This window comes from Rhinatrema bivittatum, chromosome 16 (genome assembly GCF_901001135.1).
Source record: "Rhinatrema bivittatum chromosome 16, aRhiBiv1.1, whole genome shotgun sequence".
In the NCBI taxonomy this organism is placed as follows: Eukaryota; Metazoa; Chordata; class Amphibia; order Gymnophiona; family Rhinatrematidae; genus Rhinatrema; species Rhinatrema bivittatum.
Genome location: NC_042630.1, coordinates 32,278,587 through 32,545,031, shown reverse-complemented (window position 1 = coordinate 32,545,031; position 266,445 = coordinate 32,278,587). Strand labels below are relative to the sequence as shown.

General features: G+C 49.4%; 7 protein-coding genes across 14 annotated transcripts; 3 read left to right on the top strand and 4 right to left on the bottom strand.

Annotated features, from left to right (window-relative positions):
• Positions 1 to 507: 507 nt before the first annotated feature.
• On the bottom strand, positions 508 to 9,207 carry LOC115078673 (glycosylated lysosomal membrane protein A-like). The gene is given in 7 exon segments (XM_029581633.1): positions 508 to 1,880; positions 2,771 to 3,048; positions 3,516 to 3,734; positions 4,566 to 4,663; positions 4,666 to 4,765; positions 5,221 to 5,478; positions 8,920 to 9,207. Coding segments are annotated over 7 exon segments (1,200 nt in total). The 5' UTR covers positions 8,998 to 9,207; the 3' UTR covers positions 508 to 1,711.
• Positions 9,208 to 16,479: 7,272 nt separating this feature from the next.
• LOC115077183 (T-complex protein 1 subunit gamma) lies at positions 16,480 to 57,338 on the bottom strand. The gene is made up of 14 exons (XM_029579446.1): positions 57,199 to 57,338; positions 51,452 to 51,513; positions 50,930 to 50,980; positions 49,269 to 49,331; positions 43,661 to 43,757; positions 43,037 to 43,154; positions 42,582 to 42,768; positions 42,211 to 42,360; positions 29,893 to 30,025; positions 28,323 to 28,404; positions 27,902 to 28,082; positions 26,644 to 26,889; positions 26,025 to 26,156; positions 16,480 to 16,867 (listed from the first exon to the last, which is right to left on the bottom strand). The coding sequence occupies exons 1-14, from the start codon at positions 57,224 to 57,226 to the stop codon at positions 16,769 to 16,771; spliced, it is 1,629 nt and encodes a 542-aa protein (XP_029435306.1). The 5' UTR covers positions 57,227 to 57,338; the 3' UTR covers positions 16,480 to 16,768.
• Positions 57,339 to 63,958: 6,620 nt separating this feature from the next.
• LOC115077184 (protein disulfide-isomerase A3-like) lies at positions 63,959 to 83,858 on the bottom strand. 2 transcript variants are annotated; one of them, XM_029579448.1, is made up of 13 exons: positions 83,594 to 83,858; positions 83,117 to 83,195; positions 82,360 to 82,477; positions 81,439 to 81,546; positions 79,517 to 79,643; positions 75,794 to 75,907; positions 74,057 to 74,182; positions 72,569 to 72,751; positions 70,890 to 70,998; positions 67,568 to 67,696; positions 66,630 to 66,709; positions 66,354 to 66,411; positions 65,305 to 65,437 (listed from the first exon to the last, which is right to left on the bottom strand). In XM_029579448.1, the coding sequence occupies exons 1-13, from the start codon at positions 83,782 to 83,784 to the stop codon at positions 65,336 to 65,338; spliced, it is 1,524 nt and encodes a 507-aa protein (XP_029435308.1). In that variant the 5' UTR covers positions 83,785 to 83,858; the 3' UTR covers positions 65,305 to 65,335. The 2 variants fall into 2 exon arrangements, with proteins under 2 accessions (XP_029435307.1, XP_029435308.1); XM_029579447.1 differs by lacking the exon at positions 66,354 to 66,411 and having other exon boundaries at positions 63,959 to 65,437.
• A 3,930-nt stretch (positions 83,859 to 87,788) lies between these two features.
• SSR2 (signal sequence receptor subunit 2) lies at positions 87,789 to 93,934 on the top strand. Of its 2 annotated transcripts, none has more exons than XM_029581530.1 (6): positions 87,789 to 87,941; positions 90,109 to 90,263; positions 90,718 to 90,816; positions 91,284 to 91,392; positions 91,858 to 91,935; positions 93,155 to 93,934. In XM_029581530.1, exons 2-6 carry the CDS (start codon positions 90,109 to 90,111, stop codon positions 93,263 to 93,265), a joined length of 552 nt encoding a protein of 183 aa, XP_029437390.1. In that variant the 5' UTR covers positions 87,789 to 87,941; the 3' UTR covers positions 93,266 to 93,934. The 2 variants fall into 2 exon arrangements, with proteins under 2 accessions (XP_029437390.1, XP_029437391.1); XM_029581531.1 differs by lacking the exon at positions 87,789 to 87,941 and adding an exon at positions 88,130 to 88,320.
• An 8,367-nt stretch (positions 93,935 to 102,301) lies between these two features.
• Positions 102,302 to 221,533, top strand: ARHGEF2 (Rho/Rac guanine nucleotide exchange factor 2). 6 transcript variants are annotated; one of them, XM_029579431.1, is made up of 28 exons: positions 102,302 to 102,505; positions 124,592 to 124,706; positions 131,509 to 131,830; positions 133,536 to 133,662; positions 134,558 to 134,672; positions 136,868 to 136,907; positions 137,849 to 137,975; positions 179,101 to 179,263; positions 202,526 to 202,593; positions 203,195 to 203,258; positions 205,453 to 205,585; positions 206,204 to 206,313; positions 206,933 to 207,079; positions 207,309 to 207,559; positions 208,101 to 208,226; positions 208,345 to 208,462; positions 209,483 to 209,731; positions 210,294 to 210,370; positions 210,831 to 211,000; positions 211,450 to 211,517; positions 212,453 to 212,635; positions 213,221 to 213,337; positions 213,807 to 213,874; positions 214,156 to 214,197; positions 215,468 to 215,518; positions 215,914 to 216,357; positions 217,180 to 217,348; positions 217,769 to 221,533. In XM_029579431.1, exons 3-28 carry the CDS (start codon positions 131,544 to 131,546, stop codon positions 217,852 to 217,854), a joined length of 3,600 nt encoding a protein of 1,199 aa, XP_029435291.1. In that variant the 5' UTR covers positions 102,302 to 102,505; positions 124,592 to 124,706; positions 131,509 to 131,543; the 3' UTR covers positions 217,855 to 221,533. The 6 variants fall into 6 exon arrangements, with proteins under 6 accessions (XP_029435291.1, XP_029435290.1, XP_029435292.1 ...); XM_029579430.1 differs by having other exon boundaries at positions 134,555 to 134,672; XM_029579432.1 differs by lacking the exons at positions 102,302 to 102,505; positions 124,592 to 124,706; positions 131,509 to 131,830; ... (2 more) ...; positions 136,868 to 136,907; positions 137,849 to 137,975 and adding an exon at positions 156,692 to 157,226.
• Positions 221,534 to 224,899: 3,366 nt separating this feature from the next.
• Positions 224,900 to 234,706, top strand: LOC115078738 (tyrosine-protein kinase Fer-like). The gene is made up of 10 exons (XM_029581747.1): positions 224,900 to 225,153; positions 225,283 to 225,495; positions 227,458 to 227,586; positions 228,087 to 228,140; positions 228,720 to 228,838; positions 229,812 to 229,906; positions 231,047 to 231,170; positions 231,406 to 231,563; positions 233,679 to 233,801; positions 234,474 to 234,706. The coding sequence occupies exons 1-10, from the start codon at positions 225,088 to 225,090 to the stop codon at positions 234,614 to 234,616; spliced, it is 1,224 nt and encodes a 407-aa protein (XP_029437607.1). The 5' UTR covers positions 224,900 to 225,087; the 3' UTR covers positions 234,617 to 234,706.
• A 9,507-nt stretch (positions 234,707 to 244,213) lies between these two features.
• On the bottom strand, positions 244,214 to 245,722 carry RXFP4 (relaxin family peptide/INSL5 receptor 4). Its single transcript, XM_029581570.1, has one exon. It carries the CDS (start codon positions 245,622 to 245,624, stop codon positions 244,308 to 244,310), a length of 1,317 nt encoding a protein of 438 aa, XP_029437430.1. The 5' UTR covers positions 245,625 to 245,722; the 3' UTR covers positions 244,214 to 244,307.
• Between the last annotated feature and the right edge of the window lie 20,723 nt (positions 245,723 to 266,445).

The following is a 266,445-nucleotide window of genomic DNA, read 5'->3' as shown; positions in this document are numbered from 1 at the left end:
CAACTACTTCCACTTTTTCCACTTTTAAAACAGCAATAGTCAACACCGAAGAGCTTTCTGCAGGCAGAAGGCCCCAGCTTCACCTCAAGCAGGAGGAACCCCCCCTTCCACCAAACTTCCAGCCCAAGGCTCCCTCCAACTCCTTTTTCCTAGAGCTCTTTGCCCCGGCACGAGCAAGGGCCGACGTCTGACCCCCCCATACCAAGCCATGACTAGACATCAGAGCTGGGCTTCCTCCAGTTAAAGGGCAGCAGGCCTGATGCTATTTCCACCTTTTCTGGGGTGCTGGTGAGGGAACGATGCTGCTTCTCTGCAGGTTTATCAGGCTCAGCATTGAACTGAGCTTTTCACCAAGGCATATCCTTAAGAGGGAACAGCGTGACAAAACTTCCATGGCCTGCCAGCTCTGTGCTCCAAGGCATCCTGGCTTCAGCCCGCAGAGAGGGGCTCGCCCCGGCCCAATCTGCCACCAGCATCACATGCAGACCAATGGGGAGAGGGGCGAGATGCTCAGGGCCTCGGCGGAGGTCGACTACTAGAGGCAAACCAGTAGGCGGGGCCCTGGCCGGCCTCTAGAAGTCAGGCAAACCTAAAAAGGGATAATGTTAAAAAGTAAAATGGCTTGGTCTGCAGCCTGAACGTGTCGGTCCGGAATGTGTTCGGTGCAGGGGAAGAGGCAAGCAAGTCCAGCCACAGGCACGACGTCACAGAGGAGAGAGAAAGCATCTCATTACTGCACCCTGCAGTGATATTTTGGTTCCCCAGGAGGCGAGAGGGAGCACAGGCCTCTCCCCTAGCAACCCTTCCCCTCTCCCCTGCCACTTTACTTCCATGTTCCCCTGCTGCTTAAGCATTTACGCTCCTTGCCTGCCCAAGTGCTAGAAAGCAGCAGAAGCCAAGGAATGCAAACATCGCACAGCAGCAGCTGAAGTAGGAGAGGGGACAGGACCACAAGAAAAAAATGTAATCCTCACCCCCTTCACTGTGCAATACACCAGCAGCTGCAAACAGGATTAAGCTAAATTATTCCAAAGTATTATTCGATAAGAAACACTGTAAGATACATAAAGGGTTTATAAGGCCTGACACAGCTCTACCACAATGGGCTGTGGCAACTGTGACCTCACACCAGCAAGGGCCAATTAGATCACATCTGTGTGTCAGGTGACTCACCTCACTTCCAAAGATGGCCACTGCCAGTGATTGTTCAGGAAATGGCAAGAGCCAGCAGCAGGGTTTTGGTTTTTTTTCCCAGGATATCCCTCTGGCTCCAAGAAACAGGCTGCATTGCACACCTTGGTTATCCTCACCATCACATGGGGTAAAGGTAGGCAGGGACCAGCTCACTAACATGGTGGTGCTATGAGAACAGCAGAGCCGACCTTGCACTTCCTCCTTTGTGTGGGTGCAAGCTGCTGTCATGCGTTCACAAGGGGGGAGATCCTGTACAGAGTTGCCCAGCACAATGACCCAAGGGTGACAAATCTTGAATTGTTGAAGGAAGTAAGTCTGTTCCTAGGTGCTAGGCATACTGCAGAACAGGGACAGTTCCCATTTTTTGGGGGTTTAAGACATAAAATTCCTTCCACATACTTGTTTTCCCTAAAACTCTAATTCTCTCCTCAGGGTGGTGGGTGCAGGGTGCAGATTCCTTACCCCGCGCAGTTGCCGGCACCGCGGGGCATTCTCAGCACCGTTTCTCTTCCCAGTCTCAGTTTATTGGCTCATAGTCAGAGTAACGCTGCTTCCTCAAGACGCACATGATGACACCGCCCACAGTCAGCAGTGCCAACGGCATCCCCAGCGCCACAGCCATGATGGTGATCACCACGGCAGAGAAAGAATCCTGCGGGGGGGTCCCGAACCCTAGCAAAGCAGACCTGGTAGTAAATATAAAAAAAGGTAAATTGCCATTAGGTACAAAAAAATAGGCCTGAACATATATATAACTTGGATTGGCCACTGCTGGAGACAGGATACTGGACATGATGGACCCTTAGTCTGACCCAGTATGGCATTTCTTATGTTCATGCTGAACAAATGTTCATCGTGCTGCACACATGCGTTTATACACTGTCATGGGAATACACTATAAAAGTGTCCTAGCAGAATGCCAAAGGCACATCGTGCCCGCTTTATGACTGGCAACGTTGGATAAGCAAGATTTGCAAATGTTTATTGGTGCTTTTGTAGGGGGGGGGGCTGTGGAAATCTGCTGACAGCACCAATAACATTTGCAAATCTTGCTTATCCAATGTTGCCAGTCAAAGCGGGAATGATGTGCCTTTGGCATTCTGCTAGGCCACTTTTATAGTGTATTCCCATGACAGAGTGTATAAAGGCATGCGTGCAGCATGGTGAACATTTGTTCAGCATGAATATAAGAACATAAGGTTTGCCATACTGGGTCAGACCAAGGGCCCATCAAGCCCAGTATCCTGTCTCCAATAGTGGCCAATCCAGGCCATAAGAACCTGGCAAGTACCCAAACCTTACATAGATCCCATACTACTAATGCCTGCAACAAGCAGTTGCTATTCCCTATTGATTAATAGCAGTTTATTATCCAAAAGAGTAAATCATCATTTCACATTTACTCATTCAATTCCTTTCATGATTTTGTAGACCTCCATCATATCCCCCCCCCCCAGACATCTTATGTGAGCTCACAAGAATGCACGCTCACAATTGCACAAGCATGTGAACTCACAAATGCACAAGAACGGCAGAACACATGTGCAGGTGGGAGCTGCACAGTCCTTATACGTACCAGATGAGATAATGGTTCTTCTCATAAAAGTCTCCCTCTGCAATCCCAAAAGATATGTTGAGGGCCTCCACGTTGTAGTGCTCCCTGGCATCCTCGCCAAAGAAGGCGACGACCAGGCCTGGCAAGGGCCAAGTCCTGCTGGCGTTTCGCAGCCGGTGATATTGACATGGCACGGCCTCTTCTCGGATGCTGCTGGAGGAACCGTAGGCCACCGTCTTCCACTGCAGGAAACTCTGGGCACGACTGCCGTTTTGGGCGCTAGAAACCAGCTGCGCCGTCTGCCATAAGAGACACAGCAGGCAGGAAGTCAGCACAGGCCTTTCCAACAATCCCTGCCCCCCCCCCAAAACACTGCTGCCACTACCATATGCCAGCTCGGATCCGCAACGAGCGATATCCTCACCATATGACCAAAGCAAAAAGGTTAACAACATTTTCTGACATTAAAGACTATTTCTTCACAGCATGTTCAAGATGGGGCTTTGCGATGATCTATTTATTTTCCCACCGCCTTGAGTTAGGCAGTAACCTCTCAACGACAGAACTAGCCAAAAATAAAGGCATGATCCTCCTCCCCCCCGAGTTTTGTTTTATTCTGGAAGAGATATTCGTGTTTAAAAGCCTCCAAAAGCTACTCCTGCTTCATCCCTTCCCCATTTTTTATTATGAAGGTGAAGGAACCGGAGGGTGCTGCTGTGCTCATCTGACCTCTCTGCCACCCCACCCCCCTCCCCAACCCTCTCACCTCAAAAATCGTGGGGGTGTACTCGTCGTCGATGCTCCAGACGGAATCCAGCCTTCTCTGCCCGCCCTTCCTCTCCAGGGTCACCATCTCCAGTGCAAACCGAGAGCTCGCGCCGCGCGGGGTCACGCCGGCGATCACAAACTCCACCTTGGAGCAGTTGGCGGTGTGGAGGAGGCGAGGCGGGAGGGGGTCACGGCTCCCCTCCCTGTATGCAGAGACCTACGGAGAAGGCGGGGGCAGAGGTAATATCAAGCTATCAGCTGCCATTTACATTAGGCTTAACATTTTTTTGGGGGGGGGGGGAGGGGTGGCATGGCATGGCGATCCCAGCACAGGCCACCCCCCACACATCCGTTGTGTGACCTTCAGAAAGGCCCCGGACCTCCCCCCTGCTCAAAACTTGCAAGCTGTCGGAGCAGGGATACAGACACCCAAATTCTCTTATACATGGACTGCGTACGCTCATGGCATTAAACAAACAAAGCAGAAAGAGATACACCTGGATCTCTTATATATATATATAAAAAAAAAAAAAAAGTCAACTTGTTTTGCAGTAGGGGCTGAAAACATGCAGTGGGGACAGCTAAGGAACTGGGAGAACTAAAGACATCTCCGACCTTAATGGACTAAGCCAATGGTTTTCTTGGGCTGTACAATGCCAGAAGATGGCGGAATGATATTCCTTATTAAAAAAATGTTACTCTCTCAGTAGTTTGAGATAAGAATTCCACCCTCCCCTTCAAATAACCACAACCTTCCCCTTCTGAGCCAGTCCGGGAATTCTTACAGTGATCTTCACAGGAGGGTCCGAGATCACTGGAAAAAATATTACATTTTGGTCTGAAAGCGTATATGTGCAATATTTACAGGTCACCGTTAAAGAAACGCATCTGGAAAACCTTCAGAATCCTTCTACTGCTTCTCGCCCAGAACCCCCCCCCCCCCCACCTTGATTAATTAAATATCACAGAACGGCTTGAGTCAGCCAGGAGGAGGAGGAGGAGGGAGAACCCTTGGGACATTCTCCTGGCCTCTCACTCCCTCGCTCACCTGGAAGGAAACGCTGCCGTTCTGAAAGAGTCCGGCGGTGTCGGAGGCGTTGGTGCCCCGGAACGCCGCGCGCAGGGCCTTCGTTCAGAGTCCTGCTCATCGCCCCAGACGAAGTCCGCTAGGTCGTACGCAGGGTAGAAAGCACTCCGCGGGGCCCCGGAGAAGTTTGCCGTGTTGTTGCTGTCGTTGTATTCGAAGATCTGAAAAAAAAAGAAGCCGCGGTACTGATGAGAGCCAGGACATGGGATGCCACACAGAGCATCCGAACACCACCACCACGCAGCCATCCACGTTTCCACGTCACAGCAGTGCAGATAAGGAAAAAACAAAATCCCCGGGAGGAAGGCTCAAAAGAAAAGCATTAAAGACAAAAACCCCCCACAGAACTGCAGGTAGAGTACCCTGTGCCATCTGCTAGAGACAGAAAAAATACTGAGGAACTAAAGGTGGCACTAGGCTTTATGCAGCAGGGTCAGGCAAGTTTTTTCCTCTGTCGCCACCTGCTGGCAGGGATGTATGAGCCCAGGCATTTGGACTGATCCGGTACGTACAGGGAATTCACATTTAAGATCAGGGGCAGTGTCGACAGAAGATTTGCCCCAGGGAGAGCGAGCAAGAAAATGTTATTAGCTGCCCCAGCGTCCCCCCCTCTTACCTTTGTGAAGACGATGGCTGTGGCATACTGGATGCTCTCAGCCGGTTCAATGCGGAGAGCCCCTGAGGGGGAGGGCGAGAGGAGCTTCGTCCAGTTGACATTCAGGGTGCTCTCTGTGCTGTTGGTGTACACCAGCAGTACCACGGGGGCTCCCAGCGTGCCCCACACATAGTGGATGGTGTCGCCCTGCCCCACTGCCCTTAAATGCAGCAGATTGGCCCATGAGCTGTTAGATCCGGGGACAGTGTCTAGGTGTACCTGTGTATGCAGGACAGAGAAAGGAAAAAACAGAGGGTTTAGTATCCGAGCCCCATCACCACTTGGCAAGTTACTTTATACCGGACCCCCCCACCACAGGACCAGCCAGGGACGATATTGTCCATGAGATCTGGACACTATAGAGGCTCCTCCTCCTCCAAGGCCTGTGCTGTCTGGAACACACAGGGACAACATCATCCTTCCGACAGCCTTCGTGTTTATTCAGCGAGAAGCTTCATAACCTGCAGAGAATCTTATTGAACTGCAGAAAGGACAGAATGGGGTGTAGGGTGAGGAGAAACAAATAGATAGAAAAAAAGAAAAAATGAGAAAATACCACCCCACCTGTTAGCTGCATTCTTCCTCCCCCAACCCTTCCCCCTCCATCTGTGGATCAGGATGTCATAAGACACTGTTTGCAGACCAGCTCAGTCAGCCTTACAACTTCCTGAAGGAGGCCACAACCTCTCTACAGACAAAGAGGGAAAAATAAATTCAGTCTGAAAAAGGGGGAAGTGAGTCAGATAAAGAGGTCTTGCAAAAAACATGAGTGTTAAAGATTTACTGAGAACAAAAAAAAAAAAGAGACAAACAGCGGGACAGAGGACTAAGGAGGTTTCAGAGACATAAGCCACGAGGCACTCTCTCAGGCCATGTCTGGGGGATCTTGGCAGAGCCGAACGCCAGCATCAGAATGCGTTCGGATACGCTGAACGAATTTGCAAAAGCCAAGATTGCTGAAGACATATTAAAAAAAAAATAAAAATTCCCACAGGAGGTTCAGTGGGCAGATCTCCAAGATCTTCCCCCACCGCCAACTGATCCTATAAGTTGCAGCAGTTACTACCCTTAACAGAAACGTGGGGGCAACCTGCATGAAGCAGCGGTTACTACCTTGGGAAGCTTGCTAGGCATCGTCGGTACAGTGTGCTGCGGCAGTCAAAAAAGCAAACAGATTGTTGGGAATTATTAGAAAGGGAATGGTGAATAAAACAGAAAATGTCATAATGCCTCTATCGCTCCATGGTGAGACCGCACCTTGAATACTGTGTACAATTCTGGTCGCCGCATCTCAAAAAAGATATAATTGCGATGGAGAAGGTACAGAGAATGGCAACCAAAATGATAAGGGGAATGGAACAGCACCCCTATGAGGAAAGACTAAAGAGGTTAGGACTTTTCAGCTTGGAGAAGAGACGGCTGAGGGGGGATATGATAGAGATGTTTAAATCATGAGAGGTCTAGAACGGGTAGATGTGAATCGGTTATTTACGCTTTCGGATAGTAGAAAGACTAGGGGTCACGCCATGAAGTTAGCATGGGGCACATTTAAAACTAATCGGAGAAAGTTCTTTTTTACTCAACGCACAATTAAACTCTGGAATTTGTTGCCAGAGATGTGGTTAGTGCAGTTAGTATAGCTGTGTTTAAAAAAGGATTGAATAAGTTCTTGGAGGAGAAGTTCACTATTAAGTTCACTTAGAGAATAGCCACTGCCATTAGCAATGGTAACATGGAATAGACTTAGTTTTTGGGTACTTGCCAGGTTCTTGTGGCCTGGATTGGCCACTGTTGGAGGCGGGATGCTGGTCTGACCCAGTATGGCATTTTCAAAAAAAAAAAAATCCTCATTTAAGTGCCTAAGCTGTGCAGCCAGCATGGTGCACTTGTGGAGTGAATGAGAAAACCTTCCCCCTGTCTTCACCCCACCCTTCCTCCAGTATCACAATGGGCCCAACTGCTCTCTTTCCTGAATGCTGGCACAGAATTACTGTGGCCAGCACCCTCTCCCTCCCCTCCTCAGAGGAGCAGAAAGCTATGAACTCACTGACATTTAAAGGACTTTGAAAGTCTTGTAAAATCCAGAAGATCTACTCCTCTCTCTCAATTTTTTAAATTGTTATTTCTGGAAACCAGTTGGAGAAGGCCTCTCCCTCTCTAAGGGCTCCAGCATGAGGGGTATACCTCTGCAAACAAGAGGGTGGATGCATAGGCCCTCCAAAAAAAAACCTTTGGTGCTATTGCTAACAAGCTGGATATGAAGTCTTTATCAATAAATACATTTTATTTTCTTCTTAGGTTTATTGTTAGCTTGATTTCCAAAACCAAGCAGGTATAGCTTTCAAGCTTTCCTACATGGAGTTCATTAGACTGTAGCAGAGTCTCATGTTAGCCACCAGGCAGAGACAAGGATTCAGAGGTTAGATTGTATTTTTTTTCTTCCAGACAGACTCCCCTATCAGTGGCCTTTTCATGGAAAACACCTCCCCCTCCCAAACACCAGTCCCACAAAGTACCTGGGACAGGCTTCCTCCAAGCTCCCCAAACCGTCACTGCAGGGGGTGACACTGGCTAGGCCATCATCCTGATCCACAGTAAGCACCCCCTAGGTCACCTTTTCACTGTGTGATCTTGATTGAACACTTAAGGCTCCTGATTGTCAAGCTAAAATACAGGAGTCACATTTGGGCACAGGGATTGCACCCGAGGGAAGATCCTCATACTGAGTGTGATAAATGGTGCTATGCAAACAAACAAACAGCAGAGCCAGCTCTGGAAAGGACTCGGCCCAGGGAACTGGCAGGTGATCTTGGATGGCTTTGTAATATGGGAGGGCTCAGAAAAACAACCCAAGTGCTGCTTTATACGTGGTGCCTGCCCCTCCCACCTCTTACAGCTAGCTGTACCATTATCAAGGAGGTGTAGGGTGATGGAATGGGCATCCACATGTTTTCTCTTTGCACTGGGGGGAGAGGGGAGAGGGAAAAAGGCTCTCATTTTCTGCCATAATGCTGGTGGGAGATCACAGTTTGTTTGTACCCTCCTGGAGTGGTGGTGCTAGCCGGAAAGGGATAGAGGAGGGTGGAATGGATTCTACCCCACTGGTGTTCTTGCTGGAAGGGGAGGAGAAGGATTTCTTGCTTTCTCCCCACAGGAGTTGGGGAGGGGGAGGTTAGATCTCAGGCTCTGCCCCACTGTTAGAGGTGTTGGGGAGAGGGAGCTAGGTTTCTGTCCAGCTAGTGGGGGTGGGGTCGGGAGGGTGAATCTCTCATTTCTGCCCCATCAGTGCAGGTTTTGGGGAGGTAGATCTCTCGGTTTCTGCCCTGGCAGTGCAAGTGTTGGAGTGGATCTCTCAATTTCTGCCCCAGTGGTGCAGGTATTAGGATGTTGGGGGTGGCTCTCTCTGTTCCTTTCCCACCAGTTCACGTATTAGGATGTTGATATGGATCTCTGGGATCCTTCCCCACGGATGGGGGGGGGGGTGAATTTCTCAGTTCTGCCCCACCAGTGCAAGTGTTGGGGTTAGATCTCAGTTCCTGCCCAACAGGCCCAGGAGTTGGGGTAGATCTCTCGGTTTCCTCCCCAACAGTGTTGGGGATGGATCTCTCGGTTCCTGCCTCCCACGCCGGTGCTTCCCCAGACTCGCAGCCTCACACTCACCTCCCGGCGGTAGTGATCAGTGGCCCCCCGGCACAGACCAACGTGCAACAAAACAAGCAGCAGCCACACGAGCCGCATCTCGCGCACTCCGGGTCTCTTCCTTAGCCCCGCGCTCACGTGACCGGGCAGCTGACGCCGGCCGCTTTAAAGGAGCAGAGGCGCTGGCAACTTAAGAGGAGATCGGCTCGAAAAGAAGGTGGAGCTAAGTGGCAGCCAGTCCCTCCCTCGCTCCCCTGGAATCCAGGAGCCTCTCGTCCCGAGAAAGGCCGAGGTTCATTTTACACCTGCGTCCCCAGTCCCTTCATCACCTAGGGCAGCGATTCTCAAGCGGTGTGTCGCGTGCTCCCGGTCTCTCCCGCTGCTCTTTCTTCCCTGCTGCAGTTGCCGCCGGGCTATCAGAACGTTCAAGCCCGGCGGGAACGGCAGCGGTGCTAGAAGTAGCTCTGGCACCCGTGCCTGACCTTTTTTTCTTCCCGCGCTCCCCCCCCCCCCCGTGACCGGAACAGGAAGTGGTGCGCGGGAAGGAGAAAGCCGCCCGCGCCGCGTGGAAAAGTAGCAGCGGCAGCAGCGGCCCCCGAGCAATTGAAGCAGCCGGAAAGGAGACAGCAGCATGAGCCTCCCGCGGCCGATGGGATTCTTCCTTCTTGGCCTGCGGGGGCTGGAGGAGGAGGCTGCAGCTACCGTTTGTGCTCGGGGGGAAGTGAGTGAGAGAAAGAGAGAGAAGCAGCCAGCCAGTGTGTAAGTAAGAGAATGTATTGATTGAGAGCCTGTGTGTGATTGAGAGAAACTGGGCAGAGAGCTGATGTGTGTGTATATGGAAAGTGACTGCTCAAGGAGATGACTGATGTGTATGTGAGAGTGTGAGACGGTCAGGGGGTGTGTGTGTGTGAAGAGGAGAAAAAGCATGGAAGTGAGAAATCTGGGTATGTGAGAGAGAGCATAGGGGTGGGAAGCCTGTGTGTGTGTGCATGCATGAGAGAGAGACTGGTTGGTAAGGTGATGGTGTGTTGAGAGAGAGACTGGTGTGTATGTCAATATGAGAGAAAGAATGTGATTCAGGGAATGAGAAGCCTGTGCACATGGAGAGCGAGCATGGAAATGAAGAGAGGCTGTGTGTAACAGAGAGAAGTGATTATGGGAATGAGAAGCCTGTGCATGTGAAGAGTGAGCATGGGAGTGAGAACCTGGGTGTGTGTGAGACACAGCATGGGAGGGAGAAGCCTGTATTTCTGAAAGAAAACATGGGAGTGGGAAGCCTGTGTGTGTGTATGCATGAGAGAGATCAGGTGACTGGTGTGTCTGTGAGAGAAAGAAAGTGATTATGGGAATGAGAAGCCTGTGCATGTGGAGAGAACAAGCATGGGAGCGAGAGACTTGTGTGTGTTGTGTGTGAGACAGAGAAAGTGATTGAGAGTGATAAGCCTGTATATGTAAGTAGAACACAGGAGTGGGAAGCCTGTGTGTATGGCATGAGAGAAACTGTTCAGGAAGGTGACTGATGTGTGTCAAAGACTGTTTGGGAGATGATTGGTGTGTGAGAGACAGAAACTGGTCATGGGGGCATGACTGGTATGGTGTGTGTGTGTGTGAGAGACATGGGCATTAAGGAAGAGGACCATGAGTATAGAGCTTAGCCTCTACTGCTGCGTGCTATGGCCTGCATGGAAGAGGAGTAGGAGAGCTGCTGGAGGGGGTAAGTAAAGGTGGCTTTTTAAGTTTATTTTTCTTGATTGACTGCCATTTTAATTATTCAATATTATGTGATGTGTCTGCTTTTTTGAAATATTTTATTGGTGTTTGGAGAATTTTTAATAGTTTGAGTTTTTAATTGTTGGATGTTATTCTGTTCATAGCTGTTTTGAAACATTTATTCTGCTTATTAGTATAGTTTTACAATTATTTCTGTGTGGGGATCTATAGCTGCTTGCTAGTTCTGTTTTCCTAATAAGAGGTGTTTTGGTTTTTAGGGCCTGATTTAATAATTTGTAGTGTTGCCTTTTCATAGATAGGGTTGCTCCTGTTTGAGTGTATTCCATAATACAGGTGTAACTGTGTGCGGATTAGTTTATGTACATTACTACAGATCCTGGGAGTATGTTAGGTCGGTTCTGTGTGTGTTACCGAGATGAGATATTTTACTAGCATGTAAACGTTTGTATCAGTCTTATTTGTTGTGTTTTCTCAAGAGGACATGCATTGGGGGTAAACTGCTGTCTTTTCATAAGTAGGGCTATTGAGCCTGGAAGTAGAAGGAGTTTGAGTTGCTGTTACTGCGATGACACCAGAACCAGAATATCTTTTTTTAGGGTGAATTGTATGGGGAATGTCATAATTTTGCTTTACATCCATTATTGTGGGTCAGGGGGGTTCCCGTGGATGCAAACTGCACTTTTACATCTAGCCCCGTGACGATCATGGGTCAGTGTGTCACGCATGTGAGAACCATCTGGCAGGTGTGTCCAGACAGAAAAAAGGTTGAGAACCACTGACCTAGGGGATACTCCTAGTGTAGCAAACACACACCGGAAGTGATGCTCATGCGCACCTACTACAGAAATTTAGGGGTTTTTTTTTGTTTGTTTAATAGGATTTAATTACTCCTTTTGCCACACCCTAAAAACGAGTTACGATTCAGGCACAGTAGGTAGGGCCCTGTTCCAGCATACCTGGATTTTAAAGACACATGGCATTTAAGTTTTCTTCCCAATAAACAAAAGCGAGCGCGCATATATTGCGATATTGGAGCTAGGGAAAAGTGTTACCCCACCCCTCAACCAACCACCACAATACCAACACCCGTTTCTTACTCCCCTCCACATAAAGCATAATGTGGTGGAGCAAGCTGGAGCAGACCCTAGCGCTAAGCCACGCGAGGCCGTTTTCCAAAATAGGCTTTACCCAAGCGCTGCCTAGTCTTTTGGCAAAATACAAGGTGAAAACCACACGAGGACAGATTATTTTAGACATCATAAAGATTGTTTTTCTGATTTTACTAAAACTTTCGAAAACAAAGTAGACTATACGTATAAACCAACACTGTTACGGGAAGAAAAGCTAGCTGGGACTTGACAGGATGATATAGGGCTTTGGGGGGGGGAGAAGGCCGCCTACCCAAATAGATGCTGTCTCTGGCGGTTATCAACGTAGGTCATGAGTACCTGGCAGATCCTATAGAGTAGCCTTCTTTAGTCTATCTAAGAATGGGGCTGCTGTAATAACGTGCACCCAGCTTATCCAACGGGTGGATGTGCATTTTAGACACGTATCCATACGCCCTGATGCAATAAGGGGGATTAGCACAACCAAACCTCATGTAGCTAACAGTGCTCATCATTAGGGATGTGAATCTGGCTTCGGACAATTGAAAATATCGTCGATATTTTCAAAATCAGAAATCAGGGGCTCCCCAAAACAATAGGAAAACCCCACGATATTGTTCGTGGGGGTTCTCTTATCGTTTTAGGGGAGGGTGGGAAAAACAGCACCCAAAAATAACCCCTAAACCCACCCTGACCCTTTAAAACTAATCCCTTAGCTTCCCCCACCCTCCCAAAAAACGTTTTACAGGTACCTGGTGGTCCAGTGGGGGTCCCGGGAGCGATCTCCCACTCCCGGGCCGTCAGATGCCACTAATCAAAATGGCGCCGATGGCCCTTACCATGTGACAGGGTAATCCATGCCATTGGCCGGCCCCTGTCACATGGTAGGAGCACGGGATGGCCCGCACCATTTTTAAAGATGGCACCGGCCATCCAGTGCTCCCTCCATGTGACAGGGGCCAGCCAATGGCACAGATACCCTGTCACATGGTATGGGCAAAGGCCATCGGCGCCATTTTTATTAGTGGCAGCCGACGGCCCGAGAGCAGGTTTGGCCTCTGTTGGAAACAGGATGCTGGGTTTGATGGACTCTTGGTCTGACCCAGCATGGCAACTTCTTATATTCTTATAATCTCTGGTGCTCCGGCCTGATGGCTATGTGCAGATCTGCCTCTATCAAGGCAAGAGATGCCAAGAACTCTCCTTTACATACCACCGCTATAACAGACCTCAGAGTTGGAGCTCAGTTTCCATGTGGAAATGGGGAATCTTGAGAGCTGCTTTTACCTTCTTTAAATCCAGTATCTCTTGAATTGGATACAGTAGGGAAAAGAAACATGATGTTTAACTTAAAATTAAGCTCCGGCCACACTAAGCGTGTTCAGGGTCTGAGCCAACACACTCTGGCCACGCCGAGCACATTCAAGGTCTGAGCCAACAAACTCAGCAACACATCTCTATGAAAAAAAGAAAAAAATCTGAGCAGAGTCCAAAATGGCACTCAATCATATACAATTTCTCCCTCTTCTAGAAGTGAGAAGGCCAATTCCCCATCGAAATCCTCTGATGTCTCATGATCTACATCCTCTTGAACATTACCAGGGACAGCCTCCCTGCGGCATTTGCCCATCATGACTGACAAATGGGAGGCCCGAGCATGTGATCCCTACATAGTAGGTAGCTTAGCCTTTACTGGGCAGCCCTGTAGAAATGTCTGCAGGCCCTGGAAACATTCCATCTAGTAGGAGAATGGATCTATACTGGAGTCCATAGGCCCAACCTTGCCCTCTCCAACCTCTCTCAGGGAAGCTTCTGGCTTCAGGAACAAGGGAGGAGAACTTCCACTCAACTCCCCCTCCACAGACTCCATAGGCAAGGCGATGACCCAATATGGGCAAAAGCTGTAGTAATCAAATCGCTTTGAGCATCCAAACAGCGCTGACACAAATGGATAGAGAGTGAGGACAGAATTGTTATCAGACGGCAAGCCTCACAGATAGCAAGGCGCTTGGACCTGTTCGTCCCCAACGCCTAGCTCTCCTGAACTTCAGCTCTTGGCGGCCTCCTGCATGCACACCAATGCCACCTGGGCAAATACACACACCCTTCCTGGATGTGCACAAATATGCACTCAAGACTAGATTGTGCTCGTACGTGCACAAGTACGAGCTCGTATAGGCCATGGTCGTACACGCAGAAGTAGCTGCACAAAAACACATGCTCAATTTTAGATTGCAGTCTTATGCACACGAGTACCCATGCAAATACACTTTCCCAGTCTAGGTCATGACCTTATGCACACAAATACCTATGCAAAAATGCGCTCTAGTACCTGCGCAAACATGCGCTCAAATCTAGGTCGCATACATGCTCAAATCTAGGACATGGCTTTATACTCACAGGTCCTAGCACATGAAACCGCCACACGGTGAGAATGCGCAAACGCCTACACCCGTGAGAAAAGAACTGCTGCAGTGGCCTACCACACAGCTAAGTAAAGCCTGCCTGCACCTTTCATGGATTTAGGCCTGTATCCATTTAACATCCGGCACCGAAAGTCATAGGCCTGAAAAGCTTCGCAACAGCTCAGGCCTCTTGATTGGCAGAGAATCCATGGAGAATGGGGCCAAGAGCCATCATCTCGCTAAACACGCTTTACTCATAAACAAATTAAAACCAGAAGACCTCTACCAGAACCAGAGACTCCTCCTCAGTGCCTCTCTGCACCTCTGTGGAACAGGAAATCACTGGTGATAGTTGGAGGGGATTTCCCTGCCTCTCCTGCCAAAACTGCTAGGGAATTGTTATGGCAGCTGTTTCCACACTGATGGGGAAAACCTCAGCACTAGACCCCATCATGCATAAGGCTTGTTCTAGTGGTGCGGTCATGCTTGATGCAGACCCCTGAATACTTCTGCTGCACACACACTGTTCCTCCCTACACCTGTGGCATATCAGCACCTCAATGGCAAGCAGAACAGTCCCTCAGCACCACAGAGCCAACACCCAGTCTCCTCCGTGGGCAGAGAAGCTGCTGAAAAACCTCATCGCTGAGCTCTCAGAGCTGCTAAGCTAGCTTCCCCTCCTGGAACATCACTGCTGCACAGATTCTTCTATCTAGTTCCTTGTTTTCTAGAATGAAAAAAAAAAAAAAGGCTGCATGGCAGATTAGAAAAGAGCTAGACCACTGGCTATATCAGTCTCCTTTTGCCAAACTTTAGCAACCCAGCCCAGGACAAACCATATAAAAGGGATATTTCCTTGCTCCACTGGGCTTGCAGTGTAGAACTGCCAGCAGATTTCACCGCTCTTTCATGGGGTTTGAGGGATCTGGAATACCAGACGACCACCCTACAGACTGAGCTATTAGAAGGGACACTAACCCACTGCTCGTCCACCTCAAACCAGGGGGATGGCCCCACCACACAACCCCTGGGAGGATCCAGAAATTTTGTTTAGTAATCTTTTTTTTCTCTCTCTCCAGACTGCAAGTTTTACACCATCTACCATCTGCTGGAGATAGAGAAATCCTGAGGGACTGCAGGTAGCACACTGGGGTTATGTAGAGTGTCCATGAAACTTTCTCTGTCTCCATCTGCTGGCAGGGAGGCAAAACCCAGGAGTCTGGACTGATCTGGGTACATAGAGGGAATGTAGCTTCTGGATAGCACCTTGCCCCATACAAAAGGCCGGCAAGAGGCAATTCTTGAGAAGACCTGATATACAGCACCCGATGAAGTTGCAGGTCCTAGAGCTCCTGCAGGCTCTAGCACATTTTTTAGGCAATGGCGAGGTAGGGGGAGAAGCAAATCCCACTCAGTGCCCCATGGCAATAACATGTCTGCAGACTTTCCTGCTGCTTGGGATGCTCTTGAAACTCAGCTGTCCTTCCCGCGGCTCCCCCTGCCACAGTAAACGCGTTGGCCTGGAGCTCTCAAGGCAGTATCTTGATTCTCCCCCGGCCTACACCTTCCAAAGGCTGCAGGTCAAGCAAAGTGCAGCTTTCTTCCCACAGCTCCTGACACTGTCCCAAAAACCTGCAAAATTATGGCAATTCACTGGCACTGGCACTGATTTAGGTGTAGCCAATAAACTCCAGCCATGTGCCCTTCACTACTAAAGCAAGCTCTGGATGTTATGTAAGATTTTTTTTTTTTTTACTGGACTCTTTTCCTGAAAACAAAGAACAGCCCCAGCAATTAAAGGGGAAGGCACCCCAAGGAGAAGGGGAGACAGCGAATTTGGGAAGGGGAAGAGAGAATGGGAGTAATCCCGATCTTTCTGGAACCCCCCCCCCCCCCGGGTCCTGGTATGCTACAATAAGGGAGGAAGCCCAGGTCTCTCTCCTCAGGAGCCAATAGAATTTTTTTTAAACCAAGGTACCCCGCTCAAGGAGGGAGCAAGAGTTAATCTTTCATCTCAGGAGCCTCTCCAATATCTTCCTTTTCAACCTATCAGATTACATTGTACAGCAGAGGATGCTTGCCTACCATTTGCTGGAGACAGAGAATACTGGCAGGCTGGTGTCAGTACAGATGCTCATAAAGGTGTGGCATCAGCAAGCCTGTTGATATCTGTCTCCATCTGCTGGTCGGTGAGCATAACCCACTTGTCTAAAGAGGATGAGAATTTTTTGCCCAAATTCTAGGAAATCAGGGTGAATATGACAAGAGATCCTGTACAGATAAGCAAAAGAAAATAAATGACTCATGTCCATTACACAATGAATTGAATTCACGAGTTCAAAATTCACAGGTGTTTATTGTTGAAAGGACACAGGAACAGAGATGATCTCAGCTGTTTCCCATGCATATCTCCATCCAGAGCCAAGCAAGTGTATCACCAGGATCTCATTCCTGGTGATACAGCTCTCTCTCACCCTCTTTAGACAACAATAAATACTTGAGCACATCATCCCCGCCTCAACACAAGGCAGAAGAGGGGAAAGGTAAAGCAGCAGTCTGTGTAGGACTCTTCAGCACTGCATTCCTCTCTGATGCCACGGTGCACACATTCTTCTAGCCTTCAGGTCACTCCTGCTCTGGCGCTGGAGTTGGTCGGTTTTGTTCGTCGCCCTTCTTCTTGTGCCCTGACACAATGTCATCAATTCGGAGCAGGAGGATAGCAGTCTGAAAACCAGAGAGATCCATAAGCTCAGACAAAACATTTTCACCCTATTTGAGAGCACAGCCTGTCTCTCACCATTGCTGGCAAAGCCAGAGCACACAGTATGTACGCTGCCTCTTAACTTTTAGCAGAGAGATTAACATTAGCATTTCAATCATTGGCTAACCAGGGAATCCTGTCCTTGGGGTGGGGAGTTTGACTCTCAGTGTTTCATGCCACTCAACTGTTCCAAAGTTACATCATCTTTGCAACAGGATGTGCTAGACAGCTAGAGCAAGAATTCCAGAAATGGAGAAATTAAAAATATAAGAACATACCCGATAATTTTATTTTCCTTAGTGCAGACAGATGGACTCAGGACCAGTGGGTTTATGCTCCCCTGCCAGCAGATGGAGACTAAGTAAGTTGATGTCACAGTATATATAACCCTGCAGTGACCCCAGCCTGCCAGTATTCTCTTCAAAAGCAACTGAGGACAGACTAGTAAAAAATTTGATTAAACACATGATTAAAAACAGGTAACCAGAATTGTACTTAACCAACCATAAACACTGAACTCATGTAAGATTCTAGGTACCCTAAGCTAGGGACTGGGTGAATACTTACGTAATCCCTTGGGACCCAGAACCCCACAGGAGGACTACTGACCCACTCATGTGGCAGCCAAAGGCAGGAAGCCAAGTCCATCTGTCTACACTAAGGAAAACGAAATTATCAGGTAAGTAATTTCTCCATTTCCTGGCGTGTGGACAGATGAACTCAGGACCAGTGGGGTGTACCAAAGCTATTCCCCAACAGGGTGGGAGGCTGCCTGCAGTCCAGTCAACACTGCACGTGCAAAGGCTGCATCCTCCCAGGCCTGCCATCCAGACGATAAAACCTGGAAAAAGTGTATAAGGAGGACCACGTCACAGCTCAGCAGATATCGACGAGAGACAACAAACTAACCTTCGCCCTTGACACTGCCTGAGCCCTAGTAGAATGAGTCCTAACCTGAGCAGGCAATGGCTTTTTGGCATCCAATTACGCGGCTGTGACCTACTTCCTTAATCCAACGAGCTATGGTAGCCCGCAAAGCTGAAGTGTCCTGCTTACTCCCATCATGGAGAACAGGCAATCCATCTTTCGAAAAGGTTCAGAAACCAGCAGCTACCACACAAGTCGCTTAAAATCCAAGGAGCGCAAGAGTCGATACTCTTCTGCATCCCTGACCTTATCCAGGGATGGCAAGGAGACGGACTGATTCAAAAAAGTCTGAGACTACCTTGGGCAAAAAGGATGGAACAGTACACAGTTGTATCGCCCCTGGAGTCACCCGAAGGAACGGCTCCCAGCAAGACAAGGTCTGCAACTCAGAAATTCAATGCGCTGAACAGCCACCAGGAACAGAGTCTTCAAGGTCAACAACTGCAAGGAAAGGCTACTCAGCGGTTAGAACAAAGGGCCCACCAAAAAATCCAGCACCAAGTTAAGACTCCACAATGGAACCAGTAACCAAAGGAGGCCTAAGATGCTTCACTCCCTTCAAGAAACGTGCCACATCAGGATGAGACAAGGAAACACCATTCACTAGGCCTCTGAAACAGGCAAGAGCCACAACCTGCAAGGAATTAAGGGCCAATCATTTATTCAACCCATCTTGCACAAAATCCAGAATGAGTAGGATCTTAACTGAATGAGGAAGAACACCCCGCTCCTCACAACAAGCCTAAAAAACTCTCCAAACCCACCCATAAGCCAAGGAAATGGAGAACTTGGAAGTGCGGAGTAAGGTGACAATCACCGCAGAGGAAAAACCAAGCTTTAACAGGCGAACTCTCTCAAGGGCCAAACCATAAGACAGAACAGAGTTGGACCCTGGTGAAGAACCGGTCCCTGCTGTAACAGATCCATGTGTGGCAGAAGAGGAAGGGGGGTCCACCAGAAGTCTTTGCAAATCTGCATACCACAGACGCCTGGGCCAGTCCTGGTGCAACCAGGAGTACTAGCCCCCTGTGGCCTTCATTCTTGCGAATCATCCTACCCATCAAGGGACATGCAGGAAAGGCATAAATCAATCTGTCTTCTGGTCAGACCTGTATGAGAGCGTCTATTCCCAGTGACCATGGGTCTCTCCTGTGACTGTAGAATCAAAGAACCTTCACATTTAGAGAAGTCGCCAGGCAGTCTAGGAACGGAAGGCCCCAGTGATCCGCAATCAGCTGAAACACCTCGGCTAACACCACCTACTTTCCTGGGTCCAGACTCTCCATACTGAGAAAATCCGCTTTTACGTTGTCTTTTCTTGCAATGTGAGAGGCAAAGATCATCTGCAGAGGACCTTCACCCATTCCATCAGTTGGTCTACTTCCTGTGATATTTGCTGGCTCTTGGTTCCTCCCTGACGATTGTTATAAACCATCGACGTTGCGTTGTCAGACATCATGCGAACCGCTTGATCGTGCAGCCTGTGGCTGAACTGCAAGCATGCCAGTCGTACCGCCCAAGCTTCCAGGTGATTGATGTTCCAACGGGACTCTTCGGCATTCCAACCATGGAGACTCACATCTGTTGCGAGTACCAACCAGGTCAGAGAGGACAAGGGAACTCCCTCTCTCAGATGATGCTCCTGCAACTACCACTGGAGGCAGGAGCAGATTTCCATCGGCAAGTGTAGCCGAACCGTATAGTCCTGAGACTGCGAGTTCCAACGAGACAGCAGAGTACTGAAGAGGATGCATATACACCCTTGCTCACAGCACCACTTCCAGGGTTGCCACCAATAAGCTGAGCACCTGTAGGCAAGACCGCAGCGTCGGGCATATGGTGTTCAGCAACTGACGCACTTGAGACATCAATCTCTGGATCCAAACATCTGGTAGGAAAACTATGTCCTGTCCCGTGTCGAACTGGACCCCCAGATACTCCAATGACTGGGATGATTGAAGACTGCTGTTGGACAGGTTTCCCACCCAACCGAGCTCCTGAAATAAGGAGATCATCTTGTGTGCCACCAGGCGGCTCTCTTCCCAAGATTTGGCTCTAATCAGCCAGTCGTCCAATATCGGGTGCACCAGGATCCCTTCTTTTCACAAGGAAGCCGCTACCACCACAACCTTGGAAAATGCTCTAGGAGTGGTAGCTAGACCAAAGGGTAGTGCCCGAAACTGATATTGGCACCCCAACACCACAAAGCATAGAAAGCGGTGTTCCAATCGGATGGGAATATGAAGGTAAGCATCTGACAGATTCAAGGAGGTCAGAAATTCCCCCGACTGCACTGCCATTATCACAGAGCGTAAGGTTTCCATGAAAAATGAGTCCTCTTCAAATGATGGTTGACTCTCTTGAGATCCAGGTTGGGGACAAAGAAGCCCTCCTTCTTGGGCACAACAAAATAATTGAAATATCACTCCAAAGGCTCCTCAGCGCCTTTGAAGCATAAACTCCACTGCCTGCCTCTTCTGCGGGGCAAGGGAACACCATGAACATTTCCCGAAGAATACTGCAAAATTCCAGCACATACCCTTCTTGTATCATCTCCAGGACCCTCTGGTCCCACTAGGGGGCACTCTATGAAGTTAGCAAGTAGTGCATTTAAAACTAATCTGAGAAAATTCTCTCACTCCACGCACAATTAAGCTCTGGAATTTGTTGCCAGAGGACGTGGTTAGTGCAGTTAGTGTATCTGGGTTTAAAAAAGGTTTGGATAAGTTTTTGGAGAAGTCAATTAACTGCAATTAATCAAGTTAACTAAGGGAATGGCCTCTGCTGCTACTACTGGCATCAGTAGCATGGGATCTTCTTAGTGTTTGGATACTTGCCAGGTTCTTGTAGCCTGGTTTGGCTACTGTTGAAAATAGGATACTGGGCTTTATGGACCCTTGGTCTGATCCAATTTGGCAATTTTTTATGTTCTTACGTGATCTTGATTCACCTCAGTTAGAAGAGAGAGAGAGAGACGTCCCTCTATCTCTTGTTCTGGAAGGTGGTTTGGCAAACCTTCACTGGGAAGCTCGGGAAGGTCCGCTCCTCTCTTCGGCTGTCGGGGATGAAAGGACTGAGACTTACTGAAAGGCAGAGTCTGCTGAAAGGTTGACCTTCTGTAGGAACGAACCCATCTGGAACCCCGAAGACGACCCCCCTCATACCAAAGAGGCGCTCTGCTTCTTATCCTCCACCCCACTTACTGGCCAGTCTCTCCATCTTGCTCCCAAACAAGAGCGAGCCTTTAAAGGGCATCTTGGTAAGATTAGCTTTGGAGGCTGTGTCAGCTAACCAATTTCGCAACCAGAGATAGCCTGGCCACTATCAGCGAAGCCACTCCTCTGGCCGAGGTATGGACCAAATCACATCCTGCATCTGCTAAAAAGGCAGCAGCAGGATCCATAACCATTCTGGAATTCCCTCCAGACACAAAGGAAAACTGGTTCTTACCTGCTAATTTTCGTTCCTGTGGTACCACGGATCAGTCCAGACAGTGGGTTGAGCCTCCTGTCCAGCAGAGGGAAACAGAGAAAAACTGAAAAGGTATCCTATATCAGGACAGTGCTCACCCTGCATCCCTTCAGTATAATCGATATCAAAGCAGCCAAAATAGCATAGAGAACCAGGATAAGATCAAGTAAACAATTGTAACTATCAAAATGAAACAAGAAATTCAAACATGTATGAAAAATGCTCTTATACAGCTATCAATATATATATATATATATCAGATACCTCCGGTGCCTTACAATTCGGATGAAATTCCAGTGTCTTAAAGCTCAAATAGGAAGTAGAGAATCCCAAAAAGAACCTGTGAAAGAAAAAGTCCGAGCGGACGTAGCAATGTAGATGTAGTCAGGGCGGGAGTCTGGACTGATCCGTGGTACTACAGGAACGAAAATTAGCAGGTAAGAACCAATTTTCCTTTCCCTGTACGTACCCGGATCAGTCCAGACAGTGGGATGTACCAAAGCTTCCCTAAACAGGGTGGGACCGAGACAGTCCCACTTGAAGTACCTGTCTGCCGAAAAAGCCAAAGACTGGTGCCTGAACATAAAGGCGATAATGACGCGCGAAGGTATGTAGGGATTTTTAAGTAGCTGCTCTGCAGATTTCTGGTGGCGAGACTGACCGACTCTCCGCCCAAGAGGTAGCCTGAGAACGTAAAGAGTGAGCTTTTAAAACCTCTGGACCCGACCGGCCCCGACAAATATACGCAGACGCAATAGACTCTTTTAGCCAGCAAGCGATAGCTTTAGAAGCCTTATTCCCCATACTCAGCCCGCTCCAAAGAGATGATCAGAGACTTGAAAATCATTCGTCACCTGCAAATATTGCAGTAGGACCCTCTTCACATCAAGGCGCTGTAGATCCGCACCAGGCGTGTTCGCAATGTCCTCTGGAGAAAAAGCAGGGAGCTCCACTGACTGATTTACGTGAAAGGAGGACACAACCTTTGGCGAGAAGGATGGGAGTGTTTGGAGGGAAACACCTGAATCAGAAAAGCGAAGGAAAGGCTCCCTACAAGAAAGGGCTTGGAGCTCGGACACTCTCCTGGCTGAGGAAATAGAGACCAGAAAGACAGTCTTAAGGATCAGATCCTTAAGTGTGGCTTGCCGAAGGGTTTGAAGGGCACCTCGCAAAGAACGCAGAGAACCAAGTTAAGGCTCCACGACGGACAAGTAGCCCGGACAGGCGGGTTCAAGTGCTTAGCTCCCCTGAGGAACCGAATGACATCCGATGGGCAGCCAACGTGTAACCATCGATCCACCCAAGGAGGGAACAGAGCGCCGAAACCTGTACCCGCAAGGAATTGAAAGACAAACCTTTGGAGAGACCATTTTGCAGGAAGGAGAGAACCTGGGACCGCAAAGCCTTAAGCCCCGGAACTCCGGACTCAGCGCACAGTCCCAAACACTCCATACCCGAATATAAGCCAGAGAGGTAGAATTCTTACGGGCCCGCAACAGAGTGGAGATAACCACCTCCTTATAACCCTTCTTCCTTAGTCACCTCCACTCAAAATCAGGCCGCTAGACAAAAGCGATCTGCCTGATCGAAAAATACGCCCAAAACTGATAATGGCAGCCCACTACCGCAAAGTCTAAGAAACACTGGTGGTCTTGACGGATTGGGATATGAAGGTAGGCCTCTGAGAGGTCCAGAGAAGTTAAGAACACTCCCGGTTGTACGGCCATTATGACAGAGCAGAGTTTTCATGCAGAAGTGGATTATCTGCAGACGAAGATTGATGCTCTTGAGATCCACGATGGGTCGATTGAATCCCCCTTCTTGGGTATGATGAAATAGATGGAATAACGCCCCGTATTTTCCTAGAGTATAGGTACCAGGGTTATAGCGCTCAAACGAGGAGCCTTAACGTGGATTCCACTGCCAGTTTTTTGTGCTGAGATTGGCACGGTGACATCATGAATATGTCCCGAAGGATACTGCGAAAGTCCAGAGCATATCCTTCTCGTATGATGTCCAGTACCCATTTGTCCGACGTGATCTCAATCCACCACTGATAGAAGAGGGATAGTCAGCCCCCTATCTCCATGTCCCATGGATGGGTCGGCAAAACTTCATTGGGAAGTTTGGGTTGAATCAGAGCCCAAACCAGTTCCTGTTTTTGGTTGTCGACTCCAAAAGGACTGAGACCTTCCCGAGGGCAGATGTCTGAAATGACTAGTTTCTGTAGGGCCAGAAGCACTGGGAGCTCCTGGCCCGACCCTTCATGGGCGAGGGGTGCTGTGACCTCTTTTTTTCTTATCTTCCAATAGCTGATGCACTGGAGATTCACCCCGCTTACTGGCTAGCTTTTCCAATTCGCTTCCGAATAGAAGGGATCCCTTAAAGGGCATCTTTGTGAGGTTTGCCTTAGGAGGTCGCGTCCGCTGACCAATTTCACAGTCACAGCTGTCTTCTGGCCGCCACCAAGGCTACTCCTCTGGCCGAGGCACGCACTAGGTCAGAGCTTGCATCCACAAGGAAGAACCCGGCAGGCTCGATCGCCTCTCTGGAATGCACTCCTGAGCTATCTGCTTCTCTCAAGAGAAGCACTCATGAACAAATCACCAGGGCACAGCAGGAAGCAATTTGCAGTGACATTGCTGTCGCATCAAAGGCTTGCTTAAAGATGGACTCCAACCGCCTATTGTGTGCATCCTTCAAGGCCGCTCCTCCCTCTACTGGGATAGTTTGCTTCGAGACGGTGCAGACCAAGGCATCCACTTTTGGGAAACGCAGGAGTCCTTTGGCCGCCTGGTCCAGCAGGTACAGGACCTCCAATGCCCGACCTTTTAAACTGGCTTCGGTGTCCCATTCCAAGTCAATCAACTCCTGGATGGCTTCCAGCATTGGGAAATAGCAAGAGGCTTTCCGTAGAGACACCAGGATAGGATTATTTTTTGGATCCAACATAGGGACCGTGCTAGCAACTCAGAGTCTTCAGGGTCTGGGAGACCAGGGCCAGCAATTCATCTCTGTAGAAAAACCGTAGCATGGTCCGGTATAGTTCCAGGCCTGGAGGGATTTCCCTGTCCTCCAATGAGTCTGCATCCCCTTCGTCATCCATGGTGTCTGGGTCCCTTGTCAGGGATACCCTTGGTGAGGCAAGGCATGTCCTGAGGAATGCTGATAGGGCTGGGAGGACAAGGCCTTCCCAGCAAGGGCTCAGATCGGGCAGGGGCAGCAGCTGACTGTGCCTGAACAAAGGCTTGAAGGCCCTGAAAGAATTCCACCCAAGAAAAAGGTTGCTGGGTCCATGCCTAGCCCAGGAGGAACTAGGGTAGGGGCCTCTGAACTGCCCTCTCCCAGGGAGGATGCAGCCCCGGGATTGCTCAGATCTGGGGTGCTACCAGATAAGGTCATGGCTGACCCGTCCTCCGACTGGGAGGGGCCGGGCTTGGAGAAGTTCTGAGAGTCCAGCCCTCTCTGGGCTTCCTCACAGTGCTGACACAGAAAGGATTCTAGGTCAGACTGTGCAGCCCTAATATGGCAGGCAGCACAAAGGGATTGTCGCTTGTTCTTCTTTGTGGCTGGAGCCATAGTTCACTGTAGCTTGTGCATTCAGCCGGTTAGCACCTGAGCTCAAGCATGCACAAATTTGCCCCAATGCGCGTAAGTATAAGCGTCCAGTTGTGCATGTATTTATGCGCGCAGGTAGGCATGCGGTTGTGTGTGTGGTTACGTACGGTTATGCGTGCATTAGGCGCACAAAGGGCTGGCCTGCACCGTGCATACCAATGGTTAATGGGGGAAAATGGCGTTGCACCAAATCTCACGCAAAATGCACCGCCACGGCCTGCCATGTGGAGTGCCCTCAGAGCCTGAAGTGGGGCCTATAGCCCATTGGGGGGCCACTCAACCCGCTCGGAAACCCCCTTCCCTTACCTTACAGGATCAGGAACATCAGTAAGGCACGCTGAGCAAGGAGACCGGAGGAAAGACTTACCGAAACCCTTCCAGGTCTCTGAATCGGAGTTCTTCTCTACTTACCTGGACTCAGCATTTACTGGCTGAGTACAGAGACTGTCTCCAGCTGCAATGGGAGAGGGCTAGGTCCGTCACCGCTCGACTTCCTGCACCTGCTGCCTTTCAGCTGCTTCAGCAGCAAAGCCAACGCTGGGGACTGGCTACCAGACCAAGGCACACCTCTGAGGGATCTCGGAAATCGCCTCAGGAATTCTCAATTGGGGGAGGAACCTTTAGGTATCACCGCAGGAGAGTGAGGCTCGATCTTTCTCCAATTTAAAGGTAAATTTTCTTCTTCAAACTAGTACTGCAATCCTGCTAAACACTAATGCTGGTGTGGGGATAGCACATCCACATCTACTAGGAGACGGAGAGATACTGAATGGCTGCGGTCACTGCAGGGGTATATCTAAGGTGACATCAGCTTTGAAACCTGACTTCATCTCCATCTGCTAGCAGGGAGTACATAACCCATTGGTCCTGAGTCCATCTGGCTACACGCTAGGAAAACATGAAACATCTCTAAAGAATAAATCTGGTGCCCTCACTGAGGGGGGAGAGGTGGGAGTTAGCATCTCATAGCAAACATGCCACCGAAGACCTCCCTCCTGTCTCACAGCTTTTACTGTAATGCCAGCACCAAAAAATTTGTGGATCAAACTATGCTAATATTGTGCATTGTGAGATTAGTAGAGGGCCCGGCTTTGCTTCTCTTACCTCGACTGCTGTTTTGTAGATCTGTAATTTGACAGCCAGAGGTTCCCAAATACCCAGCTCCTTCATATCTGCCAGTACACCAGTCTCTCCATTTACTCCCCATGCCTGATTACCTTCCTGGGTATGTTTTGCCTTTTCAAAAAAGAGGAAACCAACAATACAAAACAATTAGGTACTGACAGCTCTAGCAAGCTTGTCATCATGTAATGTCTTTAATTTGCTTTATGTCAGACTTCTCTCTCTCTCTCTCTCTCTCTCTCTCTCTCTCTATATATATATATATCTATCTATATATCTATATATATATATCTATATATATATCTATATATGTCACAGAAGTTTGCTCATATCTTCCTATGGTACTTTATTCACTCATCAGCAAATGTGGCTCAGTTTGACTGCCCTTTCTTAAACTAATGGAGAACCTCAATATTTTCAGCACACTAGCTGCCTTCAGTCTCAACTCCCCATATTTCCCAGGAATAGGAACACTCAGGATGGTTTAAAAGGCAAACCAAGTACACCCCCCCCCCCCTTACAATGGCTGCTTGGTGACAGCATTTGTAGGGAAAGAGCAGAGCATGCTTTTTACCAAAGGAGCTCTCTAGAATTTCCTTACTCTTAGCGAGGTCAGCACACGGATGCTGCTGGCGCCACAATTCTGAATAAGCGTCCTTGGGATGACTTCAAGGGCCTGGGACACAGCACGGTACGGCCACTGTTCTATTCCAGTCATGACTTTGGATCTTTCTGTCAAAACATGAGCCACCATCATCTCCACAGCTCCTCCACCTGGCACCAGGTAGGGGTCAATCAGTACATTACGACACACCTGCATGGCATCCTGGAGATTACGCTCCACCTCCTACATGGCAGGAAAATCAGTAAAGGGTTACAAGGTTAATCAAATCCAAAATCACACCAATGTCACTGCAAGACTATCAAGAAAGCAATGTCTGGAGATTTATCCTAATGGACCATTAACTGCTAACAAATAGCAATAGGACATCCAATCGCTGGCTAACCATACTGTTAGAAATCCATTTTTGGGAGGCCAACCCATTGCTGCTGTGCACTGCCATGCAGAAGATCCCAGAGTCAAAGTATCCCAGCTCCCTGGGGTGTTCCTGGTCATTGCTTAATGGTGGCTGGATTTACAGGACCTGACTACAGAGTTCTAGGAGGAGCCCTGATGCATGGCCCCCACCCCAGGATCGGGACTGCAATGTCTGAACTAAAACCTAAGTTGGGAGGTGATATAAATAGGAGAGAAAAACCCGGGTGGTTTCTAACGAAAGCTTCTAGTGCCAGATCCTAGTCCAAGTTCCAACTGAGCTGGAGTATAAAGGGAAACTGCCAGGGTCCAAATGAAATCAATTTCCCCCCCTCCAAGAACATTTGGTTCCTTTTTAGATAAAACAATATGAAAATTCAGGGAGTAACTAGTTTCTAATTAGACCAAAACGATATCTATAGAGAAAATCTTTCTATATAAAAAGATTTTCTCTATAGATATTACGACATATTACAAACGATTAAAAATTAGATAGTAGTTTTAATCACATAAGAAAAAAATTTTTAAATTCCATATTACAACTTCAACCACTGGGATTCAGTTGTGTCTCAATTCTGGTTACATTAACTGGTTATCGTTTTGGTCCTTTTTAGATAAATCCTGTTCAATTTTTGCTGCCTCATTTTTATAGCCATAAGTGTTTTTAGGAGTTGTTCTTAATGTTCCATGTTTAAAATTCTTGATTTCTATTATTTTTATAATTTTTACCTGTTATGTAATATTTTTACTTGTTTTACTGTACATCGCTCTGATTTATTTGTATAAGAAAGGCGATTAATTAGGACTAATTAACTAAACTTACTGCAAGGATCTCCTTGCTGGCTCCACGAAGAACGATGGTGCAGGCTTTAGGGTCCTTGCACTCTGTGATAAAGGTGAAATAATCATCTCCTATTTTTTTAATTTCGAAAAGTGCTGCTCCCGTGCCAACATCCTCTTCACGCAACTCATCTGTGCGACTGGCGATGCGAGCACCACAGGCCCTGGGGGGGAGATGAAATGGGTCACTCTCGACTGAAGGAAGAGCCGCTAAGCATTACCCCCCCAACCTGAAGAAAAGCATGCAGGTACTGGATTCACTGACTATTCTGTGCAGTAGCAAAGTAACTCTACAGGGAGCAAGGTACGAGGCAAGGACAAAAGTGAGAACAGAATGGGGCTAGCTGAGGCTGTGTTCACATCGGGCTGCAGCGAGCCCACAGCGTGACTAGCGTTATCGTCACCTGGCAATGCGGTTGTTGTCCGTTTTCCTAACGCGGCGGATAGCTGTGATGTTAGCCTTCATTAGGTAATGCTGAGCCAAATCTGGAATAAAAATGTAACAAGTCATTTCACTGTAACAATGGAATCTAACACTGAAACTCTTCTACAACACACTGTTTAAACAAATAGGCCTCATGCAATGCAGAGAATTACAATGCAGCACTAGCTAAGATGCCAGCCTGTAGTTTGAATGTTGTTAGGTCCTATGTTTTATCTATGCATCAATGATGACAAATTAAAATTACAGCTAAACGGGTTTACTTTAGGTCCTTGTGGAACGAACCATAGCACGCGGTTAACCACGGAGCCCAGCAAGACCGTCCCCCGAAAAACACCACCCCGATAGTGAAAACGCCGCCCATAGAGCCCAGGAGAGACTTACCGCCCCGCTGCAGCTGCTTCCTGCTGACATCTTTTTTTTTTTAAACTTTACAAAAATAACAGGGCCTCTGCTCTCCTAAGGCCGAGGGGAGCTGTGCAGCTTCAGCTCAGCCTGAAAGCTAGGAGAGAAGAGCCCTAAACCAAAAAGCAGCTGCCCTGAGCTCAAAAGCCACCTAGGTGGCCTCATGAAGGGAGGGGATCTGGACCACCAGATTTGAACCTCACGGATGACAGCCGGAGCAAGCATACAAAAAAAGTCACCAACTCCAGCTCGTCCACCTCAACCAAACAGGGAAGGCTTCCCCCCAGGGAACCCAACTCCTGGGAGAAATGCTCTTGAGAAAAAGAAACAGGAAAAAAAGACCAAAAAATCACCAGAAACTGCAGGTGAATGCGCCAGCCACCATCCGCTGGAGACAAAGAAATACTGAGGAACTGAGGGTGGCACCAGTGCTTATCAGTGTCAGTTAAACTTTCTCTGTCTCCATCTGCTGGCATGTATGCATAAACCCAGGAGTCTAGAATGATCCGGAGATGTACAGGGAAAGAAGCAATTCCCTTAGAGAACGGTTGGAGGCTTAGTAAACCCGGACATCCGGTTTTCAGCCCTGTCCGGTACTCAAGGAGCAAGCTTAAAAAAGGTCCCCAACCCCCTGCTAGTCTGCCTCTTAAAACAGAGGGTATGGCCCCACCAGGACTTAACCACCCCCTGGGAAGCTGAAATCCATAGTCAAATCCTTTTTTTTTTTTTTTTTTTTTTTTTTTAACTCAGACTGCAAGACTACAGGCTTTGCACCTCCACCATCTGCTGGAGACAGAGAAATACTGAGGGACTGCAGGTAGCACCTCAGGTTAAGTGTCAGTGTCAGTAAAACTCTCTGTCTCCATCTGCTGGAGGACAGGCAAAACCCAGGAGTCTGGTCTGATCTGTGTACGTACAGGGAACTTTTTTTTTAAACTTCTATCAGACTTCAGATTTGCACCTCTACCTTGTGCTGGAGTCAGAGAAATACAGAGGGACTGCAGGTGGCACTCACGGTTATGTAGCAGTGCCTGGAAGGTTTTATTCCCTGCCTCCATCTGCTGGTAGGGATGCATAAACCCACTTGTCTTGACTGATCTGGGGTTTGAACAGGAATGTACTTTTACCTGAGATTCCTTTCTCTGTGAAGACGACATCTGGTTTTAGTCTAATGACATCCTCACATATTTGCTGAATGTACTCTTCCTCCAGCTGCAGGATGCGAGCAAAGTCTTCCTCACGAGTGATCTCAATGTCTGTCTGCATCAAAAGAATACACACACACTCTATCAACCTCTATTAAGTTAGTTTTGGTTGTTACATCTGTGTCTCCAGGGAGCACATTTCAGATTAACAAGCTTAAGAGCGACTAGGCTAGCTACTGTATAGCGTGCGCAGTTCAATAGAAACAAAATCACAAAACACTGCAATATGAGGAAGACTACGAGGAGTTACTGCAGATCTAATTGTGGTCTCAAACTGGACATCAATGGCACTACCATATAGCCATTAAAGAGTGACTCTAGATGGGACAGACACTTTGGAAAAATATAACCTTCCTTATAGGTTGACCCTGATCAGTTTACTGGTTAAAAAAAAAATTTTTTCAGGGTCAGTGTGCGCATTAGAGCAAAAGAATTCTTTCAGGAGCAAGTATCATCACATGAGATCTTCCTGTTGTCTAATGATATTGCAACCCCTAAAGGAATGGAAAAGGTCACTGATTCTGTTTCAAGCTCCTCTCTGGTCTAGAACCGGTGCTTCTCAAGCTAGTCTTGGAGTACCACCTAACCAGTCTGGTTTTCAGAATATCCACATGCATTCAAGATTGGCATGAAATGGGGAAATGCATCCAAATCTCTCTCAAGGAAAATTAGTTACTTACCTGATAGTTTTTGTTCCTGTAGTATCACAGATCAGTCCAGACTCCTGGGTTTTGCCCCCCCCTCTAGCAGATGGAGACAGCAGTTTTCAAAATAAACTCCGCCTATATATAGGATGGTGTCACCTACAGTTATTACTTAATGTCAAAGCAGAATGGATCCCCAAAACCATGATAACTATGTACAATAACACTTTAACAAGGAAAATAGAAACAACTGGTTCACTACACCCTCCTGGGAACTGAACCTGTAGAAGCACTTGAGGACAGTGCAGTCCAATTTTGTGCAGATCCGAAAAGAAAAGGAATTCATGTAGTACCGAGTGGACTCTCCCTTACTTCCATGTCTCTGACGGGCAGAACTCTGGACTGATCCGTGGTACTACAGGAACGAAAATTATCAGGTAAGAAAAAGAAAATTATTATTTACCTGCTAATTTTCATTCCTGTAGTACCATGGATCAGTCCAGACAGTGGGTTATGTCCCCAATCCAGCAGATGGAGTCAGCACAAGCTTTGAGGGGGCGTATCCATATATACTACTACCCCCTCTGCAGGAGTTCAGTATCGAGTATATCAAAGCCCGAGTAGAAACCCCCGAAGGATCAAGTTTGTGGAAACAGATAATGAAAACAATTGTAACCGCAACAAGTAACTGCAAACATCCTACCAACTTGTAGGGAGCTGTGAAAAACAGCGAAAAGAAACAACTGTGAAGACACAGAACACTGCGAGCAAGAAGCAGCGCAGAGCTGAGCAGGATCAAGAACCCAAACGCGGTGGGCGTCTGGACTGATCCATGGTACTACAGGAACGAAAATTAGCAGGTAAATAATAATTTTCTTTTCCCTGTACGTACCTGGATCAGTCCAGACAGTGGGATGTACCCAAGCTTCCCTAAATCGGGTGGGGTCCTGCGAGGCCTGCTCGGAGAACCTGCTCGCCAAAGTGTCCAGAGACCGAAGAGGCGAGGTGCAGACGATAGTGCCTCGAGAACGTGTGTAACGATTTCCAGGTGGCTGCCCTACAAATTTCCTGCGAGGATACCGAGCGAACCTCCGCCCAGAAAGCCGCCTGAGAACGTGTAGAATGCGCTACGATTCCGGGTGGGGGAGTCCGACCCGCCCCAATGTAAGAAGCAGCAATGCCGGCCTTCAGCCATCTGGCAATGGTAGTCTTCGAGGCCTGAGACCCCTTCTTAGGACCGGCCCAGAGTACAAAGAGATGGTCAGAGGTTCGAAACTCATTTGTAGCCTCCAGATAGAGGCGCAGAGTGCGCTTGACATTCAAGAGACGGAGAGACTTCGGCTCTGAGGAAGAGAAGGACAGCAACTCCACCGTCTGGTTCACATGGAATGCAGAAACCACCTTCGGAAGGAAGGAGGGAACGGTGCGAAGCGAAACTCCAGAGTCGGAGAAACGGAGATAGGGCTCTCTACACAACAGAGCCTGCATCTCCGAGATGCATCGAGCGGAACAGATGGTCACAAGAAATACAGTCTTGAGAGTGAGATCCTTTATCGTTGCGCTGCGCAGCGGCTCGAACGGTGGTCCCGACAGGGAGCAAAGCACAAGGTTAAGACTCCAGGAGGGACAAGGGTCCCGTAAAGGAGGACGCATATGCTTGACACCCTTGAGAAAACGAGCAATGTCAGGATGCTGTAGAAGAGAGCCCCCATCGCTCAACAGCGAACCAAGGGCGGCCACCTGAACCCGTAGTGAATTATAGGTGAGCCCTTTTTCCACCCCCGCCTGTAGAAACTGAAGGATCTGAGGTACAGAAGCCTTAGCGGGTCTCGTGGCCTGGGTGGTACACCACAGCTCGAACACCTTCCAGACTCGAACATAGGCCGATGTCTTTCGTGCCCGCAATAGCGTGGATACTACCGCCTCCAGGTAGCCCCGACGCCGGAGGCGGCGCCTCTCAAAAGCCAGGCTGCAAGACAGAAGAATTCTGCCTGCTCGAAAAATACCGGGCCCTGATGTAGGAGCTGGGGGAGGTGCCCCAGCCTGATTGGCCCGTCGATCACCAGCTGTAGCAGGTCCGCAAACCAGGGTCGCCTGGGCCATTCTGGGGTGACGAAAACCACGGTCCCCTGATGGCTTTCTATTCTGCGGAGCATCCTGCCCACCAGGGGCCATGGTGGAAAAGAAAGATATGGCGGCCACGGGAGGACCAGGGCATCCACTCCCTCCGCGCTCTCTCCGGCGACTGAAGAAGCGTGGAGCCTTGGCGTTGAGAGTGGACGCCATCAGATCCAAGTGGGGGGCCCCCCACCGATGGACGAGAAGTTGCATTGCTTTGTCGGAGAGAGACCACTCTCCGGGTCCAGCAGTTGACGACTGAGGAAGTCCGCCTGGACGTTGTCCACACCGGCGACGTGCAAGGCCGCTAGCCGGACGAGATGACGCTCCGCCCATTGCATCAGCAGCGCCGCCTCGAGCGCGACCTGCGGGCTGCGCGTGCCTCCTTGTCGGTTGATGTAGACCACGGTGGTAGCGTTGTCCGATAGGATTCTGACTTCTCGGTTCCGAAGAAGCGGGAGGAAATGTCGCAGAGCTAGCCGGACCGCTCTGGTTTCCAGACGGTTGATTGACCACTTCGCCTCCACCGTGGACCACGTCCCCTGCGTGGCGCTTCGATCGCAGACTGCACCCCAGCCTGCTAGACTGGCATAGGTGGTCACCACCACCCAATTTGGCAGATCGAGGGACATGCCACGGGCCAGGTTCAGCGGATCCAACCACCAGCCCAGACTGTCCCTGGCATTCTGTGGGAGCGGGAGAATCATCTGATAGTCCTGCAATACTGGTTTCCAACGGGAGAAGAGCGCCCACTGTAAGGTCCTGAGGTGCGCGAAAGCCCAAGGTACAAGGTCGATGGTGGACCCCATCACTCCCAGGAGTTGCAGGTAGTCCCAGGAGGTGGGCTCTGGTAACGCAGAGGACCGTCGTGTGTGATCCCGCAAGGATTGAGCTTTGTCCTGGCGCAGAAAAACTTTGCCCAGTAGGGTGTCGAAAGTTGCCCCCAAAAAAAACCCAAGCGTTGCGAGGGCATGAGGGAGCTTTTGGAGAAGTTCACTACCCATCCCAGGGAATGTAGAAACCGTACTACTCGGGTCACCGCTGAGCGTCCATGATCGAATGACTTCGCCCGGAGGAGCCAATCGTCCAGATAAGGATGAACCAGGATGCCCTCCTTCCGGAGAGCTGCCGCCACAACTACCATGATCTTGGTGAAGGTGTGCAGCGCCGGCGCCAATCCAAACGCGAGAGCCGTGAACTGAAAATGCTGGTCCAGAATTTTGAAACGAAGGAAACTGTGGTGGTCCGGGCGGATGGGAATGTGCAGGTAGTCCTCCGTTAAGTCCAGGGAGGCGAGGAACTCCCCCCGATGCACCGCCGCAATCACTGACCGGAGCGTTTCCATGCGGAACCGAACGACTCGAAGGGATTTGTTGACTTCCTTGAGGACTAGGATAGGCCGGAAGGAACCGTCCTTCTTTGGTACGACGAAATAGATGGAATAGTGGCCCGAGTAGCGCCTATCTCCCGGAGTCTGTCCAGAGTCAGCTGCACCGCTCCTCTCTTGAGGTCCGAGCCACAGGGGGAAAAGATGAACCTTCCCTGCGGGGGGCGGACAAATTCCAATGCGTAGCCGTGTTTTATGGTATCCAGGACCCACTGGTCCGAGGTGATCCGTGCCCACTCCGCTTAGAAATACGTTAGTCGGTCCCCAATCCTGGGGACAGGGGAGTGGGCGAGACTGGCATCATTGTGAAGACTTGGTATAGGGGTTCCCGGTTCCGGGAGTAGTGCGTGCGGGCCGATGCCCGCGGAAGGCGCACAACCAGGGCTGAGACCTGGGGGCGGATGGCCGGGAGCCCGTCTGTCTGTAGCCCCTGTAGCGCCGTTGCGCTCTGGCTCTGGTCCGAGAAGAAGAAAACGCTCTGGATGGTCGAAACCTATCCTCCGGCAGCCGATGAACAGCGTTCTCCCCCAGGGACTTGATGATCTGGTCCAAATCCTCCCCGAAGAGGAACTTGCCCCTGAAGGGAAGAGAGCCCAGACTGGACTTAGAGGACGTATCAGACGCCCAATTGCGTAGCCACAGTAGTCGTCGTGCTGCCACTACCGAAACCATGGATCTTGCGAGGACCCGAAAAAGGTCGTACGAGGCGTCCGCCCCATACGCCACTGCGGCTTCTAGCCGATCTGCCTGGGCAGCCTCATCGGACGGCAGGTTCTGAGACGTGAGGAGTTGTTGCACCCAAAGGAGACTAGCCCGCTGGGCAAGCGAACTGCACATCACCGCCCGCATACCCAGAGCGGAGACCTTGAAAACCCGCTTAAGGAAAACTTCCAACTTACGATCCTGTGTGTCCCGCAACGCCGCACCTCCCGTCACTGGGATAGTCGTCCTCTTCGTGACCGCCGACACTGCGGAGTCCACCTTTGGGACCTTGATGAGGTCCAGAAAATCTTCGGGGAGTGGGTACAGCTTTTCCATAGCCCGGCTGCTCTTCAGGGAGGCCTCCGGGGTGTCCCATTCCCTGGTGAGAAGTTGTAAAAACGAGTCATGAATGGGAAAAGCCCGAGCCCTCGGCCGGAGTGCCGCCAGGACAGGATCTCCCTTCCTTGAAGAAGTGATGACAGCGGGAGCTACTGGGGCAGGCGGGTCTGGTGGCGGATCCAAATCTAATTCTTGGATGATCTGCGGGATGAGGTCGTCCAGCTCTTCCCTCTGGAAGAGGCGTAGGGTACACGGATCATCCCCCTCCTGTGTGCCGTCCCCTTGTCCCCCGTCCGGGAGGTCAAGTCCATGTCCCGCTGGGTCTGACACCGCCCCCACTGCCGCGGGTGTGGATCGGACCCGGGTAGGAAGGCGGGAGGCCCCCACTCCCGGAGGGTTGGGGGGGGCCGGCGTCGAGGGCGACATCCGAGGCATCTTAGGAGGGGGGGGGGTCCCACAGGTGCTTCCAGCCCCTGCAGATAAGCGGTATGCATGAGCAGGATAAACTCCGGAGAGAACCCCGGCCTGCTCGGGTGTGCTTCGGGGGCGGCGTGGTTCCTGCTCCCTGGCTCTGGGTGCTTGGTTCCTGCACCAAAATCGGGGAACACCCCCGCTGGTAGAGTCCTCCAGGGATCCGTTCTCCCTCGTGGCCTCCAGGGATCCGTTCCCCCTCGTGGCCTGCGCCTCAGGGCGCTCAGAATGTAAAATGGCCGCCGTTCCCGCCAAAAATGGCGGAGTGGCCAGCCCGCACCGCCCGGGCAAAAAAGAGAAATCAGTCAGGGACTGTGAGGTACCTTCCCCCCCGGGAAGGCATCGTGCACAGATGCCCTCCCGGGAAATCCGGGTCCCCGGGTCTCCGCAGGCCGCACAGCGGGACGGCCGCGGCATCGGGATCGCTGCAGGAGAAAAGAAAAAGCCACGGGGGGGGGCCACGCGCACAAAGACGCCGCTGCGGGGGGGCCCGGTCGGCCCGCACTGCCCGCTGTCCGAAAATAGAGGAGGGTGCCGCGGGGGGGCCTTCCCGGCCACACGACCCGCCCCAGACATCTTTCCCTAAATGGCTCAGCAGCCCATGAGGAGCTGTAAAATGGCCGCGGGTGAGGGAGTAAAGAGCGAAGAGGCCGGCTCCACCGGCTTTCGCGGGCACCGGGGGCTGAGCTGTAAAGGAAAAAACTACAAAGGAAAAACAAACTTACCCCTGGCTGCAACGAGAAATAAACAGCAAGGCCGCAGAGAAGAGACAAGGAAGATAAGCCACTCCCCAGAAGTTGAAAGAACTCTGCCTTTTTTTTTTTTTTTTTTAAACTTAATACAAACTTGATACAAACTTGATCCACAGAAAAAGACAACAACAAGCCATAATCAAGCAAGAAAGTGAAGGAAAAGGAGGGGAAGCCTGATTCCCCTACTCGCATCTGCTGGAGTCAGAAGATACTGAACTCCTGCAGAGGGGGTAGTAGTATATATGGATACGCCCCCTCAAAGCTTGTGCTGACTCCATCTGCTGGATTGGGGACATAACCCACTGTCTGGACTGATCCAGGTACGTACAGGGAACTAATTTTCCTGTCCCTGTACGTACCCGGATCAGTCCAGACTCCTGGGATGTACCAGAGCTACCTTACCTGGGATGGGATCCGGAGAGACCCACTCGGAGCACTCCTTCTAGATCCATCTGAGGCAGCCCAGTACGGAGAGGGTGCTTAGGTTTGGATGGTTCCGAACCCCCCTTAGACCCAGACCGCTTCTTAGCAGGAGGTCTGGACCCCAGCGAGGCTAATTTTCCTCCAGCCTGTAGCTTTCCAGACTTCCTTGCCTTAAAAGCCTTAAGGAGTAACAATACAAACTCCGAAGGAGGAAGAGGAGGAGGAGTCAGTAGCCCCCTCAGGGCCATCCTCCGTCGCAGGCGAATTAGGCTGGAAAGGTTCCCTTTCTCCTGGAAACCTTGGCTGAGGAGAAAGAGGCGGCGGTAAAAACCCCTCTCCCATAGCTGCCTGAGTTGCAGATGTAAATGACTGCAAAATGGCCTTGGATCAGCCCCAGCCTGACCAGAAACAGCAGATCGTGAAGGAACTCGGGCAGACTTAGTTTTAGTGATTTTCTGCACTTTCAAGGCCCCGGAGGATCCCTTCCCCCCGTAGACATGCTGAGCAGAGGAAGAGAAGAGAATCTATACAGAAAAAAATAAGAATAGCAAATTTGGACACCTCCACACCAGGAAGGAGAGAGAGCGAGCCGCCACCGCAAGCTGACAGGAAAGTTAAACTTGCTCGGTAGTCCAAGGTGCTAATCCTGCAGGATGGAGTAAACCGGCTCCCCGGTGTCGCACCCAGAGCTGCCAAAAGAATATAATAGGGCCCTCGACCCTGCCTTGCAGCTGCCTCAAAACCAGCGGAGGATGGTGCTCTCAGAACCTGATGACCCCCTGGGAGGCAGAGACCACACTGTAAGTAACACTGACCAAGCCAGAAGAAAAACTTTAAACTAACTCGGACTAAAAACAAACTTCACCACACAGGTTTTGCACCTCCACCATCTGCTGGAGACAGAGTAATACTGCCGGACTGTAGGTGGTACCATCCTATATATAGGCAGAGTTTGTTTTGAAAACTGCTCTGTCTCCATCTGCTGGGGGGGGGGGGGCAAAACCCAGGAGTCTGGACTGATCCGGGTATGTACAGGGAATGCCTATTCACTTTAAGTATTCTGGAATCCAGACTGGCCAGGGGTACTCCAGGATCAGATTGAGGATCACTGTGAAGGACCACCTTAGTGTACAAGGCAGAGCAACTCACCTTCCTACTGCACAAAAAACACTTTTCTTTCCATTTTTCATCTTTAATGGGAGTTTTTTTTTTGTCAGAGTATAATATATGGAGTACAACAAAATGCACTGCTGTCTCCAAACAGCACCCTTACATAAGAAGTTGCCATACTGGATCAGACAGAGTCCATCAAGCTGAGCATCCTATTTCCAACAGTGGCCAACCCAGGTTACAAGTTCCTGACAAGTACCTAAATATTAAGGAGATCCCATGCTACTAATGCCAGTAATATCACTGGCAATTCCCTAAATCAACTTGATTATTAGCAGTTTATGGACTTCTCCAGGAACTTATATGAAAATTGGTTCTTACCTGCTAATTTTCGTTCCTGTAATACCACAGATCAGTCCAGAAAAGTGGGTTGTGTATCCCTACCAGCAGGTGGAGTCAGAGAACAATCAGAACTTTGGGCACTGCTACATAACGAGAGCGCCACCTGCAGTCACTCAGTATTGACCTCTACCCAAGCCCATGCTAACAGAACTAAATAACGAAGGGTAGCACCCAACCACATTTCTGGACTACCACTTCGTCGCTGGCAAAAAAGCAGACCGAACAACTGCTAAAAACTGCTGCATGAATGTCTGCAAAAAAGGAGCTTAAACAATAAAAAACTTAAGCAGTTCTGACCAAGACAGTCTTTCGGTATCTGAAGAAAGGGGTGGGCCTCTGGACTGATCTGTGGTATTACAGGAACGAAAATTAGCAGGTAAGAACAAATTTTCATTTCCTGAACATACCCAGATCAGACCAGAAAAGTGGGATGTACCCAAGCCAACTTACACTGGGTGGGAACCTGAAAGACCCGCACGAAGCACACTCTCCCCGAAGGACGGTTGATCAGAAGCCTTAATGTCCAATCGGTAATGTTTCATAAAAATGTGAATAGACCACACCGCCGCCCTACAGATCTCCTGAGGCGACAGTAACTGACACACTGCCCAGGAGGTAGCCTGAGCCCTAGTGGAATGAGCTCTGAGACCCAAAGGCACCTGACGCCCTCAGGCTATGTATGCCGCGCAAATGGCTTCCTTAATCCACCGTGATATGGTCGCCTTTGACACTTTTTGTCCCCCTTCTTTGGGCCACCAAAGAGAACGAACAAATAATCAGAATGTCTGAAGTCATTGGTAACCTCCAGATACCGCAATAAGGCGCCGCACATCCAAAAGATGAAGGTCTCTGTTCTGAGAAGTCTCCTGGGACCAGTTAGAGAACCCCGGAAGCTCCACAGTTTGATTGACTTGAAAGGCTGAAACCACCTTAGGGACAAAGGACGGAATCGTACGTAACGATACCCGATCGTCGTAAATCTGAAGAAAAGGATCCCAACAAGACAGCGCCTGCAACTCAGATCCGACGGGCCGAGCAAATGGCCACCAAAAACACTGTTTTCAAAGTCAGATCTTTCATGGAAACTCCACGAAGAGGCTCGAAAGGAGCACCACACAGAACTCGCAGGACTAAATTCAAACTCCAATCCGGACACACTGAATGTATGGAGGGCACAAATGTTTGACCCCCTTAAGAAACAGAGCAATATCCGGATGTGCTGCCAGCGAACAGCCGTCAAAGTTTCCCCGCAAGGCACCTAGAGCTGCAACTTGTACACGAAGGGAACTGAACGCCAAGCCCTTAGCATGGCCCTGTTGCAGAAAGTCAAGCACCCGAGGAACATGCACCGCTAAAGGGTCGCAGGAATGCTGACGACACCATGTCTCAAAAAGCTTCCAAACTCTCACATAGGCCATAGAGGTGGCTGGACGTCTCGCCTGTAGGAGGGTGCAAATGACTTGTTCTGAATAACCCCTCAAGCATAAAAGTTGCCTCTCAAAAAGCCAAGCTGCGAGAGAGAAGCGATCCTCCCGATCCGAAAATATGGGCCCCTGACGGAGCAGATGCATTAGATGAGCCAGCTGAAATGGACCCTCTAAAGCAAAAATGTACCAGATCCGCAAACCACAGACGACATGGCCACTCTGGCGCCACCAGAATCACTCTTCCCAGGTGCCGCTCTATGCGGAGAAGCCGACCTATGAGGGGCCAGGGCGGGAAGGCATACAGCAGAATCCCTGTGGGCCAATGACACACGAGAGCGTCTATGCCCACCGAGTCTTGTTCTCGGCGATGGCTGAAAAAAAACTGTTTTTGCGTTCATCTGGTGGGCAGTGACCAGAATCCAAAGTCTCCCACTCCCGGGTCACTAGTTTGCGAACCTTCTTAGGCAGAGGAAAAGATGTTCTGGGACCCCTAATGCCGTCGAGGACTGGATTGATGCCCTCGTTGTCAGACTCTTCTTGAGAAACCTTAAGTCCCAGAACTTCAAGGACCTGGGGAATAAGGGGTATTAACTCATCCCGCTTGAACAAACGCACCACGCAGGGGTCATCCCCCTCCGTAGGAGGGTCATCGGGCTCATCTGGATCATCAGTATCCACATCAGCGGGATCCGGCTGCGGATTCGGTCTGCCGCCTCTACTACCTCAGAAGCCAGCGTCGCCCCAGGATCGGATCTCGCGTACCCTGGGGAGAATCCCGTGGGGTGAGCCTGATTAGAGAAGTGCTGATGAGGGTCCGTACCCAGACCTCTTTTCTCAGGCGGGTCCAAACCTGCCCCCAGGAAACCGGGCTGCTTTACCGTCGAGCGTTTCCTTGCCAGGAAAGCCTGGTGCATAAGGAGGACAAATTCTGGGGAAAACCCCTCTGGGTCCCCCTCCCCCACTGGAGAGTTGGCTGGGGTGAAATCATCATTTCCCCCGGTGAGGTCTTCTCTCACCGGGGCTAGAACAGGCGGAGAATCCTCTTCCCGCAAAGCCGAAGGAGAGCCAGATATTCCCTCCCCAAGGGAGGAGGCAAGCAGCCCTGAAAAGCTCTCTAACCCTGGGGAACACACTGCGCATAAGGAGGCCGCATCTAACGCCTGGCCGCGTGAACCACACACGCGGCAGGCCTGCGATTCTGTTTTCAGTCCCATCCACAGCAGCGCGCCAATAGTCTGAAGTGAAATAGAAAAGGGTGCGAATAAAAAAAGAAACGCTCAGAGCCGCAAGGCAGAGAAATTTTCAGTCAGGCAGGACCAGAAAAACAAACTTTTCATGCTGCAGGCTAAGAGACTACCGGCTGAGGAGAAAAAATGCGCGCAGCCATGCCGCGGGAAAGGAGCCTGTCTATAGTGAAATCGCAAAGCCCCTAGCAGGGAAGCAGCGACTAAACGAGGCACATGGAGAAAAACTCAACAATGCCCTCAGAAAACGACCCGGAGCCCCAGGACCTGAGGGGAACACTGCTGACAGCTTCCCCGGCCGGCCTTAAAAGACCCGGTCCCTCCTGCACCTCTCCTTACCTCAGCACTGAAGACTGTCAGTCAGCCGCAGTGAAAACAGCTTTTTTTTTTTTTTTTTTTAAATTAAACTTTACCAAGACACAGAGAAAAGCTGTTGCAGGAGACAAGAGAGCAGCTGTAGCAGAGATGGTGGTGAGTAGCCAGGAGCCCCTGGTCGTCAGACACCGAACTGTGGCAGGCGAAACCCTGACAGGAATATCCAATTCCCCGGACGCCCGGCTTCTACTGAGGGATGGCCCACGAAGGCGCCTAACACCTCAGGAAGCGACCGTAAACCATAAAATTAAATTCAAACTAACTAAATAAAAAATATAACTAAAGATGCAGGATTGCATCTGTACCACCTGCTGGAGTCAGAGAAATACTGAGGGACTGCAGGTGGCGCTCTCATTATGTAGCAGTGCCCAAAGTTCTAATTGTTCTGACGCCACCTGCTGGTAGGGATACACAACCCACTTTTCTGGACTGATCTGGGGATGTTCAACAACCAAACCTTTTTTAAACCCAGCAACACTATTGTCCTAACCACATCCTCTGGAAACAAATTCCAGAGCTTAACTGTGCAGAGTGAAAAAATTTATCTCAGATTAGTTTTAAATTTGCTACTTGCTAACTTCATGGAATGCCCCCTAGTCCTATTATTCAAAAAAGTAAACAACAGATTCACCTTTACCCATTCTAGACCATGATTTTATAGACCTCTATCATATTGCCCTTCAGCTTTCTCTTCTCCAAGCTTAACAGCACAGTTCCCAAACAACCACAATACACATGTGAAAAGCTGATTTAGAAAACATCCCACCACCTCCAATGTCCTGAGATTATTGAAATTGTGGAGAAGAATTCACAAAAGAAGAATACTGTCCCCCCCCTCCATAGTACCTGGCTCTCCCCTTTCTTGTACTCCAGTGAGCAGTCCAGTAAAATGATGCGAGGATTCTTGATGCACCTACGCATCTTGGGATGAGTGACATCTTTGTTTATCATTACTCCACGTAGGACACATGAATCTTCAATTATACCTCCGGGAATCTAACAGGCACAAGAAGGTGAATCAAAATTAATATGAAGGCAAAAAAATGTCTTAAGGCTGGACTGCAATATACCAACCAGGACCCTTGAAGACAGGCTGATGTCAAGATATAGGTCAAGAATTCTCACATTCCTTTTTCCCCAACAAACTCAGTTTAAATTTTAACAGGCAGAGAGAAGTTTTATTGATAAACTTTCTCTAGAGTGAAATGTGGCATTACCTTTTCTACTTTGGCATATTTCTTGATGTCAATTTCCTTCCTGCCGTTCTCCTCAAACTCAACGGTTTTCACAGCATCAAGGGCGATGTTACAGGCCAAGTCAGACCAGCGACTGATCACCTTGGTGTTTATAGCACTGTTTATGATCTTCAGCATCATCTCACGATTATTCACATCAACTGACATGCTGGGGCAAGGGAAAGCAAATGGCTTAAAAAAAAAAAATCAAAACACCAACTCAACTGACCACTTCACTACATCCACAAGACTCTGCATCATCAGTTCATTTCACTATAAAGGTTTCTCATGTTATCCCGATGTGCCTCAGTTCTGTTCTGAAGTGAATGCCTCATGTGGTGGTTCTGACAAGTCAGTTTCTAGACTTATTTGTGGCAGTGATCACCAAACTGGTCAACCTCACAAAAGCATTGCCAAAAAAGAAAAACACTGTCTACCTGTTTTCTTTCAGGGTGGTGATAATATCATCCAGCGCCTTGCGATATGCACTAATAATCACAGTTGGGTGTATCTGCTGTGCCAGGAACTGTTCTGCAACAGCCAACAGTTCTCCAGCTACAAATCAGAGAGCAGCATTAGCACCAACAGAGCAAACAAAGCGTACTAAGAGGACTACAAGGATTGACAAGTAGTATAAGGCTAGCAAATTTGGACTTTTAAGCTAGTAAAAGCTGAAAATTAACTGGTCATGGTCAGTATTCCCTAAAGATTCAAAATAATGCCACTGTTTCAGACTGTTGTGTCTATGTAGCAAAAGATAACAGTTAATGAACAAGTCTAAAGGAGGAGCCAAGGATAGCAATTTAGTGAGAGTTAGAAAAAAGCTGCAGGAAACCAGAGGGGAGAGGGTCACAAGTAAGAGGCACTCATTGGCTGTCAGCAGGAGAGGAAAGGGTGCAGAAACACCACCATGAAACAAAGGCAATGTTTACATTTTCCAGAATCATATGCTGAAAAGGGCCGAGTTTTCCAAAACAAAATAAGAATCCTGCTTAACACACAGGGCTCATACTACTCTATATTGAAAGGCAACAAAACACAAGATGCACCAATTCTCCTACCAAGAATAATGACAGATGTTGTCCCATCTCCAACTTCCTCATCCTGTGTACGGCTGATCTCAATCATGGATTTTGCTGCCGGATGCTGGACCTGAATCTGTGCCAATCCAATTTTAAAAAAAAATGAGAAAGGCTTGTTTAAAAGGATATTAATAAATAAGAAAAATATTACATATTGCTATACAAAACGGTAGAAATTTCTAACCTCTTTGTCTTTACATAAGAAAATTGATCCTTACCTGCTAATTTTCGTTCCTGTAGTACCATGGTTCAGTCCAGACTGCTGGGTTATGCCTCCCTTCCAGCAGATAGAGACAGAGAAAATCTTCGAGCACGCCCTCTCTTAACCTGGTGTGCCACCTGCTACTCCTAAGTATTTGCTCAAACCCAAGCAGAATAATCTTATAGAATAACCATTTTTTTTTAATGCCTTAACCTAACTCTATCCCCCCGAACCAGCAGAGGATGAAGAATAGAATTTTGACAACAGGAAAAAGTCTTATAAAAACCTATACATTTCTTCAGAAAAAGCAAGAGTCAACAGTACAGTACAGAGCGAGCAGGCTCTCCACCCACAAACTGGAAACCCCTCAATGGGTGGGCGTCTGGACTGATCCGTGGTACTACAGGAACAAAAATTAGCAGGTAAGGACCAATTTTCCTTTCCCTGAATGTACCCGGATCAGTTCAGACTCCTGAAATGCACCTAAGCTCTCCTAATTAGGGAAGGACTGCGAGAGCCCCGCTCGGATGACACTGGCCCCGAAACTGCCGGGGTCTGGTAAAAGTGTGTAAAGACCTTCAGGTAGCCTCCCTGCAGATTTCCTGCAGGGAAACCAGCTGGCACTCTGCCCATGATGCTGCCTGCGCTCGGGTAGAATGAGCCCTCAAGCCCTCCAGGACTGGGTGACCAGACACGATATAAACAAACGCTATTGACTCCTTTAACCAATGAGCGATAGTCGCTTTAGACGCTAACTGTCCCTTCTTCGCACCTTGCCACAGAACGAAAAGGTGATCAGACAAACAGAATCCATTGGTAGCCTCTAGACAGAGCAACAAAGCATGTCTGACATCCAGCTGTCTAAGTTGTCTCGCATGAGGACCTGTCAGCTCCACAGCTGGAAAAGCCAGAAGCTCCACCGATTGAGTCACATGAAAGGCAGAGACCACTTTTGGCAAAAAAAAGATGGGACAGTTCGTAGTGACTCTCCGGAATCCGAGAAGCTCAGGCCGACAAGGCCTGAAGCTCCGAGACCCTCCTGGCTGAGCAAATGGCCACCAAAAACACACAGTGTGGAGATCCTTTAAGATGGCCTTCCTGAGCGGCTCAAAGGGAGCCCTCGCACAACCCCCGGAGAACCAGGTTCAGACTCCAGGAAGGGCATAGTCTGTGAGTCGGGGGGGCGCACATGCTTCACGCCCCGGAGAAAAAGCACTACATCCGGATGAGTCGCTAGCGGAGCACCCCGAGTATGGTTCCTCAAACATCCTAGGGCAGAGATCTGAACCTTCAGCGAATTATAAGACGATCCTTTGTCCAGGCCATTCTGCAGAAAAGAGAACTAGAGACACTGAAGCCCTACAAGGAGCCACCCTTGAGGCTTGCACCTTCCAGACGTGAACATACGCCAGGGACGTGGAGGCTTTCCAGGCCCGCAGCAGGGTGGAAATAACTGCCTCTGGATAACCTTTCTTCCTCAACTGTCGCCTTTCAAAAGCCAGGCCGCAAGACAAAAGCAATCCGCCTGATCGAAAAATATAGGTCCCTGTCAAAGGAGATTTGGAATATGACCGAGACGGAGAGGGCAGTCCAAGGCCAGATTCACGAGGTCCGCGAACCAAGGCCTCTGTGGCCACTCTGGTGCCACGAGAATCACTTGCCCCGGGTGAAATTCTATCCTCCGGATTATTTTTCCCACCAGCGGCCAAAGGAGGAATTCGTGCGGCCAAGGGACCACTAGGCCATCGACTCCCTCTGCGCCGTAATCTCTTCTGCGACTGAAAAAGTGCATTGCTTTAGCATTTGTGAGTCGCCACAGGTCCAAGTGAGGTTCGCCCCACCTGTGACAGATCCCACTCTCCTGGGTCCAGCTGTTGGCGGCTGAGGAAGTTCGCCTGCACATTGGTCGATCTTGCAATGTGGGACAGCGCCATTCCTAGATGCTGTTCCGCCCAGGACAACAGCTTCTCTGCTTCGATCACTACGGGACGACTCCTGGTTCCTCCCTGCCGGTTGATGTAGGCTACGGTCGTCGCATTGTCTGACAAGACTCAGCTGCCTGATTGTGCAGGAGGGGAAGGAAGCTCTGCAGAGCCAGCCAGATGGCCCTAGTCTCAAGACGACTGATCGACCAAGATGCTTCCACCAGAGACCACTGACCCTTAATAGAGTCTGGCATACCGCTTCCCAGCCAGAGAGGCTAGCATCGTTGTCACCACCATCCACTGGGGCACTTCCAGACTCACCCCAGTAATGGAGCCACAAGAGCCTCCTAGCAGAGACTGCAGACACTATCATCTGCGACGAGGTGCGAAGGTGGTCATACAAAGCATCCGCGCCATAAGCGACGGCAGCTTCCAGACGTTCCGCCTACTTCACCTCTTGGGGCTCCAAATCCTTGGCGCTCAGCAACTGCTGCACCCAGCAGAGGCCTGCCCTGAACATGTACCTACTGCAGACCACAGCACGAATACCCAGGGCAAAACTTTGAAAATCCTCGAGGTGACCTTCCAGATTGTGATCCTGGAGATCTTTCAATGCTGCTGCTCCAGCCACTGGGATGGTAGTCTGCTTCATGACCGCTGAAACGGATGCGTCCACTTTTGGAACCCATAATAGCTCCAAAATGTCTTGTCCATGGCTCTGCCAACCTTGGGCCCAATCTCTGGAGTATCCCACTCCTGAACCATCATTTGCTGCAACATGGCGAGGAGAGGAAAGGTTTGAGTGGGACTCAGCATCCCCTCTAAGACTGGATCTATCTTGTCTGGACTCTGGTCCACAGGAGCTGCCGCAATACCAAACTCCAGCAGGACATGCAGAATTAAGGGGGGCCAGCTCCTCACAACGGAATATACGGACCACCTTAGTGTCATCACCCTCAACTGAGGGAAGTATGCCAGACTCGCGTCCAAACTATCAGAGGGCGAAGGCAGATCCCCCTGACCCTCCTCCTAATCGGACTCATCCGTCATTAAATCCCAGGAAACTCCTCACCCCACGGGGGTATGAATAGTCCAGATTTGCGTTGCCGCCAGCAGATCCTCCTTCCTGGCCACCTTTCCAGAGGGGCCCTCAGGAACTTGACCTATTGGAGGTCCCCTCTTCTAAGCACCACTTTCCAAGGTGGCCTGGTGCATTAAAGAATGAACTCTGGGGGAAAAAGCAGACTAGAGACCCTCCCAGGGTACTGGGGCCCCCATCAGAAGTTTTAACGGACTCCATCCTTCACCCCTGAGGTGCCACCTAGAGTCTTTCAGTATTACACTGTACCCAAGCAGAATTACTTCCACTATAACCAAACTTTTCCATAACCCAACCTCCTACCCTAAGAGCAAAGGGAATGAAAAACTTGGAACAGAATGAACGAAACTATGCCCCTAACTCTTGACCTGTAAAGGGGGGCATATGGTATAAAACAACACAGCTGATAGATTATCAGAATATGAAAGAAAACTACCGGCCGAGCAGACTCTGGACTGATCTGTGGTACTACAGGAATAAAAATGAGCAGGTAAGAACCAATTTTCCTTTCCCTGTACGTACCCAGATCAGTCCAGACTCCTGGGATGTACCAAAGCTTCCCTAACCAGGGTGGGATTGAGAGAGTCCCGCTCGAGCACACTTGCCCTGAAGGAACCGGGCTCTGGGGCCCAGACATCCAGGCGATAATGCCTGGCAAAAGTATGAGCAGATCTCCAAGTAGCCATCTGACAAATTTTCTGCGGCAACACATGTTGTCATTCCGCACACGAAGCTGCTTGCGATCGGGATTGGACGGCCCTGAACAAGGTATGCAGAACCAATAGCTTCCTTCAGCCAGCGAGCAATAGTGGCCCTTGAAGTTTTATGACCCCTCCTGGGACCGCTCCACAGGACGAACAGATGGTCCGAGAGACGGAAAAGATTTTGTATACCGTCATTCGTGGTTACATCACAACGGTTCACAGGGTATTAACATCTAACACACGTCATTTTCGGTAATTACATGATAAAAACAAATTATATAAAAAACATTCTGGTAGGGATGCATAAACCCACCTGTCTGGACTGATCTGGGTATGAACAGGAATGTCTATCATACTCTTCCATCTCTGCTCCTCTAGAGTATATGTGTTTAGTCCTTCATTCTCAGTCTCATGGTGCTTTTGGCTTACACCCTGTACCATTTTGATATCCTTTCTCTGAACCACCTCTAGCTTGTGTATATCCTTTTGGAGCTATGACTTTTAGAACTGAATACAATATTCTAGCATTTGGTATCTTTTAATTGAATGACAGGTGGGCAAGGACTTTTAAGCTGCTGGGGTTACTCTGAAGAACAGGTTCTCTGTTATGGTAAGGAAAATTGTTTACCTGCTAATTTTCATTCCTGTAGCACCACAGATCAGTCCAGACTCCTGGGTTTTGTCTGCCTCTCTATCTACTCCACTCCCCTCTCCCTCCCCAAGCCCAGAAATGTCCAAAATGCAATTCCAAAAATATATCGCGAATTGCATTATGGCCATTTCGGGCATATCGCACAGCTTAACGCCAGGGAAAAAGGTGTAGTTATTTCTGGCATTAAGCCCGTGCAATAGCATGCGTTATGCTATCACACAGTGCAATACGTCCTCTAATTTGACTAATTCCCGCCCCTCCAAAAAATTTGCATTCGTGACATGCGCTACAGCATTTTTCGCTTGCATAACGCATTTTGAAGAATGATGCAGTTAGTTTCTTACACAGAAATGAGGAAGATGCTAGAGCTGGGTTTGACCAACTGTTTAAGCTAGTGATACCTAGAAACAGTTATGAACTGTTGGACTTTCCTTCATACATATGCAGGGGAGCAGGTGGTTTTGCAGGAAGACTTTATGCTGCTACTAAACAATCCCTCCCTGTCTTCAGATGGGGTCAGTGGGGTTCTGGAGGACAATATGGTGGGGCCTACAGGGTGGAATGTTCACAATGTCTTGGTTTATCAGCATTGCCAGTAAACCAGGCTAATGGATCACCCAGAAATCAGATTGCAAGTTGTCCTGAAAGTTCCTGGATGAAAAGTCCATAAACTATTAAGGTGGACTTGAGGAAATGCAAGCCCTTTTCAGAGAAGAGAATGCTAGAACAAGAGATCACGTATGAGGCTCCAAGGAGGTAGTCTCAGAAGCAACAGCAGAAAATATTTCTTCACAGAAAAAGTGGTGGATTCACAGAATGGCCTGGCCTCTCAGAGGAGCTGCTGGCGACAAAAATGATAACGGATTCCAGAAGATCCCTAGTCAAGGAAGTGAGGGCAAAGCTAGACATCAACTGAGGTCTCTAGCACTGAACCAGGAATGAAGATGGATGGATGAGCCTTATGATCCTTATCTTCCATCATGTTCAACGAATGAAGGCACATACCTCTCTAAGAATGGCATTTCCATCGTTGGTCATGACAATTCCACCCATCGGGTCCAAAAGCATCTGGAAAAGGGAGAATAGGGAACTATACTTTGGAAATGCTTTAAAGTGACATGGAATAGCTTAAAAATACATACTTTCAGCACAAAGCAGTGATATTTTAGAAACTTAAGGAAAACTTACATCCTGGTGGTAACAATGAAGATAGCATGACGTGCTTTTTATAGAAAAACAAGTTTGCTTACCATAAACAGTGTTTCCATAGATAGCAGGATGAATTAGCTATGCTGTCTGGGAAGTGTCGTGACCCCAAGTAGGCAGAGTTTCCTCAATGAGTCACAGAGCTTTGACTCTGTGCGGCTGCGTGGTGGTGTTCCCGCGCGATTCCCTCTCCTCCTCAGTTTCTTTGTAGCCAAGCGAGAGGTAATAAAACAGGATGTGTCCTTCGTGGGAATGTCTAGGGAGGAGGGAGGGGTCGCATAGCTAATTCATCTTGCTATCTACAAAAACACTGTTTACGGTAAGCAAACTTGCTTTCCCCCCCCCCCCCCCCCCCCGTCTATAACAGGGCTGAATTAGCCATGCTGTCTGGGAGTCACTGACTTCTAGCCGATGTGATAGCTACCAGGAAAACCATTTTCCATTTTAGGTATTTTATGTGGCTTATGTCTAATGGTTCAAAGGGAGGTAGCATTAGTTGTTCCAAGACAATGTTCAGGTTCCATGGCATGGGTGGATTCGTCACCGGTGGTCGGAGTCGGAGCATGCCCTTCATGAATCTGGAGATCAACGGATGATTAGAAATCGGTAGATCATTATGAGAATGATGAAAAGCTGCAATAGTGCTGATATGTACTCGAACAGATGTGGTGGCCAAACCCACTTCATAAAGTGTATGAAGATACTCTAGTAGCTGAGTGGCAGTAGTTGAGAAGAGATCTAGGTTCCGTAGCTTACACCACATTTGATAGTGTTACTTTTGCCCGCATAATTACGTCTGGTTGAAGGCTTCCGAGAAGCAATGAGGATGTCCTCTACTTGCGAGGATAGGCCTAGATGGTTTAATATTTGCCTTTCAATCTCCATGCCGTGAGATGTAGGGATTGATGCATTGGATGGAGGAGAGCGCCTCCTTCTTGTGTTAAAAGTTGCTGATGGTTCTCCAGTGGTATTAGTGGGCAAATGGAAAGTCGCATGAGATACACATACCATGGTTGTCTTTGTCATGCTGGAGTGAAGAGGATCATGTCCGCTATATCTTGAATGCATTTCTGAATTGTCCTGGATATCAGCAGAATGGGAGGGTGTATCGAAGTTTACTGGGGTAGATGGAGCAAAAGACCAGAGTCTGACGGTTGATTTCCGTGGCAAAGAGGTCGATTGCGGGGAAGCCCCACTGTTGGCAAATGGTGAGGGCTACATCTCTATTTAAAGTCCATTCGTGTGGGTGAAAAACCCTGCTTAGGCGGTCTGCCGTTGTGTGTCACTGAGGAAACTCCGCCTACTTGGTGTCACGACGCTTCCCAGACAGCATGGCTAATTCAGCCCTATCTACAGGAAAATATCACTTTTAAAGATGAAGAATGACAAATCCTTTGTAATAATGTATTACCACCCTGAAGAGCACTTCTTTCCTTGTTAAACAGCAACACGTACATTACCTTCATCATTGCTCTTGGTCCCAAACATGTACGAATCACATCTGCAATGGTCTACAAAATGAAGCAAAGTACAACAGTGGTCAAATGTAAACCGATTTAAGGTTGTGAATAAATTACACAAATTATTTGGTTTCTAAGCTCCCTTTTTGTGGAAGGTCTAAATAAGAGTTTTCTCCACTCCATTTACATACAACACTTTGGACATCATGATAACTATGCTGGTTTTCTTTAGAAGTCCATGCATGGTAGTAATAAAGGGTTCTGGAATAAGTTGCTTAATTAAAAAAAAAAAACAAAAAACCAAACCAACCCCAGTATCCCCTATTATGTCATATTCTAGCTAAACTAACATTTGTTATTGCATTGATTTTCATAATCTTCTTAAATCAGTAAACATTTTCATTTCATTCAAAATAAACTTCTGGTAAAATATGGCCACTGATGAAAAAATACTGCTTTTTATGAATAAAGCCCCCACACAGTATAATGAAAAAAAAATACATAAATGAAGAAATACTCTACCTTGGCAGCATTGATGTTTCCTGTCTGGACCTTCCTTCCAGACTCGCGTTTCATATTCTGGCCTACCAGAAACAGAAACACATGCCAACAGAATTAAGACTGGGTAGATTATTCAAAGATACATTTCTGCATACCCAGGGTCGGTGTTAGCTTTTTTGCTGCCCATGTGAACAAGTAGTGCGCTGCCCCCCCCCCACCCCGGTGATTCACTCTAGCAATCCAAACCCTAAAATCTGACATTCCTCCCTAGCCAGGTCCACCCCCTCTCCTCCAGAACCCATGGCCAATGCAAGAGCACTAGGTGCCATAGCACCCCCTACCCGGCCCTCTACAAACACACAATTAGAAATTATGCATCTATAATAGCAGATTGTGCATTTAAATAACATTCAGAGTAGTCTTCCGAGGCGAAAATATGCTCACAACAACCTGTACACTAAATCCACATGCACTGTGGTGCCAACAAGAAAACCCTGCAAACACACACCACCAGGCCCACTGCAACGCATGTTGAATGTGGGCCCGACCCCCAGAAAACCATGAACAACAACTACCCACGGCAAACCTCCCATGCCAAAACAGCACCAACTGCCAGCGCTCAAACAATCTCACCCATGAAAAAGTAACACTGCAAATACAGCACCAGCTCTTAAAATATAAATATACCTCCCACCAAGAAAATGGAACAAGCCAGGCTGCCACACAACCCCACATAAAAGCCACACACCAGCAGAACACTTCACCTCTGCCACACATGCAAAAAACAGACCCCCACCAAATACAAAACAAAGAGACCACAAAGTAGAAATAGAAATGTGCAGACAAAAATCAAACTGGACATCACAAGCTAGACCCTGTCCACAGAACAACAATGCAAAAACAGAAACATCACCATTCCCCACTAAACAAACAAAAAAAATATATTTATTTTATTTATTTATTTAACTTCTTTTACTATACCGACACTCAAGACCAGGTCTTATCGTACCGGTTTACATTAAAACATGGGGATAAAACATCAATCATAATAGTAAAACCATACCAATAACGAAAATAGATATTTCAAGACAGCTGAAGAACAAACATCCAATATTTAAAAACTCATTCAAATTGTCTATTAATATCCCAAACACCAGCAAAATACCTCAAAACAGCAGAGGCAAACACCCAAAACCAAAAAGGATAAAAAAAATCCCACTCCCCATACCTGGGAATTAATGGTGGAGGGAGGGCACACAAACCCTCTCCCTTCTGTCTCTCACATATGCACACACTCTCCCTCTCCCACACATACTCATGCTTCCTCTCTGACACGCACGTGCACATACACACTTCACCTTTTCTTTTCTTCCACTTGCTCCCCTGGGAGCTCTGGGCGCGTCTCTTCACTTTGGCCTCTATCAGGCTGGGATCACAAGGTGGCCTCCACTCAAGCCGCTGGTGGTATGCAGTCCGCCGACAGCCCAAAGCCTCTTTTCCACTTAAGCCATTGGCCTCACATCAGCTCCTTCCCCCACCACCCCAGCTCCTCCTCACCTCTCTCCAACCACCCCTCCCTCCTTCCCCACCAGACAGTTCCCCTTCCTCCCCTTCTCACACTACCTCAGCTCCTCCCCATCCCTCCAGAGTCCCCTGCCTTTCACCCCAATGATTCCCCTTTCTCATCTTATTTCCTCAGTATCCTCCCCCTTTTCCCCCCCTCCATTCCTTGCTCTTTCCTTCCCATGCTTTCATCACCTTCCTCCTCCCCCACCCAGTCACTCCCAGGCTATTCCTCCTCCCGCTCCAAGTGGAGTGACTGCTCAACACAGTCTACTAGTGTCGGGCTTCTCCCTCACCCTGCGTGAGCCAGCAGCAGGAGCAGGGGCAGCACCCGAGTGACACCACCCCTGCCCCTCACCACTGCAGAGCCAGTCTTGCAGTAGGAGCTGCTAAATCTCGCTGCTCCTCTCACGAGACTGACCCCGCAGCAGTAGGAAATGACACCACCCAAATACTGACACTGCTCCTGCTGCCAGCTGATGCAGAGGATGTGCCTTTTTTCCCCCCTAATCAGATCAGGCACAGGTTTGGCAAGCCTGCAATATGTCCTATGGCTTTTTTTCCCACTTCAACTGCCTGCGGGTGGAGTCCTCCAGGTAGCCCTGCAGCCTCCACTCCATCTCGGCCACCGGTTGACCAATTGCATACCAATGATCTTGATTACAAACAAACTTTCAATAACTATTTTGTAAAAATATCATTCCTGTCACCATGAACACAGAGAGAGACAACCTAAACAAACCACATTCTCGTGCACACTTTTCTATAACACAAGAACAAGCAATATCTCTAAACAGAACCCATTCAAAGCAACTGCTCACATCAGTCACTAATACCCCACCAAAAATGAACCACTTCAAACAAGACTCTCTTCATGCCAAAAACTCAGCAACAGAAGTAGAAATACAAAATTCTAGCCCAGCAAAATTAAATTACCATTCAAAATAACACAACTGAAATTTGTCACATCTAGGGTATCACCCAAAAGTGCATTTAAGAGATCAAAACAGTTCAGCTTTTGGCAGAAAGCTAATCCGTCAACTCATCCCCGTTAGCAACAAAAAAAAAAAAAATCTAAAATGAAGTTCCTACAATAACACAGGATCAGGATGAAAATAATTCCCATTCAAAACCAACCAGAAGTATTTTAATAGCTACAGTTTATTGTCACATAACACCAAAGGTCCTCTGATCTACTACTGAATGTATTTATATTCTGCTTTTCGGATTACATTTAGGTACTGTAGATATTTACCAGTCCCCCGTGGGCTCACAGTCTAAATTCATTCTTTCCCTGTATGTACCCAGATCAGTCCATCCTCCTGTGTTTTGCCTCCTTTCCAGCAATGGAGACAGAGAAAGTTTCACAGACACCGCCTCATAATCTGGTATGCCACCTACAACTCCTCAGTATTTCTCTATCTCTGGAGGTGGAGCAAAACCTGCAGTTCTGAACCAAAGTAAAAGAAGCAAATTTTTCAAGTAGATTCTGTCCTCCTAGGGGGTTGGACAGGTCCTGGTGGGACCATCCCCCCTGGTTATAGGTTAAAGGACGAGCAGGGGTTGGGAACCCCAAATTTGCTCCTTGGGGTGCCGAGGGTGACAGGTGGTCCAGCTCCCTCCCCTTCAGTGAGGGTTTTGAGTAGCTTCTATCATTTCTTCAGGGAAGTATCATTTATTTTTCTGGTTTGTTTCTTCCTTCCCTCTCCTAGGCCTTTGTTTTAATAAAGTTAAAAAAAAAAAAATGGAAACCGGCAGAGCAAGCTGAGGCAAGACTGCTTAGCAGGCTGCCTGCCCAGACGAGGGAATTGCGGAAGGCTGTGAATTATTTCCTCCTGCTTTTCCATCTCGGCGCTTTTCCCTTCTTCCCAAGGTTACTGGGGCCTGTCGCGCAGTCCGCATCTGCTGTGCCATGCCTCGTGCGAGCCAGTGCTCGCATTGCGGTGAGCGTCTCTCGAGCTTCATGCAGGCCGGCCGGTGCACCCGCTACCTCCCCGGGGGAGGTATCTTTTGGGGGACGCCATGACGACAGCAGTGAGGCAGCACGGCCCTGGATGGTTGTCGGCTGCTTCAGAGCATCAGGCAGACCCATTCTCTCTCAGGTGCCTAAAACACCAGGGTGGGATGGTCCCCTCAGGACCTGGCAACCCCCTGGGAGGCTGAAGGATCTTCAATTCCTCTCACTATTTCTTCTTCAGAATCCTTTTTGTTCTGTTTTTGTTTTTTTAAGAATCTTATTCCTATCTGTCTAACAGGCCAATACTGTACAGTGCGCTCTGGGGGAGCACAGTGTTAACCCGCATTTTCTACGCGCTATTTCCCCTTACTGAATAAGGGGTAAAACTAGCATGTCAAAAATGCGCGTCCAACCCCCCCCCCCCCTGAAACTAATAGCGCCCGCAACATGCACATGCATGTTGATGGCCCTATTAGTTATTCCCGCGTGATTCAGTAAGTAAAACATGCAGCCAAGCCGCACATTTACTTTCAGAAATTAGCGCCTACCCAAAGATAGGTGTTAATTTCTGCCGGCACCAGGAAAGTGCACAGAAAAGCAGTAAAAACTGCTTTTCTGTACATCCTCTGACTTAATATCATGGCGATATTAAGTCAGAGGTCCCAATAGTTAAAAATAATAATAAAAAAAAATAATTAAAATTGGCCCTCGGCTTGAAAACCGGACACTCAACTTTGCCGGCATCAGGTTTCCGAACCCATGGCTGTCAGCGGGTTTGAGCACAGACACCGGCAAAATTGAGTGTCGGCTGTCAAACTCGCTGACAGCCGCCACTCTTGTCAAAAAAGAGGCACTAGGGACGTGCTAGTGTCCCTAACGCCTCTTTTTACCGCGGGCCTTAATTTGAATTATTTTTTTTAGTGAATTGCACGCACAGGAGTGGCCTGTGCGCTCGCCTGCTCTCCTGCGAACTTTACTGTATCGGCCTGTATTGACTTTTCTTTCTAACGGGCCGATACAATAAAAGTCACGGGAATCCCGGCACATGCACAGGCCACATGATTCAAGAGGGTGGCCTATACAAATTAGGGCCGTGGTAAAAAGAGGCACTAGGGACACTAGCGCGTTCCTAGTGCCTCTTTTTGGACAGGAGTGGCAGCTGTCAGCGAGTTTGACAGCCGACGCTCAATTTTGCCAGCGTCGGTTCTCAAACCCACTGACAGCCACGGGTTCGGAAACCGGACGCCGTCAAAATTGAGCGTCCGGTTTTCAAGCCGAGGGCCGATTTTAAATTTTTATTTTTTACTTTTAACTTTTAGGACCTCTGACTTAATATCGCCATGATATTAAGTCGGAGGGTATACAGAAAAGCAGTTTTTACTGCTTTTCTGTACACTTTCCCGGTGCTGAGAGAAACTAACGCCTACCTTTGGGTAGGCGCTAATTTCTGAAAGTAAAATGTGTGGCTTGGCTGCACATTTTACTTACTGAATCGCACAGGAATAACTAATAGGGCCATTTGTATGTTGTGGGCACTATTAGTTTGAAGGGAGTTGGACGTGCTATTACCCCTACTGAATAAGGGGTAAAGCTTGCGTGTCCAAACAAGGGTTAACAGTGCGCTCCGCTGGATGCACTGTACTGTATTGGCCTGTTAGTAATCAGTACAGACTGTGAGTTTTGCACCTCCACCATCTGCTGGAGACAGAGAAATACTGACGGACTGTGGGTGGCACCTCAGGGTATAGGGCAGAGTCTGTCAAAACTTCCCTGTCTCCATCAGCAGGAGTCTGGACTGATCCGGGTACGTACAGGGAACTCAACCTCTTTAGTGCACACTTAGTCCCTGGCTCCCAGAACTGATCAGTTATGTTGCTCCTATTCTTACTGGAACTTTAGCGCAAAGAAAGAGAGGGAAATATAATGCCTCGGGGCATTTGGTAGAATCAGAGGTTGCGCAAACTCCTGCAATTTGGAAGCCGTCCGTCCGTCCGTCCGTCGTCGTCCCGCAAAAAAATTAATTACAGATAGAAACGGGCCGGAAGGCGGTCCTTTCACATTACTTTCATTAATATGCAAGGTCACGAACTCTTTTGTTTTTTTCTTTTACTAATTTGAATTTTCAGTGCAATCTGGCCAGAATGAATGGGCCGAAGCCGGGGCCTAAGGGATACAAATAAACGCGCAAGCCGCCGCCTCTGGCACGAAATCCACTTCCTCCACCCTCTTTCCCACCCCGGTTACTCACTCAGCACGAGCACCGGGCGGCTCATCATCTCGCCGGCTACCGGAGGAAAACAGAGAAAAGTAAAGAGAGACACGCTACAGCGAGGAAGGAACTTTCTGGAAAGAGGGCTAGAATCGCCGCTTCACAGGACACAGCCTAACTCCACCGAAGGAAGCAAAGGCGCCTGCGCCCCATGGACCACCCAGGCAAGGCTCCGGTTTGACAGATGGCTGAGGCAGCCAATCGAAATGCTGAGATTAAGGAAAGGGGGAGGGGGAAGCAGGAAAGACATGTTTGCCTACGCCGTACACAGAGGAATTAAAAAAAAAAGAGGCAGATCGTTGGTGGGTGCTCGCGTGCCTGCTATTGGAGCACTGCGCAGGCTCAGAGCGGCTCGTGGGTAATGGTCTCTCGGCGCAGGCGCGGGGAAAATATACTGCTCGGTGACAGTGGGCTTTGCACAAAATTCCGACCTTTCTTATTTTATTGACGTTGTTACGATTATCACCTATCCTCTTGAAATAGCCATGAATGGGTAAGTGTTGTTAGAGAGTGAAAGCGCCCCTGGTACCTCCTCCCCCCCCCCCCCCAGTAGGTTTTTGAGAGACCGGAAGGCAGATTAAGAGGCATGCTGGGAAATGTTCTAAAGCTGAAGTGTGGTAGGACGAGGATCAAAAATGTGTTCATTTTTAAGAGACTGAATGTGGTTTTCCAAATAAGTAGCTGAAAATGTAGAGGATAAGCGAGGTTCAGGAACAATGCCTTAAATAGTTAGGATAACCAGGAATTTTTACTGAACCATGATAGGAAGTGTAGTACAATCTCACAACCATGCGGCACTGAGGCATGGTGGGAAATGTAGTTTCGATCCTTCTTCGTACATTAATATGCGCTAGCTGCATTCTCCGTGGACAAGCATGCAGTACAGCCACACAAGTGCTTTGACGTCCCTCTCTAGTGTCAAACTGGGACATGTTCTCCTTAGATGGCTCAGAAAGTCCTTGAACTTTTAACTGAGCATTCTCCAACAATCCTCTCTCCTCATCATCAGTTTTACTTTGTCCGCTTTCGCAAACACAGGGTACTGTTCCAACTCTCTCACAGGATGTCCACGATGAAAGGTGAAAAGCCTTTTAAATTATAGGATTGCTATAGGAGAAAAATGTCTGGCTTGGATACCCCACCAACTATGCCTCCGCCATTGGGGACCGCACCACGATTCCACAAACTGTAAGTCCTGTGGCAGAATGACACCTAGGGGGCCAGGATTACAGAAAATTAAAAATGCAAAATGAGATTATGGCAATGATGCTCAGTAACGAATAAAGGCCTCTAAAAAAAAAATTGACAAAACACAACCTATTGAAGTACAAGTTGCCCGCTCACTCCTCATTTCACATGTCTACTTTAGAGGAGGATAATAGGGGCCATTCAGCGAAAACTCACACCATGTGAAAATGTCGACAAATGATGCCAACTTCGGTGCAGGTCTCACAAAGCAAATATTGGCATAAAGTTCAGCATAATCAACGCAAACTTAAAGATCGATACTAACACAGAACATGACACAACCTGAGCCAAAAACATCAGCGCAGAGAACATCAGCACCGAGCACATCAGTGCTGAAGACATCTGCGCTGAGTGCAGAAGACTAGGTCACCACCATGACTCAGAGGACCTGGCCATGTCTCACTTAAGCCAAATTAGTGACAATTCTAAGCATTCCCTCATGCTAGCTCAGGAGACTTTGAATTTCTTACCAAGGTGAAGAGAAAGTCTGGTCATATAATCACACTCACAAATTCTGAGCCTGATTACCTGGAGGAAGAAACACATTTCAAAACATCGAACAAATAAGTAGATATCGAGTATGACTCGGATGGGAACATAATTCTTTCCTTCCCAAAAATAGAAGACCATTCCTTCATAAGAAAGATGTGGTCACGTTTTGTTAAAGGATATATGAAAGACCCAATCCAGTTCCATAGAAAAAAAACATCAAAACAAACATCCAAAACACACCATCAACAAGATCTATACTATGACACAGATGATACTTGTCATACCTTTACATCAGATACATCCACTTCAACTGTAGACTCACTTCAATGCCCAATACCGCATGTTTGCCCAGATTTGCCATCGGCACCATCGCCAGATAGCACCAGAAGTGTTACGCCTACGGATGATAACACTTATCATTTATAAAGAAAATGGCAAAAACAATAATTTTGTAGTTGAAGAGGAAAAGGCAACACCAACAGAATCTGGTGTTCTCCAGTTTATACAACATAAAAAAAAAACCCCAAAAGACAGTTCCAATGTTGGAAGCATTCCTGGATGTCCAAGACAATAGATGTTCCCCAAATAATCACATATAGAACATGACAAGTGCAGAGAATATTTCCTAGGCCATATTACTTCCAATATATTTTTATTTCATCACTTCATCATTCATATTCAAGTGGCAATATCACTGTTATAATAATTCAAGTTAAGTCGGGTCCCCCGACACAGACCCATGTTTCGCCGAGGCTGCGTCGGGAGGGACATGAAATTCAGAGCAAATCTGTAAATAAACATATAAAAATATGGACTATGTAAAGTTAGGCAAACAGACAGACAAGAAACATAATAGAAACTTAAAAGCGCAGACATACCAGTGTGCTTCGAGGTTAGATTTTGACAGGGAGCGCATAGTAAAATGGTATACAGGGGTTTTAAACCATTGAAAACAGTGTGAAACAGTTGCACCAATCAAACCACAGGCATAGGAACCAATCAAAAGGCCGCCTTAAAGGCCATACAAAATCTAAATAAATAAATGCCATTCCAGTTCTTTATTGAGTCCTTTAGGTGAAATTGTGTCCAAAATATGTATCCACCTCTGTTCCTTACATATTAAAAATTCAGAATAATCCCCACCCCGATTTGAACAATCTACTACCTCCAAAACAAAAAAAGAATAAATCCGATATAGTGTGTGCAGATTGTGTCCAATGTTCCACAAGGGGGGCGTTCTCATGAGAGTGTTTAATATTAGAGCGATGCACAATGATTCTAGTCTTTATCATCCGAGATGTTTTTCCTATGTACAACCTAGAACATGGACATTGAATTGCATATACTACTCCTTGCATAGCGCAGTCAGACAAACCTCTCAATGGTAGATTTTATTTTCCATAGGATGTTGAAAGCTAGACACAGTATCAGTGTACGGACAGACTGTACAATGTCCACATGGGTTGTGAAGACCAGCCAAAGACTGGTCAGGACTTCTATGATTAAAGTCTGAGTGTATTAGCATATCCTTTAAATTCCTCCCCCTCCAATAAGTGAATCTTAAGGGGCCTTGAAAAATCCTGTTCAAAGAAAGTGCATTCCAGTGTCTACGAATTATATCTTTAAGGCAGCCTTTTGATTGGTTCCTATGCTTGTGGTTTGATTGGTGCAACTGTTTCGCCCTATTTTCAATGGTTTAAAACCCTAGTATACCATTTTACTATGTGCTCCCTGTCAAAATCTAACCTCGAAGCACACTGGTATGTCTGCGCTTTTAAGTTTCTATTATGTTTCTTGTCGGTCTGTTTGCCTAACTTTACATAGTCCATATTTTTATATGTTTATTTACAGATTTGCTCTGAACTTCATGTCCCTCCCGACGCAGTCTCGGCGAAACACAGGAGGACCCGACTTAACTTGAATTATTATAACAGTGGAATTGCCGCTTGAATATGAATGATGAAGTGATGAAATAAAAATATATTGGAAGTAATAAGGACTAGGAAATATTCTCTGCACTTGTCGTGTTCTATATGTAATTTATGCTAAGTGCAGCACTTGCTCGTATTATCTCTGGAATTGCCCGAAATAATCACACCGGCTCCAAACAATTTATCAGTAAAATGTGCCATTAAACCATTCATGGGGTACCAAAAAGCCCAACTACCACCTGAATCCTTGATCGTAGAATCCGTCTTAAAAAGGTCCAAAAAATCTAAGCTTCATTCTGCTACACCACCTGAGAAGGACCCACACATCCTGGATAACGCAGGAAAAAAAGTCTTCACTGATGCTATGCTACAGGCAACGATTCAAGCATATCAAGTACAAATAGTACAATATTTCTACTATTCTATTAACACTATACGAGATTTTCTGATGTACATTCCAGAGGATAAAAAGGAAGAATATGCTTTTTTTTCTAAAAGAATCAGATGAATCCATCAAGCATCTCACCAGATCTATATATGCTCTTGATGTCGCAAGTAGAACATCTACCATAGCCACAGCAGGCAGGCGGCTAGCCTGGCTCTTGGCATCTAGTGTACGATATGATATTTACGAAAAATTGACGGACATGCCTTGTAAAGGCGATAATCTTTTTGGGGGAAAAATTGAAGCTGTGGAGCTTCTGAAGAAGCAGAACACAGCATTGCAGCATTAAAAGAGTCCAACCAAGGACGAAGAGGGAACGGCTATTCCTATAAACAACCGATCTATTTGAATAGTTATAGAGCAAGATATCAGCATTATAATTACCCAGAAACAGTCACATCAATATACTAACTACACATAGCAAGGAGTTCAGATACAGAGGAATTAAAGACCCTATCAAGCCAACCAGAATAATAATAAACAGTCTGGATCATCACAGCAACGCTCCCAGTCAAGTTTTTGACATATCCCCCAAAAAGACTCGCAGCATTCCAACGGGAGGATGATTACAAAACTTTTTGCCGTATTGGAGTGCCATAACATCAGACAGCTGGGTGTTGCGGAAAATCCAAAGTGGTTCTCACCTAAATTTCAAGAAAATGCCAAACAACCATTACTGCAAAATAGTCTCATTATCCCAATTAAAATTGAAAAGATTGCAAACTGAAATCTCAGCTCTGCTAAAATCAAAAGCAGTAGGATACATGCCTATTTCCCCAAAGGAGAAAAGGATATTACTCCAAATACTTCGCCATATCATATTTAGGTTTTCACGAAACCTATTTCACAAGACCCTCTTGGTACAGCGGTTTATGGGAGGACTAGCAAATATAAAACTACTATTGCGGCCTCAAATGCTGACCTGGGACCTCTCATTTCTCTTAACAAGACTAACAGTACCCTTTGAGCCTCTTCTTGATGCAACTTTTCTCCTGAAAATTGACTCTTCTTCTTGCATCACCACTGCCAGGCGGATTAGAGAACTTCAGGCATTAGAAGTTAACAGGCCCTACATAATTTTTCATGACGATAAGGTCACTCTAGGAACACATCCCAAATTTCTGCTGAAGGTATCGTCAAAACCTCACGTCAATCAACCCATAGAGCTTCCCATTTTTTACCCAAAGCCTAACTACACAAAAGAATCAACAGAGATACCACAACCTATACTGTCGGAGAGCCCTTCTCTTCTATCTAAAAAGAACATAACCCTACAGTAAATCTTTACAATTGTTCATATCATATTCCGATCATAAGAAAGGAGAGAAAATCTCGAAACAATTTCCAAAGAGACCTTCCAGAGAGGTTTAAACTACTTCAAACAAGGGAAGTCTCTAAGTCAACTGCTTTCTGTAATCAAAGACCCCTTTCAGAAATTCTGAATGCTGCAATGTGGTCTAGTACGCACACGTTCATCAAACACTACATCCTAGCCCGCTTCCTTCTCCAGACACTGCTTTTGGAACATCTGTTTTGGAAAGCGTTGTTTAAATCTACGAAGTGGATAGGAAGTGGATACGAAGTGAAGCAAGATTAGAAAAAGCAACACTTCAACATCCACAGCTTGGGAGTCCCACTCATGTGGCTGTATTGCGTGCTTGTCCACGGAGAAAATAAAGTTTCTTACCTTAACAGGTATTCTCCATGGCCAGCAATGCAAACAGCCACACAATTCTTCCCACTTCTCCGGAAAGTAAAAAAAAAAAAAGAAAAAAAGTAGAAATACAATTTGGACACATACATAAATACCTTTGGTCGCAAGCTTTTGGATTAAACTGACAATGTGAGAGAGAGCACCATTGGTGGGAACACCGGCACATGCTCAGGTAAAAGTTCAAGAATTTTCTGAGCCATATATGGAGAGCTTGCTCGAATTCGTCGCTGGAGGCTGATGTCAACCACTTGTGTGGCTGTTTGCGTTGCTGTCCACGGAGAACACCTGCTACGATAAGAAACTTTATTTTTTTTTATCTAAATAGGTTGAAGTGTGCCCGGTTTGTGCTCTAAAAAAGAGCATTTAGAGAGAGAGAGCACACATCTGACTTATCAGCTGCAAGTTAATGACACATTGAGCCTGAAGAGGATTGGGGTATTGCAATTTTAGCTGTCATTGTTTTAATTTCTATACTGCGACTTGAGTATCGGGCCCCCACCCCACTCCAATTTAAAGCAGAGGTTTTTTTGTAAATTATATTTTATTAGTAAAGTATCTGTAACCGTCACATCAATAAACAAGAAACATAACATCATTTATCATATTACAAATCATAATAAAATAGGTTTCCGTCAGCTCTGGTGTAGCATATGTTCACTTCCATAATTAAGCATAACTTCGGTTGGATAATTCTTCTAGTCCCACATAAAGGTCGAAATCTCAAACTTGTAAGAACAAACAGGATCTGTAGCATCCGGAAAGCATTGTGTCCAGGTGGGCTAGCTACTCTGGTGTTACTGACGGATCCAACCGCCAACTCTGGTAGGGAGACCAAACGGCATTGAATCTGGGCACATGATGTTTCCGGGAAGGTGTTTGCACAATTTTTTTATCACTGCCATACAGTCAAAATACTCCTCCACCTCGGGTATCCCCCGGAAGCGTACGTTTTTTTTTTTCTACGACTCCGATTCTCTTAAGTCTTCTAGTTTGGCTTGTAAGTCAGTGTACTCAGAGGAAATTTGTGTATATTGCGCTTGCAGAGTGTCCATGCGGACCGATTTGAGCATATAATCGCATGTTGCAATCTCCGCACCTTCCAATCTCCGCCATTTCTTACCTCATATCTGACATCAGCGACATTAGTTCTTTTTTATTGGTTTTCATATCTTTCCTGATTTCTCCAAACCAGTGTCTGAATTCCTCTCTCGAAGGCATTTCTGTGCTGACTGCTTCTTCATCGCTGGAGTAGGAAACGTTCTCCTCTTCAGGCGGGCTTGTGCACACGGTTTCTCCACCCTCACTAGTCCCCCCTCGGACACCGTCACATTTTTAGTGTACGAAAACTGCCTAAAATCCATTCCTTTTTTTTCTTCTGGGCCATCGGTAATGATATATCTGTTGGATGCCAAAGCTTTTTAGGAAGCACGGTTTGTTCTCACAGGCAAATTCTAGATAAGCGGCTCAGGGGAGTCAGGGGCTCGAACTCGTGCGACCATCTTGTCCTGTGGTGCTAGCGCCCCCCCCCAAAGCAGAGTTTTAATCGCAGAAGCACCCCATGCCATCACATAAACTGTGTAACTTCTATTTGTTAGTAATCATTTATTGTGCTGGTGCAGTTGACTGTTCTTTGGGTACCCCGGTGTGCTGTCACACATGTATTGATGATAAGCGAAAACCTGGCTGAATGTAGTTTGCTTTGTTTTAAAAAGATGACTTAGAAAATTGTTTTATTTCCTTTTCCTATACTTGAGTTACACCAAGCCTTTGTAGTGTTTTTCCTGCATAGAAAATTGCGTTTTACTTCTGTATTATAAAGAGTTGCCGCTGGCTGAGATACTCAGTATCCCCTTTCTTTTGAATGGCGATTGCAGGTGGTACTCCCGTCCCTGTCAGTGTGTCACCCTCACTCTCAGGAAGTAAGTCCGGACGCCTGGCGTTGGCTCGCCCGCAGGCAAGATGCTGACAAACGACATGCCACTGCAAAAAATGAAAAAAGAGCTCCCATAGCTATTCCCTACTTGGAATTTGTCCAGCGGCAAGGCGAGTCCACTGAAAACCAATCACCTGGCTCCAGTGTTTGAAATATGTGAAGAAAAGGCGTTATGGATGGGTTTGTCACAGGCTGCCCGAGCCTAATCCATACCGAGGACAATTCAGTTATGGACAGGACTGGAACACCGGTGGTGTCTTGGCAGTGAACATCGCTTTTCATGCTGGTGAAAATGCCACACAGTTTCTCCTTCCCCCCCCCCTCCCCCGTTTGCTCCAGCCAGGTATTCCTCCTTAAAGTTCATATTTTTTCTTTTTGCTTCTTCCCACTGCAACCAGTGGGTAAGTTGACTTCTTTTCCAGGTATCTGAGCAGATCCTTGACTCGCCAGTCACCCTGGAATCAAAAGCATTTGATTTTATTTTTTTATAAACAACTTGACCTAAGGAGAGCAATATGGACAGTTTTCTGTGAAGCTGTAGTTGACTGCAAGTGAATTTAAGGCAACATGTTAAGAAAGATGATATCTTTGAGTTTGTTTGTTCAGAAGGAAAAGGTAAAGTTAGAAAGTTGTTTTTTTGGTTTCAGGGGCTTTGTCTGAGAGGTACTTCCTCATTCACCCTTTGACTTCTTTGCTTAGCTCTATCAATAGTTACTGCAGCTATGCAGACTTCTTAAAGTGGCCCAGCAGGGAACTTAGAGAAGACCTAAGATGGTGCCTATATTTCTAGTACACAACATCCCTAGCATGCAGAAGTAAAAAATGCACTAGATCTAGGTCTCCAGTAACATTTCTGAAAACCTGTACAGTTCCGAAAACCACTGGTTACAGCAAGGCGCGTGGAGGAGTAGCCCATTGGTTAGAGCAGCAGGATTCAAATCCCACTGCTGCTCCTTGTGACCTTGGGCAAGTGGCTTCACTCTCCCTTGCTTCAGATGCAAACTTGGGGCCTCATTTACTAAGCATTTGTTCCATAGACATGGGTCTTACTAAATCAGGCCCTCAGATTGTAAGCCCATTGGGACAGGGAAATACCTACAGTACCAGAATGTAATCTGCCTTGAAGTGACTGAAAAGCAGAACGTAAATAAATAAAAACGAATATTTAAAAAAAACAATAAAACAAATCTGCAGCTTGTGCCATTTCCTTCCTTTGAAGCTCTTGAACACTCATGTTTGCATGGAGCGGCAGTTACAATCCTAAACAGAAGGCGTGGGGTAACCTGCCCAGCCTGGGTAAAGCCCGCTTGTACCTTCAGATCTGAAACTGATTAATCAAGTTTGGGATTATGCAAAAGAAAAGGATTTTACCTCATAAGGCTTTGGAGAATGCTTGGCGTCCATGGGTGCAAAGTAAATAGTTGGGAATCTGTTTGAAAAGAAAAAAAGCAAAGCCACCCTGATTGGCACTGCTAGAAGGAGGTCAAATGTCCCATCTGAGCATCCTTACCCCGGGCCTAGATTTAACCGTAGGCAGCGCGCAGGAATCTCCGGGCAGCCACTGCTGTGCGAGCCACTTGTTTTACATCATCAGCTGTGGCACTGTGCCATCTTGGGGGGGGGGGGGAGAAATCCACCACTGCTTACCCCGTGACATCGTAGGGAGGAGGAACGTCATTGGCCGTGGCGTCCATTTTTGCAATCACAACATTGGGATCGTGCACAAGCTGGAAAACAAATGGTTGTGTGAAAGGAAAAATAAAGCCATGCTATTTACTAATCAACTCAAGCGAGTCGCATGACTTTTACAGAAAGAAACTAAAGGGTGCAGTCAGATTAGTTCCCTCATGTTTTGTTTTAGTAGAGAAAGGGAGTTATCTATGTACTTGCCATAATAGCTGCAATTCTAAAATGAGCTTAGTTTCTCTTCTTTGTGAGCCATTGTTCATCAAGCACACTTCTTTGATCAAACAACAGCCACAGGAGCAGGAGAGGAAGCAGCCTAGCTCTTATTGGGTTTGTGGGGGGCCTATCCTTCAGGACTATTGCATTTTCTTTTTGGCAACTGCATTTTGCAACAGAAGCCCAACTGAAGTTTGGGTTCCCCCATGGCCACCTGCTGATCTAAATTTAGGGCCAGATGACTTTTATATTTGCCACTGAATCAGCCAGGAAAATAGGTTGGTGGATTCTCCCTACGTAGAAGTGCTTATTTATTAATTTCACAAATTTATAAACCATCTTCCCAGCTTTCAAAAACTCGCTGGAGGTGGTGTACAGGGTAAAATCCGGCTACATTAAAACATTGCAACCAAACAAGTTTTTGCTAAAATAATTCTACGGTTGGCACTATCCAGATAACTGATGTCTTGGAAAGCGCGATATGAGAATCGTGTGATAAAATCCTCCTTGACATAAGCATCTGTAGCTATTGTAGAGGAGTGAGCAACAGGCAAACAGGCCCCCCTCAAAAGAATTTGGTTTTGTTGGCTAGGATTGTGCCTGCCCTCACAAGGTGTTCTGTGCTTCCCTTTCAGTCTCTTCCGTTTCGGGCCAGTATATGCGAGCACAGGAGAGATACTCACTATTTCAGCCAGCTCTTGATATTTTGGCTCCAGGCTTTTACATTGGCCACACCAGGGAGCAAAGAAGTTAATTAGAACATCCTTGGCTTTGTTATTCACAATTTCATCAAAGTTGTCTGCTACAACCACCTGAGGATATTGCAGGAAGAAGAGACATGTCAGCCTCAGACACGCATAAAACATTAATAACTTGAGAACCCATCAAGGAAAGCAATTCAAAAGTAAGCAGGCCTCTTAAACTAAACGCATAAATAGAAGAATCTTGCTTTTCCTTGTTCTGCTCTTCCCTGCTATATTAGCATATTGACCAAGAGTTGCTGAGAACAGTTAGCCGAGGGTGACTCAAAACAGTTAAAGTTCCCATAAAAGAATAAACAATCCTTGGGCATCTAAAAAGAAGAAATCAAGGTATAATTGAAGGATTAAAAGTGTATGCAATTTGTGCTGAGGCCAGATTTACTAAGTCGTTTTTATCCATGGACAGGGATTGGGGGAAAAGGCCTTAGTCAATCAGGCCCAACCATTTAAATACATGCAGTGAGATTTAGAAATAACGAATAGACTTCAACACTCCTCCAGTCTTGCTTAAGAGATACAAAACAATGGGTTTATTTATTGATCTCGTTCAGTTCAAGAGTCTCTGAACATATTTTTTTTCTGTCTGTATCATCCCAACACTAAATCTAAGGAAAAAACACAGACCCACAGTGTAAAGCTTCTAAAGTCTGTGCAGAAAGCAGTATTTCTCTTGAATCCACTTTTAAAAAGTGCTTTTAAGTTTCTAGAGTTGGATTTCTAAGCATTTCCCTATTTAAATATTCGTAACCTGCACGCTCCAAAAGTTCAGGGCAGGGTATGACATCATCTCAGAGCAGCTCGGATTGAAACGACAAGACAAGCTGTGCCAAAACGCAACAGGATCTGCCTGATTTGTGCTGGGTACAAGATGTTATTCATGACACTGCAGCTGCCTGAGACGAATTCAATCCATTTCCTAGCGTGGCCAGATGGACTCGAGACCAATGGGTTATGTTCCCCTGTCAGCAGATGGAGACAGTCAGCTTTCAGAGCTGACATTACCCTATATCCATCCCCACAGTGACCTCAGCTCTTCAGTATTTCTCCATCTGCAGCAGATAGAGGACGAGCTTTCCCTATGGGGATCGCTATTCTTTTTGGAAGGAAAAAATTCAACTTTTAAATTGGAGAAAAGATTGAGTCCCACTCTCCTGCAGTGATATCTAAAGGTCCCTCCCCCAGATGAGAATTCTTGAAGTGATTTCCGAGATCCTCGGAGGTGTGCCTTGGTCCGGTAGCCAGTGCCCGGCGTGGATTTTGCTGCTTAAATTCTCGTTCGGACCTGGCCGGAAGAGGAGTTGCTATATGCCCTCCTTCCATGGCCCCTTCTGGGCAGGGTCATTCGCAGAATTGAGCACCACAGGGGATTAGTCCTTCTAGTAGCTCCAGATCGGGGCTCCAGATCGGCCCAGGCATCCGTGGTATGCAGAGATTCCTAGTGGAGACCCCCCTGTGCCTCCCACCGCACAGGGACCTGCTACAGCAGGGACCAGTCCTTCATGAGAATCCAACTCTATTCTGTCTTAAGGTCTGGTCCTTGAGAGGGCTCGCCTGATGAAGTGACGATATTCTGCAGCAGTAACTGCCACCTTACTCCGCACACAGAAGTCTCTACGTCCCTAGCGTATGTGCGGGTCTGGAGAGTATTTGAGGCCTGGTACGAGGAATGCGGTGTCTCTCCTCAGGAGGTCAAAATCCCACTAATTCTGGAATTTTTGCAGGATGGCTTGAATAAAGGTTTGACCTTTAACTCATTGAAGGTCCAGGTAGTGGCTCTCTCCTGTTTCAGGGGCGGGGTGCCCAGAATCCGCCTGTCAGCTCATCTGGATGTGGTCCATTTTCTGAAAGGATTGAAGCACCTCCAGCCACCTGTACAATGGCCGGTTCCCTTGTGGAATCTTAATCTAGAATTGGAATTTTTGGCAGGGCCTTCCTTTCAGCTGCTGTGCAGTCTTTCCTTGCATTTATTAACCTTGAAAACGGTGTTCCTAGTGGCTATGCTCGGCCCGTCACATCTGTGAACTACAGGCTTTGTTGTGTCGGGAACCATTCCTCTGGATGACTCCAGGAGCGTTACAGCTTCGTACCGTTCCATCCTTCTTGCCCAAGGTAGACTCGGACATTCATTTGAATCGGTCTAATTCATTACCATCCCTAGATAGGGACAAGGACGTGGAAGAATACCACCTCCTCCGTCATTTGAATGTCAGTAGGCTTATGGTGCGGTATCTGGAAGTTTCAGAACCATCCAAAAGATGGACCACCTGTTTGTCCTTCACGGTGGAAGGAAGCAGGGCGAACCAGCTTCACGAGCTACCATAGCTTGCTGGATTAAGGAGGTGGTCACAGGAGCCTGTGTGGAGGTAGGAAAGCCATTACCTTCTCAGATTAAAGCTCATTCCACTAGGGCTCAGGCGGTCTCATGGGCGGAAGCTAGACTGCTGTCCCCCATCGATATCTGTCGAGCGGTGACGTGGTCCTCCTTGCAAACCTCCAGGTTCTGTCGCCTGGACGTTCAGGCCCGAGAGGATTCAGCCTTTGCAAAAGCAGTGTTAACCGGCCTGCGGGCAGCCTCCCGCCCCAATCAGGAGTAACTTTTGTACATCCCATTGGTCCTGATTCCATCTGGCTACTCGCTAGGAAATGGAGAACTTACTTGCCTGATAATTTTGTTTTCCTTAGTGTAGACAAAGACAGATGGACTCAACATCCTGCCCATGGCTGTCCAAGAGCAGTGCCAAGGATTCACCCATGGAGTGAATATTGATTCCAAGAGATTACAGGTAAGCCATCATCCAGTCCCTAGATCAGGGCATCTATAATCTTGCTGGGATTCAGTGTTATGGTTATCCATTTTTAATCAAGTTTTTTCACTAGTATGTCCACAGTGGCTTTTGAAGAGAATACTGAAGGGCTGAGGTCACTGCAGGGTTGTATCTAGGGTGAAGTCAGCTTTAAAACCTGACTCTGTCTCCATCTGCTGGCAGGGGAGCACATAACCCATTGGTCCTGAGTCCATCTGTCTACACTAAGGAAAACAAAATTTATCTCCATTGTGTGGCAAGGTCACATGTAACAGCGAGTCACCCCCCACCCAAGTGCATTAGGTGGCCTGTATGGCTGAAGAGTTGTGGCTGGGATGGGCCCAAAGAACTAAAAACAAATGCTATCAATTTCTCTAAAAAATAGAAGAAGATAACCCAAGGCAAACTAAAGCCTACAATGATTTGTGGAAAGGGCGCACCTGCACAGGCTCGTCCTTCTTCTCTGGGATGGGTTGCGATTTGAAGAAGCGCTTCAGTGTCCCATTGAAGTACCACTGGAGGAAACGCTCTAGGGCTTCCCCGTCCCTCCTGAAGCAGCAAAGAATAGAAAAGAAGACATAAACAAATAAGAAGAAGAAAGCGAGGCGCTAGACACGGACAAGGATTGTCATCTCCTTCAAGGCAGATATGGATCAGTCCCGCAAACGTAAGCTGGACGCCTAGCATGCTTTGTTCTGTGATGGAATTGGGATATCTTTATGAGGACTTGCAAAGAAAAATCCTCGGCCCAGCCCTGTCCCCCTCTGTCTTCGAGAGGAAAATGTTTGCAGGTCTTGAATCCTTTATTGCACCAACAAAAATATAATATGGTGTCCTATTGACACTACAGAAAGTAAGGTTTTCAGGATCTCCCCATTGAATATGCATGAGGCATACAATATTTACATGTATTGGAGACCCAGTATATTAAAGTTTGCCTTATGCATATTCATTGTGAGTATCCTGAAACCCAGACTGGCTGTGGTTTGGGAACAGTTTGTGCCATATGAGCTTTGGAGAACACATGGGGTCCTATCTTCAGATGGAACTGAAGGACGGACGCAGCCTTGCAGCCACGTCGGAGGAAGGGAACCATGGGGGTCTCATGTACTTTACATACAAGACCTTTTTTGTTGATTCAATAAAAGGTTTCGCAACCTAGAACTATTCCTGGGGGGGGGGGGGGGTTCAAGCTTTTCACCGGCTACTAGAACTTTGTCTTCAAGACAGCAAGACCCTAGGGCAGAGAAAACCTCGGTTCTCCGTCTTGAAAAAAGTCATATTTCATAATTGATAAAAACCAGTTGGCCTGCCCACTTGGTTATTCCTGCTCATGCTGCCAAGGATCTATGCCAGCTGTAGAAACTACAGCACGTGTAGGATCTCGCTCCTTATCCACATCGCTTCTCTACCATCCATGAGTAGACGAGACTACGGGTTCCCACATGCAGCCAGCCCCTCCTCCATGCCTCATCACCAAGCTTTACAGTCCTCTAAATCGGATCTACTAAGGGTCACTTGAAGGCTCACCCAAGCTGCGCTAGGCCCCAAAATTCTCTATAAAAGATTTTAATATTGAGACTTATGCGATCCTAATCAGAAGTTAAGATGGTTAAGCAGAATCTTTTTTTTTTTTTTACCTCTTTCCAAACATTTGTGAGCTACTGTGCTGAGTATCAAGAGCAGGAAAGCATACAAAACACTGCACCCTGGTGTGGTATGGCAGTTCTGGAAAGAAGCAGCAGTGGGAGATACAGGAACTGTTTAGCCGGGACCCTACACAGATTTAACTCGAGGGCTGCCCGAGTTGCACTCAGGCTGAACTGGGAAGCACAAACCGAAACTTGCTTTAGAGAAATGTCGTTTAGAATGGATAGGGAATGCCAGGGCCTGGAATAGTTTTTTGCTTCCTGATTTGATGGGAGTGTTTTCAATAGATGTATTTGAGAATAAGATGAATGTTTTCTTGGCTGCTAGGAACCCTGGTATGTATATGTACATAGATAAGCAGCAAAATTCACTTAGTGCCCAGAATGACGGGCACATATTTTTCACTCATACTAATCCAGCCGCCACCTTAAGTTGACTCCGCATGACGGATTTCTCCCAAGCTACTCACGTAAAGGTCTCCTGCATCACGTATTTATGCCCTTCCGTGGTCTTGATCGTCACCACTGGAATCTCCCCATCGCCTTTGGAGAGTCCGAATTCCTGCAGCTCAAACTCAAACTCTTGCCGGTTGGCGATGGCGTAGGCCAGCTTTTCACCAGCGTCCAGAAATTTCTTGGCAACCATCATCACTCTACAATAAAAATGGGAGGAAATGAATACAGCAGCCGGCAGTGAGCTCCATCGAGGAAGCTAGCGGAGCTCTGGCTCTCAGAGCCACAAGCCGCGCAAAGGCCTTTTTGCCTGTATTTAAGTGCTGTTTACCCCCGTTAAGGAGCTGCTTTGAATGCTGCTTATTCATTTTTCATTTGCACACTTTTACCACATGCGAAGCCATAAAGAATTTGCGCTCATAAAAAGGGAAAATTTGTGCAAACCCAAGTTAATATTTTTACACACGAAGAAGACTTTATGAAATTTGGCGCACTTTAATGCAGGGGGCCTTAGGTATGCCAACTCCATTATCTTGCACGAAAAGCAGTGGCTTTAAATCTGGTTTATCAAATGCGCATCCAGAGAAGTTCAGCGTTGGTAGACTTGTGGGCAGGGAAAAAGAGCTGACAAGTGCCCAGATCGAGCTATTTGGTGACTTACAGGTCGATCCAGTAAAGTGTGCTCCGTCGGAGCGCACTGTCACCCTGCTCTGGACGCGTGTTTTCCCTTACCCCTTATTCAGTAAGGGGAGGAAAACACGCGGCCCACCCGCGGCACCTAATAGCGCCCTCAACATGCAAATGCATGTTGATGGCCCTATTAGGTATGCCCGAGCGATCCAGTAAGTAAAATGTGCAGCCAAGCCGCACATTTTACTCTAAGAAATTAGCGCCGACCCAAAAGTCGGCGCTAATTTCTTCCGGCGCCAGGGAAGTGCACAGAAAAGCAGTAAAAACTGCTTTTCTGTGCACCCTCCGACTTAATATCATAGCGATATTAAGTCGGAGGTCCCCAAAAGTAAAAAAAAATAAAAAAAAAATTTTGAATTCGGCCCGCAGCTGTCGGGCCGAAAACCGGACGCTCAATTTTGCCGGCGTCCGGTTTCTGAGCCCGTGGCTGTCAGCGGGCTCGAGAACCGACGCCGGCAAAATTGAGCGTCGGCTGTCAAACCCGCTGACAGCCGCCGCTCCAGGCCAAAAGGAGGCGCTAGGGACGCGCTAGTGTCCCTAGCGCCTCCTTTTCCTCGTTTGCACCGCGTCACCTCATTTAAATACTGGATCGCGCGCACCGGCGAAGGGCCGGTGCGCGCGCCGGGAGAGCAGGCGTTCGTCCGCTCTCCCACGGACTTTACTGGATCGACCTGTTAATTTGCTGCTGAGCACCTGGGGAGGATTGTTGCCTCTTTCCCTTACAGGGTCGCTTTGGGGCCACCCACTCTTCTCTTGTTGCCTCTGCACGATTACCCCCTCATGATTAAGAAAAGAAGTATTGTGGGTCAGAGGACCTGTTTCTCCAGTAGCTGGTCCCTCGGGAGTTCTTGTCGTAATCCACGTTGTAGAATGCCACCATCAGATCTCGGTCATTCAGCTGTTCTCTGTTCTCAATCGTCATGAGGGGGCAGAAGCCAAATCTGGAAGCAAAATAAAAGGTAAGGCCCACCCAAATGTGCAGTGGTTCTCCAGGGACTACCAAAAACTGTTAACAGACGCCTTCTTCCCTCCCCCGAGCACCTGTGGAGGGCTGACCCAGTCTTGCTTATAGAATCGCCATCTAAGAAGCTTGCAATCTTTCATTTCTTATTCAGACAAGATGGCAAATCCCGGACTGTCTTGAGCGGGATGTATAGGACAGAACAAACAATCACACATGGTCTTGTGCCTGTTGGCAGATGGAGGGGAAACAATGGATGAACAATCTGGCCCCCCCGAGTACCTCTTGCAGCTTCTGACACCCTACGTCCCTTCAAGAGAACTCCTCATAAAAAGCCCTTCTTACTGCCCCCTCTCTTGACCGCCATAAAACTGTCCTGCCCAAGGCAGAAAGCTTTTAGCTGCTGAGTTCCCACATTCGCCTTGAGTCGTGCTACCTCACCTTCCGTACTGAAAGCAAAACCCGGCAGCTCAACCCGACCCTCCTTCAGGCTGAGCTAACACCACTGAGCAGACTGCTTTGCAGGATTTCACCTGCTGGATATATGAATATTGGCTTCGGAATTAAGGTGACCACCAATCTAGGACGATGAGGACTGCACTAAGTGTTTATTTTTTCTTGTTCTTACTGTGTTTTTCCTTCAGATTTTTCGTTCAGTTTTTCTCTTCGTGTCTGGCGTCCTTTGAGATGTGCATCGCTTTGAGAGATTTCTTGCGATCGGTAAGGCGATTTTATAAATCTTCCTAAATAAATAAGTTAAAGGCCAGTGCCATGGCGGACAGGGCAAGTGTGCAAAGGGGATCATGGAGACCACCGCTGTCAAGTTCTTTGGGATTGTTTCTCTAATAAATATGCAAGCTCATCACGTTGCTGGCCATTGATTTACCTACTAGTTAGTTACCTGCTGGCTTGACATGCCAGGAGTGAACTGTTCACCTTTATTCCGCACCCTCCCTAGAACATCTTTCATCTAGCTTGGCTGATGACAGGAGGAGATGGACGTAGAGGTGTTGAGTACCACAGTGGACTTTATTTAATGGGGGGACAGAAATCTGTCCAAAAAAAAAAGGTTGCTAAAAACAGCATATTTTGTTCACTTCCTGTTAGCTGTAGGCTGAATTGCAAAATCAACCAATCAAAAAAAAAAAAAAAATCAGCTGCCTATCCAACAGCTCCTGTGTGGATCGGTAGCTTATCATTGCTCCTTGACGAGCAGGAAGAACAAGTAAACTCATTGTGTATGCTCTTAATATGAGTTTAACATTTGCTTTAAGAAAAAAAAGTATAGTGTACTTGTTAACTCAACACACAATTATTAAGAGAGCCTGAGATCATTTACAAAGACTAACCAGCGAGAGTGGCTTTCTGCTTTTGCATCAGGGACATCACAGTTGCTAACTGAAAGGGGATGTCCCTGGTTTGTAGGAATTTAGACCTGTTCAGTCGTTGTAGGAGAGGCGAGTGAAGGAAACGAGGCATGGTGAAGCCTGCTGGTGTGGAGGGCTCCACTGAAAGTGCCTTAGGCCTCACCGATCCCAAATACCTACTAGTATGTCTCTCCGAGCAAGTCAGTGCAACGTATTTTTCTTACATATTCTTCTGGATGTACTTCTTAATCCGGGTGACAGAGATCGTGCCCTTAAATCTCACGCTGCTGTCCTCGAATTTGCTTTTCAGGTGCAAGGGTCTGAAAAGAATTATCCCCCTAAAGACAGAGAGAAGTATGTGGAACATTCAGCATCTTCCATGATGATCAACCAGAATTAAATCAACAGATGTCGATGAGAAAAATGGTTTGAGAAGAAATGTCGATGAGACAAAGCTTGAGAAGAAAAAAAACTCTTGTACCATCCTTTTTTTTTTTTTTTTTTACACAAGTAGAAAAAAGGTTCCCAGCACATAGCTCATGCTGGGAACCTTGTTTTATGTAATTTGCATTCTAGGAACATAGAAACATGACAGCAGATAAAGACAACATGGCTCATCTGGTCTGCCCACCCATCCAATTTATCTAGGCTTACAATTCCCAGCACTCCCTCAGAGATCCCCTGAGCTTATCCCATCCTTTCTTGAATTCAGATACTGTCCTGGTCTCCACCACCTCCATGGACCCTTGTTCTAAAGCCTCCTTTCTGTTGAAAAAGGCTCCCCTCCTGTGCATGGAAACCTTTGGGACATTTGAATTTCTCTATCATATCTCCCCATCTCGCCTTTCCTCTAAGGCAGCGGTTCTCAACCAGTGTGTTGCCAGGCACACGCAGGTGTGTCACCACACTTCCCGGTCCCCCGCTGGCCCAGCTGCTCCCCCTGCCCCATCGAAATAGGAACTCATCTTCCGCCCAGGCTTAAAATGCTAATAACCTGGACAGAACATGGCAGGAGAGCTGGAATCAACAAAGCCAGCATGGTCTCTTCTGCCCGCACCCTCCCCCTCCCCGCTGCGACTGGAAGAGGAAGTGGAGTGCAGTAGCCGCGCGCGCAGGAAGAAGAGACCATGCTAGTGTTCAGTATTGGCTCGCAGAAAAGAGGCGCGGAGCAAAAAAGGAGCAACGTCAGCCCCCCCGCGGCCGATGGGACTCCTTTCTCGAGGCCGCAAGGGCTGGAAGTGGAGGAAGCTGCTGCTGTCACTAGTTCAGTGGGAAGAGAGAATGAGTGTGCAAGCATATGTGTTTGAGATCCTGTATGTGTGAGTTTGAGATCCTGTGTATGTGAGAGTGAGTGTGAGAGTCAGCATGTATGTGAGTGGTTGAGAACCTGTGTGTGTTTGAGATCCTGTGTGTATGAGAGTGAGTGTGAGAGTCAGCATGTATGTAAGTGAGTGGTTGAGAGCCTGTGTGTGATTGAGATAGCATGAATGTAAGTGTATGAGAACCTGTATGTGTGAGAGAAATCATTTGTATGTGATTGAGAGCCGGTGTAGGTGAGAGAATATGTGATTTAAAGCCTGTGTGTCTATATGTGAAAAGAGAGACAGCATGTGTGTAAATGTGTGATTAAGAGCCCGTATAAGTGAGAGAGAAAAAGCATGTGAATATGTGCGTGATTGAAAGCCTATGTAAGTGAGAGAGCACGTGTATATGTGTGTGACTGAGAGCCAGTGTGAGGGAGAGCACTTGTGTGTGACTAAGAGAGAGGCGAAAGTTGCAAGCAAACCATCCCTCCTCCTGCTAATTCAAAACAATCTCAGGGCACCTGGATATCAAACGTTCCCAGGTATGCAGAGCAAAGCTTTTTTTTATCCTTATTATTTTTCATTATTGGGTCTTTGTGCCCGCTATTTTGAACTATTTTATTGGTTTCTAGAAATTTTTTATGAGTTTTTAATTATTGGATATTCCATTCATCAACTGTTTCAAAATAATCTGTTCTTTTTATTATTACAGTTTTACTGCTGTTTATTTAATATTTCTTGATTTGTTTTATGACGACTGGTAAGGTTTCTCTTTTTCCTTTGTTGCACTGCATACAGAGACTCTGGCTTGTTGCGGTTTCCAATTCAGTTTTTTCTGCATGCTTCTAGTTATGCGTTTTGGTCTCTTTATTCTTTGTTAGGTGAGAGTCAGCACATGTGATTCAGGTGAGGTTTTCTGCTGGCGTGTAGTTTCTGTGTAGGGTTGTATAAGCAGCCTGACTTGGTCCGCTTTCCTAATAGGAGATGTATTGGTGTCTTAAGGCCTGGTGTAATATTTTCAGTTTTGCCTTGTTAAGGTGCTTACTGTTTGAGTGCTGGAAATTGGTGTTGTTTTGGTGTGGGATGTTTACTATTTTATGCAATTTATATTCAGACAGAGTACTTATCTTTATTGTGTCATTCTTAACAATAAAAATAATACTGGGCCTTTATTTTTTATTTCTGCTGAGAATTGTAATGAGCAGTGTGTCACACATGTGAGTGTGGTCTGCCAGCTGTGTCACGATGGGAAAAAGGTTCTAAGGTATATGTTTAGATCTTTAAGTCTGTCCCCAGATGCTTTAGAATGAAGATCACTGATCATTTTAGTAGCCACCCTTTGGACCGACTCCAACAGGTTTAAGAGTGGAGTAGTAGCCTAATGGTTAGAGTAGCAGGCTACAAACCAGGCTTCGAATCCCACTGCCAGTCCTTGTGACCTTGGGCAAGTCACTTGACCCTCCATTGCCTCAGGGACAAACTTAGGGGGTTATTTTCTAAATGTTTATCGTGTGCGTTAGGGCCTTATCGCATGCGATAAATCCCTATCACACGCGAAAAGGGGCTTTTCGCGTGTGATAGGATGTTAATTAGGGGGCGGGGAGGGGGAGGAGTCATCTGCGCTTCGCTGCCGGCAATAATATGAGGAACATTATCACCGGCAGTAGCACGGCGAATAGCAGCACCTTTCATGGTGCTGCTATTCGCATGAAAGGCTGCAGCCAGCAAAATCGCACAGCTGTGGTGTGAATGGCTGCGGCTGCCTTTTGCAGGCCCGCCTCTCTTTTTTCGCTGGATTCATCATTCTGCGCAGAATGATGAATCCAGCCCTTAGATTGTAAGCCCTCTGGGGATAGAGAAATATCCGCAGTACCTGAATGTAATCCACTTTGCAGTGCCAAAAAGCAGATTATTAAAAAATATAAATCCTTTTAAAGATACACCTCCCTTTTTCTGCTGACCCTTCTTCTCTCTATACAGCCGAGCATTTTTCTGGCTTTTGCCACCTCTTTGGCCACCTTAAGATCATCAGCTGCAATCACCCCCAGAGCCCGCTCTTCCTTTGTGCTTAGAGGAATTTCCCCTCCAATACTGCGCCTCTCCCTTGGGGTTTTACATCCTAAAAGCATGACTCCGCATTTTTTAGCTTTAAATCTTAGCTGCCAGTCTCTAGACCATTCCTCGAGCTTGTTAGATCCCTCCTCATGTTTTCCCCGCCTTCCTGGCTTCTACGCTATTGTAGATTTTGGTATCATCGGCAAAAAGACAAACCTGCAGATGTTTTGCTGTGATGTAGAGTGGAGCGCACTAAACTCTGAAAGGCAAAGCCTCCTGGTTTAACTCAACCATTGCCATTCACTGAGTCACCTTGAGCAAGTCATTTAAATGCCTTGTGCTCCAACTGACACTCTTCGGACTATGGATAAAGGTTCTGATTCATCTTGATTAAAGCTCTGTACACAGGCTGAAAATTTTTAATGTTAAATAAAGAATGGTACAAATGTCTAACTGGATTTAATGAGGCCAACAAGCCAGGCGATCGTAGACAGGCAGAGCAGGCCCTCCAGACCCATTCCAGAAAAAAAAAATTAAAATGGCAAAGCATTTTCCAGAGCTGCATCAAGCAGCGATGTCTGCACTCACTCCTTCTCGATGCTGTATTTCTGGAGGAGTTCGGAAGCAGTGGTGTAGGCAAACCTATAGATTTCCAGGCTGTTCTCCGCCTTCAGGAACTTGGTACGGCCAGGGCTCCTGCTGTCTGCAAAGAAACCTGGAAGCCAGTGACAGAGCTGCTAAAATTAAAGAAATGAAAGCAATGAGGCAAGAACCACCCCCCTCCATCAACTTTGGGCCGTACCATCCTGGCTTTTGCAGGGAACCATTCCCAGATTTATAAGGTTAGCAGGCCCAGCTTTTGGCAGAGGCAACATAGGCACGTATCTTAGTGCCAAATTTGGAAGGCTCCCACAAACAGACTCCTGCACCTCTTTGATTTTGGGGAGCAAAACCCTCCATGCCCAGTCCTCTGCCTATGGGGGCAAGATTCTCCTGTGCACGCGATTCAGTAATTTAATTTATTTAAATTAGGGCCGGCGGTAAAAAGATGCGCTAGGGACACTAGCGCATCCCTAGCGCCTCTTTTTGGACAGGAGCGGTGTCAGCGGGTTTGACAGCCGATAATCAATTTTGCCAGCGTCGGTTCTCGAGCCCGCTGACAGCCACGGTTCGGAAACCGGACGCCGGCAAAACAGAGCGTCCAGTTTTCGAGCCGTGGGCCTATTTCAATGTTTTTTTCTTTTTTTTTACTTTTTTTAACTTTTGGGACCTTTCATTTAATATCGCCATGATATTAAGTCGGAGAGTGCACAGAAAAGCAGTACCTTTGCGTAGGCGCTAATTTCTTAAAGTAAAATGTGTGGCTTGGCTGCACATTTTACTTACTGAATCGCGCGGGAATACCTAATAGGGCCATCAACATGCATTTTCATGTTGCGGGCGCTATTAGGTTTGGGGAGGTTGGACGCGCGTTTTTGACGCGCTAGCTTTACCCCTTATTCAGTAAGGGGTAATAGCGCGTTGAAAATGCACGTCCAATCGTGGGTTAACAGTGCGCTCCAATGGAGCGCACTGTTAACCCGCGCTCCATCGGAGCTCCATCGGAGCGCACTGTACTGTATCAGCCTGAAGGTGAGGTATCCAAAGTTAATGATGTACAGAAGCTTTAAAAGACCAGTCTACGACGTAGTGAAAGATATTGTTCTACAGCAAATCACAGCCTCTTATGACAAGGCACAGGTGAACGAGGTAGAGAGAAGAGCTTCTCTTGCCTTCCTGCAACATCTACCCCATTGATATTTGCCTTCTGCCAATCTACCATAGCTATTACTTTGCAACAAACAAGAGAATTCCCCTAGCCTACCCCCACCTCTACTCCATGTATACCGAATTGAAACATATTATACATACCTTGCTTTGTTTAACTATCAAGCAATCATACATGTTAAATTATAATATATAACAATTACACCTGGACCATTTGTTTAACTTTTTTATCTTTAAGCTGTAATAAATGTTCGATGTATTAGTCAAAAGGGAACGCCTGGCTCCCCGCACTACTCAGCTGTTCGTAAACCCTTGTGAGGTGACATTTAGTTTAACTTTTATCTTTTAGCTGCTATAAACGTTCTCTGTATTTGACATAAGGAAACGCCTGGTTTCCTGCTCCTCTCCAGTTGTCTGTAAACCGTTGTGATATGTAAAATCGAACATCAGTATATAAAAACAAATAAAATAAAAAAGCGGAGAATAAAATAAAATTTAAGACCCTCCCACATATATGTTAAACTATTTTTTTATTTTCTGCCGTTTTTTGCCTTTATTCCACAGAGGATACTGGACACATCACCTTGTGTTCGCGTTTACCCTCACTTGTCTGGAAACCTTCACCTTTTTCGCCTTCCATTTGCAGAGGGGAACACAAGGAGGCCTGAATTTCACAGTCTTCTCAGACAGTGACACCTAAGCCCGTGTCCCATTCTCCCCACCCACTGGCTGTAGCCACTTACCCACAATCCCAGCGTCAGAGTCGTTGATGAACTTGTCCAGCTCCGCCTGGGTCCTTAATTCCTGGGAGTTTGAATTCATCTGCCTTTTCATATACCTGACAATCGCAGCTGTGAAGGGCAATAGACAGTGCTATACGGTTATTAACAAGTATTTATTAATGATACCACTTTTCCTCCCGATTGGGGATTTTTTGTTTCTTTGCAGGAAAAAAAACCCCTGAAATTTTTTTTAGTATGGAAAGATCTGGTGTCATGAAAAAAATACATCTTTACATGTAAAAACCAGAGATGACAGCCCAGGGATGGTTAATGTTCTGGTTCTGATCTTCTGTTGATGAGGTCCATGTTAAACAAAACAGAAAGCAGCATGAATGATTTACAATGTTCTTTGTAAACACAGTATCTGAGAACAGCAGCGCAACTACCTCTGGGCTGGATAAAAATTCATGTTGCTTTACTTTCCATCATAGTAACACGGTAATGATGGCAGAAAAGGACCGGATGGCCCATCCAGCCTGCCCAGCAAGCTTTTTAGGGTAGTATCTGCCACTCTGTGCAGTACACACCCCTATGTTTCTCTCAGGAGTAGTAATTGCAGCTCCATGCAGTTACCCCCAAGCCTTATAAGTAATATACTATACTGGCTGAATAGCGATTAATATAGAAGGACAAAGGTATATCATATGGCCCCAGAATGGTTAGTATTCTCACTAATCTGCAACTATTTCATATTGAACAATAGCAACCCGCTTTGTAATCTTAGCATCCTCAAATGCATTTTTGGGTAGCCTGACTTAGCTTTTACTTAAAATGGGACCTGGTACATAGATGGCTAGGCTGAAAGAATAATCGAGTCCGGCTTCTTTCTAGCTGCCTAACTGTACCTGTCTGAAACGTGTAGCATGGAGCCCCTGATCTCACCTGCTGTGGGAGATCCTTCGTAGCTTCCATGCTCCACCCCGTGGTTGAAAAGCTTTAGGGTGGGGTAGCTGGTGATGTCGTAATTGTCGCAGGTCTCGGTGTTAACACTACAGTCAACCTACAAACATGACAATATCGGGGGAAACAGTAAAAATAGTCCCAGAGTATACACGGGACCAGCAAATCCTACTGCTTATTAGGCAGCCTTGCAATAGCATTGGCTTGCTATATTATACGGCAGTTAGCAGAACAATAATTATTGCCCTTTACTAGGATCCCTTTTAACAGAATTCCAACAAAACAAAAGATTTTAGACCATTAATTTGACATCACATTGCTGCATGTCAGGTATGGCTAAGCGGTCCTTTTCCGCTCCCATGAAGAAGGGACGCGAGGGGAGATATTCCGCTGACTTGGCTGTCATATTAGCCGGATAAGTTTACCTGGCTGCCTGTGGGACAGCCAGACAGCTGTCCTACATTTATCCAACTAATTAAGCAAGATAAAGTTAGATATCAGCACTTACCCAGCTAAGTAACAAACTGCCTTCCCTTATCCGGCTGTTTAATCGGACACATAGTAAGCTAGATGGCGGCAGGCTGGTGATAGCGCCACTTATGGGCCAGTTGGGCCCCTTATTTTTATCATTACACACTACTCACAAATCCGTGGTACCGAACGTTTCACGGATCGGCAACACACTCATCGTTTTTTTCCTCGGCGAGACATGTCCCTGCCCCGCGATCAGCCTTCTCACCTTAGCGAGAACCGCAGCATCCTGAAGCCTGATGGCTGCCTCTTCGTATTCGGGGGCCAGCCGCATGCAGCGTCCACATCTGAAACGCAAGAGGCGCAGTCTTAGGAGGACAGCAGCTTGGTTCTGTGGCTACTTGAATAGTGGGGGGAGGGGGCTATTTTATTTAAGGGGCACTAACTACATCCGGCTTAACTTTTCTCCTTTGGCTATAACTCCTGCCCTAATTGCTGTTGATGATTGAGGAGGGTTATGATGGAACGGATCCTTCCCTCATTCATTAGTGAGGTCCCACTTAACTAGGAGGTCACGGGCAGGCAGCCACTGTCGAAGTGACTATGACCTAGCTTCTATCTCACCGGGAAGCAAGATTGTCATTTTTTCCCCATCCCCTATAGTTCCCGCCTCTTTTCAAGCGCCCGATCCAAAAGCGTCTTCTCCTGTTGCTGGCCCCGCCCCCTGTCTAAACCCCTCCCTCACCGGGGAGCGAAAAACTCCACCAGGGCCAAGCCACTGTGCTCCAGCCGGGCTTGGAAGTCGCCGTCGCGCAGGTTCAGCACCTCCCCGGGCAGCGCCCGGCTCCGCAGCGCCCAAAGCAACATCTGGAGCAGCCCCAGCAACTGCCTGCCGGCGGCAGGCAGGCCCCCCTGCCCCCGATCGCTCCTCGCCATCTCCCCTCCACCGCCAGCCTCTCTACCAGCCGACAGCAGCGTGGCGACTGCTGGTCCTCTAATAGCAGAGAAAGGTTTGGCCACCCTCCCACTGGGATTGGCTGGTCACGGGAGACTGGAGGGGAGGGGGAGATCTAGTATGCTCCTAATCGGGCTGGGGTCCCTCTGGGGAAAATGCAACTTTTAAACAAAAGCTGCGGGCTAGGAGTGCAATAAAGAGAAATCCCTGGATGTCAGATCCCACGCCCCCCTCCCCCACGAGGGGCGTGACGGTCCTGCTCAATGCTGCATTGTCGCCGCTTGACCCATGTCTCCAGAGTTGTAAAGATCGTTTCTAATCAAAATGTGGTTGCTTTTTGTTGTTGTTGTTTCTTAGCTATTGGAATGCTTATTTCAGCCCCTTTTTTTGGTTTTAAAGATTCTCTCTGTGACCTTCCAATAATGTTACTTGCACAAAGGCACTGCTCTCAATCTTGGAGTTTATGTTGCTTTTGTAAAGGATGCAGCCAGTAAAGAAAGTAATAACAATAAAATGTTTTTGTTTTTGTTTTTTAAAGCTCTTGCTCTTGTTGCATTTGTTTGCACCCAATAGCTGAAGTCTTTCACCCAAACTCAGAAATTGCATTGGATGAAGCTCTGTGAAAGGCTTGGAGCTAATATTTAACAAGTAAACCAAGGGTCACAACAGCCAAGAGTATTCCCAGTAATGAAATGGTCCTCGGGGGGAGGGCTTATCACCAGTTTTAGGCTAATTTGAGAGGTTTTCCTTTTTACTGGTAGCTTGTTTGGCTACATCTCAATGAGCACATTCAGCAATTGCCCAGTGAACTGCAATATATGGTACACAGATACTATGGGAACCAAGCCTCACACTTTTAAAATTGTTCACAGAAGCACACACACACACAGATCATTTGTTCTGTCTGTCTCTCCCCCCTCCAAACTGGGTAGTTGACAGCCCTCATGGAGTTATAATGACCTCTTTTCTTTAAACAATTAATAAAAATGATATCCTGTAGATTGTTTTAGCAACTGACAAGGCCAAAGCAGAAAAACTACAGCACATACTTACACCGGATGCGTTCTTCGCTGATGATGATTCAGAGGAACTGAAGCAAATCACTGTAAAAATGGAAGAAGTAACAGAGCAAACTGACAAAACGAAAGAGTAAAGATCACTAGGACCAGATGGTTTTCACCCCAGAGGTCTGAAAAAACTCAGATATGAAATTGTAGACTTGCATCTAGTAACCTATCTTTTAAAACAACCACAATACCTGGAGGGTGCCCAATGTGTAATGCCAATTTTTTAAAACGGTGATCCAAAAAACTATAGAAAATCTGATGTCGGTACTGGGCAAAATGACAGTAGCCATTCTTAAAAACAAAATTATTGGCCTTATGGATAGACGTGCTCTATTGGAGAGGAACCAATATGGATTTAGCAAATGGAAGTCTTGTTTTACCAATCTATTGGATGTTTTTAAGGTGTTAATAAATGTGTATAGTGGTGAGCCAGTCGATATAGTGTATTTAGAGTTTCCAAAGACATTTTTCAAAGACCCACATGAGAGATTCCTGAGGAAATTAAAAAGTCATGGGGTAGCTGATGATATACTATTGTGGCTTGGTAACCACTTAAAAGACAGAAAATAGAGAATAGGACTAAATAGTTATTCCCAGGGATCTGTACTGGGACCAGTGCTATTCAACATAACTGATCTGGAAAAGGGAATGAGTGAGGCAATCAAATTTGCTTTCTTGTTGGCTCCATAATTAATTTTAGGTTAAAAAAAGACAGACATCCCTTTTAATGGAACTGATTTCTTAGGAGTTGGGGTGGTGTTGAGAGGTGAAATATTTGCTCTGGAGATCAAGAGTTTATGACATTTACCTAATTGTGCTGTTGCTAAACGACATGAATCACCGTTTCTTTCAGCTAAGTTTACCCCAGCAGTCTGTTCATTAAATTCACCCTGTTTGGATCAAGTCGTGTGGTTTGTCCAGTTAGTTCACCTGAATTTCTTGTCTAGCTGATGGAGTTGCACTCCCTTCTTCAGGTCCAAGCATAGAATGAGCGAAAGGTGGCATTTGCCAGAAAATACAAGTGAATCATAGATTACGTTACGGAGGTGGTTGGGAGCAGTAAGATGACAGAGATGCACATGATTATGTCTAGCAATGAGTTAAAAACCCAAGTCTCTGTTAGGTGTGTTCCGAAGTGTCCGGTCCTTAACTTCAAAAGTCTTAGGTTCCTTTTAGTTTCTTAATCATAAGGTCATTCCTTTGTGCAGTGGGCTGGTCTTTAAAAAAAAATCCCCCCCCCCCTTCCTGGAGGTGTCATCTTGCTCTTCTCTGTGATGTGTGATTTTGTGTGGCTGTAAGTTTATTTTTGTGTTTAACTTCTGGCCTGTTTTGCCAGTGTAGCATCTTTCTTCACATTTTCTGCACTGAATTTAGACTTCATTAGAGGAGAAACATGGATAGTATCCCTTCCTGTCAAATGTCTTTCTCATGTGTGGACTGAGTTCTGTCACATGCAGTGGCAGGGTGTGCAGTGTGGTAGTGTCATATTTTTTTATGCTTTTGAGATTTAGGTGGTGCTTCAGACTTTGGCTGCTTGATTTCTAATCATCTTAGAAAAAATGGATCACTAAACCTTTTGTGTTTATTGATGTAATATGGGAGAGGAGAGTCATGGTGGACAATACTTTGAAATCTTGGCTCAGTGCAGTGGTAGTCAAAGAAGCAAATATAATGTTAGTGGTTTTTCTGAAAAGAAAAGGAGAATAAAGTGGAAAATATCATGTTGACCCTGTATGGTACAACTAAACCTTGAGTACTGTCTGCATTTCTACCCCTGAACTAGAAGAGGGCAACAAAGATGATAAAGGGGATGCAATCGCTCCCCTATGAGGAGAGGGTAAACAGATTAGGAGAAGATATGATAGAGGTTTATAAAATCATGCGTGGAGTAGAACAAGTACATAGAAAATAGTTGTTTGCCCTTTCCAATAGTATTAGGACTAGGGGGACATGCCTGAAACTTGCAGGTAGCAGATTTATTGTTTTAAATTATTGTAAATCGCCTTGGGGGGTTTTTGCAGAAAATAGTGGAGATTTTTTTTTCCAATCAATGCACAATCAACATAGGGAATATATTGGCAGAGGATGTGGTGAAGGCATCTAGCACAGCACGGTTTAAAAGGGGTTTGGAAAAGCTCCTGGAGGAAAAGTCAATAAACCATTAGCCAGGTATAGTAACATAGTAAATGAGGCAGATAAAGAGCCAGTGGGCCATCCAGTCTGCCCAGCAAGTTGTTCAGGATTGTAACTGCTGCTCCATGCAGGTTACCATCCCCCCCTCCTCACCCGACTCGGAAAAGTCACTGCTTATCCCTGAGAGTCATCAACAAGGAACGGATGTACCATTTGGGATCTTTCAGACTGGCCACTGTCTGAGACAGGACACTGGATACTTGTTTGTTTTTGTTATGAAATTTATATTCTGCCTTTCGTGAAACTTCAAAGCGGATTACATTCAGGTAGTACAGGTATTCTGTCAGGGTTGTCGTTTTTTTTTCTTGATCCCCCATAAAGTAATTCTGAGTTATTCCAAAAAAAAAGGTCTCACCCCACACCCTGTTTGCTGACTGTTATATTCACGTGAACTAACAGGGCAATTGTGGGGGGGCATCAGTGTGCCTAGCTATCCCTACAGCATGACAGTGGTTCTACGACAAGCTAGGACTAGGAGATTTATTACGGAAAATAATCAGATAATACAAACAGCCGAAAGCAAGCGCCCGCCGGCTAATACAACAAATTATCCTGCCTCTGTGCGGCTATATCCCGGGATAATTTGGGAGCAGCTGTGGAAACCTGAATCACAACAATAACAGTAACATTTCGATCGTTAAACGCCCTCCCTCTTATTTGGGGAGGTTCTTGGGAAACGGATGGTGAAACCCCCATTTAACAAATAAATAAAGCATGGTCGCAAACAAAGCGGCCGAGCACACGTGGCCCGCCATCGCCGGCAGGCCTACGTTTCCCGTCAGCACCTCGCTCCCCGCTGACTCTCGCGAGACTTCCGGAGCAGAGTGCGCGTATGCACGGGAGGAGAGCCGAGGCCGGGAGGAAGCGCTACCTACGAGGTGAGTGGGATAACCGGTGCCTCCCCCACACACCGGGACCGAGAGCGCTGGGGAGGGGGGAAGGAGTGATAGCCCCTCCCCCTCTGAAGGACAGTCCCGCTTTTAATCCCTCCCCCCCCAGCTTTGCAGTTATAATCGGGGGAGAGTAGAGACCGGTCCGCCCCCCCCCCCCCAATGCCCAGCAGCTTGGCAAGGGAGATGATCCAGGAGTCTCCCCTGCCCCCTTCTAGTCTGCACTGGGGCCCATGGAGGTTGTGTGGCAGGAAGCACTAGGATGTAGGGCTACGGTAGAAGCGGAATGGGACAAGTCTGCAGTTTTGTGACAACGCCCCGAGTTCGTTATACCCTCCCTGGAGGGGGTGATAGGGAAGGGTAGGGGGTAAGTCCGGTGGCCAGTGGCAATCTGCTGCTAGACGGTGGCGCTTGGGACCTGGCCGTGCCCGTCTCCACGAGCAGAGTATAGAGCAGGCCGGGCCAGGGAAGGACACGTAAGCTATAGAGGGCTCTCCACGTGCGTTAAAGTGTGCAGCTCCCTCTGCTGTTGCAAACAAGAAGTGTCCCAGTCAGTCTGTAGCAGGGTTGACAGCTCACCAGCACTTTTTGTCAGACGTTTACTGACGACCTGCCTTTTTTTTTTTTTTTTTTACAGAGACAGGTGTTTTTTTGCACAGCTGGATTTACCATGCCGAAATTCAGCCCTTTATACGCAGGCTGCATCTGGAGTGTTTGGGGGCCCATGTTTCACCCAAGGATGGCTGCAATGGGTTTCCTCCCAGTCCTGTACCAACTCTTTGCACGGTTAAATGGGTCCTGTTCCTCTCCACCTGGTGACTTAGCTCTGCTCTCCAGCTGGGCCAGGACTGGGACTGCCCTGACCAGCCATCTTGGACCTGGGTGTAGGTGATTTCTGAACATCCCTTAGGATTCTTACATTGTGGCTTGGCTGGTGAGCTCTGCTGCTCTTGCTTTATTGCAGCGCTGCACCAGCTGGTGCTCGGATGGGCCTGTATGGAAGGCCTGAAGGGCCCAGACATAGGGCTGAAGCTCCCACCTGTGGCTCTCATCATCTACGATGGGAATGAGGCAGCATCAGAGGGGGAGGAGACCCTTGCCAATTAATTTGTTACCATCCCTAGGAAGCTTTGAATTATTTTCTCTGCTCACCCTAAGATTAGCCAGGGTGGGTGCAGGCAGACTTTCTCTCTTCCTCTCTGTGCCAGTACGCAATGGGAAGATGGGTCATGTACATTTTTTTTTTTTTTTTTAACAATTTCACTTCTTTTAGGTTGTACCAAACTTACAAATGGTAAAATATTTTCAGACATTACATGGTCCTCACCCCGCACCTCCTTCTCTTGGTGTGTTGTTTTTCTCTCCCTCAGCAGTGTTGTGTTTGTACGCTCCCCGCCTGATCAGCACTCCTTCATTCTTTGGCAGCCGGTGGAGTGGGCTCTTCCATCTCTCTTGGACGGGTGGCAAGATGCGCTCCATCAGCCTTCTGTGCCAGCACTGCCGGCGCTTAGTACTTGCAGGATGGCATGTCCAATTTGCTGATTTCGGCAATGGATGAGATTAGCAACCAGGAAGCCCTAGCCTGTGGGTTTTTAAAATTCTGGTGGTGGTTTAGGAGGGACATTTCCATGATGAAAAATGCACTCTTCCTATAAGTTGTGTGCCTGAGGCGACTTCTGGGTTCCGTAGACAGGCGGATGCAAAGCACCGGAATCATGCTCGCAGTGGCCGAAATGTAGCCTCCCCATCTCCTGAGCCCTTCACCCTCAGCACAAGACATAAGTCTGAACCTGGCCATTGCTCCCCCGAGACAGACCCCTGTTGTTCATGACATATTTACTGACATGACAGTTTTATGGACTTTATGGACACTTTGCTCATTTTGTACTGATGACTGTCAGTAAATTTACTGATGGTTGGCACCCCTGGTCTGTAGAGATGTGCATTTCAGACCACACTGATATGATAGATGTGGGAACTGAGAGAAATGTAACCTATGCATTTATGAGGGGGGGGGGGAGGGGTTAAGTTAGGTGTTCTGAGGGAGTCTAAGTCAGGCTGATGAGATTCTCCTGGTTCTAATGTCACAAAACCTGCCGAGCTGCCCTGTATCACAGGAATGAGATCTCTAACTCCAGATGTCTCTCCCTATCAGATGAAGACGTTGCTTTTTGCTGTGATCGCCCTGTGCTCTGTCGTGCACTGTGAGGAGGGGGCACGGTTGCTGGCTTCCAAGTCCTTGCTGAACAGATATGCTGTGGAAGGGAAGGACCTAACCCTGCAGTACAACATTTATAACACCGGCTCCAGGTAAGCCCTTAACGCAAGTGCATTTTTTTTATTTTTTTTTTTTTACACTACTTGTGATCAAGGCAAAAATGCAGAATGCCAGAACTCTAAAGTAAATAGCATACAAACACTTTCACAGCTGACTAATCTTTCAGGAGCGATAGAAATTAGCAGTTACCTGCATGGAACTTCTGACTGAGACCGTAGTGTGTGTGTACAAGAGGGGAATAGATCAGAGAGCGCTTCCTGCACATACAGAATGGGATCAACGTTTGCCAAATGAGGCCTAGGTTGGTTGTGTGGTTTTTGTTTTTTTTTTGCTATGCAGTTTACTAAAAACGGCTGTCAGATTTCCAGATGTGAACCATTGGGGCTGGGCGGTAAAAGGAAACGTTGCAGAGCGTCGTCTGTAAAATTCTATTATACATTGCGTTGGTGCCTGGTAACATGCAGTGTCTGCTTGCTCCACTCGCAGTGCGGCTCTGGAGGTGGAGCTGTCCGATGACTCTTTCCCTCCGGAAGATTTCGGGATCGTCTCCGGCATGTTGAACGTCAAGTGGGACAGGATTGCACCGTATCCTTCGGCGTTTTGATACTAGATCCTTGCCCATTCACTTCTGAAGTTAAGAGAACGCTCTCCGCCTTTTCCCTTAATGTATTTCTGACTGCTGCACGATTGCCAAAAACAATTCTGGAGACAAAATGATCCTACCAGTAAACCCACTATCCTGTAGCGTAAGGCACTGTTTCAGCATGCAACAAGCAGTACATGAAAGCAGCTGATCTACTAGAATTTAGTATATCATTGTATCTGTTCCTGTTCAAGATGGTTATCTTCTCTTATGTTACCCTTCTTTTTTTGTCTGTGACCAGATTAATATGACACTCTTGGGTGGGACCTCCTCTAGAGCCTGGAGCTCTCTTCTTGGTTTCTTCTGTTCAGTTTCTCCCACCCTTTTTTGCTGTGGTTTTGGGTTTTTTTTCCCAATCTAATTGTAATGCGGCACTAGACTGTTATTTCCTTGATCCTCTGCCATTCAGCGCCAGCAACGTCTCGCATACGGTGGTCCTGCGGCCGCTGAAAGCGGGCTACTTCAACTTCACCTCGGCCACGGTCACGTATCTGGCCCAGGAAGGCGGGCAGGTGGTGGTGAGTGGCCATTAACTTCGCACAGGGGTCAGGGGCTGGGATTCTCTGGTGGAATTCAGAGGCAGAGAAGGCTACCACAGCCAGCTTTTTTGGCCAAATCCAGCAGCGTGGATGGGCTGAGCGGGTTCCTAGTAAGCTGCTCGGGCACGACCCCACCACTGTCTGCTGCTGAAAAACACTGGGAGAAGGCTAGCGACAGAGCAAGGGCTAGACCTCATGAGTTACAGGTCCCCCACCTTCGGTACTTACCACACAGCTAAACTCCCCTTTCTTTGAAACCGTGCAACTGGGATCTTGGTATCCTTGAGACCGGTTTATCATCCCGGTGTATTCTCTTCCCTGGCTCCACTGGGCTGGCGGACTGCAGCTCTCCAGATCCCATGCCCAAGTGTCTCTCTTTCTGTCCCTGTCCCTTTGGAAGTCTGTCTGATTTTGCTTTAAAACTGTTCCTTGGTTCAATCTCAGGTCGGATACAGCAGTGCTCCCGGCCAAGGAGGGATCCTGGCCCAGAGAGAGTTTGACAGGCGCTTCTCTCCTCATTTTGTAAGTATAATGGGGGAAAAAAAAAAGTTCCTTTCTCCACTTAGTGCTGCAGCTGGAACGGGGGAAGCAGACTGGGGGGGGGGGGGGGGGGTTTCATGTACACCGTGGTAAAATCGAGTTTCCTATTGAGGGGAATCGGTGGCGGTGAGCGTTAGCTCAGAAAGCAGCGCTGAGATGCAGCCGTGCTGGGGACCCTTCGTTCTAGCTAGAAACGAATCATCAAGATTCCCGGCGACATCAGTCACCCCAGGTTAAGTAGATTATAGGGAGACTGGTTTTGGATTTTTAAGAACAGGCTTTAAAAAAAAATCAAAATACCACTTTTTTTTTTTGTTTGTTTTAAAACACCTGCCTTTGCATGTATTACTGTCTTTTCTCCCTTTTCTTCTCTCCTCCCAGTTCTTTTACCTTGTTATTTGTAACTGCTTCCTTCTACACAAATAGGTTATTGAATTGTTCACTGTACACCCCTGTTATATGTAAACCGGCATGATGTGTTTGCAACATGAATGCCGGTATATAAAAATTTTAAATAAAATAAATAAATAGATCACACAAGCTTGTGTCCTTGTGCAACCGAAGCTGCCCCTTTTAGTACTAAATCATTACGAGCGTAATGACCCAGACACCCAAGAACCGCTGGAGGGAATGAGTTACAAGGAACTGGTAGACCTGGAAGCTGCACCGGGGGTTTGTGACGGATGCGGCCTTCGTCAGGTTAGCAGGTGGCTCTGCGTCAGCTAGGAAGCGCCGGGCACTCGGAGGTATATAAAGTGAGAAGTGTTGTAATACAGCAGCTGTTTAAGGCATCTCCTTCAGATTCATCAAGCTGGGAAAAAAAAAAATCCTCTGCCTCGATCTTTGTGAAGTTGGAAAGGGAGACCGTTTTTTCTGTTTTCCTTGCTAAGCGGCTGTAACTTTTTTTTTCCTTCTTTTACAAACTCCTTCGGTTGTGTCACGGCGGGGGCGAACGGGGGTTACCACGTCTGCTCCCTTTTGGTCTCGCGCCCGGAAGAGCTCGGCCCACGCTGCCTGGGCCCCAGACGCGGGCAATCCAGAATCGGGAACAGAAGCTCCTTGCGCCTATCGGTGGTGGCTTTTTTTAATTTTAGATTTAGGAAGCGATAGCGGGAGGGAAAAAAAAAAAACCAACCCCATCACGCTGACTCATAATAGAGGCAGAGGTGCTGATCAGCTTTTTTTTTTGTTTGTTTTACAGCTTGACTGGGCAGCGTTCGGCGTCATGACTCTACCGTCCATCGGAATACCCCTGCTGCTGTGGTACTCCAGCAAGAGGAAGTACGATAGCCCCAAGTCTAAAAAGAACTGAACCGCCGCCCGCCCGAAGCCAGAGGATCTGAGGCGGCAACGGCAGAGCCCAGGAGGAACTGAAAAAGATCAGACTTTTGTAACTCTCGAACCCCCCCCCTTTCTCACGGGAGCCTGGATGTATGTCTGGAAACACCCCCCCCCCCCCCCCCCCCCTGAGCACAGTGATGGTGCTGTTTAGTACTAAAATGTTTTATTATGTTTTGATACATCTTAAGGACCCCCCCCATCTGCTAAGCATTGTTCCTCCAGCGTTCACCTGTTGACCGCTTTGTTATTAAACTTCCACCGCTCTGTTTTTGCCCCGGTTTTGTCTGAAAGGACTGCATGGGCACAGTCTAATAAGAACCAATTTAGTGGCTATGACAGCTGTGTTTTTGGAAGCTTTGCCGCAGCAGTGGTAGCCACTTGTAGGGACGGCAAAGCTCGGGGCGGGGAGTTGTGTATCCAGACACGCTTGCCTACGTTTCTGGATGAGAGGAGCCCGCTGTGCCGTTTTCTCCCCTCTTCGGAAATATCCCCACGGAAGATGCGCGCGTGGATACCGCTAGAACAAAAACCACTTTTTTTTTTTTAATGAGAGAGGCAGGGTCGGGCCATACCCTCTCTGCTGTGTTTTGCTGTAGGCGGGGATAGGGTTTTACAATAAAACAAATTTGAAAAAAAATAAGCCTTTGTGTTACTTTAAAAGAAGACTTCAAGGTTGGCCCTCCTTTCACTGTATAAAGGGAAAAAACTATCTTTACAAATGAGCAGGAGTCTGTGCTGAGTTCCTAGAGAGGGTTTAGCAATGATAAGCAGGCCCCAAAGTTATTTCAGGTTTGTGTACGGTGCCTGTAAAGTACTTTGGACTAAGGCTACACCCTGAATCCTGTTATGATAGGTGTGGGCAGGGCTTGAACGATGGCCAGAGGACCCGCAGGGCCAAGGTTGGGCAGAGGGCAAGCAGCAGAAACTGTGCTGTAGGGAATCTAGTGCAGGGCGGCAGTGGATGTCCATGAAGAGAGAGAGAGAGAGAGAGCGGGGCTGGATGTACTGGAGCGAGAGCCCACTGGCACCCAACCTACTGGGCCACAGTAATGGACTCCTGCCACAGATTCGTGGCAAGGGGGGGTTGAAGCTGTTGCTTTGCCACCTTTGTCCACCGGGTGGCGCATGTCCTCCATGAAGGAGCTTAGCCGTAGTAAGGGTGGAGATTGCCCTTAACACTTGCAGAGCTTTCATGGACAAGGTTTCAGTGCAGAATTTCGCCGAAGTAGAACAAGATGAAAACCGCTGGCTCCGTAAAATGATTGAGAAGATAAGCGGTGGCATTGCGGTCCTGGATGTAGCACACGCAGCTCCCTTGTAGGACTGAAGGTGTTCTATTTTTTTTTTTCCCCCCTAGACCTAAAAGCCTTAAAGTTTAATGAAACAGCTGGCAACAGCTGTATTGAAAACGAATTGGATGCCGGCTTTCCAGCCGCCTTTCCCAGACTCAAAATAGGATTTCTAGCTATGTTTCCATAGTGCCATCTGTGTACACAGCACTATACAAAACCTGTGCTTTGGGTCCCTTCTGCGAAGAGCTTGCAGTCCTGAGTCTAAGAGAGCCAGGGATTTGCCCAAGGAGGTGCCGCACCGAGGCAGGGAGGAGACGGGAACCGTCCATTCCGGTTTTTGCACTTGTCACTCTGCCATGCGGCCTGGCTGGCACACACGTAGCCTCCATAAAATGGGAGCTTTTATCGTTCCTCCCCACAGACCCTGCTAACGACGCTGGCAAGCCAAGCGTGTTGGCGCAAGGGCTTATCGCAGTGGAGCAGCAGCGGATGGGGGCAAGAAGAAATTGGCAAGGACTAGCCCGGCCCGTTGTGCCGGACAGATGGCGTAACCTGGGGCCCCGAGAGCAAGCTGTGGGATCTCCGAGACTCCAGCCCTCGACGTCTCCCCCCCCCCCCTCCTTTATGGGTCCTGAGGCCTAGTGCAAGGGGTACAGCCCCTGCAGGAGAGGTTAGAGCTGGGGTCCTCCCCTGCAGCTGCAAGCAGGCGGGGGCATTTCGTTCCTTTTTCTACAGGAACAACAGCTGCAGCCCCACGCACAGTTAGAAAGCAGGCACAGAGCCTTCACCTTGCAGGCTTCTTAGTTGTCTTTACAATTACTGGTCCTCTGCTTGTCTGCGAGGAGGGAGGGGGGGGCTGTGCTGAATTCTCAGCAGGGTACAAGGGGCCCTCGGGAGTCTGGATTCCTGCAGCTTCTTTCTGCGCACGGGATATGGGATGGGAGAGCAGAGTTGGAGGTTGGCAGCAGCAGGGCCTCGGCTTTCATCAAAGAATGTGCCGGGGAGGGAGAAAAGTGCAGCGCTCATCCCCGCGCGCTCGCGCACACAACAAGCGTAGCTTTTGTTCCGGGAACATTCAGTGCCACGTTTAACCTCTGCTATTTACCCAGCTGACCTGCAGTGGGGAATCTCGAGTGTGAAACTTCTTTTATTAAGTTTCTGTCCACCCCCCCGTCCACCCCCCAGCTGTAATGCCAAGCTGTGCCCCGCCAGGGCTGAAGGAAGAGTCCGCCCCGCTCTACGGCAGGCAGGAGTCGCTGCCGTAGCCTCCTCTCGCCTAGGGCCCGTCGTGACCTCCGACCCACCCCAGCCTGAATGACCCCACCGGACCGGAGATTCTAACCCAACACTCCCGCGGGCTTCTCCCTGAGTCCCCCAGGCACGGCTGAAACCTTTCTAGTACATGAAATCAGGTTTCCTAGAGTAATCCCAGTGATGCCAAACAATATTATTTAATGGGTCACTTTTTTTTTTTCACATTCCTCCTGCTTAAGACACTCCCAGTCAGTGTGGGTGCATGTAAAACTGGTGCAGCGGTGCTGATCGTCATCAGAGACGCTGGGCAGGTGTGGCTTCTCTGTTAGTCACAAAACCCGAGAGCCTTTGAAGGATCTCCGACAGTAGAACCCTGTGTGTGACTCTCCGGGCACAGGGGATACTATAACAATTATGTTTTCTGTCTCTTTGTCCCTTCCTTAAAAGAAGGGAAAAAAAAAAAAGACATTTAATCTCCTGTGAATTTCCAGGAATGCCTGTCCCGAAGGGTTGTGAATCAGCCCGTGATGTCTTTTTTTTTACACGATGCACCTAACTCGCAGGCCTCCGTGGCACCATCGTACGCGTCCTCTCTCTCCCGCCTCTCCTCTGTTTTCTGGAAGCAAATAGCCCAACCTATGCTGCTAAAGGGATCCTCACCCATGCTTCTAGCCTCAATAAGGTGGAGAGGGTGGGGGGTCTCGTAGAAAGGGAAACCGGGCTACCCGGAGAGGCTGGGTGGCCTCTGCTCCCAAGCTTTGCTGTTTCAGCAGCTCTTAAGCCAAGAGTCCGATCTCCTGGTTTAGCTCCCGGTGCCCGCATGGAGGGGTTAAGCTCCAATTTGTCCCATGGATTTCCTTCGGGGAACATTCATGCCGTGCAGTGGAGGCACAACCAGGAGGGAAGCGGCCCGGTCAGTCGACCCCCGGGGGCCAGGCGACGGCCCTGTGGCATCCCCAGGGTCTGACCCAGTCCCTGCGTTTCTGATCCCACCTTGCCGGTCTTTCTAGCGACGGGGAACCTTTTGGGGATGCGAGGCAGAAGGGTAAGAGGGGTAGATCGCAAGCCGGTGGTGATGTTAGGGGGGGGGGGCCAGGACTCCGGGCACCACTTGTTTGCTTAAGAGGCGACAAATTCATGGAGATGCTCGCTAGGGGTAAAGGGGCGAAGCAGAGGCTGACTTGAGCGCAGCCGAGGGAGGGAGAAACGGGACCCAGATCCATGTTATTTCTTTGCAGGGATGGAATCTGCAGGGATCTGGGGTTCAGAGGGAGCCCCCTCCCCCACCCCCAAAAAAAGAAAGCAACAAAGAATCCTGGTGCTGATAAAAGCTCCTTCAAACCTGCGTTCTCTCGCCACTGGTTCTGAGAGGGTCCTGGAGGAGGGTAGAAAATATTACTGCTGCACCCATTCCAGCTATATTTTTATTTATTTATTTAGCATTTTTCTATACAACCTTCAAGGTTGAATACCATATCAGATCGGTTTACATCGAACTGGGGTAGAAGAAAACAACAGTAACAGAGAACAACTTTTTATAATCAGAAGGATCAAAGTTACATTTAACAAGGGCAGTAAACTTGGAAGCTTGAGCAGCTGGAAGGAGAAAAGGCCTCTAAGAGGACAATAAATTAAGAACATAATATCAACATTTTTTGTGTTAGCGATTCAAATATTTGTTGCTGTTCTTGTCGTTGGTGGGGAAGGCCTATCCCAGCAGCGTCCTTCTGCTCCTTTGGGTTGCCCCTACTGGGGCTACAGGTGCCGGGAGCCCCCCTCCCCTCTCTGAGCCTTTTTGTCATTACAGCAGTGCTGGCTGACTGCGAGGCAGGGACCTGCGCTAGAATGAGGATGATGATGCTGGGATCCCCTCCCCCATCCTCGGCTCACCAGACACGCCAGGCTCTTCTGCACGCTGGTACCCTGGGGTCGGCCCCTGCATTTTGCTGGGGTGTCCCAGCCTCCCACCCTTTCTCTATCTCTCTTAAGTGACTTCCCACACATCCAAACCATTCAGAGTTAAAGCAAGATTCATTGTTTTGTTTTTTTTAAACAATGTGACTTAGTTTTGAACCTGGTTAAGGGTAAGGTTAATTAGCCAACCCTGCATGGGGAGCAGGTGGAGGGAGATTCACCCACCCCGGATGCCTGCAGGTGCTAGAAAGTTTGAAAGGTATTGGCAGGCAGCATTAAGCCTGGTGCGTGACTCGGGAGCCGGCTCCTCGCTGGGGGTATCTTATTTGAATCGAGATTGCTCTGGAGATCTGACTGGGCCTGGCAGCTTCCACCCATGAGGCCCCTAGGGCTGACTCAGCCCTGCAAACAGTCCCCACCTCCATTGTCCAGGGCGAGTCTGCTGCCGTAGAGCAGGAGCATGGGCCCTCTCCAAGCAAACTTATCACATTACCTGCCATTCTGGCCTCACCCCCTAGTGTTCTGTTCCAGCCCAAGCTCCTGGGTCATCACAGTCAGCAAGGGTAAGGCAGGGCTACCGTATGTACTGGTGTATAAATCAAGCCTCCCGCTGAAGGGAAAATGATATTGTCTTAAGTACAGGCAGGAGTCAAACACCACCCTGTGCATTTAGTTCTGATTAAATCTGTTCAGTGAGATGATAAACTCAAGTCGGTCCCTGTTACCAGAGCTTGTTCTGTTCAGCACAGGTGACAGGGAGACGATTAAGGATAATAATAAGTTTGGGATTTTCAACTTGCCTTTCTGGCCACCGCTCGAGGCAGCTTACCGCATGATTCACGGTCAAGTAGTAAGTCCCTGTCCCCAAGAGCTTACCTTCTAAGCGGCCACCTAAGCCGAGGAGAGATCAAGTGATTTGCTCAGGGAGTGGTAGTGGGGGAAGTAGGATCAGGGCCGGTGCTTCCGTTAGGCAAACCAGGCAGTTGCCCAGGGCGTCAACAGTCGGTGGGGGAAGGAGGAGCGGCAAAATCCCACCAGCACGAGGTACAGAGTGGGAGAGGCAGTGCAAGAGCCGCCGGCAGTAGGGGTGGGGAGGTACAAGCTGAAGACTCACCGGTGTATAAATCCCTGCATGAGATGTGAACCCTGGTTCTCAGCTCGTTGCTGTAACCACTCAGTCACTGCACTCTGCCGTAGCATGGTAGACCTGCATGGCAGGAAAGAACACAGCTTACATTTTTATTAATTAAAAAAAAAAATATTCAAGACAGCTTATAATCGAAGGTCCCCTTGGCCGGTCAGTGACAGTCTCCTGTCATTCTGATAATTTCCTCCTGAGAGTCTAAAAGGTTTGCACCATAATAAAAGACACTCGGAAAAATTTTTTTTTTTTTTTTCACTCAATGCATAACTTAGCTGTGGAAGTCGTTGCCGGAGGATGCGGTCAAGGCAGCTAACATTGCAGGGTTTAAAAAAGGGATTGGGACAAGGAAGAAAAATCCTTAAATACTTATTAACCGGTTGACGCAAGAGTCTCGCTTCTTGTCATAGGGGGTGAGCAGCAGGAAGTCAGATGTAATTTTAAGGATTGGCCACTGTCGGAGACAGGATGCTGGGCTCGATGGATCTTTGGTCTGACCCAGTATGGCAATTTCTTATGTTCTTATTATTTAACCGAATAAAATGTTAAGAAAAAAAAATACAATTGAGTCAATAGCTGTCCAAGACTGGCCTTGCTTCAAAGTTTTTCCGATGATGGGACAGGCCCATCCATCACTCTGGATCTTCTTATTTAGTCGTTGGATTCATTTACGGATCACATTCTGTCAAATGACCCAATGCAATTCATAACATCAGAATCAAACACAATACCGCACAAAAAATATAATTACAGACTTTCCCCACTGATTCCCATCAAATCTATAAAACCAGCCGCCCTCCCCTACAACTAGAAAGTTGTAGGGTTTTTAATAAGGATTTGTTAACTGATGTAAGGTGGCATCAAAATACAGCATTTTTTCAGAAATGCAGGCTTTCTAGCACCTTCTGACCCTTTCTCCCATCACCTAAAGTCTTTCACATGGCCTGGCGGGGAAGGACCACTCTACTGGGATACAAACTGTCAGGGCGTTCACCAAGCTGCAGCTTTTTGCTAGGGATTCTTGGTCTGGAAAATTGTTAAACTGCTTTGTTTCACCTTGGAGAGCAGCAGTGTTTGGGGGAGTCACGGGTGACATCATACAGTGCATGCATCAATTGGATATGGGTATGTGTATGATGTCATCAACACAGAGGCAATGATGTCAGATAAAGAACACAAGCCCCACCCAGTTTCTGCTTTACCCAGGGTCTTCTACTTCATTTACCTGTAAATACTGTTTGTCCTTACCCATAATGCATCCCTGTATGGGCCCCTTCCAGGCATGAGCCCTATCTGATCTCTCTCCTTAATCCATCACTGGCTTTACTTCTCACTCCCCCACAGCTAAGGATCCTCTGTGCTTATCCCAGGCTTTACTTCTCACTCCCCCACAGCTAAGGATCCTCTGTGCTTATCCCAGGCTTTACCCCTCCCTCCCCCACAGCTAAGGATCATCTGTGCTTATCCCAGGCTTACCCCTCACTCCCCCACAGCTAAGGATCCTCTGTGCTTATCCTAAGCTTTACCCCTCACTCCCCCACAGCTGAGGATCCTCTGTGCTTATCCCAGGCTTTACCCCTCACTCCCCCACAGCTAAGGATCCTCTGTGCTTATCCCGGGCTTTACCCCTCACTCCCCCACAGCTAAGGATCCTGGGTGCTTATCCCAGGCTTTACCCCTCACTCCCCCATAGCTAAGGATCCTCTGTGCTTATCCCAGGCTTTACCCCTCACTCCCCCACAGCTAAGGATCCTCTGTGCTTATCCCAGGCTTTACCCCTCACTCCCCCACAGCTAAGGATCCTCTGTGCTTATCCCAGGCTTTACCCCTCACTCCCCCACAGCTAAGGATCCTCTGTGCTTATCCCAGGCTTTACCCCTCACTCCCACACAGCTAAGGATCCTCTGTGCTTATCCCAGGCTTTACCCCTCCCTCCCCCACAGCTAAGGATCATCTGTGCTTATCCCAGGCTTTACCCCTCACTCCCCACAGCTAAGGATCCTCTGTGCTTATCCTAAGCTTTACCCCTCACTCCCCCACAGCTGAGGATCCTCTGTGCTTATCCCAGGCTTTACCCCTCACTCCCCCACAGCTAAGGATCCTCTGTGCTTATCCCGGGCTTTACCCCTCACTCCCCCACAGCTAAGGATCCTGGGTGCTTATCCCAGGCTTTACCCCTCACTCCCCCATAGCTAAGGATCCTCTGTGCTTATCCCAGGCTTTACCCCTCACTCCCCCACAGCTAAGGATCCTCTGTGCTTATCCCAGGCTTTACCCCTCACTCCCCCACAGCTAAGGATCCTCTGTGCTTATCCCAGGCTTTACCCCTCACTCCCCCACAGCTAAGGATCCTCTGTGCTTATCCCAGGCTTTACCCCTCACTCCCACACAGCTAAGGATCCTCTGTGCTTATCCCAGGCTTTACCCCTCACTCCCACACAGCTAAGGATCCTCTGTGCTTATCCCAGGCTTTACCCCTCCCTCCCCCACAGCTAAGGATCCTCTGTGCTTATCCCAGATTTTACCCCTCACTCCCACACAGCTAAGGATCATCTGTGCTTATCCCAGGCTTTACCCCTCATTCCCCACAGCTAAGGATCCTCTGTGCTTATCCCAGGCTTTACCCCTCCCTCCCCCACAGCTAAGGATCCTCTGTGCTTATCCTAAGCTTTACCCCTCACTCCCCCACAGCTAAGGATCCTCTGTGCTTATCCTGAACTTTACCCCTCACTCCCCCACAGCTAAGGATCCTTTGTGATTATCCCAGGCTTTATCCCTCACTCCTCCAAAGCTAAGGATCCTCTGTGCTTATCCCAGGCTTTACTGAATTCTGTTACTGTTTTTGCCTCTATCAGCTTTATGTGAAGAAATATGTCCCAGTGTTACTGCTGTTTTGCCACCCCCTCCCAAAAAAAAACAAAAACCAAATGAGTCTGTCTTATCCAGGCACCACTGTTTCCAGGGGTGAGAGGAGATTCCATAGGAGAAGCTCAAGGAAACAAAAAAATAAACCAGGATCTTTTCCTTTTTTTTTTTGGAAGGGGGGTTGTCATATCTTTCACTGCACCCTCAAACAAAAATATTTGCAGCAATCATTTTTTTGGGGGGTGGCCCTGCCCTCATGGATCCCTTTTCACAAGTCTCCTTTCCAGACCTGAAAGCTCCTATAGAATTAATTACATTATATGGAGATCCATTTTGTAGTCTAATTGAATGAAAGAAAACCAGCGCATTGTGCCGGGTGTCTTGTAATTTATGGGAGCAAATCTCAAACTATAAAGGTCCGAATTAGGCAAGAGCTATAGAGAAGCAGCAGAGGGCGAGTCCTAGAGGGGTAGTGAAGGGTTAATGTGAAAGTCCAGGCTGCGGTTCCTGGTTTGTCTGGAGTGAGTAAGAGAGGCAGAGAGAGAGAGAGAGAGCCAGCAACACCAGGACCCAGGAGCTAGGACAGTTCAGCCCCCAGGATCGGGCTTTTTTCTCCACTTCCAGGAGAAAGCTGGAGCTGCTTCCCTCCCACCCAACCTGAGAGCCCAGGGAAGGGGCTAGCAAGGGGCAGAGCCCGTTAGCCCAAGGATCTGCCAGTCTCAGGACAGAGAGAGCTCCGCCAAAGGTAGGTGGCTTGGCTCGATCCCCACCCAGTGATGGGCTGGGGGGGGGGGGGGGGCTCTCCTAGGGAACTCAGAGTACTTTTAGCTCTGGAAAACAAAGGGTCTGGGTGCCCCCCCCCCCCCCCCGACTGTCTGCGACTTTAAGACTACGGGGGAAAGGAAGGCTGAGGGTACCGGGAGGGGCTGGAGTGACCCCACCCCTACCCCTGCTCTGGAAGTGACATTGGAAAAGGGGGCTCTGAAACTTATTTTGTGGGATCCCTAAATGAGGGGAGGGAATTCTGGAGCCTCAGTACAGGTGAGAGAGAGAGGGAGGATTTAGCCCCCCCTCCCAGAGATCAGGGGGGATTTAAAACGTAAATGGTCCCAGCAGCACACTGGCTCGGACCCCTGCTGGCATACGTGGGATGGGACCAGGTCCCAGCAGATCCCAGGAAACCTTGGCACACGGGCTCAGGGGATGGGCCCAACCAGCTGCAGGTGCTCCCTTTGTACTGGACTAACTCTCCTCCAGCCTGGATCTCCCTTCCCTAGGTCTCTGCAGGGCTTTCTCTGCTCCGCCGGGAGTTGCAGGCTCTTTTTCCTGCTCGGTGGCAGGTGGGTGAGGTTCCTGCTTGCTGTTACACTTTTGTCCTTGCTCTGTGGAGTAATCCTGTCCATAGTTTCCTCACCGTCTGCTTCTGGCCCATTATCCTGATCAAAGGGACCCCGAGGGCCCTTGTCAATATATTCCCAACTCATTAACTGCTCATTAGCAATTCCCAGGCCTCAGCTACAGCCCAGGTAACCAGGCCTAGCACTCTCTCTGCTATAAAAGGGAGATAAAATGACTTCCAGTGCCTTGCTATACCTCTGTATGTGCAATTAGATGCCAAGACTTCCTGAGAAACCTGTGTATGACATTGATTGTATCCTGTGACAGGTGTGAGATACACAATATGCTTAGCATGTTCCCACAGCCTGTGTCTGAGACATACATTGTATCCTTAGTGAGTTCTTACAGCCTGTGTCTGAGACATACACAGTATCCTTAGTGAGTTCTTACAGCCTGTGTCTGAGAGATACATTGTACCCTTAGTGTGTTCTTACAGCCTGTGTCTGAGAGATACACAGTATCCTTAGTGAGTTATTACAGCCTGTGTCTGAGAGATACATTGTATCCTTAGCGTTTTCTTATAGCCTGTGTCTGAGACATACATTGTACCCTTAGTGTGTTCTTACAGCCTGTGTCTGAGAGATACACAGTATCCTTAGTGAGTTCTTACAGCCTGTGTCTGAGAGATACACAGTATCCTTAGTGAGTGCTACAACCCAAGAAATAGATCTAGGTGTCATAGTGGATAACACATTGAAATCGTCGGTTCAGTGTGCTGCGGCAGTCAAAAAAGCAAACAGAATGTTGGGAATTATTAGAAAGGGAATGATGAATAAAACGGAAAATGTCATAATGCCTCTGTATCGCTCCATGGTGAGACCGCACCTTGAATATTGTGTACAATTCTGGTCGCCGCATCTCAAAAAAGATATAATTGCGATGGAGAAGGTACAGAGAAGGTTTACCAAAATGATAAGGGGAATGGAACAACTCCCCTATGAGGAAAGACTAAAGAGGTTAGGACTTTTCAGCTTGGAGAAGAGACGACTGAGGGGGGATATGATAGAGGTGTTTAAAATCATGAGAGGTCTAGAATGGGTAGATGTGAATCGGTTATTTACTCTTTCGGATAATAGAAAGACTAGGGGGCACTCCATGAAGTTAGCATGTGGCACATTTAAAACTAATCGGAGAAAGTTCTTTTTTACTCAACGCACAATTAAACTCTGGAATTTGTTGCCAGAGGATGTGGTTAGTGCAGTTAGTATAGCTGTGTTTAAAAAAGGATTGGATAAGTTCTTGGAGGAGAAGTCCATTACCTGCTATTAAGTTCACTTAGAGAATAGCCACTGCCATTAGCAATGGTTACATGGAATAGACTTAGTTTTTGGGTACTTGCCAGGTTCTTATGGCCTGGATTGGCCACTGTTGGAAACAGGATGCTGGGCTTGATGGACCCTTGGTCTGACCCAGTATGGCATTTTCTTATGTTCTTATGTTCTTACTACAGCCTGTGTCTGAGACATACATTGTATCCTTAGTGTGTTCTTACAGCCTGTGTCTGAGAGATACACATTATCCTTAGCATGTTCCCACAGCCTGTGTCTGAGAGATACACCATATCCTTAGCATTTTCTTACAGCCTGTGTCTGAGAGAGACACGGTATCCTTAGTGAGTTCTTACAGCCTGTGTCTGAGACATACACCATATCCTTAACATTTTCTTACAGCCTGTGTCTGAGAGAGACACAGTATCCTTATGTGTTCTCATAGCCTGTGTCTGAGAGAGACACAGTATCCTTAGTGTGTTCTTACAGCCTGTGTCTGAGACATACACAGTATTCTTAGTGAGTTCTTACAACCTGTGTCTGAGACATACACCATATCCTTAACATTTTCTTACAGCCTGTATCTGAGAGAGACACAGTATCCTTAGTGTGTTCTTACAGCCTGTGTCTGAGACATACATTGTGTGCTTAGTGTGTTCTTACAGCCTGTGTCTGAGAGATACACAGTATCCTTAGCATGTTCTCACAGCCTGTGTCTGAGAGAGACACAGTATCCTTAGTGAGTTCTTACAGCCTGTGTCTGAGAGATGCACAGTATCCTTAGTGAGTTCTTACAGCCTGTGTCTGAGAGATACACAGTATCCTTAGTGAGTTATTACAGCCTGTGTCTGAGAGATACATTGTACCCTTAGTGTGTTCTTACAGCCTGTGTCTGAGACATACATTGTATCCTTAGTGTGTTCTTACAGCCTGTGTCTGAGAGATACACAGTATCCTTAGCATGTTCCCACAGCCTGTGTCTGAGAGAAACACAGTATCCATAGTGTGTTCTTACAGCCTGTGTCTGAGACATACATTGTATCCTTAGTGTTTTCTGACAGCCAGTGTTTGAGAGAGAGACAGTATCCTTAGTGTGTTCTTACAGCCTGTGTCTGAGAGATACACAGTATCCTTAGCATGTTCTCACAGCCTGTGTCTGAGACATACACCATATCCTTAGCATTTTCTTACAGCCTGTGTCTGAGAGACACACAGTATCCTTAGTGTGTTCTCATAGCATGTGTCTGAAATGTATAGTATCCTTAGCGTGTTCTTACAGTGTATATGGAATGCACAGTATTTTTAGTGTGTACTTACTGTGTGTGAGAGATACACTATATCCTAACGTGTGTGTGATATGTTGTATCCTGCCTGCAGCCCATGTGAGTGTATTCCTAGCTGAGGCAGAATCCTCCCTTAAAGTCACTGTTTTTGTCTGTGTGTGTATTCATGTCGCTATAATAACACTTCACTGTTACCTACACCCTCCCATGTTTTCCAATACAAATATTTCTGGACGGGAAGTGCCAAAATAGCTTCAGTTAGAGCTGCAGGGTGAGAGGGTGGAGAGGCAGCCTGGTAGTGAGGAGAAGGACACTTTCCCAGCTTACAGGGAACTCCTGTGCTCCTCACGGTGACTTGGTGATACCTTGCTATTACCACTGCATCACTTCTATACCACTACTTCCTGTATGCAGCGCTGCACTAAAAAAACCAAACCAAAACCCACATAAGAGACAATCCCTGTTCAGAAGAGCTTACAATCAAAACAAACATTCAGGACAAAACCCAGGAACAGGAGGTCCCTCCAAAAATCCCAAGTGAAGAATAGAAATTCACCAGTTACTCTTTAAAATGTAACCACCCTCTTTATCTCTCTATACCCATCTCTCGCTATATAATCCCTCTCTGTACCTATGCATCCAACAGTATCTGTCTTAGCTGTGTATATGTATGGATAGCTATAATATAACTAGGTTATATTTCATATAGTATATATGCTGCTATAGAATTCATATCTAAACAGTTACAACTGAAATTATTTGTGGTCATATGGAGACTGTTTTAAAATACCGGGTTCCTTTGCCTTTCACCGTGCTAGTGAAGAGTAAGTTTGCCAGGACTCAGCTGGGTGAGGGTTTGAATTTTTCATCCTTCAGTTCCTGCCCCCCCCCCCCCCCCCAGTTCAGGTTGGGTAAGAGAAGGAAGCATTTTATGCTTCGCACGGCACCTGACAGTAGAAAGGTCCAACCCTTCTGGGGCAGGACTTTCATCTGGATGGCCAGGATTGGTACCCACAGAAGGTGCTGTGAGGGAATCCCTGCTCCAGCAGCTCCTGGGGCTCTGGCCGATTGACCTGCGGCACTGCGATGTCCCCGGCCGATGTATGGACCGGTACCGGGGCCAGTGCCTACCTCCAGCCTCGTGGGAGCTCCTTAGTCCCCCTCCCCCGCTGGTGGCAGGCCCAGCACCCTGCTTCCTTCTTTAGCCATACTAGCACTGGCACAGCACCCGCCCTTCCCTCATCCCTATCCCTTTGCCCAGCGGTCCTTCTCTCCCCGGCAGACCAGCATCACCTCGGTCTTTGCCCCGTTTCCACGGTGCCGGTACCAAAGAACTATTACCTTTCCCATCACAGGAAATATTCTAGACTCCCATTGCGTAGCACTTTGAGCCACTCCGGGTTTTACTGTCAGCTGAATTTGAGACAACCTGAGAGGTTCTGCCTGCCCTGCTCCTGTTCCCAATTAGCTCTATTTCGGGAGCAAACAATTGGGAGTGTACACTGTCTTAAGTCTCAGCCCCCCTCCGGGCAGGACTCTAGTAACTGGTGCTTCCTATAGAGCCGGGGTTTCCATGACTCCTCAGCCTCAGATCCCTGGGGGAGGGGGTGTAGTTGGTGTATTGTATTACTTGCTGATTCCTGTCCCAGAAGAGGCTGTCCCCAGTGCCCGATCAAATATCCTCCCTCCTCTGAAAGAATCTTCCCCGCTCCTCCACCCAGCGCTGAGCTGTGGAGCGTAAGTGAAAGGGTTGCAGGATGAGGTGTTTTTTTTTTTGCTCTGTTTCTTCGGGGGCCTATCTACTATCTCCGGCCCTCAGGAGCCACAAGCAGGCTTGGTTCCCAGGATTATCCTACCACAAATATGAGTGAGATAGACTGGCGTTCACTGCCCTCCGTTGCAAATGCAAATCTGCCTCATTGTGAATATCCTGAAAAGCGGGGCTTGTTTGTGGCTCTCCAGGAGGAGCGCAGTTGGCCACCCCTGGATTTCTCCTCTTTCGGCGCTTGGTGAATCGGGCCCTTTGTGCACCAGGGCCGAGATCCCTCAGCCTTGGACCAGCCCCGTGAAATGGGCGGAAGAGGCTGCCGCCACCGCACGTGACCCTCTGAGGCTCCTCTTCAGCTGCAGCCTTGGCCTAGCAGGGGCCATCGCTGTGGAGTTTGCCTCCAACCGCGTGGCAATGACGTTCGCCCGTAGGGGCCTCGCTTCTTGAGTTACTGGGGAGGGCCAGGAAAGCCGCTCCAGCGAAGCGCTCAACATAAGAACATAAGAAGTTGCCTTACTGGGTCAGACCAAGGGTCCATCAAGCCCAGCATCCTGTTTCCAACAGTGGCCAATCCAGGCCATAAGAACCTGGCAATTACCCAAACACTAAGTCTATTCCATGTAACCATTGCTAATGGCAGTGGCTATTCTCTAAGTGAACTTAATAGCAGGTAATGGACTTCTCCTCCAAGAACTTATCCAATCCTTTTTTAAACACAGCTATACTAACTGCACTAACCACATCCTCTGGCAACAAATTCCAGAGTTTAATTGTGCGTTGAGTAAAAAAGAACTTTCTCCGATTAGTTTTAAATGTGCCACATGCTAACTTCATGGAGTGCCCCCTAGTCTTTCTATTATCCGAAAGAGTAAATAACCGATTCACATCTACCCGTTCTAGACCTCTCATGATTTTAAACACCTCTATCATATCCCCCCTCAGTCGTCTCTTCTCCAAGCTGAAAAGTCCTAACCTCTTTAGTCTTTCCTCATAGGGGAGTTGTTCCATTCCCCTTATCATTTTGGTAAACCTTCTCTGTACCTTCTCCATCGCAATTATATCTTTTTTGAGATGCGGCGACCAGAATTGTACACAGTATTCAAGGTGTGGTCTCACCATGGAGCGATACAGAGGCATTATGACATTTTCCGTTTTATTAACCATTCCCTTCCTAATAATTCCTAACATTCTATTTGCTTTTTTGACTGCTGCAGCACACTGTGCCGACTATTTCAATGTATTATCCACTATGATGCCTAGATCTTTTTCCTGGGTGGTAGCTCCTAAAATGGAACCTAACATTGTGTAACTACAGCAAGGGTTATTTTTCCCTATATGCAACATCTTGCACTTGTCCACATTAAATTTCATCTGCCATTTGGATGCCCAATCTTCCAGTCTTGCAAGGTCCTCCTGTAATGTATCACAATCCGCTTGTGATTTAACTACTCTGAATAATTTTGTATCATCCACAAATTTGATTACCTCACTCGTCGTATTCCTTTCCAGATCATTTATATATATATTGCAAAGCACCGGTCCCAATACAGATCTCTGAGGCACTCCACTGTTTACCCTTTTCCACTGAGAAAATTGACCATTTAATCCTACTCTCTGTTTCCTGTCTTTAACCAGTTTGCAATCCACGAAAGGACATCGCCTCCTATCCCATGACTTTTTAGTTTTCGTAGAAGCCTCTCATGAGGGACTTTGTCAAACGCCTTCTGAAAATCCAAATACACTACATCTACCGGTTCACCTTTATCCACATGTTTATTAACCCCTTAAAAAAAATGAAGCAGATTTGTTAGGCAAGACTTCCCTTGGGTAAATCCATGTTGACTGTGTCCCATTAAACCAGGTCTTTCTATAGGCTCTATAGAAGGGGGTTCACTTTCCCTCCCGCCGGCAACTTTCGTGGACAATGAATCACTAGTCAAGGCTGGAAAAGGATGAGCAATGGAAACCTGAAATGCCAACTGGCGCTTCTTAGCGACTCTAGCCAGCAAAGTGTAGAAAGTGAATATCTTATTGGAAGGAGCAGAGCAGAGCTGGCAAAGGCGCCTGGGTGGGGTGTGTACAAAGGTAAGACTGTATTTACCTTGGTGGCCTGTTAATCCTGAGCACGGTTACCAGTAAATGCAGAGAAAGGTCCTTGTCATACTCCCTGCAGGCCCTTTCCAGACACAGGGCTGACAGGCGGCTGCCATTTATTGCCCCCCGAGGGGCAGGAAAGACTCCGGGGTTGTTTCCCCCCCCCCCCCCCCCAGGGCAGCCTCTTCTGACAAGTGCCGGGGAGGATTAGGTTCTGGTTGTCCTTGTTGACAGAAGCTTTGACGAAGCTGGGGCAGATCCCGCTAAGCCTTGTGACCAGCGAATCGTGCTTCTCCCCGGGAGCTAGGGCTACCACCTCACCCCCCCCCCCCCCAGTTCATCCAGACAGGCAGATCCGGTCCTGGTTTTTGCCCCCCATTGCATGCAGGAAGTTGTAGTTCGGAGTTTTCTTTTGAGCCTATTTTCAGATCGTTGGCCAAACCATGGCAAGGGTTGCCAAATGCAACTCCCACCATGGGTAAAGGACCTTGAATATACATGTAGTAAGCAGCTGCCAGGATCTTCCCTTTGCGTTCCCAAAGAGCAGCAGAACTGTATGCAATGGTGGACACACACACAAAAAAAACCAAAACAAAACAGGACTGAGGTGGCAACCCAACCAACAAGCGAGGCTTCCAAGGACATCTAACCACTGATCTCCGGAGCATTCCCCGGGAGTGCACATGCTGAGCTGGGAAAGCCTCTCTAATGTTGAGTAAAATCCCCATTTCAAACAGACTGGTGCTGTAGCTCTTTGGACAACTTTCCAGCCTCCCTGTGTTGGCAGCCATCTTCGAAAGGGGGGGGGTGGGATCCATTGCATCGCCCCCCCCCGCTGGCATCCAAGTATGATGTCACCCGCGCCGTCAGCCAGAGCATTAACCGATCCGCCAGCCACTGTGGGCACGGGGGGTGCACTGGGGCTCCCCGTCACGGCCGCTCCTCAGGAGGTGCAGAGGCTGGGGGTGGAGAGCGGCGCTCGTGCCACGGCTGGGGTGGCAGCAGGGTGGCCACCCCAGCATTTGTGTGCCATGCATGCACTGGATGAGCCCAGAGCCCGGCGGCAACCCTAGGTCCTCAGAGGGCCAGCTCCATGTGCTTTTCTCACGGTCCCACAACCGGACTGGAGAAGATCCAGGAGCCGGGGGGGGGGGAACCGCTCCCTTCGGAACAATGCTCCCATTTCCTGCCCGTGACCCCTTGTCTAACTCTTCTGTGCGCCGCGGCTTCCTCTAGGGGTGACGGCATCCTTCCATTACAGCATCGCACACAACACGCGGCCTTTTCCCCAGCTTCAATGCCAAAACGGGCCTTGCTGGCGGCTTTTCCCCCCTCCCTGTGCCCGTGGAAACGAATCTTTATCACCGGCCACGGCTCAGATAATTCCCAGGGGATTCAAATCTCCTGTCACTGCTGTTCCAACCTGCTGCTTCACTAATAAAGAGGGGGCTTGAGGGTTGGTTTTTATTTTAATATATATATATATATATATATTTTATCAGGTGATACATCAGATGGGGCAATTCTGAACATTTCTAGGTCTGGGAAGGGTCAGACTGATGTGCAGGGAAAGGAGGTCAGGCCTTCTGTCATCTCCCAGGTCCCCCCTCCCCCCATCACTCTGACCTCCGTCACCAGCTCCCCCATTTATAAAGTAATTGAACGGACTCAGCTTTAAAACTCCCTCTCTCTCCATTCGGGGGGGGGGGGGGATGAATCCCTCTCTTTGCAGAGCCGGTGGGTATAATTCGGATGGACGCGGGCGCACCGTCCGCTCCGGTTACCATGCAGAGAGCGGGCTCCCGCGCATGGCCAGGGCCGACCCCCCCCCTCCCCTCCCCCATTTTCCCAGCGCTGCTTGCTGGGGTGCGTGGTCCACGGGATGGGGGGGAGGAGGGGGGGGAGGGTCGTGGTAGGCGTTCTCGGGGTGGGACGGGCACATCATGGGCCGGGGGGGCTGCAGCGTTTCTGCTTCCAGTTTTATAATCTTAAATCAGCAAAGTCTGGGTGAGTCTGGGCAGGGACCCTCTCCGGTCCCTGCCCTGCTGCAGCTCAAGCCCCTAACCTGGGTCTGAGTGCAGCAGAGAGTGAGACTCGGAGAAAGACACCCGTTCTCCGAAAATCCTCAACCCTGGACTGCTTTGCTCTGTACTGCACCCTCGAGGACCCTCTCGAGAGAGGTAGCAGAGTCTCTCTCTCTGTCTGTCTGTCTCACAGTCTCTGTGTGTGTCTCTCTGTCTTTCCCTCCTCTCTGTGTGAAAGATATTTTCACAACAGGTTGAGCAGGGGATAGGATGTGCTCCGTGATAAGACTTTTATGGCCGATGCCTTATAAATCCAGCCCTGTTATAACAGCCCTGTAACCCGACTGGCCTGGAGATAGATGGGTTGGGGCCGATAGTGCAAACCGCTCCTCTCCAAAAAAAAAAATAAAAATTAGTTTGTACAGAAGTGATGTAGGGGGTCACAGCAGCACAGAGAAGCGGGATGCAGGTTCCGATCCTGCCACCGAGTTTCACGTGACCTTGATCAGCTTGCTTTATCTCCCTGTGACTCGAGTTTCCCCTCCCCCAGCTGGCTGATAATAATACTAGCCCTCTGCCATCTTGAGCAAGGCAAAAAAATGTCAGACTTGCTTTGCACCCCCGAGGTGGCTGCGTGTCCGTTTCTGACATTGAGGTGGCTTATTCAAAAGACTTGTCCGGATAACTCTGGGAGCTGGCTGGGCCACTGTCTTGGGCTTAAACCACGCGGAGGTGGTAAATGTTATGCGGCAGGCACAAAAGAGAGGGTGGGAGGGTGGCTGGAGGCGAGTCTTTAGCCAGCTTCCACAGGATAACAGCTAAAACGTGGCTGGTGAGAAGAATCCCTGTCTTACAGTCACAGCACAACCTACCGAGCATTGACCTCACTGAGGGCCCTTTTCACAGAGGGGCTACAAAAATGATTTCGAATTGATTGATTAGGGGGTCTTATCTCTGCCTCCCCGCTGCAAATGGGTTGACAAATCACAATGCATTTCTTGCCGTGAGGACAAACGTCGGCGGATAGGTAGCCTTTCATAAGCCCAGCCTATTGCATTTTGCTGACTGGCTTTCGAGGGTTTTACACACCCTCAGTGGGTCCGAGGTTTTTTCAACTGATAGTGGACACTTGGGCTGCCCTGGAGTTTCTCCCCCTGCTTTGTCCACAGTTGCCAACTCATGAAATTATTTATACCGATGTCCTTTTATTATTATTATTATTTTTACTGACAGTCAGTAAATTTACTGAAAGTTGGCAACCCCGTCCGCAGCCGCATGTGTTTCTCTTCAGATATTGCTGGCCTTCTGATTGTGTTGTGCAGAAGCCCAAGCCCGTTGCCTTGGTGATTCCTTCCCCGCCCTGCAGCTTTATCACTTGCTCTTCCCTTCAGGCTGGCTGAGCCCTGTCCTGCCTCCCTCCTGGTCCTTGTATTTATTGAGCCATATCCTAGCAACTCCAGCTCAGATAGGCAGCTTGGGCTGGAGGAGCCTGGGACGGGTCAGTAGGCCTGGGCTGGGACAGGAAAATGAAGCCAAGGTTGCCTGAACATTGGAGAAGGGGGTGGGGGGAGGTTGTTACTAATAATCTAAATTCTCTATGGACACGGGTTTTGCCGTTTTGTGCCACGGCTCCTATGTGCACCGAGGCCTAATCTGCCAGAGCCCAGCGCATTGGAAGCGGGCTCCATCGCTCAGGACGTTTTTACTGACAAAGTTTTATGTTTTTTGGGTTTTTTTTACAGACTGTCATTTCTTGTTTGTTTTTGTTGTTACTGACTGTCATTAATTGTACTGACAGTTGGCAGACCCGAATGGAAGCCTGAAATGCTCCTCATCTCTTTCCAGAGGCAGCAGCCGGGGGCCCGGGGGGATTGGTCCTTAGTCCTCCATAGGCTCAGCAGGCCTAGGGATGTGGGGGGGGGGGAAGAGCAGCCCAGCGACTTGACTGTATGGAGGGGGAAAAAAAAAAAGTCCAGTTTGGTGTGTTTTGTGATGCACATTGCAAGCAGCTTGGCAGAAAAGTGGGAGGAGGAGAAAGGGTACCAGGAGGAAATATAAATATGAAAGGACATTAAATATAACAGGCCACAAAAGGAGAGGAGACCTTGGAATAAGACCGTGAGGAATTCAGGCAGCTGCAGAACCAGGGGCTCTTCTTGCATTCAGGCACCCTGGGACCCTGCACGCTCTCCTGCCTCGGGCTCCTCTCTCCTCCTCACTCCCCCCCCCCCCCCCCCCCCGAGGCTGTCCGTGCCATCTCTGGGAAGAGCAGGAATGGTAAACAGGCCTTGCTTTATAAGTCTGGTTAATTTTAGTAATCTGCCAATTAATTAATGTGGCTTGTAATCCAGTTAGCAGGCCAAGATGTGGGAGGATAAAGCAGGTCGGAAGATAGCCAGGAATTATGTCCATCAAAAAAAAAAAAAATTAAAAAAAACCCTCTCTCTTTAGGAAGTTCTTCACCAGCCCACATAAGTATGGATCAGACTTTTTTTTTTTTAATTATTCATTCAGGTTTCCCAGGAACAAATTTGTTGTTGTCCGTGCTGTATGCACAGTGTGCATTTATCGGTGTGATGCCTGCAGGGGCATCTGATGATCTGCTGTTCAGCCATCCGTGCTGTATTCATGCTTTATATGCATCGGTGCGATGCCTGCACGGGCCTCTGATGGAGATCTGCCCTTCAGCTGTCCGTGCTGTATTCATATTTTACATGTAGGGCCTCTGATGGAGGTCTGCCCTTCAGCTGTCCGTGCTGTATTCATGCTTTTCGTGGGTCAGTGTGTGATGCCTGCGTGGAGCTCTGGCACTGAGCGGCCTTGAGGCTGTGTGGCTAGCATGGCTGACTGGGTCAGGGTGCCGCTGCGTGGTGAGGTGAGGGGGAAGGGGAGGGGCACGCTCCTCTACCAGCCACACCGGAGCAGAGGCTGGCTCTGATGCAGTGGGGGTAAAACCGGGCCTGGGTGACCCTGCCCCTGATGACCTGACACCACCTGTGAGCCCTGCCATGGAGGTTAATGAATAATAGGAGGGTTGCAGCATGGGAAAGGAATGTGGTTTGGGGAGAGGGGAGTGTTCGCAGGTCCCCAGGGTGGTGCCTGAGAGGACTCCAGGGTTAGTTTGTCTTCAGCTTGTGTTACACGATAGGCAGGTGGGTGGGGGGGGGGGGGGGGGGGAGAGGAGTGGCAGGGGCAGCTTTTTACAGGTGAATCCCACTTTTTGGGTGTCTCGTGTCTTGGGGGGGGGGGGGATTTGGGGGTAGGAGGAGAGAAAGCCGCAGCTTTCATTTGCATCTAAGCTTCATGTAAAGTCAGGAATCCCATAATACGGAAGATGAGAAACACGTTAATAAGCAGCCGGGCTGCTCTGGAGATGGCTCCGGACTTTAGTGGCATTGCCTTAGTACGCTGACATCTGCAGGGTATCATCTGGCGCTGTTAGTAAGGGAGGGAGCCTGACACCCTGGCTGCTATCACTGGTGGGTCAATATCTAATCTCCTATTACTAATCACTTTTCAAATTCCATTTTATGCTATCACCCAAGCTGAAGTAGGTAAACATGCTTCAAATTAGATAGGAGCGCTCACCACTGGCAGAGCATTATTACACTTGTATTGCAGCAATACACCATGACTGCATGGGTAGAGAGAGGAGTTACAGCATTATTACATGGGTAGTATAGCGATACGGCATTATTGCCTGGGCAGAGTGGTGGTGCGGCAACACACAACTGTGGTGTAACTGTTTATTTATCCGAGATACTGCACTTCCGCTGACAAAACCATCAGAGCTATTTACAATACAATTACAAATGTAATATACAAAGCAGTTAAAAACTTACAAACAAAATAAGACAAGCAATATACACCTGCACAACAAATAACATAAAATACCTTTAAACAATAACATTTTAAGATAATGCCAAAGATGATAAAGCCTACTCTTCACTTTAAACTGGCCTAAATAGCCATCATTTGAGAATCTTTAGAAATTTCAAATAGCCTTTCTCAGCTCGGGCGGAGAGAGAAGATTATTCCATATGAAAAGGCTGATCGTCGAGTCTGTTCTAAGCGTATCTGACTAGGGGGAGGGATACTTAATAATTCCGGCTGCATAGGACTTGAAACACAAGAGGCCTTAGAAGGAAGCAAAAGATTAGGATAGCAGTTAGGCTGACCAGTATAAAGAACCTTACATACCAAGGACAGAGTTTTAAACTTTATCCTAAATATCAAAGGTATCCAGTGAGATGTATAAAAGATAAGGGTGATTGAATCTGGCATTATTGCATGGGCAGAGCAGGTGGTGTGGCTTTATTGTATGGGTAGAACCATGATACAGCATTATTGCATGGGTAGAGCAGTGGTACAGCATTTTTACATGGGTAGAACGATGGTACAGCATTATTGCATGGGTAGAGCTATGATACAGCATTATTGCATGGTTAGAGCAGTGGTACAGCATTATTGCATGGGTAGAATGATGGTACAGCATTATTGAATGGGTAGAGCTATGATACAGCATTATTGCATGGGTAGAACGATGGTACAGCATTATTGCATGGGTAGAGCTATGATACAGCATTATTGCATGGGTAGAATGGTGGTACAGCATTATTGCATGGGTAGAGTTATGATACAGCATTATTGCATGGGTAGAGCGGCAGTACAGCATTATTACACAGAAAGAGAGCAGTGATATTGCATTAACTAAATTCTCAGGTGCCAGAATGCCCCAGACGCCCACAGACAGTAGAGACTGCCCTCACCCCATATATATATTGTAAGTCCCCAGCATTCGGCACTAGGGCCAGATGCCCTGCCACTGAGCACTGGCACAATCTCCCCCCCCCCCCCCCACCGATGAAACATTCACACTGGAAGATGTTCACCTGATATGCAATGTGAGGATGAAAAAGTTAAAACCATTGGCCTGCGTGGGTCTTGGCACTCTCTCTCCCCATCCATCCGGTAATAATCTTCCTTGGGCTGTTTGTGGGAACCACTTCCTTCTCTTACGGGATCCAGATTCTCCTGGATCCCCCTCATCCCTGCCACTGCACAGGCCACGTGCACAGACTCTGAATTCAGGAAATGTGTTTCCAATGGATTTTCACATCCATATGTTGGCTGGAAATAGCGCAGAGCTGAGAAACCGGGGCTTGTACGATCCCAGCTCTTCCTGATGGATTTGGCTGTGATTTGCCTCTGAGATGGCTCGGTGACTTGTGCAACGCTATCTCCCTGATTTGGAGCCAAAGCTCTGTTCCCTAGGGGGGAGGAATAATTTTGTGCTCAGAACTCTGACTCAGGACAATCCCCCCTTGGACGCCAGTTCAAATCCAGCCCTGCCGCCGACTCTGTGGGGCATAGGACAAGCCACTTTACCAACCCTGTGCCTCAGTTTACCACTTAAGCCCCCTCAGCCACATCCTTCTCAACCCTCACTATTACTGCCCTCCACCTCCCTTTCACCCCCCCCCTCTTTTAGTTTTCCCGCTCTCTCCCCCACCTTCCACTTATCTTGTACATAATCCCCCTCCCTTGCCCTCCTTATCCTCCTTCCCTTCAAATTGTAGATGATCCTGTTTAGCACCCTCTGCTACATAACCACGGTGTTTATATATATATATAAACCTTGTATATAATCCTCAGCATATAAGCCTGGTGTATAAACCTTGTATCTAATCTCTTTTGTTATATAATCACTGTATTATGAGACCAACAGTTGAACTGACCCCCTTCTCCCTCTAAGTAACTTAACTATGTCCGAGCAAGTCATCCCATTCCGCTGCCGCTCTTTTCTCAACCTATCTCTGCCTCCTTCCGCCTCCAAGTTTTTTCCCCCTGTTTTATTGTAACTTTGCCTCTGCTTCCGTGTTAAGTTACCCGAGTTCCATTGTAAACCGATTTGATATGACAGTCGGTACAAAAAGGTTTTAAATAAATAAATAGAAATATTGTAAGTGGTTAACAGTCACGACGTTGTGTCCCCCACCTCACCTCTGAGGAAGCTCTAATGCCGTCTGGGCACCGGACACGGCGCTGCCAGTGCATCCCACCCCGGACGTGGCTGCACGAGAAGTTCTGGAGTATTAAATTATAAAGTTGGTTGCGGCTGAACCCGCGCACAGTTCATTTGAGTTATAGGGCCCCAGAGCAGTGGTCCCCACGCCCCGTCCTGGAGTCCCACCAGCCAGTCGGGGGGGGGGGGGGTGTTTCAGGATATCCACCATGAATATGCATGAGAGAAAATCTGCATGTTCCGGAGGCAGTGCCTCCCTCGTGCATATTCATGGTGGATATCCTGAAACGCCCCCCCCCCCCCCCCCCCCGACTGGCTGGTGGGACCCACTGTGTTAGAGAGCTGAAGGTAAATGCACTATGACAGGCCCTTCCCCTCTCCCCAGCAAAGCCCTCCTTGTCTTACAAATGGGAATCGACGGTAGTAAAGTAAAGAAAACTTATTTTCTTAAACCTACGCTTTTGTATTTTTTTTGGAAGCTGAAGGATTTTTTTAGAAGCCCCCAAGTCCCAGAACAGAGGAGCTTGAAAGCTCCCATGGGATCTGGGCCTGCGCATTTTCCCAGTGCAATATTCCTCTCTCTCGTATGGTTTCATTGAAACGGCTGAGGGGCTCATCTTGGAGCTGGAATTTCCTCTCCTCCTGCCTTGTTTGCTTTTAATTGGGGAAAGCTTTTTTTTTTTTTACATTTCCCCCACATTATTACGGAGGCTTCCTTTCTCTAGGCCTAGCTGGTGAGATCTGTCAGGGAGTTTTCCTGGACAGAGTTACCTGGAAGGCAGCCCCTCTGCTGAGCGCGCTGGTGGGGGGGGGAGGAGCCGCAGAGCGACCTGTCCCTTTAATAAATGAACCACAAGAAAGTTTTATTTCCTCTAAGGTTTCCGAGCCCCCTGGATGCCTTCACAAAAAAAGCTCTGCCAGTGCCTATTCATTACCTTAATGACCCCGCCGGCTTTGAGCCGTCATTAAGTTCCCTCGCTCTGCATTAGAGGATTGAATGAATGACTTTACCATGGGAGTCAGGGCTTTTTTTTTTTGTTTTACCTGAAATAGTCCAAAGAAAGGGGTGGGAAAGGAGTTTGCCTGGGGCCTAAGAGGAGCCAGGATCCCAGATTTATTTATTTATTTAGGATTTTTATATAACCAACGTTCCTGTAAAGAATACATATCACACCGGTTTACATTGAAACAAAATTTTTGCTGGGAGGCGATACATTAAAGAATGAACATTAGCAATTGGAGAACAAGGAACAGTTACAAACCACAAACAGCTAAAGCAGGATTAATATAAAATAAAATAAAATAAAAATAAAATGAGAATAAAATAAATATAGAAGCATTAATACTGGATAAATTAAGACAGGTTGGAAGGTTAGGTAGCTTGGGAGAGGGGGCGAGAAGGAGGGAAAGGATGTCAAAAAGGTGTAGGAGGGAGGGAGGGAGATCTGGGAGGGAATGCAGCTTCCCCCCCCTCCCCTCCCAAACCAGAGTAAGATCTCCAAGAGGCCCAGCGCCTCCTGTCCCCAATTCTTGCCGTTAAACAGCAGGGACTGCTGCATGCAGGGAGAGCGGGAGGTGATTTGGGGCCTGCTGGCTGCTCTGCTGTTCTGTTTCTGTACCTCGGCCTTACAGATTAAAAGCTTTCTGGTCTGGGCTAGGCTGTTCCAGAGCGGCAGCCTACAGGATGAGAACCCCCCCCCCCCCAAGACGCACATTTAAAAATGAAAACCTTGTTCCTCTTCCCGGACCCGCTTCTCTCTGTTTTATTTTTTTTTTGTACTGGTCTCCCTCTGATCTTGGGGCTGCCATGCCCCTTCCTTTCTGGTTCGTCTGTAACATCCCAGATCCTCCGCTGCGTCCCTGCTGCAGGAGAGGCGGGGCTGCCAACGGGGGGGGGGGGGATGAAATCGGTGGCGGCCATCTTTAACGTGGATCCTCCAAAATTGTGCTGACTGTCGGGCCGATACAGTAAAAACGCGGGAGAGCAGGCAAACGCCCGCTCTCCTGGCGCACGCACAGGCCTCTCTCTCCTGTGCGCGCGATTCAGTATCTTAATTTATTTAAATTAGGCCTGGCGGTAAAAGGAGGCGCTAGGGACACTAGCGCATCCCTAGCGCCTCTTTTTTTTTTTGACAGGAGCGGCGGCTGTCAGTGGGTTTGACAGCCGACGCTCAATTTTGCCGGCGTCGGTTCTCGAGCCCGCTGACAGCCACGGGCTTGGAAACCGGACGCCGGCAAAATTGAGCGTCCAGTTTTTGACCCGACAGCCGCGGGCCCATTTTAAATTTTTTTTTTTAAATTTTCTACTTTTTTAAACATTCGGGACCTCCGACTTAATATCGCCATGATATTAAGTCAGAGAGTGCACAGAAAAGCAGTTTTTACTGCTTTTCTGTGCACTTTCCCGGTGCCGGAAAAAATTAGCGCCTACCTTTGGGTAGGCGCTAATTTCTGAAAGTAAAATGTGTGGCTTGGCTGCACATTTTGCTTACTGAATCTCGCGGGCATAACATGCATTTCCATGTTGAGGGCGCTATTAGGTTCGGGAGGGGTTGGACGCGCGTTTTCGGCCCGTTACGCGCGTCCAAATGCCGGCTAACAGTGCGCTCCATTGGAGCGCGTCCCTAGCGCCTCTTTTTTGACAGAAGCGGCGGCTGTCAGCGGGTTTGACAGCCGACGCTCAATTTTGCCGGCATCGGAGCGCACTGTACTGTGTCGGCCCGTGTGAGAGTCCAAGGCTCGAAAGCAGCGGCAGACCGAAGAGCACGGCTCTCCTGGCTCAGACGTGGCTAAAACTGGGTGTTTCTCGTGGCTGGCGGCTTTAAGGGCCCTCGCCGCAGGGAAAAACCTTTGTTTTTCTACTGGTGGAGAAGCGGTGAAGAGGTGGGGGACACACAGCAGACCCTGTTGTTTCGTCCAGGACTGGAGCCTCTCTCTGTTTTCCCAGCACCTAAAGAGAGTCCTTCAAGGTGGCGGGTTAATCTACAATCAGACAGCGCGATTAAACCCTGCCTAAGTCTTGCCGTCTCGCCCCAGATCAACTGAACTGGGTCCCGTCCCCCCCGTCCCCCATTGCATGCTGGGACTTGGAGTTGATGTTCCTAGGGAGCTCGATGGGGATGAACCAGCACTGGATCAGCCTCCTCGCTCTCTCTCTCTCTCTCTCTCTCTTCCTTTCTGCCCTGTGTGCCCTCCCCTGGAAGGGCTCTTTGCGCTACCCACCCCTTCCCAGTGACTTTCAGCTGGAGGGAAGCGAGCGTGCGCTGCGCCTCCTTATCCGCAGTTACACACTTCAGCAGCTCCTCCCTCAGCTCGCATCCAGATTATAGGTCGGCACAACCCCATAAATCTGGCACCTTTACCGGCAGTCACGGTCCGAGGCTAAACAGTCTGATACGGTAAGGTCGCGCGGAAAACGGACACTGGGTGTTCAGCGCCCGCTTTCCTAACGTGCGACCAGCCACCTTTCCTGGGCACGAGATACGGTATTAAAATGAGGGCTGGCGCTAGGAACAATAGCGCGCCCCTAGCGCCTCCTTATTACCGGAAACCCAGGAGGGGTGGCTGTCAGCGGGTTCAGGAAACCGACGCTCAATTTTACGAGCGTCGGTTTGCTGAACCTGCCGACAGCCACCCTGATAAAATTAAGCATCCGTTTTCCTAACCTGACCGGCTGGCACATTTTTAAAAAATGTATTTGTAATTTTTAAATTATTTTTGTTAACATTCTTGGTTCCTCCGACTTAATATCGCCAGTATTTCCTGCTTTTCTGTACACTTTTTTTTTTGGGTTGCTCGGAAATTAACGCCTGCCCTTGGGTGGGCGTTAATTTCTGAGCATGAAATGTGCGGCTTGGGCACACGTTTTTTTTTTTCGGTATCCCGGGTGTATAACTAATTGCCTCGTCAACTTGCATTGCATGTGATCTGCACTATTAGTTTCGGGGGGGGGGGGGGGGGGGGTTTGGACATGCGTTTTTGACACGCTAAACCCATTATGCACGTCCAACCGCGTGTTAAACAGTGCACTGTACTGCATTAGCCCGATAGTAACATAGGTGTCAATATTAAAAAAAATAGCTGGATATGTAAGTTAGCCGGACAGACATATCCAGTTGTCTTAGATGGGATATTCAGCTGCACAGCTAAGCTGCTAAATATCCCCTTATTTGGCGCTACTCAGCTGGATAAGTCATAGCCGTCTTAAGTTTAGTGCTTAGACAGATAACTTATCCGGCTAAGTCTCAATAGCGTTACTTAGACAGATAACTTATCCGGCTAAGTCTCAATAGCGTTACTTAGACAGATAACTTTTCCGGCTAAGTCTCAATAGCGTTACTTAGACAGATAACTTTTCCGGCTAAGCAGTGCCGCCCTGATTTGCTCACTGCCTGCCCACAACGTAACCGGCTAACCTGATAGCCAGATAAGTGATTTATCCGGCTATCTAGCATTTGAATATCGACCTCACTGTGAATGATGGCAGATAAAAACCAAAATGATCCATCCAGTCTGCCCAGCGAATTATTTTTTTTAATGGGTAGTGGCATAAAAAATAATTGTTTGTACGTTGAGCATTCTGAGTGTCATTTATTTATTTTATTTATTTATTTTGTTTTATATACCGGCAACCGTTTGCACATCGTGCCGGTTTACAGATAACTTACAACCAAGGATATATAGGCAAAGCCTTTACATGGAACATTGTGTAACATAAACGAAGTAACATAGTAAATAATTAAAAGGTAATATACAATAAATAAGTAAATAAGGAGGGGGAGGGGTGGGGGTATACGAGACAAAGGAAAAAGGGGGGGGGAATGGTGAGTGGATACATAAGGAGAAGTTATGTACAGGGGTACAAGGAACAATTGATGTCGGTATAATAAAAATAATAAATAAATAAATAAATAAATAAATGGTTCAAAAACAATATTTGCACTGCTTTTGTGGGGCAGTTAATGAAGGGGTGGTGGTGGGGCTCTGTGTTCCCTTTACGTGCATGGAATTGCAGGTCTTGATTAGCCCTCCCCCCCCCCCCAAATTGAGCAACTTAAGAAAACCAGAACTACAAATCCCTGCGTGCACTGGGAGCAAAACCTGGACTGGATTAACCCGTTCCTCAGGGGATTGCACCGGTCTCTGTTTTGATGTTCCTGCAGCGCCATCTAGTGGCTGTGCTCCAAACAGCTCTCCAGGGCCAGCTCACCGGCTCTTACCAAGAGCAGTGCTGGCCCTGAGTCTTGAAAGCCCCTGCAGGGCCCGGCCGACTCTCCATTTCCCCAGTCCGGGGATCCAGGTAAGATCTTGAGGGGGGGATTCGCATTTGGCCCCGTCACTTAGTGTTGTCCTTTTTGATATGAAGGAGAAATTGACTAGTGTTCAGAGGGTGGTCTCCGGCCAAGGTTTTCTACTTACTCTTGGCCTGTGCTGGATTTTTTAACATTTTTCCCTGTTTATGAAAAAGTAGACTGCAGTTGTATGCTTTATATATATATATATATATATATTTTGCTGTGACTTTATCAAGGTTTATTTTGCGGAGCAACAAAGGGAGAAAAATCGGTGGGAAAATGAGACTCGTTATTTTTCTGCACAAATATCGGAGTTTATGTTGGTGGACAGAAACCAGGGCAATAAAACAATATTAAGCGGATACTCCTACTCACTCACTCAGCTGCATCCCCCTCTCTCTCTACTCCAATTCCCCGCCTAGCATGTCCCCCGTTCTCTCTCCCTCGATGCAACAGCATGGCTCCAGGCTTCTGCGCTCTCCTTCGGCCGCGCGCTGACTGAGACTCCTGCGCTTTGCTGTGCCGCACGTCTCTCCTGCGCGGGGCCAGGGAGCCTGCACAGGAAGTGCCTTGGAAGCACCACATAGCAGGCACTGTGGCCTCCTGGGTGCGGCGGATAAAGATCTTGAAATGCCACATCAGTGGCACTGGTGGTGCTGGTGGTGGGACGGATGAACTTAAAATGCTGCAGGTGCTTTGACCCACACTAGCCGGAGGCCTGGAGGCGCTGCATCTGCAGCTCTGGAGCTGCTTTTTAATCAGCCTAAAATTTGGGTGAAAATTGGTTTAAACTGAAAAGGAGCCATGAGCCACCAGATGACTCCATGTCGCCCTGGATAGGCTGAATCGGGCCTGGTTGTCCCACTCCCAATGCATCCCTGGGGACCTTCTCCTGGTTTGTTTTTTTTTTTTTCTTTAATTAAAGGAATCAAAATTTTTATCTCATTTGCGGAGGACGTGTGTTTTTTAAAGCAGGACTGGCTCAGCCTATCTTGGGCTACCTGGGGCACATCTGATAATGCCCAGCCCATGGAGCTGGAAATCAGAGCCCACAGTGAAACCCCAGCCCAGGCTGGCTCGGCTTTTTTTTAAGTGCAAACTTCTGCACCTGCTACCGAGTGTGGGATAAAACCGAGAGGATGTCTCCTTTCCCGTCCAACTTGAGTTGTCCCCTCCCGCACGCAGAGAGGCTCGTCTGTCCCACGTGGAAGATCGTGGCCTGTGTGTGCCTGTCCCTTGTCACTCCAGAGGCTCAATTCATCACATCTGTTTACATTGCATCTGTTTTCACGGTTTGCAGGAAGAGCATTGCAGGCACAAAGCAAAACATTATATCCCCGCGGTAACACTTTGAGTAACTCTTATCCTGCCCCATCCCAGGGCAGAGGCCCTCAGCTTATCCGATGAGAAGGATCTCAGTTAGCCACACAGCTGCTACCATTACTCCTATGTCTTGCTTCTAAAGCGCTGCTCGGTGTACGCAGAGCTGTACAGATACACATAGCAGGCAGTCCCTGCCCCGAGGAGCTTACAGTCTCATCAAGACAATGTTCCGTGGCCCTCTTGATGCTTTTCTTTGCTCAGCAGAGGTTTTGTCTCTCCGCGCCTGCTCCTGTAACTTTATCTATTTATTTATTTATTTACAAGGCTCTGCCTCCCGCTCTTCTTTTCACACAGGGGTCTCCAGGACAAGACCAGCTTGGGTCTCTCCAGCTCTTCTCTCCTCCTCTCCGGACGGGCGAGACCTCTTCGGGGAACATGCAAAGTGCTTGGTGCTGCAGCCGGAAAGGAGGTGAGCTAGACCCAGAATCCCCCCTCCCTCCACCGCCCCCCCCCCATGCGGAGTTACAGGGGGGGGGTCTGCTCGACCTCCTCCTCCTCCTCCTGCTCCACTGATGAGAGCAGTGCTTTCCGAAGACCCTATTCTAATCTTGTTGCGCAATAAGCAGTTATTTATTCAGGAATGTCTATGTATAAAACATCTCTCTATTGCTGCCAAAGGTCTCGGGGGAGGGCTGGGGATGGGTCGGGTTTGTGCAAACAGAATTTACCTTTTTCACCTTCAAGACACTGCTGAGTGGCTCTGGATTGTTCAGCGCAGGCTGTGTTCTTCCAGCTTAGGATACCATGGAACCCATCCAGTCCTGCCTGTGCTGCCTTTGCGCCCATGCACCATCCCCAAAACGAGCATTAAATAGATTTTCGCTAGGGATGTGAAGCACTATAGCCCAGGGGAGGCCAACTCTGGTCCTGAAGAGCCACAAACAGGCCAGGTTTTCAGGATAGCTGCAGTGAATATGCACAAGAGAGATTTATTTATTTATTTATTTAAAATTTTTGTATACCGACATTCGTTAAGAAAACATCACATCGGTTTCCATGTAACATAAAATGGCCAACGGGGCTTTACAGTGAAACTGATAAGAGAACTGGGTAGGGGGGGAGAGGGGGGGAAAACAAAGGAAATGCTGTACAATTAGATAAGCGCAATAAAATGGTTAGATATACGCAATGACAAATTATATACAAGTAAATTATTTACAATAAAAAGTTAGGGGGAGGGAGTTAGGAGGGGGGGAGATTGGTAGTATGCTTGGGGGGCGAGGGGAGGGGCGGGGAGAAGGGTGTAGGAGAAAGGGGTGAAAAGTAGGGGGGTTCATGTGTAGGCTTGTGTAAAAAGCCAAGTCTTGAGATTTTGTCTGAATTTTTTGGCGCAGGTCTCAAGGCATAGGTGGGTGGGGATAGAGTTCCATAGGGAAGGTCCAGCTAGGGATAGTGCACGTTGTTTGGTGGTTGTTAAGTGGAAAAGTTTGGGAGATGGAGTGTGAATATTTGCTGTGAAGGGTGTTCTGGTGGGTCTGGAGGAGAAACGGATGTGTAGACTGTCTGAGAACCAGAGCATGTCGGGATTGTGGACGGCTTTATGTATGAGGGTGAGAGTTTTAAATTGAATTCTGGTTGTGATGGGGAGCCAATGAAGTTGTTTGAGAACAGGTGTGATGTGTTCTTTTCTACGGGAGCCAGTTAATACACGTGCAGCTGCATTTTGAAGCAGCTGAAGGGGGGCAAGGCTGTTCTTCGGGAGACCTAGGAGTAAAGCGTTTGAGTAGTCTATTTTGGATAATATAAGGGCTTGTAGGGCAGTTCTAAAGTCGTTGAAATGCAGGATGGGTTTAAGTTTTTTGAGAGTGTGTAGTTTGTAGTAACAGTCTTTGATGGTGGAAGAGATACATTTCTGTAGGCTGAATTGGGGGTCAAGTGTGACACCTAGGTCTCTTACGGTTTGGGAGAATGTAGGGAGAGAGGGGGGTGAATTGGCTGAAAGTGTAGGTAAAGAATTGATGGCTTGAGATGAGATGATCATGAGTTCAGTTTTATTAGGGTTTAGGGCCAGGTTGAGTTGAGTGAGGAGACAGTTGATGGATGCGAGGGCGCTGTCCCATCTTTTTAGGGCATTGGAGATGGAATCGGTTATGCATTGCAGTGCATGCACGAGAGAGATGTGCATGCACTGCCTCCATGGTATGCAGATCTCTCTCCGGCATATTCATTGTGGATGTCCTGAACAACCAGGCCTGTGTGTGGCTTTCGAGGACTGGAGTCGGCCATCCTTAACTTAAGAACATAAGACTTGCCATACTGGGTCAGACCAAAGGTCCATTAAGCCCAGTATCCAACAGTGGCCAAGCCAGGTCACAAGTACCTGGCAGGATCCCAAGGGGTAGATAGATCCCAAGCTGCTTATCCCAAGAATAAGCTGTGGATTTCTGCAACTCCACCTTAATCATGATTAATGGACTTTTCCTCCAGGAACTTGTCCAAACCTTTTTTAAACATACCTACACTAACAGCTTTCACCACATCCTCTGGCAACAAATTCAGACCTCAATTATGCGTTGAGTAAAAAAATATTTTCTCTTATTAGATTTAAATTACCCAGTAACTTCATTGTGTGTCCCCTGGTCTTTGTACTTTTCAAAAGAGTAAACAACTGATTAATACTTACTTGTTCCATTCCACTCATCATTTTATAAACCTCTCTCATATCTCCCCTCAGCCATCTCTTCTCCAAGCTGTAGAGTCCTAACCTCTTTAGCCTTTCCTCATAGGGGAATTGTTCCACCCCCTTTATCATTTTGGTCGTCATTTTCTGTACCTTTTCTGATTCTGCTGTATCTTTCTTGAGATGCGGTGACCAGAACTGCACACAATACTCAATATGAGGTTGCACTATGAGTGATACAGAGGCGTTATGATATTCTCTGCTTTATTCTTTATTCCTTTCCTAATAATCCTTAGCATTCTATTTGCTTTCTTGGCTGCTGCTGCACACCGAGCTGAGGATTTCGACATATGTTCAAGGATGACACCTAGATCCTTTTCCTGAGTGGTGACTCCTAATGTGGAACCTTGCATGTTGTAGCTTTAATTTGGGTTCTCTTCCCTAAGTGCATCACTTTGCACTTGTCCATATTAAATTTCATTTGCCATTTGCATGCCCAGTCTCCCAGTTTTGCAATGTCCTCTTGCAATTTCTCACAATCCTCTTGTGATTTAAAAAAAAGGGGATTAAAACTTGGCTTTTTAAACAAGCCTACCAAGAGCTGTTAGCATAATTATCTTACACTTCTGATTTAATACCAAGGTAATGTATATTTTTATTTTTATTATTCTATCTCTACCCTAACTATACTACCTCTCAAACAGGCCGATACAGTACAGTGCAGAGCGCACTGTTAACCCGCGATTGGACACGTTTTCGATGCGCTAGCTTTACCCCTTATTCAGTAAGGGGTAATAGCGCGTCGAAAACGCGCGTCAAACCCCCCAGAACCTAATAGCACCCGCAACATGCAAATGCATGTTGATGGCCCTATTAGGTATTCCCGCGTGATACAGTAAGTAAAATGTGCAGCCAAGCCGCACATTTTACTTTAAGAAATTAGCGCCTACCCAAAGGTAGGCGTGGTGCCGGGGAAGTGCACAGAAAAGCAGTTTTTACTGTGCATATTCATGGCGATATTAAGTCGGAGGCCCCCAAAGTTAAAAAAAGTTAAAAATAAAAAAAAAAAAATTTGAAATGGGCCCGCGGCTCGCGGGTTGAAAACCGGATGCTCAATTTTGCTGGCATCCGGTTCCTGAACCCGTGGCTGTCAGCGGGCTCGAGACCCGACGCCGGCAAAATTGAGCGTTGGCTGTCAAACCCGCTGACAGCCGCCGCTCCTGTCCAAAAAGAGGCGCTAGAGTCGCGCTAGTGTCCCTAGTGCCTCTTTTTGCCGCGGGCCCTAATTTAATAATAATTTTAAATAATTGCTAACTACTGTAAACCAATTTGATATGCTTGCATGAAAAGTCGGTATATAAAAATTATTAAATAAATACATTTAACAACTTTGAATAATTTTGTGTCATCGGCAAATTTGATCACCTCACTTGTTCCCATTTCCAGGTCAGTTATAAATATATTAAAAAGCAGTGGTGCCAGAGCAGATCCCTGGGGCGCTCCACTGTTTTCTGTCTTTTAACCAGTTAGCAAAGCTCAATAGGACTCTACACTTTATTCCATGACTTTCTAATTTCCTAAGAAGTCTCTCATGAGGGACTTTGTCAAATGCTTTCTGGAAATCCAGATACATTGTATCAACTGGTTCACCTTTATCCACATGTTTATTTACGCCCTCAAAAAATGTAGCAAATTTGTGAGGCAAGACTGCTCTTGGCTAAATCCATATTGGCTTTGTCCCATTAAACTATGCTTGTCTATATGTTCAGCAATTTTGTTCTTTATGATAGTTTCTACCATTTTGCCGGGCACAGATGTCACTCACTGGTCTGTAATTTCCTGGATCACCCCTTGGTCCCTTTTTAAAAATTGCCGTTACATTGGCAAACTTCCCAGTCCTCAGGTACCATAGATAGTTTACAAATTTCCAATAGCAGGTCTACTATTTCATTTCTCAGTTCCTTCAGCACTCTGGGATGTATACCATCTGGTCCAGGTGATTTGTTACTCTTTAGTTTGTCAATGTGCCCTAGTACATTGTCAAGGTTCATTGACATTTGTTTCAGTTTTTCTGAATCATCACCTTTGAATATCATTTCTGGAATGGGTATATATCTTTTACATCTGCCTCAGTGAATACCGAAGCAAAGAATTCATTAGTCTCTCTGCTATGGCTTTGTCATCCCTAAGTGCCCCTTTTACCCCTTGACTGCCTTGCAGGCTTTTTACCGGAAATGTACCTGAAAAAGTTTTTTTTAATGAGTTTTCACTTCCATCACAAGCTTCTTTTCCAATTCTCTCTTTGCCTTCCTTATCAATGCTTTGCATCTGACTTGCCATTGCTTATGCTGTTTCCTGTTTTCTTCATTCGGATCTCTTTTCCATTTCTTGAAAGATGTTCTTTTAGATATTATAGCCTTTCTCACCTCACCTTTTAATCATGCTGGTAGTCGATTAGCCTTCCTTCCACCTTTTCTAATACATGGAATACATCTGTTCTGAGCTTCCAAGATGGTATTTTTAAACAACTTCCATGCCTGAACTAAACTCTTAACCTATGCAGTTGCTCCTTTCAGTTTTTTCCTAACCATTTTCCTCATTTTATCATAATCACCTTTTGAAAGTTAAATGCTGTTGTAGTAGATTTCTTTAGTGCACTCCTTCCAGTTATTAAATCAAATTTGATCATGTTGTGATCACTATTGCCAAATGGCTCCAACACTCTTACCTCTCGTACCAAATCCTGTGTTCTACTCCATGAAGCAGTCATGTATTTCATCCAGGAACTTTACTTCTCTAGAATATCCTGATATGATATTCACCCAGTCAATAGTGGGGGTAACTGAAATCACCCAATATTACTATGCTGCTGATTTTGTTAGCTTCCCTAATTTCTTTTACCGGTAGCATTTCATTGTCTGTCTGTTCATTCTGGCCAGGTGGACGGTAATATTTATTCCCCTTTTTATCTGGAATAGATTCAGCATAAGAAATTACCATGCTGGGTCAGACCAAGTGTCCATCAAGCCCAGCATCCTGTTTCCAACAGAGGCCAAACCAGTCCACAAGAACCTGGTGATTACCCAAACCCTAAGAAGATCCCATGCTACTGATGCAATTAATAGCAGTGGCTATTCCCTAGCAGTTAATGGACTTCTCCTCCAAGAACTTATCCAAACCTTTTTTGAACCCAGCTACACTAACTGCACTAACCACATCCTTTGGCAACAAATTCCAGAGCTTTATTGTGCGTTGAGTGTAAAAGAATTTTCTCCAATTAGTCTTAAATGTGCTACTTGCTAACTTCATGCATTTTGTTTCCTGCAGAACTTTTATCCCGTTTGACTCTCTCTTTAACATATAGCACCACCCCTCCACCAATTTGATCCATCCTATCCTTGTGATATAATTTGCACCCTGGTATCACTGTGTCCCATTGGTTATCCTCCTTCTACCAGGTCTCTGAGATGCCAATTATATCTACCTCTTCATCCTGATGCTCTCCTTCCAGGTGACCTTTCTCCTCCGAGGCAGCACAGGGGCTGCCAGATTGGAGGTGGGACTTCTCTCCTATGTCCCTGAAGGTCTCCTCTCTATACCTCTCTGTCTCCCTTAGCTCCTCCGGGTCTGTCACTCTGGCTGCCAGAGATCGGACTCAATCTCTGAGTGCTTGGAGCTCTTTGCTCTTAGCGCACACATACGACCACTCACCGCTGGGAGATCATCATACATGTGGCACTCAGTGCAAAAGACTGGAAAGCCCCCCCTTTCTCTGCTGGACTACCTCCTGCATCATAACCTTATTGATTTGTTATCGAGTTAAAATTTCTAAGGGAACAGGGATATAATGCTAACATAAAGTACTTTTAGTCTATAGCTTTATTTTATATTTGTCTGAAAATGACCCTCAAAATACCATAATAAATCTACTTATATCTTCCTAGTTACCCACCTTATTGACTCTTGTTTTGAATTAAATTCTTTCTGTATAAAATCTGTAGCAAATTACTCCTACCAAACACAATTACCATGTAAAATAAAAAGATATAAAACCGAATGAAAACAGACAAGGTATAGCAAGGTAAAAGGACAGAGTATAATAAGGAGGTTTGAGGTGTGGCGTGTGCTTCCTGTCCTCTTCTGCTGCAAGGGGGCGGGGCCTCTGGAAGCTGGGGCTCTGGAGTTCGAAGCCTGGATCACTCGCTCTGACTTCTGGACTCCTCTCCCAGGGGCTGCTGGGAATGGTATGCAGATGAGCCTTTCGGTCCTCTTCTGCTGCCTTGCTCTTTTGCGTGTAGGCAGAGAACTATAAACCCCTGCATGACGTGAGGTACATAGAGCCAGGTGACAAGCTTAGTCCTGGAGCTTGCACCCCAACACTGCCCTTCCCCCTCCCACCATCCCTACAAATTATGCAAGTTTTGCTTTGCATTGTACCAGTAGAAACATCCCCGAGAAGTTAGGAGTGGGGAACACCAGGGCAAAACCCGAGTGAATCTTGCACTTTAGTAAATCTGCCCGAGATGTGTTTATCATTCAGTGAACTCCCATTAACCCCTGTCCCCTTCTCTCTCTTCTCCTCTCCCTTCAGTGTCTCTGTAAGCGAGTCCCGACCCCACTCTGCCCATGAGTGGCTCCATCACGGACCTCTTCCTGCTGGCAGGGGGCGACGCAGGCTACCCGCTGCGGAGGCCGAAGGCACGCTGCATGTCCGCGGCGGATCACCTCTCCCCCTGCAGCCCAGAGGAGGAGGAGGAGGATGAGGAGGGGGAGGAGACGGACAGCTTCCGGGGGGTGCCGCTGAGGAGGTCCTGCCGGCTGAGGACCTCCTTCCAGTCCCATGACTCCTTCCGCAGGCACAGCTGGGAGCCCGGCAAGGAGCTGCGGAGCCAGCAGGACTACGAGGAGCGCAGGTGGGGCAAAGAGCTTGCGATCGTGATTCCCCTTTCACAGTCTTGTCTAGGGCAAGATATATTTAACAGCGGCATACAGACATGGATAGGACTTGCTAGGAAGGGCAGAATTACAGGTTCAGGGATGGACGTGCGGTAAAACCAAGAGTAGATCAACCTGGGCAGAGGAAAATGGAGTCAGGTAACAACCTTTAGTGAGGAAGAATGACTCATCTCCCTGCATCACTACCCCCCACACACACACACCACACACACACACACATTCCCTAACTTGGTCACTGATTCTTTGGTGGAGAGTCCTGCCCTATGTACTGAATATGACAGAAAGAGCTGCACCCAGACTTGGGAATCTTACCAGCCCTGGCTGCCATATCTCGGCATCTCTGGCACAGGCCCCTCCAGATGTCAAAGTGATGCTGGCGAACAGTGTGGAGTGTGCTTAAGTGCATTGGGCATATACCTTGCTGTTTGATAGTCATCTCTGGCAGCTGCCAGGATTACCAGCTCCCTGCCAGGGATCCTGTTTCTACTGTAAGACTGCCAGGGAACCTGTTAGTCTTCATCGTGCCAGTGAGTCACCGAAACACACACAGCAAACCCCCTCCCTCTAACTCTGGCACTAATCGCTCAGCAAAACATCCTACAACCCCCTCCCCCAAAAATGGCATTTATCACTCTAAAAATCACACTAAGACCCCCTTCCCCAAACATTGGCACTACTCACTTAACAAAATATTCTATAAACCGCTCCCCCAAAGACTGGCATAATCATTCAACAAAACACACTACATCCCCTACTCCCTCCCAACAATAGCATGGACCACCCAACAAAACACACTACATCCCCTACTCCCTCCCAACACTAGCATGGACCGCTCAACAAAACATACTACATCCCCTACTCCCTCCCAACAATAGCATGGACCACTCAACAAAACACACTACATCCCCTACTCCCTCCCAACACTAGCATGGACCGCTCAACAAAACACACTACATCCCCTTCTCCCTCCCAACAATAGCATGGCCCACTCAACAAAACACACTACATCCCCTTCTCCCTCCCAACAATAGCATGGACCACTCAACAAAACACACTACATCCCCTACTCCCTCCCAACAATAGCATGTACTGCTCAACAAAACACACTACATCCCCTTCTCCCTCCCAACAATAGCATGTACTGCTCAACAAAACACACTACATCCCCTACTCCCTCCCAACAATAGCATGGACCACTCAACAAAACACACTACATCCCCTTCTCCCTTCCAATGCTAGCATGGACCACTCAACAAAACACACTACATCCCCTACTCCCTCCCAACAATAGCATGGACCACTCAACAAAACACACTATATCCCCTACTCCCTCCCAACAATAGCATGGACCACTCAGCAAAACACACTACATCCCCTACTAACCTCCCAACAATAGCATGGACCATTCAACAAAATGCACTGTAGCCTCCTCTCCCAGCACTAGCAGTGGAACCCACACTAAATTTAAGAAGCCTCTCCCATTCCTATGAGACAGACTGGGTTCTCCACCCCAATATCTCCCTGCAAGCACAGTACAATATGATTTAATCCAATAATATTGTTATAAGACCTTGTGAACCCTCTCTGCTTCCAATCTATGACCCCTCCCCAGGAGCCTATAGTAACGATAATGACCCAACATCTCAACTATTCTATCTTCAGTGCAAGCCTGAAAGGATTGGACCCTGATGAGATTGAGAATTCAATGGGGAGGAGACAGGACCCTCGCCGGGTTCCCATAATCCACAGCAATGAAGAGCTGGAATCCTTTTTCTCCCTGGAAGAAGAGGTAAAGGCGGTGCCCGACCTTAGGTGTGCTGAGAGCCTGTGTGATGGGCCTTGACGCCTTCAGTTACTCCGAAGGTTGGAGCAAGATGCGTGGCCCTTTCCGTACATTGGAGAGAAGCTGCTTTTGCTTTGTATCCCCACTTTCTTTTATCCTGGGTTTCCTCCTCTCTTACTTCCCACTCCTCGCCTTCCCCCCCCCCCCAGCCCACTTTGCCACAGGAAAGTGCTGTGATGTATGGCAGGTCCCCACCCCAAAGGGCTTCCAAGCTATCTGAAAGGTGATAAAGAGGGAGGCATCGTGCTGGCTGCACCATGGCATTAACCATGGACCGAAAGTTTGTCTAGACGTTATCACTCACCGGAGGACTATACAAGAGAGGCCCGTTCACAGAGACTCCCACAGAGGAGGGGAACTTATGATCTCTTTCCTAAAGGACCAAGTGTCAGACGTGTGCACAGCTGAATGGAAGCCTGGTGGATGGAGTTCTGCATGTGTCACACGTGTGCGTGTAGGTCTGCAGCCCTGCCTACAGATACGTAGCTGAGTATGTGGGGAAAGAGGCTGTGAGCCTCACGTGTTAGCCTGGGGCCCGCCCGCCCACATGAGCTGCCAGAGATATCCGATTGCAAACTCTTTCTTTAGAAGTTAAAGATATATTTGTTTGTGCAAGGATTAGGATACTTTTGCAGTGATCTTTCTTATCTGCCTGTGATCTGTTTCATTTGTTGAGTTTAAGTAACGCTAGTGACCCACTTAGAGCAGCTTGTTTGCTTAAGATGTGAGGGATATAAGTGCTGGAATCAATAGCTAAACTGCACCCTCTCCTTCTGCTCTGCTCTGACCATTTTGGGGTGACCCTCTGCCCCCCCCTCCCCTCCCCCCACCTCTTCAGCAGGGCCAGGCGAAGAGGCTGCCCGGCGCTCGCGTACCCTCGCAATACTTTGGCGGCGCCTCGCTCTCCAAGTCTGTGTCCATGACGGGCATCGACCATGCCTACAGCTCTCAGGAAGGTGAGTCCCAGGGGAGGAATCTGGCCCCTCCCCCACCTTATTAAGCCGCTGCCCGTTTTTACTGGAAGGGGGGTGGTGGTGGGGGTTGTGTGTGTGCAGTTCAGATTGCTCTGTAGGATCATTGGGCATTTGCACTTCACTACCGTCTGCGTTTTAAGGTTTGCCACAGCGCCGCTGCGGCACGACCCCTGTACCCCGAAGACGAGGGGCTTACAGAACGGTTGAGAAAAAATCCAACGCAGCAGGGAAGGACTAGAGCCAGGCTGATGCGCAGATGGCAGCCATTCCAGCTCTTTGATGACATGATTTAATTAATGTATATATATATATATATATATATATATATATATATATATATATGTTCCTCACGTGCCTAATTTGCTAGGGTGCTCTGAGCATGAAATCACTTTAAATAACATGGAATTAGAGTAAACAGCACAACTGAAACAACAATACAATGACCACCAAATGAACAACTCGCCAAAAGCATTACAGACCGATACAGCATAAAATCTGTTGCATTACCTTCCATTCTGGTCCATTCCATTCCTCCTTTTCTTCCAAAAATATATTACGTACCCCTCGCCACTCTTCCAGGCTCTTTCCGAAAGCCCCCAGATGAATCTGTGCAGCTGTGTTATCAAAAGTGATGCATGCCTGTTAGGCAAGGTGCGTGCAGTATTTTCATCAGGCTGGGGTGCTGGTTTACGCTTAACTTGTGCCGTGAGCCAGGTCTGTTGGTGGCCTTTGAGGTGCAGGGCGTGATGGCCCGGCTAAGATGGGGGTGGTAATGGGGGAAGGGGAGGGGGGGGAGAGGTTTGTCTGGTGGCAGTCCGGTGACAGCCAGTACTGGAATGTAGCCCTGGCACGCAGATTTAGCATCCCCTGCCGAAGACGGCATCTTTAGCAGTATAATGCCCCCTTCCCCACACGTCCCCATCGTGCCGGTTCACTGGGAAGGCCTGCCCCTAGCACCAACCGCCCCATCCCCTACTGCTCTTGGGAAGCGTCCCGTGCAAGTACTGGCCGGAGTTGATCAACCAGAAATGGCTCCTTTCAGTGCTCGGGGGGTAGGGGGAGGCCCTGTCTGTCTGTCTGGGATGCAGAGGGAACCGATGCCTTTCCACCAGTGCTTAAGGAGCAGTGGATTCCATTGTCCTGTCCTCTGGTGATGCCCTACCTAAGGTGAGATGCCAGCAGTACCAGCAGGTGCCCACCAGGGGGAGTGCTAAGACTACAAAAGGACACATTCCCCCCCCCCCCCCCCCCCTTCCTCTCTCTCTCTCAGGGTCAGATGCATTAAACATTTTTCCCCATAGTCGCATGCTGGTAATGGAGGTGGGGAGTGGACTAGTTATAAGAGGTTCCCAAAGCCATTTTACTTTTATCAGCTTTGTGGTACTGTGGGGGGAAATAGTGACTCACGCCAAGGTCACATGCAGAAAGTCAGTGGCCGTGGGATGTCTTGAAGTCACGTCTACAATCCAAAGCCCTGATGAATAATATACACCACTCACCTCCCATAGCTACCTGGGGAAGCACTGTATATATAACTAGCAGAATCCAGAAATTAATAAAAAGGATTATTAATAAAAGTTGATAAAAAGGATCTCTAATGATGAACAGTACAGCAGCGGCAACTCCTTCCTGCATTCCATCACTGAAAAAGCAGAAGCGATTAGCTTTTCAAAGATGTTTTAAAAAAAAGTATTTATTCAGGAATAAAAACAAATCTTTAAAATTAAAAAAAAGATTGAGCACCTTCCTTTCTTTCTTTGTCTGGGTTTGCTGCATTTTCTGATTTCTGTTCTGTTTTATCCTGTAAAAAAAAAAAAAAAAAAGCCTTAACATGGGGACTTCTGCTTTTTACAGAAAAGCGTTGTCGAGCCAGAGACATATTTTCTGTACCCGTTACCAGAGGGGGTTGTTTTTTTTTCCGGAGCGGCTTGCTTACGTTTTTAACCACTGGCCACGTCCCCTTTGTGTTTCCCGGTGACCATGTGACGGTGACCTCTCCCTTCCCTACCCCAGACCTGTCTCCCCACCTCCCTTCTCTCATCTTGCGTTCGTGGCTCGGGCAAGCTTCTCCATGGGGCACAGGGTCCGCACCCCCTCTGGCTGTGCCTTTGGCTCTCTGTCGCCGAAACGTGGCCTATGAGCTCCTACAGTTTTGTCTCTTTTTTTCCCTTTTGCAGATGTTTCCTTCTTTGCTCCCGGAAGACACCTTGCAAACGGGTGAGTGCTTGTCGGGTTCGAGGGACGCAGCGCCGTTAACCAAAGTGTTTTAGCAGATGCAGGTTTTTTGCCAGCAAGCTCCAGATCCTCAGGGCCAAGCTGGGTCGCTCCTGGTTTTACCCCCCATTGCAAGCTGGGATTTGTAGTTTCCTGCCTGTCTTAGAGAAGTCGGAACTCTTAAGCCCAGAGGTGCTTTGGGAAAGGGAGGTAAAACCAGGACCGGCTCAGTCTGTCCTTGCTGACCTGGAGTTTGACTGGCTGCCCTGTTTTCATAATTACTGGAGCCCCCTTCACAACTGGACAGCGGCAAGGGCTGCGTCATCCAGCCTAGGATTTAAACCTCTGCCCCACGGGTGCACAGAGGCAGCCCTCCGATGCCAGAGATGGAGAGGAGTGGAGGAGTGGAGGAGAGAGGGACCCTGCAAGCTTGTGAAGTTTGTAGGCCATGGGTGGAACTACCTCTGAGGTAGTGACACTCTGCCGCCCCCCCCCCCACCCCCTCACCTTGAAAATTGCTTTTTCTAGCAATAATTGTCTGATCATCCAAATAGGAAAGCCAGATCTGGGGTGAAGGACCTGGCGGCACATTTCTAATCCCTGGGCCAAAGTCCAGCCTTCCTGAGGCAGTCTGCTTGCAGCTTTTGTAGAGGGAATCCCTGGGACAGAGGACTTCAAAGGAAGTAAGGCCTCTGTCTCCGGGATCTGCAACCCTTTGGGGGCACTCCCGTAAAAGCTTCCCCCCTGTTCTTTGCACGGATCTGCCCGGGGCCTGATTTTTCCACAGGGTCTAGGCAGCTTCTCGTTGGCCTGCGCTGGAGCTTGGGGGGCTCATGCCTGACAGCCTGATGGATTCGGCATGCCAGGTCTGATCGGGATTGCTTCTCTGCCCAGCTCTTGCCCCTCTGGAGTAACTGGCATTTTTCCTGTTCCCCCGGGGGCAGCTTTGGGAGCCTCAGCCAGCTGGACGCTGTGGAGAGCGGCGATAAGGAGAACGAAAGGCGGGAGGAGAGCACGCTGGAACGGACCCTGAGTTTCATTAAGAAGAAGGTGGCAGGCGGGAAGGCAAAGGTAGGAGAACGCGGCCCGTTGAGGTGGTCCCTGTAGCCGGACGATAGGGGCCTGGCCTGGCCTGCATGGCTGTTACGGGGAGGTGGCTGGTTCTAGGGTAAGCTCCCAGCTTGCCCATTTAAGGCGTGGTAGCCCTGCTTTGCTCGGGGAGATCACGCCTACAGAAGATTCATACGTGGTCCAGAGCGCTCACGTATGGCATCGACCCTTAGGGTGGGCCAACGTAAAATCAGAACTGCAAGTCCAGGCATGTGATGGGAGAACGCCTGGACCTGATGGTTGCCTTGGTGTGTCTGGTGAGACTTCTGGATAGAGTTGGATTAAGACATGCTGAGGCCCCAAGCTATGCCAAGTTTAACAGGCCCCCATAGCATTATCCAAAAAAAAAAAGAAAACTTGAAATTTTAGTATTTTTTTTTCTTTGTGTGTATGTAGAGATCTCTCCTAATCTGAGGCCCTAAGCAATTGGTTAGGTAGCTGGACCCTATATCTGGCACATCTTCTGGAAAGATCTCCTGGTCTCTATTTTTAGATTGGATTAGAGTAGAGACCATATGTGGACTCACCTGACCCACTCCAGAACATTATTGCCCCTTTCCTGGAATTCAAACCTATAATCGTCTAAGCCTTTTATCTGAAAGAAATAGCTGTCCAAGGCTTGGTGTCCGAGTAACCCATGACCTTCTGAGGGATCCCCCCTAGGAGGCAGAATGATCCCCATAGTCTGCCATGACATGTCACCAGATGGCTCCCTGTCCTATGGAGCAGGACTTTAGCGGAGAAACTGGACCCAGAGTGGGATGGGGTGAAAGGTCATCCAAGGCGACCCGGAGCTGCTTGTGGTAGCACTACAGGGTCTGGGTAGGAGGGGGCACAAGGAACCTAAATCCTGCCCCCCTTTCCCGGTCCCTCCTTCAGCCTGTTTCCTGTCGCATGGTCTCACCACCTGGGGTCACTTTTCTTGTTGTTTAGAAACTTCTTTGGCTGGAAAAATGCAGGGTGGCTCATCTTAACAGGGAAGAGGAGGAGGCTCGGACGCTCAGTGTTACAGGAAAAGCTGGAAGAGATCCAGGCTCACCTCTCTCTCCCTGACTCTCTGTGTGTCACCTCTCTCTCCCTGTGCCTCACTGCTAATCCCAGCTCTGCCCCTGACTCTCTGTATATCACACCCTGTGCCTCAGTGCTAATCCCAGCTCTGCCCCTGACTCTCTGAATATCACACCTGTGCCTCAGTGCTAATCCCAGCTCTGCCCCTGACTCTCTGTATATCACACCCTGTGCATCAGTGCTAATCCCAGCTCTGTCCCTGACTGTATATAAAACCATGTGCCTCAGTGCTAATCCCAGCTCTGTCCCTGACTCTCTGTAATATCACACCCTGTGCCTCCGTGCTAATCCCAGCTCTGTCCCTGACTCTCTGTGTGTCACCTCTCTCTCCCTCAGTGCTAATCCCAGCTCTGTCCCTGACTCTTTGTATATTACACCATGTGCCTCAGTCATATCCCAACTCTGTCCCTGACTCTCTGTGTGTCACCTCTCTCTCTCCCTGTGCCGCAGTGCTAATTCCAGCTCTGTCCCTGACTCTCTGTATATAACACCATGTGCCTCAGTGCTAATCCCAGCTCTGTCCCTGACTCTCTGTATATAACACCATGTGCCTCAGTGCTAATCCCAGCTCTGTCCCTGACTCTCTGTGTGTCACCTCTCTCTCCCTGTGCCTCAGTGCTAATCCCAGCTCTGTCCCTGACTCTCTGTATATCACACCCTGTGCCTCAGTGCTAATCCCAGCTCTGTCCCTGACTCTCTGTATATCACACCCTGTGCCTCCTTGCTAATCTCAGCTCTGTCCCTGACTCTCTGTGTGTCACCTCTCTCTCCCTCAGTGCTAATCCCAGCTCTGTCCCTGACTCTTTGTATATTACACCATGTGCCTCAGTCATATCCCAACTCTGTCCCTGACTCTCTGTGTGTCACCTCTCTCTCCCTGTGCCTCAGTGCTAATCCCAGCTCTGTCCCTGACTCTCTGTATATAACACCATGTGCCTCAGTGCTAATCCCAGCTCTGTCCCTGACTCTCTGTGTTTCACCTCTCTCTCCCTTGCCTCAGTGCTAATCCCAGCTCTGTCCCTGACTCTCTGTATATCACACCCTGTGCCTCCTTTCTAATCTCAGCTCTGTCCCTGACTCTCTGTGTGTCACCTCTCTCTCCCTATGCCTCAGTGCTAATCCCAGCTCTGTCCCTGACTCTCTGTATATCACACCCTGTGCCTCAGTGCTAATCCCAGCTCCGTCCCTGACTGTGTGTCTCCCTGTGCCTCAGTGCTAATCCCAGCTCTGCCTCTATGTGTGTGTGATTTTGGGGAGAGTCTCACTTTCTCTCTCTCTCTCTCTGCCTGAGTCCTAATCCCGGCCCTTCCCCTGACTTGGTCAGACCATCTGCAGCTTTTTCTCAGAGTCTCTGTGCGTGCTTGGTTAATAAAATGGCAGAGAGATGATTTTACAGGTTAAAAGGAATGGTGGTGGAGTTATTAGGAGGGTGATCTGCAGTTCATGGGCAGAGGTATTTTAAAGAGTTTTCTCGGGTTGACTGATGTACTGATTATTTGCTAATGTTGTGTCTGAGCGTATGTTGCATGACCATTGTTGTTAAAAGGTGTTTAGATTGTTTATTGAATTTGATTTGAATGTTTTTATGCTATGCTTGCTGATAATGCTTTGTACACTGCTTTTGTTAAACTGAATGATGTATAAAGACAGTTTATAAAGTACATTAAATTAGCATTCATAACAGCATTGCCCTTACTGGGTATCTGTCCCCGGGCACGGGTATAGCTGTGCCACCGAATACCCAGGAGGAAGCTGTGCCGGTGAGGTCTACCGTGACATTACTGTCGTCAGCATCTGGGTATAATTGACCCTGTCAGCACGTGGCCAACCTGGTAGCCCACGTGAGAATTGGGGCAGGTGCTTCAGTGCCTTGTTTTGCAAACAAAATCCATGCATCCTCTCTGGAAAGTGCAAAGGGCTTATCTTACCTTCAGTGCCAGCCAGTATCAGAAGGTCTGCCAGAAAAAAAGAGCAAACCGCAGGTTCCAGGAGGCAGCGCAGAGTAATAATACCGAGTGAGCGCCGTCGGTGTACACAGCACTGACACCAAGCCAGGCTTCCTGCCCAGAGGAGCTTATCGCTTTGACCACAAGGACTCCCTATGTCTGACAATAGTGTCTGATGCTAAAAGATTTTTAGATTCTAAGCTCTTCAGGTTAGGGACCTACACCCTTCTATGCCTGCCTGCTACTTATTTCAGGTTGTAAATCTGGGTTTACACAGATCCCCCTTCTCCTTCCCCATCCACACGCACGCCCTTACGGGGTATTTCTGCGCTGTCAGTGCGTTTTTCCGAGACGCTGCTGCTCGTGCGGGGAGAAATGCACGTGGTCGGGGTCATGGGATGCAGGGCTTCACAAAACAGGGAGAAAACAAAAAACTTGATTAATTTTTCCCTTTTACCCTCGGCGGATCTTAGCTTCATTGATGTCCCAGTCTGACCTGATTCAATCTGAGAAATATCTCCTGGGGAAAAGACAGAGGCTGATGGGTCAGGGAAGAACGGGCCATACTTGTGGCATTTTTATTCTAAGGGCACTCATTTAATTATTTTGATATTTCACCTTTGGGCTTTCAACCCAGTTGGCCCGGCTTCTGTTGAGATGCAGGCGCCACGGAGCCTTCATTTGCAAAGCTTCCCGGGATTTGTCCTGGCAGTGGCAGTCCTTGGCTGGGGGTCACGCACCCAGATCACCCCCAACATATGTGGAGGAGTGCTAAGCCGGCTCACTGCTTCACCGGAAAAGTCAGGGGTGGTGATTTATGAGTTTTCCAGTGCTCTTCTGCTGTCCTCCCAGAGGCCCTGCACCCCTAGCAGTAGAAGAGGACTGGAAGGTTCATCTGCAAACATTACCCAGCAGCCCCTGAGAGAGGGCTCCAGAGGTCACAGCCAGTGATCCAGGCTTCAAACTCCACAGCCCCAGAGACCCCTCCCTCCTCACCTCTTACAATAGAAGAGGACTGGACCATTCCCAGCAGCCCCTGGGAGAGGGCTCCAGAGGTCACAGCAGGCTTTGAACTTTGCATCCACCAAATACACAGGATGACATAACTTGTTGTCAGCATGTGGCCACCCTGGCAATCCACGTGAGTGGCTTGTTTTGTAAACAAAATCCCTGTGTCCTGTCCGGAAAGAACAAAGGGCTTACCGTTCCTTCAGTGCCAGCCAGGGTCAGAAGGTTTACGCAGCACTGTCACCAGTCCAGGCTTCCTTCCCAGAAGAGCTTATTGCTTTGAGCACAAGGACTCCCTATGTTTGACAATAGTGCCTGATCTAAGATTTTTCTTTTTATTCTAAGCTCTTCAGGGTGGGGACCTGCACCCTTCCATGCCTGCCTGCTACTTATTTCAGGTTGTAAATCTGGGTTTATTTTTTTTTTCGCACCAGCGATGTTGGAGGGGGTGGTTGTTTGCTCTTCCTTCCTGAAGACACTGTCACTGCTGTTTGTAAAGAAAGAAAAAAAAAAAAAGACAAATGAAGGTGAACAAAGAAAGGGAGAGCCTTCATCTCGGGGCCTGACTTATTGCGTCTCTTGAGCAGCTGGCGGCAGCTGCCGTCTCTACAGCAGGTCAGAGCCCAAGGTACAGGAGGATCGGGGCTGGGGGAGGCTGAAGGGGATTTTCGGTGACTTAACAGAAGAGCAGGGAGAGGGGTTTGCCCTGGTGATGCTTTCTCTTCCGCCACCGCGGGACAGTCCTGTTGGGGGGGGGGGGGGGGTGCGTGCCGGGTTCTTCCCCCGCTTGCTTTACAGGCGGGGGTGGGAGGGGCCTTCCATGACCTGTGTACTATTTGCCACATTGGGAGGCGGCATTCCCGGGGGTGGGGGGGTAACGCCTGCAGGTTGCGTCCTGACACCCCCCACCCCCGATTTCCAATGGAAAAATTCCCGCGCAGAGCAAAAGTGCGCGAGCGTGCTTTGGGCCTCACGGGGGTGCTGAAAAGACGATTCTGAAAATCGACCCTTTTAAGCGGCTGCCCCCGCAGATTTTACCTTCCAGCGGAAGAGGAGGCGGCGGCCCCTACTCATTATTTATTTATTTAAAAGATTTTTTTATGTACCGCACAATAAGGCGCGAGTCTGTCCGTCTGGGCGCTGCACGAGAATAACATTCATAGTTACCGTAACAAGACCACATTTAAAATACAATTAAAAATATATCACAGGTACAAGTCTTACTGACGAGGAAGGTGCGGTAATATGTAGCTGGGGTTAGTGTATGTTATAAGCACTGTGAAATAGGTAAGTTTTCAGGTTTGTTTTTTTCTTAAAATCTTTGGGATTTGCTGTTAATCGGATTTCTTCAGGAAGAGAGTTGCACAGAGTGGGTCCCTGCAACGGAAAAGGCCCCATTTTCTAGTTAACGCTAGGCTGACTGTTCTGACCGAGGGGATTTCTAGCGCACATTTGTCCATAGATCGGAGTTGTCTGGGCAGTCTACGTATACATATACATATACATATACATACATACACATATACATATACATACATACACATATACATATACATACACATACACATATACATACACATATACATACATACACATACACATATACATATACATATACATACATACACATATACATACATACACATATACATACACATATACATACATACACATATACATACACATATACATACATACACATATACATACATACACATATACATACACATATACATACATACACATACACATATACATATACATATACATACATACACATATACATACATACACATATACATACATACACATATACATATGCGTAGTAAGGAACAAAGCCAAACGGAGTTTGGGTTGTCGAGCAAATTAAGGATAATGGTCAGAATTGTACAAGTGATGCGGTGAGTAATTGGCAGCCAGTGAGGCTGTAGTAGTAGTGTGGGCGTTACACGTTCTTTGCGTGATAAGTTGAAGGGAGTTCTTGCTGTAGCATTTTGGACAAGCTGATGATGATGATGATGATCGATTTTTGGACGCCTGGCGCCAAGCTCTGGGCGACTCACAGCGATCCAAATCCTAAATTCTTAGGGTAAGGAAGCGAAGCAGGGCGCGCCGTCCGCGCCGAACCTGGGCTGGCAACCTGTAAGAAAGGCGAGCCGCGGGGAAGCGAATCGATCCCGTCGCTGCGGCCGCGCCTTTCCGAGAGGGGGGACCCAGGCCACTTCCTGCCGCCCTTCGGGGGCCACCTTTGGAGGATCTCCGGGGGGGGTGTCACGGGTGCCACCGGACTTTATCCGTTCAAACCTGCCCCCCCGCAAGGTCCAGCAGAGGACATCCCGGATCGGAGGAGCCCTTGCTCTTTATCCATAGAAACATAGAAATGACGGCAGAAGAAGACCAAACGGCCCATCAAGTCTGCCCAGCAAGCTACGCACTTTATCCATTTTTTTTCCCCTTTTTCTCTCTCCCACCTGTTACTATTGGCTTCCAGTACCCTCCAGCCCTAATTCCCCTCCACCCAATTTAGAGAGCAGCTTTGAATCTGCATCCAAGTGACCTCCAGCTCAATTGGGGGTAGCGACCGCTGCAACAAGCAGGCCACCCCCTTGCCCCATACTCTTACCCACCCTTGTTTTTATTTATTTTATTTTTTTTGGAAATAGCAGCCCTCCATCCTTCCGCTCCGTGAAGGTGGAACACCAACTACTGGCCACTGGCACCCCGCTCCGTGAATGCCGCTGTGGCTATCCGGCTGGCAAATCCCGTCTCTGGCCCAGTGGCCCATCTCCATCGCCTTTACTCTGCCTCTGGACCACCCCCCTCACCTGACCGCGTGGATGAATTTGAAAGTTTAGCAAGGAAGGAGGACTTGGGCGTTAATTCCAGAACCAGATGTACAGTAATATCCACTTCAAGCGGACATTCCTGGATCCCACCCCCACCGGCTGACCGTGGCCTTCAGGCACTTACCCCACCTCTTTAAGGGCAGAGTGGAAGGAGGAGCAGGGATCATCTTATACCACGGTTCCGGATTAACCGAAACCTGCAGGCCTGCAGAGTTGTTGGTTTTTTGTTTTGTTTTTTTTACCAACGCTCCACTTTAAAAGGACTTGATTGTCTCACCTGTCTCGCTTCTGTAACCCTGGAATCTCCGGTTCTGTAATCACTTTATAACCTGACAAGGTTGCAAAACCTTGAAGGGATTTTTGAAAGCTGTGCGGTAGTTGGGATGGGAGACAGAGCAGAACATCTTCCGCCTGCAGTGCAATCTTTTCTTCTAATTCAGCAAAGCATGAAACCCTTCACATTCCTAGTGGACTCTCATGTGGGCTGCTAATGATTCAACCAGCAGATCAGAAAGCAGCAGAGAAAGAGGGTACTCTCTCACCCCCCCCCCTTCTAGCCACAGCCGGGCACCCATCGCTCCCCCTCTCTAGCCACAGCCGGGCACCCATCGCTCCCCCTCTCTAGGCACAGCCGGGCACCCCATCTGCTCCCCTTCTCTAGGCACATCCGGGCACCCCATCTGCTCCCCCTCTCTAGGCACAGCCGGGCACCCCATCTGCTCCCCTTCTCTAGGCACAGCCGGGCACCCCATCTGCTCCCCCTCTCTAGCCTCAGCCGGGCACCCCATCTGCTCCCCCTCTCTAGGCACATCCGGGCACCCCATCTGCTCCCCTTCTCTAGGCACAGCCGGGCACCCCATCTACTCCCGCTCTCTAGGCACAGCCGGGCACCCCATCTACTCCCCCTCTCTAGGCACAGCCGGGCACCCCATCTGCTCCCCTTCTCTAGGCACAGCCGGGCACCCCATCTGCTCCCCCTCTCTAGGCACATCCGGGCACCCCATCTGCTCCCCCTCTCTAGGCACATCCGGGCACCCCATCTGCTCCCCTTCTCTAGGCACAGCCGGGCACCCCATCTGCTCCCCTTCTCTAGGCACAGCCGGGCACCCCATCTGCTCCCCCTCTCTAGGCACAGCCGGGCACCCCATCTGCTCCCCCTCTCTAGGCACAGCTGGGCACCCCATCTGCTCCCCTTCTCTAGGCACAGCCGGGCACCCATCGCTCCCCCTCTCTAGGCATCGTTGGGCAGCCTTTTGATCCCCTTCTTTAAGTACAGATGGGCACCTTTCCTTAGGTATAGACAGGTCCATGTTTGAATAATAGACTTTTTTTTTTTTTTTGCAGCTGAAGCAGAGGGGTTCGGAGGTCACGGCTGTGTTAGTTCAGACTAGCAGGGTGTGATCTGATGGCGTCTGAGCCAAGCTAAATATAATAGTGTTCCAGGAAGCCAGCTCAGCCCAGCGCTCTGCCTCTCTCTCTCCTGTGGGCATTCCCCATCCCTCTCTCTGTCTCACACGCATTCTGTCTGTCTCGCTGAAGCCTCGGCAGGACTCGCTGCTGCTGTCTCAGGGCAGTCACGCTTGCTGAATCTGGAGCCCAGCCCAGACTCGCTGGCTGACTGGAGATGGTGGATTTGCTAAACCTTCCCCTTTGCTACTTTCTCACTTACCTGCCTTCCCTTCTGGTAGCGCCGGGTGGGAGTGGGGGGTGATTCTGTGAATTCCCCCTCTCCCCTCACCAATTCATAAGGTTGCTGCAGGGGCACGGCTCCCCCACAGCAGGTCAGGATAGGTTGAACTGCGCACTCTTCGGAGGCCTTGTAACAGGGACGCTCTGTTTTCTCAGGGACATTTCGTTACGATGATTTTTCAGGCTTGTGTGTTCCTGAGTGCACTCTGACCCCCTTTGCTGGTCCTGTCTGGGACCCTAATTAAAGGGAAGGTGGTTCTGAAGCTCACCTGAGGAAGGAGGAAGTTGGAATATCCACCCTGTATATTCCAATTTCTACTCTATAGTGCATATAGTGCTATACCTCTACTTTATACAGCATAGTGTTATACTTTTACTCTAGTACATATAATGCTATACTTCTACTCTATAGTGCTATACATCTACTTTATACTGCAGTGTTATACTTTTACTCTAGTGCATAGAATGCTATACTTCTACTCTATAGTGCATATAGTGCTATACATCTACTTTATACTGCAGTGTTATACTTTTACTCTAGTACATATAATGCTATACTTCTACTCTATAGTGCTATACATCTACTTTATACTGCAGTGTTATACTTTTACTCTAGTGCATAGAATGCTATACTTCTACTCTATAGTGCATATAGTGCTATACATCTACTTTATACAGCATAGTGTTATACTTTTACTCTAGTACATATAATGCTATACTTCTACTCTATAGTGCTATACATCTACTTTATACTGCAGTGTTATACTTTTACTCTAGTGCATAGAATGCTATACTTCTACTCTATAGTGCATATAGTGCTATACATCTACTTTATACAGCATAGTGTTATACTTTTACTCTAGTGCATAGAATGCTATACTTCTACTCTATAGTGCTATACATCTACTTTATACAGCATAGTGTTATACTTTTACTCTAGTGCATAGAATGCTATACTTCTACTCTATAGTGCTATACATCTACTTTATACAGCATAGTGTTATACTTTTACTCTAGTACATATAATGCTATACTTCTACTCTATAGTGCTATACATCTACTTTATACTGCAGTGTTATACTTTTACTCTAGTGCATAGAATGCTATACTTCTACTCTATAGTGCTATACATCTACTTTATACAGCATAGTGTTATACTTTTACTCTAGTACATATAATGCTATACTTCTACTCTATAGTGCTATACATCTACTTTATACTGCAGTGTTATACTTTTACTCTAGTGCATAGAATGCTATACTTCTACTCTATAGTGCATATAGTGCTATACATCTACTTTATACTGCATAGTGTTATACTTTTACTCTAGTGCATAGAATGCTATACTTCTACTCTATAGTGCTATACATCTACTTTATACAGCATAGTGTTATACTTTTACTCTAGTGCATAGAATGCTATACTTCTACTCTATAGTGCTATACATCTACTTTATACAGCATAGTGTTATACTTTTACTCTAGTACATATAATGCTATACTTCTACTCTATAGTGCTATACATCTACTTTATACTGCAGTGTTATACTTTTACTCTAGTGCATAGAATGCTATACTTCTACTCTATAGTGCATATAGTGCTATACATCTACTTTATACTGCATAGTGTTATACTTTTACTCTAGTGCATAGAATGCTATACTTCTACTCTATAGTGCTATACATCTACTTTATACAGCATAGTGTTATACTTTTACTCTAGTACATATAATGCTATACTTCTACTCTATAGTGCTATACATCTACTTTATACTGCAGTGTTATACTTTTACTCTAGTGCATAGAATGCTATACTTCTACTCTGTAGTGCTATACATCTACTTTATACTGCAGTGTTATACTTTTACTCTAGTGCATAGAATGCTATACTTCTACTCTATAGTGCTATACGTCTACTCTATACAGCATTCAATGTTATATTTATTTATTTATTTCAGATTTTTATATACCGGCATTCGAGACAGCAGTCACATCATGCTGGTTCACATAGAACAGGGGTGCATAGTAAACATAACTATAACAATGGTGCTGAAAAGGCAGTTACATATAACAGGGTGATAAGAACTTGGCTGAGAAGGAAGAGAAAGGACAGGTTATTAATTCACACAGGTAAACGATAGAAGATATGGTTAATCAAGGTGTAGTTGGAGATTAGTTGACCATGTTGGCGTCCGGGAAAGCTTTTACTCTAGTGCATAGAATGCTATACTTCTACTCTATAGTGCATATAGTGCTATACGGCTACTCTATACAGCATACAGTGTTATACTTTTACTCTAGTGCATAGAATGCTATACTTCTACTCTATAGTGCTATACGTCTACTCTATACTGCAGTGTTATACTTTTACTCTAGTGCATATAATGCTATATGTCTACTCTATAGTGCATATGGTTCTATACTTCTACTCTATGGTGCATAGAGTACCACAGGGTATATAGCGCTATATTCACTGTAGAATAGCACTACTATGGCACTACAAAATGAGAATGAAGATTTTGGCCCAGACAAGTTTTTAATGGACACTTTGAAAGTGTTGCTGAGTTTAAAGAGACACTTTATTGCTCCTTTCCCAGCAAGTGCACAACTCTAACCTATAGCACTGTACGTCCTGATTCGGGAAACGTAACAGGCGGAGGCCTGCTAGGAGAGTAAACAAATTATTAAAAAAGATGGAGCCTATCGGGTGGGGGGGGGGGGGGGGGTGCCTCTGCACCAGCCTTTGTTGGGCCTGATGAACAAGGGAGCTAGGGTCAGAGGACAGCCGGCTCCATCACGTCAGAACAAGCTATTCCAGTCCTGGTTTTGTCGTTTCCCCCCCCCCAGTGCACACTGGGAGTTGCAGGCCTGATTTTCTTAGGGAAGTCAGTGGGGGGAAAATGAGAACTACAAGTCCCTGCATGCAATGGGGTAATACCAGGACCAGATTAAGCTGTTGGGGGGGATATGAAAAGGAGTCATCTGGTCATTGCATTCCAGCCTGTCTCCTTACCTGAGAGGGGTCCAAGGACAAGGGGGGGGGGGGGGGAAATCTTGGTCTTTAATCCAGGAGGGGCTCCTAAATTCTCAGTTCAGGCTGCTACTGCCCATACTTCCTGAGGAAGTCTCCAGCTGGTCTTCCCTGGCTTGGTCACGTCCTGGATTTTTTAAATTCAGCTTTTAACGGATTGCTTTTGTTTGTTGTAGTCCATTTGTTGCTGTTTGCCAGGTGACCCCCGATTCTTTAACTCTTCTGGCTGATATTCCTTCCTGGATATAAGGTTTCTGCTTCTTCCGCTCTGGATATTTAACTGCTCAGTGATTTTTGGTTGTTGTTTTTCATGGTTTGCTTTGAAGGCTTTGGCTCGTTACTTTATTGCTCTCGTTACTTCTGCCCTTTGTATGTTGTTATCCTGTACCTCTTAATGTTGCTTTGTTTTTCTGTTTGTCTTGCATATTTTTCGTGCTGTACCCCACCTTGCTCTTCCTTAGGAAAAAAGTGGGATAGAAAAATGAAGTGGCAATGGATTTTGGTATTTAAAAAAAAAGGCGAAAGCAACAAGAGTGGTGCACAAAAAAATAAAAAATACAATAAAATAAAAAATATATAAAATCTGTGATATTACAAATTTAGTATCAATCAAAGCATATTTACAATAAAATCAAACATAAAATTAGCACTGTGATGGACCCAATACACCCGACATGGCCATGTTTGCACAAGATGTCTGTTTATTTGCAAACAGAAAGCACAGCTCATGGTGGACAATCTACAGCACTTCACCCTAGATTGATTTCTGTTTACAAATAAGTAAGGACGAATTTTCAGTTTGCCATTCCTGGTGCCTCTTAGGGTGCACTGGAATTTTTACAGCTGTTTTTAGGCTGGTGACGTTTAAGATCCTTTGTGGTCCACCTCTACTCCTCTTTGCTAAGAGGCAATCACGATGATCAAATATGTAATCACCCCTGAAGCAGACATTGTCGGGTGTATTGGATCCATACTTGTGGCATTTTTATTCTAAGGGCACTCGTTTTATTGTTTGATCTGGTAGTCTCTTTCACCTTTGGGCTTTCAACCCAATTGGCATGGCTTCTGTTGAGATGCGGCACCATGGAGCCTTCATTTGCAAACTTTCCCGGGATTTCTATTCTCTCCCTAGACCAGTCCTGGCAGCGACAGTCCTTGGCTGAGGGCCACGCACCAGGGCTCCTTCCTGGGTGTCCCTGCTCCATGATGGTTGGGACTCCCCTCTCAGAGGCCACGCGTGCTGCCTCAGCTGGCCCTGGAATTAAATCCCGCTTCCTCCTGATGGTCCAGAACCATCTGAACATGCTTGTAAATATCGCATTCCTCCACCATGCACAGATCTGGTCCACATTCGGGTAATTTAACTAGATAATGCTGAATACTGAAACTTGCTGCTGCCCTTAACCCTGGCAACAGAAGAGGACCAGAAAATTCATCTGCATACCCTATCCAGCAGTCCCCACGAGAGGCCTCCAGAGGTCACAGCGAGCGATCCAGGCTTTGAACTCCAAAGCCCCAGTTTCCAGAGGCCCCGCCCCCTTGCAGCAGAAGAGAACAGGAAGGCTCGTTTGCATGTTGTTCCCAGCAGCCCCCATGAGAGGACTCGAGGTCACAGTGAATGATCCAAGCTTCCATCTCCACAGCCCCAGTTTCCAGACGCCCTGCCCCCTTGCAACAGAAGAGGACTGGAAGGCTCATCTGCACCCTGGGAGAGGACTTCAGAAGTCACAGTGACTTATCCAGGCTTTGAACTCCACAGCCCGTTTCCAGAGGCCCCGCCCCCTTGCAGCAGAAGAGGACAGGAAGAGCACACCGCACCTCAAACTTCCTTATTATACTCTATCCTTTACCTTGCTATAACCTATCTGTTTTTATTTGGTTTTATACCTTTTTATTTTACATGGTAATTGTGTTTGTAGGAGTAATTTGCTATAGATTTTATACAGAAAGAATTTAATTCAAAACAAGAATCAATAAGGTGGGTAACTAGGAAGATATAAGTAAATTAATTATGATATTTAGAGGGTCATTGAAAAGTTCTTTAGTCTAGTTTTACATCCATGCTCCCTTAGAAATTTGAACTCGATAACAAATCAATAAGGTTATGATGCAGGAGGTAATCCAGCAGAGAGAGGCACTCAGTCTTTTGCATTGAGTGCCACATGTATGATTATCTCCCAGTGGTGAGTGGTCGTATGTGTGCGCTAAGAGCTCCAAGCCCTCAGAGATCGAGTCCAATCTCTGGCAGCCAGCGTGACAGACCCAAAGGAGCTAAGGGAGACAGAGAGGTATAGAGAGGAGACCTTCAGGGACATAGGAGAGAAGTCCCACCTCCAATCTGACAGCCCCTGTGCTGCCTCGGAGGAGAAAGGTCACCTGGAAGGAGCGCATCAGCTTTGATGAGGCAGGAAGCAATCCTGTAACTAGGACCTGCCCTCAAGATGATGTGGTATCCTCTCGCACCGAAGATAGGTCTCCAGGGGCACGTGCCCAGGAGGGAAGGGTTAGGACGGCCGTTACAGTTGGTGATTCAATGGATAGGAAGGTTGATAGCTGGGTGGCTGATGGATGTGAGGATCACCTGGTAACTTGCTTGCCTGGTGTGAAGGTGGCGAAACTCACGCATCACATAGATAGGATTTTAGATAGTGCTGGGGTGGAGCCGGCTGTCTTGGCACATGTGGGTACCAATGACATAGGAAAGTGCAGGAGGGAGTTTCTGGAAGCCTAATTTAGATTTTTTTTGGTAGAAAGCTGAAATCCAGAACCTCCAGGGTGGCATTCTCAGAAATGTTCCCTGCTCCGGGTGCAGGACCCCAGAGGCAGGCAGAGCTCCGGAGTCTCAATGCGCGGATGAGACGATGGTGGAGGGAAGAAGGATTCAGGTTTGTTAGGAACTGGGCATCATTTTGGGGAAGGGGGGGGGGGGGGCCTTCTCTGAAAGGATGAGCTCCACCTTAACCAGAGTAGAACCAGGCTGCTGGCACTAACCTTTAAAAAGGAGATAGAGCAGCTTTTAAACTAGAACACAAGGGGAAAGCCGACAGTTACATCATTCCAAACCCTGCACTTCTGAGTATCTTTGAAGGATAATAAGAGAACAGGGAAATTAGGACATCCCAGTAGAGAGGCTGCAGTAAATGCCACAGTGGAGTAGGTTTCTTTAACCAAAGAGCAGAAAGATTCTGAATTACCCTTGTCAACTGATGAGCAATAATACAAACAAAAAACATACTCTTGAAATGTCTATATACAAATGCTAGAAGTTTAAAAAATAAGGTGGGAGAGATTGCATAACACTGGATGAAGAGGTAGATATAACTGACATCTCAGAGACCTGGTGGAAGGAGGATAACCAATGGGACACAGTGATACCAGGGTACAAATTATATCACAATGATAGGATGCATCAAATTGGTGGAGGGGTGGCGCTATATGTTAAAGAGAGAGTCAAACGGGATAAAAGTTCTGCAGGAAACAAAATGCAATGTTGAACGTACTCCAGGTAAAAAGAGGAATAAAATATTTTAGACCCAGTCCTTAGTGGAACACAGGATTTGGTGCGAGAGACAGTGCTGGAGACACTGGGCAGCAGTGATCACAACATTATCAAATCTGACTTAATAACTGGAGGGTGCACAAAAAAAGAAATCTACTACAACAGCATTCAACTTTCAAAAATGTGACTCTGATAAAATGAGGAAAATGGTTAGGAACTGAACGGAGCAACTGCAAAGGTTGAGTTTAGCTCAGGCATGGAAGTTGTTTAAAAAATACCATCTTGGAAGCCCAGAACAGATGTATTCGACACATTAGAAAAGGTGGAAGGAAGGCTAAATGAGTATCCGCATGGTTAAAAGGTGAGGTGAGAAAGGCTATAATATCTAAAAGAACATCTTTCAAGAAATGGAAAAGGGATCTGAGTGAAGAAAACAAGAAACAGCACAAGCACTGGCAACTCAGATGCAAAGCACTGAAAAGGAAGGCCAAAAGAGAATTTGAAAAGAAGCTTGATATGGAAGTGAAAACTCATTAAAAAAATTTTTTTTTTCAGTTATATTCGAGGTAAAAAGCCTGTAAAGCAGTCAGTTGGACCATTAGATGATCAAGGGGTAAACGGTGCGCTTAGGGATGACAAAGCCATAGCAGAGAGACTAATGAATTCTTTGCTTTGGTATTCACTGAGGAGGATGTAAGAGCGATACCTATGCCAGAAATTATATTCAAAGGTGATGATTCAGAGAAACTGAATGGGAACAAGTGAGGTGATCAAATTTGCTGATGACACACAGTTATTCAAAGTGGTTAAATCACAAGAGGATTGTGAGAAATTGCAAGAGGACATTGCAAAAGTGGGAGACTGGGCATGCAAATGACAAATTAAATTTAATGTGGACAGGTACAAAGTGATGCATTTATTAGGGAAGAAAAACCCAAATTATAGCTACACAACGCAAGGTTCCACATTAGGAGTCACCATTCAGGAAAAGGATCTTGGTGTCATCGTTGATACTATGTTGAAATCTTCTGCTCAGTGTAAGGCAGCAGCCAAGAAAGCAAACCGAATGCTAGGAATTATTAGGAAAGGCATGGAGAATAAACAGAATATCATAAGGCTTTGTATTGCTCCACGGTACAACCTCATCTTGAGTACTGTGTGCAGTTCTGGACACCACATCTAAAGAAAGATATAGCAGAATTAGAAAAGGTACAGAGAAGGGCAACCAAAATGATAAAGGGGATGGAATGATTCCCCTATGAGGAAAGACTAAAGAGGTTAGGACTCTTCAGCTTGGAGAAGAGACAGCTGAAGGGAGATATGATAGAGATCTATCAATTAATGAGTGGAATGGAACGAGTAAAAGTTAATCAGTTGTTTTCTCTTTTGAAAAGGACAAAGGCCAGTGTACACACATTGAAGTTACTGGGTAATACATTCAAAACTAATAAGAGAAAATGTATTTTACTCAACGCATAATTGAGGTCTGAATTCGTTGCCAGAGGATGTGGTGAAAGCTATTAGTGTAGGTATGTTTAAAAAAGGTTTGGACAAATTCCTGGAGAAAAAGTCCATTAACCATTATCAAGGTGGGGTTGCAGAAATCCACTGCTTATTCTTAGGATAAGCAGCTGGGATCTGTCTACCCCTTGGGATCCTGCCAGGTACTTGTGACCTGGCTTGGCCACTGTGGGAAACAGGATACTGGGCTTCATGGACCTTTAGTCTGACTCAGTATGGCATGTTCTTATGTTCTTATGTGAAACCAGCCAAATTGTAAACTTTAAGCTGGCCGAACCATTTAAATATGGATCTTTCAGCAACTCAGCTTTCTGTTGGATAACATTTTTGGTCTTCCCAGATGATAACCGGTGCTGGGAATCACCAGCTCTGATGTTGCCTGTGCATGCGTGAGCCCAGCGGTAAAGCACTTGGCTGGGGCGCGTGACCTCTCCTGCTCTCCAAGAAAAGAAAATCCAGCTTCTATAGTAAGAGAGCAAAGATGGCAGATAAAGACCAAGTGGCCAGTGTCGTCTGCCCAGACCTGGTTCAGGTTCAGATTCCTCCTCTGGCTCTCTACCACTTTAAATTCCCAGACCTAAAGGAACAACATCCCCCCCCCCCCCCCCCCCGCCATGCCTTTAACCCAAACTCCCAACCCTGTTCCCACCACAGAACTCTCTATCTGTCCCAAGCATGCTCATAGCCTCTCTGTGCAGGTTACCCCCAGCCTGGAAGCCCTGATACTGCGCACCTGCCACTGTCAGGGTTATAACCGTGGCTGCCTTGTGCAGGTTCTCCCCAGCCACCCTGGAAGCCCCACTACTGCTGATGTTAGGGTTATAACCGTGACCACTCCATGCAGGTCGTATTATCAATGGCCTGGTGTGTGGATTTCCCACTGTGTATGACTCACAAACTTTTTCCTTTCTCCCAACTATTTTTTTTCTGGCTGAATGGGGAAGATTCTGTGAACAGAATCCCTTTCAATTTCCCTTTGCTAATCATTTCTGTATAAACACTCTCTCTACCTGCAGCGATTTTAAGAAACATCCTCCTGATTCCTTTTTTTTCTTTTTAAACTGATGCAAAAAATATTAGTGTTAACTTTATTTTTTTTTTAAAGAAATTGCCATGCGAGCATCACCTGCACCCCCTGCTGGCAGCCTCCAGTACTTGCAAAATAAATCTGCAGAAGGGGAGGCAGGATTTTGAAAGGGGGGCTCCCGGCTACCGCCAGCCTCCCTCCAGCAGCCCTGCTGTTAGTTTTGTAAATGGGGGAGAAGTCTCGGGCCACAGTGGGATCATGGTAGGGATGGGGGGTTAAGAAAACCAGGACTGGAACAGCTTGTTAGGGTTGGCCTTGCCTCAAAGTTGGGGAGCAATAGAACTTGCCTTGAGGCAAAACTGGTCCAGATGTGCTGCTTTTTTTTTTTTTTAAGCCTGTAAGGCGAAATAATTGATGTTTTCCATATTCAACTGTTAAATATGGCCGGGCAGCAGGACGAGGGTATCCCTTTGCGCCGAGGGTCCGTGATCCCGACCCTGGGTGCTCTCGAGCCCTAACTCTCCCTCCCGCCTCTTTCTGTGCTCGCAGGACGGTGGCCGCGCTCGTCGGCCTCTTAATCCCGCTTTTAAAACGGAGGTGGCTGTGGGGGGAGCTTGTGACGTCTGCGGTGGCTTCGCGCTGTAACGGGGCCGCGCAAGAGAGGAGCGCTAAATGCGGCGGGCCCTGCGTGCGGCTGCTTAGAAACCCCAGCATGGATGGGCGTCCCGAGGGACCGCGCCGCAGCCCCCGGCGATCGGAGCACGGTCGGGGGCTGCCGCCTCTTCACACGAAAATACGACCCAAGCGTTCATGTTTGCGCGGCGCTGAGTGGGACTTCGTTCCAGGAGGCTGGGGCCTGGCTTTTGGCCCGGTTCGGTGTTTCTTCTGGGACGGCTCAGGTTCCCCCTTTCCTGGGGTCACCTCCGAGAGCCAAGGGCTCTGGGTCTGGCAAGAAAGCCGCTGTTGAAAATGGGAAAACCTCTCCTTCCCCCCGCCCCGCTGGAGAACTCCCCTCTTCTTTTTGACCGACTTGGAAGACGCGTTCTCCCCTCACCCCAGTCCCCCCCCCCTGCCTTCCTCTGGGATTTTAGGGACTCCTATCCTGCTTTTTGCAAGGCCTTCTCGTGGGGCTGTGCAGTAAGGCAGGAGAGCGCCTCTGTGCCCCCTTTAAGCTTCAGATGAGGCGGAGGAGCGGGATATTTCTTATGATCCTGCAGGAGCGGCAGCCCTAGGCCCCTGAAACTTGTGACTGACAAGCAGGGCTCTGCCTCTGCCCGCGCAGCTTCTCTCCACCCCTCTGCCAGTGGGAAGAGGCAGAGGAGGAGCAGAGCGATTTGAATAATGCATGATCGCAGCTCTGGCAGCAGCCCCGAACTTCCTGTGCATGAGGCAGCCCCAGCCTGCTCTCGCTCTCTCTCTCTCTCTGGCTTCTCTGCTCCTTTCCCACACTGGAGGAGGCTTTTAATCCGAGGAAGGACCAGAGGGAGACCCTGTACCGGCTCAGCCCATGAGAATATGTCTCGGATCGAGTCCCTGACCAGGGCTCGCATCGACCGGACCAAGGACATCGCTTTTAAGGTTGGGAACAATGTCCCCTTCCTCTCCCTCTCTCTTCCGTTTTACAGCCTCTCTGTCCCCCTCCCCCCACCCCACGAAGGCAGAGTGTCACTTTTTTTTTTTTAGGGGGGGGGGAGGGGAGGTTGAAATCTCCTGGAAACTGAGAGAGGGGAGGGGAGCCGGATGAGGATGTGGTGCAAGGCTCGGCTCTCTCGCAGAAAGGGGAAGTTGGGCTCTGTGCTGGGGGCCCCCGGGTCTGGGCTTCTGCCCCTCCCCCCTCCTTCTCGCTTATGCTTTCTATAGTGCTGCTAGCCTTATGCAGCGCTATACTGGGGAGATCCTGGGTGCCCTGATCAGGGGGGCTTTGGGGGTGTGATAGTGTCGCAGCTGTGGTGCGAGGGCAGGGTAAAGTCAAGGGCCCTACTGTGTAAGGGGGACTGCCACCTCTGCCTACACAACCAGGGTGTGTGGCATTGTTTGCATTACGCTGTGTGTGACTGTGTTCCGTTGTGTATGTTAGTGACTGTGACTTTGAATAACTGTGGACGTGTTTGTGACTGTGTGTGACTGTACGGTTGTGTATGTTAGTGACTGACTTTGTGTAGCTGAGGATGTGTTTGTGACTGTATGACTGTACGGTTGTGTATGTTAGTGACTGTGACTTTGTGTAGCTGAGGATGTGTGTGCTACAGTGTTTGTGACTATACGGTTGTGTACGTTAGTGACTGACTTTGTGTAGCTATGGATGTGTGTTTGTGACTGTATGGTTGCATATGTTAGTGATTGTGACTTTGTGTACCTGTGGATGAGTGTGATACTGTGTTTGTGACTGTGTACAGTTGCATGTGTTAGTGATTGTGGCTGTGTAGCAACGGATGTGTGTTACAGAGCTTGTGACTATGTATGTGTGACTGTTATATTACAATGGGTTTGTGACTGTGTGTGTTGTACAGCATTTGTGACTATGCATGGTTGTGTGTGTGTGTGTTGCGGTGTGTCTGAAAGTTTTCAACGTATCTTTTCCTCTAGTGGGTCAGATGTAATCGGTTATCATTGGGTGTCATCATGGGAGGGATATTTAAGCTATGAGGAGTGTGCAGGGGCTTCCTACCAGCAGAGCTTACAGTGAGGGTGGAATGGGGGGGGGGGGATTTGAAATCCCATGCTGGTTTCCCTGGCTCCTCGGGGGCACTGCTGGACCCCTGGGTAGAGTGAATGCCCTGTGGTGCTGTCACCGTCTCCTGTCCTGGTGGGGACTTCTGGAGCCAACTTTTCAGAATGATCGGGACACACTGAAGGAATTTGGGGGTGCTCGAGCACCCTCTGTCCCCACAGAGCTGGCACCTATGGTGGTGACTAAGCTCAGCGGAGCAGGAACACCCCCCCCCCCAGTCACTCAGAGGCCACTCAGATCACTTCAATGATTAATCTGTTTTATCTTCTCCATTATTTGAAAAAGGGGAAAAGGATTCCTAATTAACTATCTGGGGGATCTTTCCCTTATTTTTATGGTGGGGGGGGGGGGGCCACAGACCGCTGCTCCCTGCACACCCAGCTGACATGAACCCCGGAGTCTGACAACTAGGTGGCGCTGTTGAGTGATGGCCATGATCCCTTTCCCCTCCCCCTGCCCAGTGGCTGTGAGCGCTACCTCTGCAGCATTTCCCAATCCCGGCTGCCCCAGGGAGCAGGAGCCAGGCTCAGAAACAGAAGCCCCCCCCCCAGGCCGGCCTTCCCAAGGGCGGTGTAAATAGTCATCCATTAGAAGTGGCCGCCACACGCCGCCTGCTTTTCTCGGGGGGGGGGGGTGCCTTTTTCTGGGAGCAAAGTTCTCCCTCTGCTCACACGATGAAACTCCAGATGCTGGGGGGGTATTTTGTGGTAGATCAGCAGGTGCACAAAGGTGAAGGGGGGGGGGGGGTCCTGCCTGCCTGCCTGCACCTCCCATGCTTGAGTTAATCTAACCTTTAGCACCGTGCTGCTTTATCCAGCGCACTGCATGCTTCCTGCAGGAGGCACTGCAAGGCCAGGGGCATTGGCAGTGGTGGGCAGAGAAGGGGTTTGGTACTGAAAGAGTAGGAATGAAGTGTGTGTTGCTTTTTTTTTTATTTTTTTTTGTGGGGAAGGTCTCAATACCCGGAATAGCAAGGGAGGGGAGGGCACTACAGGGCATAGGATGAGTTGCTTGCAAGGGACTCTGTTAATTCTTCCTTCCTGCGACCTGGGTCCAAATCCTGCCTTTGTTCCTTTACGCCCCAGTGACATCTGGGGAGGCGGTGATGATGATTTACCTGCGGTGTGAGTCCCAGACTGGGCGAGGGCAGGACGGAAAGGGGGGGAGGGGTTCTCTGAGAGCTGAGAGCTCGGGCTGCCTCATTTCACCTCCCTGCTTCTCAGCCCAGGCTGATGCAAGAAGAGGAGGATCATGGTGGGGTGGTGCTTTAAGACGGGACTGGCCCTGCTGGGTCTTGGGGGTGGCCACAAACCCTGCATCCTGGCAATCCTTATTCAGGGAAGCAGATTTCTCTTTGTCCCTCTGACTGACTGGGAGGCTCTTAGGGGAGGGGAGCCCTCTGACCTATTGCACATGTGTGATTTCGGGTGGCTGTTTATAGCAAGCTCCTTAGGATGTTTCTCTGTTTATCTTGTGCAGTGCTGTATCTGTTGTGATAACTTAGCAGTTTGTGTACTCTTCCGGCTCAGGAGGGTGGGGGTAATATTCATGTGCTATAGACGAGACCAGCTCACTCTCCTAGCACTAGTCAGAGTTTAGGGGTGTGATGGGAGCACGTTTGTATGTGTGTGTGTATAGCAAGTGTGCACGTGTAATGGGTGTTTGTGTGTGGGTGATGGGGTGTGAGTGTATATCAGAGGTGTATGATGGGGGTATGTGTATCACGGGGGTGTGTGGGGATGCAAGTGTGTGTATTGGGGGTATATGTATGTGGGGGGTGCGTATTGGGGGTATGAATTAGTTTATGTGTGTAAAAAGGGTGTATAGCATGTGTATGTGTGTATATTGGGGGTATGTATATAAAGGGTGTGTGTATAGGGAGTATGTGTATTAGAGGTGTATGTATAATGTATGTGTGTGTATAGCGAGTGTGCGTGTGTGTTGGGGTATATGTATAATGACTGTGTGTATTGGGGTGTGCGTGTGTGTAGGGGTATATGTATGACTGTGTGTATTGGGGTGTGTATGTCTATTGGGAGTATGTGTGTTTTGGAGTATGTGTGTGTATAATTAGTATATGTGTATAGCGAGTGTGTGTGTATGTGTATTGGGCGTATGTGTATATTGATTGTGTTTCTGTGCGTATAATGAGTATATGTGTATAACGAGTGTGTATGTGTATTGGAGGTATGTGTATGTATAATGAGTGTGTGTGTGTATAGAGAATGTGTGCATATGTATTGGGGATATGTGTGTGTATAATAGGTGTGTGTGTAGTGAGTATGTGCGCGTATATTGGGGTGCATGTGTGTGTAGTGAGAGTGTTCATGTGTGTATTGGAGTATGTATGTGTATAATGAGTGTGTGTGTAACGGGAGTGTTTGTATAGCAAGTGTGTGTGTGTGTGTAATGAGGGTGTGTGTGTATTGGGGAAATGTGTGTGTATAATGAGTGTCTCTGTATGTATATTTATTTATTTATTTTTTAATTTTTTATATACCGATGTTCCTGTATACAATACATATCGCACCGGTTTACATTGAACTGAACAGTCGCCTCAGGGGCGGAATACATTGAAACATGTGGACAGGAAAACTTTTAGGGAGACATTCATAAAAACTCGATTAACTGTAACTGGGTATCAACTTAGGAAACATATGTACAGTGGTATAGATATCGTCTATCGCTACATCCAGGTTTTAGCTCTCAGGGAAAGCTTGGGTGAATAGCCAAGTCTTTAGCTTCTTTTTAAATGTCAGAAGGCACGGTTCTTGGCGGAGGTCCGGTGGGAGCAGGTTCCAAAGAAGGGGACCTGCAGTGGACAGAACTCTTTTCCTCAGTAAGGTTTTCGCCGGCTGGGTGTGAAGCATGTTCTGGTATGCACTTCTGATCGGTCTCTTGGAAAAGTGCTGCTGAAGTTGGAAGGATAGGTTGAGGGGGGAGATGTGTATATATGTAACCCGGGGGGGGGGGGGGGTATAGTGAGTGTATATTGGGGCTATGTGTGTGTAATGAGAGTGTGTGTATAGCGAGTGTGTGCGTGTGTGTATTGGGGGAATGTGTGTGTATAAGAAATTGCCATGCTGGGTCAGACCAAGGGTCCATCAAGCCCAGCATCCTGTTTCCAACAGAGGCCAAACCAGGCCATAAGAACCTGGCAATTACCCACACACCAAGAAGATCCCAATCTACTGATGCAATTAATAGCAGTGGCTATTCCCTAAGTAAAATTGATTAATAGCCGTTAATGGACTTTTCCTCCAAGAACTTATCCAAACCTTTTTTGAACCCAGCTACACTAACTGCACTAACCACATCCTCTGGCAAGAAATTCCAGAGTTTAATTGTGCGTTGCGTGAAAAAGAACGTTCTCCGATTAGTTTTAAATGTGCCCCATGCTAACTTCATGGAATGCCCCCTAGTCTTTCTATTATCCGAAAGTGTAAATAACCGATTCACATCTACTCGTTCTAGACCTCTCATGATTTTAAACACCTCTATCATATCCCCCCTCAGCCGTCTCTTCTCCAAGCTGAAAAGTCCTAACCTCTTCAACCTTTCCTCATAGGGGAGCTGTTCCATTTCCCTTATCATTTTGGTCGCCCTTCTCTGTACCTTCTCCATCGCAATATAATGAGCCTCTCTCTATATGTGTAACCTGGGGGGGGGGGGGGGTATAGTGAGTGTGTATTGGGGGTATGTATGTGTGTGCGTGTAAGTGTAACAGGGGTGTGTATAGCGAGTGTGTGTATTGGGGCTATGTGTGTGTGTATAGCGAGTGTGTGTATTGGGGCTATGTGTGTGTGTGTGTATTGTGGGTGTGGGTGTGTGTACAGCGAGTGTGTGCTTGTGTATTGGGGGAATGTGTGTAGGAGTGAGGGCCGGTAGAGGTAGATAAGATTTTTAGGAGTCCAGTTATCTGCTGACTTCAGACCTGGGAAAAGGTCTGGAGGAGGCGGGGGGGGGGGGGAGCAGGGTATAACCCCACATGTTGGCTCTGTGAGCTTCCCCCCTCCCCCTATGGGACGGAAGAGCTGAGCCAGTGTGGCCAGGCCAGGGGGCGGCTCCCCTCCCCTGCAGCCAGCTGTCCAGCTTAGTGTCTAACCAGTTGCTCAATCTGATTAAGCCTGGGACAGACTCCTGCCAGTGGGGCTGTGTTTTTGTTATTTTTGGTTTTGCTTGGTGATTTGGAAACAAAGCGCAGTCTTTCTTGCCTCTTGGTTGCCAGTTGGCCTCCGGAGAGGGCAGGAACCTGGGACGTACCTCCCAGCTCCGGCTGTCACCGCTGCCCGGGTGTGACGCACACGAGCTGCGCGCTCTCTCGATTTCGCGTACGCACTTTTTTTTTCTGCTCTTAAATTCTCCCTCGGTCGCTAGACGGCGCCGCGTGAGAGCGGGTCCTGGGTGGAAGAGCCCCCTCCACGGCGCCTCTGCGGCAGCCCCCCCCCTCCCCCCTCCGGTGCGCGGCAGGTTTGCAGCTCTGCGGCACGAGCCGCCGGCCCGGCCTGGGAGACATCCTCAGCGGCCTGGACTGGGCCCACCGGTGACCTTTCTGCAGGTCAGGCTGCTCCCGTCCTTGGCGTGGCCCAGCCGCGTGCAGGGCTGGATCGGCCTTGACCCACGGAACTGAAGCCCGGGGCCGCTGTGCTCCGGAGGAAGGGCCGCGCAGTTGGGGTTCCAGTGGGAGGTGGGGGTTCAGAGGCGCTGGGAGGGTGGGAACAGGTCCTTTAACACCAGGAAGCTTCCCTGCGATGGGGGGGGAGGGACGGGGGGGGGGGCATCGTCTTGTGTCTCTCCCGGGCCTTGGGTCCAGGTACAAAGATCGACTCCTGTGGAGAAGAGGAGCTCGTGGGCACCGGGACTCATCTTTTACAGACCCCCCCTCCCCCTCCCCCGCGTTGAGGCCACACTGGGGCCTCCTCAATGATTTCTTTGTTCAGAGCCTGAGAGAGGATGGGAGGGGGAGAGGGAAGGGGGCGAGAGGGGGACCTGAAATTTCCCTCTCCTCTTCTTCAGCTGGGGGCCCTCCTATCTACTCTCTCTCCTCCTTTCTCTACTCCCATGGCTTTTCTTTTCCTCACCCCCTGTCCTCTCCTCCCTCCTCATTTCCTTACCCCCCCCTTGCACTTTTACTCTCTCTGTATCTGTGTATCCCCCCCCCCTCCACACACACATACACACGTCTCTTTCTCTCTCACTTGTATGAGGCGGGGAGTGGGAAGGACTCGGCCTACCTTTCCAAGTTAAAATGGAAAGCAAAACTCAAAACAGTGAACTCCGATTCTTTAAAAAACGCCACCGATGTTCTGCTGTGACCCGGCGACAGCCTGGCGCCGAAGGAGGGGGCAGCGACCCTGCCCCCCCCCCCGGACTCTCACTGGCCCTCTCCAGGCAGTCGTCCCCCCCCCCCCTGCTCTAGAGGTTGGGAGGGGAGGGGGGAAACGCCCCAGGGTCCCCCTCCAGCCTGCCACGGGGCAAGGTTACTGCGCTGGGGGGGGGGGCCAAGGACTGCAACAGAACCTGCAGTGCTTTGTGGTGGTGGTGGTGGTGGTGGGGGGAGAGAGGAGGAGAGAAGAGATACTTACCTGCGGTTCTCCGTCGCACCCCCCACCCTCTCGTATCTCCACAGTTTTGCTGGTTTACACCGGCGTTTCGTTTTGTGTTGGCTTTTTTGTTTTTTATTATTTTTAATAACCCACTTGGACAAGCGCGGAGAGAAAAATCGATTTGAAAGGTGATGTGGTCGGGAGGTAGTAATCGCCCTCTTGCCAGAGTCTTTTTTTTTTTTTTTTTTTTTGCTTTGCTTGGGATAAAACACAGCCCGAGGTTTGTAAGCCGCCTCCACTCCGCAGGAGCTGGCGCTGTCAGGGGGTTCTTTTATGCTTTCTGATGGCTTCGGCTCTGTACGATGCTTTTCGTCGCCTGCTTGAGCGGGTGGGGGGGAGGTTCGCAGCTTTCCTCCGCTCGGACGTTGGGGTTTGTGCTGCGTGGTACCGCTGAAGTCGCTCTCTCTGGCCCGGCCTCCTCCTGAAAACCCTGGCGGAGCACCGGGGAGACCTTGTTCCTGCACCCTTCCAAAACCAGTTTCCCCCCTCACGGAACAGTGCCCCCCCTTTTTTTTTTTTTTTTAAGATGATGTCTTCTCGGTACCCGAACTGGCTGGTGGCCCAGGTAAGTGGGAGAGATGCTCCCTGAGGAAGTCGAGGCTGGAGATCCCGGCGTCCCGGGCTGTACGATCTCCCCTTGGGTCAAGGGTTTAAGATGAACTCTGCGTTCCCTTTCTCTGCTGGCCTGTAGCATTTAGGCATAAAAAAGTTTTCCGGGGGACCTGCTGTCCGCCGTTCCTACCCTAGGTGGGCCTCTTATTTCCAGAAGAGGGTCTCGTGTTCTCCCCAGCCCCCACCCCGAGTGGCTGATTTTTGGTGATGAGGTTAATGGCTCTTTCCAGTTCTCCGCGGGGACGATGGAAATCCACTCAGCCTGCCCGAGCAGACGCCTCAGAAAGGCGTAGGTGGGCCCGTTTCTCACCCACGCTTCCATCTCTGCCCAGGCTCTTGCATCTTCTAGTTTTTCTTTCTGCCGCATGACTTTTAGGTTTTGGTTTTTTTTTTAACCTTTGCTTTGTTAGTCATCACTTTCTGCCTACACCTGATGGCGCAGCGGGAAGAAACGGTGAGAGGTGGAGGAGGAGGAGATGGGGGGGGGGGGGGAAGGCCGCCGCAGACGGTGGGTGGAGGAGAGCTATTAATACATTCTGGACGCCGTGGGGGGTTTCCCTCGCCTTATCGCTGGCTTTAAAAAAAACCAAAAACGTTTCTCCCCCCCCCCCCCCCCCTTCCTCTTCCGTGGCAGTCGGGCTACAGCCTGGTTCTGGTGACACGCCGGCGCGTGCCTGCCGGCTTCCGGTCTCGTCACGCCGAGTGCGGTTTCTGCAAAAAGAGAGAGAGAGCCTTCCCCCCTACCCCCCGGCATCGCGGCTGTCATTAAACAGGGACTGCGCTGAGGCCTCCAGTCTAGAGGTTGGGAGGTCTCGGGCACGTAACGGGAGCCTGTGTGCTCCCTTTGGCTTTTATTCCGTTTAAAACCCTCTTACTGTGCAGGGTACAATCATGCAGCGTGCGTTGGTAAACCCGACCTCCCTGGTGCCTCCTTTAAACCGTGCTTCTTAAAACTGGAAGTTTGGGGGCCTTGCTCTGGGGGTTGTGGGTGGTGGCGGCTGCGTCTCGTGGTAGAGGCATAAGTGGCCTGCTGAGGTTCTCTAAGGGCCCCAGGTTTGGAAGGTCTGACCCTTGCCCGTTGTGCTCCCACCTGAGTTAAGATTTTCTGGAGCCCCAAGTGCACCTTTACCATCACCTGCCGCCTGGCGCCTGTCGCTCTGCTGGCCCTTTACTTTCTGCTGCCTTCTCAGAGGCCAGGCTCTGGCTTTCTCATTTCAGTAACTTGGGTTTTTGTTTGTTTTTTTCTCTCCCCTTCTTCCTCCTTGAAGGGAAAAACAACCCGCAGAGCGAGAGAGAGAGAGAGGAGGAAAAGAGATGCAATTATCTCATCGGTCATGCGCTCCTCATCAGAGAACCCTCTGAGCATGTAATCCCTGGTCCGCATGCTCTGACCACGTATGACGGCTCGGGGTGGGGCCGTGCGTGAGGTTTTCTAGCATCCCTTTTAGTTTAGAAAAGCGCCGTCGGCGTACGCAGCGCCGTACAGCCTGAGCGATGAGTGTTTTAGTTATAAAGTGCCATCGGTGTACACAGTGCTGTACAGCCACAGAGTTTTCTCTCTCCTATCTCTTCTCTCCGTTCCTGCCTCCCTCCTCCACCCTCATTCTTGTTTCATGTGGTGGCGGCTGCTGCTGCTGGCCTGGAACAGAACCCACTTCCCATGTCTGATGAGTTACACACACATAAGGAGCAGAGACGGGAGACAGTGCTGACTCCTCCAGGCCATTGTTCATCTGCCGAACCCACAGCCTTCCCTGGAGACTGTCGGTGATCTGCACTGTGCAGGCTCTGTGATCCTTCCCCAATCATACACACACTTTTTAAGATTCCTTTAAAACCCTGCCTCTCATCTCTCAATTTCCCTGCAGTTCTGTTGTCACTCAAAAAAACAAAACAAAACAAGATTGCATCAAATAATTTCTGTGCGCATTTCCAGTTAATGCCACTCGTACGCATGTTGCATGGATGCGGATTCTGGTTTCGTGCAGGTTTTCAGTGCTGTGCGTTCTGGCTGCCTTCCTCACAGGATGTCTTCACCACGCACACGGATTCTGCTGTTTTGAGATGTCCGGTGGAGACCACTCAACAGCGGGATGAGGATAAAACAGCAGGGCCTGCGTTTCCATTCCTGCTTCAGTTCAGGTTGCGGAGGTCATGAGGCTGATATTTAATAAAACCATAAAATACAAGTGGAGCTCCTAAGTTTTCAGCTGAAAATTCACCTAAATTTTGGACCTAAAACTTCGGCTCCTGAATTCAGGCCTGCACTTCATTTGCCTAGAATTACGCTCCTAAATTAGGTGCCCAGTACTGGAAATCTGAGTAAAGCTCCTAATTTTATCTCCCCCACCCTAACTCCGCCCCTGAAAGCCACCCACTTTTTAAGCTCCTACAGTTAGGTGCTTAGTGAAACTAGGAGCCGAGTTGTAGGCATGAGGTCCTAGTGCATGTTCGAAAGGGACAATTTAGGCCTATTTCCAAAAACTAGGAGGTCAATATTCAGTCACTGCCTGGATTGCAAAATTAGCTGGATAAACATTTCCGGGATATTCAGCGGTGCAGCCGCACTACTGAATATAGACCAGCGTCTAAAAGAAAGGCCAGTTTATCCGGCTAACTTTAGGACAGCTCTCCGGCATGACTGGAGTTAGCCAGTTAGGTCTTCTGGCTAACCTAACTCCTCCGAGAACGACATTGGAACACCCCTACATTCTCCAGCTAAATTTTAGTCAGACAACTGCCTCAAATATTCAGAAGTCTGCATTTGGCCATCATGAGGTATCCATCGTACATCCAACAAAAGTGGAAGAGAGAACTTCTGAGTTAGCTGCCTAAATGCCTTTGAATATGGACCTGTAAGATCTTGAACCTTTTGAAAATGTGCACCCCCGTAAGTTCAAATCCTTCCCCCACCCCAGTTCTGCTCAGTATGGGCCACGCATTTAATGAGAAAGACGTGACTGGCAGAAGAATCGATGTCCGGCAGGAACTGGAAGCATTCACCTAAGTTATGCATGGACAGTGGGACGTACAGACGGGTGCACACCCGTCGGGTGTGAATACAAGAGGAATCCGGCGCATCAAGGCCGTGTGCGTTGCGATGTGGGCTCGAAGCAGTTGTCTGTGTTGAAGGCACGCACTCGGGGATTCCTTTCCCCTCACCCCCCCCTCCCCCGTCAGCTTGGCTCCGTGCTGACTGGGCGTATTGAGCCTTGTGGCGGTGCTGGAGTCTGCCGGGGAACCCATCAGGGTTCAGGCGCCCTTAGGATTGAATAACTTGCCTTTGCAAGCTTGGACTCAAAGCCAGTTGCAGTTCAGATAGAGCAGGTAGGTTCCCTCCCCCGAGAGGGCTGACGATCTCACGTTAACTCCCCAGGCAACGGACGGTGTGACGTCACGTGCCCAAAATCCCAAGGAGCATAACTGGGAGAAGCGGGATTTGAACCCTGGCTCCCCCTGCTCGAGAGAGAGAGAGGCTGCCAGCTGCTTGGCCCTGATAAGAGAGTTATTGGCTCCAAGGTTACAGTGAGAGGCCCTGATTCAGAGTCAGGGGCACAGATGTTATAGGCCTAGGGGGCAGAGGCTGCAGCGCGAGAGGCCTTGGCTCAGATAAAGGCAGCAGATGGAAAGGCACTGTGGACTGTCAGTTACATACACTGAAGCCCTCCCCCCCACCACCACCGCGCACACCTCGAGTTCAATCCACCCTACGTCTGACAAAAGTGGCAGAGAGACGGAATGAGGGAAACCACCACGCTGCAGGATTCATTGGCGCCTAATCTGGAAAATGGCGTCGTACTCCCGTCACGTGGAGCTCGCCGACATGCGCGGCCTCGGCTTAGTGCGCGGGAGAGATGGCATTTCGGACGATTCGGGGAGCAGTTGGATCGAGTGCTTGACTCCCAAGTCCTAAGGAAGGGGCCTTTCTGCTCTGGGGTTTTTTATTTGTTTGGTTGTTTTTTTTTCAGCTCGTTCTTTCATCATTTCCTCCCCACCCTCCTAACTCCCAGAATGCATGACAGCTCGGCTAGGGAGGCACTGACGGGGGCGCACCGGCAGCACAGATTCAAACCCCAGCAACCCAGTGGGGTCTGAGGACGCTCGATGCATCCTTGGGTGCTTGTCCCCCTTCCAAAGATGTCCGTGACCCCCCCCCCCCCACACACACACACACACATCCTCCGGCGAGAGGATCCCTGTTCTGGAGGTGGGCTGCTCCAGGATCCAGAGGAGAAGGCAGGCTCCCGGCGTCGTCGCGGGCTGTCACGGCCAAGGCTGTGAACATACCCCATGGCCGGCAGGGGGGGGGGGGAGTTGGATTGATTCATTTCCTCTCTGATTCAAAAAGCGACTCCCTTACTGGAAGTCTTGCAACAGGGAGAAATCCTGTGTCCAGAGAACAACAGCTTGCAGGATGCTTAGCAAAAAACCCAGCAGGACACAGACATGAAAACAAAATATCGCCTTCCCGCTGCACCACTGACCTGTTTCAAAGCCACTTGTGCACATGCATGGGTTTCCAGGCTCTTAAAGAGGAATATTGACTTTAGAGAATTAGAAAGCCTCTCCGAGAATGTATAGTGCTGACATGTATTGCTGCGCCCTCCGAAATGAAGAAAATAACCCCTGATCTCTCTCCAGCACATCAGGAGCTTGTGCTGGCTCATCAGGCTGTGCCGTCGTCTGCTGCTGTGAAGCAGCTGGCTACAGAGAGCACCCCCGACCTTCCCCCAACCAACTGCAGGAGGATTTATGGCAAGAAAAGAGCGAAGGGATACTTGCTGGGAAAGCAGACTGTCTCCCCCAGGAGCCCCGACTCTCTCCTTTCCTCTGTGTATCTCTCCTCTCTCACCGTAGGGCCTTAGGGCAGGATGCATATCAGCCCAGGCCTAGTCCGGGGGGTGCTGCCTTATAACACTGGAGGCTGTTTGGCTAGTCATGCCCCGAGTCTGAACCTGAGGAAGAGCCCTCAAGTAGCCTGTAAACGTTGGTTAGCCGTTTCTGTTCGGCTGCTTTATTTTTCTTGCAATTAATTTTAGTATTCGGCGGGCTGACGTGGTAATTCCTTTGTGGTCAGGCCTCTGGCTCCTATCAAACCCTCTTTACCTGCTGTTTCCCTCTCCCCTTTGCTCCTCCCCATCCTCTTCTTTCCTGTCCTCCCCTTTCCTCGCTCCTTTCTACAGTTTCAGGGTCACGGCCCTTGCAGGACTGCTGTTTGGAGGAGGGTGTGGGAAGCGCCTGCTGAGGGCCAGCCCTGGGATCTGCGCTGTTTGCCTTTTCAATTGAACCGGGGCCCTGGCTTGTTTAAATAAACAAGGCGCTCTGAGCCGAGAGGTAGGGACAATGGCTTGGGCCTGTGCCCGGTGTCCTCGCTTGGGCTCCCTGGCAGGGGCTCCCCTTGGCACTGCAGGTCATTCACCAGCAGCGAGACGCGGCGACCGATCCCCCATGCCAGAGGAAAAAATGGCCTTTTTTGGGGACTAAATGACTGCTGGTTCCTCCCGAGAATATTAATAAAATGACCCGGCCCTGTAGCGCGGGACCCAGCGGCACTTAACCCTTAAATTGCAGGTGTCGGGTCATCACCAGGCCAGTTACAAGATAGATTATAAATATAGAGAGAGCTAATTACTAAGGAGAAACGTTTGGGCCGTGAGCCGCAGAAATACAGGGCGTCCTGGAAAGCTGCAAATGTGCACTTTTTTTTCTAATCGGCTTTTGGTTGACTTTCCAGGGCTTAACAACTCTCTCTTTCCCGGTTCTCGTCCGGAGCCTCCTGGAACAAGAAGCAGCAAAGAGGCCGGAGGTGCTAAAGAGAGTCGTCCCCTCCCCCCATCTCGTGCCTATGGGAAACCCGCTAGGTACACGTGTCCTGGAGATACCGCGACACCCCCTCTTCCTCCCGCCTTAGCACAGCGGCCAGAGGCCGGCTTGGCCAGAGGGCGCACGACGCTAGGGGCTAAACCAAAAAAAAAAAGCACCCGAGACTTCCGGAAGGGGCATAAAAAGCAACAGGCGGGTCCCTCCTGAGCACGAGCCGCGCGCTTTCGCCCGTGCAGCACCCCCGTCCTCGCCTTCTGCCGGGGTTTCTCTTATTTCCCCCTCCCTGGCCGGCGTGATGCGAGTCTCCGGCCCTGCCCCTGCCCGGAGCTGTCGCGGGCCCCGGAGAATCGGGGGGACCCTTCGCAGGCCGCCCTGCCTTTTGCTGCCTCGACGTGAGATTCACCCTGAGCCGCGGGTCAACCTTTTTACATCCTTTTGGTAACCTGAAAAGAAACTGGGGGGCGGGGAGGGGGGGCGTAAGCAAAGAACTGCAGAGCAATTTGTGCGAATGCTTTTTAAATTTTGGGGGTTGGTTTTTTTTTATTTAATTAAATTTTGGGCTAAATCCACAAGTTTAATGGGACACTGTTATTTGGGTTTCCAGCCTGGATAGATAGAGACCCCTATTCTGAAAACGCGGTCGCTGGAGGTGAAATCGCTTGCCAGGGATTGTGTGCACCGACGGACAAAGCAAATACGAGTCCTTTTTTTTATTTTATTTTATTTTTTTCCCTTGCACTAAAAAGGACAGAGTATCTGAAAGGAATCGGGCAGCCGCGAGAAGATGAAAGCCAGGTCAGGCCTGGGACTGCTTGGCAAAGCCGGATTATTGATGTAGGGTTTCGGCCATCGATCTGATGAAGGGCCACGAGCGGGAGGTCAGGCCTTCGTCCTGGGGAACGGCAGCTTTGCTCAGACATAGGGGGTGGGGGTGACCTCCGGCTGCTCGGAGCAAATCCGTGCCCGGCACCGCAGGCGCAGGGGAGGGGGGGGAGGGGGGGGGATCTCTTCGGAAAGTTTTGCCCTTGAGCTCCTGCGCCGCTGCCCTGTAAATCCTCTCTTCTGTTTGACTTCGGCTAGAAGAGGAATTTAGTCGGAAAGCACCCCGGGTGGTCCCAGAGACCGATTCCATCTCTCTCGCTCTCTCTCCCGTATTTGAGGTCGGGGGGGCCCCTCCCTGTCGGCCGCCTTCCATCACCTTTGAAGTCAGCCAGATGTGGGACTCGGGAGGGAAGGGGGGGGGGGGGGGGTTCAGCGAGGAGAAGAACTGAAGGCTCCCAACACAGAAACCTAAGATGGTGGTGAACCTGTCCGGGAAGGCGGCTTACAGTGGAGGGCGTCCACGTGCCCCCCCCGGTCGAGCGTCCCACTCGGCCCTGTTACTGGTTGGCCGCCTGGTGCCGGACCGCTGCAGGGAAGCCCAGACCCATTCGCCCGGCACGATCCCAACCTCCAGCAACGGCCTCCGAGATGGGGGGTGGGTGGGATTGGATTCCTCTGAAACACCAAGGGGTGACGGCTGCCTCCGGGTCACGAAGCGCAGGCTTTATCCCCATGCTGGCCGTGGACCTGCAGTCCCTGCTTTGGGGGGGGAATCAGTGGGGAGGGGGGAGGTGAGAGGCTGATGTGTACCGGCCAGGAAAAGACCTGGGGGTGACGGCCTCCGATGGTCTCCAGGTAGCAAACCAGGGCGATGAAGAGGTGGCCTGACCCCCCCCCCCCCCCCCAGGCATGCTGGGTGTGCACGGGGGGGGGGGGGGGGGATCCAGCGCCTGGATCTAGCAGCAGAAGTGGCCCGTCGCGCTCCCCTCGGAGCCTGGTCTGCCCATTTCTCTCTCACGCTCATCCGCAACTCCCAAAGAGCGGTGTTCGCCAACCCTCGGAATAAAGTTAGAGCCCCCCTCTCCGGGACCAGCTTCCACCCAGACGGAGGACGGAGACCCTGCGCTTCTCAGAACCGCCTGCGCTGCTGTGTTCTGGTGTCCAGATCTGCCCTTAACAAAACCTCTCCCCTAGATACTCGTCCGGACAAAGAGGGTGACCATTTCTTTCACCCCGATACCCTGCAGTGGGAAGCCGCTGTTCTCATTTGACCCTCTGTGGGTGTGGGTGTGTGCGTTCATTTTATGCAGAGACCTTTGCCCTGCCTTGTACATGGGGGGGTCCCCTGTATACATGTGTATGCTCCCTTTCTGAACACGCTTATCCACACGCTTGTCACCTCCCGCTTATTTTTTTTTTTTATTGTTTTAAAAGATTTGTATTCTGCGCACACGCAAAATTTAGGACGAGGCGGATCACAAAATGAAATATGCACGGTGGAGGGAGCTGGATCGGTGGGAGACCTGTGCTGCTCAGAGGACTCCCCTACTGCCAATTCCCCACCCCGTGTGCATGGAATAACCTTCCTGAGCTGGTGCGTCCTGCTCCCTCTCTCGCCGTGTTTAAATCCAGCCTAAAATCCCACCTGTCTGCGGCTGCCTTTAAATCTGAATCCCCCGATTAACAGGTTCACTGCCTTGTTGGTTTTCTTAATAAATGAGCTGTCCAAAGTCTCTCTCTTGCCCTGTATGTTTGTCCTGATTAGATCGTAAGCTCTACAGAGCAGGGACTGTCCCTTCTGTGCGTTTAGGCAGCAGGGTGTGCATGGAGTCGCGCTATAGGAGTGATAAGTAGTTGAAGCAGTGATGCACACGTTTATTAAACGCAGGGAGGTTCTGCACATTTAATAATTAAAAAAAAAAAAAACGGACTGGCTAATCCTGCTTTACGTATAAGGTCATTAAACCGAGAGACCTTTACTCTCTCGTAGATAAATGTTTGTTAAACTCTGAGACCTTTTTCTGTGTTTTTTTTTTACAAAGCGGCTCATGCACCAGGAACCATGGGAGGGAGGCTGGGCTGCTAGGACAGAGAGGGCTTTGTTCTGTGACTTCCCCGCCCCTCCCCGTGGAGGGTCTTGCCATCGAATGCCGCACTACCCCGGGTCCTGCATCGGGGGGTTTTTTTTTGGCACTGGGAACGGCCAGAAGTCTCTGCAAACTCCAAATTAGTGGTTAGCTGGATGACGAGCAGCGGGTTAGAGGAAAAGGGCGTATGGCAGGGATGGATCCCTGTGAAAACAAGATTACAGGGTCTGGGATTAAGGTTGAACAGAGAGTGCATTTGATGTCAAGGCAGTAAGAGCGGTTTTGCTGACGATGGGAACGGAGAGCACGGATATTTATGGGCGCAGAGAGGCCTGTGTGCACGTAACACTCGCGGACACCTGTCTGCGTGTGCAAAGACAGAATAAGGTCTTGTCAAACTGCAATAATTCTGCCTTTCTGTCCCGTCTAATCCTCCGAATCGGACAGATTCCCCACAGATAAAGGTCCTCCTTGTTTTCCCGGGAATTTCCCGCCTCTAGCTGCAGGCCGCTGGGTGGGGGGTGGGGAGATTTGGAACCTGCAGTCCATGGTGTGGTTTCTGCTATATGGGGGGGAGGGGGTGGGTTACCCCAAATCAGAACCGGGGGTGGGGGGGAACGGGACGCTGAGAAAGATGGAAGGAGCGCCCCTTCCCCTCCCCCATCCACCTGGCATTCACTGTCTCAGCTCCTGGTGTCCATTCCTCACAAGCCACGTGGGAGCCTGATCGCCCTGGCTCGCCGGGCTCAGCCGCTCCTGGTTTCTTGTTAAAGGAAGCACGAATTCCATGTTAACGCAACAGTGCTGAAGCGCGTAATTACAGGGGGTCACGTCCATGACGTTTCGCTCCACGCGGACGTTCCAAGCCATATGTAATCCCACCCCCCCACCCCTCCAATCCAAATCCAGACCCCGGTCTTCCCCTTCCCCTCATACCTGTCCCTCTCCCACCCTTTGTAAAAAAAAAAAATATGGGTCCCATTTCTGGCCAGGGAAGAGTTGACCCGGTTAAACGGTGACGGGAAGATCAGAGATGCGCTGGCGGGTCCGCTGAAGGGACCTGTTCAGTAGATCCCTGGTAACGGGAGCGGTGCCGCGGGGGTAGGATCAGAGAGGAGGCTGGAACCCGCAGGCCGGCGAGCCTCGCCTCGGTGGTGGGGAAGGTTAACGGAGACGCTGCAGAAGGAAAGGTTAGTGAACGATCGAGCTACAATTTGGCGGCTTGCTGGACCCGAGGCAGCATGGATTCACGCAAATCTGATTGATTTTTTTTTTTTTTTTTTTGATTGGGCGATTAGAGAATTGGATCGAGGAAGAGCGCTCGATGTGATTTACTTGGATTTCAGCAAAGCTTTTCATACGGCCCCGCATAGGAGGCTTGTGAATAAAATGAGAAGCTTGGGAGTGAGCGCCAAGGTGGTGGCGTGGATTACAAACTGGTTGACTGATAGGAGACAGCGTGTGATGGTGAGAGGAACCCACTCTGAAGAGAAAACGGTGTTAAGGGGACTGCCACAGGGATCGGTGTTGGGACTGGCTCTGTTCGGTATCTTTATGAGCAACACTGCGGAAGGGATAGAAGGTAAAGTTTGTCTATTTGCGGATGATAAGATCTGCAAAAGAGTCAACACACCTGATGGAGCAGAGAGAATGAAAAATGATATAAGAAATATTGAAGAGTGGTCGAAGATTTGGCAGCTGGGATTCAGTGGTAAGAAGTTCAGAGTCGTGCATCTGGGGTGCAGTAATCCAAAAGAGCTGTATGTGATATGGGGGGTGAAGGGCTGTTGGGCATGGAGCGAGAGAGGGAACTTGGGGTGATGGTGTCTAGCGATCTGAAGACGGCAAAGCAATGTGACAAGGCGATAGCTAAAGCCAGAAGAATACTGGGCTGCATAGAGAGAGGAATAAGAAAAAGGAGGTGATACTCCCCTTCCAGGTGAGGCCGCACCTGGAGTACTGTGTTCACTTCTGGAGATCGTATCTCAAAAGGGACAGAGAGATAGGATGGAGGCGGTCCAGAGAAGGGCAACCAAAATGGTGTGAGGCTGAAGGATCTGAATATGTACACCCTGGAGGAGAGGAGGTGCAGGGGAGATGTGATCCAGCCCTTCAGATACCTGAGAGGTTTTAATGATGCATGAACTTGGAACCTTTTCCATTGGAAAGAAATCAGAAGAACTAGGAGTCATGAAATGAAACTACAGGGAGGACGACTCAGAACCCACATTAGGAAATATTTCTTCACGGAGAGGGGGGTGGAGGCCTGGAATGCCCTTCCGGAGGAGGTGGCGAAGACAGTGAAAGATTTCAAAGGGGCATAGGAGAAACACTCTGGATCTTTAAAGGTTAAGAGGATGGAAATGAAGAAAAGAGTGCATGGGGGTAACTTGCTGGTAGGGCGGTTACTACCCTTAACCAATAAGCCTTCATACCATTGATGCATCTCCATCATTGCTCTTCACTTCAGCGGCAGGGGGGAAAGGGAATTGGGTTCAGGCAGCAAGCACCGAGACCCCTGCATGTACGATCTGGGGAGCTGATCAGCATGGGGGTAACCTGCACAGAGCAGCAGTTACTGCCCTTAACAGAAGGCTTAGGGATTACTACCCTTAACCAATAAGCCTTGATGCTTTGATGCAACTCCAACTCCAACCTCGCTCTCCGCTGTGACGGAGGGGGTTGGGGGTGACTGGAAGAGGAATTGGATTCAGGTGACCACCAATACGGGACCCGACTCTTACAGTCTGGGGCACTGATACGCAGGCATAAGTGAAAAATCACAGGACGGGCTTCTATGGCCAAGTCCATAAGCAAAGCTCATCAAGCAGCTCGGGCTGAATTTTCAAGAAGGCTCCTCACCCAGCAAAAGAGAAACATGGGGGTAAGCTGCACAGCGCCGCAGATATTGCCATAAGCTTGCTGGACAGACTGGATGGATCATTTTGGTCCTCTTCTGCTGTCATCACTAGGTTATGTTACTATGCACCAATGTTGCCAGTCATCAGCCTCTTCGGAGCTGCTCTCTTTGGGGCAGTTATTCTGGTGGTGGCTTTGGTGAGTCGCGGCAAACCCAGGCCCCCCCTGGGTCGCTACATAGGGTACAGGTAGAGATTGTTACAATTACGTGAAGATTGCCTTTGAAAGTCCAGTGTCTCTCCGATGCGGGGGTTGGCATAAAACTGGAGAGCATTTATTTCCCCTCCCCCTTCCTTGGAGAGGGGGGGGGCACCCAGAAGCCGCAGGCCCCCTTCGGGCACAACCCCTGGAAGCGAGATGCCCCCCCCCCCCCCCCCCCAAATCCGGCAAGCTTATAAAATTAAGTTTTCTGCTTTGGAGCACACCTAGTGCTATGCCTTCTGTAGCACTACCCATCGGGGGGGGGGGGGGGCTGGAAGTACCTCCTTTTAATAATTAAGTGTTTTTTGAGTTACGAGGGTCCGGTGGGCTGAAAGAGAGCCGGCTCATTGTTTCCCCGTCCTTGGCAGGGGGAAGATTGCGACAGCCTACGGTACCGCAGCCCGAGGCTGGCACGTGGGAGCCGCCGAGCGCTGACTCACGCACCTCCTCTTCAGATCCTTCCTTTCGGCTGAAACGGGTTGCGTGCGTCTTTTTCAAGTTCCAGTAGTGTAAGCTCACTTATCAGGTTGCCCTGCGCGTGGATAATGCTGAGGGGTTCCTGGGTCGTATTGCGTTTTTTTCTTTTCTTTTTAACCGGCTAAAGTGACTCTTGCTGCGCACTCGTGCAAACTCCTGCGGGGTGGGAACAGCGCGCCAGGCTCAGAAAGGATCGTGTAATCGGATAGTCCTGTGCCCAGGGCGGGAGTGCACGGTCTGGCATGACCTACGGAGAGAGAGAGAGAGAGTTTGGCGTGCGTTCCCTTGAGATTAAAACAAATAATAACTTTTAACCAGTAAACTGAGAAGCTGTCGTCAGAAAAGCAGCAAGAGGCCGGCCACCCAAAAGGTTGAAGTTTGTATTTGCACAGTGAAATATTCCTCTCTTTCTCTCTCTCCAAAGGGCTGGGGAGGGGGGGATAATGACATTCGTCGTCTTGGCGCGTGGCTCCCAGTTAAGACGTCCGGGCCTGCTGTTGTCTTGCTGCTTCCCCGAACTTCCCCCAGCCCCTTCCTGCCACGGCGAGGGGGGGCACCGCGTTTCCCCCAGCCCCTTCCCACCAGGCTGTGACCGAAGTGGCGTCTGACTTAAAGGCACAGATGCTTTGGTTTCCTGCCATCGTGCAACCGCTGGGGCGCCTTCGACCCAAGGGCAGCTCGCCAAGACCCAGGCCTGGAGCTCCCTACCAATCCCGCTATATACCGGTGGGGTGGGGGACGTCTGCGGGCCTGTACCTGCCCGTGCCGAATCCTGAGCGGGTGGCTGTGGACGTGGAGCTGTTCTGGGAGGGGGGAGGGGGGGGAGTGCCCCTGCCCCTGCCCTCGGCGCGGGAGGAAGAAGCCTGCTTTCGTGGGCCCGGCACGTGCTTTGCCCGCTGCCGCGTTGGGAAATCGATTTGCAAATCTGATCAGGCCCTGGTCCAAGCTGCTTTGTGGGGGAGGAGGTTTAGGAGTAGAGTAGTCAAAAAAAAAAAAAACTAAAACCCTCAGGGTGCATGGGGTGGTTGCTCGCGTAAGGCCCGGCGCCCTGTTCGTTGCCTGCAGCGTCCGGGTTTATGGCAGTCTTTATTGCTCACCTGCTGCCCGTCCTCTGCATGTATTGCTTTTTACTGCATTTAATGCAGGCCACCCACCCACCGTTGTGCCTTCTCCACTCCTCATTGACGCATCCTATCCTATGTTGTTACTTGCTGACCACTGCACCCCTCCTAGGGTAAGGGTCGCCAACAAGCCCCGTGTCCTGAGGGACAGGCGGATCCGGTCCTGCTTTTATCCCCGTTGCATCTGTGGATCTGTAGTTCCGATTGCCTTAAGCAATGCGGGAGCTGTCTGTCTGTCTGTCTGCAAATGCAGTGGGAGGGAAGGGGGGGTGAGGGGGTGGCAAGTGACTGGAAGCCAGACCGTCTCCCTGCTCAGGGTGAAAGAGACCCCCCCCCCCCCCGCGTGTCCCCTGACCTCCTTCAGGGGCAGGGATGGGGGGGACACTGCGTCCCCAGGTTTCAGCGCCGCAGTGAATCCTCCCTCTGTGTCTGCAGAGCTCTCTCCGGCATACTGATGCTCTGTAAAATGTTAGTACCCTGACAGATGGTTACCATGGTTATAACTAGAAAAGTATCTGGGAGTTACAGAAAGCTGAATATATATTTTTTTTATCCTCTTCCCTTAACCTGTTACTAGTAGAGAGAGGAATCTCAGGGTAGTGGATGCTCTTAAGGGGGAGAAGCTGCCAGCAGGCAGTTGTTTTTTGCTGTCGGGCCTCCCCGGTTGCAGTTTTTTTTTTTCTCTGGTCCTGGCGTGGTGGGGGAGATCCAGCTGAAAAGGAACCGAGGATCAGATGTTAAGGGGGGGTCGCCGGTGTGCCTGCGCCTCCCAGCACCACCACCCCTGCCAAGCCATGAGCTGGAAGCTGAGAAGGCAGCACGAGAGAGTGATTGCCCTGCAGGTGTGCGCCCCGCTTAACCCCCGTGGTGTCCCCGCGTGCGGGGGAGCGGGGCTTCGAACCCTACCCCCACCCCGGCTCCGGGCTATCCTCCCTACCCCTGCCAGTTGCTCTCTTTCTGGGATGGAGGGGGGAGGGTGGCACCGTGCTGCTGGCATCGACCTTACAACGCGAACCCTCTTAATTTTTTTTTATTTTTTCTCTTTCCTGGCAGAATAAAGAGAGAGAGAAGATGAAGGAGCGGGAGAAGGAGGCCAGGGACAAGGATGCGCGCTACACCAACGGGCATCTCTTCACCACCATCACCATCTCCGGCATGACCATGTGCTTCGCCTGCAACAAGAGCATCACGGCCAAGGAGGCGCTCATCTGCCCCAGTAAGTGCCAGCCCGGGCTGCTCTCCGGCTCGCCTCTCCCCGCGGCATCTTCCTTCCCCCTTTCTCCAGCCCTCCTCCTCCGCTCTCCTACTCTCCCCCCTCCCCACTGCCTCCTCGTCCTCTCTGCCTTTACCGTGGGAGGCGCGCTGGGGATACTGCGCTCCCCCCCCCCCCCCCGCGTCTGTCTGGGGGGCATACAGTAATGCACTGGCCATGTAATATGAGCAGTGCTCCAGTCGATATTATTTAGTGTGAAGTGTACTCGGTAGCAGACCTCGGTTGGCAGGGCCCCCCCCCCCCCCCCCGGGAGGTCGGTAAGATAAAGATCAGTCGAGGTCTCTGTTCTCGAACATTTCGGTGGGGGAGGGGGGGATGACGTCACGTCTTCGACTCCTGCCAGCCTACAGGTCACATGTGTCCCTATATCTTTTTTTTCAATTTGATTTATATTCTGCTTTTCAACACTTCAAAGCAGTTACATTCGGGCACTGTTAAGTATTTCCCTGTCCCTCCCCCCCCCCGAGGGCTCACAGCCTTAAGTTTGTACCTGAGGCAACGGAGGATGAAGTGACCTGGCCAAGGTCACAGGGAAGGGCAGCGGGATCTGAACCCGGGTTTCCCTGGCTCCTAGCCCACCGCTCTTCCACGAGGTCTCCCGTCGGGAAGGGGTTCCTGGATTCACGCTGCGGGAAGCTGCCTCTCCTCATCTCTAGGTTATCGAACGCACGGCGTGGGATTATTCCCGGGTAGCTCGGAGCATTGCCTTGCAAAAGGCCTGGGGTCGGGCGCCTGACCCCTCTGTACCCACCCCCCGGGGCTTGCTGAAAGCTCAGCACGGGTAAACCCCCGGCGTGCGTGACAAGACGCGGCGGGGTTAACGTGCACGGGCCTCTCTCTTATCCTCCTCAGCAAGCTTCCACCATCCCTGGCGGGTTTGCTCCTAGGATTGCTCTCCAGCCGCGCTTTCAGGCCACTTCACAAGTCTCTCACTCGGGTCCACTTTGCCCGCCCCTTGACAGGAAGGAACCTCGTTCGCAAGCCCGGCTATGCCGGGAATGATCTGGGTCTCTCAGATTTGCTGCTGATGCCCTTCTTGACGGTTGTATTGTGCTTCCATTTTGTACAGACTCTCTCTTTGCATACCCTGCAGTTTTAAATACAGGGTTTAGGGTCCATCATCTGCTTTTTTTTTTAATCTAATTTGTAGGTAATCCTCTTATTTTTTGAATTCGCTCCTGTCTGCTGCCGCGGTGGGTGCATGAACAGGTTCGCCGTGGCCTGAAGATTCAGAGTGGTATCACCACCACTCTCCTTAACCCTTGTGCTGTGCCAAGGGCGTTCACCTCTTTATCCTTTCCCTCTGCTTCCTGTCCTACTTCAGTGGTTGTAGTTGCCTGCCTGAGATTTGGTCCGGATATTATGCAACGGGCTCTCACCGCGGGAAGGTGCCCTGCAAAGACCCGGCGAGAGACATTCAATCCAATTATTATTCCCTGCCCTCCATCGCTCTCCGGCGCCGCTCCGTCACTTCCCAGTGCTGCGCCGCAGTATCCCCAGCGCGCTCCCTGACTTCTCCAGCGCCGCCGCCGCGGGCGAGGTGCTTTGACCGCATCGGCGAGGACCTGGCAGACAATACTGGTGGTTTTTGTCCCCGTCCGACCTGATTTTGGCTCAGAAGCTGCATCTTTTGACCTTGGCTGGTCTTTTCCTGGAAACCTTTCAAGCGAGATCTGGGTTGTTCATGCTTTCTCCACTTAATTGTGTTGGTCGCTGGCTTGTCCTGATAACTGTTAAAATGTCCGTTTAAAGGGCTGGGCAAACTCTGTGTTTGTGATGTGAGGGACCTTTAAGTCGATTCTCTTTACCTCCCCCGTGCCTCGGTTCTAATCCCCTGTTCCCTGTACGTACCTGGATCAGTCCAGACCGTGGGTTATGTCCCCATTCCAGCAGATGGAGTCAGCCAAAGCTTTGAGGGGGCGTCACCATAAGTACTACTACCCCCTCTGCAGGAGTTCAGTATCTTCTGACTCCAGCAGATGCGAGTAGGGGACTCTGGGCTTGCTCCCGATTACCTGTAACCATTGTTCCCTTGATTGGGTTTTTCTTCTCTGTCTATTATATTTAGTTGTTTTGGATCAAGTTTGTTCTTTAAAAAAAAAAAAAAAAAAAAAGTTAATTGGTTTAATTGGAGAGGCGTGGCTTCCTTTTGGTGCTGTCTCTCTGTCTCTCTCTCTCCTTTCCCGGCGACTAGGCTGTTGTTGTCCACCGGGGTAAGTTGTATTGGTTTTTGCTGTATTTTTCTTTTGCAGCTTATTTGGACGCGGGGGCCGGTGGAACCGGCCTCCCAGCGTTTTCTCCCTCTCCCGCGGCCATCTTGCCGGCTCCTCGTGGGCTGCAGCAGGGAGCAGGGAGCTCTTCTTCGGCGGGTTGTGAGGCCAGGAAGGCCCCCCCGCGGCCTCGTGGCCTGCAGCAGGGAGTAGGGAGCTCTTCTTTGGCGGGTTGTGAGGCCAGGAAGGCCCCCCCGCGGCGCCGTTTTTCAGCCGGCGGGCAGTGCAGGCCGATCGGGCCCCCCCGCACCAGCGTTTCTCCTCTCGGCCCCCCCGAGGCTTTCTGATTTTTTTTTTGCCTGCCTGCTCCGTTTTCGCCAGCGCTCCCGATGCCGCGGCCGTTGCGTTGTTCGGCCTGCGGCGATCCGGGATCACGCATTTCGCGCGAGGGGATCTGCGCTCGGTGCCTCCCCGGGGGGGAAGGCACGTCGCGGTCCTGGGACGATTTTTCCTTTTTGGCAGGCTTGCCCGGGCGGTGCGGGCCGGCCCCTCCCCCATCCCTGGCGGGAACGGCGGCCATATTGCATCCCCTGCGCCCTGAGGGGACTCAGGCAGCGCGGGAGGACAGGGATTCCTCCAAAGTTTGTTTTACTTTAAAAAAAAAAAAAAAAAAAAAAAAAAAAAAAAAAAAGTTAAAAAGGGTTCAATTTGGGACGGCGTGACTTCCCTTTGCGTTGTCTCTTCCTTCCTCTCTCTCTTGGTGCGAGCTGTACCTTGTGAACCGGGGTAAGTGCATTCTTCTGTGTTTTTTTTCTTTACAGCTGATTTTGCTCGTGGCTGCTTCGGCTTCGCCGTGTTTTTTTTTTTTTTTTCTCACTCACCAGCAGCCATTTTGCCGGTTCCTCGTGGGCTGCGGAGGTGAGCGGGGAGATCTTCGTTGGCGGGTTGTGAGGCCAGGAGGGCCCCCCCCGCGGCACCGTTCATCAGCGGGCAGTGCAGGCCGCTCGGGCCCCCCCGCGGCATCGTTCTTCATCGGCGGGCAGTGCAGGCCGCTCGGGCCCCCCCGCGGCATCGTTCTTCATCGGCGGGCAGTGCAGGCCGCTCGGGCCCCCCCGCGGCGCCGTTCTTCATCGGCGGGCAGTGCAGGCCGCTCGGGCCCCCCCGCGCCGGCGTTTTTCCTTCTCGGCCCCCCCCGAGGCTTTTCGTTTATTTTGCCTGTCTCCTCCGTTGTCAGCAGTGCTCACGATGCCGCGGTCAGCACGTTGCTCGACCTGCGGTGAGCCGGGATCGCGGATTGCTCGTGAGGGGATCTGTGCCTGGTGCCTCCCCGGGGGGGAGGGCCCGTCGCAGTCCCTTAGCGAATTTTTCGTTTTTGACAGGCATGCCCGGGCGGCGCGGGCCGGCCCCTCCCCCATTACTGGCGGGAACGGTGGCCATTTTACATGCCCAGCGCCCTGAGGGGACTCAGGCGGCGCTGGATGACAGGGACTCCCCCGAGGGCTCTCCACCGAATTTGCTGCCGGACAACAGCCTGACGGGCCGGGGTCCCACGGGGTTCCCCCCCACCGGGGCTTCCTCGAGTAGGCTGGGATTCTCCCCGGACTTTGTACGGTTACTGCACACTGCGTATTTGCAGGGCCTTGTCGCTCCCGCAGCACCGTCTCCAGCCAAGGTCCCGCGGCTCTCGCCTCCCTCTCAGGCCCCCCCCGTCCCGGTGGGTGTGGGGGCCACCCTGCCTCCCGCCCGCACCTGGATCCTGGGCCGGACCTGGGAGAAGGGGGCCAAGGGGATTCCACCTCAGAGGGGGACGATCCGCACACGCTGCGTCTCTTCCAGGGGGAAGAGCTGGACGAACTTATTCCACTCACTATCCAGGAGCTGGATCTCGATCCGCCGCCGGACCCGCCCGCTCCAGTAGCGCCCGCCGTCGTCTCGTCGGCCAAGAAGGGAGATCCGGTGCTGGCAGCCCTCCGGCCGAGGGCTCGGGCGTTTTCCCAGCCATGATTCCTTCCTGCAGCTTGGGACGCCCCGGAGGCTTCCCTTAAGGTCAGTCGGGCCATGGAGAAGCTGTATCCGCTACCAGAGGATTTCCTGGATCTCATCAAGGTTCCGAAAGTGGACTCCGCAGTGTTGGCGGTCACGAAGAGGACGACCATACCAGTGATGGGTGGCGCGGCCTTCCGGGATACGCAGGATCGCAAGTTGGAAGTCTTCCTCCAGCGGGTCTTCCAGGTCTCCGCGCTGGGGATGCGGGCGGTGATGTGCAGCTCGCTGGCTCAGAGGGCGCGCCTTCTCTGGGGGCAACAACTTCTCCCCTCTCGGGTTCTGCCGGCTGAGGAGGCCGCCCAAGCGGATGGGCTGGAAACTGCGGTGGCGTACGGGGCTGACGCCTCCTATGACCTGCTTCTATGACCTGCTTCGGGTCCTGGCCCGAGACATGGTCTCGGTAGTGGCGGCGCGTCACCTCCTATGGCTGCGCAACTGGGCGGCGGACACTTCCAAGTCGAGCCTGGGTTCCATGCCATCCAGGGGTAAGTTCCTGTTCGGAGAGGATTTGGACCAGATCATCAAGTCACTGGGGGAAAGCGCAGTTCATTGCCTGCCGGAGGACAGGTACCGGACCTCCAGGGCATTTTCGTCCTCCCGCACCAGATCCAGGGCGCAACGGCGCTATAGGAACTACAGACCGGCGGTCTTCAGGCCCTCTGCCCCCAGGTCACAGCCCTGGTCCCGCTCCTTTCGCGAGTGTAGGCCTGTGCGTCCCGCCTCGGGAACGGGACAACCCTCTCCCAAGTCCTCCCAATGATGTTCGGCTCGCCCACTCCACCGTCCCCCGGTTTGGGGGACGGCTGGCATTCTTCTACCAGGAGTGGGCGCGGATCACCTCGGACCAGTGGGGCTTGGACACCATAGAAAATGGCTACGCGTTGGAATTTGTCCGCGCTCCAAAGGGACGGTTCATTTTCTCCCCCTGCGGATCGGCCTCCAAGCGAAGGGAGGTGCAGTTGACACTGGACAGGCTTCGGGTGATTGGCGCCATTGCGCCCGTGCCCTCCAGAGAGGTGGGCTTGGGCCCTTATTCCATCTACTTCGTGGTACCCAAGAAGGATGACTCCTACCGGCCCATCCTGGACTTGAAGGAAGTCAACAAATCCCTCCGGGTGGTTCGGTTTCGGATGGAAACGCTGCGCTCGGTGGTGGCGGCGGTGCATCGAGGGGAGTTCCTAGCCTCCTTGGACCTGACGGAGGCCTACACGGAATCGGGAGGTTCGGGTCCTATCGGACAACGCGACCACGGTGGCCTACATCAACCGGCAGGGCGGCACTCGCAGTCCACAGGTCGCGCTCGAAGCAGCCATGCTGATGCAGTGGGCGGAACGACATCTGGTCCGTCTGGCGGCCTCGCGCATCGCGGGCGTGGACAACGTCCAGGTGGATTTCCTCAGTCGCCAGCGCCCCGGGGAATGGTCCCTCTCCGACGAGGCGATGCAGCTGCTTGTTCGCCGGTGGGGAACTCCCCACAGGGATCTAATGGCGTCCGCGCAAAACGCAAAGGCTCCCCGTTTCCTCAGTCGTCGAAGTGAGCGAGGAGCAGAGGGTGTGGATGCTCTGGTGCTCCCGTGGCCGGACCATCTTCTCTATGCGTTCCCGCCATGGCCTCTGGTGGGAAGACTACTCCGCAGAATAGAAGCTCATCGGGGACTCGTGCTCTTCGTCGCACCAGAATGGCCACGGAGACCCTGGTTTGCGGACCTTCTCCAACTGGTGATCGACGGCCCCATCCGCCTGGGACATCTCCCTCGCCTCCTGCATCAGGGCCCGGTATTTTTCGACCAGGCAGAACTCCTCTGTCTTGCGGCCTGGCTTTTGAGAGGCAACGTCTCCGCTGCCGAGGTTACCAGGAGGCGGGAGTGTCAACGCTCTTGCGTTCCAAGAAGACTTCGACGTCGGCGACCTACGTTCGGGTCTGGAAGGTTTTCGAACTGTGGTGCACCGACCAGAACACGAGACCCACAAAGGCTTCGGTTCCTCAGATCCTTCAGTTTCTACAAGCGGGGGTAGACAAGGGGCTCGCCTATAATTCACTGCGAGTTCAGGTGGCCGCCCTTGGGTCGCACCCGGATATTATGCGTTTCCTCAAGGGTGTCAAGCACTTGCGACCTCCGGTCCGGGAACCTTGTCCCGCTTGGAGTCTTAACCTCGTGCTCCGCTCTATGTCGGAACCTCCGTTCGAACCATTGCGCAATGCGACGATTAAGGACCTCACTCTCAAGACAGTGTTTCTGGTGGCCATTTGCTCTGCTCGACGCATCTCGGAACTGCAGGCCCTGTCGCGTAGAGAACCCTATCTCCGCTTCTCTGACTCCGGAGTTTCGCTCCGCACTGTTCCCTCCTTCCTTCCGAAGGTGGTGTCTGCGTTCCATGTGAATCAGACGGTGGAACTGCCGTCTTTCTCGTCGTCTGAACCAAGGGCTCTCCGACTTCTGGATGTCAAGCGCGCTCTGCGTATCTATCTGGAGGCTACGAATGAGTTCCGGACTTCCGACCATCTCTTCGTACTTTGGCCCGGTCCTCGGAAGGGTTCCCAGGCCTCAAAGACGACCGTGGCCCGATGGCTGAAAGCCAGCATTGCCGCTCCTTACGCTGGGGCGGGGCGGACTCCCCCGCCCGGCATCGGGGCGCATTCTACGCGTTCGCAGGCGGCTTCCTGGGCGGAGACTCGCTCGGTCTCCCCACAGGAAATCTGTCGTGCGGCCACCTGGAAGTCGTTACACACGTTCTCGAGGCACTATCGTCTGCACCTCGCCTCTTCTGTCTCTGGGCATTTTGGCGAGCAGGTTCTCCGAGCAGGCCTCGCAGGACCCCACCCGGTTTAGGGAAGCTTGGGTACATCCCACGGTCTGGACTGATCCAGGTACGTACAGGGAAAAGAAAATTATTACTTACCTGCTAATTTTCGTTCCTGTAGTACCATGGATCAGTCCAGACGCCCACCACTTCTGGGTTGTAATCCTGCTCAGCTGTCTTCTATGGGGCGATAGTGATCATTCCTGTTTTTCACGATTTCTCAGTTCTCACTGTATTTCGCAGTCCCTCTTGGGGTTGGCGTGCTGTCTTCATGTCCTCCTACCCGTTGGTGGGAGGGTTACAGTTCATTCTTTGGGTGTGCGGCTGTTTGTTGCCGTTCACTTTAAACTTGATCCAATACGGGGGTTTGTTTGTTTACTCGGGCTTTGATATACTCGATACTGAACTCCTGCAGAGGGGGTAGTAGTACTTATGGTGACGCCCCCTCAAAGCTTTGGCTGACTCCATCTGCTGGAATGGGGACATAACCCACGGTCTGGACTGATCCATGGTACTACAGGAACGAAAATTAGCAGGTAAGTAATAATTTTCTTCTCTGCCTTTGACTCTTGGTGTGACCTCAGATGAGTCATTTTATCCTCGCCATGCGTCTCGGAGTCCGCGGCAGAGCCGGCATTAGAAGCGAGGCACAGGGAGAGACTACGTGAACCCCTCCCCCCTCAGGGTCGGGCGGGGAGAGCCAAGTCTAGAGGTTTAGGATTTGAACCCGGAGCTCTCACGGCTCCTAGCGCGATGCACCTTAACTGTAAAACCATCTCACCTCCTCGATATCGTGTACTCGTTGTGGGATCAGACACGACTGTGTTGCCCTAGCAACGCTGGAGGTAACATATTTTTATTTCAGATTTTCATAGATTCTGAAACTCCAGCCATGCAGATTTCGTTTTCTGGCCGAACCCTTGGCCCAAACGAAGCCTCAGACTGACATGGATTATAGCATTTGGGGTTTCTGATATTTCTTTAGCACATGAAAGAGGAGAGCAAGTTCTTGTGCATTCCTTAAGTGTGTGTGTGTGTGTGTGTGTGTATATATATATATATATATCTGTCAGCTTAAAAATAACATCACACACGGAGCTGTGGAATGAGTTCAGTCCCGCAGAGAAAAACATTCTGGAGCTATTTTCAGCTTTCGTGGTGACCCCTCTATTATGTGTGTGTGTGTGTGTGAGAGAGAGAGAGAGAGAGCGCACTATGCCATGTGCGTGGGAGCACTCTGCCGTGTTTCTGACACAGAGCAGCCGGGAAGGGACGCTGTCTCTCCGCCCCCCACACCGGGTTCATCTTCTCCGCTGGCTGACGGCTTTTCTCCGTTACACGGATGTGCAAAATCGGCTTTTTATCGTGTGAGGGACGTTCCTCGGGCCCCTAGGGGGCAGGATGTAATGCAGGGTGGGGGCCACCGCCCCGGGCCTGGAGGGACGCAGCCAGATCCGGTTTCCCAGGGAATCCCCAAGCAGCGCAAATAAAATCTGCACGTGGGCCCGAGGAACCATTCCTTGCGGATGGGTCCTGAAACCCAGGCCCGGCTGCCGTCCTTCGGGAGCAGGTCTGGGACCGGCTGGGGGACCCTGGTGTGAATCTCGGCACCTCCATCTGTCCAGAGGGCCGGAGCGGCCGGGTTGCCGACGAGAAGACCGTGGCTCGCTTTTACCGGGTGAGGAAACACCGGGGTGGCCCGGGTGCGTTTCAGGAGGAGGCTGATCCAGCGCTGGTTTTGCCTCCGATTGACGTCCGTTAAAGCAGAGCGGGAACTGCCATCTCCAGCAGCAGGCAAAACGCAGGACTTGGATCGGCCTCTCTGGACTGACCCGGATGAGGTGGCGACTCTCTCCTGTGTACAGAACAGTAAGCAGAGACGGCGGGCGGGAGGGGGCGGGGGAAATACCGACAGTGGCCGATGATAAGAACATAAGAACATGCCATACTGGGTCAGACCAAGGGTCCATCAAGCCCAGCATCCTGTTTCCAACAGTGGCCAAACGAGGCCATAAGAACCTGGCAAGTACCCAAAAACTAAGTCTATTCCATGTAACCATTGCTAATGGCAGTGGCTATTCTCTAAGTGAACTTAATAGCAGGTAATGGACTTCTCCTCCAAGAACTTATCCAATCCTTTTTTAAACCCAGCTACACTAACTGCACTAACCACATCCTCTGGCAACAAATTCCAGAGTTTAATTGTGCGTTGAATGAAGAAGAACTTTATCCAATTAGTTTTAAATGTGCCACATGCTAACTTCATGGAGTGCCCCCTAGTCCTTCTACTATCCGAAAGAGTAAATAACCGATTCACATCTACCCGTTCTAGACCTCTCATGATGAAAAGGCAATTCCGGCCACTAAACCCCCTCCCCCAAATTCATTACTAGAAACTGCAGGAAAATTGAGAAGAAATGTTGGCTGGTGCCGGGATGCTGCCGGAGGATACCAGGGGGCGCGTCCGAGGAGGATGCGGAAGGATTTCGTGGGCACGGGATCAGCAGTGGGGGGATGGGGGGGGGGCGTTGCTGCGGACAGCCCGGCACCGGCTCGAATCAGACTGAAACAAGTCTCTGGGGAACGTAGCTCTGGTCCCCCAACTGCTTCAGATTAAGCAGACCCTACGTTTTTCGATGGAGAAAGGGATGCCAGCGGGTGGCCTTGGAGCCGTGGGCTTGGCTCCGCACCGCTTTGGAGATGTCGCAGCTCGGCGGGCCTGCGTTCGGAGGACATCGGAGGTGGGGGCGGCCGCGCTCGCTGGCGAGGCCCACGTGGTTGGATGGGGTTGGCAGGTGCCCGGTCTCGTCACGGCCCTCCATCCTCCCCCCCCCCCCCCCCCCCAGCAGCTGGAAACACCTGCAGTCCAGTCAAACGTGCAAGAGAGAGAAAAGTCACCTGTGCCCCTACAGTGACAGACACTACATAAGAACATAAGAAATTGCCATGCTGGGTCAGACCAAGGGTCCATCAAGCCCAGCATCCTGTTTCCAACAGAGGCCAAAAACCAGGCCACAAGAACCTGGCAATTACCCAAACACTAAGAAGATCCCATGCTACTGATGCAATTAATAGCAGTGGCTATTCCCTAAGTATAATTGATTAATAGCCATTAATGGACTTCTCCTCCAAGAACTTATCCAAACCTTTTTTGAACCCAGCTACACTAACTGCACTAACCACATCCTCTGGCAACAAATTCCAGAGCTTTATTGTGCGTTGAATGAAAAAGAATTTTCTCCGATTAGTCTTAAATGTGCTATTTGCTAACTTCATGGAATGCCCCCTAGTCCTTCTATTATTCGAAAGTGTAAATAACCGAGTCACATCAACTCGTTCAAGACCTCTCATGATCTTAAAGACCTCTATCATATCTCCCCTCAGCTGTCTCTTCTCCAAGCTGAACAGCCCTAACCTCTTCAGCCTTTCCTCATAGGGGAGCTGTTCCATTCCCCTTATCATTTTGGTTGCCCTTCTCTGTACCTTCTCCATTGCAATTATATCTTTTTTGAGATGCAGCGACCAGAATTGTACATAGTATTCAAGGTGCGGTCTCACCATGCAGCGATACAGAGGCATTATGACATTTTCCGTTCTATTAACCATTCCCTTCCTAATAATTCCTAACATTCTATTTGCTTTTTTGACTGCTGCAGCACACTGAGCCGACTATTTTAAAGTATTATCCACTATGACACCTAGATCTTTTTCCTGGGTGGTAGCTCCTAATATAGAACCTAACATCGTGTAACTACAGCAAGGGTTATTTTTCCCTATGTGCCCTTATTGGGGAGGGAAGGAGAGAGGACCACGGATGGAGTAAGACCCGTGGCAGCCCGGGAGGCAGGTAGAAATGGCAGACCGGATCAGCCGGGCGGTTCTGATGATCCTCCTCCTCCTCCTCCTTCTGTACAGCGAACCCCGACGGCTATTTCGTGCTGCCTCTTCGTCCGGGGGCTGGCGGGTTTGGGGAGGTGTGTGCCGGACTCTCCTCGCGCCGTGCGAGGGGCGCTCTGCGTTTTTTTTTTTTCCCCCCCCAGGCAGCACTGGATAGCTCCAGGTCATCGGAAAGGGGAAAGGTGACGGCCCGGTCCTGTGTTGTTTTTTTTCACCCCGTGGCCCTACAGACCTCTTGTGCCTGTACATTGCTCTGGCTGGGTGAGGCAGGTTGGAAACCAGGGCATGCTCAGCCCTTTTCCCCTGAGGCTAATGGAGATGCGGTGTGGTTCTGGCGAGCTGCAGGTTCGAGCTTTGCCTCTGGGCCCCGTGCCAGCCCGGTGGGGATACGCCAGGCTCCTGACCCCGGGATCGGCGTCTCCGAGAAGGCGAAGGGTTTACGGTGATGCCCGACACCGATGAACGAGCCCCCTGCTGCCGCCTTCCCCTCGAGGAAGAAATCTCAGACAGGGGACGTCAGGCCCTGTGCCTTTCAGGAATGCCTGCAAACACTTTTCCATCACCGTTGCCAGTTGCAGTCTCTTAATCCATCGGCCAGGGGTTCACCCGGTCCCTTTTTTCATCCCCGCCTGTCATCGGGGTCTGTCGCACCCGCCCGTCCTCTTTCTGGCGTCCGTTTTACGACGTTAGAAGGCGTATTTCTTACGGAAGGGTCCCCCCGAGCACTTCACCGGTGATGGAGTGGGATAAAATGGTGCAAAAAAACCACAGAGCGGATGGGAAGGGGAAGAATATCAGCAGGAAAAAGTGAGGCTCCGATGAAAAGCAAAGAACAAAACAGACAGGTTTACAAAATCTAATGTGAAACTATGAAATGCGGGTACCAAGCTCCCACTGTATAATGAGGACAGGGGCCAAGCTCCTGCAATATGAGGGTGGGGACTGGGCTCCCACTGTATAATGAGGACAGGGACCAAGTGCCCCTGTAGAATAAGGATGGGGCCTGAACTCCTGCAGCACACTGAGAGGAATCGAGCAATTCCTGTACATTGAGGACAGGGACCAAGTGCCCCTGTAGAATAAGGATGGGGCCTGAACTCCTGCAGCACACTGAGAGGAATCGAGCAATTCCTGTACATTGAGGACAGGGACCAAGTGCCCCTGTAGAATAAGGATGGGGCCTGAACTCCTGCAGCACACTGAGAGGAATTGAGCAATTCCTGTACATTAAGGACAGGGACCAAGTGCCCCTGTAGAATAAGGATGGGGCCTGAACTCCTGCAGCACACTGAGAGGAATCGAGCAATTCCTGTACATTGAGGACAGGGACCAAGTGCCCCTGTAGAATAAGGATGGGGCCTGAACTCCTGCAGCACACTGAGAGGAATCGAGCAATTCCTGTACATTGAGGACAGGGACCAAGTGCCCCTGTAGAATAAGGATGGGGCCTGAACTCCTGCAGCACACTGAGAGGAATTGAGCAATTCCTGTACATTGAGGACAGGGACCAAGTGCCCCTGTAGAATAAGGATGGGGCCTGAACTCCTGCAGCACACTGAGAGGAATCGAGCAATTCCTGTACATTAAGGACAGGGACTGAACTCCCCCCCCTGCATAAAAAGCACCCAGCTTTCCTTCTGGCTTTGATCCCCCTGTTTGGCATTCAGCCCTTGAACGCTGGTAAGGAGCCAAGCCTCGGGTCAGAGGTTTGGCGCTATCTGGGGCGGAAGGGGGCAGGAATGACTGGAATTCCTGTGAGCTGAGAGGTAAGATAGTTGGGAGCAAGGGACTTTCCCCCGTGGAATCTCTGTAGAGACGCCGGCCCTGGCCGGGCAGGCACTGTGGGAGAGGGTCGCAGGGGCCGTGGACTGAGCCCCGCGTGCCTCGGCCAGACGTTTTGCATTTTTTAAGTTGCGATTTTTTTTTGGGTGTTTTTTTTTTTTTGTAACTGTTCTTTACGCTGCTGTCCTGCTGGAGCGGCCGCCTCCCGAGAAGCATTTTTTCTGGCGATGTCACACAGCCTGCTTACCGGGCTGGTTGGTTCGTGCAGGCGCGCGCGAGACGTTGCCCGTGACATCATCACCAGCACAGACCCGTTGGAACCCCGCAGGTGCCGTGTGACGCCTGTCGGCGATCGCTCACGGAGATCGCCCTCGGGGGGGGGGGGGGGCACGGCTCCTCCCGGGGCTCAGAAACGGCGGCAAAAGAATGAACCTCCCCCCCCCCCCGGCTCCGGGTCCTAAGGAGGAGGCGGGAGCCGGTTCTGGTTTTTCTATTCCTTTTTCAAAGCAGTTCTGGCGGGGGGGGGGGGGGGGGGTTCTCAACAAGGGGGAAAAAGAAATCCGTCTATAACCCAGAGCCAGGTATTCAGCAAGTTCACGGTAATCTTTAGTTTATTCGGCCGGCTTCAAAAGTGCGCAAAATTGTAATGTTTTATACTTTTTACGCCGCCTGCCTCGAAACAAGCCACACCTCCCCGCGCTCGCTCTCTCTCGCTCCATCCAGACCCCAACGTGTTTCCAAAGCCCAGAGGCCCCCCCCACCCCCCCGAGGAGCCTCAGCTCCCGGCGGCAGCTGTTCCCCGTCCTTCACCCTGTGCCTGGGCGGTTAAAGCCGAAACATCTGGCGACGGGGGCAGCTGTTCCATTCCTCCAGGGCAGCTTCCAGATTTTGCAAATAAAACAGCTTTCCTTTCAAATTCTTTCCCTCCCCCCTCTCCATGGGGAAGGCTGGGGGTGACAAAATGAGGAGGTTTTCTCCCCTCCCCAAGCCCCCCCTGCTGTGGAATGTGGAGGGCAGGAGAAGAGGGGGAGCGAGCCCCCTCCCCCCCCCTCCGCTGAGCTGTGTTTGCACAGGCATCCAAGGGCTCCAGGTTCCTAAACCTTGTCCTGGGATCCATTGCCCGTGACTCTGACCCTTTTGATTTCTGAGTGCTTGCTGAGACCGGGATGTTCCCGCCGGGCCCCTCGGCACCTGCCTCTGTCCCTCTGACTGGAACCCGAGATCCCTGGGAGAGAGAGAGGCCTTAGCGGAGGGGCAGCTGTGCAATGCGACTCCCCCCTTTCACCGCCGTTCCTGGAAAGAGACTTTTTTGTTTTTGCCCAGCTTGGTGTTATCGACTTGCATTGCGGCGTGCCGCGAGATCCGTTCAGATACCGGCGCCGCAGGAACAGAGGGCAGGGGAAGGGAGATGGCCCGGAGATCCAGCAGCAAGCAGGCAAAGACCGGGCAGACTGAACGAGCCCAAGTGTTCCTTGCCCAGTGACAGCTCCTATGTTGGAAAGGTGCCAAAAAAAAAAAAAAATGCATGAGAAGAGGAGTGGAGGGTAGGTCTCCACGGAGGTCTGGGGTGAGGTCACTCAGCAGCAAATGGTCAAAAATGTATTGGTTCAGACTGGGCTCAGGAGGGGGGAGGGTCAGATTGAAAGAGAGGTTTAATGCATTGCTGCTGCTTTGCTGCCTTGGCTTTTGGGTTATGGGCTACTGAAGGGGATACTCCACAGCCCCCCCCCCCCCAAGGAGAAAGGGTAAATGTGGGGGCGGACGGTGCTTTCCACAACACCGCCTGGATGCTGGGGTGGCAGCAGCTCATGCCAAAAATTCCTGCTGCTTCTTAGCCGCAAGAAAAACCAAGTGGTGGTGGTGGAGGTGCTGCTGTGCTGCTTATCATCAGAACCTCTATGTATTGAGGGCCCCAGATCCAGCTGATGGGAGACCACCTAGCAAATGAGGCTCTCTCGATCTGCAAGGCATCCGTGCTTTTATTCCAGGGAGGGTGCGTGGAATATAGAAACAAAAAAAAAATGCATTGGGGTGGGCAGGAAACCCAGAAATAAAACTGTCAGAGAGAAATCAGATCGAAGGAACAAGCAAGTTGCAGTAATCTTGTAAAGTTCCAAACGAGTTTCTGGCCAAGCTGTGAGAGAGCCTGGGGTTATTTTTCATGTTTGGATCTCTGGGATGCAGTGTTAGTTGTGTAAATAACCAACATTGTTTCTCATTGACTGGCCTATTAACTTTTTTTTTTTTTTTGCTAAATCGTTTGATTGCACCGTGCGCTGACATCAGCAACCGTCTGCTTCCTGTCTGATTTGCTCAGTGGCCCCGCGGGGAGACGCTGATAAAAGCTCCAACGCTGAAGGAAGCCGTCTGCTCCAGAGTCTTTCCTTTCCTAGTCTAGATCCTGGGCTTTTTATCTTCGGGATGTAGATGATGGGGGCGGAAGAGGGCACTGGCTTTAGAGAGAGAGAGAGAGAGAGACGCGCGTTTGGAGCTCGTCTAATCGAGGTCCTTCTGAAGGAAGCAGCTGTGCCCGCAAAGTAATTTTTAGATTATTCAGCCGGCTTGTAAAGTGTGCACAATTACATTACAATTTTACACTGCCTTCCTTGAAACCAGATCAGCCCAGGGTGGTTTACAGCAAGCAGTAACTTAAATGCGTCACATACATAACAATTCAGAAGTAAAATGCAGGACATAATACAGCATAAAATCCATCTGAAATCCAGAAGGGAGATTCAGCCCCGTATTTTTATTATAATAATTATTTCATTTCTGAGGAGGGGTTGTTGGCCAACCCTCATTAGTATGAGCTCTGATCATCATCGGAAACTCCCGACGGCTGAGGAGTGGACGTGGGAGAGGAGATTTTTGTAGAAAGCGATGCACATCCTCCACTTTGAAACGTGTATTGAGATTTAAAAAAAATAAATTAATAAATAAGAACGTCAGAGAATAAAACCAAAGAGGAAATATTGGAGCCAAGACTATATGCAGCATCATAGCGCATGAGGAATCTCGTTGCTACTGGCTGCTTTGACTATAGGACCCTAAGAGGAGAAGAGAATACGGTATATTATCAGTTTAATATGGGGAGGGGAGGGGGAGGGAAACGAGGTTGTCAGCGAGCTCCATGTCGCCTAGGTTGAGCCAGTCCTGATTTTGCCCCACTTGCATGCAGGAAGTTGTAAAACTACAAAACTACGGCTCCCTGCATGCACGAGGGCAAAGCCAGGCCCGGCTCTCCTCGTCTGGCTGAGCCAGGGTGAAGTGGCAGTCCTGCGTAGGCGGTGAGCACTTGGCTGCCGTACGCTTCCTGACGCACACAGAACGGCCTCTGTGGCATCTTTTGCAGAAGGGGGGGTGTTCAGGCAGGCAGCACGCTGTCGCAAAGCTCAGAAGGAAACAACATTTAATGAAAGCCCCACTGGATCCGGAGTTTAGTAATATCCTGGCAGAAGCTGGACAGAATGATTACCCTGAGACAGATAAAAATCTTTCTTCCAGTTTACATCATCTGTTTATCTAATGTGCTATTCTGTTAGTGCCCAGCCTCCAGCTCCATCACTGATCTGCCCCCTGCATCCCCCTCAGCTGTGTCACTGCCTCATATACAGCTCTGTCACTGATCTGACCCCCCCCCCCTCAGCTATGTCACTGCCTCATATACAGCTCTGTCACTGATCTGCCCCCTGCATCCCCCACAGCTATGTCACTGCCTCATATACAGCTCTGTCACTGATCTGCCCTCCCCCCTTAACTATGTCACTGCCTCATATACAGCTCTGTCACTGATCTACCCCTCCAGCTGTGTCACTGCCCCATCTCCAGCTCTGTCACTGATCTGCTGCCCCCAGCTGTGTCACTGCCCCATCTCCAGCTCTGTCACTGATCTGCTCCCCCCAGCTGTGTCACTGATCTACCCCTCCAGCTGTGTCACTGCCCCATCTCCAGCTCTGTCACTGATCTGCTCCCTCCAGCTGTGTCACTGCCCCATCTCCAGCTCTGTCACCGATCTACCCCTCCAGCTGTGTCACTGCCCCATCTCCAGCCCTGTCACTAATCCGGTTCACCTGTATCACGGCCCCTGGCTGGGCATCCTTCAGGGCTACATACTGACCCTGGATTTTGGATCGGGTTCCTGATCTTTCAGCTCGCCTCTGCTTTATCGGGGCTGGATTTCACGCTGTCGCCAGGATTCCCGGCTGCCGCTGCCAGCGCATGAAACAGACGCAGGCACTTTTCCCGCGAACGCTAAAAAAACAAATTCCAATTCAACCTAGAATGTGGGTCAGTAAATCTATTTTGCATTCGATTAAAAGTTTCACAACTAAAACCTTCGGGAGCACCCAGCCCGAGAGGCGAAAGGTTTATCACCGCAGCGAATGCCGGGAGGGCGCTGCAGGGCACGTCTCTGTGCTCCCACCGGGACCAGGCAGGGGGCTTGCGTAGGCAGGTTACAGCCACCCAGTCCTGTCGCCGTCACCTGCGCCGTCGTCCGCGCCGCCTGTGATCCGGGCAGATTCCGATTGCGCCCGGGCAGGGGGGAGAGCTTGATGGGAGGAGGAAGAGAGAGGGGAGAACGGAGGACTGGACGGGGTCCCTGCCGTAGTGGGGGAGGGGCTTGGTTTTCCCAGGGGTGGGGGTGGGTGGCAGGGCAGTGACAGCAGGAGCAAGGGAAGGTCTTTCTCGTGCTCTCTCCCTGTTATCCCCTCTCCCTTGGTATCCGTCAGTTTGTATTACAGCCTGACATGGCTCTGAGCCCTTAAAACGGTCCGCGGGGACCGTCCAGGGCCACTCTGGGTTTGTTTTTTTGTTTTTGTTTTGGGATATCCGCCAGGTAGGGCTGCGACGAATGGATGTCCTGAGGCCACTGCCCGTAAGCCCGTCTCCCGCTTTTCCAGCAGCCCTGGGTCGCAGCTAATAAATTCTGCCCCGGCCGCTAACGGTGCCTTTTTTTTTTTTTCCCCCGTGGCCGCCCCAGTGCGATGGAACTATTTTTTATTTTTTTTTGCCTCAGGATTTTGCCGTCTTGCACGAAATGATTTTGAAACGAAGCTAAAAGTCTATTTGCTTGGGGCAAAGCTTCCCCCCCCCCGAGCTCCGTTACGTTGGCAGTGCCTGATGTCTGTCTGTCTGTCCCGGTTTGTATTTCTGCTGCTCTTATTCTGCAAGTGGTCGTGTTCTGCGCCGAGGACGCCGGGGGCCTAAGCGGCCTGTGCTTTGGACTCTGCTCCTGCAGAGCGGCGAGGCTGAGGGCCGGGGAGCGGTTTCCGGCCTATTTTTTTTTTTGTTTTTTGCATGTGAGGAGGAAGTGAAACTTTTTTTTCCCCCCCCCCCAAGAACAACAGAGAGAAGCTTTTCGAGAACCAGCTTTCAAGATATTAAGGCCGTGAAAGAAAGAAAAAGATTAGAATAATGTAAAGTTCGATTTCAGAGCCATTAACGGAGATTTGTTCACTTCTCCCTCTTCTCCCCCCCCTCCCCCGTCCCCCAGGCTCTCTTGCCATCTGTATTGGAAAAGTTAATTTTAAGAGGTGTGCGAGGGAAGGCAAAGTCCCCGCCGCTACGGAGCCCCCTAGTAAAAACTGGGAAAGCTGATCCGTGCCGTGGGTGCGGCTCCCAGAGCCCCCGCTAAGCCAAACGTGATACAGAATTATTTTCCGGGATCGGGGGGGAGAGACTGCGTTTTCGCGCGCTGGGCAGCCCTTCTGCGGGTTTCCTGCTGCCGCGGGAACGCTGGGCCCCGGGTCTGTAGAGTCGCGTGGCGGAGGCGCTGGCTCCCCGTGCCGAGCCTCCCGGAGCCCGGCTGCGAGGCGAGACGATCACTTTAAGGGCCGTGCTCCTGCCACCCACCTGCCGCGATGCAGCCGGGTGCTGAGCCTAATGGCGTAGCTGTTAATAAAAGTAATTATACCTCTCCAATTACCCAGGAAAGCCGCTCTGCTGCAGAGTTATAATGAGGCTTTGCCTGCCTTGACTCGATTGGTAAGCTCCAGGGAGCAGGAACTATGTGTGCGGTGCTGTGGAAGCCATCGGTAGGAACAGCTGGGGGGGGGGACGACCAAGGAGGGCCGCTGCGTATCAGGAGGCCTTCTGCGCAGGCCCAGCGGGCAGTGACGGATTTGGGTTTTTGCCACCCCCCTGAGGCATCGCTGGTGCCTCCGCGGCCCCCTCCTCCCTGCACGGGACCGGAGGGGAGGGGCTGGGTGAGGGAGCAGAGCAGCTCTCCTTTGCTCTGATGTCTGCTGTGGCCTCAGCCCCTCCCCTCCTGTTCTCTGCGTGCTGCTGGGACAGGAAGCGTCCGGAGCGGGCCCCGGGGAGGCAACAAACCTTCAGCCGGCCCTGCTGACCCCCTCTCCCCCCCCCCCCCCCCCCAGATTTTCGCCTCCCAGGGCAGAAGCCCAGTCTGCCTGTTAGCAAAGCCAGGCCCGCCAGTAGGGCCTCCTGCACACACCTCCCCCCCCCCTCAAGCGGTGACCCTGGGCCGTCGCTCGCGCACAGGTCAGACTTCCAGCAGAGGAAGAAAAGCCATGCAGGAGGTCTTGAAATCTCAAACACCCGAGAGCAGACCAACGCCGTGCGGCTTTGTTCTTGGGGGTTGGGGTGCAAACTTTACCGTGCGGGAATCTTTCCGTGCTGACGCTGGAGGAATGCAGTGGAGGAAAAGGTGTGTGTGTGTGTGTGTGTGTTGCAGAGGACAAAAGAGCTACTTTTTACGGATAAAGGGAAGGAAATCTGTCAGCAGGCTCGGCCCATCACAGAAAACAAAGTTGCCAGTCTCGTAACGGGCTAGAATGGATTTCATTGTGGGCACGAGGAAGCGTGCTGGACGGGGGTCAGGGCCAGTGAGTGCTTGCTGGCGCGGTCCCCAGGGACGTGAGAGAGCCCAAGGCTGTTGAGAAAGGGGGGGGGGAGGTGTGTGTGGCTTCATTTAATGTGAAAAAAAAATCTCTGGGCCGCCTGCTCCGTTTTTTTTTCGGCGTCCACCTCTTCCCAGCCCGTTCTGGGAAGCCGAAACGTGACTCGGCAAAGCCTCCCCTGGCTACGCCTTTGACTGGAAGTGTCAGGGCCGTCCTGGGCACAGCTGAGACGCTGTCGTGACCAGGGTGGCTGTGAGAGGGGCCCCCCCGGACCACTGGAAAGACGACTGGTGGCCTTCCGCGTCACGGCTGGGAAAACTGTGGGGGGAATATGATTTTTTTTCTCAGTGAGATGTTAAGAGGACGCTGAATGCGCTCTTGATGGCAGTAGGGCTCCTCCCTTTAACCTTGAATTCCCCGTCTCCAGTCGCCCTAGTCAAGTTTACTTTGAATTATGGTCTCTCTGCCTTAACCAACGCGTTGTCCCCCGCTCCTTGATGGATTCCCTCCTCACTGGTCATGGATGCGGCATCTCCCGTCTGTGGGACACGGGCCCGCGAGCTGTGCCCCCTCAGCCGTCCCCATCCCTCCACCCTGCCGGCGGAGCAGCCCTGGTTTTAACCTCCTCCCTCGCTCCCCAGTGCGCCTACGGGACCCCGGGTTCCTGCATTTTTTTTTTCTCAGAGAAAAACCAGGAGGAGGAAGGAGGGATGCGGAGCGAGAGCCGAAGACTTGCTGGGCACAGTGACGCTTTGAGCCAGGGCCCCATGTGACCCTGGGTAACGGACAAGCCGCGCCGTCTCCGGCTGTCTCCCCCTTCGAGGCCTGACACGGCGGCCAGTCAGGGTCCCTGTCACCCCGGGGGGGGGGCTCCGTCTCTGCATCCTGCCCCACCTTGGACCGATCCAGGCCACAAGAACCTGGCAAGTGCCCAAAAACTAAGTCTATTCCATGTAACCATTGCTAATGGCAGTGGCTATTCTCAAAGTGAACTTAATAGCAGGTAATGGACTTCTCCTCCAAGAACTTATCCAATCCTTTTTTAAACACAGCTATACTAACTGCACTAACCACATCCTCTGGCAACAAATTCCAGAGTTTAATTGTGCGTTGAGTAAAAAAGAACTTTCTCCGATTAGTTTTAAATGTGCCCCATGCTAACTTCATGGAGTGTCCCCTAGTCCTTCTACTATCCAAAAGAGTAAATAACCGATTCACATCTACCCGTTCTAGACCTCTCATGATTTTAAACACCTCTATCATATCCCCCCTCAGCCGTCTCTTCTTCAAGCTGAAAAGTCCTAACCTCTTTAGTCTTTCCTCATAGGGGAGTTGTTCCATTCCCCTTATCATTTTGGTAGCCCTTCTCTGTACCTTCTCCATTGCAATTATATCTTTTTTGAGATGCGGCGACCAGAATTGTACACAGTATTCAAGGTGCGGTCTAACCATGGAGCGAAAAAGAGGCATTATGACATTTTCCGTTTTATTCACCATTCCCTTTCTAATAATTCCCAACATTCTGTTTGCTTTTTTGACTGCCGCAGCACACTGAGCCGATGATTTCAATGTGTTATCCACTATGACACCTAGATCTCTTTCTTGGGTTGTAGCACCTAATATGGAACCCAACATATTATGTAATTATAGCATGGGTTATTTTTCCCTATATGCATCACCTTGCATTTGTGCACATTAAATTCCAGCAGTCGTCTGTTTCGTCCGCGGCGGCTTCTCTTTCCCCAGAATGCCCCTGGGCGTGAGTTAGGAATCTGTGGTTCAGCGTCGCCCCCCCACCCGGCGGTGGGGAATTTCCGGGGGGGGGGGGGGTGCTCCTTCCACCTGATTTCAGCGATGACGGCAGAAGGCAATGCCGCACGAGGAGTCGGGTGCACGAGGAGGAGCTGCGACAGTAGAAGCAACAAATAAATCTTTTTGGGATTTGGAAAGGCTTGCGATCTGGACTCCAGGAAGCACGGGATAAACACCCGGGATCTCTAGGGAAGCCGTGGGAATTATAACCCTGAATCAATTGGGCAGATGGGCAGAGCGGAGGGGACACGCGCCCTTTTTCTCCCGTCATGTTTCTGAAAAGGCATGCTAATGGGGTGGGGGAGGGGGCGATGGGCACTGATAAGGCAGGAGGGCGGGGGGGTGTATAATTTAGGAGACGTCTATAATCTGTTGCTCAGCTTCTCCAGCCGCGCTTTGCTTTTGGAAGGAAGGTGAACCCACGGTGCCGGACGAGATGAGCAGAAATAGCCAATCCCGGCTCCTGAACCCGGACGGATGGGATGTGGGAACTTTCCGTGCCACGTCGGCTCCCGGGTGGGACGGAGCGAGTGGAGTAAGAGCTGGGGGTAGCCCTCTCCCCGTCCAGTGATCTGAATTTTAACAGCACCGCTGGGGATCCTGCGGGCAAGAAACTCCGTCTCGGTCGCCATCAAGTTACTTTTAAATCAACGGAGCTGGCGGGCAGGAAGGGTCTCGTGGCCTGGGCTTCATGGGGGTTCATGCCCCCTCCCCCGGGGCTTGGGGTAAATGGCCCGCTGGGGACTGCGCGCCCCAGAGCAGGGCCTCTTACCACCCTTAGGAAGGGACGGACTCCGGAAACAAATCTACCTCATTACTGCCAGCCTCCCCCCCCCCCCCCGGGATGCCAGTCTGCTCAGCCCCGACTCTGCTCTCCATCCGGGCAGGCAGCGCTGCCAGGCAGCCGGGGCGTGAGTGGAGCCTGTGCAAGTCGGCTCGTGCCAGAGGAGGAACGCTTAACGAGTGACCCCCCCCCGCCGACCTTGGATGTCTCACCGCGTGAAATGGGTCCAGCAGAGACCTCAGCGTCTGGACATGCAGCTGCTGGGGAGGATCCTGGGCTCGGGGAGGGCCCCCCCACCCTGGAAGCGAGCCAGAGCGATAATCCTGCGGCGATGCTGGGAGCAAGGGGCAGGCAACGCCTGTAACTCTTAACCGGTCCTGTTCCTGGCTTGTTAGCAACGTTGGGCCCGGGGCTCGTATAAAATTAAATAACTTTTCTAAGCTGAGTTAGCGGTTGAAGCTTTTGGGAAAAATGTGCCCGCTCCGGTCGTTGTGTTCATGAAGAGTCCAGTTCTCAGCTGCCCCGGCTCCCTCTCCTCTACCCCAGAATATCTTCAGCTCCTTCCTTCCTCTCTCCCTCCCTCTCCCCTGGTCCAGCCTGCAGCTTTCTTCTCCCAATGCTTGGATCGAATCAACTGAAGCCCCGTCAGCTCCCGAATTTCAGCCCCCCCCCCCCCCCCCAGCCAGCCACGGCAGGCGGCAGAGCGCAAACGAGCAGGGGTCCCCAGGGAAGAGCAAGGCCGCAAGGGGGGCCTAGCGCACAGCTCTTGCCCTGAGGCGGGGCCGCCATGGCAACCGGGGGGAGTGGGGGCGCAGGTGTTTCCCGGGGGGGGGGGGAGGGGACGTCCCCGGCCTGCTCAGGTGCCCCACGCAGAGCAGCAGTCAGGCAGTGGGTGAGTGCAGCAGCGCCTCCAGACCTCGCTCGGCTCTCCGTTGCCCGCGCTGGCTCCAGGCCCCCGGCTCTTAGCTGCTTCTGACTCCTCTCTCTCTCTCTCCCTCTCTCTTCTTCCCAGCTTGCAATGTTACAATTCACAACCGCTGCAAGGATGCCCTGCCCAGCTGCACCAAGGTGAAGCAGAAGGTAAGACGGCAGAGGAATGGGGTCCCCCACCCAGCCCCTGGATTTACATCTCCCGCACCCCCTACCCACTGAATCTGGGGCGCTCCGGCAGGGGGGGGGGAGGTGGTGGGAGGATGGCAGGGACCCCCCCAGACTTGGCCAGGAATTCCTACTCCAGTGTTGTCAGTTTCTTATCATTTCTAAGATAAAGCTCACCTGCCCGCTTTTAACCCCTTGGTGCCAGTGGGTAACCCATCTCGTTTTCCAAGGGATGTTCAGCAGGGGATATTAACGGAGGAGGAGGAGGGTTGTGAGATGTCTCTCCAGTGGGATCCAGGAGCCGATGAAGAGACGGGGGGAAAGCTTGTGCATAACAGCTGGGGGGGGGGGGAGGGGAGGGCGGCGGTCAATATTCAAAAGATTGACAGAGGCCGAGCTGCACAAACCCAGCGCTTTAAAATGCCCCTTTCTCGTTCCAGCCGATCGGGCCGGACGAAAAAAAAAAAAGGCACGTGACGGGGGTTTCGCCCGGGGCGGGGTCTGCCGGTCTCCTCTGTTCGCACGCCAGGTTTTTGTTTTTTTATTTTTTTTAATTTTCTCTTTTTCCTCTCTTTAATTCCAGCAACAGAAGGCAGCGCTGCAAAAGAATAACTCGGCCCTGCAGGGCGTGTCCCTGAGAAATAAAAGTAAGTGGCACTGATGGGGGCGCGGTCTCTTGCCGGGGCCCCTCCAGCCTGGTCTGAGGAGGAGCGGGCTCTTCCCGCTCGCTCCCCGGCTCGTCCCGGCTCGGCAAACCGCATGGCGCATGCTCGGCTTATCCCGGCGGGGACGTGGCTGCCCCCCCCCAAATCGGAGAGAGATATTGGAGCCAGCGCCGGGGATAGAGGCAGCCGTGGTGGCCCGAGCCGGCGCTGAACAGCTGGAAATTAAGTTTGCACGACTCTGAACATTTTCATTTAAAGCCCCCGCGCGCCCTCGTAGCCGCGCAGCTGAACCCGCGCTTAGCGCAAGCTTAGCTGCCCTAAGCAGCACTTTTGGAGATTCGCTTTGGGCGCGAGTGTCGAGTAAGGTTCTGAGAATGTGGCCCATACAGGGGGGGCCATTTCCAAATGGATGAAATTAGCTTTGGAAAAATCAGTTGATGGCGGGGCCCTGTGCTCATAAACGTACCCACTGCACCGAGCAGAGGCGATCGGGGGCAGAGTCAGCACGCCTCGTAATTTAAAATTTAAAAAACCCTGCGTGTAAGTCCCCCAACGCATCAGGCGGGCCCTGCTTGGAGCGAGGTCACTCGCCTGAAGGTTCACAGAGTTCGCTTTGCTTTGTGTCACTTCGCTTTGAAAATCTTCGGCCGTGTGTGTGTGTGAGATGCACACACGAAACGTTTTTCCCGCCATGCGGGGGCTTACGACGTTGCCGTCTGTGTGTGCGCGCGCGTTAGGGTGACCGGCTGGATCCGTTTTTCTGGATAGGCCGCTCCGGCCTTGGCTTTTACCCCGTCGCGTGCATGGAGCCGTCGTTCCCGTTTCCCCTGAGAAACCAGGAGCTACAAGTCCAGGGCATGCTCTGGGGTAAAGCCAGGACTGGCTGAGCCCATCTGTGATGACGTGGAACCAGCTGGTATCTTTAGTTAGGGTCCCCTCCTCACTCTAGGTCGGCTGAACAGGCTAACCCAGCCCTGGTCTTGCCCTGTTGCCGCCTTTGGTGGCCTCCCTCACATGCAGAAACTTCCATAAAGTCCATCGCGGTCATCGCATCCCGCAAGAGGCCACTCTAAAAATGCCTGAAACTAATGTCACAGGACTCATTGTGACTCAATTAACAGATCCCTCTAATAAAAACAGAACTACAACTCCCTGCATGCTATGGGGCAAACCCAGGACTGGATTAGCCTGCCCAACTGAGTTTCTGTATACTGCTAGGTGCAGCTCCAGGGCTGCTTTGTATAACAACCCTGCACCAGCCCCTCCCCCCCCACTCTGTGTCCCGAGGGGCCCCACTCCTTGTAGACCCTTGATGCATAATATTTCCATGATTTTGCAGCCTGCGATTCTGTCATTGTTGGCGGAGCTCTGCTGCCACCCAGTGGCTTCCCACAGAAGTGAAACCTTTTGGTATTTGAGCACGGCTGCTCTCAGTTCATCCAGTTTTGAGGAAGGGTCTGTGAGAAGTGAGAAGTATTTCTCAGTTGCTGTTATACTCTTTATTAAGAAGAGGTGGGGGGGGGGGGCCTTTCCATCCTAGCAGTAACTTCATACTTCTGGATCAGTTTAAGTTGCTGGTTAGAGCACAGGGTGGTAAAACTGGAGACAAGCCCCACATCTGTGGGGAAACGCAAACGTAGCCGGTATGGCGCTCTTTTTTTTTTTTTCCCTCCCCTTAAAGGGAGGAACACCTTACCATGTAGCCAAGCGTTTCTGCTTGCAACTTGGCAGCAAGAGAAGACTGGCTGTGTAGGGTTGGGGGCTCCAATCCCACTCCTGCCACCATCTGGTAGAGCAATATGACAGCTGACTCATTCATGTGAACCCAAATGGACTAATCTAGTCCTGGTTTCCCCCACCCCTTACATGCCTGGGGTTGTATTTAGATTTTCCTAAGAAAAGTAGGAATTACATCGCCATGCTCGCAACAAGGCAAAACCAGGACTGGATTAGCCTGTTCCAGTTGACCTGGGGTGTGGTGGCAACCTAACTCTGCTTCCTCCAACAAGCCACTTAACTTCCCTGATCTTAAACTTCGGTAAGCCCTTGGAGGTGGGGACCTCACGCCGGAGCTGGGCTCCTGTAAACATGCGCAGTCGTTTTATATTCAGGATTGCGCCTCGCGCTTTTTCCCCCACACAGACTGAATTGCCTCCTCCTGCTGCTTCCTTTCTAGCCACCATGATCCGAGAGCGCCCCAACTCTGCGATCTACCCGTCCGACAGCTTCCGGCAGTCCCTGCTGGGGTCCCGCAGGGGTCGGCCCTCCTTGTCCTTGTCTAAAAGCGTCTCCACCACCAACATCGCCGGGTAAGCATCGCGCTTTCTCCCAATCCCTGCCCTGGGGAAAGAGAGCGGGCAGAGGACACCTAGAAATAGATACGTTTTAGCAGCATTTAATGGTCTCCTTTTTTTTTTTTGCCAGTAAAATGAATTTGCAGATCAGAAAACAAAATTCTCCTTTAAAAATTAAAAAAAAAAATCAATCTCCTGGGTCGGTAATTCTTGCTGCTGCTTTCTTTGCGTATTTGCTGGCTGAACCTCCGGCAGTCTGCAGGTTCTGCCCCTGTTGTGCATGCAGTCCTGCGGCCTCTTGAGGTCACCTCGTGCATTAAATCTGAACCTCTCGCTGTTCCACAATTCACTGAATGCCGGAGTCTTTTTTTTTATCCAGGAGGATAGAAACGCATGGGAAAGGCAGGAACGGTACGGCCCTGCGTGCTGAGGGGGGGGGGGGGGTGTCAATCCTCACTTCTGTCCATAGATAGTAGAACCAGAGGGTGACACGAGTGACAGGGTTAGTCCTGAGATAAGAGGGGGAGGTGTTTATGGGTCGCTCCTCGTGAAATCCAGATGGCATTTTCCCCTCTGCCCCCAGACCGGATGTACCTTGCCACCCCCTCTGACCTTCTCCCTCCCCCCTGTCAGGAATCTGAATGACGACTCTCCGCTGGGGATTCGACGGATCCTGTCCCAGTCCACAGACTCCCTGAACATCCGCAACAGGACCCTATCCGTGGAGTCTCTGATCGACGAAGGTAACCGGGGAGCGCGCTGCGTGCCACCTACCGCGCGCGGGGGGGGGGAGGGGGCGCGTCGCCCGGGGCTGACTGGAACGGCAGCTGGGAAAGGGAACCTGGCGCCTTAACCGGTCCTGAGGCGTCGGCCTTTAAGCTGGAATCGGCGGGGTTTGGGGCCCATATCCGAGCCAGTGTTTGTGGGTTGAGGCCTCTTGGCTTGTACTGGCTGAGGGGGGACAGGCGTGTGATGGTAGACAGGGACGGCCGTGGCTCGGACTGGCTTGTCCCAGCTCGGATCGTTCTCCTGGCTTTCCGAGGCGCACGTTAAATAGTGCGTAAGGTTTCTCGAGGGCTGACGTGGGAAGGGGGGTGGCCGGTGCTCTGAACGTTCCCCCCCCTTGGATGTAAAACCACCTCGGAAACGAGAGTCGAGCTGAGCTAACCCTGCACTGGGATTTCATTTAAAGTTAAGATCCTGCCCCGAGACGATTTGGGTCAGAACCGGCTGCAGGCCAGGTGGGCCCGAAACCCCTTCACCGGCTTGGGGGACTCTTCCTTGCCCAGAGAGGGGAATCCCTGAGTGAGCCGGTGCCGCCCCCCCCCCCGGCTGATCACGGTCACCGTTGGTCCCTTCTAGGTGCGGAGGTGATCTACAATCAGCTGATGAGCGACTTTGAAACGGACGAGAAGGACTTTGAGGCTGACTCCTGGAGTCTTGCGGTGGATAACAATTACTTACAGCAGCACAAAAAGGAGGTGATGAAGCGCCAGGATGTCATATACGGTGAGTCCCGGCGGCAGTGCTGCCTTCCCAGCCGCCACGGCTTCGCCTTGTCGATTCAACTCAGAAATTAGGTGAAAGCACCAACTTGTTGGTGGGGGGTGGGGAGTGGGGGTGGAGGGAGGGGAGGAAAACGGGGAGGAAGCGACTTTTTTTTTTTTTTTTTATTCAGTTCGTCGCAATGCTTAACCCTTCTCCCCCCCCCCCCCCACCCCCCCATCCACGCCGGCAGAGCTCATCCAGACCGAGGTGCACCACGTCCGCACGTTGAAGATCATGATGTCCATCTTCCGGAAGGGGATGCTGGATGACCTGCAGATGGACCCGGCGCTGGTGCAGAACATGTTCCCCTGCGTGGACGAGCTCAGCGAGATCCACGTGCGCTTCCTCACCCAGCTGCTGGAGCGTCGCCGCGACTCGCTGGCCGCCGAGAGCAGCAAGAACTTCGTCATCAACAGGCTGGGTGACATCCTCATCGGCCAGGTGAGTCCCAGGCCGGAACCCGGGCGCGGCGGATGTGGCGCAGCACCTCCCCACCCCCCCGCCCGTTCGCCAGCTTGTGTTACTGGGGAAAAAGAAAAAATAGCCTGGAGGTCCGGACAGCTATGTTTGGGGATTTAAGAGGAAACCGGATTCTCTCTGCAAGGCTCTGATCTCTTGTATTGGACTGAGGGGAAGGATCATCCATAGATGATGACGGTCAGGAGCTTTACAGGCCGTGCCCGAAGGCGGGATCGCTGCGGCCCGCGAAGGTCTCACACGTCCATCCTCTCCGGGCAACTGTTTTATGATTTGGCAGCTTTTCCCCCGCCTCTTCGGGCTTGCGGCTGAGTCGGAGCCAAAACTGGGATCTGGCGCCGTGAGCCCTCGTTCCTTGCTGCCCGGGAATGGCTTGTAATGGTTATTTCTCCTTAGGGAACCGACAGGCGGGACCCTGGTCCTGGCTTTTGTGCAGCTGCTGAGATCTTTTGCCGACTCGGCGGGCTGGCTCGGCGGCTTTCAGCTCTGGGGCTTGTGTTTTTAGTTTTCAGGACCCAGTGCGGAGCAGATGAAGAAGGCCTATTCCGAGTTCTGCAGCCGGCACAACAAGGCCATGAAGCTGTACAAGGAACTCTTCACCCGGGACAAGAAGTTCCAGCAGTTCATACGGGTGAGAGGAGGGCCTGCGCGGAGTCCTGGTGGGGTAAGCTCCGAAAGCGAGGAAGTCCAAGCTCGATTCTAAGCCCCCCCTTCCTCTCTCTCTCTCTCTCTCTCCTCCCACTCGACAGCGCATGACCCGGTCCTCCATCCTGCGTCGGCACGGCGTTCAGGAGTGCATCCTGCTGGTGACGCAGAGAATCACCAAGTACCCGGTGCTGATTGATCGGATACTGCAAAACTCCAAAGGTGAGAGGCAAGTGGAGGGCCCGGCATGGGAAGTGTCAGCTCTCTCTCTCTCTCTCTCTCTGTCCTACCAAGATTCAGGGCCAGACTTCAGTTTGAGGTGGAAGATAGGCCCAAAAAAACCCCCCCTTTCAAGCTCTGTGTGGTTTGTTTTGTTTTTTTTCTTATGCACTGTCTGGCTAGAGGTCAGAATAGAAGAAGAGTGCATGGAGGTAACTTGCTGGTGCGGCAGATACTACCCTTAACCGAAGGCTTGGGGATTACTACCCTTAACCAATAAGCCTTGATGCTTGTGACGTAACTTCAACATCGCTCTCCACTTCAACGGTGGAAGGAAGGGGAATTGGATTCAGATGACGACCAACATGGGCCCTGACCTTTACGGTCTGGGGCACTGATACGCAGGCATAAGTGAAAAAGTACAGGACAGCTTCTAAGGCCTAGTCCATAAGTAAAGCTCATCAAATAGCACTGTCTAAATTTTCCAGAAGGCTCATCACCCACCCAGTAAAAATGTTGCTAGCAGTAGAATGTTTTATGGGTTATCTTAAGGCTTGGGGATAACTGCACGGTGCAGCAGTTACGGTTTTAATAGAAGTATGGGGGTAACCTGCACAGCAGATGCTACCATAAGAAGCTTGCTGGGCAGACTGGATGGACCATTTGGTCCTTTTCTGCCATCATTACTGTGTTACTGTATATAATATTTAAAAATAAATACATATCTATTTCCTGTTCGTACCCTAGATCCATCCAGACAAGTGGGTTTTGCATCCCTACCAGCAGATGGAGGCAGAGAACTAAAAACTTTGAGGCACTGCTAAATAAACAAGAGCGCCACCTGCAGTCCCTCAGTATTTCTCTGTCTCCAGCAGATGGTAGACTAATAAAGAACTTAATCTGTAAAGAGAGCATCCCACACATGGGCAAACCACCACCACAGACTGGTGGCCATCTTACTGCAGTAAGAAGCTTGGATCTTTTCTCACCGTGGTCCCCCATCTCGTCTCCCACCTTCCCCAGGGAATGAGGTGGATCAGCAGGACCTAGCCACAGCTCTGACGCTGGTGAAGGACCTCATCTCTTCCATCGATCAGGAGGTGCACGAATGTGAGAAGAACCTCCGCCTGCAGGAGATCCAAAACCGCATGGACAACCGAGCCGCCACCCTGATCAATGGCAACCGACACTTCCGCAAGGAGGAGCTGCTGCGGCGCCGGCTGATCCACGATGGCTCCCTTCTGTGGAAAGCGGCCACGGGGCGCTTCAAAGGTGAGGGAGAAACCCCCAGCCTGAGCTGGGGCTGCTTGGCAAATTGTTTTCGGAAGAGCTGAGGACGCCTGTCCACACACACACGATGAGAGATTGCACAGAGCGACACAGCACAGGCAGTACACAAAGTGAAATGTATAATATACAGAGAATTCATTTTAAACACCTTTATTAGCAACCCGCATATGCACCTCACTAATTACTAACATAATCTCATTAACCACCCATATGTGTATCATCAACTAACCACGCGTAACTCGTATCCATCTTCTTGGCGGTTTGTCTGCATCCCGTGCCAGTCGAGTGGACTGGAAGGTCCCCTTGCTGTATTGGGATCAGCTGCCTCCTAAACGACGTGGGACTTAGGGCAGTTAACTTGCACGAAGCACTGGAGAGGCAGGCGCTATCCAGAGTATGTGGGCCCCAGGCCCAAAGATTCCCTCCTGTACCCGCAGAGAAGGAAGCCTGTTGCATTTTGATTACCCTGCTCTGCCGGGGACCACAAGCTGTGCTTCCTCTCTGACGCTGGATTTCAACTGACAGTCCTTTATCCCTTGGGCAGATGTCCTGATGCTGCTGATGACCGATGTCCTGATATTCCTGCAGGAAAAAGACCAAAAATACATTTTCCCTGCCCTGGTGAGTCTCCTCCTCGTTTCCGTTTCAATTATTTCTCTTCTTGTGGTGTTGGCTTTCTGGTATTTTGTCTGTTTCCATTTTTCTCAACAGCGTACTGACGTAACAGAGATGTGTTTTGCCCGCTAGCCTCTCTGATTCTACCCTGAATAGTCCGGTAGATCAATACAAAAAATAGGCAGGTTAGCTCTGCCAATTTGTGTGAAACTAAGAGTAGAGAGAAAAAGTTGTCCTGTGTTTAATTCACGATGGGTAGATGCCTTCAGCCTTTTCCCTGGTGTTAGACCGTAATATAATTCTACGCGGTGGATGGCAGAGGTCCAAGATGATGCTGGACGAGGCTGACAGCACAATAGGGATAGATACCCATTACCTTCAGCCAGCTTTGTGCATATAACGAGTAGATCCGTGCACCCTTAACTGGGAGCCTCGCCCTTCATGTCACCTTTTCCTTTGCTTGTAGGACAAGCCAGCAGTGATCTCGTTGCAAAACCTTATTGTCCGAGACATCGCCAATCAAGAGAAAGGCATGTTCCTGATCAGCGCCATGCCCCCAGAGATGTACGAGGTTCACACCGCTTCCAGGGAAGACAGGAACACCTGGATGAAGGTCATTCAGCAGAGCGTCCGAGTGTAAGCACTGCCGGTTTCCCTTGAGCAGGATATAAATTAAGACTCCCCTGGTGTAGCACTCTGATCCATTCCACTGTGTGCCTTAAACTCAATTAAGCACAACCGAGTTTAAGTAACTACAAAGATACAGCCTGGAGCTTTTTGGCCTGTTCAGGTGTGAATATGGAAGCTTCCTGTACTAGCTCTGGATTTGAAAAGGGACATCTTTCATTGGTCCTGTACTAAAGTCTCTGCAGGCTGTGATCCACATTTCTGGACCAGCATAAATGTTATTCAGTGCTGAGCTTTCTAGACCGCGTTCGAAGTTATCATGACTTGCAATGGTTCCAGCCTCCCCCTCTCCGCCCCCCCCCCCCCCAACCGCCCGGGTCAGTACTAGAATTCAGTGCTAGGTTTTTACAATGTGAACCTGGCTCACTGTGACTACGGTGTAATTGATCTCATCTTAGGTGCCCCAAAAGGGAGGATTTCCCACTGATCGAGACAGAGGATGAGGCCTACTTGAGAAAGCTGAAAGGTAACGAGAAACCTTGATTATTGTGACCTGGCTAATGGGTTCTAAGTCGTGCCCACAATCAGTTTCTCCTTCTGATTCAACAATGAAGGGGACTTGGCCTTCCTCTCTTAAAGATTTATTGGTGAATATTTCAGAATTCCCTTTCCTCTGGGGCGGGAGAGGGAGCCAATAGCTTCCTCCCAGCTCAGTTGGAACTAAGCACGATGAGCCTTCATTTTTTTTTTTTTTAAGAGTAGATTAATTTTGTAAATTTGTTACTTTGATTGTTATACCTGTTTTTTGTAATTTTATTCTTTTTAATTTTTTTGTAATTTTTTTAATTATTATCTTTGTGAACCGTTTTGATAAAATGTTATTTGTAAAAACGGTATAGAAATACTTTTAAATAAATAAATACATTAAATTAACAGCTCCCTGGGGATTTTTCCCCTTTCAGCTTGCATTTAGTTCAGTCACTGTGGCGACAGTCTTTGGCTGGGAGGGGGGGATGTAACCGTGTGTCCGTGCGCCAAGGCTGCTTTCGGAACTTGCAACCACGGGCCCTAAATCCAGCCTCTGGTTGTCACCGTTGCATGATGACTGGCGCTCCCTCTCCCACAGGGGCTGTGAACACTGCCTTCATCGCATCCTCAGCCTCGGCTGACCCCGTGGATCGGAAGGACTTGAGCAGGAAAATGAAACCCAGGTCCCTCCGTCTGGCAGTTCAGTCAGACGGAGGGACCTGGCAGCTGTCTCGTATTTCATGATTTTAACAGGCGGAGGGCTTTGATCTAGAGCCAATAGACTTCCCGACGGGCTGAAGATCACTTTGGGTTTCCTGGGGTAAAATAATTTCCCATCTCCCGGTAGAAAAAGGTTGAACGGAAGGACTGTGACCGTAATTGCATTGCCCCCACCACGCTTCCTCAGCACTGATTTCCTGCTTCTTTTGCCAGATGAGATCCAGCAGAAGGACAGGGAGATCGTGGAGCTCCTGGAGGAAAAAGTCAGTCTCTTTGCCGAGGTGACCCAATTCCAGGCCGGGGAGGAGGCGTTCGTAAACTCCCGGAACCTCTTCCGGGCCGACTCTTCAGACACTCCCCGGGGGGAGAAGATGGTGAATGAAGCCATCAGAGAAGGTGAGATCACAGGCCCCCACATGATCTCCTGCTAACCCCGGGGCCATTCCTTTCCCACCTCAGGCAAGGAGGGAGATCCCTCAGTAATTCCCTCCTGGACTAGTGGCCATCGTGGCTTCTCAGACTGAACTGAAGAGTCCACTGGAAGCCAACAGGCAGGGCTCGTGAAGTGTGCACTGGGCGCATAGGCCCTGCATGCTACAACACTTGGACTATTTATCAAAAAGCAAAATCAGATTGTAGATTGAACATGCAAGCTGTAATCAGCTTGACCAGGGGTGGACTGACAGCGATGTGGGTCCCCAGGCACTAAGGGTCAGTGGCCCCTCACCACCCATCCGAGAATAGGGGAGAGTGCTGTGGGCCCTCGGGCACTGCCCAATTGCGCAAATGGTCAGCCTGCCCCAAGTTTAACCTGCTGGCTCTCTCTGCAAGGCCCTTGTTCGTGGCATGAGTGGAGGGCAGTTCTCCTTTTGCTAAATAAAACACCCCAGATAGTACACCACACGCTGTAAAGAGTCCAATTGGCAGGCAAACACTGGACTGTATTTTCATTTTTTCATTTCGCTTCTCTTTTCTTCCTAGTTGAAGGGCTGAAGGAGAGCCTCCTGGGAGCTGGATTCGGGCTGCTTCCTGCCGGGGACCGGAATCACCCTGCCGACTCGGAAAGCGGCCCCGCCATGCACCCTGGCGGCACTGCAAGTATGCAAGGCTGCGGCGTTGGCATTAACTCTCTGGTTCATCCGGCGCAGACGCCCGCTCGTCCTTCCCCCCCCCCCCTCCCACCTGGTATAGTGTGTGGTGTTTCCAAAGCTCATGGCAAGAACAGTGAGGGGGGGGGGGGGTTGGGTGTTAATCATTTGTCTGGGCAGGTTTTTAAGGTGCTCCCCTGTAATTTATTCTCCCAAACCCTCCTCCCCTGCAGACGGCTGTCGGCACTGCATGACTAAGATAATTTGTTAGATGCTTTTCCAGGCATGGCTACCCCTGGGGGGTGGGGGGGGGGTCTAGAGAGGAATCTAAATGTAAAACAACTAAGCAGGAAAATGTGTGTCTGACAGAGGAGGAATGCTCTTGCTTCCTGTGCGTGCACTACAGAATTATTGCGTAAGTGCAGTCATTAAAGCAAAAGGTGCTTTTTTTTGGATTCGTTTCCTTCTGTGCTTTGCAGATGGTGAGACGGGGAGTATCAACGGGACCGTGGAGTTCTGCAGGACAGACTCGGACTTGGGTCAAAAGGTAAAACTGATGCCTTTAAAGGCTCATATGAGAGTTTGTGGGATTCAGCAACCTGATTGGTCAGTTCCTCATTGCATCATTGAAAATAGAACCCCCATCCCCCCCCCCACCCACACACACACTTCCCCCTACTGAGCCCTGCATGTGTCTACAGCCCAGTGCCCCTACCACAGGAGCGAGAGAACGAATGCTGCCTGTCTCCACCCCTAAATCTGCCATAACTTTTAAGTAAACAGCCAAGTTGCCCATTCTGATGCTGACTTCTCTCTCTCTCTCTGCAGGATCGGAACGGCAACCAGCTGCAACAGAGGACGCCACAGCAGGTGAGGCTCTGACGTGAATCCGGGTGGTGCCCTGTTGCTGTGTCCCAGGGGCCAGGCAGCGTCATTCAGCCCTGGAGGGCGCTCTTCTACCTGGTGCCTGTGGCTTCCCAGGACAAATGGAATTTTCTCTTTGTCCTGCCAGACCAGTCCAGGAGCATGGCTTACGCTCTCCTACCATGCATCTGGACTGGTCTGTCAGGACTCAGGGAAAGGAAATTAACAGGTAAGGTTAATTTAACCATCTGGGACCCCATAATTAATATTTTGATTGACTTTCCTGTGCTCCCCAGACTCCTTCCTACACCTCCCCACTATGATTTCTTCTTGATGTTCCCTCCAGACCTTCCCCCCCTCCTCTAAAACATTTACATTTATTAGGTTTATAGATGGTCTAGGTGGTCAACAATGAAACACGCATAAAATAATTGACAATAAAAAAAAAACAAAATTACTTTAAAAAAGCATAAAAGAATAGCAAATTAAAATACTGTTTCAAATCATAAAACTCAAAAATAGGCAGATTTAAACAAATGGGTCTTGAGAAGACCTTTGAAGTTTTTAAGGGAGTCTCATTTTCGTATTTCGAGTGGGAGGAGATTCCAGGACATAGGTCTGGCCATGGGGAAGGCGCGTTCGCGTGTAATACAGAGGCGTGCTGCTTTCGGCGAGGGGACTTCGAGAAGGAGGTGCTGTGATGAGCGTAGAGAGCGAGTGGGCTGGCAAAATTTGAGTAAGGAGCTGGTCCATGGACAAGAGGCGTCATTCGGAAGTTTATATATCATTGTTCCCAGTTTATATTGGATGCGTTGGGAGATGGATAGCCAAGGGAGACGAATTAGAGTTGGTTTAATGTGATCGGAGCGTTTTGTGTCGGACAGGAGTCGAACAGCCGTGTTGATTAAGAGTTGGATAGGTCGTAGAGTCGCAGCAGGAAGACCAAGGTATAAAGCATTACAGTAAATAATTGGGAATAAAGAAGCTTGAAGAACAGTGCGAAATTCAGCAGCGAAGAGGAGTTATTTTAAGCTAGCAAGTAACCGAAGTCTGAAAAAACCTTGTTTGTTGACGTACTTATCCAGTGCCCTTCTGCCTCCCTCTTTTGATTGAAATTGCTGCTGTTGTTGGTGACCTAGGTTGGAGTGGGAAAGGGACTGTACTCGGGAGAAGATTTCACTGTATCATCGCACTGCTTCTCTTTCTGTATGTAGTACGAGCGCCTCTGGGCCTGCTTTGCACTTTTATTCATGAAGTTGTTTTCTCCCCCTAACAGGAAGTATTTCAGAGGCTTCTCAACCTCTACGGGCTCCTGCATGGTTTGCAGGTAAGTACATCTGAAGGCTGCCTGCATTTCATGCGGCGAGGACACATCCCAAGCTTAGCCTGCTGTTTCCACTCTGCAGTATCCATTCATGTAAAGAAGCTGATTTGTGGTTGGCAAACAGCTCAGATATGAACCATACTGCAGCCACATGCAGAAAACCCAGTGCTGAATCATTAGGAGGGATAAGCTCAAAGGTCAAGGGACTCAAGCTCTCGAGAAGTGATGTAAAGTCCACCTCACAGGGGACCTGGAGTATCTGTGTTGTATTCTCCTTAGAACGTTTATCTGCTTGAGAAGATGTCACACCAGTGTTTTGCCTGAGCATTGAAATATAGGTGTGATATTACAAAAGCACTCTTGTCGGGCAGTCAGTAATGAATCTTTATTTTTTGTAGGCCGTGGTGACTCAGCAGGACACAACCTTAGAACTTCAGCTTCAGGACGGGGGCGAGAGGAAAGAGAAACTGTTGCGCAACAACTCCCACGAGGGCCCGCTTGTCGACGTGGCCCTGAGGAGCGCCGACAAGCAGGGGACGGAGCTGACGCTCCTGCAGCGCCAGCACGCCCTGCTGCAGGAGGAGCTTCGGCGCTGCCGGAAGCAGTGCGAGGAGAAGGTGCAGGAGGCCGCGGCCTTGGAGTCCCGGCTCCGCGAGAGCGAGCAGGCCAGAGCTCGGCTGGAGAGGGAGGCGGAGGAGGCCAGGAGGCAGGCCGCCGTGACAGCCCAGCGGGAACAGCTCGGCGCCAACGTGGACGGGCTGAGGAGCAGGAGGGTCCTGGATCCGCGGAGGCGGAGTCTCCCCGTGGGGGATGCCTTGTATCTCAGCTTCACGCCACCACAGGTACGGGGGGGGGGGAGATGTGGGAGGGAAAAAAAAAAAAAAATTCAACGGTGAGACCGACAGAACAAGAGAAATCTCCTGCTGGAGCTCCACCTCCTGTAAGGAAGCCAGGGGGGGGGGGGGAGGGGGCCACTGTGGGGCCTGAAAGCTGAGTGCGAACTGACACAGTCCACAGCCGGCTGCTTACCGTTCACTGAAGTAACAGATAGTGTTCAACTTATTTCATTCTCAATATAGTGATCTTAAAAAATTCATGGAAGTTAAGAGAAGGGATGAGGATTACAGAAATCCAGTGCTGACTTTCACCATAGAAGTTTATCACAGTAATTGCACATACACAGTTTTTTTGTAGGACTTACTGCTGTGCTTCTTACCTGATACATGAAGTGACTCATGGTAGGAGCCTTAAATTATAGCCCTGGCTGTGGTGCTGCAGTGATGGTGCAGCTGACATAGTTGGTGGCAGTAGTGGGATCCTGAATGTTGTCCCCCATCCCCCTTCCCCCCCACTGTCCCTGGAGGGAAAGGGAGCCAGTTTCCCTCTGGTGCAGGAGGAGAAAGAGCATACCACAGGGTGAACTAATGAGGGATAAGAAACAGTTGAACGAGCAGGCCAAAGTATGTGAGGGATCTCCCACTAGTGCCGTGCTGTGACATGTGTGGGAAAAGGGAGACTCTAACTCACAAGGGAGAGGGGAGCTCTGTTTTAGGATAGCTACAGAATACAAGAATCAGGGAACATAGCTCTTCCATGTGCCTCAGGGGATGATCCCAACTGAAGGTGGACTGTTTCTCACCTTTTGGCCTCGTTTCCTGCTCCAGGTCTCTCAGGACCCCCCGAAGGCCACCTTCACCCTGCAAGTGGACGATGGCTCGGGGGATGAGCTCAGTGACCTCACAGAACTGGAGAGGCTACAGGATGGTGCTGACCCCGAGGAGCCCTCCGAAGAAGAGAACGGTGGCCAGCAGCCCTCCCCGTCCAGCCCCCGGGGTGAGTCCCGCCACTGGGCCCCCTAAATCCGGACTGCGATTGCTTCAGCGCAGAGTCTGCTAAAAAGAAACCCTGCCTAGTGGCGCGGTATTCACTGTTTCTTTGGTTTAGAAGATTTTTAATCCTGAAGTTCAGATTTATCTCCTGTTTTAATGGCCCCCCCCCCCCTTTTCCTCTGTAACCCTGCCATTTCCGGGTTTGTCACCTATGGCCAGGGGCCAGGAGCCCAGGCTCCCTTCAGACCCCAGTGACTGAGACTGCCTCTGCCTGGAGAAGAGGGGCTTGTGAACGTTGCCTCCATAGTAGCCCAAGCAACAGGAGGCTAGGCTCAGGAGTCAAGCCCACAGGGCATCCACAGGAGCCAACCTGAACCTTAGATCTAACAGTGTCAACTTTTTTTTTGGCTTTTGAACTTTTCAGAGTTTCAGCGAATGCAGGACATTCCAGAAGAGAGTGAGACCAGCCACGATCTCCGAGATACCGATCCTGGGTCTTCGGAGAGCTAAAGCCACCTCTCTCAAAATTGTTAAATAAACTGATAAAAGAAAAAGAAATGACAAGACTTCTCTGAAACAGACGGACAGGAACAAGGAATTTTCATACTGCTGCTCCTCTTTAAAATGAAAACTAAATCTTGAAAACTGCACCTGAAAAAAAACAAACAGGAGGTGGTGGGATCTGAATCTGGAGCTCCCAGGAACAAGCTGGACTTTGAAATCCGTGAGCACATCAAACATTTTAACGCTACTTTCTGTCTTCTCCTATTCCATTTTATTTCTTTGTGTACCTTTATTTTATGTGTGTGTATATATATATATATATATATGATGTAATTTTTTTTTTTTTTTTTTTTGCCAGCAGAGCTGATGGGGGAGCCTTAATCAGGCTCCGCCTTTTCAATCTTTGACACAAACGTATTTATTGTTTAAGCAGAATTAAATTATTGTTTTCATTGGAGGAAAATGGTGTTGAAATTTTGGGTCTGCTGTTAGGAAAATTTTGGTCTAACTGCATGCGACCTCCTGCCCAGATCTGCTCTGTTTGCTGGCTGCAAGTCACGTTTCAGAGGAGTGCAGTCCCCTGCACAGAGGCATTGAACTGGAAAGCTCAGACTGTGTTCCTTTTCACAGCTGAGGGCATTGTGCACTAGGCTCAACAGTGTCCAAGAATTTCAGCTATTGGTTGCAGCCCTCTGTTGAGGCCTCATTGTCCTTGCATGGGTAATCCTGTGCCTTATAAAATAAAAATAATTGTCTGGCAACATCAGGCTACACAGAGAACACATCCTGATCTCTGGAATCCTCTTTAACCCTGCAGCAACCCAGTAGAATTTTAATAAGGAAGACAGGGCTGAGTGGCAGAGCAGAGTCGGGGATTGGTGTCCCCGGAGGGATGGCAGAACCATGCAGGATTTTTTTTTTTGTCTCTGCTGCAGGTCACCGTCAGGGAGGAGACCCTTGCAGCCAGGTCCCACAGCCTCGTGAAATGGATTGGGGGCTAGTGGTCATTGATTTTTCAATCATTACTGGTGCTACTACCGTTTTTAGACACCTCCCTCCTCTCCCGTCCACCCCTTGAGTTCACAAATGAACTGTGGCATGTGGATGTCACGTTTTCGGGTGCAACTGGCTTAAATTTGTTGACAGATTTGCCTAACAGGTGAACTTATTCAGAGCTTGCCCTGTTCCCCCTGCACACAGTTGAGTCAGGTCCTGTTTTGTAGCATCCTGGGTGGCAAAGCCAAGGGCTCATTTCTTCACATTGCTTATATCGCTGGAGAGCAGGCACTGAGATAGTTTAGGGGGGTTGCCAGCTGACCGGTCTGAGCCCTGGCTGGAGTTGTAGCCCCCTCAGAAGAATCATAACCGCCTCTCCCTTCATGCAGTGGGGCAAAGCCGGGACTGAATCAGTCAGTTGCGGAGGAGGTGAATAAGATTGGGGGGGGTAACTGGTGACCTCAGAGGCAGTGCTTCAAGAGAGGTAAACACTAGCGAGTCAACCAGAGTCGTATCTCAACATATTCTGTTGCAGTTCAATAGCAGGCATTCACTGCCAGCAAATATCCTTCCCTCCTGTCTCTTGTGAGTTTGACCCATTTTGGGAGACTCACCTCCCCTGTTAACTGGTTTCTTTCCTGACTGCTTGATGTGCCATCTTTCCAGTACATTCCAGTCCTTCATATCACTGCAAAATAATGTAAAAAAAACAAAACATTAAAATAAAGCTACAGCTACCAGCATTCACTGGTATAGAGCTTGTGAAAACCAAGACGTATTCCCAGATTTCGCTGTACGGAACCTCCAGTCTGAACATTTGAAAGTGTGGATTTGACAGCCAATCAGAAAATTGGATTGGTTGACCCCGCTCTTCTCACTACTCCCCAAACGCACATGTACGCCCCTTGAATCATTGTTTAGCATTGCCTTGTGCAAGGAAATTGGACCATTGTACACAAAACAATGTTTAATTTAAAATACAAAATAATACATTGTAAAATGCATGAATGTGAGAGCTATAGGTACTGTTTAATAAGTTACCATATGCTACAAGAATGGAGTTTTCTTCTGTTTTGTGAGGTGATGTCTCTTATACCATAAGAGCATTTCACAGCACTTAAGATCACGTTGTTATCACTTTTTAAAAGATAAATACATTCTTCTTTGAAATGCTAACTTTTTTTTCTGTTTTGGATTGCAAAGTTTTTTAAAGACCCAGTAAAAACAGTCATTTTTTAACGTTTGTGAATGTAATTCTGCTGCTTCCTTGAGAATCAGGACCAAAAGGAGTCTTGCAAGAGTCATAAATAAAATGCATTGTTGCCAATCTAACTCCCTTGTCAGCTGGAGACTCTGATCCAGCCCTAACTCCTGTCCCCTCTGGGATGGCATGGCTAGAATTTCATGGGGAACTTGGGAGTTAGGCGGGCAACACTATTGTAAGCGATTAGACGTGAGAAAGCTCCTGGCACAGATGGTTACTCCATCCTGATTGTCTTTTCCATAAGTGCTGTCAGATAGACCCTGGCATATTGTGAGAAAACAATTATATTTTTATGGATTCTATTACTGAAGGCATATGTTATATTCAGTGGCTTGACTGAAAAATTCAGTCAGTGAAGTGATCTGATTGACAAAGTGGAGTGGATTATAATTTAAGCAGTGGTGTGGTGGGTCATATAGTTTTATGGATTATAGACTTCTTGACAGCTGGGAATGGGGCCCTGCACTCTTGACTGGATGATGTCCAATATAGGAGTGGCCAGCTCTGGTCCTCGAGAGCCACAAACAGGCCTGGTTTTCAGGATATGCACAATGAATGTGCATGAGATAGGCTTGCATGCAAATCTATCTCATGCATATTTATTATGCATATCCTGAAAACCTGGCCTGTTTGTGGCTCTCGAGAACTGGAGTTGGCCACCCCCCCTAATCTACTGAGTTTGGCGGGCCAATACTTTTTAATGACATTATGGTCCCAAAAGAAGTTTTGTTTTTTGTTTTTTTTTTTCTAAATTGATCTAATATTTTTTTTAAAGTTAGTTTTGACTGATGCAGTGGGGGATTTAATAGTAATAAACAGCCCCTAGGGGGAGGGATTGGGTATTTTGTGACAATTAATGCCCCAGCGGATTAGTCATTAACTGCTGGGACAAGCCCACCCCCTCCCCACTGGTCATTATTACAGCCCTCCAGTCATAGAGTGTAAGACCAAAATCCAAGGTCTCAGTCCTGTAAAATACCTCAGCAAAAGATATCTTAAAAAAAAAAGGAAGAGAGAGCCAATGCTGTCCTGCACAGATCTGCTCGTGTGCGTAATTTTTTTACCCGTTTCCATACCTGGCTCTATGGAGTCTAAGCTGACCTTGTGAATTAGCTCCGAGTGTGCTTGTAGATGTGACTCCCTGCGTTCATGGCGAGGTATTGATCATGAGTAGCCCATCAAACTATATGAACCCTTTGTGCCCACAGTTTTAAAATGATTTTGGCATGTTTTATGGAGAGGAGAATATGTGCCCGGGATCCTCTCTTCCCTTGGTAAAGAAATGAGAGGGGGATGTATAAAGCTTCTGTACCAAAACAGATGAATTTTACTTAAACACAGAGAAAAAAAAAAGGCAGGGAAAATAGATTTTTTTATCTGTATAAATATATTACAAGTACTCAGAAAAAGGAGCGCGCCTACAAACAGGTCATGTAAATACAGTTTGGCTAAACAGCTTAATGAAATGTATGTTTTAATTTTTTTGAAAGAAGTAAAAAAAAACAAACAAAAAAAAAACCCAACTTATGATGACTTAAAAATCTTGTGTGTGGTTTTGTTTACGTAGCTATTGTCAGGACAGTGGGGGTCAGTAGTATTGGTTCAGAAGGGGAAGCGTCCTCTGGTACCAGGCTGGGGAGACTGAGGGAGGAGGGTCGCTAACCCCAGTACTCCTGGGGGAATTCTGCAAACTTCTGTACACGTTATATTGGTCAATATACATGACAATCTTTAATTAATGTAAAATGTAATGCAGAAAAAAAGGTTATTACTTAAAGATACAGAGTTTTAAATATTCTGAGCAGAATTCCCCTAGAAGAGCATTGTAAGAATGTCCCTTTCACCCTCTCTCCCTGCTCCATTGGCCAGGCTCCTTTCACTTTGCCTTCTCAGGCCCCTTATCTCCTTCACCCTCCACTATCTCTCCCCTTCCCCACTAGGCTCAACCCCTTCCACTCAGTCTCCACTCCCAGAGTATGACCCCCGTTCTCAGTACTGTCCCGCACACAGGCTCCCTCTCTCTCTCACACACACAGGCTCCCTCACTGTGGTGCACATATGCACCCCTAATAAGTCTCTCTCTCTCTCTCACACACACACACACCCTAACTCATGCACTCTCTCTCTCTCTCTCTCTCTCACACACACACACACCCTAACTCATGCACTCTCTCTCTCTCTCTCTCACACACACACACACACACACCCTAACTCATGCTTTCTCTCTCTCACACACACACACACACCCTAACTCATGCTTTCTCTCTCTCTCACACACACACACCCTAACTCATGCTTTCTCTCTCTCTCTCACACACACACACCCTAACTCATGCTTTCTCTCTCACACACACACACACACCCTAACTCATGCTTTCTCTCTCACATACACACACACCCGTACACACAGGCTTGCTGTCTTTTACACACACACACACACACACTCTACCCACAGTTTCACAGACTCTCACAAAAGCAACCTCTACAAACAGACTCACTCTCACCGGGGTCTGCTCTATTCGCAGCACGCCGGGACTTGAACTTCTATCTTCTCTGCAATGCATCTCGCCGGGGCCATTTTCCTCTTCACTGTGTCAAGGCACGCAGGGGCCTTCTTTCTCTTTGCCGTAACACAGCACTCTGGGGCCTTCTCTTTCTTGTCTGCGAGCAACATGGGCTCTGCAGCGGGATGGGGTCTACTTGCAGCATGCTGGGGCCTGCTCCAAATTCTGTGCAGTAACTGGAAATTCTGCACAGGGGCAAATTCTGCACAAATTCTGTACGTAGCAGCCCAGACTACTCCTAACTCCAGGCCGGGACACTGGGTCAGTACTGGATCAGAGGGAGGAGTGTCCCTAACACCATGCTGGGACACTGGGGCAGTACTGGATCAGAGGGAGGAGTGTCCCTAACACCATGCTGGGACACTGGGTCAGTACTGGATCAGAGGGAGGAGTGTCCCCTAACACCATGTTGGGTCACTGAGTCAGTACTGGGTCAGAGGGAGGAGTGTCCCTAACACCATGCTGGGACACTGGGTCAGTACTGGATCAGAGGGAGGAGTGTCCCCTAACACCATGCTGGGACATTGGGTCAGTACTGGTACAGAGGGAGGAGTGTCCCCTAACACCATGCTGGGACACTGGGTCAGTACTGGATCAGAGGGAGGAGTGTCCCCTAACACCATGTTGGGTCACTGAGTCAGTACTGGGTCAGAGGGAGGAGTGTCCCCTAACACCATGCTGGGACACTGGGTCAGTGCTGGATCAGAGGGAGGAGTGTCCCCTAACACCATGTTGGGTCACTGAGTCAGTACTGGGTCAGAGGGAGGAGTGTCCCCTAACACCATGCTGGGACACTGGGTCAGTACTGGATCAGAGGGAGGAGTGTCCCCTAACACCATGTTGGGTCACTGAGTCAGTACTGGATCAGAGGGAGCAGGGTCCCCTAACACCATGCTGGGACACTGGGTCAGTACTGGATCAGAGGGAGGAGTGTCCCCTAACACCATGCTGGGACACTGGGTCAGTACTGGATCAGAGGGAAGAGTGTCCCCTAACACCATGTTGGGTCACTGAGTCAGTACTGGATCAGAGGGAGCAGGGTCCCCTAACACCATGCTGGGACACTGGGTCAGTACTGGATCAGAGGGAGGAGTGTCCCCTAACACCATGCTGGGACACTGGGTCAGTACTGGATCAGAGGGAGGACTGACCCCTAACACCATGCTGGCACACTGGGTTAGTACTGGATCAGAGGGAGGAGTGTCCCCTAACACCATGCTGGGACACTGGGTCAGTACTGGCTCAGAGGGAGGAGTGACCCCTAACATCATGCTGGGACACTGGGTCAGTACTGGATCAGAGGGAGGAGCGTCCCCTAACACCATGCTGGGACACTGGGTCAGTACTGGCTCAGAGGGAGGAGTGACCCCTAACATCATGCTGGGACACTGGGTCAGTACTGGATCAGAGGGAGGAGCGTCCCCTAACACCATGCTGGGACACTGTGTCAGTACTGGGAGGAGTGACCCCTAACACCATGCTGGGACACTGGGTCAGTACTGGATCAGAGGGAGGAGTGACCCCTAACACCATGCTGGGACACTGGGTCAGTACTGGATCAGAGGGAGAAGTGACCCCCTAACACCATGCTGGGACACTGGGTCAGTACTGGATCAGAGGGCACAGTGTCCCCTAACACCATGCTGGGTCACTGGGTCAGTGCTGGCTTAAAGGGAAGTGTGTCCTTTCTCAGCACACTGTGTCATTGGGTCTGCACTGACTGATTTCTGCATTTGCAGATCTCTGACCAGCAATGAGTGAAGACTGTAGATGCACATCTGGCCCTTGCCCCTGGTAGCTCAGACAGCTTTCGCTTAGCCAGCATGGCACTGCACTGGGAGCTCTTCGTGTGAGCCCTGTGTAATTAGACTGCATTGCCTCCTTTCTGCGCTTGGAGTAATGCTTTGATTGGAAGTGCTCTGAAAACAGTAAGTGTGGACACCTCCTAACGTCTTAACGATGTCCCCTTGCTGGTGAATCTGGTTCATTTTAACTTTTTAGACATCAAAACACTCCATAGGTCAAATCTGGCCATGGCCGTCAAAGATTTTGTGCCTCTGGGGAAAAAAAAAAAAACCAAACAAACCAATGTTTGCCTCCATTATTGTCTGAAGGATTTAAATATAAGGAAAGGGAAAGATATTCTGAGGAGGTTTTCAGAGGTTTTGCATGTAGCTGCTGATGTCATAGTTGGGTGATGTCATTGTTGGGTGATGTCATAATTCACCATTGTCCCAGGAGAGAGTTGGGGTTTTTGTTTTTCCTCTGTTTTCAGTCTGCCTGGTGTCAGTCTCTTGGCTAGAAATGTATGGAGATGCTTTGCACAGGCGGAATCCAGAGATCCGGCCAATCAGAAACTCTCTAAGAGATTCGTGAATTATCTCCCCCTGCCCGCCACATCCACCGCTGCCAAGGATGAGCTACAACTCCTATCAGAAGCACCATCTGAATAATGGGTATGGGGATGTGAAACCCATCCAGGTACGTTCCAGGAAGGGTGCGGGCAGAGTTGAGGGGGATGGGGGCGGGGGGGGAGGGGTACATATCCAAGAAGTATATATAATTAATCACTGCCTTTTTTTTTTTTTTTATCCCCTCTCTCTTACGAAGCTTCCCCCTCCTTTGCCGCTGGTGCCAGCCATTGACAGGCCCCTGACCCAGCAGGACTGGTACTATGGCGCCATCCCGCGGCAGGAGACGCGCTGTCTGCTCACCAGCAATGGGGATTTCCTGGTGCGAGAAAGCCATGGGAAACCAGGGGAATACGTGGTGTCCGTACTGGCCGAGGGGCAGTGCAAACATTTCATCATTCAGTGCATCAACGTAAGTGGCGCAGTGAAAGCCGGCTCCTGTGCGAGGAGGGAGGAGGCGAATGCAAGCGGTTTGTTTTTTTGGGGGGTTTTTTTGCAAATGGCTGCCCTGCCACAGACCTTGGTGGGAGAATTTATACACCCTAGGGCAAAATCCACCACATATCCCCTCAGATTATCCAGAAAAGGGCGACAGGAAGCTTGACGCTCCTTCCCCTCCCCATACCATGCTGTTTTGCTTCGGCAAACATTTTACATTCAATTCTACAGTGAGTTAATGGTTTTCACGGAAAGCCAAATTGTTGGGTCATCGTAAGAATTATCCAAAGTTGATTTTGAACGTGAGCAAGAAGGGTTCCATCTTCAGATGTTGCTCTTGGATACTCACACACAATATTTCCCAATGGCTCTTACGATGCCCCAGTAAAAGGTACGGCAGCCTGCTGAGAATCCAGCCTTCCCCGGGGCCGATACGGCTTGTAGAGACTATTGCTACCAAAAACACTCAGAATAAGATAATCGTGTTGACGTCTCCATCAAGTCTACCCTTGATTACATGGCCATGTCCTTCATGTAAGAAGTTGGAATCTCAGACCAAACGCTAGGAAAAGCTACAGCTGTCCATTGAGTTCAGCCCTTTTCCAGAAGGCTCCTTGGGAGGTTTGCCGAAGGCCCAGATGCATTTGGACAAGCCTTGGCTGCGGGAACCGTATCCATGGTACCCATCGGACACTGATTTCACCCATCCCTCTCCCAGAAGTTGGAAAAGCACCGAAGATGTCTACCGAATCCCGGCACATGGGAAGTCCATTGAGGCCACTTCCAATCTCCATGGTCTTGGCTGGAGAGCACTCATAATCTTCTGGGGTAAAAGTGATCAGATGGCCCTGTGATATCAAGAACAGTCTGAGCCAGGCCTGGTTTTACACTCAAGTGCTTCTAGGGCCTCATAGTTTCTGCTTTTTTTTTTTTTTTTTTTTTTGAGAAATTGGAACCAGAGGTCTGTAGATGCACCAGGGGTAAAACCAGGACCTGATGACCTGGAGCTGTCTGGTCACTTAGGGGGTGATTTTCAAAGGGACATCCGCAAGCAAAGCAGTGTTTTATGCACAGAAGTGGCCTTTTAAAAAGTTTTTTGCCTAACACGCAGATAAACTTATGCATGTAGGTCATGTCCCAGCGTGAGGGGAGGCGTTCCTGTGGGTGGAGCTTGCATTTATGTGCTCGCTGTGTAAAGGTTTGACCCACATGCTTGTAAATTTTCAGGAAAATTGTGTGCACACCAAATTGCAGGCGTAGCTTGTGTGGGGTAGATGGGGTGGGATAATTTTCGAAGCGGACTTGCGCGCTTAAATTCACATTTTTGAAAATTGGTGCAACTTATGCTTGTAATTTGTGGCTTGAATAATAGGGGACTTTTTAAAAATCACGTTTCCTACTCTGAAGGCCCTTAAACTTGGGTTCTTATCTAGGAGAATGTGAGAGGGTTTCGGGAAGGAGGGGGGGAAGGTCTGCCAAATCTAACAAAAACTAATGAAAAATAAAACACGTATGCATATTTAATTGTTTAGCTAATTTTATGTACAGAAAAAAGATGCCTGTTGGAATATGAAGGTGCTGAAAAATGTTTGACAGTGAGGGGAAGAGGGCCTTAGAAGCAAAGAGGTTAAAGAAGTCATGGCCTAGAACACTGGTGGACAAGTCTAGCCCTCAAGGTCCCTAACCGATCGGGTTTTCAGGATATCCTAACGAGTATGCACAAGACAGATGTGCGCACGACTAGGGCAGTGTGCAATGCAGCTCTATCTTCTGCATATTCATGAGGGATATCCTGAAAACCTGACCAGTTAGGGGAGGCCCTCGAGGACCGGGAAGGCCTGGATGTGCTACATCCAGCTAAGTCCATAGGGGCTGGTGTGGCCTCGGCCCCACGCCTGTTCTCTCATGCCTGCCTGGCCTTTCCTTATCTCTGCAGAACGAGTATCTCTTTGAGCTGGACGGGAAGAGATTCCCGACCATCCCGCTGCTGATCAACTTCCACCTCAAGAACCGACAAGTTCTGACCAAGAAATCTCAGGTCCTCCTGAGGAGGCCCATCACCAAGGTAAGCGTCAGCCACAGGGCCCTGCGTTACAGAGTCAGCGTTCCTCAAGTAAAAAAAAAAAACAAAACTGCCTGAGCCCCAGACGTCTGAAGGACGTGGTCTGGAAAGCTCACCTACGACGTTGCCTGTCCATAATTCTTCTGTTGGCACAATAAGGTGGGTGTCACCCGGGTCCAGTCTGTCTCAAGTCTGCCTTTCCTGAGTATCGAAACGGTTCAAGCCTGCTCACCTTGCAATGTTTAATTGGCTTCCAAATTCATTGGGGTGAAGTTACAGAAGAGGCTTGTTCTAGGGGCCTCTTCTGTAAAACGGGCTAAGCAATAGAACCGAAGAAGGGTCAAACCCTCGGGGTAATTTTTTTAAACTTCTCTGCAGACTTAAAGCTAGAGTAAGTGAATTGTGAGAAATAAAACAAACAAAGCCAGCCGCTGCTGATCTTCCAGGCACGTTTCAGCCGGGATTGATTCCTTCCACCTAATGCTTCGTCTTCTTTCCTGTAGGCCAAATGGATTCTCGATCACGAGGATGTGCTGCTCGGGGAGCTGCTGGGTGCTGTAAGTCACTCCGAGTTCATAAAACAAAATCTGAGCCAGAGATTTAAGCTGTTCCTCCCTCCTGCCATCACCACCACCCATACACAACTGTTCCTCCTTCCCCCTCCACTATCCCTTCCCCCCCTCCCCAACCACACACACAATCCGCCCCTCCCTCCCTCACTAGCACCTCCCACAATCACACTCTGTACACCCCCCCCCCCCCCAATGAGAGACACAGAACCACATCCATGCTGCTCTTTGAGCAGATTTCAAGGTCATAGTTCCGAGGTCGTATCGTCAAGCCTTCAAAGAGTGCAAGAAGCATTTGAGGTCACTGTCCTTGCATGCTAAGGGGGCAGTCATAGGCTTACAGCAAACCCCCAATTCATTTCCCTTAGAAAATCAGAAGCACAAATCCCTGCCTTCAATGGGGCAAAAGCCAGGCCTGGATTAGCCCGTTCGCTTGATCCGGGATGAGGCGGTGAGCCTGTCATCACATCCCCACCCTCGCTGCTGCTCCCTGCGGGAGTCCATGTGCACCCTGTTCCCACAGCCCTGCCCACTGGTGCCGCTAGCCTCTCTGCTCTGCTTTTCCAGGGAAACTTTGGCGAGGTGTACAGCGGCCGGCTGGCTTACGATAACACCCCTGTGGCCGTGAAGACCTGCAGAGAGTGCCTGCCGCCCGAGATCAAGAACAAGTTTCTTCTGGAGGCCAGGTGAGGCGGGGACGAGCCCTCTGCGGCCCTGGCGAGATGCAGGATAACGTCGGGAAGGCCATAGCACAAGAAATCCTGTACTGACTTGAGAAAAGCAGGAATGCCAAGGGCCTTTTTTTTTTTTTTTCCCCCAAGGCATTCTTACAGGGTCATTCATCAAAATGGCGCAAAAAGCAAAATTGTTTGACGGGGCGGGATTAATTTAAAATGAGAGGCAATATCGCATGGTTTTAATGCTGGAAATAATTGCACTTGTTTTCCTGGTGAGAGAGAGAGAGAGAACATAGTAGGCATATAAATAGTTGAATACTTTGAAGGCCATATAAATACTCTCTCTATGTTTGAGTAGCATCAATATTATCGAGGCTTATTGTAACCACCGCATCAGCAAGTTCCCCCATTCATTTTTTCCCCAGACCGTAGTCAGGTTCTCCCCGTCCCCCATCCCTCATTCCTCACGCCTCCTGGTGTGGAGGTCCAACATATACACCGTGCTCCATGTGGTCAATAAGAAATGGGAAAAATCTCAAAAAAAAAAAAAAAAAATAGCGACTGCCAGAGAAGGTCGTGCCCTGATCACCACAGCTGAAGGAAACGGAAGGTCCAGTTTGTTTCCACCCAAGATCCCCCGCTGCTAGAGGCAACGCGTAAAGCTTTGCAGACAGCGCGTGGTCCTTCCTGATGCAGCTGGGCTGGAAATCCCAGCCATTGTACACTGGATTATTTGCGGCCGTATGCACGCACCGTGCTATCCCGAGACTATAAGAACCGTCACATTGGGTCCCACTTGGCTCAACATCCTGTGTCCCAGAAGAGCGAGAAACGCGGGGGCTTAGAGGAAGGGGTTGGAAGTAACGGCCGCAGGTGTCATGTGGCGCCATGGATTTGGGGATGTGCCCAGCTCCCCTAGGGTGATGACGTTCCTGACTGCACCTGGTCCTTGGGTTTCACTGCCCCTCTTCCCTCCCCTCAGGATCCTCCGGAAGTACGACCACCCCAACATTGTGAAGCTGATTGGGGTTTGCCCATGGAAGCAGCCAATCTACATCATCATGGAGCTGGTGCCAGGTGAGTGACGAGGCAGGGACCGAGGATCCCCTCTTTGTCTTCCTCCCTTTCAGTGGTCGCCCTTGGGAATGCGATTGCAGCCATCGTCGGGGTAACAGGCGCAGCCAGCCCGGGACTCGGGAGCGTTGCCGTGAGGTGACCAGTGCTCCACCCCCTACCTCGGCCGGCACCTCTAAGGCAGTCGGGTGTAGCTTAGGCACCGGTGCCTCCTCTCTCCTGTGGCCTTCACCTGTTTAAGCCCTTGGGACTCTGCCTCTGAGAGAACCTGCCAGATCCACGTATCACCGCTTAGGACTGGGCGGGCCTCGCGGTAACCGGCGCTATCTGAAGAACCGGCTGAGCGCTTCTGGCGCAGTGACTGCCGATCCCACGCGGTCCGTCCACGCAGGCCGCGTCCTTGCGATGCGTACCACGGGCCTTGGCTTCCCTGCGAGGTCGGAGATGGGAGGGGGGTAAAACAGCGGGGGGGGGTGGGGGGGGCTTCTTTGTGGCGGAAGCACACTTTTCTGCTCGCAGACAGCCCCGGGCTCCGTCAGGTGTGTGCCGGCGCTTTCCCGTCAGCGTGTATCCGTTCATCCAGTTCCGAAGGTTTTCTCTAAGAGGTATCTGCCCGCTCGTGTTACCCGGGGGTCTGTTCCCTTCCTCCAATCCACAGCGGATGCACTTAAACAGCGAATGTGTGTGTGTGTGCGTGTGTGTGTGCGCGTGTGCGTGTGTGTGCGTGTGCGAGTGTGGGTATGTGTGCGTGTGTGCGTGTGTGTGTGTGTGTGTGTGTGTGTGTGTGTGTGTGTGCGTGTGCGCGTACATGTGCGCGCGTATGTGTGCGTGTGTGTGTGCGTCATGCTCTGACGGCGCAAAGCTGTGGACTTCCAAGTCCTGCCTTCCATCCCTCTCTCTGCCCTCCAGCGCTTGCCAGGTGGCCCACGGGGCTCAGTCGCATGGGCCCTCCCCGCGTTTTCGTTCGTAGGAGCTCTCGGCGGAGGGAGCTGCCTGGCAACCACGGACATCATCCTCCTCTCCGGCCAATGATGACCCTTTCGCTTGCTTTCGTCAGATCCCGGCGGGAGGCGGGTCCCTTCCCAGTCAAGCGGTATCCCGTCGGCGCAGCCGGCGCCTCATGCTTCTGTTTTATCCTCCCAGGCGGTGACTTCCTAACCTTCCTGCGCCGAGAGGGCATTCGCCTCTGGATCAAGGACCTGCTGCGCTTTGCGGAGCAGGCGGCCGCGGGCATGGCCTACCTGGAGAGCCAGCACTGCATCCACAGGTACCGAGCGCCGTCGTGGGAGCATCCGGGCCCGTGAGCTGGGGGGGGGGGGAGGAGGTTCCTGGTCCTGGTCCTGGTCCTGGTCCTCGCCGCTGCACCTCATGGGAACTGTAGTTCCACTTCGCCTAAGGGAAGTTGCAAGTCTATGCCATGCACTGGGACTGCCACTCGTGGCTCCCCTTGATCTCTCTCCTGCTTAACCGTAGCCTTTTTTTTTTTGCTTGCGGCCTTGCAGAGACCTGGCTGCCAGGAACGTCTTGGTGGGGGAAGGCAACGTCCTGAAGATCAGTGACTTTGGGATGTCGCGGCAGGAAGAGGATGGCGTCTATTCGTCTTCGGTCGGAATAAAGCACATTCCCATCAAGTGGACGGCGCCGGAGGCCTTGAAATACGGTCAGGAACGCCACCTTACCCCCACTCCTAGCGGGAAGCCCTGGCAGAGAGGGGGAGCTTTGCTTTAACTGGATGGTTGAAGAGAGGGCATGGGCTCGGTGTTTGCTTGGGTTACAATGTCTCTCCGGCGGTTATGGCTTTTGTAATTCAAAAACCCTCATGGTGCCGGCTCTCCAGGGAACAGCCGTTCAGTTAATGCTTTTTCTTTTAACGTACTCGTTTGCTGCCTGCCGGAAATAGCAGGCAAAACTCAGAGAGTGTTCTTTGCTGAACTGAGATCACTGGCTGAGGATTTTAAAAAAATGTTCTTTTACCAGTGCAGTGGCTTTGAATTACAGGGAAGGAGCCAAAAAGTGGTGCATGAGATCATCCAAGGAAATCCAAACCCCCTTCCCGTCCCGTGGTCAAGGCACAAATCCAAGGGACCAAGGCAGGGGGAGAGCGCCAGATTTAAAAAGCAATAGGTGGTGCACTGGACTACTGACTGGCAAGTGGTTGAGGACAGGCCCGGAGCCAGCTTTTCTATCTCATGTGCTCCGAGATGCATCTCCCCTCTCTTTACCCCCACCCCCAGCCAGCGGGAAGGAGGGAGAAGGGTCAGGCTGAACGACGTGGAAGTGTGGGCTACACCCCAAATTCCCCCACAGGTTCCCATTTAATCTTATCGTCCATGTGTTTATTATTTTAACGTAAACTTGCCTACCCACTTTTAACCCTAGCACCCTGCATGGCGGGGGCACCCCGTGCACATACTCTCACTGTCTAATGGGAAATCCGGTCCTAAACAGACCCCCCCCCCCATCCGCCGAAATGATTATAGCTTTATCCGGATCACAAAGTGGTTTTCTCCTCGCCTTTTCCTGACACCCCCCCCCCCCCCCAGCTCCAACTCCATTCTGTAATTTCAGCCAAGGGTGGCCTCGCTCAGATCGTTTTATTCCTGACCATCCTGATACCTTCGGCTGGACAGAGAAACACATCCTGAACTCTCTAATCCATCTTCCCTTCCGCAGGGGCCGAGTCTGTGGAGAAGTGATTTAGACCAGTGAAAGGGAGCAGAACGGGAGGAGGGAGAGGCGCAGGCATCCTCTTCCTCTCTCCAGCGCCCTGGGCAGATGAGGGTGTGAGATGTAATCCAAGGGCCCAGCCCCCAGCACCTCCCCCCCTCCCCCCCTTACCACCAAGCTTTGTCATAATGTAAAGCGATTCCAGAAACAGTGAGGCTGGGGGCTTGCTGGATAGCACTCGGCCATGGTCAGCCCGCTGGCATCCGTCCAGCTGCGGATTCACAGACCGCTGACACCAGCCAGGTGATCCACGGCCTGTGGTGTCGGTAGATTCTGCCCCCCCCCCCCCTCCTTTTTATGGCTCCTTGATTCCCAGGGCACTTTTCATAAAGGGGCCAATGTATGTGTGTGGAGAGGGGTTTTAAATTTAAGATCGTTGTTAGAATCCCAAAGTTCTCACCGTCCTGGACGCCACGTTGGGTTCCCTTTCCGACGCTGGTATTCTCACGTCCTCTGCGTAGGGTACAGTGTGTGCTGCGAGGCAAATAATCAGTTCTTTAGCCTAGGGATAACCACAGGCCCCCCCATGCCTTCAGGGGACAGGCCAAGCTAATCCTGGTTTTCACCACATCCATGGCTGCGGTGGGGTGAGTTAAACCAGGACTGGCTCGGCCGGTCCCTGAGGACCTGGGGTTTTTGTTGATGATGGCGACGCTACATCAGGGGGGGGGGGTAAGCAACTCCGGGGCCTCAAGGGCCTCATAGCCAGGTCTAGTTTTTCAGGCTGCCCCCCCCGATGAATGTGCATGAGAAATATTTGCATGCGGTTGGAGGCAGTGCATGCAAATGCATCTCATGGACATTCAGTTGCGGATGACCTGAAAACCTGGCCTGTTTGTGGCCCTCGAGGACCAGCCCTGCTCTACATGACAATCTCTGTGTAAATCTCTCATCCCACTGACATTTTGCAGGGAACACAACAACCGCCCCCCCCCCCCCCCTCAGTAAACTATGATCTAGCATCGGTATTTTAAGAATGGAGGTAGCTGAGAGGCAGCAGCAGGTGTTCGCCACCGATCTAATGAATCCCCTGGTCTCGTTCTGACAGGACGATACTCGACGGAGAGTGACGTCTGGAGCTACGGAATCCTGCTTTGGGAAATGTTCTCGTACGGCGCCACCCCTTACACTGGCATGTCCAACCAGCAAACCCTGAGCCAGGTGGAGCGAGGTAAAGGGTTTGCGCAGAGCGGCAGGACCGGGGTCAGGTTTTCGGGACGCCCGCGAGAAATAACGTCCCGAGATACATCTGCATGCGAATCTCGTCTCATGCATAATCCACTGCGGACGGCCTGAAAACCCAGGCTCTCGCTTGCGTCTCTCTTGTGGACTAGAGCCGGCCACCCTGGCTTAGACTTTGCCCACACTGGGCTTACCCTGTGTACTAGTCCTACTCTTAGTGACCGTGGTGGTACTGCCAGGAAAATCTCCTGGACTTAGGCAGCCAATGGGGGGGGTCTTGCTTGCACTGCTAGACCACCAGAAGGAGCACGCAATGGAACTGCACCTCTGGAGAGGCGTCGGTGCAAGAGGCTTCGCCCTGACGGCTGCCGCTCGCCTCCATGTCATAAGGAGGATTTTCCCTATTACGTTGCATGGACTTGGAGTTCCAGTTATCCCACTGGTTTCCCCTTAAGAAAAATCAGAACGACAAATCCTTGCATGCAACGGGACAAGACCAGGTCTGGATTAACCCCAATCCTTATGGCAGGCAGCCAAGTGACAAGCTCCGCCATCTTCTTCCACTGGCCTCTGAATGGGCAGATGCTTTTACAATGGAAAGTGCATATTTTCCACCCTTGTTATACGTTTTATTTTACCTCTGTCTCTTGTTCCCCGGCAGGGTTCCGGATGAAGGCTCCCAAGAACTGCCCGCCAGAGGTCTACGAGATAATGCTGATGTGCTGGGACGTGAACCCCAGCCATCGCCCCAAATTTTCCAAGATCCTTCATGAGGTAGTGAAGCTGAACTTGAAACTGAAGTGACCGTGAAGGTTTAGTTTATTTTTTTTTCCCCCATGTGCTGTAACGTTTATAGAAGTCTGAGAAATTACAAAACTGCCTTTTTTTGTTTTGTTTTTTTTAAATTATTATTGCACTACCGTTCCTGCCGCCGCTGTGGTCAGCAGAGTGCGTTTGCCTTAAGGAATGTCCTGGGCCGCTGCTGAAAAGGCCCGGGGTCTTCCTGAAAAGTGCAGCGCGCGTGGCCGAGTCAGCGCCTGAAGATGAGCGACAAGCGTCACGAACAGCAGAGGCCCCCGGGAATTTACTGCCGGCGCCCTTGCACGTGCAAACGTGAAAACACACACTGACAGAGGCGTTTAGGGATGCACGCTTGGAAACTCACTCGCACGTGCCAGCGTCAATAGTAACTAGGGTCGGTCTACATCTGGCATGAGTAGCATGAAACAGAGTGGGACCCCCCCCCCCTCCCCCGTTCTGCATTCTCCTTAACGCAGCAGAAAAACCGTATCCGGTCTCCCGGCGAACAAGCGTTAGGACATGGAGCTTGAGCTCCTGCCTGGGAAAAAGGGACAAGAGTTTGAGTTTTGTAACTCTGGCCGTAAGGCAAGGCGCTCTGATTTATTGCTTCCGGTGGTGGTGGCTGGGCGATTGGGTTCGAAGGGAGTTCGACCAGCTCTCAGGCATTTTGCAATAACCCATCACCCACACTGATAACAGAATATTATCCCGTGATGGCAGCAAAGGAAAACATTAAAGCTGCAGAGCAATGAAAGTCACTCTTCCCCCCCTCCCCCATCCCCCCCAAAAAGCTGAATTACGAGCATTGATGTTTCTAAGCACGTCTTAAGCTCGGTATAAAAACTGGAACAGCTCGATCTCCTACAGAATGTATTCTGCACTGTCTAGTGCTATCAGGAAAGCAGAAACAGACAAGAGCAGAAGGGTTTGTATTCTCAAATGGATTGCAAATGTTTTTCACAGATCTTCCCTTCCCACTGAAACCTGGCTGCTGTACATTACCCTAGGCAGGTCTACAGAGAGCGTCCGCCCTCCCCCTCCCCCACCCCTCCTCATCCTCGTGCAAGCTGAAATCAGGGGAAGCACAGGCAGGTCTCCGGTGACACAACGCTACAGCCTGGCGATCCCAAACGGCCCTTCCAGCCATCGGGCTATGAGGCTCCGGGTGGGATTTCCCTTCCCGTGACCTCATGGGAGCAGTGGAGGGAGGGTCATGGTTGCTGTCCAATAAGGTCACCAACCGGGTGAGCGTGACCATTTTGACAGCACCCGAGATGGAAACCAAGTTGACCCGACCAGCTGAGAAATGAACTCCGCAGAGCCAGAGGGATGGATGCAGGATGAGGTGACATAGACCAAAGGCAATATAAAATAAAAAAAAAATGCAGTGGTAACAAAAAAAAAACAAAACCCAAAAACAAACCCCGACAACCCTACTCAGCAAGGCTTTCCCATCTAATTATAATTTCAGCGAACTTGTAAATGTGTAATGATTACGCTTTTACAGGCAATAAATGTGGGCTGTCAGAACACTGTGTCTGTTAGGGGAAATCAATCCAAGCTGATTGTGTCCACTGTAACACATCTTTATTACCACAATGTTTTTAAAGAAAGGGCTCCGAGGTGATCTGCGAAGCTATAAGACTGGTGAGTCTGACGTTGGTGCCCTGGAGAAACGGTAGAAGCCATGAGCGTAGACGTGGCCTACTGGGAGGATCTAACGCGGATTTAGCGAAGGGAGGTCTTGGCCGCACCGATCGGCTGGATATTTTTTGAAGGCGGCTAGGGGAGAGCCTGTAACGTACCTGGATTTTCAGAAAGCATTTCACAAAGTTCCCGATGAGAGGTTCCTCGGGAACTTAAAAAAAAAAAAGAGCCGCGTCTCTGGGTAAACTGGTTAAAAGGCCGGAGCGGAGAGTAGGACTGAACGGTCACTCACTGCCAGCGGCGGAAGGTGAATAGTGGCGCGCCCCGGGGACCTGTACTGGGACCTGTGCCGTATTCATAAGCGATGTGGAACGGGGCGCAACGAGTAAGGCGATCAAATCTGCAGACGACTAAAAAAAAACAAAAACCCATTTAAAATTGTTAAAACCCGAGCAGACTGCGTTTCTCTGGTTCCCAGCCCCCCTCCATGCCGAGTGATCCCTCTCGTCTCCTTCCCTCTGTTCTCCATTTCCTCACCGGAGACTGAAGCAGGCTTTCCTAAGACCTGCAATCGTTCAGTCCTTTGGTTTCCCTGTCCATCCGTGGGCGCTCCGTCTTACAGCATCTTATCCCCTTCTGCTCAGGTCACCCGCCTGCGTTTGGGTAATAGGAATAATGTTTTATAACAGATGATCTTTTTTTTTTTTTTTGTTTTTCCCTCTCTCCCCTCTGGAAGCTTTGATGTAGCCGAGGCACGAGAGATGCACTGCCCCGGAGGTGGCTGGCCTGTTTGCCGGAAAGGAGGGTTCCCATGTAGAGGAAAAGCCCTGTATAGTATATTTTCTGTCGGATTCTTCCTGGACTGCTCCTCATGGATGGGCAGAGAGACCGGGGGTTCCTGTTAGCTCTGTCCTAGAAAGCTGTCGCCGATTTACCAGCAGATAACATTTCTTTGAAAGCAAATTACGTGGCGCCCTTTTCTTTCATGAGGCAGGGGCGGGGAAGGCACGGGGTGAGGAGGTCCACTTTTTAACTATCCCCAAGTGACGGTCCCCTCAGTGGGGTGGGGGGGGGGTGGAGGGGAAGAAATCCACGTGAGCTTTGCAAATGAAATAGTCACTGGCCCCTGCATGACCTTGAATCGCACCCTAGCGAAGCCTTAGAACCTCGCCAGCGATGTTACAGGAGCCGCGCCACTCGTGCAATGGCGGGTTAATTTGCAGCACCCTCTAAATAAATATTTGACATTTACGTATTGAACACAGCGGTAAAAGGTGCTCCATCCACTGTGAAAACTGGGAAAACTAAAAAAAAAAAACAGGCCTTAGGTAGAGAGAAGATTCCCTGACAATCAAACGTTGATCTCCAGCTTTCCAATCCAGAGGCTCTTTGGCAATACAGGTCAAGCTCCGGACGGCCTCCGTTTATGGGACTAACTTGATGCATCTTTAATTAAGCGCCGTTCCCTTCTGCAGCCCCACCCAGGCCAGGGCTGGTGCTTAGCCCGCCCCCATAAAGCTCTACGGTGTCCCAGTGCTTACAAGAAACCCAGCAAAAGAAGAAGCCACATTTCCAAAACAGAGGGAGCAAATAGTAATACTCAGCCTGAGGCAATTAAAAACGGCTACCACCAAGTCATTAGTCTGGAGATTATTTCAGCTGTTCCCCCATGCAGGACTTCTGAGGTTTGTACCTGGGTGATGCTTCATAAGGCAGTGAGACACGCCAGATCATGCTCTAGCTGGCTCACTCCTCTTACACCGAGACCTCCTGGCCGCCCACACCAGGAACTCATTAATGGGACAAGTAATCCAGTCCCTCTTATAATCCTAATACCCATCTGTGCCTGGGGTGCCCACCCACAGTGGGTGCTGCACTGTACCAAGCTGGCTAACAGGAAGCGTTGTTACTGGGCGCTGTGTCTGATTTACTGAGAGCAACATTTTTACTTTAAGCACATAATTAAGGTACGTGAATGTCCCCCCGAGTCATCAAAGACAGGCTTTACCAGTACGGGTTACATCCCATCACCTCCGATGGATCTGTGGCCCCCATTTTTTTCTAAGAAAAGCAGGAGCTACAAGTTTTATGGAGGCGATCGGGGTGAAACCAGGACTGGCTCAGCCAAGGGAAGCGAGCCCTCGTGGAACAGGCTGCCTAAGGGTGTATGGGCCTTCCCAAGCATGTCCCTGTGGGTTTCCTCGCAACGTGAATGCGTGAGATACATTTGCATGCTCTGGAGACACAAATGTGGATATCCCGAGGACCTGCCTGGCTGTGGACGGGTCTGAGAATCCCTGGTACAAGGCCCCCTGTGCAAGGTCACGCGGCAACCCAGAATTTCAGCACCATAGACAGCTACTCCTGCGGGTCTTGGCTGTAGAGTTTACCTGACAAGGCCAGGCTCTGTGTAATGTACCTGTTTCCGCTTCTCTTCCACCCCCTGCTTAGTCCCCCTGGCTTTTATGTATTGTGTCTCCAAAGATGTAAGGAGGTCCATATGCAGACTGGATAGCAAAGTTAGCCGGATAAACTTATGTAGCTGGCTATCTTAAAGTCAGCCGGCTAACTATAGGGCATGTCTTTGTTCTGACCAGACTTAGCTGGCTAAGTCATCCGGTTAACTCTGGAAGTAAGTATGCAGGGAGCTGCATCCGTCCCTTCTGTCACACCCAGTCTATGCAAGGGGGAGGAGAGGAATGGGAGTGAACCGAGACATGCTGCAACCTTGAGGAAGGCCAGCAAAGCTAGAAATGTTTAACTCATTTCTGATTCTGAAAACGAGTATTATTTCTAGGAAGGTCAACGTCTTACAAAATATATGCACGTGTAAAACCCAGTTTTATGCATGCAAATCCTTTTGAAAATTACCCTCTAAATATTTGAATGTTTTGTAAGTGGGCTAACGTGAGTGTGGCCTCTCGTATCAAGTCACATATCACTGTATGCAAGCATATAAATGGGGAGCCACTGCTGTATCATTTCGATTGAGATGGACCACTCTACCATCGCTGGCATCATTTTTTTATGGGCTGTGTGCAGTATAAATATTTACTGGGTATTGGATGCTGCCAGACGCTGAACTTGGTTCACACAGGACTTGCCTAGTGATCAGAGTCCACAGGGTGCTCTGAGCAGTAAAAATGCTTTATAGTCGCAAAGGTAAATGTCAAAGGAGAGTTATTGCACGTCAAAAGGACATTCCACCCAGTTTGTGTGAGATTGTGCACTCTTGATGTAAACCGCAATCTAACTGCAGTATTCACTGTTTTGTAACACATCTTGGATTACACTCTACACCAGGGGTTCCCAACCTGTTTGCGTGTACAGACCCCTTTTTCAATTTCCAGAAGTAATGGGGACCCATCAGCCCATCCCCACCACAGCCCTTGAATCAATAGTCCACAATAATCTCCCCCAGCCCTGACCTCTGCCCCTCCCCAGTCTCTCTCTCTCTCTCTCCCACTCAGCCTATCTCTACCAGTTTCACGTATTTCATCCCCATCCCATCAGTCTCTCTTTCCTCCAAAACTTCCTCTACTCTCTGACCTTGGCAGTCTCCCTCTCTTTTATCCCAGCCCCATCTCCCCTATCTCTCTCTCATCCCAGCCCCATCCACCCTCTCATTCCAGACCCATCCACCCTCTCATCCCAGCCACACCCAACCAATCTCTCTCTCATCCCAGCCCCATCCACCCTCTCTCTCTCTCTCTCTCATCCCAGCTTCATCCACCCTCTCTCTCTCTCTCATCCCAGCCACACCCAACCACTCTCTCTTATCCCAGCCCCATCCACCCTCTCTCTCTCTCTTATCCCAGCTACACCCAACCAATCTCTCTCATCCCAGCCCCATCTCCCCTATCTATCTCTCATTCCAGCCCCATCCACTCTCTCTCTCTCTCTCTCTCATCCCAGCCACACCTCACCAATCTCTCTCATTCCAGTGCCATCCACTTTATCTCTCTCAACCCAGCCACACCCAACCAATCTCTCTCATCCCAGCCCCATCCACCCTCGCTCTCTCTCATCCCAGCCCCATCTCCCCTATCTCTCTCTCTCATCCCCAGCCACACCCCACCAGTCTCTCTCATATCACAGCCCCTCCACCCTATCTCTCTCTCTCATCCCAGTCATGCCCCCTCCAATCTATCTTCCCCCAGCAATACTCCACTAATTTCTCTCTCTTCTCCATCCAAGCTCTTTCCCACCATTTTTTCTTTCCCTTAGCCTCTGCCTTCCAGTATCTCTCCCTAAACCCTTCCCCATCTCTTCCTCACCAGTTTTTCCCACTTTTTCTTTCCCCATCAGTGTCTGTCTGTCTCCCTCCCAGCTTCTCTTCCCCCTGCACCTCCTTCTCTTCCTCTCTGTCTCTCTCTTTTTCCTGTCACCTTATTACTGCAACAGGTGCTGATCTCCTGACCCACACAGGCACCAGGGCTGCCACTAATTTTCATACCTACGTGGAACTTGGGGCTCTGTTCATCTCCCAGAAGGAGGCCTCCTAAAGAAAGACTGTTATTGTTTTCTATCCTATGAATCTCTGCTGTGATGTCCTTGAGAACTAAAGGGCGAGAACCACTCATCTACAATGTGTGCTCCAGATTCACTGGATGCTACCCAGAGTCACTAGAGAAGCATTGGATCTGATCCAGATTTAGTACAGAAGCATTGGAGGTACTCCAAAATCACTACAGAAGCACTGGATGTGATCAGAATTCACTACAGGTGCTCCAGAGTCACTACAGAAGCACTGGATGTGATCGGAATTCACTACAGGTGCTCCAGAGTCACTACAGAAACATTAGATCTGGATTCACTACTGAAGGGCTGGAGGTGCTCCAGAGTTACTATAGAAGCACTGGATGTGATCGTAATTCACTACAGGTGCTCCAGAGTCACTACAGAAGCACTGGGCATGATTGGAATTCACTACAGGTGCTCCAGAGTCACTACAGAAGCATTAGATCTGGATTCACTACTGAAGGGCTGGAGGTGCTCCAGAGTTACTATAGAAGCACTGGATGTGCTCGTAATTCACTACAGGTGCTCCAGAGTCACTACAGAAGTACTGGGCGTGATTGGAATTCACTACAGGTGCTCCAGAGTCACTACAGAAGCACTGGGCGTGACGAATTCACTACAGGTGCTCCAGAGTCACTACAGAAGCACTGGGCGTGACTGGAATTCACTACAGGTGCTCCAGAGTCACTACAGAAGCATTAGATCTGGATTCACTATTGAAGGGCTGGAGGTGCTCCAGAGTCACTACAGAAGCACTGGATGTGATCATAATCCACTACAGGTGCTCCAGAGTCACTATAGAAGCACTGGATGTGATCGGAATCCACTACAGGTGCTCCAAAGTCACTATAGAAGTACTGGATGTAATCCAGCTTCACTAGTGAAGTGCTGAAGGTGCTCTGGATTCACTACAGAAGTAGCAGCAGCGGCCAGCTATAACCATGCCATTGAGGGTGAACGTGTGCTGTTGGGAGACAGCCTGTGGTACTGTTTTAGTAATACACAAAATCAGAAATCAGCACTGATTTTAAATCATAGTACATCGAAATTTTGTTTTAAGAGTTAAAAAATTGTGTTCTGTAGAAATGGTTCACAGTTCTTTTACAGCAAGGTCTACATGAAAAACAAGTATGAGCCAAACCAAACAGATTTTGGTAAGATAATGAACTTTAATATCAGTTTACTACTCAGCAAAATATCAAATCCAGACCAGATAATGGCGAATCCCACAGAAGCCAAAAACACAGGCACATGGCAAAAAAATTGGCAATCTGACCAGCCCCTGGGTTTCTGTCCCATCTGCAAGCTGAAGCTGTGGCCTGCGCTGAATGTAATGGATGCACCTGTGGATAGAGTGCAACCCTGTTATTATGGAAACTGTTTCCTGATCATTACAATCTGTTGTAAAACTTAGGGAATGACTTCTGTGGCAGGTCTTGGATCATACCCTCCCTGAGCACACCACCCCCAAAGCCTAGAACAGGTCCATACAGCCCCTGTCTCTCACCACCAAAGCAAATAAAATAGCCTGGTCTGAGCATGTTTTGGTTTGGCTTCTATGTTTTCTGTCATGTTTATTTAACTATCTTGTGTGCTGAGTTCATATTTTCTTGGATGACAGACTGGAGCCTTGTCAGCAGCTGAGGACAAGCTGAGTCTGTTGTAAGTTACACTAGGGGTAAACAAGGAGAAGGTTCTGATTCACTAATACATTTGTTCCTATTCTTTTGTCTATGGAAGGGAAAAAAAAAAAAGGCGAAGCTTATTAAACCAAGTTCTAAGAGAACCGAGAAGCATGTACAGCATATAACCAAGTACCCATTTTCACTAAAGCTAAGTAGTTCATCTCTGTTCTAGACTCTGGTTCTAGATCCAAGTTCCCCCTCCCCGTCTCAAAAAAAAAAATCATGCTCAGATAAAATTTGCCAGAAAAGGTTTGGAGACTCTCTCTTAGCATTAGAAACCCTAAATTTGGACTGTGACAATCTCAGCTCTCCAATGATACCCGGATAAAGCTTTCCAGATCCCTAGAATGACCATTAACTCTTCCATTGCTAATTATAATGACATAAGCCAGAAAGGAGTGATCGCTACAGCTTGTGACAATATGAGGATAAATTTTCAAAGCGTTACACAGGGTTTGGGGCTGTAACATTGGAATGTATGCAGGTAAATAGCCTTCTTGCATAGTAAGCGAATTTTCAGAAAGTTGGAATTAAGGTTGTGCCCACCATGGGGCTGGGCGTGGACGAATGTGCCCAGGTTTGGCTTGTACACGTTGCCACCTGCTGGCCAAGGTGCAGAGCTCTAATTGCACTTTTCTTTTGCCTGTAGAATTTGTGTGTGTTGGGGGGGGGGGGGGGTTTCTGGGTGAATTGCTGGTGAGTCTGGGTGTAGCGGTCAAAGTCTGAGCAAACTGGTGGCTTGGAACTATGCGCACAAAAATCGCATTTCATATACGAAGTCCACGCATACTTTGTAAAACACCTGCTCCCACACATAAACAGAGTGTAATTATATGCACAAGTTTCAATTATTTACTGCTTAAAATATAGGCGCCTACACTTATAAAATCGGCGCGCACAGTATGTGGATCCCTGCATTAAAAAATGTGCATTGACTGACACCCAGGCACATACTTTTGGGGGTGGAGATAACGTGGCATTTAATAATCTCTGCGGCGGGAGCACAACCTTTCCCGTTGCCCGCTCCTGTGTGGTATGCGCTGGCTTAAGTACATGTACCCTATCGACAATTACACTTCATAAGCAGGAGGCTGCTGAATTAACCCACTCTGTGCCAAATTTTTACAGACGCTGTCCTCTAAATAGGCCACTGGGACATAATGGGTTAAAGAGTGACCATCAGGGAAATGCAGGATGCATCAAGGGAATCACAGAGCATACCTTAACCAGACAGGCATAAAAAGTATCGTAATCGGATGGCTTAACTGTTCAGGTGAATGGTACGTCCCATGCCCAAATTGTCCACTTTTGGGCCTCTACCTTTCCCTTTAGGATTCCAGCTGAGATGGGGAGAATTCACTTCGCATTTCTCTCTTGGCCGGGGTGAAGTGTTTATCTGATCGGAAGTCAATCATTCATTCATTTGGCGCTTCCAACAGAAGTCAACCCAGACTCTCAAGTCAAAGATGTGGCAGAAGGGAACCCGAGGGCATTGATCCTTTCTCGCATTCAGACCGATTGGCCACGCCGGGAACTCCTAGACCTGTAAGATGCCCTGCAGGCTGCGGGGCCCGTGCATCCCGCCTTAGGTAAGACGCAGCCAAAGAGGGCGGCACATGAGCTGAAGAGAGTTTGCCATTAATGTCGTTAGCGTAGCGTTGACAGGCCGGGGCTGGATCCCAAGCCAGAGGCGGGCTGGGGGGGGGGGGGGGGGGTTTCTGGAAAGTTAGAGGAGGGATCGGGGGTGGGAGGGAGGTTGGCCAGGGGCCTGGAGCCACTTTGTTCTACACGGGTCAGGTGGGGGTGGGAGCAAGCTCAATGCCATAAGGACAATATTTTTTTTAAACTGCAGTGGAAGGGGATTCCCCACAGCCGACACCGCTGTTTTTTTTAGGATAAGGTAAACTAAACAGCACACCCCAAACAAATGACAGAGATTTTAGAACAAAACGACACAAGCACAACGACATAGCAACATAACGACACCAAACGAAAAATGTTTCCCTGCACGACTCTAATGTGGACGTCAAAGGGCATTTCTTTCTGCCTCTCTGGATTGGCTGAGGGGGGCAACTGAGGCTCTGCCTTGGATTCAGGGGCACGGCAGCCTGTGTATGCTCTTGGCTTTGCTTGGGGCCAGCAGTGGGCAAGCAGGAGAAAAAATGGGTGGCCATTTTGCATAAGCTGGTCTTCAGAGCCTTCCTGCACTCTCGCCTCATCAGGTAGTACAGGATCGGGTTGAGGCAGCTGCTGCTGTGAGCCAAACAGATTGTGACTGGGAAGACGTACAGGTGGAAATAATAGTATGCCCAGCTCCAGTTCACCAACCCGAACTTCATCAACACGCCCCAAAACGTGGCTGCGTGATTGGGGAACCAGCAGATGAAAAACCCCACGACCAGAAGCAGGATAGAATTGGTGACCTCGCCTTGTCGTCCGAGCTTCTTGACTTGCAGGTAGTGCTGGTCTAGGAAGGAGCACAACATTACGTAGGAGCAAGTGATGGTCACTAGGGGTATCACGAAGGCCACAACGATTTTGTGCAGGTGGTAAAGGCCAAGCCACCTGGGCTCCGGAAACCTGAGGAGACACAGCTCCTCCCCATTCACTGGCACAGTCCTCGCGAAGACCGCGGTGGGGATGGTGGAGGCCGCTGCAGCCACCCACAGGCCCAGGGTGATCCACCTGGCTGAGCGAGCAGAGAGTCGGAACCTGGGGCTCACAGCCGAGGCCACCGACCAATACCTGGTCACGCTCATGGCTGTCAGCAAGAAAGCGGTGGCGTAGATGTTGAGCACAGTCACGGACAGGACAATCTTGCACATGAAGTTGCCAAAGGGCCAGCTGAAGTCCGAGAGGGTGTCCACAGCCCAGAAGGGCAAGGTGAGACTGAGCTGGAAATCGGCGAGGGCCAAGCAAAAGACAAAAACGTCGACGGGAGAAGGACCCCGGGCCTTCCTTGCCCTGATCAAGTACATGACAAGTCCATTGCCCAGGAGCCCAGCTGTGCACACCAAGCAGTAACAAATGGAGATGCAGACCCGCAGGCTCAATAAACTGTCCGTGGGGATGGAAGCGACATCGTCCGTGCTGGCACCTGCATAGTCCAAGAACGACGCATTACTGGGCTCCAACAGATGGGAGGTGTTGGTTTGCATGATGAGCTGCTGTGGGCACCGTTGCGGCTGCAAGGTTGGTTGTCTGAGGGCTGATTTCAGTCTTCGGGGCAGACAGATGTTGGCATCGTACAGTGGCTTAGTGAAGAGTGGCTGAAATATTCCAGGATAACCTGCTCAGTGCACACTTAACTGTACGCCTTCAGAAACAAAGCAGAATATATCTAAAAAAAAAAACAACAAACCACACTTCACTCCAGTGCTGCAAAGAGAGAAAGAGTCCTTTGAACTCTGTGAGTGCTTCGTTCAGCGTCCAGGATCATCCATTTGACTCTTCTGCAGCCTCCCCCCGGTTCTTGTGCTCCAAAGCTGGGAACCTAGGGTCTCCGAGAAGGTGCCGAGCTCTCTAGCAGGGCTGAGGAGCTTCTGGTAGGCTGGCAGAGCTCAGGGCTGTCTTCCGGGCTGGGCTGCTCCCCTTCTTATAGGGAGTCTGTGCTATGTACACAAACAGGCATCTCCTAACCTGAGCTCCGGGGCAGACTTAACCGTTTCAGCTACCCGAGGGCTGGCATCCTTACAGGAGTCTGTGCTAGGTACACAAACCATTTCAGCAAGCTCTCTCTTTCTCTCCTTCACTCACATCAGTCCCTCACTTACTTTGTCATCCTCTTTCCTCTGTATCCCATTCTTTCTTTTCCTCCTCCTTCTGCACCTCCCTCTCCCTCTCCTTCTCGGTTTCTTTTTCCCCCAACCTTTCTCTTCTCATTTTCACCCTTTCTGTGCCTCCCACCCCCTCTCTCCTCCCTTTTTCTCTCTCTTTCCCTCCTATCTCCCTCTCTTCTCTCTCAACCTTTTTCCTCCCTCCTTCATCTCTCTCTCTCTCTCTCTCTCTCTCATTATTTCTGCACTTCTCTTTCCATGTCTTGGGATAATTGTAATTCATTCCTCAAACTCTGTTTGAATTGAAAAAAAATGCCCCCCCCCCCCCCCCCCCCGTGAGGGATCGTTGGTCCAGAGCAACAAGCAGAACAAGGTGGGCATCCTGTTTCAAGGCTGGGAGCATTCGGGTTTCATCCTCCAGAGACCTGAAGGTGGGGAGGGCGCCCTGGCTCCATCTCTGGAGACCTCTCAGAGGCAGCTGGATGAGTTTCCCCGAGGAGGAATACTTGGGTGGGTCTGGTTAGGTGCCGATTCAGGGTGGGAGATGCTGGGGAGGTGAGATTGACTCTTCCACTGGGAGAGACCTCAATATCCCTTCTCCTGGGTCACCACTGAGCAGCTGTCTGGGAACATCTGGATAGGGGGGTCAGGCTGAAGGACTTCTGGTTCCCCCTCATTACTAATTGCAATGCCCAGTCCAGCTGCTCATGCTTGCTTATTTTGTTATATTTCACTGTGTTTGTTTTTTTAATAATATATAGAATATTAATATCAACCGTTCCGTTGCCTGGATTATTCCAGCTGCATTTGCTGCTCTCTTCTCTCTGTTACGGATTTTCTTTATCCATTTTAACTCTGCTGAACTCAGAGGCCCCCCAGAAAGACTCCCCAAGGAACCCTGTAAGCTTGATGGGGGTCAGGGGGCCAACATGAACTTTGCATATCACCGCTGTTCCCTATGCTTTGCTCACCAACAGAGCAGGACTCCTACCCAAAGAGCTCTAAAGAGTTCAAGGACCGATGGAGGGTATAACTCAGCCCTGGACACTTTTACTGCTATCAGCAGTCACAAAGGGAAGGTTTATTAGCAAATAAAGTGTAACCTTCTCTAACTGCGGCATGAGAAGAATGTGTGCACATTTCAGTAAAATGAATCTGGAATCCAGGAGCTGCATTGTTATGGTTTTACTGGAAACTTCTCCTCAAATCCCTCCCCAAAACTTTGGAAATACTTCCAGGGCTGGAAATGCGATTTTGCACCTTCCAAAACAAACAAAAAAAAAAAACGCATCAGGACTTCTGACTGGGTCCTGTGCTCAGAGGGCAGTAGATAAGTAATAGATATTATTACAATTCTGATGCTGAATGAACGTTTTAGAGGTCTCTCTAGAAGGAAGGAATATGGGAACATGTGTTTGTATGTAGATAGATAAATACAGAAGATTATTGGCTACAAGGCACTGCTGTTTCATGTATATTTTAAACTTAAGTTTCTGGGATTCCCAAATGGCCAAAATGTGGTCATCATCATTTGACTGCACCTCCCTCGCCCTCTCCCTCTACCACCAACCTCATGAAATGATCTGTAAGGCAGGCCTTATGGGAAACTATAGGGTCTACGAGAGCATCTCCTCTTGGCTGCCTGATTCCCTCTCGGACCTCAAATAGCCTTCTGGCACTGCTGACCCAGGGAATGGCATTTCTCATATCCATTATGAGCCGGGCCTTAGAGCCTTAACCTGCCTGGCGGGGAAGCAGGGAGAGAACATCCTCTCCCTGAAGAATAAGGAAGGTGTCTGTGATTTTTATGGATGTTTATGGTTCATACAGAGGCGTTTTTAAGAGACTCCACCATGCACACACAGACTCTGCACGTGCCCACACACATGCACAGGATCTCACATGCAGACTCCACACGTGCTCGCGCTCACATGCACACACACTCCCCTACACAGACCTAGGAGTCCTCCTTGATCATCAACTAAATATGAAGCCTTACATCAACTCCATTCTCAAAGCAGGTTTCTTCAAACTCAACGTACTTAAAAAAACTCAGACCCCTACTATACACCCAGGATTTCTGTACAGTGATCCAAGCCACCATATCCTCCAAATTAGATTACTGTAATGCACTCCTCTTAGGGCTCCCCCTCTCCACAATAAAACCCCTCCAAATGTTACAAAATGCTACAGCAAGACTCATCACAAACACACGTAAACATGAACATATTACCCCCGTCCTCAGAGATCTACATTGGCTCCCCATTCTCTCCCGTATTCACTACAAAATCCTGACCATAGTACACAAATCCATTCACGTCCACAATTCCAATTGGCTTGACCTTCCCTTCAATACCCCCCAATCTTCTCGACCTACCAGATCTGCCAACAAAGGCACCCTACTTGTACCCTCACTCAAAACCGCCTATCTCTCCTCCACATGCCACCGTGCCCTCTCTATTGCTGGCCCCGCTCTCTGGAACTCCCTGCCCTATCATATGTGCCTTGAACCATGTGTGATCAAATTCAAAAAGAAACTAAAAACACTACTGTTCAAACAAGCCTATCCAGAGTAGAGCCCTCCATCCCATCATCCCATGCACCTCTTGGTGACCATTCACTCCTTATATTAAGGAATAAATAATGTTGTTAATCTTCTCTTGTTTTGTTAATCTATATCTTCCACGCTGTCCTTGGTTAACCCCCCTCCCAGTTCATCTTCCCTTGTTAACATGTACTTTCAAACCTTTTTGTTCGAATGTAAACCGGTATGATGTCCCCACTAATACCAGTATATAAAAGTTTCTAAATAAATAAATAAATAAATAAATAAATGAGCTCACATACACAAACACACACACAAAAACTCCCCTACACAGACTCTATATGAGCTCACATACACACACACAAACTCCCCTACACAGACTCTATATGAGCTCACATACACACACACAAACTCCCCTACACAGACTCTATATGAGCTCACATACACACACACAAACTCCCCTACACAGACTATATATGAGCTCACATACACAAGCACAAACTCCCCTACACAGACTCTATATGAGCTCACATACACAAGCACAAACTCCCCTACATGCGCACATGCTCACGCTTACTCACATACACACACACACATTCTCTACATGTAGACTCCATACAAGCACACACACACTCCCCTACATACAGATCCACACATGCTCACGCTTACTCACACACACACACACATTCTTTCTTTCTGTACCACTCTTTCTTTGCTCTGTTAGCCCAGGCTTTGAAATTATTTTTCTTTTGGCCCTGCATGTGCTCGGTGGGGCTCTTCAGAATTCCGGCTCATTCAGAACCGAGGCTGGGGGTCTGGCACCACAAGCGAACCTGGAGATTTTCTCTCTTTTGTACATCCTCTCCCAACTCACTTTAGCCCAGCCCTTGCAGTGACAGCTCTCAGCTGGTGGTGGTGGTGATGGTGGGGTGGGTGTCACACACCAGAGCTCCTTCCAGAACCCCTGCAATCAAGGGACCTAAATCTGCCCACTAGCTGTTGCATAATGACGTCTGCAGCATCCCAGCCCTGGCTGAGCTGGGGAGCAGAAGATCTAACTTGGAGGCAGGTCCTCTGCATAGCAGTACCCACTTAAGCCACTGTGCCAGTCCAGAAAATTGGAAAGCTTCGATGCTATTATTTATTTATTTTTGGTTCTTTGGGTTTTTTGCAGAATCATTTTTTATTGCGAAGACCTGCGTTTCCACAAGCACGAAGAGGTATACAGAAAACCCCCCCCCAAAAAAACGATACCGACAGGGAACAATCGATGCAGTGGTTAGGCAAATCCTCTTTTAAAGAACATCATCCACCCCTGTTAACCAAACTAAAGTCCCCAACTGATCACCACTCCCAACCAAGCATACGTACCAGTCACACCTCACATGTCCCACGCATATAACCACCTCAACCAACATACACAACCTCTCCCCCCCCCCCCCCCCAATTTCCATAGACTGACATTCGATATGGAATATCACATGGGTTTACAGAGCAACTCATGGGATAATATGACAACGGTGCCTTATTATTTTTACATAGTAACAGAATAGCATATTTAACAATTTGGAACAATCTCCTTTGATATACAATGTAACAAGGTAACTTATTTAAACAATCTCCTTTGATATATACACAGCAAGGCATGGGATGATAAGGTAGTAGTCTCTTTGTCTTCTTGATGGGGGCGATTAATTAATTAACTTGGCATTTTAGGCACTTGAATAAGGACTATTATGAGCTCTAAATGCCTTCCCTCTCCCCCAGGGGTCAGCTGCCTCTGCTTTGTAGCCGCTGGTCTTTCGGGACATGGATGCTGTGACTGCAGGCAGAGCTCTCAGGTTAGCCACTGGGTTTCACGTCCGAGACGAAAACGCAAACACAAGACCGGGCCCCGAAAGCAGAAATCCGCGGGCCCCATGTCCAGCTGACCTTTTGTCCTTACAGACAGGAATCTGCTTTGCAAACCCAGACAAACAGTGGATGTTTGCTGCCCCTCCGTTTAAGGATCTTCAGGTCAATCACAAAAATAGATCTGTGGTGTTTTCCTGGTTCTAATACTGGATTTATTTATTTTTTTTATTATCATAATCTAAAAGTGTTGTGGGTTAATATTTACTTTCTGCTTCTGAAATATACACTTAACTACCCAAGTTCATTAAATTCTGGCCTTAATTTCCGGAGATACTAGGGTGGAGATGTTGACACAGGCAATGCTGGTAATTATAATTTTCCCTGCTTTTTCATTGCCTTTTATGAAGTCGGAGCCTGGGGCCCCAGTTACAACTGTACTCACTTTACCCCCCATCTCCTCCGACCTAAACATAAGAAAACGTCCCTCTCTTGATAACATCCCAGCCTTCTCCCACTCCAAGCCGCGTATTTTCCACTTGTTAACTTCTGTTGGTGCAGGTGTCCTCGCTGGGAACGTTAACCTCGTGGCTCATCTGACTGCCCCACGGAGGCGTCACTTAAGGAAAGCCCGAGAGACTCAAAATGTCGGCTCATCCCAAGTCCGGTGATTGATCGAGAGCTCTTCCTGTTCCCTTTTTATGGTGCCGCAGGTGTACGATGCACGGATGAATGTGACGCTAGTGGGTGCTAGGGAGGGTCTACAGTGACGCGGATGTAGGGAGGGCACTGAAGCATGACGGGATTGGTGCACGCAGTTTTCGTGCGTGGCAGTGTGGACGCGTGGCAGCAGTGAGATAAGTACAATCTGCTGTGAAATGGCTACAGGGGGGGCAAGTATCGCTATGCCACCTGGTGGCAAGCATGTGGGAACTTTTGTGGCCGTGTATGAATTAGCAGATTTTCAAAGGGCGGGTACCTGGATACCAACGTGCCCACATGATTTGCCCTGCTCTATCTGCAGATGGGGGCAGGCGGGCGGAAACTAAGCATGTATATCTGAATATTCGATGTACATGCCCAGTTTTCTTGTCCGGTCAGGTTATGCCCCTGGGAATGCCTGCATTTAGAGCAGCTGCGTTTCACTGCTCTGCGCAAGGCAACCTTTGCCCCAGGGGATCGAGTTTAGCCAGGAGAACTGCTTTGCTGACTGGATCCCTTTGGAAATCTCCCTTACAAAGGCTGACTTCAACTTAATTTAGGAGGCTGCCAGCACAGACACAGGTCCACGAGACGCAGGCAAACACTGCGAAGCTGTCGAGGGGCCCACGTTTGGCCGTGGTGCTGCTGCTGGGGATCTGCCTTTGGCCAGACTCGGTCGGGTGTGGGACCGGACACGCGTTTTAGGCGGATCCACCGATCTCTCGGAAATCAATCTGACAAGGACAAGAGACGAAACTGATCAGACAATCACCTGATCACCTCCACCAGTTTCCCTCACCTGCTGTGCCTAGGGAAAAGCCATTTATAACGCCGGCCATAAACCATATTCCCTTCCATGGTCAAACTTTCGCCAGTCATAGAATTCAGCATGCAAACATCTGATATTTGCTCTGGTCATTTCCTGCCTCAGAGCTCCTTATTGTGTTTGTAAACTATACAACAGTGACATGGACAAGCCGCCCCATCAACCAGTGAATAATAATAAAAAACCCAGGCCTTTAATTATTGGTTTATAGCAAGGTAAATATAGGTCTCATCTCTCTGCCTGTAAAACCTTGGTCAGGCCGGATCATGACATCAATTTAGTGCTCCGCTCATCCACTTCCCAATCATGGGCTCCCAGTCATTTCCTTTTTATACACCCCCCCCCCCTCCCCCTCCGCAGCCCCTGGAATAATTGTACAAAGTCTCAGAGCAGGATGTTTGCAGAGGTCTTTGTGCCACTAATTAAAATCTGGGTCTAGGTAAATGCCCCAGCACATGGGGCTGTATGTGAGCTGGCAGCATAGACGTCATCTCTTTCAGCCCTTTCAGATCGAGTGAGATCTGTGACGGCCCAGAGGACAGACTGGGTGGGCCAGGCAGCCTCTGTCTTTCTATATTACCTGCTGTCTAATCCTAGACTTGGAGGAAGAGGGTCACCACCATTGTCCCTTGACAGACACTTCTCTCCCTCTTGCCCCTCCTTCCCAGCTAGCTTACCCCCAAGCCCTTCTCATCACCCTCATTTCTTGTCTCCTTCCATCATCTGGAGCCCTTACTGCAGATGTTCAAAGCAGCCCAGTTTGGGCCCCAGGGGACTGTGCAGGAGTGCGGTAGAGAAGGGAAATGGGGGGATGACCCCTCTCTGACTTATTCTTGTTGCGCTGGGACAGAAGAGCGCTAGGGGGTGAGAGGTGTGTGCCCCTGTGGTAGGACGTGCCTCGTCTGGGAGTGGAGACGACCAAGCCCCTGCCAACCTGCACGTCTTGGTGAGACCAACCACGCAAGTTTGGCCTCTGAGTGGTCCTCCGACTACTCCAAGACCTTTCGGACCTGCCACAGGGAGCAGCAGAGGCAGCAGGCTGGACATGAGGCAGGACACAAGGTAGACGAAGGCCAAAGGCACTGGAGCTTGGACCTTGGAATGGAGACGAAGACTTGGAACTCACACATGGAGGAGACGGAGGCAAGAGCAAGGAGCTCCGAAGACCCGGACACAGTTCAAGGAAGAAGCTCGGAAACGGGACTCGGAGCCAAGTACCCAGAGATGGGACTCTGAGCCGGAGCACTGAGGTGGGACTCAGTGGAAGGGAGGTTAAAAGCCGAGATCAACAGGAGACTTGTGTCGCCAAGGAGACAAGGACGTCAGGACCACTTGGAAGACGGAACATCAAGACCACTTGGAAGATGAAACATGGAATCCAAGAACAGAATGCCAGGCAGGAACAGGGAGCGGAGGAGTCCTAGGGAGGACTAGTCCCAAATGACTAGCTCCTTGCCAAGGCCCTGAAGGAATGGCTGAAGAGCCCTTTTGTAGGGCTGATGTGGCAACTCCCTGGGAGGAGCTACCAATTGAACCACACCTCCCTGTCCCTTTAAGAAGGGGAGAGAGGCGCGACCTCACCCCTTAGGAGAGGCAGGAACAGGAAGTCCAGGACCCTGGACAGCAGCATCCCTGCCGCTGCCGTGCAGGAGAACAGGAGGAGCTGGAGAAGGGCCGCAGGCAGGCCCCGACGCTGGAGTGGTGGCATCCTGCAGTTGAAGACAGGCCAGGGGCGGCCCCAGCCGTAGCAGAGGTCGGGGACAAGGCCCTCCCGAGCTGCAGAGTGAGGACGATGTCGGCGGCAAGATGGCAGCCTCCGGGCCACGCAGGTAAGAGGCAGCTCGTGGCTCCTGCCACGGGCCGAATCACAACAATTCTAACATCATAAGAGATTCCACCCAAGCTTTTAAAGACAGCACACTTGCTTAAGCACTTTTTTTCTTTTATGCTAAATAACATTTTCATTGTAATCAATTTTAGCTGGCCGATATAATACTATTGGATGCATGACGTGCCCTCCTGGAAGCGGTGGTGAAGAAGGCAAGAACGGGCATGGGACAGACACAGAGGATGGGAATGAAGAAAGGTGGAGGGAGGTGGTAACTTTAGGTGTAACATTTCTGCATGGGGGGGAGGGGGGATGTAACCTGCACAGAGCGGCAGCTACAAGCCAGAACAGCTTGCTGGGCAGAGTGGTTGGACCGTTTGGGTCTTTATCTGCCGTCATTTACTGAGCTGCTGAGGTTAGCTCATGAGCGCTGAAATGTGCTCATCGGTGGAAAGAAATAAGATTTGGGTGGCTGGACATGAGAAGAAGCTTCTGAAAGATGGCTCCAGGTACAGAAGATGACATTTTCTGTATCTGCAAGTTTAGATGGAAAATCTCGTAGTTTTAGGTTTCCCATGTTTCCAGCCCTAGGACGTTGGGTGTTCGGGCTTTGTTACAAGCTTCGCTATGGACTGGTTTCAGCTGGTGATGAAAGGAAGGGTTTTGCCACATTTCTTCCCTTATTGCCGGAGCTCAGAATATCGTGATTCGATTGAGATTCCTCTAAGTCCCGCCTACAGAAAACTCCCTGAATTGGGGGCGGGGCTTACAATCACTTAGTTTTTCTTCTAAGAGCTATAGAATGGAAAAGAATAGATTATAGGTACAGAATAAATATAAACACTGAAATAAATATTTAGAGGGTAGAATACAATATATGAATTATTATATTACATATTATATAGCTCCACAGTGCCACCTTGTGGTGAGACATATAAAATGTAATCATTGGCAGAAAAGTCTGGTTTCCTTGCTTTTTTAGAAGGTAGAAGGTGTTCTAGCCTGGCTAACTAGCTCCAGTTTTTCCAGATGATCCAGTCCTGTTATTGCCCTATTGCATGCATACGAACATAAGAAGTGCCATGAAGGGTCACACCAATGGTCCATCGAGCCCAGCATCCTGTCTCCGACAGTGGCCCGTCAGTTTCATGGAGTGTCCCCTAGCCCTACTACCTACTGACAGTGTAAATACCCGTCATTTATTTATTTAGTATTTGTATTCCGCAATTCATTACCATAAAACTGTTCCCTATATAGCAGTTCCATACCACACATAATTTTATAAACTTCTATCACATCCCTTCTGAGTCATCTCGTCTCCAAGGCGAAGAACCCTAACCAGTTTAGCCTTCCTTCATGAGAGAGTCAATGCATCCCCGTTATCATTTTTGGTTTTCTTCTTGCTCGTTTTCTAATTCTGCTTTTTCTTTTTTTTAGTTGCAGTGACCAGAATTGCACTCAATACTCAAGATGTGGCCACACCAAGGGTCGATAAAGAGGCATCATTATGATCTCAGTTTTGTTCTCTAGCCCATTCCAAATAATTCCTGCTTTTGTGGCTGCCACTTCACCTCGAGCTGAGGATTTCAACACGTTGTCAGCAACGACCTCAAAGTCCTTTTCCTGGGCAGTGACTCCTAATGCAGAACCCAGCACTGTGCACCTGGAGTAGGGATCATTTTCCCCTATGTGCATTGCTTTGTGCTTGTCCACCTTAAATTTCATCTGGCCCGGTTCCCCAGTCTCACAAGGCCCTTCTGCAGCTCCTCACAGTCCACTTGTGTTTTAACTACTTTGCATAATTTTGTGTCACTGCTAATTTGATCACCTCACTCATTGCTCCCTTTTTCCTTTTATTTATTTATAAAACTTACATTCCGCAGTTTCCAGCAATGCAGTTCTTCGCAATTCTAGATCATGTATGAATATGTTAAACAGCACTGGTCCCAGTACAAATCCATGAGGCACTCCACTTCTCACCACTATGGAAAACTGACCATTTAGTCCTGCCCTCTGTCTTTTAACCAGTTACCAATCACACAATAGGACACTGCCTCCTACACCTTGAGTTTTTATAATTTCTTGAAGAGTCTCTCATATGGGACTTTATCAAATGCCTTCTGAATATTCAGGCACATTATACTGACCAGTTCACTCTTATCCACATTTGCTTACACCTCTGAAGAATTCTAATAGATGGGTAAATGTCAGCAGAAAAAGACCCAAAATGCTTTCTTTTGTTAAAAGCATGCTGCTTTTTCCCATTAAGCCATATCTATCTATATGCCCAGTAATTCTGTTCTTAACTATAGTTTCTACCTTTTGCGCGGCACTGACGTCACACTTACTGGTCTGTAGTTTCTAGGATCACCCCTGGAGCCCCTTTTTAAAATTTGGTGTTACATTGGCTACCCTCCAGTCTTCAGCCACAGCGACAGATTTGAATATGTTACAAATTAACAGGAGGAGATCTGCAATTTCATATTTGAGCTCTTTCAGAACTCTGGAGTGAATACCATCTGGTCCTGGTGATTTGTTGCTATTTAGCCTGTCAGTTTGCTCTAATTCATCCTCCAGTTTAACAGTTATATGCTTCAGTTCCTCTGACATCACTTTCAAAAGTTCAGTTTCAGTGTGGGAATTTCCCTAACATCCTCTTCAGTAAAGACTGAAACCAAGAATTAATTTAGTTTTTCTGCAAAAGCTTTGTCTTCTCTGAATGCTTCTTTTACCCCTGGTCATCTAGTAGTTCAACTAAGTCCCTCACTGCCTTTTTGCTTTTGATATACTTGAAAAAGGTTTTATTATTAATTTTTGCTTTGGTGGTCAGCTTCTTCTTAAATTATTTTTTGGTCTGCCTTATTAATGTTTTACATCTACCTTGCCAGGTTTTAAGCTTTTTCCTTTCTCTTCATTTGGACTTGCTTTCCATTTTTTAAACATGCTTTTTTGGCTTTAAAAGCCTCTTTCACAGCACCAATTAACCATGTTGGCAGTCATTTGCTCTTCCTTCAATCTTTTTAATGTGTGGAATTCATTTTAACTGGGCTTCCAAAATGGTATTTTTAAATAATCTCCATGCCTCTTGCAGATTTTTAACTCTTGCTGCTGTTCTGATTAATTTTCTCATTTTATTGCAGTCTCCCTTATGAAGTTGAATGCTATTGTAGTAGTTTTACTTATTTTATTTATTTTATTTTTGAATTTTTCTATACCGGCGTTCATGTGGCAGACATATCACGTCGGTTTACATTGAAACAGTTGTTGGATAATAGCATTACATAGAACAAGGGATTTGCAACTGGGGTAATAACTGGGGGTGCAAACATCTGAAACATTAACATTCACGAATCGCAACAAACATTAACTTGAGTTGAGATTACATAAAACTAAAAATAAAGAATTGCAATACAATAAAAAAAAAAAAATTTTAACACTAGATTGAGAGATAACACTAAGATTGAGAGATAACTAAGATTGAGAGATAACACTAGATTGAGAGATAACATTAAGAATTAAGAATTAATGTTATCTCTCAATCCACTTAGTATTCTCTCTTTGATGATTATATCAAATTTGATTGCATTAAGATCACTATTCCCAAGTGGCCACACCACCATTAACCTTTGCATCAGGTCCTGCAATCCACTGAGAACTGTCTAAAGTAATTCCCCTTTTCAGTGGTTCCCGGACCAGCTCTCCGTGCAGCAGTCATTTATGGAATCTAGAAATTTTACCTTTCTTGTGAGCCTGGGTAAGATGTTCACTCAAATAATATGGGGGGGGGGGGGGGGTGTAACTGAAATCTCCCACTATTATTGTGTTGCCAAAATCATTAGCCTGGCATTTTGCAGTCTGTTTCATCATCCTGGTCGGGCAGACGATGCTATACTCCCATTATTATACTCTTCCTCATCTCACATAGAAATTTCTATCCAGAGAGATTCCGGAGCACAGTTTGTTTCCTGTTTGAATTTTTATCCTATTTGACTCTATGCCATATAGTGCCACCCAACCTCAATTTGATCTGTCCGGTCATTTCAATATACTTTGTACCCTGGTATCACAGCGTCCCAGTGATTACCTTCAGGCCCAGATATAGGCATAGGCAATTGCCTAGGGCGCCAAGTTTTGAAGGCGCCAAATATCCAGGCCAAAGAGAAGCCAGCTTCTGCTTGCTATAGTGCCATGTGCCAGCACAGCTTCAAAAGGACGCCCATCACCATGGAACTACCTAAGGGTGCCACAATCTTAAATCTGGCTCTAGTTACCCTCTTTCCACCAGGTCTCCGAGATGCCTATTATAACCATACCTTCATTTAATGTCATATATTCTAACTCCCCAATCGTATTTTTTAGACTTCTTGGTATTTGCATACAGAAAAGTAAATGTATGTCTTTTTTGTAGCCATATTGACAGCCTGCTTATTGTTAGCAGTTGATTCGGGTAATTTTGAAGCATTGCGTTGCCTGAACCTGTAGACCTTGCTTTTCTTAGGGGAACTCGGAACTACAAGTTCATGCATGCAATGAGGTAAAACCAGAGCTGAATCAGACTCTTTCCTGAAAAATTGAATCCAGTTGGCCACACCTACTGAGGACACTGCACCCCCCATGGCTTTATTTCACCTTCTGCTTCACAAATTCAATCCACGGGATGATTCCTGTCAGCCTACGCTCTTCCTCTTCCCCTCTCCCCCGAGTTTAACATGAGAAGAAAAATAATAGAACAAGGACGCTGCCTTTCATCAACCACGGGTTTCCTACAGAGCTAGTAATATTCATCCTCCTCCTCCCTTCATCTCTCTGGAAGTTGTCATTCAGTCTCGGCACCAGAAATGTGCGGCCACGCCGTCCACCCCGGAGGTCTGCTCTTACAAGACGGAACCAGAGGGTTTGCCTGACAGGTTTCTGTATAGAGGCAAATTATTACTGGGAAGGGCTTCAAGAGGTATTATATGCAGGGAATGGGAAAACTAACCTGATAGCTTCGATAACATCCCCCCAGACACCCCTTACTGTGATCTCTTAATAAGACAAGTAAGCGGCTATCATGGCGCAAAATGCTGCTCCCTCCCCATCTATCTGCATTTTAATCACTATACAAAATCCCACTTCTGACTTTGCCTTTTAAATTAGCCAGCGGGCTGCAGGTGAAACCGAAGGGGCAAGGAAGCGGACAGACAGATTTCCCTGGGTTCAGTGCTCTGCAGCAGGAGCTCACTTTTACCTTCTGTTCCCACGGTGTGGGCCGAATGCATGAAGCATTTTTTTCCAGGGACACGAGATGGGGGGTGGGGGGGGGGGGAATCCTTTTAAGTACATCTGGCCCAGGGACAGGAGCAGGTGCAGTCTGAGGCTCACATTTAGCGGAGGAAGTGTAGCGAGCCTGGGAAATGCAAACACCTTTCTGCAACAGGGATTTAAATAAATGACGTTGGGTTTGCTTGTTCTTCGGGTGAAAAGGTCAAGGATCCAACAGGGATTAATACACGAGAAGCGTTGACCTGCCTCCCCCAGGGACTGGATGTAAACAGAATGCCAGGTCGGAAAACATCTGGGTGTTCCTGGTACGGACCCTCCACGGCTTCCTGGGAACTAGGGGCCCCCGCCTCACCGTCTCAACCCGAACAGGCCGACACGGTCCCGGTGCTGTCCCATGGCACGCGTGCAGCTGCAGTTCTGAGTGTCTCGATACGAGGCCTTTCCACGCTCGCTAAGTGGCAGCCTTAATGGCAGCCCCAGAAACCGTGGGCTTCCACCAAGCCTCAGGGACTCAGTCTTGGTTCTAAGTTCCACCCCCCCCCCCCCCCCCCCCCGCATCTATAGACTTGCAAGTCCTTGCTGTCTTGGAGAAACTGTGGTTATTACAAGTCTGTAAGTGCAAGAGGATAAAACAAGGATCGGCTCAGGTTCTCCCTCATGACATAAGAACATAAGAAATTGCCATGCTGGGTCAGACCAAGGGTCCATCAAGCCCAGCATCCTGTTTCCAACAGTGGCCAATCCAGGCCACAAGTACCTGGCAATTACCCAAACACTAAGAAGATCCCATGCTACTGATGGAATTAATAGCAGTGGCTATTCCCTAAGTAAACTTGATTAATAGCAGTTAATGGACTTCTCCTCCAAGAACTTATCCAAACCTTTTTTGAACCCAGCTACACTAACTGCACTAACCACATCCTCTGGCAACAAATTCCAGAGCTTTATTGTGCGCTGAGTGAAAAAGAATTTTCTCCAATTAGTCTTAAATGTGCTACTTGCTAACTTCATGGAATGCCCCCTAGTCCTTCTATTATTCGAAACTGTAAATAACCGATTCACATCTACTTGTTCAAGACTTCTCATGATCTTAAAGACCTCTATCATATCCCCCCTCAGCCATCTCAGCTTGGTGGCTAACCCTACCCAGGATATCTACAGATCTCAGAGGGCCAGCAAATCCCATTTTTGCGACTGGCACCGTCGAGATGCCGTTTCTGGCCCCGCTTCCATTCATGACTGTCTGAACAGAAAATCACCTTGCAGGAGCCCCCTACTGAGAAACACTGCCATGCAGAAAAAAAATATATATATATTTCATGTAGGCAAGTCTATGGTGCTGTACAATGGAATCCTTGCCCTGAAGAGCTTACACTCTCAGTAGGTACCTAAGGAAACGGGAGATAAGGTGACTTTTGCCCAAGATCTGAATGCAAGTCTTCTGGCTCTCAATCCCTTACTCTAACCACCGGAGTCACTCTCTCTCTCCATCTCTCACGCAAGTTGGTAGTGTGGGGATGCTCTATGACTCCCAGTACATATCATCTTGGTTTTATTCCCACACAGTTGTTATTGCACAGAAAATACGGAGTCCAAGATGTGTCTTTCCTCTGCAGAGGGAGGTGGGGGGAGCCATCTGACAATTACACACTAGCCACTTTAGCCCTATATCTGCATATTCATTATAGATATCCTGAAAATCACCACCGGGTAGGTGTTCCTCCAGGACAGGGCCGGGGCCCTCTACGTTAACGTTAACGATGGATGTGTTACTTCAAGGAAAAGAGGGCTTCCCAAGCTTGTCCTGGTGATCCCGCAGCCGGCTGGATTTTCAGAATAGGTATGGGAAGCCTTGAGGTAAGACGTCTGCTGCTCGCAGACTCCTGAACCTGACAATACCTGTGCCATACACACACGTGAAGATACATTAGTCTTATTTTCTGTGTGTTTGTCTTACCACGCCTATCTACTTTCCTAGGGCCTTCGGTTTGTCACCCAGCCTAGAAGCAAGGTTGGACTTTTAATGGTTGGGAGGAAATAGCAATTAAGTCATGCGTCAGGTTTTTTTTTTCTAACCTGTGTTTGCAAACAGAAAGCTGAATGTAAACACAGACAGATGTAGGTGGTTTTCTCACCTCTAGATGGGTCTGTATGTGTGTACTGCCTGGTTTTGTTTTTTTTTCCTCCATTGTGTGGGATGGTGTCGTTAACATTTCAGATGAAAGGATCATTATCAAATCCCCTGTTTAGGAAGGGTGTGGTCAGCAAAGGCTCTCCCTCTGCTTCTGGGAAGCTCTTTTATCTCATGGAAAGCATCTGGTGGTGGAAAGAGAAAGGGACAGGCTCAATGCAGCTTTTGTTTAAACATCTGCCAGATGAAACGCCCTTTCCACCTGCAGATGACCAGACGAATCCAGGTCATCAGGGACAGGAAGAGCCGGTCCTGGTTTTAGCTCCAGTGCATCTATGGACTTGTAGTTCCAAGCTTTCTGGCCACCACCAGCACGCACTGGCAAGCGGGGGAGACTCCAAAGCCTTCCTGCCAGGGTTACGGCCCCTAACCCGTTTTCCGGCTCATGAAGGCGGCCAACCCAAATCCTCAGACACCAATGCAATAAAGCATCTTAAGAATGGGCCTAATGGTGGTGCAGCCCTTCTTCTACTCTCCCCTCCCCTTCAGTGCTAAGGAGACAAAAAGGACCAGGTGGCACTGGATTGAAACTGATATAAAATCCAGGGTTTTTTTTAGAACAGCAGGAATGCAAGTCCATGGACACAATCGGGGTAAAAACCAGAACGGGTAGAACTGCCTGCCTTCTTACCATCGACTCAGGAAAGGAGTCCAGGAGTTTCGCAGCCACCCGGCACTGATGTCATCAGAGCATCGGGAGCCTATTTAATGGGGTGCCCTACAGCGCGCTGCCGCCGGCGTGCCAAAGCTGCACACCAAAGGGGTGTACCCCTTATGATGTTTTTTTTTTCTCAAGATTAATTTCGTTTGAGAATGGGAAGAAAAGGAAGGGGGAAGTCCTTCTATTTACCACAGGCATCCAGCTCTACCCCTGTGAGTGGTCCTATGGATTGTCGCAATGTTTCCAGTTCATCACTACTGCACGCCAACGTGAGTACAGAACTAGAGAAAGTCTCCCTGAGCCCTGAAGTCAGTCCTCCACCTCCTACTCCTAGTGATCTAATTGGGTAAAAAGAGGGTAAATCTGAATTGGTTTGTGGATCTATTTCTTCTCCGTTATTGGGTGCTAATTGCCTTCCAGATTTAAGTTTGGGTCAGATGATTGGAAGGATGCTAGTCATCCGAATTCCAGCACCAGTGCAAGTGCTATCTGGAGTCTAATTCCTTGTCTACCTCTGGGGAATTTTTCCTTTAGTTCATCTGGAAAGCTGTAGTAGGAATAGATTCTAAACTATCCAATTCAGTTACTCAATTGTGTCAATTTTTACGGGATACTGTTAGTAAACTGAAAGAAGCAGATGTCAGGTTTTTTTTTTTTTCTTTAGAATCAGCGATGTCTGCTCATTCTTCTACTATTTCTAATTTGCACTCAGTATCAGCTGCAGGAATTAAAGATAGGATTTTTCTTTATACTAAATGTAAAGTTAACGGAAAACAGGCTCGGGTTTAATAACCTTCGTCTGTTGAATTTTCCTATTTCTCGCCTGATTTCTGGCGAGGAATACTTTTAAGAAATATGTGGTGGAAATATGACTATTCTGGCCTGAGAAGAAAAGTTTTGATTAATAATTCTCACTACATACCCGAGAAAAAGAGATTTTTTTTTTTGGTACTGGGACAGGGGAAGCAGCTGCTCCATTTCCTGTCCCTAGTCTAGATCTCTCTTCATTTTTGCAAACATCTGATGATAATGTTCTCTTCTAGAGCTACGTTTGTTGTTTCCTTTGCATTGGACTGCGGGTAAGGAATTGTTTTTCAAACAATATTTTAAGTGGAAGGATTCCTTATTTTGTAGTCATAGAGTAATGATTTTTTCCCGATGTTTCTAGGGAGACACAAAGCAGACTGAAGCAGTTTCTTCAATTAAAAACCTCGCGTTCTTTCTCTGGGTGCCCTGTTTTATTTAAATATGTTCTTACTTATCAGTAAAAGAAGTTTGTTTTTGTAGATCCATCACATTTGGAAACATTTTTTTGATAGATAAATCTAAGGGTTGAACTTAGATGTTGGGTACTGGAAGGGAGATTTGTATAGTCAGGCAGCTCCAATAATCTGGACTATATTAAAATGATGTGTTTTGTTTTATATTTTTGTTGATATTGGTATTTATCTTATATTTTCATTTATTTCATGTTTCTTATAAATATGAATGAAATACAATAAAGAATTAATTATAAAAAAAACAAAAAAAAAACCAGAACGGGTTCAGCCTTTCCGATTTTTTTTTTGTCTGTTTTAAATGTTTGAGTTTATTTATTTTTGACTTTCAAAATCAAAGAGAATGCGTCCAAATATTATATGTAAGTAAAGGATTTTGGACCGAGCTGCATAAAATCCAAAATGTGTAAATGAAGTTTGGATGGTGGGAAAGGGCAATTTTGCCCAGCTGAAGGCACCTGCTGGTCTGGAACAGGAAGAAGGAAAGCCACCTGCTCCTCCTGAGTTGGAAAGGAAATGGTTACGTAGTATACATGGGCCCACGTGGGACCTCGCTCTGTATCCTGACATGCTTTCCTGTATTTTCTCACGCACCCTGAAACTGATTGATCCCTGTCGACGTCACACGTGATGGCGCATGCTGGACGATGCAATCGGATGCCTGTGCACACGTGAGGTGGCACGCGTGTGGGGAAAGGCGGCACAATTTGGCATTGCTGGAAGGAATGGCGTTGGGGATGCGTCCTTCCCAAATCTTCAGCTCTGCACCAAAGAGCTTGATGACATGCTGGCTGCTGGGACCAACTTATGTTTTTTTTTTCTGTTTGTATGTTTATTGTTATTGACTCATGTTGTGTGTTGTTATGTTATTGGTAATATTATTTTATGCTGTTTATTGTTTCTAGTACAGCAAACTGCTTTGCTATTGCTGTTGAAAAGCAGGAATATCAAATAAAATAAACCATAAACTGTAAGAAACTTGGGTTTACATAGCATAAGAACATGAAAAGTGCCATGCTGGCTCAGAGTCAGACTAATGCTCCATCGAGGCCAGCATCTGGAAGATCCTAGCATGGAAAAAGGTCATTTTCATCCACCGGAAGGCAAAGTACTAATCATTAAATTAAAAAACCCACTTGTCAAGGACTCAGCTTCAGTCTAGTGTGTTCTGCACAGCAGGGAATGAGCCAGCCCATGAGGCTACCGATCTGATCAGGCCTGCTCACTCCAACAAAAATGTTATTGCCATGTCATTGCTATTGTTAATCGTGCTATCTCGTTATGGATGCGAAGAGGCTTATGTTACAACCCTGAATGCAGGAAAATAAAGGCATGGGGTGCCCCAGGCTAAATGGGGCTGAAAGGGTGGTGATTTTAGCATAATCTGGATGCACCTCCGCTTCCTTGCAAGGACGTGGTAACAAAGTAGATGGATGACAGCTAAAGACCAATTGGCCCACTCAGTCTGCTCAGCTATCCCTGCCCACACTGCTCAGAACACTTCCCAGCTGGCAACTGTAGAAACTTCACCACTTGCAGGATACCGCTGCATATCTTGGGCAGAGTTGGCATACAAGTTCCCATATTTCATCCAACACCCACCCAGCTACCCTCCCCACCATGTCTTACCACCAAACTTTGCAAAGATCCAAACTGCTACCAAAACATGTGAGATTTTCAGGCAACAATCCAAATGGTCATGTGACTGGCAAAAGAATCCTACTGGGCTGGGTAGGCAGTGAGGCCATTACTGTCATAGATCGGTGGCATAGTGGTCTGTTACACGTCTACATTTACCAATCATGCTAAAGGACCACATTATGCCGAGGGGGGCCCCAGTGGTCTGGTCAGAGAGCCTGGCGAATGGCCACCAAAGTCCCTCCCGGTCCCCTGCTGGTGCTCTTTTTGGTTTTACTACCAAAGCAGCGCCAGTTTTCTGAGCAAGACAAGGTCGGAGAGAGAGCATGGAGCCATCTGCGAGCTAACCCTCAGCCCTATGCCTGGACCGAAACGAGATTAAAATTCAGTTGAATAATAATAATAATAATAATAATCACAGCCTCGGCAACTCCCTTACATTCCAGCTCTCGAAACAGAACATAGTAACATAGGAGAGAGATGACGGCATCAAAAAGTCAGTCGGCCCATCCTGACTGCCCGGTTGTTGCTATCCACACTCCTAAGGATCTATCGCAGCTGGCAGTGGCAGAAGCTTGAGTGGCTGTAGGAAACTTTTATTTATTTATTTATTTATTTATTTATTTAACAGCTTTTAATATACCTGTGTTCGTGCAAGCACATCACGCCGGTTTACAATAAACTTGAGAAAGGAGGAAATTACAAAAAACAGGGGGTGGGGGATGGAGCAGGAGCAGAATGAGGGGGGGAGAGAGAGGGAGCAAGGTAAAGGGGGAAAGACAGCAGCTGAGAAAGGTAAAGGAACGAAGCAGTATTTACATGAGAGGTTGATTAACAGGGTTAAAAATATCGCTTAATTACAGCGGTTAAAGAAGGATATATAGATTATATCGAGGATATGTATGGGATCTTAATTAACAATTATGGCAGTTATACAGATGACTTCTTTAACATTTAAACAAGTATATATATATATACAGTATTAGCTTATTTACAGCAGTTGTGGCAGGTAATAATAGATAGCTAAATTAACTTTTAACACATGTTGTATAATTTAACTTGAATTGGGTTACGGTAGCTAGGGAGAGATAAGGTGAATGGTGGGCGGGGGGGGTATAGTGAGGGTGTAGGGTGGGAGGGTGGGGAGTAAAAGGGGGGTATAGATGGGTTGTAGGGGTGAGACTAGGGGGGTTTCAGGGGGGTTGACTACAAGGGGTTGGTTTCGGGGTAGGCCTGTCTGAAGAGCCAGGTCTTAATGCCTTTTTTGAAGTTGGGTAGTGAGGGTTCAAGACGGAGGTGTGTGGGGAGGGAGTTCCAGAGGGCGGGGCCTGCGATGGTGAAGGCTCTTTCTCTGGTGGTGGATAGGCGGGCTGTTTTGAAGGGGGGGGGGGGTGTGAAGGGTGCCTGTAGAGGCTACTG

What these genes read in the sequence shown, in the direction of transcription:
- LOC115077183 (XM_029579446.1), bottom strand. Translation starts at nt 57,226, where the DNA reads ATGATGAGCCGCCCGGTGCTCGTGCTGA. An exon ending in AACATCTGTCATTATTCTTG is followed by an intron (nt 43,155 to 43,660) that starts GTAGGAGAATTG and finishes TCTGATTTGTAG; the next exon opens with CTGGAGAACTGTTGGCTGTT. An exon ending in GACAACAACCGCATTGCCAG is followed by an intron (nt 28,083 to 28,322) that starts GTGACGATAACG and finishes TCTCCCCCCCAG; the next exon opens with GGCCTGTGGTGCTCGCATCG.
- LOC115077184 (XM_029579447.1), bottom strand. Translation starts at nt 83,784, where the DNA reads ATGGCGAGGAGCGATCGGGGGCAGGGGGGCCTGCCTGCCGCCGGCAGG. An exon ending in ATGCTGCGGTTCTCGCTAAG is followed by an intron (nt 82,478 to 83,116) that starts GTGAGAAGGCTG and finishes TCATGTTTGTAG; the next exon opens with GTTGACTGTAGTGTTAACAC. An exon ending in ATCAAGAGCTGGCTGAAATA is followed by an intron (nt 66,710 to 67,567) that starts GTGAGTATCTCT and finishes TTTGTTTTCCAG; the next exon opens with CTTGTGCACGATCCCAATGT.
- SSR2 (XM_029581530.1), top strand. Translation starts at nt 90,109, where the DNA reads ATGAAGACGTTGCTTTTTGCTGTGATCGCCCTGTGCTCTGTCGTGCAC. An exon ending in ATTTATAACACCGGCTCCAG is followed by an intron (nt 90,264 to 90,717) that starts GTAAGCCCTTAA and finishes CTCCACTCGCAG; the next exon opens with TGCGGCTCTGGAGGTGGAGC. An exon ending in AGGAAGGCGGGCAGGTGGTG is followed by an intron (nt 91,393 to 91,857) that starts GTGAGTGGCCAT and finishes GTTCAATCTCAG; the next exon opens with GTCGGATACAGCAGTGCTCC.
- ARHGEF2 (XM_029579430.1), top strand. Translation starts at nt 131,544, where the DNA reads ATGAGTGGCTCCATCACGGACCTCTTCCTGCTGGCAGGGGGCGACGCA. An exon ending in CAGGACTACGAGGAGCGCAG is followed by an intron (nt 131,831 to 133,535) that starts GTGGGGCAAAGA and finishes TTCTATCTTCAG; the next exon opens with TGCAAGCCTGAAAGGATTGG. An exon ending in CTACTTGAGAAAGCTGAAAG is followed by an intron (nt 211,518 to 212,452) that starts GTAACGAGAAAC and finishes TTCTTTTGCCAG; the next exon opens with ATGAGATCCAGCAGAAGGAC.
- LOC115078738 (XM_029581747.1), top strand. Translation starts at nt 225,088, where the DNA reads ATGAGCTACAACTCCTATCAGAAGCACCATCTGAATAATGGGTATGGG. An exon ending in GGGATGTGAAACCCATCCAG is followed by an intron (nt 225,154 to 225,282) that starts GTACGTTCCAGG and finishes TCTCTTACGAAG; the next exon opens with CTTCCCCCTCCTTTGCCGCT. An exon ending in TCATCATTCAGTGCATCAAC is followed by an intron (nt 225,496 to 227,457) that starts GTAAGTGGCGCA and finishes TTATCTCTGCAG; the next exon opens with AACGAGTATCTCTTTGAGCT.
- RXFP4 (XM_029581570.1), bottom strand. Translation starts at nt 245,624, where the DNA reads ATGCAAACCAACACCTCCCATCTGTTGGAGCCCAGTAATGCGTCGTTC.